Here is a 238,063-nt window from a genome sequence, read left to right on the forward strand (position 1 = left end):
GTTTATTTAAAGACTGGAAATTTTTATTTACACATAAACGCAAAATTTTTCTCTCAAAAACAGAAAATTCGAGCATTACAGACGGAGATATGCTAAACCAAATCGGAAATGCGTATAAAAGGAGAGGGCGAATGCTGACCTTGTAAATTAATAGTTTTGTTTCTTTTGGAAGGTACTTATTGTTGAATAAGGGAGAAAATGCAGCCTTCATTCCATTTGCCTTGCTAAGAGCAAGACGGGCGTGCTTATTAAATTTCAGTAGTTTTGTAAAATGTACTCCTAAATACTTAAAATTTTCAACAAAGTCCCAATTTACATTGGGCGAGTTTACTTGCGGCAATTGTCATTTTGTAGGAGAGAGAGGTGAGGCATATGGTAACCCTTTGCCTCTCAGCACCCTCTCTCACCTACAAACTGACAATTGCCGCAAGTAAACTCGCCTAATGTAAATTGGGACAAAGGGAATTTCTTCGTTGTTTAAATTAAAAATACAATGTAAATTGATATAAAACAAAAGAAAAATATATTTTGTGTTTGGAAACTTGTTTCGTTTTGTGGATATTAAAAAGAAGTATGAAAAAGACCCGGTCTATAAACCACGAGCTCCACTAGTTTACCAACACCGATATAGTAAAACATATCGAGCTGCAGTTATCGGATTGGTTGGGCCATATCAACAGGATGGATAAAGATGCCACCGGTATATGAATACGAGCCATTTGACGTTACGCCACCCGAGGGAAGAGCAAAACTCCAATGGAAAGATCAAGTTCAATATGATATCACAAAACATGGCATCCAAAGTTAGAGAAGCAAAGTAGAAGATCGGTAAAATAAGTATAAAAGAGACCATAATATGGTAACTATTACAGGATAAGTTTTTCTTTTGAAATAAAATAACAGAATTCAAATTTATACTAGATTTCCAAAATGATGAGCTTGGTTCAGAGATTGGCACATAATTTATCGAATATTGAAAAAACGGTCCCCCCAAGTTGAAAGAAATATCTTGCAGCCATCGGAAGAGATAAATATGATATTGCAGATTAATATAATATATAATTTTGAAAATGACATACAAAAGAAAGAAAAATAAAATCTGGCGATACAAATCATCTGTGCATTGTATTCTTATTAATTCAACAAATGACATAATTGTATTGCAAATTTTATTTCTGATTGGCGAAAATCTGGATCCAAAGCATTGGTGCAAGAAGCCATGACAATGAACTTGTGCAATAAGTCATGACAATGAACTGGTGCAAGAAGCCATGACAATGGATTGATGCAAGAAGCCATGACAATGAACTGGTGCAAGAAGCCATGACAATGAACTGGTGCAAGATGCTATGACAATGAACTGGTGCAAGAAGCCATGACAATAAACTGGTGCAAGATGCTATGATGATGAACTGGTGCAAGATGCTATGACAATGAACTGGTGCAAAATGCTATGACAATGAATTGGTGAAAGTGTGTGTCACTCCCTTGTAAATGTCATTGGTGATTCACCTAAATTTTCACCTATGACATGTCACTTGCACCCATGATTCAACTCATGATTTGTCATCGAACATTTTGCTGGGTTCGCTGCACCCGTATACAGTTCCTTCATTAGTGACAGCCAATGAAGATCGTTGCAGACAACTCAGAATTATGACCTGCGTACCGCAACCGGATGTGTCCAGATGATGGGTGTAGATCATCTTTATCAGGAGGCAAAGATACTCTCAGTGCAGCACTAGGTGTTTCCCAGTCAACAGTTCCTGCTGGCAAGTCATCTGTCCATGCATCCTAACCACCATATGTAGTTCAGAATCCATCCCCTAGATACATCCGGAAGGACATCAGGTGGTACAGTCCCGACATCCAGGATTTCATACCATCGGGCATCGACCGACTTTCACTGCCTGCATTACTTAAGCTTATATCAAGCTGCAAACGAGTATATACCAAATGGTGTCTTATGTCCTTAATGTTATTTATCTTCAACCAACAGCGGTCGCAGAAGTTGAATAATCCTAGAAGAACCTGAACCATCCTAGCACAACTTTTATTAGGCAGGTCAACGATCCTCAATACCTACCCGCCAAAAATAATTTCAGGCGTTAAAGATCTTTACCGTCAATGCAAGGTCCGCATGACACTAATCATTAGACAGCGGAATTTTATGCAACCCCTATTTTGGTCCGATTCATGTCAACTTTTGGGACTAGGCATATTTTTGGCTTCTGATTCAATTGCAATCGAAACATATGACATATGCAAAATTATGCAAAATGCAAAAATTGCATATGCAAAATTTATGCATTTTACATATTTTCTTATGCAACAAACATTTCAATAACAGGTATAAAAATGTTTGTATGTACAATTTTTCAGTTTAAAATTCTTTTCAGACAAGTCAATAAAATAGAGAAATGTATAACCACAGCCTCAACCTTCAAAATACCGAAAATCGGGAGGTATCGTTCTATGGGGGCTATATGAAGGTCTGAACATAAACCGACAAATTTTAGGTGGAAAGTTGTTTACCCCCAAGAAAGACTTAATACCGCCATTTTGGCGGGATATTGAGGCCACAACCTTCAAAAAACCAGAAATCCGGAGGTACCGTTCAATGGGGCCATATGAAGACGTGAAACTATACAGAGAAATTTCAGGTGGAAATTTTTAAACCCCAACGAAGACTAAATACCAAATTTCAGTCATTTTGGAGGGATATTGAGGCCACAACCTTCAAAATACCAGAAATCCGGAGCTACCGTTCTATGGGGGCTATACGAAGACGTGGACCCATATCGAGAAATTTCAGGTGAAATGTTTTATACCTCCAAGCAAGACTTAATACCAAATTTCAGCCATTTCGGAGAGATATTGAAGCCACAACCTTCAAAATACCAGAAATCCGGAGGTACCGTTTTATGGGGGCTATATGAACACGTGAACCTATACCTAGAAATTTCAGGTGGAAATTTGTATACCCCCACGAAGGCTAAATACCAAATTTCAGTCATTTCGGTGGGATATTGAGGTTACCACTTTCAAAATACCGAAAATCAGGAGGTACCGTTCTGTGGGGGCTATATGAAGACGTGGACCCATGCGGACAAATTTCAGGTGTTAAGTTTCATACCACTAGCGAAGACTTAATGCCACATTTCAGCCATTTCGTTGGGATTTTTAGACCACAAATCCTTGTATATATTTTTGCATATGGTTTTGCATATCGTCACCATAAATTCCCGAAGACGTAACCGACATGAAAATCGAAATCGTTTTTTGACGTAATCTGATACATGAAGCTAAAATACATGTTCTGCAAAATTTCAAGCTTCTACATTCAAAAACAATGATGCTATTTAAGAAATGGCAGGGGGTAATATTGCAGATTTTCTTGTAATGGAGGTTTCCAAAACTAAGCACTTCAGTGGTTTTGGTTTCACTACTAATTCCCCTTCGTATATGATCGATAATATCCCATATACTCGCCTTCATAAGATTAATATTCCATAAAACAGTTTTTAATTTTATAACGTTTTTTGCTTCTTCTGTAAAGTTTTGGTTTTGTGGGTTACGTCTTCGGGTCTTTATAGTGACGATACGCTCATTTTATGCAAATATGTAGTAATATGTCAAAATATGCACGATATGCAAAAATTTCTGGGCCTAATTAATTTTATTTTGTGATAAAACGAGTTTCTGTCTAATCAGATTTTCTCCACGAGCATAGGATTCCGCTGTCTAGTTATTACCTAGTAAAAGTCGGTAATACGGACAATTCGATAATCCGGACACCGCCGAAACATGTGTCCGGATTATCGAGATTATACTGTAATTTTATATTATATGTAACTTTATTTGATATATCATAAAAATTAAAAGTGGTCTGTGCGGGACCTTTTTTATACCCTCAGCATTTATGCTAACGAGGGTATATGGTAAATAACAAAAATGTTTTGCAATCGATGAATCCGAGTTTCACCTTATCAGAATTCGCAAACTGTTAACATATTCTATAAAGTATGACTACAATTCTTTAAAATAAAGTGTTTTAGGAGGGATCCCATAATGTCGACCATTAAAATTAATTTTCGTGGAAGCTGTGTTGGCATCAATGTAGAAAAATGAGTAAAAATGGGTTGAAGCCAACAATTTTTTTTATGTTCTCATACGATTTCTGGCTTAACCTTATATTTTATAGACCTATTCCTAAAGAAAGAATCACAGAATACTCCATGGGCAACAAGATTGTAGTGTATGATTTTTCGATATATCCACTGCATCCACCTAAAATTGATGCTGACATTTTGAAGCCGGAATTTCGGGGTTTTTTGAATTTTTTTAATAATCCGGACGCGCAATAAGGTAATGTTCCAAACTCTTAATACGATTATAGAACTCGTGATTTTACGTCGTTTGATGCATATCTCATGAGTGTGCTCCTTACGTGCGTGAATTTTCTTACAAAACCTATTTTTTGCGTGTAAAATTTACAACTGTCATTCCATTTCCTTTGAAACCCGCGTGAATTTAGTTTTTTTACGCGACGGTTCTAATGAAGCCTTCCGCGATCGAATCCATCTACTAAAATCGCGGATATAGACACCTTGAAAATCGGAAAATCAGCAAAAATATATTTTGACAAATCCGCGTACTAAACCGCGATTTTCTTTAAAATTTTTTACATAAATGCAATCCTTTACTGGCGATTATAATATTTGCGAAAACGCGTGTCATAAAAGAAAAGAGATACGCGAGTAATATGGGTCTTTCACAAAAAATTGAATGTGGAGGCACATCCGCGGTTCTTGAAGAATCTAATTAAAATTGGTATATTTTGACGTATTTCTGATAGGCGCTGATGAAACCGGATGCGCATCAAAATCGTATGCACATTGCGCGACTTTTACCAACTTTAAGGTTTTTTGCAGTGTATGATGCAACTGGCGGCACACAATGGCCCCTGAGTCAAACATCGAAATATGCATAAATTTTGAAAGAGATTGATTCGCTGTATCCAAAAACGGATGCGCATCAACCGACTTTAACTAATTCGCGAATAACGGGCTTTTTAATTTTAATATTAATTGAATAATTGTAATTTCAATATTACTCTTAATTTCCTACCCTTATAAGTTATCACAGTAATAAGTTAAACTCTCGCGATGGTAAACCATATTTTTTGATGAAGTTTTAACAGTATACATTCATTATTCTATGGGATTTTAGCAAAATAGTTGGAGAACTCCCAAATATTTTTTTCTAATTTTTAGAATCAAACCAAAAAATTATTTGCAACAATATTTTCCAACAAAAAGTTTTTCTCTTTTGTTGTTGCTATAATATGCAATTTATGTACCCAATCTCTATAAATTTGGTATCATATTTTTCTACGCATTGTCTAGATTCCGCATATATTCTCTAATTTATTTTTTGAGGGTTTGTACGGATTCTGGGACAGGATAATTTGGATGTACTTCAAAATTTTTTTGTTATTTGTTGATTTTCCGCGAAAATAATAATAAATTTAATAACTATTTAAACATCTACGAATAGATACGGAATGCTGTTAACGATTTGTGCATACATTTTCTCATAACTACAAAAAATATATTTTTAAATATTTTTTCTTTATATGAGAATAAAAACCGCTATAACTTTGCGCGCATTGGCCATTTTCGTGAACGCGAGCAGATTTGAAACCGGGTTTTTTTCCTTTACCTCTATACCAAAAATCGTAGATGTGCTCGCAAAAAATTTTTTTAATTTTTTTCAAATGGAATTGTAAAGGAATTTTGTTATTTGCCATATACACTTTCATACGGGCAAAATGTGTCTCATCGAAATAGTGGTTTTAGACATCAAGTAGTTTGGACGAAATGTTTTTCAGACAATTTGGAGTTGATTTAGCCATGTCCGTCCGTCTGTATGTATGTCTGGCTGGTGCGCACTAGGGTTATGACTTTTTTTACAACCTCATATCCCTGTATCATAGCGTGATGAGTTCTGCCATAAGATTACATAAAATCATAATTATAAGGTGATGATTTTAAAATTTGAATTTATCAAAATTATGGACAATTTTTTGAAGTCACTGTAAGCAGATATACAATTGAAAATAAACTTTAGAGTCACATGAGATAATTAAACTGACATAACATTTATTTCTCACTAATTTTCTTCAATTCTGAGAATCGTAAAAATGTCGTAAACGCTTTTATTTAAAGATATAGTTTTTTTAACAAAAAACAAAAAAATTTAGAAATTTTTCAAAGTGGTTTGTGCATGACCTTTTTCAATATTTGAATGAAATAAATATTATTATAGTTATTAGTAGGCTTATATTTATAGCTCGTTTCCACGGTACGTCGTTCGTTCTCTATTCGTTGTTCGATCCATAACTACGAATAAATTACTTATTTCCCCACACAAAATTCTATGAACGAACGACGATTTTTCTACGTTGTTCGATTAGAAATACTCTCTCAACGACGAATAAGTATGTCCCATCCCTAACAAATGAGAGAATTTATCGAAAAAATTAATTATGACATGTCTAAATTCAAAATTCAAAATTTGTTGAAAACACAAAATTTTTTAGAAAAAAGGAAAAAGATGAATGAAAATTAATGAACTAAACATTTTATACAGATGCAGAAGGAAGATGGTTGTGTTTCCTTCTTAATTCCACACTCATTTCTTGTCCATTAGTTCAAAATCGCGTAAAAAATCAGAAACAAAAAGGAAACAAATAACTGAAAGTCTGCATACACAAACATTGTTTTGACATGTCTCTCTCTCTCTTTAATTTTGAAAATAGAAACATATAAAAATATATTGAAAATTCAAAATTATTCAGAATTTATGGAAAAAATGAATGAAATGTGTGTAGTTAAATATAGAAGATACATTTGAAGGAAAGTCTATTGCTTTTCCTATTCATTTAATGTATATTTAATGTGTTTTCGGTTAAAATTTTCGTAAAAACAAGGAAACAAAAATGAAGGCAATTTTGTTTATGTTTCTGTTAATTACGAATGGTGTCGTGGAAACGGGTTAATTCGTGTACGTCGTTCGACAGGCGAACAACGTAATTGAAACGCTCGTGTGAACATGACATTATTCATTCGTGCAACAAAAAATAATTTTTGAAAAAAAAAATTTTCCATTTCATACATTTTTTCAAAAAATTATATTTTTAAAATCGATTTGTGCGTGAAATTTTTTTATATTTTAATGGAATAAATGATAGCGTAGTGATTATTAGGCAAAAGTTCATTCATCTCTGCTACAAGAAATCATTTTTGAGAAAAAATGTCAAAAAGTCATAACCCTTTTGCGCACGATAACTCTCGAACGGATCATCCGATTCGGGCCAAAATTTGGCTTTCGTAATATTTTGTCCAAACTTATTTTAAGTTCGAAGATGGGTTATATCGGTCCACTCCTTCCGGTAACTCCCCCACAAAAGTTCGGAAATGTTCGGAAAATTTGTGCGCACGATAACTCTTGAAGGAAGTAACCGAGTTGGTCCATACTTTGCACATCGTGAAATTTCTACCAGACTTAGATGAGGTTTCAATATGGACTCAATCGGTCCACTCCTTCGGGTACCTCCTACACAAAATTTCGGAAAAGTTCAGTTTAGGACCTTTTTGCGAATCTCTTTGATTTTTCTTGTAGCAACTTGTATTCACTGCCCCGCTTACGACGGTACATGTCTGATTAGGGGCAAGTCCATACTTCCAGAGAAAATAGCCTGAAAGGTGCAAACAAACCCCTATGACACCGTGTGTAGTGATTGGAGCGCAAGTCAACTCTCGAACGGATCAACTGATATTTTATCAAAATAAGCCATATCGGTCCACTCCTGCAGGTAGCTCCCCCACTCTTGAAGGGAGTGACCGATTTGGTCCATACTTTACACTTCCTAATATATCTACCAGATATAGATCAAGTTGGAATATGGGCTATGTTTGTCCACTCCTTCGGGTACATATCACTTTAACACCTTAGGGTACCTCCTCCACAAAAGTTCAACATTTGTGTCTAAGTGAAGTTTTAGGTCTGTTCGAATATCCTTTGGAAATGTATGCCGATTCTGTTCGTTTTTGTCCTGCTTCCAACGGTATTATTTTTTCCGTGGACAAGTCCATGCTTCCTGGCATACTGGTCCATAAGTTATACGATGACCCACTGAAATGACTAGTGGGCACGATATCTATCGAAAAGATATGACTCCCAAAATAAGATCCACTTCCATAATGGACTATATCGGTCCATTACTTTAAGTACCTCCTCTGCAACACATTTGAACTTTAATCCTAATCCATATTTTCGTCGGCAAGTTCAAATGTCCAACAAAGGCCACAAAATAATGAAAAGAACATAAATACATTCGATCTGACCGAAGAAGAAAGTTTCTATTCACATAGGCTGAGGGTATATCTCTGTCGGCAAAGCCGACTGATACTTTTTTTACTTGTGAAGTTAGAGATCTCACTCTGCAGTGACCTGTTATAAGTCCCACCGCGATTTTCATCCCTAACTTATCAAGTGAGAGGAGGGAAGGCGTTCTTCGACGAGAAACCACCTACCAGATTGCATTGGATACCCTACAACCAGGTTCCAATAGTCATCTTTTATGTGCACTCTCATTGAAGATCTCCCGAAGTTTGCCGAAGTAGTGGCACATAGGTGGCCGAACGGTTCATCAACTGTTAAGTCGATAGACCTAGAGCCAGTTAATCTGCTACCTCGTTTCCCATAATGTTGCTGTGACCCGGAACCCAACATAGCTTTACGATATACGATATATATCCTTCAGAGCTCTCCTACGATCAAGAATAGCTCTTCAATTTATGGTCCATGACTTGAGAGCCTTGAGGGCCGCTTGACTATCGACATATATAGTCACCGGTCCTGTAAGACTGCCTTCAAGCCCTTTCGCCAATTGAGCTGCTTTTCTGATAGCAAGAACCTCCGCCTGAAAAACACTACAGTTATAGTCGAGCTTGTATGAGTTTTTAATTAGTGGATTTTCGCAGTAGACGCCAGCGCCAGTACGTTCTTCCATCTTGGACCCGTCTGTGTAAATTGCACAACCCGTTCAGAGAAAATGCACTCAGCCCATGCGTCTCTGCTTGGGAAGATAACGGTTAAGGTGTCAAACTTGAATAAGGTAGACATATAATCGCTTACGCAACCATTGCCACCTAACTCAAGTCGGCTATCAATTAGTTTTAGGACATTCGAGTGTCCAAAGTGTTAACCACGCCAACACCCTGACTCCCGGAGTCTAACCGCCGCCTGAAACTGGATTAGGATATCCAAAGGTTGGAGATCCAGGATGACGTTTAAAGCAGCTTGAGGAGTGCTTTTAATCGATCCGTAATCAGCAGTGACTCGGTTCTTTGTAAACTTGATAATTTGGAGAGTAACGCTTTGTTCCCAAGAGCTTGCCACCAGACCAGTCCACCATAGGTAAGTATAGGCAGGACCACGGTTACATACAGTTAGTGTGTGATCTGTGGTCTCAATCCCCAGCTTTTCCCAATGAAGTTCTTACAGGAGTAGAGTGCCATGAGTCCCTTCTTCGTTCGCTCCTCTACATTTCTTTTCAATGACAAGCGATGATCCAAAATAGTGCCGAGGTATTTAGCTTCCGAAGAAAGTTCCAGGGCCACCCGTCCAGGACTGAAGGCTCGAAATTGGGAATTTTGCGTTTCTTAGTGAATACTACAAGCTCTGTTTTTTCCGGGTTACTCCCAGACCGTTGTACTGGGCCCAGTTTGCAAGTTATACTAAGGCTCTTTGCATGAGCTCAGACAGGGATGGCAAGAATTTGTCACTTATCAGCACAACCACATCATCAGCATAGACAACCACCATGATCTTCAGCCGTTCGAAGCATACAAGTATTTCATTTATTACCAGAAGCCATCGCAGGGGTGAGAGAACTCCTCCCTGCGTTTTGCCTCTGTTAACAGATTTCCTCACGGAACTCTCTCCTATGCATGAGTTGATGATTCTACTTTCTCATCCATTCCACAAGGATGGAGAGAGCATTGTGGATTGATTCAAGCTTCACGTTATTGAAAGCCCCATCTATATCGAGAAAGGCCGCCAGCGTGAAGCCTGAATTTTCCATATGCTTCTCAACATGCCCTACCACCTCATGCAGGACAGTCTCCACTGATTTGCCTTTAGTGTAGGCATGTTGTGATTTGCTGTTGTTATTGAGGTTTAATTTGACCACTAGGAACCTCAACTGTCAAATTACAGGTCGTTTGGTTAAAAATTTACAGCTAAAATGTTCAAGATACCGAGAATCGGTAGGTATCGTTATATGGGGGCTATACCAAAACAATGATCTTTGTTGACAGTTTTTGGTGGAGATGTTTTGTGATCACTGGGAACCTCAAACGTCAAATTACAGGTAGTTCGGTCAAAAACTTTAATTAAAATCTTCAAAATACCGAAAATTGGGACGTACGGTTATATGGGGGCTGTACCAAAACGTGGACCTACATATGTTCACAGTGTTTAGAGGAGACGTTTTGTGGTCACTAGGAACCTCAACTGTCAAACTACAGGTAGTTCGTTTAAAAATTGTAGATAAAATCTTTAAAATAAAGAAAATCGGCAGGTACCGCTATATGGGGGCTACATCAAAACGTGGACCTATGTTGATGGTTTTTTGTAGAGATGTATTGTGACTCCAGGGAACCTCAAATATGAAATTACAAGTAGCTAAAATACTCAAAATACCGAAAATCGGGAGGACATATGTTGACAATTTTTGGTGGAGAAGTTTCGTCACTGCTGGAAACCTGAAATATCAAATAACAGCTGGTTTGGATAAAAATTATAGCTAAAATTCCCAAAATATCAGGAGAGACAAATCCTCAAAATGGGAACAGGAGAGAACATGGCCGATATTCGTACTTGACCTGCCTATGGAAAAAGACTCTCGGGAACAAAAATATACCGTTCCTGCTCAACTATATATGTGGACGCTACAGTGGTTACAACAGACGGACATGGCTAGATTGACTCAGAATTTTATCTTCCACACTACGGTGGAAGGTAAAAAAATTTGCACATCTTCAAGCGATTTCTAGTTTTAGACGAAAGGGGCGATTGTTTGATGTATTTAATCCCTTTCATGAATTACTAATTAATTGTTCAAAATAAAACAATTGAAAAATTAATATTTAATATTTTTATTCGAAATAGAACGGTTGAAGCTACATACATAAATATATTATTATTATAATTATTATTATTCTCTGTTATAATTATCATAATTTTTACATTTTCCCTTAAAACAAAAAATATATTAATCTACGTATTAGAGAAATGAGCATTTTTTAAAGGTCGAATAAATGTTTTTAACATTAATTTGAAATAAACAAAACAAAAGTAAACGGTTCCATGAACGCCTTAACCTCGTAACTAAATTTAGATGATTAATTATAAATTACTAATCGTTGTGCTTGTGGTAGTATTATATACAAATGTGCTGTGCTGACCCGATGACCTCCCTTCAACGTATACTCTTCAAGGTCTTTTCAATATTACGATATGTTCTGGGTGGTATTATCTCGAGTAACATTCTCTGGTAATTTCCATGTTCGGAGAGCATTCGAAATAATGTTTTGGCATAGCTACGTGTTTCTAGACTTCCCTCGAGTAGCAAATTTGCCCCCGTAACAAAGAATTTCTCCCGGTGGTCGCGAGGCATGGTATAGATTTTGTCACATCCCAAGCGTTCTACCAGGCGATTCAATAGTTTTGCTGTTGTGGTTCGCACCAAAGCATTCTGGTGTTGGGCACCTTTGGATGTTAGAATATTGAGAATTTTTCCCGGTGATAAATTGTCACACATTGTCTCAAGGGCCCGTGTGGCATCGGCTCGAATAAAACGATTTGTGTCGGCAGTGCGATGCAGCAAAGCACACACCAAATCATCACACTCTTGTTCGAGGTATCTTGATTTTATTGTAAACAATTCTGTGGCAGCTTGACAGGCAGCCCTTGCCACTTGTGAACGAAGATTCCTTACAGACCTGGATAGCTGTATGCACACCATGTGCATGTGATTGTCAATATTTTTCGGATGATAACGCATGAGGCGTACCATATTCTTCAAACCCACCATAATTACTTCCCAATTGCTGGAATCCAATTGGTCGAATGTTTTCATTATGGCTTCTCGGGGTTTCTCAAACCTTTGCAGGGTGGGGGGATACAATTCGGCCTGAACCACTTTGATGGATTGCTTAACTGGCGACACACGACGATGACTCTTAAGGAAATGTGTTGTCTTGGACTTTTGTTTCAATGGGGTATGTTGTGGCTTCAGCATTGCTGCTCCTGTAACTGGTATAATTGTGGAACCCAAACTGCTGTTTAGTTGGCCACTTGTTTCGGAACTAGTTTCGGTGGTATTATCATTGAAATCCTGCTTGGAGGCAGGTCTTTCATACAGCGATTCCATAGACTTGATCATAGAGTTACGTCGTGACAATGCTTTAATTTCTTCTATGGTGGGTGATCTAGAGCGACTGGTTTGTGGCCGTGATGTTATGCCACCGGCACTATTGGGTTTAGACGTGGAAATGATGGCGGTATTATTACTCATAACATCCGAATCATCTGTGTTATCTTCAATCACCACGCCTTTATCCACATCATCTTCATCGGCTGTATCTTCAACCACCACAAAACTGGTATTATCTTCAATTTGTTCTTCAATTACCAAGGATTTGGCTGATTGGGCCCTAGACAACACGGTTGGTGTGTCACCAATCAAGGTCTTAATGCTCTCCGTTTTACTGTGTAAACTTGCCAAACTTCCGTTACGTTGTAGGGAATTTTTATCATTTTTATCTTCAATTTCTTCATCTTCAACTAGAGCTTCTGCAGCAGGAGTGTCTACCACATCCTCTAGCTGTAAAATGTCTTCACCAGTTCGCCATTTACTTGGTGATTCACTATTGACATCTTTATCGTCTGCTATTTCACTTACAGTTGCCTCAACAGTTGTTAGGGGTGTGGTTAAAATGGGCGTCGAGACATTTTCCTCTTCTTTTAGGCTTTTAGCATCCTCAGCAGTGGTTGCATTTCTTTCGGGGCTGCCTTCATTCTTTATACTTCGAATACCCGCACTTGATTGTGCCGAAGCTGTGGATTTCAATGAATAGGAGCCGGATTTTATTGAACCACTGGGAGTTTTTTGAGACTGACCTTCGTTTTCGTGTTCATTTTCATTGTTTGCTGGTTCCTTTTCTTCTTCTTGCTGCGCTTGCTGAGAGGCATTGGTGTTACTTTCGTTGTCTTCATGGGGGGTCTGGGAAGATTTGGTACTGAAAATAAATAGAAATAAAATAATTTTAGAGACTATTAAAGATTTAATATTATTGTATTGAAATACAAAGGCATGGATCAAGCCCATAAGGACGGTGTTGGTCCTTCGATTCGGCTATTTGGCCGAATACGGCATATTCTGTCAACGTTAGCAAGCATGTGGCCGAGTCATATAAGTAGGCCTCTCGATCTTCTGTAAAAAGAATTTAAAAGACCTCCTCACCTATAAGTAGACCTTCTGCTCATCTATAGAAAGACTTTCTGAAGCAGACCTCCTGTACTTCTATACGATGACCTCTGCTTTTCTATAAGAAGAACTTTTGCCCTTATAAAAGAAGTCTACTACAAAGTCAAGAAGTTGTTCTTTGGGAGAGTTATTGTTCTTTGGGAGAGTTAGCGTCAAAAAAGAGGGCAGCACAATGATACAGGATAAGAAATATAGTTTATGTTTATTTGCTTCAAATATGCAATACCACGTCTGACAGCCGTAAAATAAAGACGTAAGCAATAAACTGTCGAAAAATAAAAACAAAAAAAAAATATTGTTAAGTTAGGCCGGGTCGAACTTTTTATAACCTCCTTTCCTGTCCACAATTTGGTGGAGAAGTTATTCTATGTTGACAATTTGACAATTTTTGGTGAAAACGTTTTCTGACTGCAGGAAACCACAAATGTCAAATTAGCGGCAGTTCGATCAAAAATGTAGCTAAAATACCGAAAGCGGGAGGGAGGTACTACTACAGATACAGATACCAAATCATGGAACTATGTGGAAAATTTTTGGTGGAGAAGTTTTGTGCCATCTGGAAACCTCGAATGTATAATTACAGATAGTTCGGTAGCTAAAATAGAGCTGACAAACTATCGATTGCCCGACTATCGTTTTGATCGCTTTATTTTATATCGGATTCTAAGGCAATTATTTTTTAGATAATTTGCGACAGATAACCCAAAAACATGTTTTGGTGGGTGAAGTAATATTTCTCTTAAAAATACAATCAAAACGATAGTTTGACTATCGATAGTTTGCCAACTCTAAGCTAAAATCCTCCAAATACCGAAAATCGGCAGTACCGTTATGTTGAACATTTTTTGGTGACTGCAGGGAACCTCAAATGTCAAATTACATAGAGTTCAGTCAAAAAAATTAGCTAAAACCTTCCAAACACCGAAAATCGGGAGGTACCGATATATAGGGGATGTACAATAACATGGACCTACGTATGTTGAACATTTTTGGTGGATAAGTTTAGTGACTGCAGGGAACCTCAAATTTCAAATTACGGGTAGGTAGTTCAGTAAAAAAATGTAGCTAAAACCCTTAATATACCGAAAAATCCGGAGGTATCGTTATATGACAGCTATAACAAAACATGTACCAAAGTTGAGAAGTTTTGGTGGAGAAGTTTAGTGACTACAGGCAACCTCAAGTATCAAAGAAATATAACTGAAACTACCAAAATGCCGAAAATCGGCAGTGCCGTTATATGGGTATACCAAAGCAGGGACCAAGTTGACAATTTTTGGCGGAGAAGTTTTGTGACTTCAAAGAACTTCAAATGTTAAATTAAGGGTAATTAATTAAAAAAATGTATCTAAAACCCTCAAAATACCGAAAATCGCGAGGTATTTTTATATGTGGGCTACACCAAAACGTGGACATGTTGCACAAATACATGTGAACATGTGAATACTTAGGAAATCCAAGGTCTACTCCAAAGGTCTTCTGTTGGCTTTAGAAGACCTCCAAAGGTCTTCTTCTTCTTTGAAACTTCGACTTCTCAGTGAACCAGAAAAACACCTCCAAAGGCCTTCTGTTGGCCATATAATACATCTAGAGGGTTTTCTGTTGGCTTTAGAAGACTTCAAGAGTTTTTCTGATGTCTTTGGAAGACATACAAAGGTTTTCTGTTGTTTTTAGAAAACCTCCAAAGGTCTTATGTTGTCTATAGTAGACCCACAAAAGGCTTCTGCTTTAGAACATCGCTAAATGTGTTCTGTTGTCTTAAGTAGACCTCCAAAGGGCTTCTGTTGGCTTTAGAAGACCTCCAAATGTCTTCAGTTGCTTTTAGAAGACATCTAAATGTTTTCTGTTGTCTTAAGAAGATCGCCAAAAGTCTTCCTTTGGATTTAGAAGACATCCAAAGGTCTTCCGTTGGCTTTAGAAGACCTTCAAAGGTCTTCCTTTGGCTTTAGAAGACCTCCAAAGGTCTTCTGTTGGTTTTAGAAGACCTTCAAAGGTCTTCTGTTGTTTTTGGAAGACCTCCACAGGTCATCTTTTGTTTCTGGAAGACCTCCACAGGTCATCTGTTGTTTGAAGAAGACCTCCGAAGGTCTACTGTTGGCACCTCCAAAGGTCTTCTGATGTCTTAAGAAGACCTCCAAAGGTCTTCTTCTTAGAAACTTCGACTTCTCTGTGAAGCAGAAGAAGACCTCCAAAGGTCTTCTGTTGTCCATATAAGACCTATAGAGGGTTTTCTGTTGGCTTTAGAAGACTTCAAGAGTTTTTCTTATGTCTTTGGAAGACCTCCAAAAGTTTTATGTTGTTTTAAGAAGACCTCCAAAGGTCTTATGTTGTCTATAGAAGACCCACAAAAGGCTTCTGTTGGCTTTAGAAGACCTCTAAATGTCTTCTGTTGTCTTTAGAAGACCTCCAATGATCTTCTGTTGTCTTTAGAAGACCTCCAAATGTCTTCAGTTGCTTTTAGAAGACATCTAAATGTTTTCTGTTGTCTTAAGAAGATCGCCAAAAGTCTTCCTTTGGATTTAGAAGACATCCAAAGGTCTTCCGTTGGCTTTAGAAGACCTTCAAAGGTCTTCCTTTGGCTTTAGAAGACCTCCAAAGGTCTTCTGTTGGTTTTAGAAGACCTTCAAAGGTCTTCTGTTGTTTTTGGAAGACCTCCACAGGTCATCTGTTGTTTGAAGAAGACCTCCGAAGGTCTACTGTTGGCACCTCCAAAGGTCTTCTGATGTCTTAAGAAGACCTCCAAAGGTCTTCTTCTTAGAAACTTCGACTTCTCTGTGAAGCAGAAGAAGACCTCCAAAGGTCTTCTGTTGTCCATATAAGACCTATAGAGGGTTTTCTGTTGGCTTTAGAAGACTTCAAGAGTTTTTCTTATGTCTTTGGAAGACCTCCAAAAGTTTTATGTTGTTTTAAGAAGACCTCCAAAGGTCTTATGTTGTCTATAGAAGACCCACAAAAGGCTTCTGTTGGCTTTAGAAGACCTCTAAATGTCTTCTGTTGTCTTTAGAAGACCTCCAATGATCTTCTGTTGTCTTTTGAAGACATCCAAAGGCCTTCGGTTGTCTTAAGAAGACCTTTAAAGGTCTTCTGTTGGCTTTAGAAGACCTTCAAAGATTTTCTGTTGTCTTTAGAAGACCTCCAAAGGTGTACTTTTTGCTTTAGAAGACCTCCAAAAGTCTTCTGGTGTCTTAAGAAGACCTCCAAAGGCCTACTGTTGGCTTTCGAATAACTCCAAAGGTATTCTGTTGTCTTAAGAAGACTTCCAAAGGTCTTCTGTTGGCTTTAGAAGACCTTCAAAGACTATCTGTTGTTTTTAGAAGACCTCCAAAGGTCTTGCCTTTACAAAGGTCTTCTGTTGTCCACATAAGACTTCTAGAGGGTTTTCTGTTGTCTTTACAATACTTCAAGAGTGTTTCTGATGTCTTTACAAGACCTACAGAGGTTTTCTGTTGTCTTTGGAATATTTCCAAAGGTCTTATGTTGTCTATAGAAGACCCACAAAAGGCTTCTGTTCGCTGTAGAAGACCTCTAAAGGTATTATGTTGTCTTTAGAAGTCCTCCAAAGATCTCATGTTGTCTTAAGACCTCTTGGCTTTAGAAAACCCCCAAATCTGTTCAATTGCCTTTGCAAGACCTACAAAGGTCTTCTGTTGTCTTTAGAAGTCCTCAAAAGATCTTCTTTTGTCTATAAAAGGTCCAAAGGTCTTATGCTGTCTATAGATAATTCTAAAAGTCTTCGTTTGTCTTTAGAAGACCTCCAGGGGTTTCCAGTTGTCTTTAGAAGACCTCGAAAGGTCTTCAATTGCCTTTAGAAGTCCTCCAAAGGTTTTCTGTCCTTTTTTGCCTGTAACTTTTTACATATTTATATGTGTACTCCATTTTCGTTCAAAAATATTGGTCACCTTATATATATAGCCCATATTCGAACTTGATCTGCTTAGGGGAAAAATACACCCGTGTGCAAAAATATAGCGTTATAGCTCAATTATTACGTTAAATTGGTGTATATTGTACCATTTCTTTTGACTTTTGCATCTCGTATAACCTTTTGCAGCAGAATGTTGTACAGGTCACACGAAAGGCTGTCTCCTTGTCGGAAACCATTTTTGGTATTGAAATGTTCGGAGATTTTCTTTCCTATTTTAACTGAGGACAGGATATTAGTTTATGTCGTTTTACAAAGCCGTATCAGTTTTGCGGAGTTACCAAATTCAGATATTGCTTGGAATATCTTTGAACTTAAGGGACTGTTGAAAGCTGCTCTTTAATCGACAAAAAAATCGTATGTGTTGATCTGCATCTCCTAGGCCTATATCACAGGGTAAATATCTGGTTAATTGTGGATTTGCCAGGTCTAAGGCCGCATTGGTATGGTCTAATTATTTCGTTGACCATATGCTTTAGTCGTTCGCACAATATTCGAACTTGATCTGCCCAAGGGAAAAATAAACTCGGGTGCAAAAATATAGCGCTCTACCTCAATTATTACGTTAAATTGGTGTATATTGTGTTATTTCATTTCACTTTTGTATTTCGTATAACTTTTTCCAGCAGAATGTTGTACAGGTCATACGAAAGGCTGTCTCCTTGTCGGAAACCATTTTTGATACTGAACTGTTCGGAGATGTTCTTTCATATTTTAACTGAAGACAGGGTATTACTTAACGTCGTCGTAAAAAAGCCGTATCAGCTTTGCGGGGTTACCAAATTCAGATATAGCTTGGAATAACTTTGAACATAAGGGACTGTCGAAGCTGCTCTATAATTGACCAAAAATGGTATGTGCCGATCTGCACTCTTGGTCCTATTTCACAGGGTAAATATCTGGTCAATTGTAGATTTGTCAGGTCTAAGGCCGAATTGGTATGGTCTAATTATTTCGTTTACCATAGGCTTTAGTCGTTCGCATAATATCCCTGACACTATCTTATAGGCATATGGAGCAGACTTATGGTTCTGCAGTGCTCTAACTGCAGTGCTCTACTTTCTTGTGGACGGGTCATAGGATGCTCATGTTCCAATTATCGGGTACGCGTTTTTCCTGCCAGGTGGTGCTAACAAGTTGATGCATACATCTTATCAGCGAGTCGCCTCTGGTTTTGAACAGATCGCCTGGTAAGCCATCAGCTCCTGCTGCCTTCTTGTTTTATGCTGGTTTATTGCTGTTTGTGGTATACTCTTACACTCAATTCCATTCTGGGACTGCATCTGTGCTATCATCGCCGTATTCGTTATTATTGAATATCAACAGTTTAGACTAATGCTTTTTAAATATCCTGGGCACACTATCTCTAACCAGATTACCTTGTTCGTCTCCACCGAAGTAGGTACCTGTTCAAAAGCCATCAGTTTGATGTTTCACTATTTGGTAGAATTTTCGGTCTTCATTATGGCTCCTGTACATGTCGATTTTTTCAATCCTTATTTTCCATTTCTCTCACTTTCTCCCGATACCTCTGGTGATCTATGCTACTGATTGTAAATTAGCAATATATGCCGCATTTTTCTATTCGGTAGCCATGCCACGGTTTTCTTGGTAAAGGTCTCCGATATCCAAGTATGGATTTTGCGGCTGTTTGCATGGAGAGGTCAATATTTTACCACTGTGCTGATGGGGCGAGGAGTGCTTTAATTGATCAATTGGACCAGTTGAGTGGAATGTGCTGTGGCTATCTGCTGTGATTACAGTTTACCAACGCCCAACTTCCGTGTTGTGTCTGTTCGTACTTTAGCTGTTACTTTAATTCTGGTACGTATTTACCTTGCTGCAAAAAGGTGGTGAACCGAGTCGATATTTGGTACTCGGAAAGGTGGTACATCCAACACGCTCGATAAATATCTTCCAGCTATCACAACGTGATCAATATGATTTGATGTTTTTTGTCTGGTGATAGCCAGGTGCCCTTATGAATCAAGATACTTAATTTGCTGCTGCTAAAGACCATGTTTTTAGCCGCTGCGAAGTCTATCAGCCTCATTTCATTGTCAGATCTTTCGTTGTAGAGACTGAATTTCCCGACTGTTGTCTTTAGAAGACCTCCGAAGGTCTACTGTTGGCTTTACAAGACAGGTAAAGGTCTTCTGTTGGCTTAAGAAGACCTCCTGGGGTTCCCAGTTGGCTTTAGAAGACCTCTAAATGTCTTAGAAGACAACTAAAGGTCTTCTGTTGCCTTTAGAAGACCTCTAAATGTCTTCTGTTGTCTTTAGAAGACCTCCAAAGCTCTTCTGTTGTCTTTAGAAGACATCCAAAGGTTTTCAGTTGCCTTAAGAAGACCTCCAAAGGTCTTATGTTGGCTTTAGAAGACTTTCCATGGTCTTATGTTGCCTTTAGAAGACATCCAAAAGTCTTCTGTTGCCCTTATGAATGCCGAATGCGCAATCTGTAGCTGCTAAAGATCATGTTTTTGTTTGACGCTGCAAAGCCTATCAGCCTCTTTTCATTGCCAGATGTTTCGCTGTGGAGACTGAATTTCCCGACTGTTGGGCCAAATATATTCTCCTTTCCAATTTTGGCATTAAAATCGCCTAGAATAAATTTGACATGTCATGGGCAGGACAACGGTCATATGTTTCTTCTAAGCGCTTGTAAAAATATCATTGGTCTGCTCACTCTTGTCTTCAGTAGAAGCATGACCGTAAATAAAACTCATATTGAACATTTTGTTTTTATTCGAATTGTAGGAAGTCTCTTATTCACCGCGCGTGGAAACTGGAGACCAAATGTTTTAACTTCCGACCAACTAGAAACCGGCAACCAAACCCTTGATTTTTGTATGTCATCACAGCTATAATAGAGTGCGTCACCTTTAGGTGTTGCTGTGATGCCTTTCCAAACTGGTCATATTTCCTGTATGACAGTAATATCGGCCTTGTACTTCTGCCAGTGCGTAAACTGCATCTTCTCTATAAGAGAGCGAACATTCGATTCGCAGATCATGGTCCTCATAACGTTTGCGGATGTCGTCAGCTTTAGAGGGGTTTATTATACTCTCCACCACTATAAGGAGGGTATAATTAAATTTGTCATTCTGTTTGTCGGAGATCCTGTTGAAATTAAGAAACAACTCGTAATATGCCGCCTAAAAAATCCGACATCGATTTTTTAAAACCACTCTAGGGTATAAACAAATCCAACAGAGAACCAGTAAGGAAAGGATCAAAGTCGGGCGGGGCCGACTATTGATACCCTATACCACTGTGAATAAGTAAAATATATATGGGAGCTATATCCAAATCTTAACCGATTTCGATATAATTTGGCACATTTATTTCTAGACCGAATTCAGTCATACATTACAAAATTCATCGAAATCGGACATACATATATAGCGTGTTTGGTACAGAAAATACGTGAAATCGGCCGAAAATATATATAGGAGCTATATCCAAATCTGAACCGATTTCGATATAATTTGGCACATTTATTTCTAATCCGAATTTAGTCAAACATTCCAAATTTCATCAAAATCGGACGTATATAGCGTGTTTGGTGCAGCAAATACGTCAAATCGGGCGAAAATATATATGGGAGCTATATCCAAATCTGAACCGATTTCGATATAATTTGGCATATTTATTTTTAGACCGAATTCAGTCACACATTCCCAATTTCATCGTAATCGGACATATATAGCGTGTTTGGTACTGAAAATACGTCAAATCGGCCGAAAATATATATGGGAGCTTTATCCAAATCTTAACCGATTTCGATATAATTTGGCACACTTATTTCTAGACCGAATCCAGTCACACATTCAAAATTTCATCAAAATCGTATGTATATAGCGTGTTTGGTGCAGCAAATACGTCAAATCGGCAGAAAATATATATGGGAGCTTTATCCAAATCTGAACCGATTTTCACCAAAAGTAATAGCGTTCTTCCTATGGCTAAAAAAATTGTAGTCCCTAATTTTCAGCTGAATCGGACAAAAAATGCGACCTGTACGTTGCGAACAAAAATACATGGACAGACGGACGGACATGCATAAATCGACTCAGAAAGTGATTACAGTATAGTCTCGATAATCGGGACACTCGTTAATCCGGACAACGCGGTAATCCGGACACTAAAATTGTTTACATTGTAGACTCGGTAATCCGGACATCTCATATTTTTTTACCTCGATAATCCGGACATCAATATTTTTTCCTATCTTAAGCAATTGATTCTTATTTATTTCATTGAAGTTTTCATTCTTAGCAATAGCAATTTGTGTCGCAATAAGAAATATTAAGTTTTTCAACGTTTTCGGTCCAAATCTCGTCTTTCTGGCTAGCCACTGTTGATTCAGCTATACAGTCAATATGGAATTAACTATTTGAATTTGTCGAATGATTTTTCTGCCCTTCAACAATTGATGGCTGACTATGATAAGCAACAGTATTTTAAACCTAGTGTTGGATAGCCTTGTTCCCCTAAAAATCGATGTTGGGATTTCCTTTCCTCTAAGGGAACTGGTTCCATTGGAACTGTGTAAGGTATTCCAATGATATTTTATCTACAGATGTTTAAAACATTTAAAGCTAACTCATTTTTTGAGCTACCGATACAAGTCGGTAAAATTAAAACGCTAATGAACAGTTTAAATAGAAGTTGACAGCACTCTTGCTATAGGCAGAGCTTAACGACCACTTTGTTGATCGCTAACTTACTGAAAAATATATGAAATCACCGAAATTAGAAGCAATTTAATTTTACCGATTTTTCAGTAACGCAAACAAATGAGTTGGAGAAACGTACTTCTTGTATAGAAATTGCAATAAATTATTTAAAAAACGCATGACTCCTTTTATGTTCATTTTTTGATATAAAAAATCACCCGTATCTACGGATTGTTATATTGTATTCTCGTATTTATAAAACCAATAGATTTAAATTCCATTGTCTTATTCGAAAGCTATAACATTTATATGTATAAAACAATCTTTTTTTTTGGTTTCGACTACAAGCTAAAGTTAGTTGCTAAAGTTCATAATAATGGCTAAAAAATATATTCACCATAATGATATGAGTGCATTTGAATTCTGATGTTATATCTCAAGTCGTAAAAGGCTCATGTCCCATGGACACTGATAACTAGACATCGGATTTTGCATATTTGCATATTTTTTATTAAAAAAGATACGAAAATTCTGATTGGACCAAAATTCGTTTTGAAGAAAACTGAATGCAATGACAGGCTCATATTTTTTATTTTTTTGCATATGCACAAAATATGCAAAAAATATGCAAAAAATATGCAAAATATGCAACTAATTTTTTTGACGAAAATCGTCAAATTAAATTTGGAAAGTCATCAAAAAGTGTTCTAAATTAAGTTTATTGCCGTTAAACGTCGATTTCTTAGCAGATTATTATTATTTTATTAATTATTATTCCGCCACAGCAATAAATCTGGACTAAAAGACTTAGAAAATTTCCTATAATCCAGCCTTCTTATTACAACATAAGTTGCTTTCTAATACAAATTTGTTCAAAAACTTAATCAGAAATGTCAAAATGAACGTATCCAAATATGTTAATAATTTCTGCTCGGCCAAATTGTCTGACAGAATATCAAATGAGCTAGAAATTAAGACTAAGACAATATTGAATATTACATAAAATCTTTCATATTTTACTAAAAACATATAACATATAAAAACATATACAGGGCAATCATAAATATTTCCCTCCGAATTTTCCGCACGGAAAATAATTTTAGAAAGTGAAACTCTTTTAAAATCAATATTTGTTAAAAGTTGAAAGCTACTAGTTTCGCTTCATGATGGCATATTCTAGTCGAATCGACAAAAATATTCCCTTTTTGGGCATAAATATGGAAAAAAATTGTGACATTTGGGAAAGGATACAAATTATGCACGTAATTTTTATTCATGATTGCACTGATAACTATATTTTAATACCCTAAGGGTATTATGTCGTAGTGAATGAGCTTGCAACATGCAAAAGGAAACAAAATAGACCCACAGTTCCTTTTGATTATCTGCATAGATTCGCACTTATCCATCTGGCCAGGTCATTTTGAAAACAAAGTACAGGTCACATTTATAGACCAATTCGCATACAAATTGGAGATTTTTTGGCCCTAGGGCGATCCCTGTTTATTTTGGTAAGAATCGATTCAGATTTGGATATTGCACCCATATATACAGTATAATCTCGATAATCCCTACACCACAGGTTTCGGCGGTGTCCGAATTATCAAATTGTCCGGATTAACGAATAGTAAAGAAAATAAATTATTTTCTATGATTAAATAACTCGTGGTAGTTATATAATACTCTAAGTGCTCTAAGTGTTAAAAATAGTGAGATTTTTCTATACGTCAATCCGGACATTTTTATTGGCATTGCCCGTATTTGTTCCTTTCCTTACTTTTTACCAATTTACCATGCAACAAGACTCAATTTTCCCAAATTACAGAAAACGCCAATCAGATTGTGAAAGTAGAGCTAGAAATATGACGTTTTTAAAGTATACATCAGGATGTAAGCAAAACTCGGGACAGGTTTGAAATTTAAATTTTTCTGAAAATTAAGATTCCTTGAAATCTTTGCCTTTTAGGTGTATAGTGCCTTTGGCAACTTTAATGACAATATTGCGGCGAATATTTTTCTTAATATTTTATTTATATCCTAGACAACAAGACTAATATGTTATAAAATGTGTTATATCCTTGTACTCGACAATTTTTTCTAAATGTTGCTGAAAAAATGTATAGCATTTCCAAATTAAATGAAACCTTTTCCAAATTGAATGAAACTTTTTCCAAATTGAATGAAACCTTTTCCAAATTAAACGAAACCTTTTCCAAATTAAATGAAACCTTTTCCAAATCAAATGAAACCTTTTCCAAATCAAATGAAACCTTTTCCAAATTGAATGAAACCTTTATTTTTATTAAAGGAAAAAAGCCAGAATATTTTGAAAAGAGAAAGAAATAAAAATATATGGGGTTTCAAGAATTTTTTACTTAAATTCTAATCATAAGTAATGACATAAAAGTGCAACTCGCTGCATGTTTTGCTTCCTTGAACTTAAACATTTTATAATTTTTGGGCCTCAATTAAGGTTATAGCGAAATAATGCTAAGGAGAGAATTAAGGTCTAAAAAATTGCTAATAACAACAGGGCTAATTGTATTACCTAATGAAGTGGTTCACGATTTGCTGCTTGTGGAATTTTCATGCTATGCTCAATCACGTCAACGATATTACGATCTATTGTCTGATCGCGTAGTACCACTCTGGTACACAATTTTATTTTTGAAAATGCCTTTACTACTGTGTTCAGCATTGCTGTATATAGCATTAAAAATTTAAAATTACACCGGTTTAATTCAATCATTATTTGTATTCGTTTACTTATTAAGTTATTGCATAAAAATAATCCTGAAAAAAACTTTCAAAAATAAAATTGTGTGCCATAGTCGTACTACGAGATCGGACAATAGATCGTAATACCGTTGACGTGATTGAGTATTGTATCGAACAGCTCAAACAACAGATCGTGAAAACGCAACAAAATCGATTAGTTGTCAATCAGGGTCGTACCTAACATTTTCTGAGCGACATTTTTGAAGAACATTTCGAAGCTGAAAAACGTCATCATGTGGTACTTTTATAGCGGTTCTTAAAATAAGGGACCAAAAGGACATTGAAGGAAGCGAGTTAGAAAGCCGAAATGCTCTACGAAAACAATACTCATTCAATTTGACTGAAGACAAGTCATTTCATAAATAAGCTAAAACAACTGTTAACAAAGATATAACGTTAATTTCAGATGCCTTATATGGTCTTCAGCAGAAACTCAATCACGCCATAACTCGGAACTTCGACTCACGGCGGATCTGGCCTTCGGGATTCATAATATACTCACCAAGGGCTTTCATCCCCAAAAGGAATTATCTCTGCCCCAGATTTTCCTCTCCATTTTGTGTCACAGTGTTATTAGGAATTTTTTAAACCTAAATTCTCTCTTTAGGATTATTTCGCTACAGCCTTAATTGATGCCCAAAAATTATGAAATGTTTATGTTCAAGGAAGCAAAACATGCAGCGAGTTACACTTTTATGTCATTACTTAAGATTAGAATTTAATTTAGAATTGCGTTGAAAATCCATATAATTTTTTATTTCTTTCTCTTTTCAAAATATTCTGGCTTTTTTCTTTCAATAAAAATAAAGGTTTCATTTAGAGTTTATGGTCGGGAATTCCCGACCCGGGATTTCCCGGGAATTCCCGACATTTTTTGAACGGGATTTCCCGGGAAATTTTTTTGAAATTCCCGGGAATACGGGTATTTGTATTTTCATGTTCAAGTCATGAATATTTTTATACCCTCCACCAAAATATGGAGGGTATAATTAAATTCGTCATTCCGTTTGTAACACATCGCAATATATTGAAGGTTGGGTATCTGGTATTTGTTATTTAGTCTTCTATGGGGTTATAAAATATTCCAGAAAAGAATTATTAGTATAGGTCCACGTCTTCCTATATCCGCCAAGGAAGCATACCTCTTGATTTTTTGTATTTTTTAGGCTTTTTATTTATGGCGTTCTTGAAGGATATTAATTTGCTAAGATATAAAAGCTGTGATATATTCGAATTGTTTTATTCTCAAAATTATTGTATACAATATTCAAAATTGTATAATGTATAAGTGGCAAATGGAGTATATTAGGATTGGAAGCCTGTAATAACTATGGTATGAATGTTCATATAAGTACGCCTCTAATCATTGGTGTCACCGTGTTTCAATTGTGAAGTCATGTACTCAAAATGTCAGTCGTATAAAAATTCGCTATAAACGGATTTATTCTATGATTAACACGCTCGTCGAACCATAAGAACAATATACCATATCGTTGAATTTAAAAATATAATCGGGCAGCACTCTTTGAAATCAAAGAAGCTTTGCTAGGATGGTAGTCCGAAACATGTATTTTATATAACCTCCGCAAATTAGTCAGGAATAATTGGATGTTGATCGCATACATATAGAACAGCTGTCATATGCCGTATATGATTTATTGGTTCTTTCAAGACTTTGGCTATTGCTTTTTGACCCTTTTGTATTTTACCCTTAATATTGTTCCAAAGATATAGCATTTCCAGATTAAATGAAACCTTTTCCAAATTAAATGAAACCTTTTCCAAATTAAACGAAACCTTTTCCAAATGAAATGAAACCTTTTCCAAATTAAACGAAACCTTTTCCAAATGAAATGAAACTTTTTCCAATTGAAATGAAACCTTTTCCAATTGAAATGAAACTTTTTCCAAATTAAATGAAACCTTTATTTTGTCATAAAATATACATGAAAAGAATATTGATTTTTGTTGTTTTAATTTAAAATTTCAACACAATGGTATGTAATTGTAACAAATATAGTTATGTAGATTGGTTTTTCTGAATAAAAGTAGTTGTCTTACAACAAAATATTTTACTTCATTGAGGTCTTATTACATAACAACGGGGGAGTTCTGCATTATACTTTTTTCTAGTGTAAATGCAGATAAATTTAAACAATTTATTGAACGTCTATTGGAGAAGATTACTCCAGACTTGGAGAACTCATTCCTGATAATGGATAATGCGCAAATTCATAAGGGGCATGACATAAAATCTTTGATAGAATCAAAGAGGTGCCATCTTAAATTTCTACCGCCATACTCTCCAATGCTCAACCCTATCGAACATGCATTTTCAAAAATAAAATGCTGCGCTAGAGCTGAACTTCGGGATCTTTCCACGGACCATAACATAAGTGATGTGATAGAGAGAAGCGTCGGACAAATTAATCAGCAAGATTGTTCTAACTACGTGATGGACATGGTGTTGGAAATCCCTCTAGCAGCAAACAGAGGGCCCCTTCATTAGGTAAGAAAAGTGACATGTCAATATAATCAAAATTTTCTTAAGTGATATATTTTGTATTTCCAGAGCATTGTTCCAGTTCGATGTTAAAACAAAACCCACCAATTGCTCCATTTTTGTTTTTCTTTTATTGTTAACTAGTTTAAATGTTATGTAATAAGACCTCAATGAAGTAAAATATTTTGTTGTAAGACAACTACTTTTATTCAGAAAAACCAATCTACATAACTATATTTGTTACAATTACATACCATTGTGTTGAAATTTTAAATTGAATCAACAAAAATCAATATTCTTTTCATGTATATTTTATGACAAAATAAAGGTTTCATTAAATTTGGAAAAAGTTTCATTTCAATTGGAAAAGGTTTCATTTCAATCGGAAAAGGTTTCATTTCATTTGGAAAAGGTTTCGTTTAATTTGGAAAAGGTTTCATTTCATTTGGAAAAGGTTTCGTTTAATTTGGAAAATGTTTCATTTAATTTTGAAAAGGTTTCATTTAATCTGGAAATGCTATATAAACAACTATAGAATATAAGAAAAAAAATGGAACACTTGATGTGTTTTTTAAACACCGAACTGGAACAATGCTCTGAAATACAAAATATATCACTTAAAAAATTATTGATTATAGTGACATGTCACTTTTCTTACCTAATGAAGGGCAATAGGCAAAAATCAAAAATAGTAATACAAACCACATAAACATAGATATGCAAAAATATTCACATACAGATTTTATGAACTATCATTATGAACTATACACTCGGGATTTTACAAGATGGGGACCCCAACAACGAGAAAAATTAATATTTATAGACGAGTGTGGATTTAATCTTCACTTACGAAGAACTCAAGCTCGTTCTAGGCAAGGTACAAGAGCCCAAATTGTGTTGCCTTCAGTAAAAGGTCGAAAATTTACACTCGTAGCCGCAATAAACAACGGGGGAGTTGTGCATTATACTATAATTTAAAATTCAAGTGTAAATGCAGATAAATTTAAACAATTTATTGAAGGTCTATTGGAGAAGATTACTCCAGACTTGGAGAACTCATTCCTGATAATGGACAATGCTCAAATTGTTCCAGTTCGGTGTTTAAAAAACCGACCAAGTGTTCCATTCTTGTTTTTCGTTTATTGTTAAGTTGTTTAAATGTTATATAATAAGACCTCAATGAAGTAAAATATTTTGTAATAAGACAACTACTTTTATTCACAAAAACAAATCTACACGAGTAAAAAAGCGTTAAGTTCGGCCGGGCCGAACTTTTCATACCCTCCACCATAAAATATTCATTCCTGTCCCCAACTTTAAGTGAGTACGTTAAAATGTCAGAAAATGTACATAAAATGCTTCATTCGGGAGGCCCTTTTTTATGGTGCCTTTATCTAACTGTTGACAATTTATGGTGGGCTAGAAATTGGGAGGTACTGTTATATAGGGGTTATAATAAAACATGGGCCTATGTTGACAGTTTTTGATGGGAGCCTTTAATGTCAAATAACTCCTAATTCGGTTAAAAAATTTAGCTAGAATCCTCAAAATATCAAAAATCGGTACATAACGTGGAAACTTCAAATGTTATTAACAGCTAGTTCGGAGGTATCTGGGCTATACGAAAATATGAACTTAAATGAACAATTTTTGTTGACTTTTAAATTTCAAATTACAGAAAGTTCGTCCAAAAAATAAAGCTAAGGTACGGAAAATCGGGCGGTTTATTTTGGGGCTATACAAAAACATGGACCTACGTTCGGTTAACATTTTAAGTAAACTCCACAAAGTATCTAAAATCGGGAAGTATCGTTATATTGGGGCTATGTTGAAAATTGTTGATGCAGATGTGTGGTGACCACTACAACCTTCAAATGTCAAATTACAGTTAGTTCTGTTAAAAATTTTAGCTAAAATTGCCAAATTACTGACAATTGGGAGGTACCGTTACATGGGAGCTATATCCGAACATGGACCTATGTTGACAATTTTTGATGGAGAGGTTTTGTGACCACTAAGAACTTCAAATGTCAAATGTTCAAATTACAGATAATTCGGTTAAAACTTGTTGGTAAAATTCTCAAAATACCTGAAATCGGGCGGTAACGTTATATGGGGGCTATTCCAAAACATGGACCTATGTCCACTAGTTATATAAGTTTATTGACATTTAAGAACCCTAAATGTCAATTGATAGCTAAATCGGTCTGAAAATGTAGATAAAAACGTCGAAATGGGGTAAATCGGGTGTACCGTTATATGGGGGCTATACCAAAACGTGGACCTAGGTCCACAACTTTTTTTATATAAGTTTACTTGCACTTAAGAACCCTAAATGTCAAATTATAGCTACATCGGTTTGAAAATGTAGCTAAAAACGTCAAAATACCGTAAATCGGGGGGTGCCGTTATATGGGGGCTATACCAAAACGTGGACCTATGTCCACAACTTGTGTTATATAAGTTTATTGACATATAAGAACCCTAAGTGTCAAATTATAGCCAAATCGGTCTGAAAATGTAGCTAAAACCGACAAACTACCGTAAATCGGGGGGTACCGTTATATGGGGGCTATACCAAAACGTGGACCTATGTCCACAAGTTTTGTTTTATAAGTTTATTGACACTTAAGAACTCTAACTGTCAAATTATAGCTACATCGGTCTGCAAATGTAGCTAAAAACGTCAAAATGCCGCAAATCGGGGGGTACCGTTATATGGGGGCTATACCAAAACGTGGACCTATGTCCACAACTTTTGTTATATAAGTTTATTGATACTTAAGAACCCTAAATGTCAAATTATAGCTATATCGGTCTGCAAATGTAGCTAAAAACATCAAAACACCGTAAATCGGGGGGCACCGTTATATGGTGGCTATACCAAAACGGGGACCTATGTCCACAACTTTTGTTATATAAGTTTATTGACACTTAAGAACCCTAAATGTTAAATTATAGCTACATCGGTCTGAAAATGTAGCTAAAAACGTCAAAATACCGTAAATTGGGGGGTACCGTTATATGGGGGCTATACCAAAACGTGGACCTATGTCCACAACTTTTGTTATATAAGTTTATTGATACTTAAGAACCCTAAATGTCAAGTTATAGCTAAATCGGTCTGAAAATGTAGCTAAAAACGTCAAAATACCGCAAATCGGGGGGTACCGTTATATGGGGGCTATGCCAAAACGTGGACCTATGTCCACGAGTTTTGTTATATATGTTTATTGACACTTAAGAACCCTAAATGTCAAATTATAGCCAAATCGGTCTGACAATGTAGCTGAAAACGTCAAAATACCGTAAATCGGGGGGTACCGTTATATGGGGGCTATACCAAAACGTGGACCGATATATCCCATCTTCGAACTTGATCTTCCGACGGCTAAAAAAATGGTATTCCCCAATTTTCAGCGAAATCGGTCAACAAATGCGACCTGTATGTTGCGAACGGACGGACGGACGGACGGACGGACGGACGGACGGACGGACATGCATAAATCGACTCAGAAAGTGATTCTATGTATATCCCTAGAAGGAACTATGGGTCTATCTCGCTTCCTTTTGTATGTTACATACAAATGCACTAACACATAATACCCCTTACCACATAGTGGTGTAGGGTATAATAACTATATTTGTTACAATTACATCACATTTTGTTAAGATTTTGAATTAAACCAACAAAAATCAATATTCTTTTCATGTATATTTTATGACAAAATAAAGGTTTCATTTAATTTGGAAAAAGTTTCATTTCAATTGGAAAAGGTTTCATTTCAATTGGAAAAGGTTTCATTTCAATTGGAAAAGGTTTCGTTTAATTTGGAAAAGGTTTCATTTAATTTGGAAAAGGTTTCGTTTAATTTGGAAAAGGTTTCATTTAATTTGGAAAAGGTTTCATTTAATCTGGAAATGCTATATAAAATGTTTAAGTTCAAGGAAGCAAAACATGCAGCGAGTTGCACTTGTATGTCATTACTTAAGATTAGAATTTAAGTAAACCCCATATATTTTTTTATTTCTTTCTCCTTTCAAAATATTCTGGCTTTTTTCTTTCGCTAAAAATATAGGTTTCATTCAATTTGGAAAAGGTTTCATTTGATTTGGAAAAGGTTTCATTTGATTTGGAAAAAGTTTCATTTGGTTTGGAAAAGGTTTCATTTAATTTGGAAAAGGTTTCATTTAATTTGGAAAAGGTTTCATTCAATTTGGAAAAGGTTTCGTTCAATTTGGAAAAAGTTTCATTCAATTTGGAAAAGGTTTCATTTAATTTGGAAATGCTATATAACTAACGACACAACTACACATAAAGGGAGTAAGTACTTCATGTTCGCTTACTCTTTGTCACGTCTATGCCCCACGGATTCGATTTCCCATAGTCCCGGGAATTCCCGGGAACCCGGGAATGAAAAAAGTCGGGAATTCCCAAACTCTAGTTTCATTCAATTTGGAAAAGGTTTCATTTGATTTGGAAAAGGTTTCATTTGATTTGGAAAAGGTTTCATTTAATTTGGAAAAGGTTTCATTTAATTTGGAAAAGGTTTCATTCAATTTGGAAAAAGTTTCATTCAATTTGGAAAAGGTTTCATTTAATTTGGAAATGCTATATACAGCAACTCCTCCATTAAACAACTGTCCAAATTCGAAACATTTGTAATAATTAGTTCAAATTATCGAGTACACGGTCAGGTATAAGTTAATTAATTGTATAATTTCTTTTCGACTGTGTTATCAAAATTGTTTTCCTGTAGCAGGAATGAAAGAACTATATTTTTTTAGCATTCCAAATGCTTTTCTAGCAGAAATATGTGAGTGGTTTTGCCATGTTAAAGATAATTCCAAGGGTTTGACTTATTTTACCACTACCACGCTATTGTGTGGTTTTTCAGAATGATATTATTTTGCACTAATCATTTGGTGTTCTTCACATCAATTTTAACTACATCCCAACTTAAATAAAACTTGTTGTTTTTAAAATTTTGAAAATAACAAAACCCGAGATTGAGCTGAAATTATTTTACAAGAATAAAATAATGCAGATCTCAACAAAACTGCCAAAAGTGAATCTAAAAATAATGCATTACTTTTCGCCGAGGAACATTTCCCAATTCTGCATTAAACGGTTGTATGCGTACAATATACATATAAAATTATGTATTTTTAGTGCATTAAACTAAAACCATGTCATCAAATTAAAGCGGCAGTTAGAGCATTTTGACCACAAATATAGGACTAAACACTATAAAATATATTCAAATCTAATATGTGGATATTCAAAACGTATACTTCTAATTATAGTTATATTCCAGAACCTGGAATCGTAAATGGTACTTTAGTACTTTTTCCCATTTTGCACTAAAAAACGAACCCTATTTCCAAAAACTAGAAAAAATTGCGCTTTTATCTAAACAAAAATAGCGATGACTAACTGTAGCTCCTTCGTTTTTCTGCTAGACAATTTTGGCCGATTAGAAACTATCACCATATTTGGATACGTTGATTTTGACATTTCTGATTGAGTTTTTGAAATTTGTCCATTATCTATCTACATTTGTATAGGAATGCTGGGTTATATGACATTTTCTCACCTTGTGAAAACTGATTTAAGTCTTGTTAGTCTAGATTTATTGCTGTGGCGGAATATCTGGAGAGTCTCAATAACATAATAATCTGCAAAAAACTATGTTAAACGTCAAAAAACTTAATTTTGAATGCTTTTTTGATGATTTTCCAAATTTAATTGACGATTTTTGTCAAAAAAACACTTGCATATTTAGCATATTTTTAGCATATTTTGCATATTTTTTGCATATATTTTGCATATTTTTGGATATATTTTGCAAATTTTTTGCATATTTTTGATATGACCCCAAATATCGAAAAATTGACCCTCAAAACGCCTAGATCCAAAATTTGAGTCCAATCGGATAAGAAATAAAAAACATGCTAAAATCCGATGTCTACTGATAACACTATGCGACAACAAAAAAAATGGCAAGCAAAATCGAGTAGATTACGAAAGTAGAGCTAAAAATATGAGACACGTGTATCGGCGTTTTTAAAGTTTACGTCGGAAAGTAACCAAAATAGGCGGGGCAAGTTCCGCCCATTTTTAATTTCTTCGAAATATTCGAATTAAGATATATTGGAATCCTTGCATTTCAGGTATATAGTGTCTTCGGCAACTTTACTCAGGAGGGTGTGGGAATATTTTTGATAAAGATATTAATCCTCATGCGGTTCATCAAAGGGGTCTTTTTTGTCCTTTTTTTGTAGCAATTGACATAAATGAATATATCTTAACTGGGTTCATTATGGTCATTCATGATACAGCTATTTACGTCAATTGGGAAATATTTTCATGTTTTTTCAGCAAAATTGATACTGATATTCTCATGCTATAAAATGTAAATAGACATTTCATTTCTTTGGTGACCCATAGTGAAATTTGATGAAGAATATTTTTGTCTCTGACATCATCTCTCTAAAATTATGTTTTGTGGGACAATTTTGAATAAACTCAGATGAAGTCCGACTTTAACCCTAAAACGTGTTTTTAATTTTTTGAGATTCCTGACGATTGGACAAGAGTTACAGATTTGGTGTATTCTGAGACCTATAGTAAAATTTTATGGCGAACAATTTTGTAGAATATTTGAATTTAATACGATCACATTTTTAAGAAGTTTTTGAAAGATTTTCAAAAAAAGGACAAAAAAGACCCCTTTGATGAACCGCATAAGGATTAATATCTTTATCAAAAATATTCCCACACCCTCCTGAGTAAAGTTGCCAAAGACACTATATACCTGAAATGCAAGGATTCCAAGATATCTTAATTGGAATATTTCGATGAAATTAAAAATGGGCGGAACTTGCCCCGCCTATTTTGGTTACTTTCCGACGTAAACTTTAAAAACGCCGATACACGTGTCTCATATTTTTAGCTCTACTTTCATAATGTACTCGATTTTTCCCATCATTTTGAAAAAAGTTGAATTTTGTTGCACAGTGTAATCAATATGTGTACATGGACTAAGAAGTTTATATCCTTGAAAGGAAAACTTTGAATAAATATACACAGATTGTAGAGCAGTTTTAGACTTCAAAAATAGAAAGGAAATATCCCCTAATTTACGCTGATAAGTAAAATTAAGAATTAAATTTGGTTCTCAGGAAAGCTGTTTAAAATGGTCGAAACCCGGGATATTTGCTTAATATGAATTTGTTTACCTTAGGTGTCAGGTTACAACCTAGTAAACGTCCGATATTAATGATTTTAACTTAAAAAATGATGTGTTTTCTGACTACTCGGTAATCCGGACAATTCGATAATCCGGACATCGCCGAAACATGTGGTGTCCGGATTATCGAGACTATACTGTATATGTATATCCCCAAAAGGAACTATGGGTCTATTTCGTTTCCTTTTGTATGTTACATACAAATGCACAACGACATAATACCCCTTACCACAGTGTGGTGTAGGGTATAATTATAAGTAGAGGTCCACGCCCCGATTTTCGGTATTTTGAAGGTTTTACCGACATTATCAAACAGAAATAGCTGAAACTAGACATTGAGTTTTAGATGGGGGTACAAAAAATTCCAGATGAGAATTTTCATATAGACCCCAGTACCGCAGAATCTTCGGTATTTTGAGGGTTTTCGCCTAAATATCGCACTGAAATGATTGAAATTTGATATTTAGTCTTTGTTGGGGGTATACAGCTTCCCCAGAAATTTGTCGGTATAGGTCCACGTTTTCATATATCCTTCATCGAACGGAACACCCCGATTTTCTGTATTTTGAAAGTTTTAGGCACAGCGTTCAGCCGAAATAACTGTAATTTGGTTTTTAGTCTTAACTAGGGTTACAAAACTTTATGATAGGTAAGACCCTGTTCTTATGGGTGAACCCGTGGAACATGTTAGCTCACTACCTTTAACGGGTGTTAAAGGCAGCTCCCCAGGTGATACCAAGGTGAAGTCAGTGCCCTCTTGAGATAAAATCCATTAAATTTTATTTGACTTTTAAGCAATGGAATTGGCAGGTGATATCGAGTGGATTTTGTAAATGTAAACGTACTATTAATGTGGGTAATTTTGTTATGTCCTTTTAAAGTCCATGACAAAACAAGAATAAACATAGTTGTAAATCTAACAATATACTATTTTGCTATTGCTTTGTTTTATAAAAACAATTTAAGTTAAAACCAAAATCATTGACCCGTTTAACTAGATTATTAAACACGCTAACAAATAATTAAAAGTAAATAAGAACTCGTGGATATGGCCTTACGTTACATGGTCCGAATTTGCTACCTCCCCTCACTACAAGAATATTTACACATTATAAGAGTAGGCCAACAAGTGGTGTATCGCTAAAATGACAATCGTGTAATGGAATTTTGATGGCCCCCACAACAATTTTAAGGACAATGATATGCGAACCTGTAACTATAGACGAGAGGGCTGCGCAAAATACCTAGAGTTTGTGTAACAATTGTTTTAATTTTTATACCCTATACCACAATGTGGAAAAGGGTATTATAAGTTTGTTTTGGTAAAAATTCATGTAACACCGCGAAATATTCGTCGGAGACCCCCAATGTGGTATACCAATCTTCATATCTCGACGAGATAAAGCGATTTTGAGATGTGTGTCCGTCCGTCCCTCCGTCCGTCTGTCCATTATAAATTGTAAACACGCTCCAGGCCGCAATTATGGACCGATCGTCACGAAATTTTGTATGGAGGTCGGGTTCAGATCAGAATAGATCCCTATTCTTATTGGTGATGATCGTGAAATATTTAGCGGGTGAAATGGACCAAAAACATAATATTTATCCAATTTTCTAGCTGCTCTGTAGGTCTTAATAATAGTCCGATCAACGCGTAATTTTAAATAAGGTAAGAGTATATCACAAAGGAGAAGCTTGCAATTTGAGATGGCGATCGGATAATATTTAGAGGGTTAAATGGACCAAAACTTTTGTGTGAAAATTGTGAAAATTTTTAATATACAGCTTATACCTTAATTCCTAAAGGGGACATTCCGAACAAGTGAGATATACTTGAAAGTGGAACGGTTGACCTTTCAATTGATGCCAATTATGTTGGTGTACATGCTATGATAACAGAGTTACAGCCTAATATATTCCATTATTTGTTTGTAGTGTAATAATAAACTCGCTGGAAGTCGCAATTATACATCAATAGTCACGAAATTTTGCACCGGGTAAGAGTATAGGTCGAAAAAGATGCCTACAATTTTGAATGATGATCTGATATTCTTTAGCGGGTGAAATGGACCATTATTTTTGTATGAAAAACATACAAATTTTATTTTAGGTCGATATTTTAATTCCTTGAGGACATATATATTTCGCAAAGTAGCCCACATATGGAAAAAATTACTGACCTTTCCTCTGATGTAAATTGCAATAAAGTGTTTGCTAGATAGCGGGCCTACTGCCTAATATATAATGGGTTCTGTGTAGAGAACCACATTTTTATCCCATGCTACATATTGTCTATCCAAAAGTTTATGTAACACCACGAAATATTCGTCCTTGACCCCTTATTTGGTATGCCAAAATTCATATCTCGTCGAAATAAAGCGATTTAGCGATGTGTGTCCGTCCATTAAAAATTGTAAACAAGCTTAAGGCCGCAATTATGGACCGATTGTAACGAATTTTTTAAGGAGGTTGGGTTCGGGGTAGAATTGAAATGATCAGTTTTTGGTGATGATCGTGAAATGTTCAGGGGATGAAATGGACCAAAAACAAAATTTTAACCAATTTTGTAGCGGCTCTGTAGGTCAAAATAATAACCCGCAAAATTTTAAACAAAGTTTGAGTTTATGATGAAGAAGAAGCGTACAAACCAATGTGAAGATAATACTTAGCGGGTTAAATAGACTGAAACTTTTGTGTGAAATTGTTAAAAATTTCAATAACGTAGCGGTTAAACAACGGAAGTAGTAGTACTACATAAGTGGGTTTCATTACATTTTAGTTTGTGTGAACTAAATTTTCCTTTCTTGCTACAAAAATGTTTTTGTCATGCTAGATAACTTTTTGGTTTTGGTCATAAGTATTATACATTACATGTCTGATATTTGATAATTAAATTTTCACAATCATTGAAAAGAAGTTCCGTGGAGAGCGATTGTCCAGGGATAGTGGTATAGGGTATCCCATGGTCGGCTCCGTCCGACTATAGACTTTTCTTACTTGTTTTATTTTGTGAATGTCTAATGAATGTTGCAGTCAAATTAAAACTTGATCAAATATTCATCATTTCTCCAAGATGCGATGATGGAATGAGTAGATCAGAACTAATACCACAATTGGCTTTGAACGTACCTCTAGACAACTGCTGGAAAAACTAGACAAAGACCTCCTCATGGGCTAACTGGGTTCGCCCTTGTTACATTTAATTTCAAACATTTCTAAATATTCACATAACTTGTGTTCTCTATAATAATTCTGTTCCGACGAATATTAGCTTTCTTTTTGTGTTTTCATGACATGCTTAAATATTGAGATTATTCGTGTGATTTCGTGCTGAATTAATAGAAGTCGTTAAAATGCAACTGTTGTAATATTTTAAAACATGATAGTGTAGTTAAATTTATTTGGCATGGCCATAAATCATACTGTCTCTATTGTACAACTCGCAAAGAAAAAATTTCATTATGAACATGAAAACATGTTGCATATTTTGTGGGTCATTCACATTGGAATTTTCAAATATGGAATGTGCTTTGTCAATTAATAATATTCATAATTCCATAGTCAATAATTGTGAAAAAAATCGAGTTTATTTCTGTGTGTTCTAATATCTTAACCATTTTTCTCTAATCATCATAGATATTTACATAAACTGTAATATACTTGTAAATATGTTTATAAGCATCCTTATAACAGCTCTTATTACAATACTTCCTTCCATGATGTATCGATTGTTTATAGTGTGTGTGAGAATATGTATGTTTTTTTATGTACTTGTCAACTTGTCATTCTGTCTGCAGAAAGGACATATAACTATTCATACAGGTGTTGTCAGGAATTTGTATATACATTAGGGTTTTGACTTTCTTACAACCTCATATCTCTGTATGATAGCGTGATGAGTTTCTTCATAAGATTACATAAAATCTTAAGTATAAGGTGATTCGGTGAAAAAACCTCTCGCACAAAATGATTTTAAAATTTGAATTCATCAGAATTATGGGAAACTTTTTGAAGCCACCGTAAGCAGATATATAATTGAAAATAAACTTTAGAACCATATGAGATAACCAAACTGACATAACATAATACCACGCCAGTACCATGTGCGGAATATTGTTATGATAACAAAAACGCGCGTTTTAGTTCGATTCGGTGAAAAAAGTTTCGGCAGCGACTGCGATTACTAAAACTCTTTTGATATTTTTTCCATAGACTATTCATGGCGTGTTTGAGACACAAATTCTTCGAAAGATCTACGGACCAATCTGCGTTGACGGTGAATATCGATCGGTGAATAAATAAATTCTCTAGTTTATAAAGAAAAACAAAAAATTGCAAAATTGTCAAAGGTGCATTAAATGCTATGAAATATCGCGATTTGATAGCAAATTGGTCCAGAATGCTTTGATATTGATTTTAAATTAGATTTAAACAATTAATAAGCTATTACGAAAAGAATAATAATAAATTTAATAATAAATTTCAATGCATTTGAAGCGGAAATGTTTTACGCGATAGAGAACAAATGACACCGTATTTCATAGTAGTTTTTCATGCTCTACACGGCTATGCGGTGGTATTTTTGCAAAATTGCAAAAAAGTTATAACCCTAATTTCCCACAGACAATATTTTGGTCTGTTCCAGTACTGTAAAAATCTACCAATTTTTACTATTTTTTTCGATAACATAAAGGAAACAAGTAAGAACGGCGTTAAGTTCGGCCGGGCCGAACTTGTTATACCCTCCACCTCAAGTTGTATTGAAGTAAAATGGAATAATTAGATTCCTTTCGTGTATGAAGAAGACTTAATACTAAATTTCAGCAATTTCGGTAAAACAATGTGAGGCACCATTCTATGGGGGCTATTTCAAAACGTCGATCTATACCGACAAATTTCTGACGAAAAGTTTTTAGGCTCAAAGAAGACTAAATACCAAATTTCCTATATTTCGGTAAAAGAATGTGGCTAAAACTAAAAAAATACCGAAAATCAAGAAGTAAGCTTCTATGGGGATATAGAAGACGTGGACATATACTGATAATACTCTTCTGGAATATTTTATAACTCTTGGAAGACGAAATAACGAATTTCAGCCATTTCGGTTGGGTATTGACGTCACAATCTTCAGTATTACGAAAATCCGGAGGTACCGTTCTATGGGGGCTATATCGAAACGTGGACCGATTCCGACGAATTTAAGTCAGAAATGGGGCAATATAAAGCGTGGACCTGTACAGACATATTTCTGGCGAATAGTTTTATATCACATTGAAGACTAAATACCAAATTATGCCATTTTGGTGGAATATTGAAGACACAACCTTCAAAATACGAAAAATCAGGAGGTACATTTCCATGGGGGCTATATGAAGGCGTGGACCTATACCGACAAATTTAAAGGGGAAGTTTGAGTACCCCCAACGAAGTCTAAATACCGCCATTTCGGTGGAATATTGAGGCCACAACGTTCAAAATACCGAAAATTGGGAGGTACCGTTCTATGGGGGCTATATCAAGGCATGGACCGATACCGACAAAGTTCTGGGGGAAAGTTTTATACCACCAACGTAGACTAAGTACCAAATTTCAGCCATTTCGTTGTGATAATGAAGCTAAAACCTTCAAAATACCGAAAATCGGGAGGTACCGTTCTATGGGGGCTATATGAAGGTGTGGACCGATACCGACAAAAGTTTTATACCCCTAAAGAAGACTACGTACCAAATTTCAGCCATTTTGGTAGGATAATGAAGCTAAAACCTTCAAAATACCGAAAATCGGGAGGTACCGTTATATGGGGGCTATATGAAGGTGTGGACTGATACCGACAAAATTCTGGGGGAAAGTTTTGTACCCCTAAAGAAGACTACGTACCATGGGGGCTATATGAAGGTGTGGACCGATACCGACAAAAGTTTTATACCCCTAAAGAAGACTACGTACCAAATTTCAGCCATTTTGGTAGGATAATGAAGCTAAAACCTTCAAAATACCGAAAATCGAGAGGTACCGTTATATGGGGGCTATATGAAGGTGTGGACCGATACCGACAAAAATATGGGGGAAAGTTTTGTACCCCTAAAGAAGACTACGTACCAAATTTCAGCCATTTTGGTAGGATAATGAAGCTAAAACCTTAAAAATACTGAAAATCGGGAGGTACCGTTCTTTGGGGGCTATATGAAGGTGTGGACCGATACCGACAAAATTCTGGGGGAAAGTTTTATACCCGTAAAGAAGCCATTTTGGTAGGATAATGAAGCTAAAACCTTAAAAATACCGAAAATCGGGAGGTACTTCTGTACCAAATTTTGACTCTCTATCTTTAAAATTGCCAGCTGTATCTTGATTTCAACAGAGAGACAGACGGACAGACGGACATGGTCAAATCGACATAGAATTTTATGCTGATCAATAATATATATATACTTTATAGGGTCTCCGACGAATATTTCGATGTGTTACAAACGGAATGACAAATTTAATTATACCCTCCATACGGTGGAGGGTATAATAAACCGTTTCTCATATATTTTGTGGGCTTATCAAGGACATACAAATCTAGTCCCATATAGAACCATTTTGTAACAAGATTTAGATTTTACTGAAATGGTGGACAGAAAAAGTCAAAATTTCATTTTTTGGTTTAAAAAACTGATGTTTTTGATCATAAAGTGTGCAAAAAAAAAATAAAAATAAACTCGATCGACGAGTTTCTAGATTTTGATGTCTTGCTAGATTTTTATCATCCTATAATAAAGATTTTAACTAATCTTATGTAAAAACTCTTCAAAATATGGCACAGGAATATCAGGTTGTAAAAAATCATAATCATAATAACCATCCGTATTTCATACATTGGTAATAACTTATACGAAATGTACCGAAATACATAAACATACGATTTTTGTTTGAGAAAGAAACGGGTAAAACTTATAAAGGACAATGAAAACGTGCCAATATCGATTTTTTGGAACCTACATAAAATTTTCCGAGGAACATTTTTGTAGAATTTTTTCATGTAGATAATACCGTCTTGTTTTTCATTTTCAGTTCAAGAAGAAAACGGACATGGTCAAAATTTTCTAGAAAAAGATTCCTCATGATATTTAACTGAAAACATGTCATTTCATAATTATGAAACAATATCGTCAAACAAAGCTATAATGCATTTTTTTCAAAAAAATCGTTACGCCATGACTTAGAAATATCAGCTATGGCATCCTTTGGGTTACTTAATATACTCAATATTGGCTTTCATTCCCAAAGGGAATTTTTCACCCCCGAATGATCCGCAATTTGAGTTTTCGAGTTCTCTATGGATGGGGAATTGTTTCTTTCTTTGGGCTATGTTTTTTACGTTTTACTTCTTTGCTCTAACAATAATAAAATAATCCAACTTATGATACATAGTTTTCATAGAATTTATAATAAGGTACATTAACACATGAACAACATTGTTTCACATACTAACTTCCTTAATGAAACTTGAATTATTCACAACTTACACTTCATCAATGATATCCAATGACAAAACGGGCGTCTTAACTAACCCCTCCTCCTTCTCACCGGCAGCATATCCAATTAGTGTTGGGCTATTAACAATCGCAATTGATTTCTCCGCATTAATTATACGTTCAATATTCTCTATTGATTTTTTACGTTTACTATGCTTTCGACCACAACAACAACAGCAAGAAGAAGAACAGAACGATGACATATAACAATTATTCCGAAAGAATCCTTTGATATTCGTCACAAAAGCCGGTGGTGCGTTGATAACATTTTCCCAGAGATAATTTTTCATTGTGGTAAATGACTGGCGTATAGTTCGTAATAGGCTATCGACGATGGTATGCATTGACATTTCCACTTATGGAATTTGTAATTTATTAACAAAGAAAATCTCACTTTCGTAATAATTTTTGTGGTATAATTTCTATATACCACGAATAGTTATTAAGGTGCATTTTTTATTAACACTTTAAGGATTCCATTGTTTAGTTTATGTCGCATTTTTGTAAAACTTTTGAAGTTGTTTTCCAAACTTTTTGTTTTGTTATGCTGTGCTGTTATTTCTGACGGCCAGTGTCCTCAATAGAGGACAAAGACATTGGCTTTGTGTACATTTTAAAATATTTATGCTAGAACTTCTGTGAGTTAGTTCGAGAAATTTTAAGCGGTTTCTTGTTTTACTCGTCGATAAAAACGAACAAAATGTAATAGAATTGAACTCCGCGTGGTATTCATTGTTTTCTTTTATATCCTCGGTGGGACTTCATTCAACCACGTTGGTTAACTTTCGTTTAACAACTAAACTTTGAGTGGCTTTTGCCTGGACATTCATGGCTTTGTTACAATTCGATTTAATGGACATCACTCATACTTAGTTGAGGAGGGCTTTGACCACTATGCTACACTATGGATATGTGTGTTGGTATATGAGTCATTCCACTTTAAGGTAAGATAAGGGTAAAAAGTTGTCGTATAGGATATAAGAATTGAAGTAAATTAAGTGAGAAGAATAAAATACTATCAATATTTTAAGGGATACTGATTAAATAAATGTTAACAAGAGAAAGAGCGTTGGAGAGGTATAAATAGTTTTCAGTCTGTTACGAAATTACTAATGCCCATAATTTCAAGGGGGGACGTTTTTGACCATTGGAGATAACAACTCCTAATTTTAGCTAATTTGGTAATATAATAACTTGAAAATACCACCTGACCAAAATTTTGAAAGTTCATGTTAGAGAAAATGACACATTATTGAGCAAAGACGAAAACCTTATTTTAGACTTATTCTACTGATGAAATAATTTTCATTACTATTTTTTAATTCAAATGGCGTAAGACTTCTTGACCAATATTATCTTATTTTTAGAACTTTTTTGACAATAGCTCTGTTCCAGAACTAAAAAGTTTTTACAATTTTTACCACTTTTACACATTTTGCGTTCCCGTACACAAAATTTATATGAAAATCGTTTACGACTTTTTACAACTTTTACCACTTTATAAAGTACGGGAACAGGCCAAATATGTTACAGTTAATATATGGTCAAAACAATGAATATATTTATAATCACATATATTTTTGGGCGTATCATTTATCAAATAATTCACAACTACAGTGAATGTTATGAAATTCAGTGATATCACTTCGGTAAGACCAAATGAAAGCGAATACAATGGAAAACCTTAGAAATATCATAACATTTAATTTTCAAATATCTTAACATTATAAATTTCAAAAATATGCACAAATCCGATGTCTACTTATCACAAAGAATTTCTGAAGGCCGAGAACTAATGCTGAGCAACAGTTAGTTTGTCCATCAAGAAATTCTAGCACCTAATAAGTAAAAATATGAAATAAATAAATCAATAAATAAAAAAACTCTCTGGAAACGCTTTGCTTTTTTGCAACAAGTGTTTTCGGGGCTCCTATTACTACCGTACTTAGTTTTTGCTCGAAAATGGGCCATGCTGGGGTACCTCCCTAACAAACCTTCAAAATAGTTGTTTAAGTGCAGTTTAAGGTCTATTTGAGGATCTTTAGAAATTTTTACTGAAGGTATTTCTTGTGTTTAGAGCGGTATTATGTTTTTCGTGACAAGTCCGTATTTCCTGACAGGTGAAAATTATACTGTGGCGAACTGAAATGACTGGTGGGCGCAATATCTTTTGAAAGGAATGACTCCGAAAATCAGATCTACTTCCAAAATGAACTATCTCGGTCCGATCCATTTCTCCATACCTCCTCCGCAACACTTGTGATCAATGATACAAATCCATATTTTGTTTGCAAGTTCATACGTCCGAAAATGGCTACAAATTTCTGAAAATCTCCTAATGCATAGTTTTTGGGTTTAAGGATTTTGGCTGTGTAGCCACTATGCGATCTGTATATAGATGAAAGTTTCAATTCACACAGGCCTGTCCGCAAAGTCGAATGGTACTTGTTGAGGTTTTGACGAAGAAGAACCTGTTTCCGATCATTTTTTATACCCTCAGCCTTTAGGCTAAAGAGGGTATTTACACTTTGATACGACCAAAAATGTGCCTCATAGAAATAATGGTTTTAGACCCCAAGTATGTTTGTACGATATCCGTTTCAGACAATTTTGAGTAGATCTAGCAATGTCCGTCCGTCTGTCGGTCTGTCTGTCTGGCTGGCTGGTCCGCACGATAACTCTCGAACGGATCAATCGATTCGGTTAAAATTTTGGGTATCGAAATATTTTGTCCAGATTCGATTTAAGTTCGAAGATGGGCCATATAGGTCCCCTCCTTCAGGTACCTCTCCCACAAATGTTCAAAAATTGTTGCAAAACTTGTGCCCATACTTTGCACATCGTGTAATTTCTACCAAACTTACATGAGGTTCCAATATGGACTCAATCGGTCCACTCCTTCGGGTACCTCCCACACAAAATTTCGGAAAAGTTCAGTTTAGGACCTGGTCTCGAATCGCTTTGACTTTTGTTTACGCAAGTTGTATTCGCTGTCCTCTATATGACGCTGTAAGTTTCATTAGGGGCAAGTCCATACTTCCTGAGAAAATAGCCTGAAAGTTACAAAAAATCCTCTGACACCATGTGTAATGGTTGGAGCGCAATATAACTCTCGAACGGATCTGCCGATTCGGTCCAAAATTTGGCTTTCGTAATATTTTGTCCAAACTTAGTTCAATTATAAAGATGGATTATATCGGTCCACTCCTTCCGGTACCTCCCCCACAAAAGTTCAAAAATGTTCGGAAAATTTGTGCGTACGATAACTCTTGAAGAAAGTAACCGATTTGGTCCATACTTTGCACATTATGAAATTTCTACCAGACTTAGATGAGGTTCCAATATGGACTCAATCGTTAAGCTCCTTCGAGTGCCTCCTACAAAAAATTTGGGAAAAGTTCAGTTTAGGACCTGCTCTCGAATCGCCTTGGTTTTTGTTGTAACATCTTGTATTCACTGTCCCCTATACGAAGGTACAAGTTTCCTCAGGGGCAAGTCCATACTTCCTGAAAAAATAGCCTGAAAGTTGAAAAACAAACCCATGAGCGCAAGATAATTCTCGAACGGAAATGCCGATTCCGGCCAAAATTTGGCCTTCGTAATATTGTTTCCAAACTTAGTTTATGTTCGCAGATAAGCCATATCGGTCCACTCCTTCAGGTACCTACCCCACAAAAGTTCAAAAATATTCGGAAAAATTGTGCGCACGATTACTCTTGATGGGAGTGACCGATTTGGTCCATACATTACACATTCTCATAATATCTACCAGATATAGATCAGGTTCGAATATGGACTATATTTGTCCACTCCATCCCGTACATCCCACACAAAATTTTGGATAAGTTCACTTTAAGACCTGCTATTGAATCACTTTGATTTTTGTTGAAGCAACTTACACTTGCTGCCTCAATTACGATGGTAAAAGTTGTTTCAGGGGCAAGTCCATACTTCTTGAGAAAACAGCTCGAAGGGTGTAAAAACCGCCTATGGCACACCCATGGTCGGTCCATTCCTTTAAGTACCTTTTCCGCAACATTTTTGAACTTTAATCCTAATCAACATTTTTGTCGGTTCATACGACCAAAACTTTGAAACCCCCTAAATACATAAGTTTTTTGTGAAAAAAAGTGTTTCAATTTGCACAGGCTGAGGGTATATCTCTGTCGGCAAAGCCGACTGATACTTTTTTACTTGTTAGATTTCGTTTGTCGTCACAAGGCCCTTTACCGAAGGAGGAAAAATTAACATTTCTAGAAATGTGCATCCATTGAAAGTACTTCCCAAAATAAAATTGCTGTGGGTTTCTATGGCGTTTTCTTCTTGTTTTATTCAAAGAGTAATCGACAGAAAAATCTCTGAAGATGAAATTCATTGTAATTTTGAAATATTGGAAATAATACGTAATAAATAATGAATATATATATAGTAGAAAAATGTTTGTACGTTTGTTTGTTTGAAATTTATGGACTCAAAAATTGCTAAACCTATCTTCATGAAATTTTCAGAGTATATCACTACATGGCCTGAAGGTAACATAGGCTATAAAAATTTCTGAAATTCCGCGTTGATATGGAGATATAGCATCAGAATCGGAGGTACCTCCAAAAATTTAGCTTTTTTATGCAAATATCTATAGAATGGTAACAGATAATGCCTCCAAATTTTAAATGTGTGCAGGAATTTGGTCTAGAAATAAATTTGCCAAATCATATTGAAATCGGTTCAGATTTGGATATAGCACCTATATACATATATTTTCGGCCGATTTCATGTATTTTATGCATTAAACACGCTATGTACATATGTCATATTTCAATGAAATTTGGAATGTGTGACGGAATTGGGTCTAGAAATAAATTTTTCAAATTATATTGAAATCGGTTCAGATTTGGATATACCTCCCATATATATTTTCGTCCGATTTAATGTATTTTATGCACCAAACACACTTTATATACCCGATTTTAATGAAAGTTGCAATGAGTGACGAACATCGGCCTACAAATAAATTTGTCAAAATATATTTTACCTTATTCGGGATAGCGAAGTGCACCGGGTTCAGCTAGTAAAATATAAACATTGACCTCAAGCTCAATAGAAAGGTCGAACAAAACATAAAAATTCGACAGAAAAATTATAAGCCAAAGTATCGTACCTAATATGTTACAAACGTTCAATAAATACAAATAAACGTATTGTTCTGAACTCAGTAACACTTACAGTCAGCCTAAAATTCCGATTAAACGCTTAAACAACACCTTAAAAATTAACAAGAACAATGCATAAAATTGCTCAAAAACCTTAACTTGTTCATTATTTTGGTATTTTCAAATATGTTGGACAATAAGTATACCAATGTAGTTAAATAATTCTCTGTAATGCTTCCAACTACTTTACATATTTCTTGAACAATTTAAAACAGTTTAAAATTTTACTCAAAAATTAAAAAAAAATTGTAACATAAGCTAATAGCATATGGGAACTAAAATCATTTCGGGCCCGGCCCCCCCCCCTGGCTACGTCGGTGGTTGAGACTAGTATGAGGCCGTCCGAGGAGCAGCCCTCTGCCGCGAAAAAGTTGACACTGTCAATGTCGGTTCATTCGCCTGTATGGTATGCTTCGGTGACGAGGAGGGTTAGTGACCGAAATCTTTCTTCTTCAAAATCTTGTACGTCTTCGAAAGCGAACTAGGATAACGCGAAGTTCAGCTCTTTGCAGAACTCATGATCGTCTAACCCGAAGCATGTTGACAATACTGCTCGACGAATTGTCCGGGATGACCACCGTCTAGCATCAAAAAGGCTGATCCTAATGAGCACATCAGTGATTGTCATTGGTTTCTGATGGAAGGTTATTAAAGAACCTTCTCATCTCTCGGACGCGGTGGATCAGAGAAATGTACAGCTTCGCCAGGCTGATCTTTACAAGGAAGTCAAGGTGATTAGCTGAGAGAATAAGGAAACAGCAGATTTTCTTATTCAGGCAGTTAAGAACATTGGCCCGCTTTGGGTTGGCAACAAACTGGCAGCTGCACCTGTCAATGAGATACCATGTGGGATGGTGACTTCAGTATGGAGCTGAGACAAATATGGAAGTTGGTCGAGAAATAGAACATATGTATGTCCTCAGATATGAAAGTGGAGGATTCATAACGAATTCCAGAAGAACGACGAACTTGTCATCAAGTTTGCCACCAGTCTGGAGAGGAGTGCTAAGAAGTGGGAGGGGGTTTGCATCAAAAGCTTAGCTTTGTGCAGATAAATCGGCATCATTTCAAAGCTGTTGCTGAACTTCTCAAAACCCTCTTGACCTTAGACTTGACATCGCTCTAGTCCTGGAACCCTATTTGTATAAAAATAATGTGAGCGGACTAAGCGGCAAAATCTATAACATATTTTACGCCACGAATGAGAACAAGGTGAGAGCATGTATAGTTGCTAAAAAAACTTTAATTTATCACTAATTTGATACTGTTTTTGATCTACATGCCTTATGAGGACCCCGACCCACCAGGAAATGTCACACAGGACCTGCTGGACAAACTGGGGAACATAGGTTGTCTTTGGATGTGATGTAATTGCTCACGACTTCCACTGGAGAAGTAGTGATACCAATGCAAGAGTTGGGAAGTGATCGATATAACCCTCAGCAACATTTACGAATCTGATATAGAGAATTGATATAGAGTGTTTGAAAAGCTACCGTCTCAAATCACAGAATCATACTTTTCCAAATCTATATAATTGGAGTAATACAGAGACACCTGACGACTTCAATGTTGTGCGAAATCAAAAGCTCTGTATTCCCTAACCAATACTTTCCTCGGGAATTAATAAAGCGGCTAGGTTTCGCAAGATACTATATAAGGACACCAAATCCATAGGTAGTATCAAGCGTGGCGATGGTTCCTGGACTAAATACTCTCGACCTGTTATCAGGGATTCGCTTTCCCGGTTGTGCGGATGTTGATAGTGTCTTGCCTACAAGAAGTCACAATCAAACTCCAACTGTGGGGGATGAACAACTGATAAACAGATTGACTAGCCCCTCAAAATTTCAATGGGCGATTAACAGCTTTCAAATTCACCGGGTCCGGATGGTTTAATACCGACAATGCATCAGAGTGCGGCAGAATCAGTACTTAATATTTAACGGGGATATTTAAGGCATGTCTGCGTTTCTTGCACATACCTGGTCTATGGAAGGATTTAAAGGTGTTCTGTATTTTAAAAGCGAAGAAGTCGAATCACACATTACCCAAAGACTATTAGACAATTACATCCCAAGCAGATCAATAGATCTCGGCACGCCTACATCAAAGACAAATCAGTAGAAACCGCCCTACATGAGGTGGTTGGACACGTTGAGAAGTATATGGAGACTTCAAGCTTCACTGTGGCGACTTTATCCATATAGAGGGGACCTTCAATAGTTTGAAGCTTGAATCCATCCATACTGTTCTCAGCAACACAGCAATTCCCTCTATCCTAGTGGAATTCCCTCTATGATGTGCCAGTTCCACATTTTTGCTAACCCTATCTGACCTTTTATAAAGTGCAACTGTTAAGTGTACCCATGGCAATGATCTTGGAGTTAACATAGAGAATACGGAGATTGTACTATTCACAATGAAAGGCAAAATTCCCGATTTCCAGCCTCCAGTTTTGGGCGGAGTTGCATTGGTACTTTCTTCGAGTGTAAAATGCCTCGGTACAATCCTGGAACACATTTGCATAGAAAAATAATAAGGAGGAGCGGACAAAGAAGAGACGTATTGCACCCTACTCCTGCAAGAACGCTGTTGGGAAAAGTTGGGGACTAACACTACAAGTCATACATTGGATGTATGTAACCGTTGCGCTGTCCCTCTTTATCTACCGTAGACATGGTTGATGGCAAGCACTTGGGAACAAAGCGATACTGTCCAAACTAACAAGTGTGAGAAACACTGCTTCAATACTGATTACCGACTTAATTAAAAGCACTTCTTAGATCGCCTTAAACGTAATCCTGGATCTCCAACCTCTGGATATCTTAATCCAGTTTAATTCAACGAGGACGGCTATAGTTAGCTTGAATGGCGACAGGCGTTGCCCACCTCCTTCAGGTTTGCCTTTTAATCCGTAATATTTTCTAGTAGGGCCCCAAGGCTTGAAGGCAATTCCCCTATGGAATATCTGGCAAGATGGAGGAAGGAACTGACGCCGGCCTTTACTGCGAGAATCCATGAATTAAGCGTGGATACAGCCGCTTCCATTGTCCTCTTTTGCTTGGTTGGGTAAACGGTATTGACACCAGCAGGTTTGCCGACGGAGAAACCAATAACCCACAATAAGCCCGTACCGTTTACTCCAGCTATCATTACGATGTGAGTCGATTTAGCAATGTCCGTCCTTCCTTCTGTCTGTCTGACTGGCTGGAGCTCATGATAACTCTCAAACCTGATTAACCGATTTGGTCAAAAATTTGGCTTTCCTATGTCAACTCCGTCGGGTACCTCCAACACAAAATTTCGGAAAAGTGCAGTTAACGACCTCTTCTCGCATCGTTTTGATTTTTCTTACAAGAGTTTGCGCTCAAGACCCCTATTACGATGGTACAAGTTTTTTGAGTGGCAAGTCCATACTTCTTGAGAAATTGATCCGAATACCGTAAAAAACCCTACGTCCGGCATGTGTAGTGGCTGGTGCGCACGACGACTAATCCCGAACCGAATTCTGCGTTGGTCCACACTTTGTATATCCTAATATTTCTTATTGGTCCACTCCTTCCGGTACCTCCCCCACAAAAGTTCGAAAATATTCGCTAAAATGGTATGCGCGATATCTCATAAACAGAGCAACTGATTTGGTCTAATCTTTTAAATATTTTGTCCAAACTTAGTTTATGTTCAAAAGTGGGCCTTATCGGTCCATGGGGTTCCACCCAGACAAATGTTTGGTCCAAAATTTGGTTTTAATATGTTAACTCCGTCGGGTACCTCCAACACAAAATTTCGGAAAAGTGCAGCTAATGACCTCCTCTCGCATCGTTTTGATTTTTCTTACAACAGGTTGCGCTCAAGACCCCTTTTTTCAATGGCAAGTCCATACTTCTTGAGAAATTGATCCGAAAGCTGTAAAAAACCCTACGTGCTCACGACTAATCCCGAACCGAATTCTGCGTTGGTCCACACTTTTCATATCCTAATATTTCTTATAGGTCCACTCCTTCCGGTACCTCCCCCACAAAAGTTCGAAAATATTCGCTAAAATGGTATGCGCGATATCTCATAAACAGAGCAACTGATTTGGTCTAATATTTTGAATATTTTGTTTAAACTTAGTTTATGTTCAAAAGTGGGCCTTATCGGTCCATGGGGTTCCACCCAGACAAATGTTCAATATTTTTGTTTTTCAGAAAATCTACACATTTTTCGGATTTTTCTAGAATTTCTTTCAGAATTCGGACAGATTTTCTTCATAAAATCTAAATTTTCCACCGAATTTTTTAGAACTTTTTTTCCGAATTCGGTCCGATTTCTGTCAGAAAATCTAAGAAATTACTTCCTAATTCAGACCGAATTCGTCGCGAAACTTTTTAGAATTTCCTTAGGAAATTCTTTGTGAATTCGGTGACCATGTCCACACAACTTTCGTACCGAATTCGGCATCAGAGCCGGAAATTTCTTCAGAGATTTTCTCCGAATTCGGAAAAAATTGTAGCTGGGATATTCACATTTAAAATAAAATATTCTGGAAGACCTCGAACTGTTTTGGTAAACGCAATTAATCAAAAAATGTTTTTTTTTTAATATTCATAATACATATGTAAAAATCAATTACATTCTGAAATGGCTCATATACCTATCGCCATGGTACTGCGGCCTCCCAAACCCAACTCCTCCACTAACACTTCATTTGCATACTATGAGTCCTTTTCCGATTAAACAGACCGGTATAGAAAACACACACAAAAACAGGACACACATTTAGGGGTGGTCACTGGCTTTTTCAACCACTTGTGTATGGTTTGGCATGTGATTGGCGGCGGGCGCGATTGGTAAGTAAGTGACTAAAAGGAAAATGTGTATGAGAATGTATGTTCCACTTTTATAATGTCTTGAGAATGGGAAGGCAGCGTTGTCGGAACAAAGAAAAACACAATGACTTTGTTTTTGTTTTCAGAGAAATACCATTTCAGATTTACTTTCTGTTTTGTATAACAGTTGATGGACATATAGACTGTATAACAGTATAGAGGATCAGTGTAGTGATTTGGGCGAATTTAAGAGGAAATATATACAAAAAAAATTATTTTTTAAGAATGATTCAGATAGAGGTTTTGATACTAAAATATTAAATATTTCTAAGAATTTTTGTCAAAAAAGCCAAATCTATAACACGGTTGGTCCTCTCTGCTAAAGTATTAGGGGGTTTCTCCTCCGTAGGGGAAATACATTTTTCTAGATAATGAAAGCTTTGCATTGGAAAAAAAATTGTAATTTCAGTTCAAGGACTTCGATCATATGCGATATTCATTTCCAGCTACAGTTAAAATACGCATTATAAGGGGTAAGTGGTTCTGTAATGAGTATTATTGTAGGTATATACATATTTATCTACGTATGAATACATTTGTACATATATTTTCTTTAGCTTGTAAGAAATTATTTTTCTTCTGTCTGTGACTGTGTGATTTTCGTCTATAAACTGTGGATATCATATGGTAAGTTCGCGGGGTTATATTGTTGTTTCTACTTGTTTTTCTTTACACTTTTTCATTTCCGTCCACTTCATTCCCTTCACTGTTGTATTGTTTATCTTTAACAAATATTTTAACAACATACTCAGATTTAACGAATAGTCAAATATTTTCTTTTGATACGATTTTACGCAGTTGCTGTCAACTCTAAATGGAAATTAAGTTGACAGGAGGCAAGAAGGAAAAGAAAAGTTTTAGTTGAAAGGATTTCCTATGTATGTAGATATTTTGTGTGCCTCATATGCAAAATATGAGTTAATTCTTGAAAGTAATTTAAGGTAAACACATTTATTAACTTATTAGAGCAAGCCAATTAAATAGCGTTTTTCTCAGTTGAAGTAAATTGTCTCAATATGGAGAATTGAGTTTTAGCAGAGAAAATTATTGTTATTTCCGATTGAAGCCAAGTTAATTAAGGACACGATGTAGAAATGGAAGGTTTATAAAGATATCAGTTAATGTTACATTTAGGCATAAGAGTATGATACATATTAAAGTTCAAATGAACAGAGCCATCATCTCATTCTTTGTCAAAATTTTTTTAGACCAACATTCGGTCATCAAAATGTTTTTCCAATTTTGTGGTTGGTGCGTCAAATACATGAAATCGGGCGAAAATATTTATGGGATCTATATCTAATTCGAACCGTTTTCAAAATAATTTTGCGAAGTTATTTCTAGTCTAAATTCGCTCTTTTTTCAAATTTGACGACCCAAATACCTCAAATTGGACGAGAATATTGTTACGGAATTAAGATTGTACATAGCTCCGTGTAAACGTTGTTTTATTCACCGATAGGATTTGTACCAAAAAACAAAAAAAAAAAAAACGTAAGGGTACAATGCTTTTTCACTTGACTTCAGTTATTCACACAAGACTTCCCTTCACACTTTAATTAATTCATGATTTACTTCTTTACTGCTCACGATTTTAGCTCGCGGTATAATTTTCTATTCACTCGTCCACCTGCTACAGTATTTATACTCGCTCGCTTATGTAATTTCAGTCATTTCGTTAATATCCCACATTAACGTCACATCCTTCACAATTATGAAAATCGGGGGGTACCGTTCTATCGGGCTATATCGAAACGTGGACCTATACCGACGAAATTCAGTCGGAAAAGATTTTACTTCCAACGTGCAGTAAATACCAAATCTCAGCCATTTCTGTTTGTTGTTGTGGGGCTATATGAAGGCGTGTACCCATACCGAAAAATTTCATATGGAATGTTTTATAACTCAAATGAGGACTAAATACCAAATTTCAGCAATATCGGAGAAATATTGAGGCCACAACCTTCAAAATACCGGAAATCGGGAGGTACCGTTCTTTGGGGCTAGGCGTAGGCGTGGACCCATACAAACAAAATTCTGGGGGAAAATTGTATATTCCCAACGAAGGCTAAGTACCAAATCTCAGCCATATCGGTGTGATAATCAAGTTAAAACCTTCAAAATATCGAAAATCGGGTGGTACCGTTCTATAGGGCTGTATTAAGGCGTGGGCCTGTACCAACAAATTTCAGTGGGAAAGTTTTATTACCCGAACGAAGACTTACTTACTTACTTACTTAGTTGGCCCATTACAGAACATTTGTTCCATGGACCGAACTAAGAAAAGATCTCTATTCATCTCTGTTTTTCGCTTGAATTTCGCTTTTTGGAATACCGCGCCTTTTCATTTCTTCATGCACTTGTATGCTCCATCGAAGCTTAGGCCTGCCGATTCTGCGTGCACCGCCATGTGTTCATACGCCTTTTTAGCGGGTTCATCATCGCACATTCTTATGATATGGCCTAGCCAACGCAATCGTTGCATCTCGATACGTTTAACTATATTCATGTCTTTGTATAGCTTATATAGCTCGTGGTTCATACGACGTCGATATTCACCGTCAACGCAAATCGGCCCGTAGATCTTTCGAAGAATTTTCCTCTCAAACACACCAAGCACTGCCTTATCTGCTTGCGCAAGTACCCATGCTTCGGGGCCACACATTAGCACGGGTAGTATCAGCGTTTTGTATAGTGTTATTTTTGTTTGGCGAGATGTGGCTTTGATTTTAAAGTCCTTACTTAAGCCAAAGTAGCATCTGTTGGCCAATACAATTCTTCTTTTTATTTCACAACTGATGTCGTTTGTTGTGTTTATGGCGGTGCCGAGCTATACGAAGTCTTTTACTACCTCAAAATTATAGGAACCAACTTCAACAGTTGGTCCGATCTCAATGGACGCATTGCGCGTCGACACCATCAGCTTGGTCTTCTCGCCGTTTACCGCCAGACACACGTTAGCAGATTCTCCTTCGACTTTCATAAAGGTATCGGTTACTTCTTTTAATGATCTGACCTTTAAAATGTGATCATATCAAATCCAAATATTCTACAAAACTGTTCGCCATAAAATTTTAAGTTAGGTTTCAATATATACCGAATCTGTATATCTAATCGCCAGGAATCTCTAAAAGTGAAAAACACGTTTTAGGGTTAAAGTCGGACTTCATCTGAGTTTATTCAAAATTGTCCCACAAAACATAATTTTAGAGAGATGACGTCAAAGGCAAAAATATTCTTCATCAAATTTCACTATAGGTCACCAAAGAAATAAAATGTCTATTTGTATTATATATCATGAAAATATCTGTATCAATTTTGCTGAAAAAACAAATTAAAATATTCCCCAATTTTTTATATGACATTTTTTCCTTCTTTTTTTTCGAGTTAATACGTGAAAGTAATATGAAACTTGGTTCTAGGTGAAAAGAAGAAAAATTCTACACAAAATTTACATTATGAGCTTCAGAATAAACCATATATCTAGGTATACTACTTTCTTAAGAAAACTGGATTACAAATTCATATATTTTAGAATGAAATTATTTGTTTTAATTTTGGACTGTTAATTTTACATAATTCAATACTTGATCAAAATCAAACAAAATCCTTCACTTTTTAGGGATATGGTAAAAAGAAGAAATGTTCCATTTCAAATTTCACTATGAGGCTCTAAATAAAAGAAATCTGTAACCATAACATATAAAATTCTTAGCAGCCCTTGCGTTTGATGTAGGGTTTATCGCCATATTTTACAAATTTTATCCTGATTGTCGTTTTGATTGGACACTATAAATATTTTATTGATGGCTTTTCGTTATGAATTCATACGGAAGATGCTGTGCGCTCCAGCTTTTAAAATATTTGTGATAATATATATTTGAAAAATATAGAAAACCCAGATCGGAAATTGCAAAATTGCGTATTCATGATACAGCTATTTATGTAAATTTCTAGGGTTAATTCCGTAAATGTCAGCAAAGCGGGAGGTTCTCCCATCATTGTATTATTTTGGACCACGCCAAATCGTGTATGTTAGAGACCTATATTTTCACTGGACCATAGCCGTAGACCTCCCATGTATTTTCCCATACAATATAACACCTAATGGCTTATCCTATCTACGTAATTTAATTTAAATTACTAAAAATACGCAATTTTGCAACTTCCGATCTTGAAACGAAAAACCATCAATAAAATATTTATAGTGTCCAATCAAAACGACAATTTTGATAAAATTTGTAAAATGTGGCCCTAAGCCCTATATCAAAAACAAGGGCTGCTAAGAATGTTATATGTTATGGTAACAGATTTCTTTTATTCAGAGACTCATAGTAAAATTTGATTTGGAACATATCTTCTTTTTACCATATCCCCAAAAAGTGAAGGATTTTGTTAGATTTTGATCCAGTATGGAAATAATTTCATTCTAAAATATATAAATTTGTAATCTAATTTTCTTAAGAAAGTAGTATATCTAGATATATGGTTTATTCTGAAATTCATAATGAAATAATGAAAACCAAGTTTCTTATTACTTTCATGTATCAACTCGAAAAAAGAATGAAAAAAATGACATAAAAAAATGGGAAATATTTTCACGTTTTTTTCAGCAAAATTGATACTGATATTTTCATGATGTATAATATAAATAGACATTTTATTTCTTTGGTGACCCATTGTGTCTTTGACGCCATCTCTCTAAAATTATGTGTTGTGGGACAATTTTGAATAAACTCAGATGAAGTCCGACTTTAACCCTAAAAAGTGTTTTTCATTTTTAGAGATTCCGGGCGATTAGATAAGATTTACAGTTTTTGGTGTATTCTGAGACCTATAGTAACATTTTATGGCGAACAATTTTGTGGAATATTTGGATTTGATATGATCACATTTTAAAGGAGTTTTTGAAAGATTTTCGAAAAAAGGACTAAAATAACCCTTTCGATGAACCGGAAAGACAGTTATGCCGTAGGTCAAACTTCTGAGTTATAGCGAAATGAATTCTTTCTTGACAAACTATATATACCTACATGACAAAAAACCTAACGAAATTGGATCGCGCCATAACTCAGAAGTTGGCATACGGCATAACTGTCCTTCCGGGTTCGTAATACTATCTTCATCGACTTTCATCGCCAAAAATAATTGTTCGCCCCCAGCCTTTGATCTCCATATTTGCGCGTACTGATATTTTTCCTCAAAAACGGTTTAAGAAAACGGTTTTTTTGTTCTAGAACTGCAACTAACAAAGTTTTCAGAAGCGAATTAATTTAATTTGATTGAAAACTCTATAAGCTTTTTAACGGTATACATATAAGTTTAATCGGTTACTTAAAACCGGTTCAAAAATTGGTTTTAATGTCGGAATATCCGGATCAAAAATTGAGATAACCGGATCTATCCTCCAAGAAAATTTGTTATTAACGTGCTCATCATTACAAGAGCTATTTGTGGTAAATATTTTAGAAGCACCCCAGATGTCTACATAAGCAATAACCAATTGTTATGTCTACATACCAATAAATAACCAAAGACGAATATACAGAAAACCAAAACATAGTTTATTTCTGAACCAAAGCCGATTAAATGTCAAAAAGGACAATGAAAACGGGACAAAATCGGTTAGTTGTCAAAGAGAACCGTACCTAAAATCTTCTGAGCAACATTTTTGTAGAATATTTGGATGCTGAAAAATCTCATCTTGTGGTACTTTCACTACGGTTCAAGAAATAAAAGACGAAAAGGACATGAAAGGCATTGAGTTAGAAGAATGAAATGTTCTACGAAAAGATTCGCCAATCGATTTGACTGAAGACATGGCACCTCAAAATGAAGCTACAACAACACCAAACAGAGATATGGAGCTATTTTACCAAGTATTATAGGGAAAAAATCAAAAACTTCATCGCGCGATATCTCAGAAACTTGACCTATGGCGAAAATTTCCTTTTGGGTTCTTAGTATACCCATCAAGGGCTTTCATCTCCAAAAGAAATTTTCCACCCCCCAAAAATGCTGCTGCACAGTGTAATATGTCTATAACCTTCACAGCTTCCAAAATCGGGGGGTACCGTGTGGACTATATGAAAACGTAAACATGTACGGACAATTGTTTACAGAGATGTTTTGTACCCCCAGTGTGGATTAAATACAAAATGTTTGTTGATATGGTTGGGTAATGTTGCTGAAATCTCTAAAATACCGACAGTACCGAAAATCGGAGAAGGAACTGTTGTATGGGGGCTATATCAAAACGTGGGCCTGTACAGATCATTCTCTGCAGCAATGTTTTATACCACCAACGAAAACTTTATACCAAATGTAAGCCATTTTGATAGATTAATGCGGCTAAAATCATGAAAATACCTTCACAAAAAATTCCGCGGGAAAGTGTTTAAGTCCCAAAGAAGACTAAATACCAAATTTTACCCATTTCGGTGAGAAAATGTGGCTAAAGCGTTCAAGGAAACCGAAAATCGGGGGATTAAAACTTGGACAGATATTACACATTTTCAATACCAAACAACCTAGGGGTAATAGAAACTTCTGTAATAAATTATAAAGCCCTATTTTAAATATTGAGAGGTATATATTGATTTCAGCAGATATACGGACACCTTTATAACGACTTCGAATTTGTTAAAAAAGTGAATGACAAAGTTAATTATACCCTAAATCTTATGGTAGAGAGATAAAACATATGATTTGTGTCCGGTCCGGTTCGGTGGCCCAACAGTCGGGAAATTCAGTATCCACAGTACAACATTTGACAATGGTATGAGCTCAACGGTATGGCCGATTAAACGCAGCTAATAAACTACGAACATGTACGACACAGAAGTTGAACATCGGTAAGCTGCAAACACAGCAGATAGCCGTAATATATTCCACTCAACTGGCCAAACTGCTTAACCAACCACCACTCAGCACAGTGGCAAAGTATTTCCCACTCCATGTAAACAGCAGCAAAATCCACACTTGAACACTAGAGGATCCTAAGAGTGCTGTGATTTTACCGAAGTGAAGATTGCGGCATATAAGGCTACTCAACAATCAGTAGCAACGGGTAGCGCGAGAAAGATATATAGATATATAGAAAGATATCAAGAGAGTGAAAAAGTCCATTCTGCAGCTTATAGATAGCATACTATCGATAGACGGACTATCGTTTTGATCACTGTCGCAAAGCTTTTTTATATCGGACTTAGAAGCAATTATGTTTTAAATAATTCGCGAGAGATAACCCAAAAAAATATTTTGGTGACCGACGTAAGATTTGTTTTCGGACAGCAATAAAAACGATAGTCAGACTATCTATAGTTTGCCAGCTCTACCACGCGATACAGTCAGTGCATTGTCCCTATTTGAACTTCTATATCTCAATAATGGTAAAACCTACGCAAATATCAGGAGGTCAATCCTGTAGAGAATTTTTACTGCTACAACATTTTCTTTTATCCCATTACGATAAGACTGGCGGTTTCCAAGCAAAATCGTGAAAACCTAAACAAACCCAAAAATGTGAACTTTGACCGCGATTTTTTTAAAAAATCCTTCTGGCGATTTTTTGTTTGTTTTTTGATTATTCCCATCTATGAACATTGTAGTTTTAGAATCCGCAAAAACTTCCCAGGTGTAAGCACCTTCCATTTAAATTTGATTTAAGAGCACCGTGATTAGTTAAGGCGCGCTGTGCAACATGTCTTGAGTTTAAAAGTGTAAACTTCTCCAATGAAATAGTGTAGGATATCCCATACTTCTATTCCCAGTACCACCAATCCCATTTTTCCATTTTTTTTTTTAATTTGACTCTCTCTCTCTATTAAACAACAATTAGTTCTCAATTAGTAGAACTTGTTAAAATATCAATCAAATGCGTGCCCTAATTTGCTCTATTTTTCATCAAATTAAATATTTAAGTTTTTTTTTCTATGGGATTGTCTTCCTGATTGAAAGGAATAACCATTTATGTTCAATTTGTTGTAAAGTTGAAAACAAAACGATTTGAACTTAAATGACCATTCCATTTATCAAAATGGCAAACATAGCAATTACTTTGCGACCATACTCCTTCTCTCTCTCTCGCTCTTTGACAGCAATACATCAACGTGTGAGGGCATTGACAGTTAGGTAATGACTCAAGGCATTTTCACTCAATTGAAGAAAATATCTGACCTATATTTTGTTTTTTTTTTGGTTTTTTTTATTTCTTCTAAATTTTATTGTAATTGGTTAATTTTTCCGTGGAAAAGGGTAGATGCTTTGAAGTGATTGAAGTAGATATAAAAGGTTTTCTATAAATAAACAAGTAAGAAAAGCGTATAGTTCAGCCGGATCGAATTTTTCATACCCTCTACCATAATTTGTATTGAAGTAAAATGGAAAATTACATTCCTATCGTTTATGAAAGCATTAATCGCTTCCGCGAGCCAAGTCTTATTTCAAGGAGAAATAGAATCTGCTAACTGCAGAATATTAATTTCTTTTAAACAAGGTTTAATACCAATAAGGCATCGATGTTTTCACCTATTAGAATCCGAAATACCAAATTACAGCCACTTCAGAAGGAAAAACCCTTTAAAAGACTTCACATCGGGCGGTATCATATACCGTTAAATCTGAGAACTCGCTATTAAAAACCGAACACAACATTTCAGCCATTTCGGTGTGGAAATGAAGCTAAAACTTTCGACATACCGAAAATCGGGAGGCGGGTTCTATGGGAGTTATCAAAATGGTGACCTATACCCACAGTTCCCTGAAAATACTAAAAATCAGGCGGTATCGTTCTATGGGGGCTATATCAAAACGTGGACCCGTACAGACGGGGGGAACGTTTTGTAGCCCCAAAGTCTTCTTTCGGTGGGATAATAAGGAGTTACCGTTCTATGGGGGCCATATGAAAACGTAGACATGTGCTGATGAATTTCTGGGAGGGAAAATTTTGGAGCCTCCAAGAAGACAAAGTACAAAGTTCCAACTATTTCGGTGTGAAAATAAAGGTAAAACCTTCAAAATGCCGAAAATCGAGAGGTGCCATTCTATGGGGGCTACATCAGAACGAGAACCTGTAGTGACAAATTTCTGAGAGAAAGTTTTGTAGTACCAAAGAAAACTAAATTCCAAATTTTAGCCATTTAGGTGTGGGAGTGAGGCTAAAACCTTCAACGTACCGAAAATCGGGAGGTATAGTTCTATGGAGGTTATACCCAAAAGTGTACTGACAAATACCAATTTTCTGCTATTTCGGCGTGGTAGTGAGGCTAAAACCTTAAAAATGCCGAAAATCAGAAGATACCGTTCTATGGAGGCTATATCCAATAGTGGGCTTGTACTGACAAATTTCTGAGAAAAAGTTTTGTGGTCCCAAAGAAGACTGAATACCAAATTACAGCCCTTTTAGTTTGATAATGAGGCTAAAACCTTCAGAATACCGAAAATCGGGAGGTAAAGTGCTATAGGGGCTATATAAAAATATATAAAAATGTGGACCGATATAGCCCATCTTCAATACCAAACATCCTAGAAGTAATATAAGCTTCTGCACCAAATTATAAAGGACTATCTTAAATATTGCGAGCTTAACAGACGGACATGCCTATATCGAGTTAGACGTTTATGCTAATCTACTGCGGCGAATATTTCGTTGTGTTACAAACGGAATGACAAAGTTAATTATGGAGGTTTTCTACAGAAGACCTATAGAGGTCTTATATCAACAAAAGATCTACTGATGGGTTTCTACCTGTAGGAGGCCTATGGAAAGTTTTCTAGTAACAGAAGTCCTATAGAAGATCTTCTATCAACAGAAGATCTACTGAAGGAATTCTTTATACAGAAAGCCTATGTAAGGTCTTCTATCTACTGAGGACCTATTAACAGAAGATCTACTGACGGTGTTTTATCTGTAGAAGACCTATGAAAAGTATTCTATCAAGAAAAGATTTACTGAAGGCCATTTTACAGAAGACCTATGGAAGGTCTTTTATCAAGAGAAGATCATCTGCAAAAGGTCTTCGATTGTTAGAAGATCTTCTGAAGGTCTTCTATCAAAGACCTATATAAGGGGTTCTATCTTGTAGGGTTGACCAGCAACCTGTTGTTCTAGTTGTTGGGGAGGCATGCAAATGCTGGTGTGCAATATTTAAAAGACCTGCCTATGTGGGTTGCCGGCGCTTACAAACGCCACTTGGCACTAAGGTTTTTCTTGTTCTGCAGGCACAACTAGTTGTCAGTGCAATTTCCTTTAAGCTCAAATGAAAGAGCTAATTTTACTTTTTACTAGAATTGTTAAAGGCGGGTTAGGCTCTGTAAAACTTCTAACTTTATTTTCAAAATCATCGTCCTTATATACTAAACATAACGGTACTTAATCCTAGCTTTTTTTACTTAATCTATCCTTAATCATAACAAAAACTAACATTAAAACTACAGATGTTAATCAGCTGATCTACTTAAAATACTACAGGTGATCGGTATAAGGGTAGTTCACATTGAACCATATATCGTTTAATAATATCTATCACTACAATCTATCTAATACCAATGGATGGTAGGCTACAGACGGCATGGGAGATCTTCTATCAACTGAAGACCCATAGAAGGGGTTCTATCTATCTAAGACCAATGGAAGGTATTTTGTCTACAGAGGACCTATTAAAAGAAGATCTACTGAGAGTCGTCTATCTATAGACAGCCTTTGGAAGGTCTTCTATCGACAGAAGATCTACTGATATTCTATCTATTGATATCTACCTATAGAAGACGTATCGGAGGTTTTCTAGTAACAGAAGATATAAAGAAGGTCGTCTACAAACAGTATCTACGATACTAAAGAACTTCTATTTAGAGCAGAAGATATTTTATACCCTCCAATATATGTAGTATGGAGAGCATATCCGTTTGTATCGCAAATAAGTATATATATTCTTGACCTGTGCAAAATTCTGTGTCGATTCATGCGTGTCCGTTCATCCGTCTGTCCATCTGTCTATTGTAATTACTCTAGCATACACAACCAGTAAGGAAAGGATCAAAGTCGGGCGGGGCCGACTATATAATAACCTACACCACTGTGAATATGTAAAATATATATGGGAGCTTAGTCCAAATCAGAACAGATTTCGATATACTTTTTCATTTTTATTTGTAGACCAAATTCCGTCACATAGTCCAAATTTGACATATATGTACAGCGTGTTTCGTGCATCAAATACCTCAAATCGGTCGAAAATATATATTGGAGCTGTATCCAAATCTGAACCAATTTCGATATGATGTGGCACAGTTATTTCTAGACTAACCACCGTCGCACATTCCAAATTTCATTGAAATTAGACAAATATAGCGTGTTTCATGCGTTTAATACCTGAAATCTGCCTAAAATATATATGAGAGCTATATCCAAAATTGAACCGATTTCTATATAATTTGACACACTTATTTCTAGACTAAATACCGTCGCACATTCCAAATGTAATTGAAATCGGACATATATAGCGCGTTTCGCGCATCAATTATCTAAAATCGGCCGAGAATATATATGGGAGCTATATCCAAATCTGAACCGATTTCTATATAATTTAGCACACTTATTTCTAGGCCAAATCCGTTTCGCGCATCAAATACCTAAAATCGGCCGAGAATATATATGGGAGCTATATCCAAAATTGAACCGATTTCTATATAATTTGGCACACTTATTTCTAGACTAAATACCGTCGCACATTCCAAATCTAATTGAAATCGGACATATATAGCGTGTTTCGTGCACCAAATGCCTTAAATCGGGCGAAAATATATATGGGGGCTATACCCAAATCTAGGCGATTTTAATGCCAAAAGTGGAAAGGAGAATATCTTTGAACAAACAGTGGGGAAATTCAGTCTACATAGTGAAACATCAGACAATGAAATGAGGCTGATAGACTTCGCAGCGGCAAAAAAACATGGTAGTTAGCAGTACCAGATTTAAGCATCTCGATATTCATAAGGGCACTTGGCTGTCTCCAGACCAAAGAACAATAAATCAAATTGATCACGTTGTGATAGATGGAAGACATTCATCGAGCGTGTTGGATGTACAATCGTTCCGAGGAGCAAATATAGATTCGGACCATTACCTCGTTGCAGCAAAGGTACGTACCCGTCTTAACGTTGCAAATAAAGTACGGACAGACACAACACGAAAGTTGGACATTAGGGTTATGACTTTTTTACAACCTCCTATCCCTGTATCATAGCGTGATGAGTTTTGCCATAAGATTACATAAAATCATAATTATAAGGTGATTCGGTGAAAAAACCTCACGCACAAAATGATTTTAAAATTTGAATTTATCAAAATTATCGACAATTTTTTGAAGTCACTGTAAGCAGATATACAATTGAAAATAAACTTTAGAGTCACATGAGATAATTAAACTGACATAACATTTATTTCTCACTAATTTTCTTCAATTCTGAGAATAGTAAAAATGTCGTAAACGCTTTTATTTAAAGATGTAATTTTTTAACAAAAAACAAAAAAATTAAAAATTTTTCAAAGTGGTTTGTGCATGACCTTTTTCAATATTTGAATGAAATAAACATTATTATAGTTATTAGTAGGCTTATTTGTATTTATTCATTCGAGCAACAAAAAATAATTTTTGAAAAAAAAAATTTCCATTTCATACATTTTTCAAAAAATTATATTTTTAAAATCGATTTGTGCGCGAATTTTTTTAAATTTCAATGGAATAAACGATAGCGTAGTGATTATTAGGCAAAAGTTCATTCATCTCTGCTACAGGAAATCATTTTTGAGAAAAAATGTCAAAAAGTCATAACCCTATTGGACATCGCTAAGCTGCAAACACAACAGATAACCACAGCATATTCCATTCAACTGACCCAATTGCTTAATGAGAGCGCTTCTCGTCCCGATAACATATCAGCACAATGGCAAAATATTGCCCACTCCATGCAAACAGCCGCAAAATCCATACTTGGATACCAGAGACCTCCACCAAAGAATCCATGATATGATACGAGAGAGGTATCGGGTGAAAAGGAGAGAGGAGAAACGTCTTTTCCACAGGAAAAAGAGAGAGATGGAAAGGAGGGAGTGTGAACAAATTGAGATGTACAGGAGACAGAACGAAGTCCGAAAATTCTACCAAAGAGTGAAGCATCAAACTGATGGCTTTGGTACAGGCACCTCCTCCTGTAGAGACCAGCAAGGTAATCTGGTAACAGATATAGATAGCGTGCTCAGGATATGGAAAGAGCATTTTTCAAACCTGTTGGTAATTAGCGAAGACGACGAAGATACCACAGATCCAATCCCAGAAGATGGTATTGAATGTATACCGCCCAGCCAAGATGAGGTAAAGGCAGCAATAAACCGGCTGAATAATAATAAGGCGGCAGGAGCAGATGGCCTACCAGCCGAGCTGTTCAAAACCGGAGGTGACACGCTGATAAGGTGTATGCATCAGCTAGTTAGCACCATCTGGCAGGAAGAACGTGTACCCGACGATTGGAACGTGAGCATCCTATGTCCAGTCCACAAGAAGGGTGATAAGACTGTGTGCTCCAATTACAGAGGCATAAGTCTGCTCCCTATTGCATATAAGATAGTATCTGGCATATTGTGTGAGAGACTAAAGCCTATGGTCCATGAAATTATTGGACCCATGAAATATTTAGACCTGGCAAATCCACCATTGACCAGATATTTACCTTGAGACAAATCCTGGAAAAGACCCAAGAAATGCAGATCGACACCTTCCATCTTTTCGTCGATTATAAAGCAGCATTCGACAGCCCTATACGTTCAAATGTGTTCCAAGCCATGTCCAATTTTGGTATTCCTGCAAAGCTCATTCGGCTTTGTAGAATGACATTAACTGAGACGAGATCCTCAGTTAAAATAGTTAGGAATAAAGCCACCTCTCGTCAAACAAAAGTAACACTTTACAAAACACTGATACTACTCGTGCTAATGTGTGGTTCCGAAGCATGGGTACTTGCTCAAGCAGATAAGGCAGTGCTTGGTGTGTTCGAGAGAAAAATTCTTCGAAAGATCTACGGGCCAATCTGTGTTGACGGAGAATATCGGCGTCGTATGAACACCGAGCTGTATCAACTATACAATGACATCAATGTAGTTGAACGAATCGAGATACAACGATTGCGATGGCTAGGTCATGTTATAAGAATGAGTGATTATGAACCCGCTAAAAAGGCGTATAAATATGAGCCGCTTGGCGGTACACGCAGATTTGGAAGGACAAAGCTTCGTTGGAGCGAACAAGTGAAACGAGATATCAGAAAGCTACATATCCCACATTGGGAAAATACAGCAGCAAACAGAGAGGATTGGGGATTTTTTAGTTCGGCTTATGGAACAAATGTTCTGTAAAAGGCCAGCTAAGTAAGTAAGTATATCCAAATCTGAACCGATTTCTCTATAATTTGGCACACTTATTTCTAGACTTAATTCCATCGCGCATTCTAAATTTCATTGAAATCGGACATATATAGCGTGTTTCGTGCACCAAATGCCTTAAAACGGGCGAAGATATATATGGGGGCTATATCCTATTCTGAACCCATTTTTTACCAAAATAGCGATCGTTCTTTTGTAAAACAAACTATCTTCGCCAATTTTCATGCGAATCGGACAATAAATGCGACTGGTACTTTGTTTACAAAAATACATGGACAGACGGACAGACAAACGGACTTGCGTAAATCGACTCAGAAAGTGATTCTATGTATATCTCTAAAGGGAACTATTGGTCTATCTCGTTTCCTTTTGCATGTTACAAACTACAAAAGACATAATACCCCTTACCACAAGGTGGTGTAGGGTATAAAATGGAGATAGAACACTGAAATTATGGAAAGATGCGTCTTTTGTGTGCAGGCAGGTCAAGTTCGATGAAGGGCTTTATCTGTCCACGTTTTGGTATAGTTGCCATATAACGGTACCTTCCGATTTTCGATTTTTAACCGAACAAGCTGTAATTTGACAATTCGTCAACATAAGTCCATGTTTTGGTATAGCCCCAGTGTTGCAGAATTTGACGATTTATCGTCATTTTGACGATTTTTTGGCCCAAAATTGAAAATTACGATTTGACGATTTTATAGTCCAAAATGAATGAATGAATGATTTTTCACTTAAGCCAGAAAAGCATGAAATAAAAGACGATAACTACATTTTGACCAAAATGTCACGAAAGATTTTAAGGAAAACAATGTTCCAAACTCGATTTTTGAGCTTTTTTAATGCAATTTCCAGACGGAGTGGCTATATTTAGGCACATATCTGGAATACAGGTATTTTCATAGTTTTTGCCCCACATTCAAATTACATTAGTTGAAAATTTTCGTTTAGTTTTGTTAATGGATGAAAATCTTCCTTGAAAACTTTTCGAGATAAAATATTAATTGTATCTATTTTGTTGTAAAAAATATGAGTCCAGCTTTATTAACTTCCTACTTATTAATGCCGCCGTTAAACTGTCAGACAGTTTTGAATGACAATTTTTATCGATTTCCGACTGCCCAACAACCAAAATGTACGTGTACCGACAATCATGGGCGGAAGGAAAGTATCTGTGTGCTGTTTTTATAGCGTTATTTAAGTGATAGTGGGTTAGATTTATTGCTCTGGGTTGTATGTCTTATGTTGCCAGCCTCATTCACAAAAATATCAGCGAAAAATCGCAATAAACGGTAACCAAACCGAGTTTTGGACTATGTTGACGATTTTTTGACGATTTTCCAAATTTTGATGACGATTTCCGATCAAAAACCGTCAGCAACGCTGTATAGCCCCCATATAACGGTTACTCCCGATTTTCGCTATTTTGAGTATTTTTGCTACAATTTGTAACTGAACTACCTGTAATTCGACATTTGAGGTTCTCAGTGTTCACGAAACTTCTCCACCAAAAATCGCCAACATAGGTCCATGTTTTGATATTACCCCCATATAACAGTACCTCCCGATTTTCGCTATTATAAGAATTTTAGCTACAATTTTGTAACCGAACTAGCTGTAATTTGACATTTGAGGTTCTCAATGGTCGCGAAACTTCTCGACCAAAAATCGTCAGCATAAGTCCATGGTTTGGTATAGCTCCCACATAACTGTACCTCCCGATTTTCGCTGTTTTGAGGATTTTAGCTACAATTTGTAACCGAACTAGAAATTCTTGTAGAACTTGAAATTCCTAGTAGTTACAAATAATAACAAAGTTACCAAAATTGCAGTAATTTGACAATTGAAGCTCCTATTTGTCACAACACTTCTCCATCAAAAGTTGTCAATATAGGTCTATGTTTTGGTATAGGCTCCATATAATAGTACACCACGGTTTTCGGTATTTTGATAGTTTTCTCAACATTTTTTTACGGAACTACCCGAAATTTGGCATTTGAGGTTATCTGCAGTCATGAAAGTTCACAACTAAAAAATTTCCAATTTCGAAACCATAGTGGTTTGGCCAGATGCTGCCAACCCAGCATCAAACCTACGCTTCTACGTCAACATAGGCCCACACTTTCATATAGCTTCCATATAAAGGTACCACCTGATTGAACGCATTTTTTAGATTAGATAATTTAGGTATCTCGGGTATCAGTGGTCGAAAATTTTTTTGCACCTAAAATTGTTACATGTCCTTGTTAAAATAATGAGACAGTAGGGGTTTTTTAATGAGTATTTTTGCTGGAAATTAATTAGTTTCCTTTATTACTTAAGAATTTTTTTCGGTGGAGGGTATAGAGAGTCCGGCACAGCCTAACTTAGCGACTTTTTACTTGTTCCTATAACTACAGACCTAATGAGGGTTTTCTCTATACAGAAGTCCTGTTGTAGTTCTTTTGTGTACCGAAGATCTATGGAGGACACAATTGCCATAAAATGTTTCATTCCGTTTTTATACCCTCAGCATTTATGCTAACGAGGGTATATACACTTTCATACGGGCAAAATGTGCCACATCGAAATAATGGTTTTAGACCCCAAGTATGTTTGGACAAAATGTGTTTTAGACAATTTGGAGTCGATTGAGCAATGTCCGTCCGCCTGTCTGTCTGTCTGTCCGTCTGTCTGTCTGTCTGGCTGGCTGGTGCGCACGATAACTATCGAACGGATGAACCGATTCGGTTCAAATTTTGGCTTTCGTAATATTTTGCCCAAACTTAGTTTAAGTTCGAAGATGGGCTATATCGGTCCACTCCTTCCGGTACCTCTCCCACAAAAGTTCGATAACAAAAGCACGATAACTCTTGAAGGGAGTAACCGATTTGGTTCATACTTTGCCCATCGTAAAATGTAAACCAGACTTAGATAATGTTTCAATATAGACTCAATCGGTTCACTCCTTCAAGTACCTCCCACACAAAAATTTGGAAAAGTACAGTTTAGAGCCATCACTCGAATCGTTCTGATTTTTATTTTAGCAACTTGTATTGATTGCCCTTCATACGACGGTACAAGTTTCATTAGGGGCAAGTCCATACTTCCTTAGAAAATAGCAAAAAACCCCTATACACCGTGTGAGGTGGTTGTAGCGCAAGATAACTCTCGATCGGATCTGCCGATACGGCCCAAAATTTGGCCTTAGTAATATTTTGTCCAAACATGGTTTAAGTTTGAAGATAAGCGATATCGGTCCACTCCTTCAGGTATCTCCTCCACAAAATTTCAAAAATGTTCGGAAAATTTGTTCATACGGTAACTCTTGAAGGGAGCGGCCGAATTGGTCCATACTGTACACATCCTAATATATCTGCTAGATATAGATCAGGTTCAAATATGGACTATATTTGTCCACTCCATCCGGTAAAAAATTTCGGATAAGATCACTTTAAGACCTGATATCGAATCACTTTGATTTTTGTTGAAGCAACTTGCATTCTCTGCCTCAATTACGATGGTAAACGTTTTTTCAGGGGCAAGTTCATACTTCTTGAGCAAACATCCCGAAGGGTGTAAAAACCCCCTATGGCACCATATGTAGTGGCTGGAGATCCACTTCCATAATGGTCAATGTAGATCCATTCCTTTTAGTATCTCCTCCGCAAAACTTTTGATCTCTAATCCTAATGAACATTTTTGTCGGCTCAAATGCCCAAATTTTTTAAAAACCCCTAAATACATATGTTTTTTGGGAAAACATTGTTTCAATATATACAGGCTGAGGGTATATCTCTGTCGGCAAAGCCGACTGATACTTTTTTACTTGTTAAAATTGATCACACCAACGAAGCACACATAAAAATATTCCTAATATGTTCCCTTAACTTTCGATTCGATTCTTGACAACATGAATTTCTTGAATACCAATGAATAATTAAATTTCATTACTAATGCAAAAATTAACCTCAATTTCTTTATAAGAACAACAAATTCACAAACAAGCTATTGCTTTGAAAAAAATAGAAAAGAAAAACGACAAAATTAAGACGCATGTCATAAAGAAGAAATATTGTGACTTAGCACCGGTGGTTTCCTATGATGGTAGTGAAACAACTGGCTACTGTAATTTAAGATACACAACCTATTTTTTATTGTTTCAGAGGTTATTTGAAGTTGAAGTTTATTGAGGTGGGTTCAAGTTGCCCATTGTGGTTTTCTTTGCCGTTCTTCTTAAGGTATTTCCACAATTCTTGTTTTGGGGTATTTTTACTGAGTATTGCGTGCTAGTTTGTCGGAGAGGTGTGGTGGTAGTTTTTCTTTATCACCCTTGTGGGTGTTATGAACTATTTATGACTTAAGTGGACTTTTGACCACATAAAGTCTGGTCTGTGTGTGTGTGATTTTTATGTCTTGGCATGTCATTTAATTTATGACTGTGTAAATATTTTAACTTTCTTACAAAAGTTCGTATAGAGTCAGTCTGGTTGATTGCCCGAAATACCCGTTTGTGTGACTTTAATCCGATTTTTCGTTTTTTTAGTGACTAAGAAATGGTTTTATGCAAATTTTCACTTTTTCTTCTTCGATTTGCTGTTGGGAAAGGTTAGGTAGAAATTAGCTTTAAGTGTGTTGTTGAAGAAAGAGTTAATACTTTTTTGTTGAAATAGGATTCGAAGTAAACAAGTGTTTCAAGGTGACATCGTAAATAACCAAATCACTTTGGGAATTAATGGCTTGAACATAAGATGTACGAGGAAGTACATAAATTGGAGGAAGTCAAATAAAATATAGTCATCTTTTTGAGGCAGTAAATAAAGGAGAATGACTATTAAAATCGTAATGACTTGCAATAATGGATAGTCATACATATTTTAAGATTTGGGGCAGCCCTTAAAATAAATAATTATTTATTTTATTTTATTTTATTTTATTTTATTTTATTTTATTTTATTTTATTTTATTTTATTTTATTTTATTTTATTTTATTTTATTTTATTTTATTTTATTTTATTTTATTTTATTTTATTTTATTTTATTTTATTTTATTTTATTTTATTTTATTTTATTTTATTTTATTTTATTTTATTTTATTTTATTTTATTTTATTTTATTTTATTTTATTTTATTTTATTTTATTTTATTTTAGAGTACTAAAAATATGCAATTTTACAAATATATATTTACCACAAATGTAGCAAATATAGTTTAAATCGAGTGCACAACATTTTCTGAGCGATTTCATAACGATAAACCATCAATAACATTTTTCTAATGTCCAAGGATACGGAAAATCTGGACAAAACTGGACATGGCCTTAAACTATATATCAAAAACAAGGACTGCTAAAGATAGTATAAATTATGGCTACAGATTGCGTTTGTTCAGAGACTCATGGTCAAATTTGATTTAGAATATTTCTTTTATTGACACTATACCCAAGAAGTGAAGTATTTTGGGATTTTGACTGGATTTTGACTCTGTATGAAAACATTCAAAATTAACAATAAAAAATTTTAACAAATAATTTCTACCTTAAATATATAAATTTCTGGTTTTATTTTCATAAAAAGTATTATACCTAGATAGGTAGTTTATTCTGAGATTTGTAGTGAAATTTTATGTAGAATTTTTCTTCTTTTGGTACTATTTGTCTACAACTAAGTTTCATGGTAGTTTCATGCATTCTTTCGACAAATAAACGAAACTAATTTCATTAAAAAACATGTTTGTGTTTTATTGGCAAAATTGATATAGATATTTCGTTGTTAAATAATGTAAATAAATATAGTAGAATTTACCGGAGAATATTTTTGTCTTTGACGTCATTCATCTAGAATGATGTTTTGTGGGCCAACTTGGCATACACATAGATAATGTGTTTTTGATTTTTACAGATTCTGTGCTTTCAGGTAAGATATAGGATTGTGATGTATTCTAGGGCCTATAGTGAAATTTTATGGCGAACATTTTTTGTAGAATATTTCGATCCGATTCGATCACATTTTATAGGGGATTTAAAGCGTTTTTGGAAAAAGGGACCAAAAAGACCCATTTAATGACTCACTTGAGGGAATTTGTTTTTGAAATTTTGTAACTAAGAGATTCCTCACATTGCTGGCAGTAATATTGCCAAAGACACTATATGCCTAAAAGGCAAGGATTTCAAGGAATCCTAACTCGAATATTTCCAAAAATATTTAATTTAATTTTTGTTGACCTTTGGACTGCCTATCTTTGTTGGTTTTGCTCGGCTTTTAGGTCAGAAATAAAAAACAAAGTTTTCGTTTTTTATTTTATTTTTATTTCTCCAATATTTCGAACGTAAAGGACGATCATCATCATGGATTTTCTTTTAAGGATAAACAAATTTTATTATAAAAATATATAAACAAAAATATTTGTCTAATACACTAGACAGACGGCAGAGTTAATTTGCATTAAAAATGTCCTAATTTGAATTAATTTTTCACCCTGATAGACGATGGTATCTGTATTTATGAAACAGCTGTTTGTGTTGTGTGTTTGTACCCAACAGACCATTCCATAAAGCTTTGCAAAAGTTCGCCAAAATATGCGAAACAAATACACTTTCTACCTTTGATCTTTTCACCACGATGAAGCAAAAATAAATTTAATTTATTCGCGACATTTTTGAGTCTTTTTAATATTATAAAAATATTGCAAAAATATTAAAAAACATTTGAGGAAGATATAATTTTCGATAGAATTGGTATGGTGGGTAATGAATTTTTTTTGTGAAAATAAAAATTTGAAAAAGAGATTTGTTAGAAGGCGTGAAAAACGATTAGCTGCAATTCTACTCGCGAAAGACCACTACTTATTTTGAGGATATGCGAAAATTGCTGATTTGCTTTCCCTTTTTATTTTCTTAAACATGGAAATTTGACAAAAGACAATTGATTTTCAACAGCATTGCCATATTGAAATTGCTAAATTCAGTTTAAATTTCCTTTGATTTTGTGCATTAAGAATGTGGATAATGCACGAATTAATTTGAATTAAGGCAGTTAATGCAAATTAACGCTGCCGTCTGTCTAGGGTATAATAATTAATTTTTCTTTTTCTCTTTACCGACTATCAATACACATCTCCACTTGCTCACAACAAATTTCCAACTGATTAAAGCTTTTTGTGTGTTTTCAATAATATTTTTATATATCTGCGCACAGTATTCTGTGCCCTTCTTATAGTTCATGCGCTTTTCTACTGGCACATTGATTATATGCAGCATTTCTGGCATGTATCTGCGTCTACCATTGCTTTTTTGAGTTAGAACATCCACATCCTTGAAGTTTGGTGTGTGCCCAGTCTGTGCACAATGGGCCGCAAGAGCTGTTTTTTGCTCCAAGGGCTTGTTTTTTATTTTATGATCAGATTTATGACCACTCAATCTCGTCTTGAACTTGTTTTTCGTTGTGCCAATATATAATTTTTGGCAAGCGTTCTTCGAGTCACCATTACACTTTATTCTATAGACGACATTCTGACCTAAAAGCCGAGCAAAACCAACAAAGATATTTCCAAAAATTTTAAAATAGAGTGGGGAAGTTCCCCCTGCGCATTAAGAGTACTTCCCGACGTAAACTTTCAAAACGCCGATATACGTTTCTTCTTTTTTCGGTCCTCTTTCATAATCTGCCCGATTTCACCTGTAATTATTTTTTGTGTTATACTGTGTAATTTTAATACGAAAAAACGCCTGACGTAGAACTTTGGAATAAGTCAATTAGAAAAACAGTAAGGAAAGGATCACGTCGGCGGGGCTGAATACAGCTGAAATCTGAACCGTTTTCTAATTAATAATCAAAATTTGTTAGAAAAAAGGCTTCCAAAAATACTTCCCACCTGCAAATATGCAATAATTATATCATTTTTATACCCTCAGCCTATAGGCTAAAGAGGGTATTTACACTTTGATACGACCAAAAATGTGCCTCATCGAAAAAATGGTTTTAGACCCCAAGTATGTTTGTACGATATCCGTTTCAGCACGATAACTCTCGAACGGATCAATCGATTCGGTTCAAATTTTGGGTATCGAAATATTTTGTCCAGATTTGAAGTTCGAAGATGGGCCATATCGGTCCACTCCTTCAGGTACCTCCCCAACAAAAGTTCAAAAATGTTCGGAAAAATTGTCCACACGATAACTCTTGAAGGGAGTGACCGAATTAGTCCATACTTTGCACATCGTGACATTTCTACCAGACATAGATGAGGTTCCAATATGGATCCTATTGGTCCACTCTTTCGGGTACCTCCCACAAAAAATGTTGCTTAAGTGCAGTTTAAGGCCTGCTCTCGAATCGCTTTGATTTTTGTTGCAGCCACTTGTATTCCCTACCCCCATTACGACGATATAATTTTTATCAGGAGCAAGTCCATACTTTCTCAGAAATCAGCACGAAAACTGCAAACAACCCATATAATACCATGTGTCGTAGTTGGATAACGATAACTCTCGAACGGATCAAAATATTTGGTTCAAATTTTGGGTCGTTCAATATTTTGTCCAAACTTAGTTTATGTTCGAAGATAGACCATATCGGTCCACACCGTCCGGTACATCCCCCACGAAGGTTCAAAATTTTTCGCCAAGTTTGTGGGCATGATAACTCTAGGAGGGAGTAACCGAATTGAGCCACACTTTGCTATTGGTAATATTACGTTCAGTCATAGATCGGGTTCTAATATGGACTATATCGGTCCACACATTTGGGCACCTCCCACACAAAATTTGGAAAAAGTATAGTTTAACAACTCCTCTCTGATCTTATTAATTTGTGATGCAGCAGGTTGCACTTGCGGCCCCTGTTACGACGTTGTAATTTTTTTTCGTGGGCAAGTCCATACTTGCTGAGATAATGCCCCAAAAAGGTCCAGAAAATCCTACCGGCCCCACCTAAACTGGCTAATGTGTAAAATAACCCTTTAAGAGAGAAATCGATTCAGCTCAAACTTTGTAAATTGAAAAGTAAAATTGTAATATATTTTAATTCAGAAAATTAAGTACAACATTTTTAATTATATAGTCTGTAAGGAAAATATATATAGACTAATAAAGAAAACAAAATTATTTCCTACAGATTTGTATTAGGTCCGAATATGTACTACATCGGATCACTCCTACGGTTACACCCTACCCAAAGTTTGGATGATTCTGAATTTTGTTGCAATATGTATTTTTTTGTGGCCCTTTCCTTCCTGGAAAATTTTAACAACAGCTAAAAAACCTACAGAAATATTGTGTTAACTTCTTAGGGTACGTGGCTGAGGGTATATCTCTGTCGGCTCAGCTGACTGATACTTTCTTACTTGTTTCATTACAACTCCCCATGGTCATGATAGCTGAAATAATTAAAAAAAGTAACAAGTAAAAAAGATTTAAGTTCTGCCTGACTGAACTTTCCATACCCTCTACCATTAATTAATCTAAACTACAACGCAGTAATTAGTTTTCTTTCATGCCCACAATTTTAGGTGGAGATATTTTGTGACCAAGGATATCCCAAATGCTTAAATAAGATCAGAAAATGTATCTAAAAATATCTTTAACCGGGCGGCATCTTTATGTATATGGTGGCTATATTAGAGGGTGAACCTATGTTGACAGTTTTTGGTGGATAAGTTTTGTAACCACTGGGAACTTCAAATGTCAAATTACAGACAGTTCGGTCAACAAATGTAGCTAAACTCCTCAAAACACCTAAAATCGGTAGGTATTGTTATATGGGGGCAAAACGTGGACATACCTTGAAAATTGTTTGTGGCTAGAAACCCCAAATGTTAAATTACAGGTGTTTCGATCAAAGAATATAGGTAAAAATCTTCAATATACCGAAAATCGGGCAGTACCGTTATATGGGGCAGTACCAAAACATGGATCTGTGTTGACAATTTTTGGTGAAGATATTTTTTTGACCACTGGAAACCTCAAATGTTAAATTAAAGCTAGTTTGGTCAGAAAAGGTAGCTAAAGTCCTCAAAATACTGAAAATCTGGAGGTACCGTTATATAGGGTCTACACCAAAACATGGACTTATGTTGATGATTTTTGGTGGAGAACTTTCGTGACCACTAACAACCTTAAATGTCAAATTACAGGTAGTTCGGTTGAAAATTGTAGAAAAAATTGTCAAAATTCCGAAAATTGGCAGGTACCGTTATATGGGGGCTGTACCAAAACATGGACCTAAGTTTATAATTTTTGGCTTAATTATTGCTGACGCTAGATTGATTACAACAGACGGTCATGGCTATATCGCGCATTCGCCACGTTTTTGATCAAAGTGTTCTCATATCGACACCATTAACGTTTTTATACCTTCCACCATAATATGGAGAGAAAATTGTCATTTCGTTTGTGACACATCGAAATATTCGTCAAAGACCCCATAAAGTATATATTTTCTAAAAATTCTAAGTCGATATAACCATGTCAGTCTGTCCGTTTGTCCATTAGTTGAAATCAAGATACAGCTCGCAATTTTAAGATAGAGCTTTGTAATTTGATACAGAAGTTGCTATTACTCCTAGGATGTTTGGGCCATATCGGTCCACGTTTTGATATAGCCCCCATAGAACGGTACCTCCCGATTTTCGGTATTTTGAAGGTTTTAGCCTCACTTTAACACCGAAGCTGCTAAAATTTGGTATGAAGTTTTCGTTGGGGGTACGAAACTTTCCACATGAAAATTTTCGATATAGGTCAACGTCTTCACATAGCCCCCATTGAACGGTATCTTCCGATTTTCGGTATTTTTAAGGCTTTACTCCCATTAACACACCGAAATAGCTGAAATATTTAGTCTTCTTTCTACCTGCACTTCGTCGGTAAAAGTTTAAGAATTTTATTGGTAAAGTTTCACGTTTTAATACAGCCCCCATAGAACGGTACCACCCGATTTTTGGGTTTTGTAGTCTTCGTTGGGTGTATAAAACTTTCCACCTGAATTTTTCGGTCATCTAGCCCCATAGAACCATACTTACCGATTTACGGTATGTATTTTGAAAATGTTGGCCTCAATATCCCACCGAAACGGCTGAAATGTGGAATCCACTCTTCGTTGGTCGTATACAAGTTTCCATATGAAATTTTTCGGTCTTGCTCCACGTCTTCATATAGCCCCCGTAGAACTGCCCCTCCAAATTCTCGGTATTTTGAAGATTTTGGCCCCAATATACCAATATTATCAGTTGGGATATACTACTAACTAATGGATCTTATTTGAAGTGAATATGAACAATTAGATTCCTTACAGTTCGTGGTGGAGGGTATAAAATGTTCGGCCAGGCCGAACTAAACGCCGTTCTCACTTGTTTCAAATATTATTTTTGGTAAAAATATTAGCATGTTTTGATTATAAGAGTCGACAGATAAATAGTTATAATTTTGTTTTTAAAATATTATTTTAAGAAATTTACAAAATGTATATAAAGTGTCGAAGCCTTCCCACCCATGGGGTAGCTTCGCCATCGATATGGGACATTCACCAACGGACTCTGAAACTGTAATTTACCATACTCCTTCCTTAAATATCAACATTATACAAAAAAGGAACATGTTTTCTATTGAATAAACTAATTCACAAAAAGAAATAGATTCTAGCAGTTGATTGAAGAACGTACCTTGAATATTGGTACAAAAATCAGATTACTAAAATAAGATACGTTCAGCATAACCCAGCAAAAAAGTCGTTACCAAGTATTGACTTAACTCAGTAAATTTTGGCAGTAGTAACTACTTACAAATTGACCATAAAAGTCATTACTTTTACATGGGGATGTCATAAGAAGGAAGTACTTCCTTTAATATGTTTTTTAAGTACATATGTAACCACATATCGATAGTCGAAAAAAGCTAAAAAACATACGTTCTATTTTTAGAAAATGTTTATGAATTTATGTTAAAATTTAACAATCCATATTTTTATACCCTACAACATAGTATGGAGGATATATTAAGTTTGTTTTTCTCTTTGTAACACATCGACCTAATCATTTGCAACCATATAAAGAATATATATTCGTGATCAGGACAAAATTCTAAAACGATCTAGCCTTGTCCGTCCGTATGTCCGTCTGTTGTAATCACTCTAGCGTCCACAATAATCGAGTTAGAGCGCTAAATTTTTGAACCCTTTTGTCTATTTTCCATAGGCAGGTCAAGTTCGAAGATGGGCTATATCGGCCCACGTTTTGGTGTAGCCCCCATATAACGGTACCTCCCGATTTTCGGTATTTTCAACATTAATACAAACAAGTAAGCAAAGGCTATAGTCTGACGGGGCCGACCATGTAATACCCTACACCTTTACCCCTGGGAATTAGCTTTCCACATATAAAAATTACTTTATGGAACAAATAAACTTAGGGCCATTATTACATGTGTTCTTTTACTATCTGATGGATTTGAAAACGCAAAATAAACCATTTTGGAGGCATTAAAAATATAATTTTTGCATTGAAAGTTAATTCCAAGAAGCTCTTCCTTGAAATTCAATCATCACTTTTAACTTTAAGTTAACCGGAACGCTATAAATCTGTTCGGTAAATCCAAACTATAACAAAAGAATACTTATAATAATGGGGGTTATTGTAAGAAGTAAATTTGTGGATTCTGGTGCCGTATCGCATTAAACTTAAATAATAAAATAACAAGAAAAAAAGTATCAGTCGGCTTTGCCGACAGAGATATACCGTCAGCATGTGTATATTGAAACAATTTTTTCCCAAAATACGTATGTATTTAGGGGGTTTTAAAAATTTTGGGCGTTTGAACAGACAAAAATGTTGATTAGGATTAAAAATCAAAAGTTTTGCGGAGGAGATACTAAAAGGAATGGATCGACATTGACCGTTATGGAAATGGATCTCCAGCCACAACATATGGTGCCACAGGGGGTTTTTACACTCTTCGGGCTGTTTGCTCAAGAAGTATGGACTTGGCCCTAAAAAAACTTTTAACATCGTTAATGAGGCAGCGAATGCAAGTTGCTTCAACAAAAATCAAAGTGATTCGATATCAGGTCTTAAAGTGAACTTATCCGAAATTTTGTGTGGGAGGTACCGGATAGAGTGGACAAATATAGTCCATATTTGAACCTGATCTATATCTGGTAGATATATTAGGATGTGTAAAGTATAGACCAAATCGGCCACTCCCTTCAAGACTTATTTTTTTCCGAACATTTTTGAACTTTTGTGGAGGAGGTACCTGAAGGAGTGGACCGATATGGCTTATCTTCAAACTTAAACTATGTTTGGACAAAATATTACTAAGACAATATTTTGGACCGAATCGGCAGATCCGTTCGAGAGTTATCGTGCGCTCCAACCACCTTACACGGTGTCATAGGGGTTTTTTGCAACTTTCATGCTATTTTCTCAGGAAGTATGGACTTGCCCTTGGAACTTGTTCCGTCGTATGGAGGGCAGTGAATACAAGTTGCTAAAAGAAAAATCAGCGATTTGAGAGATGGTCCTAAACTGAATTTTTCCGAAATTTTGTGTGGGAGGTACCCGAAGGAGTGGACTTATTGAGACCATATTGGAACCTCATATTACTCTGGTACAAAGTTTGCACTGTACAAAGTATGGACCAAATCGGTCACTCCGTTCAATAGTTATCGTGCACGCAATCTTTCCGAACATTTTCGAACTTTTGTGGGGGAGGTACCGGAAGGGGTTGACCGATGTAGCTCATCTTCGAACTTAAACTAAGTTTGGGCAAAATATTACGAAAGCCAAAATTTGAACCGAATCGGTTCATCCGTTCGAGAGTTATCGTGCGCTCCAGCCAGCAGGACAGACAGACAGACAGACGGACGGACATGGCTAGATCGACCCCAAATTGTCTGAAACACATTTCGTCCAAACATACTTGGCGTCTAAAACCATTATTTCGATGAGGCACATTTTCATCGTATCAAAGTGTATATGGCGAAAAACAAAAATTTTTTACAATCGATGAATCCGAGTTTCACCCCTTTCAGAATTCGCGAACTGTTAACATATTCTACATAGTATGATATACATTCTTTAAACTGAAGTGTTTTAGGAGGAATCCCATAAGGTCGACCATTAAAATTAATTTACGTGGAAGCTGTGTTGGCATCAATGTAGAAAAATAGGTAAAAATGGGTTGAAGCCAACAAGTTTTTTATGCTCCCTTCCGATTTTAGGCTTAACCTTACATTTTATAGACATATGCCCAAAGAAAGACTCAAAGAATACTTCATGGGCAATATGATACTAGTGTATCATTTTTCGATATATCCACTGCATCCACCTAAAATTGATGCTGACATTTTGAAGCCGGAATTTCGGGGTGTTTTGAATTGTTTTAATAATTCGGACGCGCAACAAGATAATATTCAAAACTCACATTAGGATTATAAAACTCGTGATTCTACGTCGTTTAATGCATATCTCATGAGTGTGCTCCTTACAGCATCCTAGTAATTGGAGTCTAAAAGCCAATATTTGATGCGTGATTTTTTTCAAAAAACATATTTTTTGCGTTTAAAATTTACAAGTGCCATTCAATTTCCTTTGTACCCCGCGTGAATTTAGTTTTTTTACGCGACGGATCTAATGATACCTTCCGCGATCGAATCCATCCACTAAAACCGCGGATATAGATACCCTGAAAATAGGAAAAGCAGCAAAAAATTATTTCGCCAAATCCGCGTACTAAACCGCGATTTTCTTGAAATTTTTTTACGTAAATGGAATCCTTTATACGCGATTATAATATTTGCGAAAACGCGTGTCATAAATTACAGAGATTCGCGTGTAATATGGGTTTTTCACCAAAAATAGAATGTGGAGGCACATCCGCGGTTCTTGAAGAATCTAATTAAAATTGGTATATTTGGACGTATTTTTGATAGGCGCTGACGAAACCGGATGCGCATCAAAATCGTATGCACATTGCGCGACTTTTACCAACTTTAAGGTTTTTTGCAGTGTATGATGCAACTGGTGGCACACAATGGCCCCTGAGTGAAACATCGAAATATGCATAAATTTTGACAGAGATTGATTCGCTGTATCCAAAAACGGATGCGCATCAACCGACTTTACCTAATTCGCGAATAACAGGCTTTTTAATTTTCATATTAATTGAATGACTGTAATTTCAATATTACTCTTAATTTCCTACCCTTATAAGTTATCACAGTAATCTGTTAAACTCTCGCGATGGTAAACCATATTTTTTGATGAAGTTTTAACAGTATGCATTCATTATTCTATGGGATTTTAGCAAAATAGTTGGAGAACTCCCAAATATTTTTTTCTAATTTTTAGAATCAAACCAAAAAAATATTTGCAACAATCTTTTCCAACAATAAGTTTTTCTCTTTTGTTGTTGCTATAATATGCAATTTATGTACCCAATCTCTATAAATTTGGTATCATATTTTTCTACGCATTGTCTAGATTCCGCATATATTCTTTAATTTATTTTTTGAGGGTTTGTACGGATTCTGGGACAGGATAATTTGGATTTACTTCAAATTTTTTTTATTATTTGTTGACTTTCCGCGAAAATAATAGTAAATTTAATAACTATTTAAACATCTACGAATAGATATGGACTGCTGTTAACGATTTATGCATACATTTTCTCATAACAACAAAAAAGATATTTTTAAATATTTTTTCTTTATATGAGAATAAAAACCGCTATAACTTTTGCGCGCATTGGCCAATTTCGTGAACGCGAGCAGATTTGAAACCGGATTTTTTTCCTTTACCTCTGTACCAAAAATCGGAGATGTGCTCGTAAAAAAAATTTTTAATTTTTTTCAAATGGAATTGTAAAGGAATTTTGTTATTCGCCTAAAGGCTGAGGGTATAATAATTGTTTCACAAACATCCCAAAAGGGACAACGCTCAATGATATGGAACCCACAGCTTATCTCCGAGTCCGGACGGCGTGTCTTAGACACCACTTGTAGAGTAGTTTTACATGACTGAAATACTCAGAAAATGTCGCAAACTTTACTGAAGGATATTTTGCAACCGTTGAAAATTTGATTTTGCCTGGCTGGGGAAGCGTTTTGACAAAAAGGTGGCAAAGCGACCCATGCTGCAATGTATGTATAAAAATCCAATTGGACAATTAAAACGTTAGGGCACCATGTAATTTGCAATAATGCAACAACTGGGAATGGTAAAAGTTGGTTTTCTACACAAAACCCATTATATATTAATCAGTAGGCCCATTATCTTGCAGACACTTTATTGCAATTTTCATCAGGGGGAAGGTCAGTAGTTCTATTTTCATACATATGTAGTCTACTTTGCCGGCAGGAAATAAAATATAGACCAAACATATTTTTTCACCCGCTAAATAATATCAGATCATCATCCAGAATTGTAAGCATCTTCCTCTACATAAACTCTTACCTCGTGCAAAATTTCGTGATTATTGAGCTATAATTGCGACCTCTAGCTTGTTTATGATTACACTACAAACAAAAAACTGCACGCAGAAAAAATTATGTTAGAAATTTGTTAGAAATATGTTTGAATCCAAACAAGTATATGTATGGGACCGGTTGCAAACAAATATATGTTTGCAACATTTTGTAACATATCTCAATTTGATATGTTTGGGTAAAACCTATTTTTATGTTAGAACATCGTTTTCATGGGTGGAGAGAGGATGTTTGTCAAGGAAGGTAATAACAGTGCTCTCGCGGCTGCGGAATGCTGTTTTATAATAAAGAGTTGTGTGTATTGTATAATAGAAGACGTAGAAGCGAAGAAGGGGGCTTTGGTGCTTTGATGGAGTGTATGCGTCAAACTCGTGTTTTTCTTGTTTTGTTGTTGTTAACCAATCTACCAGGCGAAGAGGATAAGAAGAAATGGTATGAATTATTTTGTTTTTTCATTCTTCAGTGTTTTAGTTGCCAGCGTAGCGTCAAGACGTTAAAGTGAGTGAATAAATCAGTGTTTTGTGTTTTCTTAAAGAAATTGTGTTTTTAGTAAATTAAATGCCCAATACATTTTATAATTGAATCGAAAAGTTGAATGGAATTATTTTATTGGACAAGGAAGAAATCGCATTTAATATTGGTAATTACATACATATGTATATTTGAAATATGGTATATCCATATTTATTTATTTTATTGATTCCAGATGCCGATTCCCCACTGATGATGTCAACTTTGAGTAAAATTTGTTTTATTTCACAACTAAGGAGAAGCGTTCAACTACGTTTCTATATATTTTTCTTTTTAAAAGTGTGACTAATTACAAATTATTTCAATCAGTTTTTCTTTTATTAAAGTGTGCTATGTATTTCTTTGGAATTTTGTATGTACCTATGTGTCTGTTGTTGTTGTGTCTTTCAATAAACAAAAACATCAACATTTGTGTGTATATTATAGAGATATCAAGTGAGCTCTTACTGAGAGCAAGAGAGCATACATTTCAAAGTGTTTTACATTGAAATTTACGCTCCCTTGCTCTCATGAATCGCCCACTGGTCCATGTATTTGTTTTTTTTTTTTTTGTAGCTTTGTATTTGTATTTGTTCGCACCCGAACATTTAAATTGTTTGCACCCAAACATTTAAATTATTTGCACCGAAACATATAAATTGTTTGCACACAAACATAAATTTGTTTGCACCCAAACATATGTATATTTGTTTGGACCCAAGCATAAAATTGTTTCCATCCAAACATATTTTTGTTGCACCCAAATATATATCTGTGCACCCAAACAATATATGTTTGCACCCAAACATATATTTGTTTCCACCCAAACATCTATTTGTTTGCAGACCCAAACATATATTATGTTTGGGACTGTTGCAAACATATATATGTTTGCTGCAAAATATGTTTGGGACATATGTTAGAGAGACCTTTTTTTGCGTCTGGGTATATTAAGCTGTAACTCTGTTATCTTATCATGTACACCAACACAATTGACATCAATGGAAAGGTCAAGCGTTCCTCTTCCAAGTATACCTTACTTGACCGGAATGTCTCTTCCAGGAATAAATATATAAGCTCTATGTTAAAATTTTTCACAATTTTCACACAAAAGTTTTAGTCCATTTAACCCTCTAAATATTATCTGATTGTCATCTCAAATTGCAAGCTTCTTCTATGTCATATACTCTTTCGTTATTTAAAATTTCGAGGCGATCTGCCTATTATTGCGACCTGTTTTTGGTCCATTTCACCAGCTAAATATTTCACGATCTTCACCAATTAAAATAGCGATCTATTCTGATGTGAAGCCGACCTCCATACCAAATTTCGTGACGATCGGTCCATAATTGTGGACTAGAGTTTGATTACAATTTATAATGGACAGACGGACACACGGACGGACGGACACAAATGACCGAATCATGGGCGCTATGAACTTTATAGTATATATTTGAATACTGGAGTATATAGTAGACACCCTAAGCATATCCGCATTGCCATATGAAGATTCTATGACTTCCCCCGATGACGTAATTACAACTTAAAGTACTCAAAATATAAAATTTTTTATATTTTCTATATTTTTTGATATATACTCACCATAACTATTTCAAAAACGATTTGTATCGAGCGTACAACAACAACATAATATATTAATGTCGAAAAACCCACAAAAAATATTTGTTTGTATCCGAAAATAACGAAAGTCTGGGTTAAACTCGTAAAAACCGATTTCGAGCTATATCTCAAAAACAAGAGCTGATGGAGAAAAACCGGGACCGGATTTGAAAATAATTCGCCGATTTCATCTAGAAATAACCGCAACTTCGGTTGAAACAAAAGTCGTGTTGACCAGTGTAATAGGTCATATCCTTACTGCACCATTTGTTAAAAGTCATGACTTCTTTCATGTGGCTATAAACATTTTGGTAAGAAGAAACGTAATCTCAATAACTTATTCGACCCTATCTATCGTGCGTATAAATAATCCACGTTTGTGCAAATATTGAACATACGCCACACAGTGTCAAAATCAAGTACATCGGAGTACAAATACATATATTGATAGGAGTCAATAGAAACATTCCAATTAGAAGGATTTTGAATATTGGCATTGATACGTCAAGTAGTTTTCTCTATATGAGGGTTCAAAACCGATAATTGTTGGCAATGTATATTTCACGATAATAAATGTTGTTTATTTTGGGAAAATATAAAGAAAAATATATTTTCCCAAAATAAACAACATTTATTATCGTGAAATATTTGAATATTTAAAGTAACGGTCGTTATAAAACCGATTTTTTAGGTTCCGTTAGATGTAGTAAACTTGGCTTTACATTTGTTTGAAAGAAAATAGTGATCATATGGTGTTTACAGTTACCCAGGCCTGTGGTTCATAGATCATCAATTTTGTGAAGCAAATTTTAAAATTAGTGAGTGGGAAACAGTTTGTATAAAAGTGTATGTCGATATTATTTGCTGATTGAGTTGTGAAAAGTGTGTACTTCTAATGTATAAATGTGCCAGCTGCAGAGGATTGCAGACGAACATGTTATTTATCTTTTTCAGTGACCAACTCATTAAGGGGTTACCCCCTTTTTTTAACAAAGCGTTTTGCGGTGTCGACTAAAGCCAATGGACTGATCATTATGTATTTTTGTGGGCTTATTGAGTACCTAATAATTTTGTCTTTTAACAAAGGAATTGTAAAAATATAATTTTTTTAAAAAATGGTAAAAAGTCAAAATCGATGTTTAACAAAAAATGGAACGTGTTTGACCATTAATCGGTCAAAAAACTTTTTTAAGAAAATTCTCTTATTTAAAGGCAACATTTTGATCTACTCAATAAGTCCACAAAAATATATGAAGACTGAATACCAAGTTTCAGTCATTTCGAATGGATAATCTGGCACAATCCTTCCAAATACCGAAAATCGGGCGGTACCGTTCTATGGGGCTATATCAAAACGTAGACCTATGCCCATAATTGTTGTCAGAACGGTTTTTAGTCTATTGGGAACCTTAAATGCCAAAATTCAGCCAATTTGGTCGAGAAACTTAAGTAAACTTTTGGAGTAGTAAATATACACGGTGCTCTTCAAGCAACTTTAAATGGAAGGTGCTTACACCTGGGAAGTTTTGGCGGATTCTGAAACTACAATGTTCATAGATGAGAATCAAAAAACAAAAAAAAAAAAAAAAAAAAACAAAAATCGACGGATCGCTTTTTAAATAATTCAAGATTCAAGTTGACATAGAAGTTAAAATTAAGACAAAGCATTGACTGTATGTCTACCATACAAAACAAGTTCATACATGGTGCGCCTCAACTAACTTTAAGTGAAAACCGCTTACATTTTGATTTTTCTCATCTACGAACATTGTAGTTTCAGAATCCGCAAAAACTTCCCAGGTGTAAGCACCTTCCATTTAAAGTTGCTTCAAGAGCACCGTGTGTATTGTGGTTTCTGGAACCGTTCTCATTTATGGGAATTAATAAAATTAAATTAAATTAAATTAAATTAAATTCAAATTAAAATCTTCAAAAAAACTGGGAGGAACCGCTATATGGGGACTATATCAAACCGTGGACTTATGACCACAATTTTTTTGGGAAATGTTTTTATCAACTGGAAAACCTGCACCTCAATATTCAGCCAGTTTGGTCGATAAATTTACGTAAAATATTCAAAGTATCGAAAATTGGGAAGCACCATTTTATGAGGGCTATACCGAAACGTGGACCAACCTTCCCAATTTTTTGCCTCGACATTTTCAGGTGACAATAAGTATTTGTACCAAAATGCATCCACCTAAACCAACTCCTTCTTTTTTTGGCCACTCTTTATATGAACTCGCGACATAGTGCGCTACAGAGTGCATTTTGTGTTAATTTTCCAATCTGATAGGCTGTTAATTGGGTTATGACTTTTTGCCATTTTTTCTCAAAAATAATTTCCTGTAGAGAGAATGAATGAACTTTTGCCTACTAATGCCTAAAATAAAATTCATTCCGTTCTATTATAAAAAAGGTTCCGCACAAACCACTTAAAAAAATTCTATGAAATTAAAAAAAATGTTCTCAAAAAATTGTTTCCTGTTGCGCAAATGACTGTCCTTTTGTCTATTAATGACTAAAATTACTTTTATTTCATATAAATATTGAAAAAGGTCCCGCACAAAACACTTTAAATTTTTATGATATATGAAATAATGGTATATATAATATAAAAGTATACATATGTAATAATACGACGATAAAATAGTGAGAAATCATCGGTTATGTCATTTCGGTTATGTCATGTGCCCCTATACCTTGTTTTTAGTTAAATATCTGCTTATAGTGACTTCAAAAAATTGCCAAAAGTTCTGAAAAAATAAACAAGTAAAAAAGCATTAAGTTCGGCCGGACCGAACTTTTCATACCCTCCACCATAAAATATTCTGAACTAAAATGGAATAATTACTTTTCATTCCTGTCCCCAATTTTAAGTGGGTACGTTAAAATGTCAGATAATGTTTATGTACATTTATGCTTCATTCGGGAGGCCCTTTTTTATGGCGCCTATATCTAACTATGTACGTTGACAATTTTTGGTGGGCTAGAAATTGGGAGGTACTGTTATATAGAAGTTATAATAAAACATGGACCTATGTTGACAGTTTTTGATGGGAGCCTTTAATGTCAAATAACTCCTAATTCGGTTAAAAAATTTAGCTAGAATCTTCAAAATATCGAAAATCGGTACATAACGTGGGAACTTCAAATGTCATTAACAGCTAGTTCGGAGGTATCTGGGCTATACGAAAATATGAACTTAAATGAACCGTTATATGGGGGCTATACCAAAACGTGGACCTATGTCCACAAGTTTTGTCATATAAGTTTATTGACATTTAAGAACTTTAAATGTCAAATTATAGCTACATCGGTCTGAAAATGTAGCTACAAACGTCAAAACACCGCAAATCGGGGGTACCGTTATATGGGGGCTATACCAAAACGTGGACCTATGTCCACAAGTTTGGTTATATAAGTTTATTGACACTTAAAAACCCTAAGTGTCAAAATATAGCTAAATCGGTCTGAAAATGTAGCTAAAACTGTCAAAATACCGTAAATCGTTGGGTACCGTTATATGGGGGCTATAGCGAAACGTGGACCTATGTCCGAAACTTTTGTTATATAAGTTTATTGACATTTAAGAACCCTAAATGTCAAATTACAGCTACATCGGTCTGAAAATGTAGCTAAAAACGTCAAAATACCGCAAATCGGAGGGTACCGTTATATGGGGGCTATACCAAAAAGTGGACCTATGTCCACAACTTTTGTTATATAAGTTTATTGACACTTAAGAGCCCTAAATGTCAAATTATAGCTATATCGGTCTGAAAATGTAGCTAAAAACATCAAAACACCGTAAATCGGGGGGCACCGTTATATGGGGGCTATACAAAAACGGGGACCTATGTCCACAACTTTTGTTATATAAGTTTATTGACACTTAAGAACCCTAAATGTTAAATTATAGCTACATCGGTCTGAAAATGTAGCTAAAAACGTCAAAATACCGTAAATTGGGGGGTACCGTTATATGGGGGCTATACCAAAACGTGGACCTATGTCCACAACTTTTGTTATATAAGTTTATTGATACTTAAGAACCCTAAATGTCATGTTATAGCTAAATCGGTCTGAAAATGTAGCTAAAAACGTCAAAATACCGCAAATCGGGGGGTACCGTTATATAGGGGCTATACCAAAACGTGAACCTATGTCCACAAGTTTTGTTATATATATTTATTGACACTTAAGAAACCTAAATGTCAAATTATAGCCAAATCGGTCTGAAAATGTAGCTGAAAACGTCAAAATACCGTAAATCGGGGGGTACCGTTATATGGGGGCTATACCAAAACGTGGACCGATATATCCCATCTTCGAACTTGATCTTGCGACGGCTAAAAAAATGGTATTCCCTAATTTTCAGCGAAATCGGTCAACAAATGCGACCTGTATGTTGCGAACGGACGGACGGACGGACGGACATGCATAAATCGACTCAGAAAGTGATTCTATGTATATCCCTAGAAGGAACTATGGGTCTATCTCGCTTCCTTTTGTATGTTACATACAAATGCACTAACACATAATACCCCTTACCACATAGTGGTGTAGGGTATAAAAAGGCCGGGTCGCATTTCTGATTCCTGGGATTGTACTGAGCAAAAAAGTCTACTAGAGCATATGGCTACGCTAAAAATCAAGCCACCTGATTTTCACTTGAAGTTTTTTATCCACGTTTTTTGGATATTTTGGCATATAACAGCCACACCATTGAGATTTTCGATCCAACACTAAGACAAAAATTTTAGCCAAGACAATCATTAAGAACTCTCTGCTGCATTGCTTATTCAGGCAGTTTTGGCCTTGAGGCAGCGCACATTTTTCGGAAAATGTCGATACATGACCAGACAAATATTCAGGCGTTCTGATGCAAAAATTCTATGATGTTGGTATTCATGTACAACGAAAATACCGTTGGTTCTCTTGGGTCACTTCGTTTTTATATCCTCAGCATTTATGCTAACGAGGGTATATACACTTTTATACGGGCAAAATGTGCCTCATCGAAATAATGGTTTTAGACCCCAAGGTATGTTTGGACGAAATGTGTTTCAGACAATTTGGAGTCGATTGAGCAATGTCCGTCCGTCTGTCTGGCTGGCAGGAGCGCACGATAACTCTCGAACGGATCATTCGATTCGATCCAAATTTTGGCTTTCGTAATATTTTGTCCAAACTTAGTTTAAGTTCGAAGATGGGTTATATCGGTCCACTCCTTCCGGTACCTCCTCCACAAAAGTTCGAAAATGTATGGAAAATTTGTACGTACGACAACTCTTGAAGGGAGTAACCGATTTGGTACATACTTTGAATATCGTGAAATGTCTACCAAACATAGATGAGTTTCCAATATGGACTCAATCGGTCCACTCCTTCGGGTACCTCACACACAAAATTTGGGATAAGTTCAGTTGAGGACCTGCTCTCGAATCGCTTTGATTTTTGTTTAAGCAACTTGTATTCACTGCCCCCTATACGACGGTACAAGTTTCATCAGGGGCAAGCCCGCACTTCCTGAGAAAATAGCCCCAAAGTTGCAAAAAACCCTATGACTCCGTGTGTAGTGGTTGGAGCGCAAGATAACTCTCGAATGGATCTGTCGATTCGGTCCAAAATTTGGCCTTAGTAATATTTTGTCCAAACATAGTTTAAGTTCGAAGATAAACTATAGCGGTCCACTCCTTCAGGTACCTCCCCCACAAAAGTTCAAAAATGTTCGGAAAAACTTTTCGTACGGTAACTCTTGAAGGGAGTGGCCGAATTGGTCCATACTTTACACATCCTAATATATCTACCAGATATAGATCAGGTTCAAATATGGACTATATTTGTCCACTCCATCCGGTACCTCCCACACAAAATTTCGGATAAGTTCACTTTACGACCTGCAATCGAAGCACATTGATTTTTGTTGAAGCAACTTGCATTCGCTGCCTCAATGACGATGGTAAAATTTTTTTCAGGAGCAACTCCATACTTCTTGAGCAAACAGCCCGAAGGGTGTAAAAACCCCCTATGGCACCATATGTAGTGGCTGGAGATCCACTTCCATAATGGTCAATGTCGATCCATTCCTTTAAGTATCTCCGCAGCAAAACTTTTGATCTTTAATCCTAATCAACATTTTTGTCGATTCATACATCTAAAATGTTTAAACCCCCTAAATAAATAAGTTTTTTTGGGAAAAATTTGTTTCAATATATCACAGGCTGAGGGTATATCTCTGTCAGCAAAGCTGACTGATACTTTTTTACTTGTTTTGTTTTATAAAGATAAATGTAGTGAAAAAGGGGGTTTCTAAGATTTCCAAGTTTAAACGGGTATAACTTCTATTTTTCTCAACGCATTTCTATTGATCCTTTTTCCTTTTAAAGGGGTGAATTATATCTTTAAAACAAGCTATTATTTTTTAAATCGGTTAACAAATGGCTAAGTTATAGTGGTTGAAGTGTGAAAAAAACACACAAGAAAAAACGGGAAAATGCTTTGCTTCGTGCTCTAGGCTGCTTAGAAGATACCAAACAGTATAATTATTTATTGAGACTTATATGTTTTAGTTTTTCATGACTGATGGACCGTTAAACCTCACCATTTAGGGAAATTTGTAAATATATCGTTTTTATTCATCGGGGGCGCAACCACTGTTGTCTGGAAAATTAATTTGCGAGCCGATGCACTCATAAGTTTAGCAAATAGAGCGATAATGAAACAATAAGCTGTTTGAACCACGGGATATTTCTGAACATTTTCTAAAAACTGCATGAAATAAGGTTCAGCAGTTTTCAAAAAAATAATGTATTGAAAAGAATGGGCGTGGTCATTAGTTTTCAATTTCTTTAAAACGTGGGCGTAGTTACCGGCTCCAAATATGTACCTAAGGTACACACAACCCCATTGCCTCCCAAAATTTATACTGAAACCGATATAATCAGAAGTTTGGCTTATGCATATAGCGTTTAAAAGATAGGCGTGGAAGCTGCCCCACCTCCTCTGAAATTCATAAAATAAACATAACAACGGCAAACCTTGAGCTTTTGCCGCAAGTTTCATGGAAATCGGTTCAGTAGTATTGGAGGTATAACATATTTAAAAAAGCAGCCATGGTCGGGTCTTTAGGTCACAAAGAAGTACGTAGATTGTAGATTAATTGGTACATTTTTAAACCGATACATTCGTAATTTTTGCAAATATAGCGTTTTTTTAATATCGCATCTCATCCATGTACTTTCCCTAACAATTTCAGGAAAATCGGTTCAGTAGAAAAGATTAAAATTGAAAATTTAAGAAAGTGGGCGTAACAGTGGGCGTGGTGAAATTTTTTTTTGCATAAAAACCTAAGTCGGATTATGGCGAATATTTCACAAAAAAATTATCCAAATAGGTCCAGCCGTTCTCAACTGATGCCATTACTAACGAACGATATTTGATTTTTATTGATAAAGATTTTCATCATATTTTTGTGCAAAAATTAATTGGACCAAAAATAATTATAATAAAGCCTTTGCTTAAGCGTTTTCTCATAGTTTTCTTATAAAATTAGTAAATATAACAATAAAATAAAAAATCTTTTGATATATTTAGAAAAAAAAAAATAATTTTGCCCGGAGTCGCAGTCGAGCTGTTTTTCAAGACTCCGACTCCAGCAAAATTTATCAGACTCCGACTCCGAAACCCTGATGTCAACGATTTTTGGTGAAGAAGTTTTGGGACCACTGGGAACCTCAAATGTCAAATTACAGCTAGTTCCGCCATAAAATGTAGCAAAAATCCCCACAATAACTTAAATCAGGAGGTACCGTTATATGGGGGCTATACCAAAACGTGGATGTATCTTGGTAATTTTTAGTGGAGAAGTTTTTTTGGTTATTGGGAAAAACAAATGTCAAATTTTAGCTAATTCCGTCAGAAAATGTAGATAAAGCCTCAAAATACCTTAAATCGGGAGGTACCGTCATATGGGGGCTATACCAGAACGTGAACCTATCTCCACCATTTGTCTTGCAGAAGTTTTTTGACTTTTTGAAACTCGTAAGTGCCAAATTGCAGCCAATTTGGGCTTAAAGTGTAGCTAAACTCCTCAAAATACCTTAAAGCGGGAAGTACCGTTATATGGGGGCTATGCCAAAACGTGGATCTATCTGGACAATTTTACTGGAGGAATATCACTGTCATTTGAAACCTCAAATTTTAAATTTCAGCTAGTTCGGTCAACAAATGTAGCTAAAATCCTCAAAAGTACCAAAGTGCCTTTTAATGGGGGCTATACCAAAACTTGTACCTATTTTATTTTATCCTGATCAAGAAAAAACAAAGTTAATATACCCTCTATGGTGAAGAATTTTTAATTTTAATTTTTAATTTATTGAGACTAAAGGATAACAATAAGGTGATTTTTTTTTACATAATAATGAACACTTACGACTATAATGTATTATCGCAATGATTAAATGGTGTTTACAGCATCAGGCTTATACATAGATTGTCGCTTATATACATAGATAGTGTTTATAAAGGTATATACGCCCTTGCTCCCGGGGCTGATTAAAAGGTTTCTTAATTTTAGGGGTTGTGTACTTAAAACTAAAAAAACAAACAACAAAAAAAAAAAAACAAAAAACAGACAAAAGAAGGTAAACATGTAACTACCCTCGGTGGGTTCCGGCAAGGGCCTTTTCGTAAAACCCAGAAATACCATCGTTGTGTTCCAATGAAAGTCCCAAAGGGGATAAATAATAAACATTTGACCAGCTAATGTTTATTTGACTATTCACAACTTCAGACATGTGTTGATTTTCATGAAGTGCCAATCTCTGGTTGAACTTTTCCAACATATCACAGACGTACCTAGAAAGCCGCTTAATCTTACAATTTGTATAAATGTAGTTATTAGAATATCTTTTATTGACGCACTTACAATTTTTACCGATACAGAGTCTCAAAATTTTCCTCTCTAAGATTTCAAGTTCTTTCATAACCGACGGAGATATATTGAACCAAATAGGAACCCCGTACAAAATAACAGGCCGAATACAAGTCTTATATAGCATCAATTTTGTGCGGACAGGTAGATTTTTATTATAGAGAATTTTTAAAAATGATACAAAAACGCCTTGAGCTTTATTTCGTGCTTTTCTGGCATGCCCATTAAATTTAAAAAGTTTATTAAATTCGATACCAAGATATGTGACCTTATCTTTAAATGGTATTTCAACCCCATTTAAAAACATCTGTAAAGATTTGCTTTCCGGAACAACAAATCTTTTACATTTACCCGAAGCATTTCTGATGCAAATGGCTTCGCACTTTGCAGCATTAATCTTTATGCCCCATGTGTCATAAAATTGTTTCACATTGTCAAGGTATTGAGAAATATTTAATAATGCTCTAGCGGGAGATTCGCTGTGGGAATACAATAAAGAATCATCCGCATATAAAATGCCTGATGAATTTTCATAATTGTGAGGGAAATCGTACATAAAAATTTTGTATAAATGGGGTGCCAAGACTGAACATGGTGAAGAAAAACGTACTTATTTCTGTCATTCATTTTTCATTTCTTCAGTTTTTGGGGGGAGGTACCAGAAGTTATGGACCGAACTTAAACTAAGTTTGGACGATATAATACGAAGGCCAAATATTTGAACAAATCGGTGGATCAGCCACTACACATGGTACCGTAGGGGTTTTTTACAACTTTCGGGTTACTTTCTCAGGAAGTATGTACTTTTCCCTGAAAAACTTGTACCGCCGTAACGGGGGCACTGAATACAAGTTATTACAAATCAAATCAAAGCGATTCGAGAGTAGGTATTCAACTGAACTAATACGAAATTTTGTGTGGGAGGTATGGTCTCCTTTGGAATCTCTTCTATGCCTGCACGATGTGCAAAGTATGAACCAAGTGGGTTACTCTCTTCAAGAGTTATCGTGCGCACAATTCTTCCGAAGATGTTTGTGGAGGAGGTACCTGAAGGAGTGGGCCGATATGGCTCATCTTCGAGCTTAAACTAAGTTTGGTTTATCCGTTCGAGAGTTATCGTGCGCTACAGCCAGCGACACAGACGGACATTACTAAGACGACTCCAAATTGTCTGAAACGGATATCCTCCAATCATACTTGGGGTCTAAAACTATAATTGTGATGAGGCGCATTTTGCCCGTATGACGGTATAAAAATATGCAGTCAAAATAATAATAAAACAAGTAAGCCAAGGATATAGTCGGACGGGGCCGACCATGTGATACCCTACACCTTTACACCTGGGAATTAGCTTTCCACATATCAAAATTTCTTTATGGAACAAATAAACTTATTGTAAGAAGTAACTATGTGGATTCTGGTACCGTATCACATCAAGCTTAAATAATAATATAATAATTGTTTCACAAACTTCCCAGAAGGGAAAAGGGAGACTTCTCTCATATCATTGAGTGAGTGTACCCCGATTCATATTCGCTCACTGATATGGGACCCACAACTTATCTCCGAGTCCGAACGGCGTGTCCTAAGACACCACTTGTAGAGAAGTTTTACATGGCTGAAATACTCAGAAAATGTCGCCAACATTACAGAAGGATATTTTTGTACCGTTGAAAATTTGATGTGTTGTCTGGTTGGGGAAACATTTTGAAAAAAGGTGGTAAAGCGACCCATGCCTCAATGTATGCATAAAAATCCATGTGGACAATTAATACTCTAGGGCACCATGTCATTTGCAATAATGCAAAAACTGGGAATGGGAAAATGTAGTTCTCTACACAAAACGCATAATATATTAGGCAGTAGGCCCATTATCTAGCAGACACGTTATTGCAATTTGAACCAGGGGGAAGGTCAGTTGTTCTTTTTCTATATGTAGGCTACTTTGCCGGTATATGCCCTCAAAGAAATAAAATATACAACAAAAATATATGTTTTTATTTTTCATACAAAGGTAATGGTCAATTTCAACCGCTAAAAATTGTAGGCATCTTCTTCGACTTAAACTCTTACCTCGTGCAAAATTTCGTGATTATTGAGCTATAATTGCGACCTCTATCGTGTTTATGATTACACTACAAACAAATAACTGGGTATGTTTGTCTGTAACTCTGTTATCCTATCATGTGCACCAACACAATTGACATCAATAGAAAAGTCAAGAGTTCCTCTTCCAGGTATAGCTTACATACCCGGAATATGTCTCCCAGAAATAAAGATTTAACCTTTATACCGAAAATGTTCACAATTTTCACACAAAAGTTGTGGTCCATTTAACCTTCTAAATATTATCTGGTAATCATCTTAAAATGCAAGCTTTTTCTTTGTCATATACTCTTACCTTTATTAAAATTTCGAGGCGATCGGACTATTATTGCGACCTACAGAGCAGCTACAAAATCGGATATTTCACGATCATCACTTATAAAAATAGGGATCTATTCTGGTCCGAACCCGACCTCCATACAAAATTTCGTGACGGTCTGTCCATAATTGCGGCCTGGAGTTTGATTACAATTTATAATGGACAGACGGACGGACAGAGGGACGGACGGACGGACACACATCTCAAAATCGCTTTATCTCGTCGAGATATGAAGATTGGTATACCACATTGGGGTCTCCGACGAATATTTCGCGGTGTTACATGAATTTTTTACCTAAACAAACTTATATTACCCTTTCCACCTAGTGGTGTAGGGTATCTATATATATAAAAAAGGATGATGTTAGTTACTACGCTTATAACTCAAGAACGGCTGAACAGATTTTGACAATTCGCACAAATTCGGAATGGTCTCATGGCAGAAAAGGATAAAACCTAAAAAAATCGCGAAGATTTGCGAAAAATTTGCAAAAATATTTTTTCAATAAAGTCAATTTTTCCACAAATTTCTATCGAGCTTCGCGTTTGGAGTAAATCTTGGCACTTATTTGGACAGTTTTTGGCGAAAATTGTATTTGCACCTACTGTGAGGGTCCATTGTACTCCTCTGTTTTGTCAATTTTTGAAAGTTGTAAAGAATTTTTTATTCACAATCAAATCGATTTTCATTTATTTTCAAGCGTCTTTTTAGGAAATTAACAGCGAAAAATGGTTAAAAGGTCTTAGTTTAGAGTTTGTAAAGATTAGTGGTGGTTTCGGTCAGATACCGATTGAAAAGACTAAGATGATAATGCCAAAAGTGGTTTCCACAGTTTTGAGGAAAAAGGTACAAATCCACAAAATTGGTGGGTTAATTGAAACATCAAGAGCTCCGAGGTAATTTCATTTAAACCGTAGGTAAAAACATCTTCGAAAGATAAACTTCCGATGTATGCGGTATACAAAAAAAATGATGCTCCCACTGTAAATCAATTTAGTTCCCGCAGAGCTGGAAGGCAATTACAAACGGCCAAATACATACATACAAACATACATATCGTCACCATAAATGCCCGAAGACGTAACCGACATGAAGATCGAAATTCGTTTTTTGACGTAATCTGATACATAAAGCTAAAATACATGCTCTGTCAAAATTTCAAGCTTCTATGTTCGAAAAATGGGATAATATTGCAGATTTTGTTGTAATGGAGGATCTCAAAACTAAGTGGGTGTACACACGATCAGTTTTGACGGTCAGGTTAGCTCAAATAATCAGTTGCTTGCCAGTGTGGCCGTTCACTTTTGTCAGTCATCAGGCAACCACAAAATATTTTGTGGTTTCTGGACGGTTGGACAGTTATCGATAATTCCGAGAAATCGTCAGTGAAATAGAATAGCTCTGTCCATGTTACCAGAGCCATTGAATCTAATACCGAATTTGCAGTGCAAGTATAATTCGGGAGATCACATTAAATAGAGAAGTCAGAAAAAATAAGTAAAAAAGCGTTAAGTTCGGCCGGGTCGAACTTTTTATACCCTCCACCATAAAATATTCTGAACTAAAACGGAATAATTATATTCTTTCCTGTCCACAATTTTAGACGAAGATATTTTGTGACCTCTGATACCTACATAAAGTAAAAAACATAAAAAATGTATTCAATCGGTAAGGAACCTTATATGGGGCTATATCAAAGTGAAAATCGGGAGGTACAGTTATATAGGGGGCTATACCTAAACATGGACCTATGTTGACAGTTTTTGGTGGAGATATTTTGTGATTACTAGAAACCTCAACGGTCAAATTACAGGTAGTTCGATCAAAAATTGTATCTAAAATACTCAAAATACCAAAAATCAGGAGGTACCGCTATATGGTGGCTATACCAAAACATGGACCTTTACTGCTTTTAGTGGATATACTTTGGGAACCACTGTTGGAGATGTTTTGTGATTACTAGGAACCTCAACTGTCAAATTATAGGTAGTTCGGTTAAAAATTTTAGCTAATATCCTCAAAATACCGATAATCGGGAGGTACCGTTATATGGAGGCTATACCAAAACATGGACTTATGTTGACGGTTTTTGGTGGAGATGTTTTGTGATTACTATGAACCTCAACTGTCAAATTACAGGTAGTTCGGTCAAAAAATGTAGTTAAAATACCCAAAATATCGAAAATCGGGAGGTACCGTTATATGTAGGCTATACCAAAACATGGACCTATGTTGACGGTTTTTGGTGGAGATGTTTTGTGACCACTGGGAACCGCAAACGTGAAGTTACAGGTAGTTCGGTCAAATAATGTAGTTAAAATCCCCAAAATACCGAAAATCGGGAGGTAGCGTTGTATGGGGGCTATACCAAAAAGTGTTCCGATATTACCCATCTTGAAACTTGACCTGCCTATGGAAAAAAAGACGCTCGGGTGCAAAAATACAGCGCTCTAGCTCAATTATTGCGAACGCTAGAGTGATTACAACAGACGGACAGACAGACGGTCATGGCTAGATCGACTTAGAATTTTATCCTGATCAAGAATATATGTGCAAATGATTAGTTCCATGTGTTACAAACAGAAAAACAAACTAAATATACCCTCCATACTATGGTGGAGGGTATAAAAACAGACGAAGGTGGTTACCTGATAACGATCGGATCAAAATGGGTAAATAGGTTAAAATGGGTTAATTGATTAAAACGCAAATTTAAATAAGCGCTATATTCAGCATTAAATTCAAATTCATATTCAATTGCTTGAGTGAAATATCGTGTTCAGTGGTGGAAACAAGAATTTCAGAAAACCATCGATTATGAAACGAGTAGGGCGTTATGATATTATTTTGCTTCAACTGCGCTTCCAAATATTTTTATTTACATCGCAAAACGTGTTATTTGCTTAAAAATATATCTTAGTCCCAATTTAGAGTTACCTATTTTTTTTCGCGGCTATTGTCATTTTATAGAAGAGAGAGTCGAGGAAAATAGAAACACTCTGCCTATCAGTACCTTCTCTCTTCGTCAAACTGACAATTGTCTAATGTGCATCTGCTTCAAAGATCGTCCTAAACAGTTCAAAACAAAGAAATATTTGAAATTGAACAAGGTGATAGCAATAATAGTATTATAGGTTTGAACCAAAGCCATAAAGTTCTGTACCTAACAAACTGCGAGACGAAGTTCGCCGGGTCCCCTAGTAATAAATAAAATTAAACATAAATTCAACGATTTCTTCAGGTTTTTTGTAGGTTTTTAGTATCCATAGAATAACGGCTAATAACATGTACTATATAAACCCGTTATTTGGTGATGTAGCTTATTTGCTTATTCTGAAGCTTTTATTTCAGATGAGCTCAATGATTTTTTTACTGTACTTCTTGCCGTAACAATTCTTATTTTGAGCTTTGTTGCGAAATCTTTCTCAAAATGTCTTAACATTATTTCTAGAAAAGAAGTCTGCCCCTTCGTTACTGCCACTCAGTAGTTGTACTTCATGTTTACATTCTATTGTTATCTCCTCCCCAAATTCAACAAGTTTAAGTTCAACAAACCACGCCCATCTCTTAACGTGGCGGTGAGGAGGAACAAATTATAAACAATGCAATAGTTTGCCAATTTCTTGTTACTAACGTTGAGCAGCATTTGGTTTTCCCTGAACTTCATCCTTGTAACCAACGATCCTTGGAGCATTAAACTTTTAATTATCCAACAATGCAACCCAAACACAATGACAGACAATGCATTTTGTTTCAAAACTTTGCCCATTAAATACAAAACTTCAACAAAGTGGGAACATACCTTTGTGTTAGAATTTTATCGACATTGACGAAACGACGACCATTAGCCGCAGCTGCTTGTGCTGCTGCCGCTGTCATTTGTTGATGTTGCTGGTGTAGGGTGGCACTGAGTTTGGAACCCATGCATATGGTATAGGTACCATCCAGATTGTCATTACAATTGTTGGAATCTTTGGGTTGAAGATTTTCAAGCTTTTTGAAAGTCTCTGCAAAAGGGTGGAAAAGAAAACCAAAAGTTAATTTGTTGTTGAAAAGGAAAAAAAGTTTTAAGGGTTTTGAATAAAAACCTTGATTGCCAAAATTGTTGTTGTTGTGGTTGTTACTGTTGCTCTTTTGTTGGTTGCTGTTGTTGTTATTGTGATGATTAAAATGTTGTGCACGATTTGTATTGTTGTTAATATAATAATATGGCGGAGATTGTTGTTGTTGCTGCTGCTGTTGATGAGGATGCATTGGAAAACTGTTATGTTGAGATTTTCTTCTCGTTGTCGTCTGATAATGGTGACCATTTAAATTGTAATTAACCTTGGGATAAGTGGCATTCATATTAAATTGTTGTTGCTGCAGATGTGCATATGCACCCATGCCGGGATAATATGTGGGTGGTTTATGCACCCGGTAGGTACCATTCAAATCCATTGCAGGGAATCTATAAAGAAAGAATTTTTTGTTGGGTGTTTTCGTGAAAGTAAACTCCCCTTTAGTTTTGCCTCTCTGTCGTTTCAACTTGAAGGAGTGAGTGAGAAAACTCACAGGGAATTTACGTTCAGAATAAGGCTGGTTATTATTTTAGGGGGAAATACAAATATTTTAAATGACTGATAATGACTCTCACGTACATATTAATAAATTCAATTTTATTGTCCACTTTCGAATTTCTATTTCTGTCTTTTTTCATTTTAAGCGAACTTATCATACGCGATTTTCTTATCATTCATCTAACTTTTATTCAGTATGTAAGTATGACCAAGTCTTACCTTGAATTTATTGCTTGTCTAGTAAAACGTCCACTAATGCCATCACCAGCAACATTATTATTATTACAGCTATGTCCTGTTCCGCCGCCACCACCGCCACCACCTTTACCTGGAACATCATTACTCACAATACTACCACCACTACTCGTATAATTGCTATCAGAACTTCTTCCATCGACTGAAGAATCTGAGCATGAGTTGGGTATAATGCGTCGTGTAGTGTAGACAGGATAATCAACTGAAATGACAAGTAAATCGAATTACTGAAAATGTCAATTTTTAGGATATATGTATTTTTAAAAAAAATTATAGAAAGAAAGAAATGAAATAAATCAAAAGCAAGTAAGAACGGGGGTGACGTAGGGGATGGAAGATACCAAGCAACGGTCCTGACCGGTTTTAACATGGCAAAGCCCAGGATTTATCTTGGTCCCTCTTTCATCCCAAGCGGACACTGACCTCCCCGTGGTGTCACCTGGGGAACTGCCTTTAACACCCGTTAAAGGTAGTGAACTAACATGTGCCGCGCGTTCACCCATAAGAACGTTAAAAACTTGGGTTTGGGCGTCGGGTTAGTAACCCTCCCCTAGAAAAAACAGCCTACTATGAAAAAACGAATAAAAAGAAAAACAAACCCCTCTAAAGTTGACGAACCCCGCAAACGTTTTAAGGACCATGATCTGCGAATCTGCACCTGGAATGTTCGCACTCTTTATAGAGAAGGTGCAGTCTTCGCATTGGCAGACGTACTTGAAAAGTACAAGGCCGATATTACTGCCATACAGGAAATACGATGGATTGGGAAAGGCGTCACAACAACACCTAAAGGTGGCGCACTGTATTATAGCTGCCATGACGTAAAGCATGAGTTTGGTTGCGGATTCGTAGTTAGTCGGAGACTAAAACACCTTGTATCCAGCTTCACCCCAGTGAATGAAAGACTTGCTGCAATTCGAATAAAAGCTAAATTCTTCAACATCAGCTTTATTTGAGCTCATGCTCCCACTGAAGAAAAGGACGAACAGATCAAAGATATATTTTACGAGCGCTTAGAAGAAACATATGACCGTTGCCCTGCCCATGACATTAAAATCATTCTAGGCGATTTTAGTGCCAAAATTGGAAAGGAGAATATCTTTGGCCCAACAGTCGGAAATTCAGTCTCCACAGTGAAACATCTGACAATGGTATGAGGCTGATAGACTTTGCAGCTGCAAAAAACATGGTAGTTAGTAGTACCAGATTTAATCATCTCGATATTCATAAGGGCACCTGGCTGTCTCCAGATCAGAAAACGAGAAATCAAATTGAACATGTTGTGATAGATGGAAGACATTCATCGAACGTGTTGGATTTACGATCGTTCCGAGGCGCAAACATTGATTCGGACCACTACCTTGTTGCACCAAAGGTACACACCCGCTTAAACGTAGCAAACAAAGTACGAACAGACACAACACGAAATTTAGACATCGGTAAGCTGCAATCACAACAGATAGCCACAGCATATTCCACTCAACTAGCCCAATAGCAAAGCACTCCTCGTTTCGATAACATATCAGCGCAATGGCAAAGTATTGCCCACTCCATGCAAACAGCCGCAAAAACCATACTTGGATACCAGAGACCTTTACCAAAGAATCCATGGTATGATCAGTAGTGTCGTGCTGATACCGAAGAGAAAAATGCGGCATGTAGGGCTACATTACAATCCGTAGCAACACGTAGCGCACGAGAGAGATATCGGGAAAAAGGAGAGAGGAGAAACGTCTTTTCCGCAGGAAAAAGAGAGATATGGAAAAGCGGGAGTGTGGAAAAGTCGAGATGTACAGGAGCCAGAATGAAGTCCGAAATTCTACCAAAGAGTGAAGCATCAAACTGATGGCTTTGGTACAGGCACATCCTCCTGTAGAGACCAGCAAGGTAATTTGGTAACTGATACAGATAGTGTGCTCAGGATATGAAAAAGAGCATTTTTCAAACCTGTTGGTATCCAGCGAAGACGACGAAGATACCACAAATCCAATCCCAGAAGATGGTATTGAATGTATACCGCCCATCCAAGATGAGGTAAAGACTGCAATAAACCGGCTGAAGTATAATAAGGCAGCAGGAGCAGATGGCTTACCAGCCGAGCTGTTCAAAACGGGGGCGACACGCTGATAAGGTGTATTCATCAGCTATTTAGCACCATCTGGCAGGAAGAACAAGTACCCAACGATTGGAACCTGAGTATCCTGTGCCCCGTCCATAAGAAAGGAGATAAGATTGTATGCACTAACTATAGGGGCATAAGTCTACTCCCGATTGTCTACAAGATCGTGTCAGGGATATTGTGCGAACGACTAAAGCCTATGGTCAACGAGATAATTGGGCCATACCAATGCGGCTTTAGACCTGGCAAGTCCAACATTGACCAGATATTTACCCTGCGGCAAATCCTGGAGAAGACCCAAGAGATGCAGATCGACACCTACCACCTTTTTGTCGATTATAAAGCAGCCTTCGACAGTAACAGAAACCTTTATGAAGGTCGAGGGAGAATCTGCTAAAGTGGTTCTGGCGGTAAACGGCGGGAAGACTAAGTTGATGGCATCGACGCGCAATGCGTCCATAGAGATCGGGCCAACTGTTGACGTTGGTTCCTATAATTTTGAGGTAGTAAAAGACTTCGTCTACCTCGGCCCCGCTTAAACACAACAAACGACATCAGTTGTGAAATAAAAAGACGAATTGTATTGGCCAACAGATGCTACTTTGGCTTAAGTAAGAAGTTTAAAAACAAAGCCACATCTCGTCAAACAAAAATAACGCTTTACAAAACACTGATACTACCCGTGCTGATGTATGGTTCCGAAGCCTGGGTACTTGCGCAAATAGATAAGGCAGTGCTTGGTGTGTTTGAGAGAAAAATTCTTCGAAAGATCTACGGACGAATCTGCGTTAACGGTGAATATCGACGAAGCATGAACCACGAGCTGTATCTGCTATACAACGACATTAATATAGTTAAACGTATTTAGATGCAACGATTGCGTTGGCTAGGCCATATCATAAGAATGAGCGATGATGAACCCGCTAAAAAGCGTATAAATATGAGCCGTTTGGCGGTGCACGCACAATTGGCAGGCCAAAGAATAGATGGCGCAAACAAGTGGATGAAGAGATGACAAGGCGCGGTATTCCAGAAAGAGAAGCAATAGACAGAGAGAAATGGAGATCTATTCTTAGTTCGGCCTATAGAACAAATGTTCTGTAATGGGCCAGCTAAGTAAGTAAGTGTGATGATCGAGTTCTACGACAATGGCACAGAGAGCCGAAGTCTATATGTGGAATAGTAAACAAAAAACAAGTAAGCAAAGGGTATAGTCGGACGGGCCGACCATGTGATACTCTACACCACTGCCCCTGGGAATTAGCTTTCAGCAAATCAAAATTTCTTTTATGGAACAAATAAGCTTATTGTAAGAAATAACTTTGTCGATTCTGCCACCTTATCAGATTAAGCTTGGAACCAAATATTTTTATACCCTCAGCCATTAGGCTAAAGAGGGTATTTACACTTTGATACGACCAAAAATGTGTCTCATCGAAATAATGGTTTTAGACCCCAAGTATGTTTGTACGATATCCGTTTCAGACAATTTTGAGTAGATCTAGTAATGTCCCTCCGTCTGTCTGTCTGTCTGTCTGTCCGTCTGTCTGGCTGGTGCGCACGATAACTCTCGAACGGATCAATCGATTCGGTTCAAATTTTGAGTATCGAAATATTTTGTCCAGATTCGATTTAAGTTCGAAGATGGGCCATATAGGTCCACTCCTTCAGGTACCTCCCCCACAAATGTTCAAAAATTGTCGCAAAACTTGTGCGCACGATAACTCTTGTAGGGAATAACCGATTTGGTGCATACTGTGCACATCGTGTAATTTCTACCAAACTTAGATGAGGTTCCAATATGGACTCAATCGGTCCACTCCTTCGGGTACCTCCCACACAAAATTTCGGAAAAGTTCAGTTTAGGACCTGGTATCGAATCGCTTTGATTTTTATTTACGCAAGTTGTATTCGCTGTCCTCTATACGACGCTGTAAGTTTCATTAGGGGCAAGTCCATACTTCCTGAGAAAATAGCCTGAAAGTTACAAAAAAACCCTATGATATCGTGTGTAGTGGTTGGAGCGCAAGATAACTCTCGAACGGATCTGCCGATTCGGTCCAAAATTTGGCTTTCGTAATATTTTGTCCAAACTTAGTTCAAGTTCAAAGATGGATTATATCGGTCCACTCCTTCCGGTACCTCCCCCACAATAGTTCGAAAATGTTCGGAAATTTTGTGTGCACGGTAACTCTTGAAGGGAGTGACCGATTTGGCCCATACTTTGCACATTATGAAATTTCTACCAGACTTAGATGAGGTTCCAATATGGACTCAATCGGTAAACTCCTTCGAGTACCTCCCACACAAAATTTCGGAAAAGTTCAGTTTAGGACCTGCTCCCGAATCGCCTTGGTTTTTGTTGTAACATCTTGTATTCAGTGTCCCCTATACGAACGTACAAGTTTCCTCAGGGGCAAGTCCATGCTTCCTGAAAAAATAGCCTGAAAGTTGAAAAACAAACCCTATGACACCATGTTTATGGGTGGAAGCGCAAGATAGTTCTCGAACGGATATGCCGATTCCGGCCAAAATTTGGCCTTCGTAATATTGTTTCCAAACTTAGTTTATGTTCGTAGATAAGCCATATCGGTCCCCTCCTTCAGGTACCTACCCCACAAAAGTTCAAAAATATTCGGAAAAATTGTGTGCACGATAACTCTTGATGGGAGTGACCGATTTGGACCATACTTTACACATTCGCATAATATCTACCAGATATAGATCAGGTTCGAATATGGACTATATTTGTCCACTCCATCCCGTACCTCCCACACAAAATATCGGATAAGTTCACTTTAAGACCTGCTATCGAATCACTTTGATTTTTGTTGAAGCAACTTACATTCGCTGCCTCAACTACGATGGTAAAAGTTGTTTCAGCGGCAAGTCCATACTTCTTGAGGAGACAGCCCGAAGGGTGTAAAACACACTATGGCACCCCCATGGTCTATGTCGGCCCATTCTTTTAAGTAAATTTTCCGCAAAATTTTTGAACTTTACTCCTAATCAACATTTTTGTCGGTTCGACCAACATTTTGAAACCCCCTAAATACATAAGTTTTTTGTGAAAAAAAGTGTTTCAATTTGCACAGGCTGAGGGTATATCTCTGTCGGCAAAGCCGACTGATACTTTTTTACTTGTTAGTAACCAAAATTCTTCGTAAATGATTCGAAATAGTAAATTACGTTAAACTAAGTTTGGAATACATTTTTGTAAAAGTTTTAGAGTTATCTTGCACAATAGCCGGCATCGTTTTGGAGCTTTTGCACCATTATATCAGGAAGTATTGACTTACTCCGGAAAAAATTTTACCGTTGTAAATGAGGCCGCTAAAACAACATACTGAAAAAAAATCAAAACGATGCGAGAGGAGCTCTTAAACTTCACTTTTTCCGAATTTTGTGTGGGATTTACCCGAAGGTGTGGACCGTTATAGTCTATATTCCAACCAGATACATGACTAGATGAAATAATACGATGTGCAAAGTCTGTTCCTATAAGAATCTCCCTGCGAGAATTATCTTGCGGATTTGCCATTTTGTTTGGTGCCGTCAGAGTTTCATGAAGCTTTTAGGCCAATATCTCAGGAAGTATGTACTTGCGCAAGGAACAAAATTGCACCATCATAAGGGGAGCCGCAAGGACAACCTACTGAGAGAAATTTCAAAACGATCCGAGATGAGCCCCAAAACTTTACTTTATCCGAATTTTGTGTGGAAGGTACCCGAAGGAATGGACCGATATACTCCATAGTCGAATCCGATGTATATCTAGAAAGAATAATACGATGTGCAAAGTTTGGACCAAATCGATTGATCCCTTCGAGAGATATCGTTCATAGCATGTTACAGAAAATTGTTGAACTTTTGAGGGGGAGGTATCAGAAGGAGTGGACCAATATGGTCTATCTTCTAACTTAAACTAAGTTTGGCCAAAATAGTACGATATCCAAAATTTGGTTTGAAGAGGTTGTTCCGTTCTTGCGCACCAGCCAGCCAGACGGACCCCAAACATACTTGGGGTCTAAAACCATTATTTCGATGAGGCACATTTTGCCCGTATGAAACTGTATATATCATAAATGCTGAAGGTATAAAAAGTCGTATAGTTATTAAAGAATATTCTCTAAGATATTCCCATAGACCTTTAATAGATTCCACGTTTATTATCCTCTAAGAGGCTTTTGTATTTCCGTAAGAAAATTTAACGTGCATTTTTCACAAGGGGCTATAATAGTTCATTGAGTAACTCTAAGTTTATTGTCCACCAAGTTCTATGACAACGTCCCAAGGTAGTTGTTCTTTAACAGATTGTATTGTCCCAATTTGAACTTCTATATCGCAAAAATGGTAAAACCTACGAAAATATTATAAAGGTCAATCGTCTAGAGAATTTTCACAGCTACAATATTTTCTCTTATCACAATTCGATAGGACTTGCGATTTCCTAGCAAAATCGTGAAAACCTAAAAAAACCCTAAAAATGACAACTGGAATCGCGATTTATTTAAAAAGATCTCCAGCGATTTTTTTGGTTTATTGATTTTTCTCATCTATGAACAGTGTATTTCCAGAATCCGCAAATACTTCCCAGGTGTAAGAACATCCCATTTAAAGTTGGCTCAAGAGCACCGTGTCAAGCTTTTTGCCCTCTAAGGTCTATTAACAGCTCCTCAAGAAAGTAAAGTGTATTCTTCTCTAAGAGTTCCTCGTAGTTCTTTACGAAAGTCTCCACTAAGAGGCTCTTGTACTTCCGTAAGAAAATTTAACGCGCAAGGGGCTATAATAGTTCATTAAGAAACTCTAAGTTTTGTCCATTTAGTTCTATCACAAAGTCCCAAGGTAGTTGTTCTTTAAGAGATTGCAATGATTCTTTAAAAAGTACGGACTTAAAGTCCTCTTTTAAGCTCAATATTTTATTATTGGTCTCAATCTATTGAAAGTCCATTATTATTGTATCTTTATATATAAAAATGGTGTAAAAAATGTATAGTAATTCATAAAATGAGAACGGCTAGGCCGATTTCTGTAAAATTTTTTGTCAGTTATTCGTATTTTCGAGGAGAAGGTCTTTACGGAAGAAAATTTTGGAAAATCTCTCTGGAAAAGTCGGAAAATTGGAAAAATCGAAAATTGAGTTTTTGTATGAAATTTTATACCTTAATAGCGAGACGAAGGTCGCCGGGTCCGCTAGTTGTATATATTTTGTTTAAGAAAGTATGCGGTAAATGCCTTCTTGGCTCTAATATTTCTCCAAGCGACTCCTATAGTTCTTTAAGAAATGCCACTATCTTCCAAATGAAAAAGGATAACCATAGAGAGTGATAGCACCACTGACAAACATTTCAATTTCGCATTTAAAAAAATCCATTGATTTCGATAAGTGTCGTTCTCCTTTGTATTATCGATTTAAAACTCTACACCTTTATCCATTATTCATATTTCTTTCACCTGTCTTTTTTGAAGAATTTAAATTAACTGTCACTCAGTTTTTGTGGCTTTAAATTGATAATCAATAATTGACATGGAATCAAGATTGAGAATACTTTAAATTCACCAACCTACCCCATATCAAAAAAGGACAAAAACACTACGTCACAACTGTGGAAAAGTTAAGGAATGTTACGGGTTTGTTTAAAAGTTCATGGCATTGGTTGTTAGGTCAACAGCACTGGCACTGACATAGACAACAGCAATAAATAAATAAACAAACCGAACAACCAATAAACATAAATATTGACATATATACATTAACATAAAACATAAATATTACTTACCATTCGTTTTCTTTGAGGATAAACCATAATTGTAAGGATTTGAGGCAAAAACATGATGAAAATTGTAACCGCTATTGTCGTCCTGTAAAATGGAAGAATTTCAAACAATTTATACCTTCAAATTTCAAAATTTCACATAATTCAAATATCACAATAATGCTTTCTTTACCCATTTAAAATAATTCGCTGGCACTAAATTGTACAGAGGATAATTATTGTAGATTTCTAACATTTTACGTTTATTGGTAAAATATTGATCGGTTAGAAATGGTAAAACCATTAGTGGTTATTTGAATGTTTTAATACCGGCCGGGCTAGATTTTTAAATGAATCAGCCTATACAGAAATAAATTAAAAATCACTTTACTTCACTCTCTTAGGAATTTCTCTTCATATGTATAAAAATTCGTTTGATTTTTCCGTTGTCCTTTATCCAGACACTACTGAAATCAAACTATCGACTGCACTTGCATGTCGACGGCTTTTACCTCCACAGAACGGGAAATAATGATAGTTTAGAATACACTCAATCAACCCCTTTTTGTTTTGTACGTGTTAGCTCCTTGTTGTTCCTTTTTTACTATCCATAGTGCATATTGGTGATTTCCCACAACAACAAAAATCAATTATGGTATGGTAGAGAAGGACAATAGGCTGTATGGTTAGAGATTGATTTGGAAAATTGAATGACAAAACGAAACAAAATTTAGAAAAATTTTTCGTAGTCTCATGAGCGTGTTTTGAGTAAATTCGGGTTTGTAGTCTTAAGGAGACGTATAAATTCCGTTACGAATATTCGTGGCCCCTAAAAACCTTCTATGACACTTTAATAAACACGCTTATTAAGTTTAACAGCTACCTCTTTCTAAGAGATACCAATAGTAGTTGATATAAGTCTGGGCATATTCTGCCTCGAAAAGCCCCCAGAGTTCTTTAAAAAAGTTTAGGCTTTTTGTACCCTAAGAGGTCCCAATAGTTATTGAAAAGCTCTCCGAGCTCTTCAAAAAGGTCAGGCAGTTCTTCAAATAAGTTTAAGCTTATTGTTCCATTAGTTTAACACGGTGCTCTTGAACCAACTTTAAACGGAAGGTGCTTACACCTGGGAAGTTTTTGCGGATTCTCAAACTACAATGTTCACAGATGAGAAAAATCAAAAAACAACAAAAAATCGCCGGTTTAAGTTGCCATTTTCCGGGTTTTTTTAGGTTTTTACGATTTTGCTTGGAAACCGCAAATCCTATCGAAATGGGACTTAAGAAAATGTTATAGCAGTGAAAATTCTCAGTAAGATTGTCCTTTATGATGTTTTCTTAGGTTTTACTATTTTTGAGATATGGAAGTTCAAATTTTGACAATTTACTGACTGTGTCTCCTTATAAAATAACGCCATGACTACAATTTCCCAGCTTAAACTTAGTGGTACAACCTAGTAAAAAGATATGGAAACCAATCATATAGAGAATTTTCACAGCTATAAGATTTTCTCTAGTCCCATTTCGATGAGACTTACCGTTTTCAAGCCAATCGTGAAAACCTAACAAAAAAGCCTAAAAATGTGACCTGAACTTCTATATTTCAAAAATGGTAAGACCTAGGAACAAATCATAACGGTCAATTTTCACAACTACAAAATTTTCTTAAGCCCCATTTCGATAGGCCTTGCGGTTTCCAAGCAAAATCGCGAAAACCTAAAAAAACCCTGAAAATGACAACTGGAATCGCGATTTATCTAAGAAGCGCTCCGGCGATTTGTTGGTTTATTGATTTTTCTCATTTGTGAACAGTGTATTTCCAGAATCCGCAAATACTTCCCAGGTGTAATCACCTTCCATTTAAAGTTGGCTCAAGAGCACCGTGTCAAGCTTTTTGCCCTCTAAGGTCTATTAACAGGTCCTCAAGAAAGTAAACGCGTATTCTCTTCTAAGAGTTCCTCATGGTTCTTTACGAAAGTCTCCACTTATTGATCACGTAGTTCCTTAAGAAGCTCCTATAGTTCCTTCAAAAAGTCTACGTTTATTGATCACATAGTTCCTAAAAAAATTACGCTTATTATTCATATAGTACCTTAGGAAGTTCTAATTGTTGCATAAAAAAATCAAGGCTATTGACACACATTTCCTTAGGAAATTCCTTAGGAAACACCACGGTTATTCCTTAAGAAGTCCCCATAATTTCTTCAAAATTAAGAAATATTCTTAAGAAAGTCGGCGCCAATAAATCACATAGCTCTTAAAGAAAGTCCACGTTTATTGATCACATAGGTCCTTAAGGATGTGCCCGTTTATCCATTACTTAGTTCCTTAGGAATTTTCACGCCTAGCGGACAAAATTTGAATTTTTGCAACGCTTATTGTTCACGTAGTTCATTAAGGCTCATATAGTTTCATAAGAAAGTCCACGCTTAATATCCTTTTAGAGGCTCTGAAAGCGTATATTGTTCACATAGTTCCTTTAGAAAGTCCACTCTTATTGTTCACATTGTTCTCTAAAGCTCACATAGTTCCTTAAGAAAATTCGCGCTTATTGTTCGCATAAGGTTCAAATAGTTCATTAAGGCTCACATACATAGTTCATTGAAAAAGTCCACGCTTATTACCAAATATGTAGTTCATTAAGGCTAACGTAATTCTTTAAGAAAGTTCACGCTTATTGTTAACGTAGTTCATTAAGGCTCACATACATAGTTATTTAAGAAATTCCACGCTTATTGTTCACGTAGTTCATTAAGGGTCACATAGTTCATTAAGGATCACATAGTTCCTTAAGAAAGTCCACGCTTGTTGTTCACGTAGTTCATTAAGGGTCACTTAGTTCATTAATGTTCATATATTTCTTTAAGAAAGTCCACGCTTATTGCCCTCTAAGCGACTGCTTCATTTTCTTCATCAAATCCACGGATATTTTCCTCTTACAGACGTTTATTGATTCCTGAAAGTTTTCACAGAAAGTCCAGTCGTATTGCTTCTTTAATTTCTTTAAGATAGCTAATGCTTATTCCTCTATGAGTCTCCAATTGTACTTTAAGAAGTCCCCATAATTTCTTCAAAATTAAGAAATATCCTTAAGAAAGTCGGCGCCAATAAATCACATAGCTCTTAAAGAAAGTCCACGTTTATTGATCACATAGGTCCTTAAGGATGTGCCCGTTTATCCATTACTTAGTTCCTTAGGAATTTTCACGCCTAGCGGACAAAATTTGAATTTTTGCAACGCTTATTGTTCACGTAGTTCATTAAGGCTCATATAGTTTCATAAGAAAGTCCACGCTTAATATCCTTTTAGAGGCTCTGAAAGCGTATATTGTTCACATAGTTCCTTTAGAAAGTCCACTCTTATTGTTCACATTGTTCTCTAAAGCTCACATAGTTCCTTAAGAAAATTCGCGCTTATTGTTCGCATAAGGTTCAAATAGTTCATTAAGGCTCACTTACATAGTTCATTGAAAAAGTCCACGCTTATTACCAAATATGTAGTTCATTAAGGCTAACGTAATTCTTTAAGAAAGTTCACGCTTATTGTTAACGTAGTTCATTAAGGCTCACATACATAGTTATTTAAGAAATTCCACGCTTATTGTTCACGTAGTTCATTAAGGGTCACATAGTTCATTAAGGATCACATAGTTCCTTAAGAAAGTCCACGCTTGTTGTTCACGTAGTTCATTAAGGGTCACTTAGTTCATTAATGTTCATATATTTCTTTAAGAAAGTCCACGCTTATTGCCCTCTAAGCGACTGCTTCATTTTCTTCATCAAATCCACGGATATTTTCCTCTTACAGACGTTTATTGATTCCTGAAAGTTTTCACAGAAAGTCCAGTCGTATTGCTTCTTTAATTTCTTTAAGATAGCTAATGCTTATTCCTCTATGAGTCTCCAATTGTACTTTAAGAAGGTTGACATTTTGCGTGTTCCGCATAGTTCTTTAAGAACGCCATTTTAAGATCATCTTTTAACATTTTCTCTAAACATCTTCCTTAGGCCGGGGCAATTTGAAAACCTTAATGGGCCTTTCACGTTTCTGATTCCTGGGATTAATTGTATTGGTATGAATCAACCACTATAACTTAGCCATTTAATAACCGATTGGAACAAGTAATAGCTTATTCGAAATATATTATTCACCCCTTTAAAAGGAAGAAGTATCAATAGAAATCCGTTGTGGAAAAAAAGAAGATATGTCCCTTTAAATTTGAAAATGTAAGAAACCCAGAGTGAACCAAACGAACCGAAGGTATTTTCGTTGTCCATGGACCCTAACACGATAAAATTCTGTCACAGAAGGCTTGAATAGTCCAAAACTGCCTGAAAGAGCATTCCAATACTTTTGCGATGTACTGGAGAATTCTTAATTATTGTGTTGGCTACAATTTTGGTCATCGCGTTGGATCGCAAAGCTCAATAGTTTGGCTGTCGTATGCCAAAATATCCAAAAAACTTCAATAAAAAACTTTACGTCAAAATCGGGAGAATCGATTTTCATCGTAGACATATGGTCCAGTGGATTTTTTGTTCACTTCAATCCCAGCAATCATAAACGCGAAGGGCCCATTAAGGTTTTTTTTTCCTTCCACACAAATCGCCCTGGCCTAATCTTTCTATCACGGTGTGCCTGAACTAACTTTAAATGAAAGGTGCTTACACCTGGGCAGCTTTTGCGGATTCTGAAATTACAATATTCATAGATGAGAAAAATCAAAAAACAAAAAAATCGACGGAGGGATTTGTAAATAAATAGAGGTCAAATTGCACATTTGTATACATTCCGCTTTCACTCATGCTGTTCTTGTGCATCCTGTTATTCACTTCGCCTAGTGCTTTGAAAATTGTTGATGGCTTATTGAATTGGTAATCTATACGACCTATTGTAAATAAATTGTTTTCTTACTGAAATCTAAACATCAGTAGGTGTGACAATTGTACGCCTAAACACATTCGTTTGAAGAGAACTTAAAATAATTGGTCATTACCCTCAGTCCTTGCTTTTAATTCAACAATTTCCAGGTGCTCTTGTACCCTACCAAATAGTTATTATAACACTTCACTTTCGGATAACCAGCAGTAACAAGTGAGTAAAGGCTATAGTCGGGACAGGACCGACTATGTGATACCCTACACCACAACCCATGTGCATAAGATTTTCACTGGTAAACATTTCTTTTAGGGAATATTACCCGACTACCACCAAACACAGTATGTTCATTCCTCTCTGGGAGCCCCATTAGCCCCGATCAAAATTGCGACCTATTTTTTTTTCATTTTTTTCTAATCACACTACAGATTAAAGAAATGGAAAAATTGGATATATTACCGACTATTGTCATATCCCCCTCGTTATCTTCAAATTCCGTGACGATCCGATCAAAATTGTGACCTGTAGCGTGATTACCAAAATATGGGAAAGTGAGATGCATTATCGACTATTGCGATATATCCATTGTTTGACCCCCTACTCGAACCTTGCTTCGTTGTAAAGTTTTGCATTTAGAAGGTCCCCAAACAAAGCTGAGATATTCGACATTAAAATTGAAATCGCAAAAATGGAAACAGGTGTTGGATTGCGTGGTTTTCAGACGTAAACCACTATAACTTAGCCATTTGTTATCCGATTTAAAAAAAATAATAGCTAGTTCTAAAGATATTATTCGCCCCCATTAAAAGGAAGAATGATCAACAGAAATCCGTTGAGAAAAAATAAAATATGTCCGTTTAAATTTGAAAATGTACGAAACCCAGATGTTCACTACTTTTACCGTTATAAAAAATAAAACGAAGTGACCCAAACGAACTAAAGGCATTGTCGTTGTCCATGGATCTCAACACGATATTATTTTGCATCAGAACGCTTGAATATTTTTCTGGTCAACTTTTGTAGCACAGTGCCATTTATCGACATTTTTCGAAAAGTTTGCATCTTCTCAAGGCCAAAACTGTCTGAAGGAGCGTACCAATGCTTGGCTACAATTTTTGTCATTGTGTTGGATCGAAAATCTCAATGGTTTGGCTGTGATATGTCAAAATGTCTAAAAAACGTGGATAAAAAACTTGAAGTCAAAATCGGGAGGCTCGATTTTCACCGTAGACCTATGCTCTAGTGGACTTTTTTGCTCAGTTCAATCCGAGTAATCAGAAACGCGAAGGGCCCATTAAGCTTTTTTTCCTTCTATACAAATGATTTTTAGGAAAATGTCTGCACAAAATTTCCTCTGAGACCCTATAAAGTATATATATTCTTGATCAGGGTAACATTGTAAGTCGATATAACCATGTCCGTCCGTCCGTCTGTTGAAATCAAGATACAGCTCGTAATTTTTAAGATAGAGCTTTGTAATTTGGTGTAGAAGTTTCTATGACTCCTAGGATGTTTTAGATTGCAAATGGGCTATATCGGTACACGTTCTGGTATAGCCCCCATGTAACGGTACCACCTGATTTTCGGTATTTTTAAGGTTTTAGCTTAATTATCATACCGAAATGACTGAAATTTGGTACTTAGTCTTCGCTGGGGGTATACAACTTTCACCCAGAGTTTTGGCGGTATAGGTCAACGCCTTCATATAGCCTTCATAGAACGATACCTCCCGATTTTCGGTATTTTGAAGGTTGTGACCTCAATATTACACCGAAACGCTGAAATTTAGTATTTTATCTTCATTTGGAGTATAAAACTTTCCCCCAGAGTTTTGTTGGTATAGGTCCACGCCTTCATATAGCCCCCATAGGACGGTACCTCCCGATTTTCGATATTTTGAAGGTTGTGGCCTCAATATTCCTCCGAATTGGCTGAAATTTGATGTTTAGTCATCGTTTGACATATTAAACTTCCCATATGAAATTTTTGGGTATAGGTCCACGCCTTTATATAGCCCCCATAGAACGGTACATCCCGAATTTTGGTATTTTGAATGTTATGGTCACAATAATCCATCGAAATGACTGAAATTTGGTATTTATTGTTCGGTGGGGGTAATCAACTTTCGCCTCTAATTTTGTCGGTATGGGTCCAAGCCTTCATATATCCCCGATTGAACGGTACCTCCCACAATATTTCACAGAATTGACTGAAATTTAGTGTTTAGTCTTCATTTGGGATATAAAATTTTCCATATAAAATTTGTCGGTATAGGTCCACGCCTTTATATAGTCCCAATAGAACGGACCCTCCCGATTTTCGTAATTCTGAAGTTGTTACATCAATATCCCACCGAAATGACTGAATTTTGTTATTTATCCCATGTTTATGTTTGTCGACCGAAAGGTTTCTTGCGCTTCCGAAGTGGAAAAAAATCATTTTCTGTTCATGTAAACACCTTCGAAACAAAAATCTATGCGACCGACAAGCCATACGAAATAACACGTAAACGTACACTTTTCCATGGAAATTTGGGTTTATGTATTTCGAAAGGACTGCATTTTATAGAAAGAGAATGTCAAAATCACTCACTTGTTTTGTAGCTGTCGAGTAGAATGTAAACTCGCGAATAACACCGAAAATCTTAAAACAAATTTATGCAACAAATTCTTGAAACAAAATTAAAATTTTAGATACACGGTTTACGGACGGTTCCATTCATTATTTTCAAGAAATTAATTAAATAAAATAATTCAAAATATTGTATATGTGGATTTTGTTTTGATACCCTAAACCACTATGTGGTTTTGGCCAAAAAGTTTCTAACGCATCGAAATAATGGTCGTATATACCAAAATGAATGTCTCGACGAGCTGAGTCGATCTGGCTATGCGTTTAATCACGCTACAGGTGGCAATTTTGATCGGATTGTCACCAAATTTTGGGAATTGATGAGGGTCCCGGAGGGGAAGAAGCCTATTGATTTTGGTGATGGTCGGATAATATGCAGGGCTCGGAATGGGCAAAAAGCTTATTTGGAGAAAAAGTCAACGTTTTATTTCAAAGCCAATATCTCTGTTTCTTTAAGAGGTATATCAAAAGCAAAACCTGACAAGGGAAGCTGAAAATGTCACCTTTACAAGGATGTAAAGTAGGTTGTCATAGGTGGTCAAATAACAGAGATATCGCAATAGTCGGTAATGCACCCCATTTTCCGATTTTTTTGTAATCACGCTTCAGGTCGCAATTTTGATCGGATCGTCACGAATGTTTTGGGAGTTGATGCGGGTCCCTCAGAGGAAGAAGCCTATTAAGTTTGGTGATAGTATAGCAAAAAGCTTATGTGGAAAAAGTCAACGTTTTTATACCCTATACCACTATGTGGAAATGGTATTATAAGATTGTTTTGGTAAAAATTCATGTAACGCCGCGAAATATTCGTCGGAGACCCCCAATGTGGTATATCAATCTTCATATCTCGGCGTGATAAAGCGATTTTGAGATGTGTGTCCGTCCGTCCGTCCGTGTGTCCGTCTGTCCATTATAAATTGTAATCAAACTTCAGGCCGCAATTATATGGAGTTCGGTTTCACATCAGAATAGATCGCTATTTTAATTGGTGATGATCGTGAAATATTTAGCGGGTGAAATGGACCAAAAACATAATTTTTATCCTATTTTGTAGCTGCTCTGTAGGTCGCAATAATAGTCCGATCGCCTCGAAATTTTATATAAGGTAAGACATATGACAAAGAAGAAGCTTGCAATTTGAGATGGCGATCATATAATATATAGATCATACTTTTGTGTGGAAATTGTGAACATTTTTAATATACAGCTTATATCTTTATTCGTGGAAGAGATATTCCGGGCAAGTAAACTTTACTTGGAAGAGGAACGCTTGACCTTTCTATCGATGTCAATTGCGTTGGTGTACATGATAAGATAACAGAGTTACATCCTGATATACCCTGTTATTTGTTTGTAGTGTAATTATAAACACGCTAGAGGCTGCAACTATAGATCAATAATCAAGACATTTTGAACGAGGTAAGAGTTTAGGTAGAAGAAGATGCTTACAATTTTGGATGATGATCTGATATCATTGAGCGGGTGAAATGGACCATTACTTTTGTATGAAAAATACAAAAAAAAAATTTGGTCTATATTTTATTTCCTGCAGAGCATATGCCGGCAAAGTAGCCTACATATGGAAAAGGAACTACTGACCTTTCCCCCTGATGCAAATTGCAAAAAGGTGTCTGCTAGATAAAGGGCCTACTGCCTAATACATGATGGGTTTTGTGTTGAAAACCACATTTTCCCATTCCCAGTTGTTGCATTACACGGTACTTTTGAAATAATTTTAAATGGAAGGTGCTTACACCTGGGAAGTTTTTGCGCATTCTGAAACTACAATGTTCGTAGATGATAAAAATCAAAAAACAAAAAAAATCGCCGTAGCTCTTTTTAAATAAATTGCGATTAAAGTTGACATTTCTAAGGGTTTTCAGGATTTCACTATTTTGCTTGGAAACAGCAAGTTCTATTGAAATGGATCTATAGAAAATATTGTAGGTATGAAAATTCTCTACAAGATTGAAATTTATGATATTTTCGTAGGTTTTACACTTATTGAGAAATAGAAGTTCAAATTGGGACAATGCATTGGCTGTATCGTCTCCTTATAAAACAATGTCATGACTGCAATTTCCAACAACAACATATATATATATCTTAACAATTTTACAACCTAGGAAAAAACAAGTAAAAAAGTATCAGTCGGCTTTGCCGACAGAGATATACCCTCAGCTTGTATATACTGATTTTTTTTCCCAAAAACGCATGTATTTAGGGGTTTTTAAAAATTTTGGGAATTTGAACCGACAAAAATGTTCATTAGGATTAGAGATCAAAAGTTTTCCGGAGGAGATACTAAAAGGACTGGATACCAAATTTATAGAGATTGGGTACATAAACTGCATAGCAACAACAAAAGAGAAAAACTTATTGTTGGAAAATATTGTTGCAAATATATTTTTCGGTTTGATTCCAAAAATTAGAAAAAAATATTTGGGACTTCTTCAACTATTTCGCTAAAATCCCATAGAATAATGAATGTATACTGCTAAAACTTCATCAAGAAATATGGTTTACCATCGTGGAAGCTTATTTGCTTACTGTGATAACTTATAAGGATAGGAAATTAAGAGTAATATTGAAATTACAATCATTCAAAAAATTTGGAAATTAACAAGTAAAAAAGTATCAGTCAGCTTTGCTGACAGAGATATACCCTCAGCATGTGTATATTGAAACAATTTTCTCCAAAAAAAAAACGTATGTAATCAAGGGGCTTTAAAAATTTTGGATGTATGAACCGACAAAAATATTGATTAGGATTAAAGATCAAAAGCTTTGCGGAGGAGATACTAAAAGGAATGGATCTACATTCACCATTATGAAAGTGGATCTCCAGCCACTACATATGATGCCGTAGGGGGTTTTTACACCCTTCGGGATGTTTGGTCAAGAAGTATGGACTTGCCCCTGAAAAAAAGTTTACCATCGTAATTGAGGCAGCGAATGCAAGTTGCTTCAACAAAAAGCAAAGTAATTCGATAGCAGGTCTTAAAGTGAACTTATCCGACATTTTGTGTGGGAGGTACCGGATGGAGTGGACTAATATAGTCCATATTTGAACCTGATCTATATCTAGTAGATATATCAGGATGTGTAAAGTATGGACCAATTCGGTCACTCCCTTCAAGATTTACCGTATGAACAAATTTTCCGAACATTTTTCAGCTTTTGTGGGGGAGGTACCTGAAGGAGTGGACCGATATGGCTTATCTTCAAACTTAAACTATGTTTGGACAAAATATGACTAAGGCCAAAGTTTGGGCCGAATCGGCAGATCCGTTCTAGAGTTATCTTGCGCTCCAACCACTACACACGGTGTCATAGGGGTTTTTTGCAACTTTTATGCTATTTTCTCAGGAAGTATGGACTTGCCCCTAATGAAACTTGTACCGTCGTATGGAGGGCAGTAAATGCAAGTTGCTAAAACAAAAATCAGAGCGATTCGAGAGATGACCCTAAACTGAACTTTTCCGAAATTTTGTGTGGGAGGTACCCGAAGGAGTGGGCCGATTGAGTCCATATTGGAACCTCATCTAAGTCTGGTAGAAATTTCACGATGTGCAAAGTATGGACCAGGTCGGTTACATCCTTCAATAGTTATCGTGCGCACAAAATTTTCGAACATTTTCGAACTTTGGGGGGGGGAGGGGGGGGTTACCGGAAGGAGTGGACCGATATAGCCCTTCTTCGAACTTAAACTAAGTTTGGACAAAACATTACGAAAGCCAAAATTTCAACCGAATCGGTTCATTCGTTCGAGAGTTATCGTGCGCTCCAGCCAGCCAGACAGACAGACGGACGGACATTGCTCAATCGACTCCAAATTGTCTGAAACACATTTCGTCCAAACATACTTGGGGTCTAAAACCATTATTTCGATGAGGCACATTTTGCCCGTATGAAAGTGTATATACCCTCGTTACCATAAATGCTGAGGGTATAATTACGAAAGCCAATCTTGTAGAGAATTTTCACAGCTATAAGATTTTTTCTAGTCACATTTCGATAAGACTTACCGTTTTCAACCAAATCGTGAAAACCTAACAAAAAACCTACAAATGTGACATGTACTTCTATATCTCAAAAATAAAATAAACCCTAGGAACAAATCATAACGGTCAGTCCTATATAGAATTTTCACAGCTACAACTTTTTCTTAAGCCCATTTCGATAGGTCTTAAGCTGAGTACACATTGTCAGTTTTGAATGTCGATATTTCGCAATTATCGATAACTGTCAAACCATCCAGCAGCCACAAAACATTTTGCAGTTGCATGATGAATGACAATAATGAACGGCTACACTAGCAAGCAACAACAAAGCTGTCATTCAAAACTGACAATGTGTACCCAGCTTAACGGTTTCCAAGCAAAATCGCGAAAACCCAAAATAAACCTAAAAATGTGAATTTTGACCGCGATTTATTTAAAAATCCCTTAAGCGATTTTTTCTTGTTTTTGAATTTTTTTCATCTATGAACATTGCTGTTTCAAAATCCGCAAAAACCTCCCAGGTGTAAACGGTATCAGGAGTTTTTAATGCATAGTAAACCTCCCTGCGAAAAATTGTTGCTATTGGTCCATTATTTGGTATACTCCCTATATGATTTTTATATCGATTTATTTAAGCAGATGTCACCCAAATATTCTAAGCCAATATGTTCCTATAATGAACTCAGACTGCACAAAAAACATTATATTGAAACTAAATGTAAGAAAGGATAATATAATTACTTAAAAATATTCCAAAAAATTTAAATTCAGCAACTATAAAGGGGAATTAAACTTTTGGTCATAACTGCCAAAACCGCAAATTTCCGCAAAAAGTCTATACCGTTTTGAAATCTACAGGCCCTAGGCTTCAATTTGGTACTAGTGCCCATTCTTGCGAATTTTTAGAAAGTAACTAAAACTTTAAGGAAATCCATACATCTATATTAAATATTTTCATTTTGACCCATATTATAACCAAAATATATGTCAACCCTTGCAATTTAGAGGAATTTTCATAACTAGAAAAATGAAGCTATGGCAATTTACTAAATGATTCAACTTCATAAATTCCCTTAGGATATAATTTTTTCTTCAAAATTAGTACTGTTTGTGAGGCTTTTGCTCCTTAAGAACCGCGAAATATGGAAAAAAATAAGTTGAGTTTCGAAAAATTTGGAATGTGTTGAAGCGATTTGCATTTTTAAATTTTGCATTGTCGCAATTTGAACTTCTATATCTCAATAACGGTAAAACTGACGAAAATATCGTGAAGGTCAATCTTGTAGAGAATTCTTATAGCTACAACAGTTCCATTTCGATAGCACTAGTGGTTTCCAAGCAAAATCGTGAATACCTAAAAAACTTCTAAAAATGCCAACTTGAATCGCGATGTATTAAATTTTTTTTGTTTTTTTGATTTTTCTCATCTATGAACATTGTAGTTTCAGAATCCACAAAAACTTCCTAGGTGTAAGCACCTTCCATTTAAAATTGATTATTGATTATTGCAATTTACATGGTGCCCTTACGTTTCAATTGTACAATTGAATTTTTATACATACATTGCAGCATGAGTCTCTTTGCCACCTTTATTCTAAACGATTTCCCAGCCAGGCAAAATCAAATTTTCAACGGTGGCAAAATATCCTTCAGTAAGGTTTGCGACATTTTCTGAGTATTTCAGCCAAGTAAAACTTCCCTACAAGTGGTGTCTTAGGCTGTGGGTCCAATATGATTGAGCGAATATGAATCGGGGTACACTCATTCATTGATATGAGAGAAGTCCCCTTGTCCTTTCTGGGATGTTTGTGAAACAATGTACCAGAATCAACAATGTTATGTGAAAGCTAATTCCCAGGGGTAAAGGTGTAGGGTATCACATGGTCGGCCCTTGGCTTACTTGTTTTTAAACTGACACTGTTGTACAGTGTTATTAGATGTTTGTGGGGTAAATATCATAAGCAGTTGGCCTCATTTTTAAACTGACATACCTAATTGCTACAGTCTACACAGAATAAAATTACATATAGTATTATAGCTAATGTATGAAGGAGTGACCCTAGATAAAGGCTCATTTTGGGAAATATTTCACAGGAAGTATTGTCGTCTTCCTTCACGATTATAATGATTACACGCTATTAGAATTTCAGCTGAAAATGGATGAAATTTTTACAGTTAATCCTTTCGATAGTACCAAACATCCATTATATCGTTTAATCAGGATTACGTGGACTACCTACTAAACAATCCTCGAACTGTCCTTAAACTACACTTAGGGAATGTTTTGAAGGTACCCGAAAGTACAAACTTGAGACTTATGTTAATCACTACTTTCGATTGTCGAGAAAACCAGCCATTTAGGTTGGTAATCAAAGTGTTCAATGGGAAGTGATCTCTTAGAGCTTTTGGACCATGATTTCAAAAATTTCAAAATTATCCACGAACAGCGCTTAAGAGAAAATTTTTTACTTTTGTGAGTATGTACCTTCTGACACCTCGGGAATATTCATGCAAAAATATGAATATTTCGGCGAAATCGGCTACTCAATTCGTAAGATATAGTGTTCACGTAATTTTAGTTGGTTCCTGTGGAGTTTTAAGAGCTTTTGAGCCAGGAAGTATGGACTAGCTCATTTACGGATCATTTAACGGTTCCGCCTAATTTTAAGCGCATAAAGTTTTATGTCACATTATCTAATCCAGGTGGCTGGAGTCTGATATTTCAAGATGAGGTTTTTGATTTCCTTTATTTTTTGCTGTGGTGATGCTGCTCATCAGCATTTTTTTGACTAACGGTTCCAGAGATATTGCGCCTTGAAAATGTCAAATTCAGTAAACACTATATGGAAAGAAATACTCATAACTTCTGTAATATTAGTCCAAATGAAAAAAATATTTTTTTTGCTGTTTTTTCAGCTATCTAATAAAAAATTGAAAAAAAAATATTTTTTTGTTGTTTTTTCAGCTATCTAATAAAAAATTGAAAAAAAATTGCGCAGCGGTCTTGGATGCAATTTTTGGCGATTTAAAATTTAAAATCAATTTTTATCAATGATTGTACTCTCTGATTTTCTTGAATTGTTTTTATTAAACTACAAATTTTAAGTCCTATATGGTAGTGCGATTCGAATGAGTACTATTTTTTCTTAATTTTTTAAAATCTGTCTATAAATAGGGGGCCACCGTGGTGCAATGGTTAGCACGTCCGCCTTGCACTCAGAAGGTCTGCGGTTCGAATCCCAGGCCAAGCAACATCAAATTTTCAACGGTGGCAAAATTCCCCCTCAATAATGCCGGCGACATTTCCTGAGTATTTAAGCCATGAAAAACTTCTCTACAAGTGGTGTCGCAAGACATGCCGATCGGACTCGGCAATAAAAAGTAGGTCCCATATCATTGAGCCAATATGAATCGGCGTGCACTCATTGATATGAGGGAAGTCTCCCTTGTCCTTTCAGGGATGTTGTGGGAACATATGTATGTATGTCTATAAAATTTGTCCTTTATATCAGTGTGAAATATTTGTTATTTTTCCAAAAAGTAAAAAATACATTTTCCAACATTTGTTTTGTACTTTTATTTGGGAATTTATTATAAATGTTTTAAAAACTTCGTAATTTTTTGATTTTGAAAATGGACAATAAACCAACTAAATTGTCGATCAAGAAACTACAGCTTGGGAATCATATGAATGGGCATCCGAGACGAATAATATACCAAATATTAAAGTGATATTTTCAGCAGAAGATGACTCTGTAAATTCGAAAGAGGATTTGAATTTGAGATATTAAATGACCAAAGTTATCACGAGTACAAAAAACTTAGTTCAGTAATACGCACTAATGCTGGTACAACATTCGCTAAACCATTTTTTAAATCGCAAAATGAAGAAGTTTTTAAGATGTTTAAGATAAATTCCTAAATAAAAGATCAAAACAAATGTTTATAAATGAAACTGTTTAATTTTTGATAAAACAACAAATATTTCACACAGTTATAAAGCAAAAAAAAAAAAAAAAAATAAAAAAAATAAGAAAAAAAAACAGTCAGGAAAGGATCAAAGTCGGGCGGGGCCGACTATATGATACCCTACACCACTGTGAATAGGTAAAATATATATGGGAGCTAAATCCAAATGTGAACAGACTACGATTTAATTTGGCACATATATTTCTAGACCAAACACCGTCAAATATTCCAACTCCATACATCCATCAAATACCTTAAATCGGGCGAAAATATATATGGGAGCTATATCCAAATCCGAACCGATTTCGTTAAAATTTGACACTTTTATTTCTAGACAAAATTCCGTCACACATTCCATATTTCTTTGAGATCGGACATATATAACGTGTTTTGTGCACCAAATACCAAAAATCGGCCAAAAATTCATATGGGAGCTATATCCAAATCTGAACCGATTTTGATATAATTTGAAACATTTATCTATAGACCTAATTCCGTAACACATTCCAAATTTCATCAAAATTGGACAGATACAGCGTGCTTGGTGCATCAAATACTTCAAATCGGCCGAAAATATATATGGGAGCTATATCCAAACCGATTTTCACCAAAAGCAATAGCGTTCTTCATTAGGCTAAAAAAAATGATCTTCCCCAATTTTCAGCAAAATCGAACAATAAATCCGACCTGTACGTTGCGAACGGAAGGACGGACATGCATAAATCGACTCAGAAAGTGATTCTATGCATATCTCTAGAAGGAACTATGGGTCTATCTCTTTTCCTTAGGCATGTTACATACAAATGCACTAACACATAATACCCTTACCACAGGGTGGTGTAGGGTATAAATAGTAATCATTCGAATCCCACCATAAAAATTTGTAACTAAACGGAGTTTAATACAAAAAAATTCAAGACAATCAAAGAGTTCAATCATTCAGAAAAATTGATTTTAAATTTTAAATCGCGAAAATTGAATCCAAGACCACTGTGCATTTTTTTTTATTTTTTATTAGATGAAATAAAAAATGAAAAATGAAAAACAAAAAAAAAAAAAAACACAATAAAATATTTTTTCTATTTGTACCAATATTTAAGAAGTTATGATTATTTCTTTGCACATAGTTTTTACAGAATTTGGTGTTTTTCAAGGTCCGACATCTCTGGAACCACATTTTAAAAAGGTGTCCGATTTCACTCAGAAATCCCCATATATCTCTCAAATTTTTTGTTATTGTCCATAATGTATTCGGTTTTCTAAGAATGTAACTACCCGTTAACTTCACATTCCCTAATCAAGTATGAAGTATTAGAAACCGTTTAGTGCTAGCATACACCTAAACACATAAATTATAGTAATTTCCAATACATTTCAACAACACTTAGACGTATATTGATATTCAAGGTTGAGGTAAATGAAGTGATTGCTTTCCGTGGCGGAAAAGTTACCCAAACGCACCCACGCCCACACACACATTCGTTTTACGTACATTTTCAAATATCTTCGAGTGGATGGAGACTTCTGTTGGTTTGCGAAATGATTGACGATGGAGGGGATCATCACTATTGGAACTGCAATGAAATGCAAAATATTAAAGTGATAAAGTCAATATTTAACAATTCCATTTCAACACGTACCCGGTTTTGAGACAACGAAAACTTTGCTGAGCACAGACACGAGTACGCTGGGCTCTGCGCTTTAACGATGATGGTGACACCGAACCAATACCCGCTGTTATCCAGTCTATATCTGGACCCTGTTGGCCATTGCCCTCCGTGACGTTACCATTGTCGTTGACTTTTGCTGTTTTAAACGTTTCCTCCAAGGCAGAACTGCTCTCATTTGCCAGACAATCGCTGATATTAGCCGCAGCGGCTAATTGTGTGGGTGGCACATGCAATGAATATTGTACCGCACCATCGTTGCTTACCAAAGGCAATTGTTTGCGTGACAAACGTGCTTTAACGGCTGCCACCAATGCTGCACCATCATCACGTGAATTGGCAATTTGTTGCACCACATCAAGCACTTCTCGGGTGGAGGAAATCTGACCCAACACTGCCAGGACATCGAGTGCTGCTTGACGAACACGACGTTTGCGGTTTAAAGCTGCATATGTGGCATTAGTGACACATGTTGCCGTATCAAAACAGGTACTGGGAAAGGTCATCAGTGCGTATATAACCATTTGTAAGGCATGCTCACGAAACTATGGACAAAGAGAGAGTAAAAGAGTGTTGTAAAAATGACAAAAATATTACAAAATTAACATAAAGTCATAAATTGCCAAGAGAACAGGTTAACTGATTGTTTGTTTCAATTTTGTTCCAACATAGTCGGCAGTATTTACAGATTGTATGAAAAATAATTGTAATTAATTGCCATAGGTCAAAGTGGTGAATGGGAAGGATAGCTAAGTAATGGATTTACAAAGAATCCAAGGAATTGTCCTGTAAGAAGCCAAGGAATTGTGCTGCAAGGAGCCAAGTGTCTGGACAGGGCTCTCAGTCCATTAACCTCTAAGCAGACTAGTGATTCAAAGTCGACTGTAACCAATTCACAATAGGGAAGTTCGAAGAGGGTGCGATATTCTGAGGATCCAAAGCTAGTTATAAAAAGATTGGTGGCTCGTCAGTCGGGCAATGATTCAACTTCGCGAAGTTGACTCCTTCCAAGACGACATGTAGTCAAGAAAAAAACTCGCTCACCCTTGTGTTGAGAAGTTCTGAAAACCATCAAAGCATGTGAGAATGATTGCCTCAGATTACCTCCTAGTAGCAGTCATTGACAAATCGGATCCCGAATCAATGAGGATAATTGAATGCTGATGGAGGGTAGATAGAGAAACGTCCGACGCTATGGGCGGCAGCAAAATCGTCTTTGGAAATGCAGCGGTCTTAAAAGGGGTTAAAGTTAACAAAATCGGACGGACCGAATTTTTTATACCCTCCACCATAACTTATATTGGAACCAAATTTCAGACATTTTGTTGGAATATGTGGCTAAAACTTGAAAAATACCGAAAATCGGGCCGAACCGTTTTACTGGGGCTATTTTAAATCACAAACCTATCCAAAAATAAGTTGTAGCTCCAACGGAGACTAAATAATTTGTGTGTAATACCGTAAATCCCGAAAAATGTGGCAGAATTTTTCAAAACATGTAAAATCAGAGGTTCCTTAATGTAGGGGTAAACTTGGACCTATGATCGCAAGTTTTGGTGGTGGAGTTTTGTGACCACTGCGAACCTCAAATGTTAAATTGCAGATAGTTCTGTTAAAGAAAACACGTGTTTCTGTTGATAATTTTTTGTGGAGAAATTTTGTGACCACTGGGAACGTCCAATGTGATATTAAAGGTAGTTCCATCAAAAAATGTAGCAAAAATGATCAAAATACGTTAAATCCGGAGGCTATACCTAAACATGGACCTATGATCAAAATTGTTGGTGGTGATGTTTTGTGACCACTGCGAACCTCAAATGTTAAATTTCAGGTAGTCAAAAAATATAGCTTATATCTTAAAAATATCTAAAATCCGTAGTTAGCATTATATGGGGGCTATACCACAATATGGACCTATATTGACAATTTTTTTTTTGGAGAAGTTTTGTCATCGCTGAGAACCTCAAATGTGAACTTAAAGGTAATATAGCAAAAATCCTCAAAATGCGTATAGGGGCTATACTTAAAGATGGACCTATGTTGACAATTTTGTGTGAAGAAGTTTTGGAAATACTAGGAACCCAAAATGGAAAATTGCAGGTAGTTCGGTCAAAAAAATGTAGCTAAAGCCTTCAAAATACCTAAAATCCAAGGTACCGTTATATGGGGGCCACACCAAAACATGGACCTGTGCTGACAATTTTTGGTGGAGAAGTTTTGTAACCACTGGGAACCTCAAATCTCAAATACCTTCGAAATATCTAAAATCCGAAGGTACCGTTATATGGGGGCTATACCAAAACATGTACCTATGTTTACAATTTTTGGTTGAGAAGTTTTGTGACCAATGCAAACCTGAATTGTATATTTACAGGTAGTTTGGTTAAAAATTGTAGCTAAAATCCTAAAATTACCGAAAATCGGGAGGTTCCGTAATAGGGGGTTATACCAAAACGAGGACAATATAGCTCATATTCGAACCTGACTAGCTCAATTATATCGGACGCTAGAATGATCGCAGAAGTCGGACAAACTGACATGTCTAGATTGACTCAGAATTTATCCTGATCAATACATTATAGGTTCGCAAATGATTATTTCGATGAGTTACAAAAAAAAAACCCTTAACATTACCTTACATATTATGGTGGAGGGTATAAAAATGGTCAGAAGGGGATAGCTGCCATCCAGATATGGATTGCTAGAGAGAAAACTTCGTGAATGATTGTTAGACAGAGTATATTTTGGTTTGGGGTGGGGTCAGATCCGCATCCCAGAGTCATAGTAAGGTACAGGGGCAGCATAGTCTCTATGTTGTGGAGATAAACCTGCACCCCTGCAATGCTACTGCTCTCGAACTTTTAAAAATCTGCGAGTATGCAGTTAGGGAACCACGACCCCTTTTTGGAATAGGATAATCCTACCTCCTGTATATACGGAAAAGTATTTCTAAAAAATTGGAGGTTATAGGAAGAGTTTTCCTTGTCGTACCAAAAAGCGATACATTTTTAAGTTCCGTATAGATATAATGCAATATTGGTACAGGATTGAGATTAATTGTGGACAAGGGTTAAATCACTCTCGAATCCAGTAAAGAAAGACGATAGAACGGCTGTTTCTTTTAACGGCAAGACAGTGACAGATCACAAGCGGCGTTCGTGTTATTTTAGCTGGCTATTTATAGAGTACCCCGAGAGTGATAGGGTGAAAAGGAGTGAGCTACGGCATAGCGTTGGCCCACACAGAATCTCAATAGTAATGCTTAAGTAACTGGATGAACACGGAGTTTTTTTATTTCACAAGTGCCCTAGGACGCCAGCAAAGATGAATCCTACGGGCCGATTTCCCTCCTTTTGTCAATGTCAAAGATTCCCTTACAAAGCAATAGGTCGGTCCGCGGTAACCTTTGCGATTCCAGTTGGCATGCAAACGTGCCAGAATAGGCTTCCCCCACCGAGGCACGTCAGGAGACATCTTCATGATATGTAAAGTCCATAAGGGTTTTTTTATGGAATATTTTTCCCATAGACTTTCAGTCCCATAAGCGTGGATTTTTAGCAATATTTTTTCATGGAATTTGATTCTCTAAGCTTGGATTTTTATGGAATATTTTTGCACGGACTTTCAGTCCCTTAAGCGTGGATTTTTATGGAATATGTTTTCATGGACTTTTAGTCCCTTAAGCTTGGATTTTTATGGAATAATTTTTTATGGGCTTTCAGTTCCCTAAGCTTGGATTTTTAAGGAATATTTTTTCATGGGCTTTCAGTCCCCTAAGCGTGGATTGTTAAAGAATGTTTTTCCATTGACATTCAGTCCCTAAAATTGGATTATTAAGGAATATTTTTCCATTGCCTTTCAGTTCCCTAAGTGTGGATTTGTATGTAATATTTTTTCTTGGACTTTCGGTTCCCTAAGCGTGGATTTTTATACAATATTTTCCATGAATTTTCAGTTTCCTAAGCGTGGATTTTTATGGAATATTTTTTCATGGACTTTTAGTCTCCTAAGCGTGGATTTTTAGGGATAATTTTTTCATGGAATTTTCCCTAAGCGTGGAATTTTATGGAATATTTTCCATGGACATTTAGTTCCCTAAGCGCGAATTTTTATGGAATATTTTTCCATGGACATTCAGTTCCCTAAGCGTGGATTTTTATGGAATATTTTTTCATGGCTTTCAGTCTCCTAAGCGTGGATTTTTAGGGAATATTTTTTCATGGCTTTCAGTCTCCTAAGCGTGGATTTTTAGGGAATATTTTTTAGTCCCCTAAGCGTGGATTTTTAGGGAATATTTTTTAGTCCCCTAAGCGTGGATTTTTAGGGAATATTTTTAGTCCCCTAAGCGTGGATTTATAGGGAATATTTTTCATGGAATTTTCGCTAAGCGTGCAGTTTTATGGAATATTTTTTCATGGACATTCAGTTCCCTAAGCGCGGATTTTTATGTAATATTTTTTCATGGACTCAGTCCTCTAAGCGTGGATTTTTATGGAACATTTTTCGTGGACTTTCAGTCCTCTAAGCGTGGATTTTTATGGGATATATTTTTATCGACTTTCAGTCCCCTAAGCGTGGATTTTTATGGAATATATTTTTATCGACTTTCAGTTCCCTAAGCGTGGATTTTTATGGAATATATTTTTATCGACTTTCAGTCCCCTAAGCGTGGATTTTAATGGAATATTTTCGTAGATTTTTATGGAATATTTTTCATGGATTTTTAGGGAATATGCATATTGTTACGGAATTAAGTTTAACTAATATCCGTGTAGACGTTGTTTTATTCCCCAGTACGATTTGTACCAAATAAAACAGGGTTCGTTTTAGATTACGTTTCTACAATGCTTTATTTACTTTATTACACTTATTCGGAACCGACTTTAATTACTAAGCACACAGCAAGTCTCTAGTTAGCACGCAGCTATTCTTTAACCGATCTGTTCAGTTCAACGCTTAAAACACAACTAACTCAATGTTGCCGCTCCTTCCGCTATTTATAACCAAAATCTCCTTGGTCTAGAATTATCCAGTAATCTGGCAACATCTCGAATCTGTGCAGCGAACTCACAGACGCACATTCGCACTAAGCGAACAACCATACTCACATACATACAAGTAGACCAGCAAAGTAATGACGTAATTACAACAACAAACAAATACACGAAATACAAGAAGTAGAGACTAAACGATAATTACATGATTATGGCAAGACAAATAAAAGCACATTAATAAAAGGTAAAGTAACATCTAGAATAATGAAGAGAGTTCTACATGGTAGTTGTTGTTGCTTAAATAAAGTAACTGCGTAATAAAGACTTTACGTTACAATTCAAATTTTTAAATTAACGGAAATTAAACTAAACTAACTTATATTTTCATGGACTGTCAGTCCCCTAAGCGTGGATTTTTATGGAATATTTGTTCAAGGAATTTCAGTCCCCAAATCGGATTTTTATGGAATCTGTTTGCATTTATCAAGGACTCTCTGTCCCCAAAGCGTGGAATTTTATATAATATTTTTCGTGGACTTTCAGTCCCCAATGCGTGGATTTTAAGGAATATTTTTGATGGACTTTTCCTCCCCAAAGCGTAGATTTTTATGAAATATTTTTCATGGATTTTTCGGGAATATATTTTCATGGACTGTCAGTCCCCTAACCGCGAATATTTTGGAATATTTTCTACGGACTTGTAGTCCCCTGTATTATTACGAAATATTTTTCATGGATTTTTATACCCTCCACCATAGTATGGAGGGTATATTAAGTTTGTCATTCCGTTTGTAACACATCGAACTAATCATTTGCGACCCTATAAAGTATATATATTCTTGATCAGGATAAAATTCTAAGACGATCTGGCCATGTCCGTCTGTCCGTCTGTTGTAATCACTCTAACGTCCGCAAAAATTGAGATAGAGCGCTGAAATTTAGCACCCGAGGGTATTTTTACCATAGGCAGGTCAAGTTCGAAGATGGGCTATATCGGTCCACTCTTTGGTATAGCCCCCATATAACGGTACCTCCGGATTTGAGGTATTTTGACGTTCTTCGCCACATTTGCAGACCGAATTAGCTATAATTTGGCACTTGGGGTTCCTAGTGATCAGCATACTTATATCCCAAAGGATATGGGCATAGGTCCATGTTTTGGTATAGTCCCCATATAACGGTACCTCCCGATTTTCGGTATTTTGAGAATTTTAGCCACAATTTTTAACCGAACTATCTGCAATTTGACATTTGAGGTTCTCAGTGGTCATGAAATAAATATCTCTGTAATTTGCCATTTGAGGTTCTCAGTGGTCATGAAATATCTCCACCAAACATCGTCAACATAGGTCCATGTTTTGGAATAGCTCCCATATAACGGTACCTCCCGATTTTCGGTATTTTGAGAATTTTAGCCACAATTTGTAACCGAACTCTCTGCAATTTGACATTTGAGGTTCACAGTGGTCATGAAACATCTCCACCAAACATCGTCAACATAGGTCCATGTTTTGGTATGGCCCCCTTATAACCGTACCTCACGATTTTTGGTATTTTGAGCATTTTATTTACAATTTTTAACGGAACTAGCTGCAATTTGACATTTGAGGTTCTCAGTGGTCATGAAACATCTCCACAAAACATCGTCAACATAGGTCCATGTTTTGGTATAGCCCCTATATCGGTACCTCCCGATTTTCGGTATTTTGAGAATTTTAGCTACAATTTTTAACCGAAGTAGCTGTAATTTGCCATTTGAGGTTCTCAGTGGTCATGAAACATCTCCACTAAACATCGTCAACATAGGTCCATGTTTTGGAATAGCCCCCATATAACGGTACCTCCCGATTTTCGGTATTTTGAGAATTTTAGTTACAGTTTTTAACCAAAATAGCTGTAATTGGACATTTGAAGTTCTCAGCGGTCATAAAACATCTCCAATGAAACATCGTCAACATAGGTCCATGTTTTGGTATAGCCCCCATATAACGGTATCTCCCGATTTTCGGTATTTTGAGAATTTTTGCTGCAATTTTTAACCGAACTAGATGTAATGATCGGTATTTTGAGAAATTTAGCTACAATTTTGTCTATTCAAAAATAATTGTCAATATATGTACATATCAGGAAAAATGTCTAAAATTGTCTTTTCCATTTCAAAAAAATCAAAAAAAAAAATTTTTTTGATACTACATCAATGATTTTTGGTACATAGATTAAGAAAAATATCAGCATTCCAAATCTGTTTTCGTTACTAATTTTGATCGTTGCGCGCAAAAGATATGACCATTTTAATTATGATAATTAGAAAAAATTCTAAAAAAAATCGCGGCTTAATATAGTTAGCTGTTATATCCTATTATTGTTAACTGAATTCGTACCCTTTGCGATGATGCAAAAAATAATCGCAAAGTCTCAATGGATTCGCGAAAAATCAAATTTGTTAAATAGTTCCACGTATTTACAAATATATTGTTGAAACAATAGCGCTCGTACTTACGAAAAATATATAAAAAAATTATAACAGCATCCAGACATTTTGAGGAATAAAATGAAACCTAAGTTGTGAAGGTTGGAGTTATAGTATTCATGTTATTTGCAAAAATACGAAGAAAATATTACGAAAAAATTAAAACCATATTATTCTATTTTTATTTTTTTATGGTTTTATAGGAAAAGTTGGAGAAAAAAATGTTTGTGTTCTTCGGCATTTTCGTCAAAATTTCACGCAATAATGATGATATTCCGTTGTAACAAATTTTTCGCTTATAGTTTTCCTATTGGATAATATTATTAGAACCTTACATTAAATCACAAGGAATTCCAATTGTGGCATAACGTTAAAATAATGTTATATTTAATATTACAACATTTGAGACGCATATAAACCGCGTAATTACGAAAATGACATGATGCGTATCCGATTTTCCAACACAGCGAATCAATCCCTCTTATTTGATGTACAGTTTGTCAAATTCTAGCATCCGCTGCATATTAGGGTGCAAAATACAGTAAAATTGTCATAATTTCCGCGAAGTTCATTTACATTTTATGCCCATCCGATTTCATTAATGACCATTAAAAAATACATCATTCTAGGCCGTTTCAATGCGATCCATCAAGAACCGTGGATGTAGCATCGCACTCAATTTTTAGAAAAAATCTAGTATATCTCTGGATTTACGAGAGTTTTTAAATATCTGTTTTCGCGCAGTTTAAACACGCGTATCGATCTATTTATTTAAGTAGAACTGACACATCCAAAATGCGTTTTAATATTTTCAAAATAATTTTTTGCAAATTTTCGAAATTTGAGGGGTATCATACCCGCCGATCTAGTGGGTGGATTTTTACGCGTCGTGGCTTGTTAGATTCAGAACGTAAAAAAACTAAATTTACGCGGGTTTCCACGGAAATCGAATGACGTTTGTAAATTTTAAACCAAAAAAATAGGTTTTTGAGAAAAATTTACGCACAAAAATTTCGTGTTTGGGCGCAGATTACTGTGATCCTGTGAGGGCTACATCCTCATGTTATACATTAAAAAATGCGAAATCGCGAGTACTACAATCAAATAATAAGCTTTTATGGAAATCCAGCTGCGCGTCCCGATTAAAGCAAAAATTAAAAAAACCCCATTTTTCAGGTTTCATAATGTCAGCATCCGTTTGAGGCAGATAGAGTGGATATATTAAAAAATCATACATTAGAAACTTCAACTCTAAGGTGTGCTCTTTAACTTCTCCTTTGAGCATTAAGCTCTGCATTGAGTTGTAAAACCACTAATTGGAAAATAACATAATGAAACTCGTTTATTTCAACGATTTTTTCCGATTTTTTTACCTTAGTACGACCACAGCTTCCGCTCAAATTATTATTTTAAGAAACCCCTCGGTGAATCGGTCTAAAACAGTTTATTTTACCGAAATGCGGTCAAAAGTTATGGTATAGTAAAACTGATCGCGAGTTACAATACCCCATACCTCAGTTTCAACATAAGTTAATTTTCTACAAAAAGCTTGATATGTCCATGTTTTGGTACATCCACCCATATGACAGATCCACCGTGAGTTGAACTTCCGCATTATGGCGTGATGAAATTTTTGTTAGAGACCCTGTGGGCCATCAGAATTAGCGTTATATCTTTGTTCACGGTTGCTTAAGTGATCTACAAAAACAACAAACAAAGACATAATGCTAATTCATGATGGCTTACAGGTTCTCTTGCAAAAACTTCATCACGCCATAACGCGGAAGTTCGACTCACGGCGCATCTGTCCTTCGGGGTTTTTATCTCTGCCCCAACATTTGTGTTCACAGTGTAATTTAAGCAATATTGGGAGGCAGTAGGAGTCTATCCATTGTCGAAAAGCTGTTTCACCTAAAATTGTGAAAGAACCCTAATTATTCCATTTTAATTAAGACTATTTTATGGTGGAGGGTATAAAAAGTTCGGCCCGGCCGAACTTAACGACTTTTTACTTGTTGGTCCTCTAAGCGTGAGTTATTATTAAATATTCTTTCATGGAAGTGCAATTACCTAAGCGAAATATTGTTTCAAGGAATTTCAATCCCCTAAGAGTGAATTTTTAATATGTTTTACAAATCGTCTTGGGATTCCTTCCCCATCTCTTTCCACCCATCGACCACTTTTGTTCCTATAGATATATCACAAAATTATGAATATTCACTTGGTCTGTGCAGTGACGACGACGGAAGTTTTACCGACATGCAAATGAAATGCATTGAGCACAAGGTGCCTAGTTCATTTGGAACCATCAAACATCATGCAAATCGAAATGTGACGAATACTGCTGTTGAAAACAATCACAATCACATTCAGTAATGGTTGACCACTACTGATTGGCAAGTCGGTCGAAGTCTCTACAAAAGAAAACTTCAAAAAAATTAGCATGAAATTAATGTTCAAATCAAGCAGTGGTCACAGTCCGCTGCACCCAGCACTTACTAAATTCAGTCTTATGGTGCCAACATTATGAAATTTGTAAAAGAAAGATAAAAAGGGTTGCCATTTGGTATAATTTTCTATCTAATGATTTTCTAAGAGAAAACAAAATTGGTCGTAATTATTCGGGAGTCAAACATGTTTGTATATTGAATCGTGGTGGTGGTTACATCTGAAATCATCCTATTCACCAAGTAGGTGATACTGGACAATGGTAGGCTTAACGCGGCCACTAATTTCCCCAAAGTTTGCAGTATCATGTTTGATAGACTTCGTAAGGGTTTTGCATGTGTTGTAAACATCTGGGGAAAACTCTAAAGAGGGAACAAGATTCTACAGTCAACACATGAATAATCAGGATCCAAACTGAATCCGAAGTATACTTATATCTACCCTCGATTATTCGTAGTTTTTTAGTTTTAGCACCTAGAGAGGGTGTTCAAAGGTAAAAGGTTCACATTTCCCTCACCTCTCTTTAGAACAAAGAGACATGTACCGGAAGGAAAATTGTCAGGACTTCCTAAAAACAAAAGTTTTTTCCTGGTCTAACGGCAACCCTTTTTACAAAATTTGTTTTTCTTGTGTCTCATTTTTTTAAAGAGACAATCGTACAATCGTACAAAAACACAAACACTCAACCTAATCGCAAAAGAAAAGAACGACAAAAGAGAACAAATTGAGAACTTACCCTTGAGCTTTTGGCATGCAGAAAGTCCTGTGATATCAATTTCAAAATAATGGCTGATGGTGGTAAGCGTTGCATTAGCGCTTTACACACCCGATTGGCACCAGCACCACCTTGCCGGCACAGGCCACTCATAATTTGCATGGTACGGTCTTCCAAATTGTCCAGTGGCAGGCGTGTTATCAAATTAATTAATAGTTTTCGTTTTTCTTCGGCCACATCGATTTTACATTCCGACGAGAGTAGAGTACGTAGCAGAGAATCCAAACAGGGTTGAACACGTGCTAAATTGTCAGAGGATCTAAGTGATTGTTCCAATTGTATGACACCTTGTAGGCGATGGCGCCAATTCTGTGAAGAGAAAAGGAAGAATGGAAATTGTTTAAAATTTAGTGGCTAAGGTAAGTTTGTAAATGTATAATTAAATTATGATTACGAATCATATAAAAATTGATTATCATGTAATTTGTTTTCCCTTAAAAAGGGTTAGGCCATACAAATAAATGCTATCTCTTTGGTTTGGTTAGTGGTAGAGTCAGCCTAAACATGCAAATTTCTCATCATCATTATCATCGCCATTAGCGCGCACTTCTTGAAAACCTTGAGCTGCCCAATGTTTGCCAATAAATTTTAAGACTATCACCCACACCAACTAATTTGTTGGGCATTTCATTGGAATTTGCATGACCTTTGAAGCTGGTTGGTGTTCCTTGCAGACAAATTTAAAGAATTGTCTTTTTACATTTTGTTTGTTAACATTTTAGAAGTTAGTCGTTAGTCGTATCTATGTGTGCGTGTTCTAATGTCGTTTGTCCATTTAGGCAGGATGTGCAGGAATGAAATAGGGCCTCATTATTAACAAGACTTTTATGGTGATTTTTTAACAATTTTGTTTTAAAGGATAGCAGGGTCACTTTGTGGATTAAAAAAAAAAAATATTGGAAGGCATAGCACACACCTGGGCCTAGAAATGTTTAGTATATTTTTTAAAGGATATCAGAACAGTAAGCCTATATTTTGTCAGAAGGACTGCTTTTAAAGATAGAGAGTAAATATTTGGTACACAAGTTTTTATTACTTGCAGGATGGTTGGTGTGGAAAATGGGATATATCGGTCCACGTTTTGATATAGCCCCCATAGAACGATACCTCCCGATTTTCGGTATTTTTAAGGTTTTAGCTTCATTAGCCTACCAAAATGGCTGAAATTTGGTACATAGTCTTCTTTATGGGTATAAAACTTTCCCCCAGAATTTTGTCGGTATCGCTCCACACCTTCATATAGCCCCCATAGAACGGTACCTCCCGATATTCGGTATTTTGAAGGTTTTAGCTTCATTATCCCACCAAACTGGTTGAAATTTGTTAATTAGTCTTCGTTGAGGATATAAAACGTTCCACCTGATATTTGTTGGTATAGATCCTCGCCTTTATATAGCCCCATTTCCTGCTGAAATTCGTTGGTATAGGTGCACGTTTCGATTTAGCCTCCTAGAACAATACCTCCTGATTTTCGTAATTCTGAAGGTTGTGACGTCAGTATCCCACAGAAATTACTGAAATTGGTATTTTGTCTTCTTCATAAACGAAAGGGAAACTAATTGTTCCATTTTACTTCAATACAACTCGTGGTGGAGGGTATAACAAGTTCGGCCAGGCCGAACTTAACGCCCTTCTTACTTGTCACTACTTAAGGTGGTCCCATAGTTATTTAAGAATAACCAGTTGTCCTCTAAGTAGCCCAGTCAAAAAAGACATTGAAATAGCCAAAATTCGCACAAAGACGAATTTTTGTGGAGAGCTAGGGTTTTTCCATTAGATGCAACCGTCCTAAAAGTCCCCATCACTATTGTGCCAAAAAAGTTATTCGCGGTCAAAGGCCAAATTTAAAGGATTTTTAGGTTTTCGGGAAATAAGCACATATTCAGGTGAAACGACTAAAATAACCGGAGTATCCGGGTCTGTTCCCCCAAAATATATATGCTTCCTTGAAGAGCGAAATTATACGAATCATTAAAAAAAAACAAGTAAAAAAGTATCAGTCGGCTTGGCGTACAGAGATATACCCTCAGCCCAGGGACGTAGCCAGGATATCATTTCGGGGGGGCCAATTTTCCTTGTTTTCAGAACTTTTTGGCAACATATCAGAGTTAATATATGTTCAAACAATACTTTTGAATACCTTTAAAATGAAATTCTGGCGCCCAGAATTTTAGCAAAAATCTATGAACACAATTTTACCCAATCTAAATTTTTTATACTCTCAGCCTTTAGTCAAAATGTGCTTCATCGAAATAATGATTTTAGTGCCAAAGTGTGTTTGGAAGAAATCTGTTTTAGAAAATTTGGAGTCGACTTAGCTATGTTCGTCCGCCTGGGTGGCTGCCTGGAGAACACGATAATTCTCGAACAGATCAACCGATTCGATCCACTCTTTCGATAACCTTCCACAGTTTAAGACCTCTCTGGATAATTAGTAAATATACCTGTGTAAGCTTAAGACCTCAGTAGTCATGGCTTAACTTCATTTATGCTAATAATTTAGTTATAAGTAAAAATATGAAATAAATAAATTAATAAATAAAAAGACCCCTTTGGAAACGGTTTGCTTTTTGCAACAATTGTTCTCGGGCCCCTATTACTACAATACAAGTTTTTTCAGGAACATGCCCATACTTCCAGAGAAAATGGCCCGAAAGCTGTAAGGAACACCTACGGTCATCATGTGTAGTGGCGGATACTGCGTTGGTCCAAACATTCTTTATAGCAATATTTCTGCGAGTCTTATATAAAGTTCGTAGATGGTGATTTTCGGTCTACTCTTTCCGGTATTCCCCCCAAAATTCAAAAACTAGCTACAGTGGTATGTGCGGTTTTTCTTGAACGAAGCAACAGTTTTGTTCCAAACCTTGATTTTAGTAATATTTTGTCCAAACTTAGTTTTAGGTACATCCCAACAAACCTTCAAAATAGTTGTTTAATGCAGTTTAGTGTCGGTATTCTTTGTGTTTAGAGCGGTATTATGTTTTTCGTGAGCAAGTCTATATTTTATCTTGAAAAACCTGAAAATTATACTGTGACGCACTGAAATGACTGGTGGGCGAAATATCTTTTAAAAGGAATGACTCCTAAAATAAGATATACTTCCAAAATGAACTATGTCGGTCCGGTCCATTTCTTCAGTTACCTCCTCCGTAATATTTGTGATCAATGATAACATCCATATTTTGTTGGTGAGTTCATACGGCGAAAATGGATACAAAATTCTGAAAATCTCCAAATACATAGCTTTGGGTTAAAGGATTTTGGTTGTGTAGCCGCTATTCGATCTGTCCATAGATTAAAGTTTCAGTTCACACAGGCTCAGGGTATATTCCTATCCGCAAAGCCGAATGATACTTGATGAGATTTTGACGAATCTGAATCTGTTTCCGATCTGTTTTTTATTTCGTTTGTCGTTATAAAGTCCTTTGCCGAAGAAGGAAAGAGGAACAATTCTAGAAATGTGTATCCATTGAAAGTACTTCCCAAAATACAATTCAAAGAGTAATCGACAAAAAAATTAACCTCAATCTTAATAATCTTGATTTTATTAGCATTCGAAAGATCGAACAAAACATACAAATACGAGAGAAAAATTCTTTTTTGTACAATAGACATTTACTAATTTGTAGGAAGAGGTTTTCAAAATATTCTTAACGGACGACACTGCGGTGGAATAGAAATTATATCATAAAAAATGGTTGATATAGTTTTTTTTGTTGCAAATTTCAAACATAATGAAGAATGTGTAATTGTTATGATGTTCCAAATAGTTCATTACAAAAACGTGTTAGGGACTATATACTTATTGCTGTTATCAAAAGTTGCAAAAACAAAAGATCGCAAGAATGTTTTTTGTTAGATGTTGGTTATAAAACAAGGTATTGGACGTATATGCTACAAACATTCAAATAAATACAAAAAAGTATTATTCTGAACCCAGTAACACTTACTGTCAGCCTAAAATTACGATTAAACGCTTAAACAACACCTTAAAACTTAAAAACAACTATGCAGAAAATTGCTCAAAAAAGTCTAAAGTGTTCATTATTTGTATACTTTCAAATATGTTGGACAATAATGTATACCAATGTAGTTAAATAATTCTCTGTAGTACTTTCTCCAAATACTTTACATATTTCTTGAAAAATTTAAAACAGTTTAAAATTTTATTCAAAAATTAAAAAAATGTGTAACATAAGCTAATATCCTATGGGAACAAAAATCATTCGGGTGGGGGGCCCGGGCCCCCCCCCCCTGGCTACGTCGGTGCCTCAGTCTATGTATATTGAAACATTTTTTCACAAAAAACGTATGTATGTAGAGGGGCTTAAAAATGTTGGGCATATGAAACGACACATATGTTGATTAGGATTAAAGAGCAAAAGTTTTGCGGAGGAAATACTTAAAGGAATGGATCGACATTGACCATTATGGAAGTGGATCTCCAGCCACTACATATGGTGCCATAGGGGTTTTTACAACCTTCGGACTGTTTGCTCAAGAAGTTTGGATTTGCCCCTGAAAGAACGTTTACCTTCGTAATTGAGGCAGCGAATGCTAGTGATTCGATAGCAGGTCTTAAAGTGAACTTATCCGAAATTTTGTTTAGGAGGTACTGAATGAAGTGGACAAATATAGCCAATATTTGACCCTGATCTATATCTGGTAGATATATTAGGATGTGTAAAGTATGGACCAATTCGGCCACTCCCTTCAAGAGTTACCGTACGAACAATTTTTCCGAAAATTTTTGAACTTTTGTGGGGTAGGTACCTGAATGAGTGAACCGATATGGCTTATCTTCGAACTTAAACTATGTTTGGACAAAATATTACTAAGGCCAAATTTTGGAACTAATCGGCAGATCCGTTCGAGAGTTATCTTGCTCTGCAACCACCTCAGACGATGTCATGGTTTTTTTTTGCATTTTACAGGCTATTTACTCAGGAAGTGTGGGACTTGCCCCTGATGAAACTTGTACCGTCGTATGGGGGGCAGTGAATCCAAGTTGCTAAAATAAAAATCAAAGCGATTCGAGAGCATGTCCTAAACTGAACGTATCCCAAATTGTATGTAGGAGGTACCCGAAGGAGTGAACCGATTGAGTCCATATTGAACCTCATCTAAGTCCAGTAGACATTTCACGATTTGCAAAGTATGGACCAAATCGGTTACTACCTTCAAGAGTTATCGTACGTACAAATTTTCCGAACATTTCGAACTTTTGTGGGGGAGGAGCGGAATTTGTTAGCGAGAAAACTTAAATTTTTTTATGAAAATTATATTTTTGAGATTTTTTATGCATTTTTTATAAAAAAATTTTTCTCTAAAACGTATAGTTTTCCTACAATCCGGCCTTCTTTTAAAAGTTCCACAAACTTTGGAGGGTAGTATAGGTGTATCCCTTACATGCCAATCCCTTGGTTTTTTGATTGAGAAAATACTCTTAATATATTCCTAACAAATCCCTGACTTGATATGATTCTAACATTTTTGAATTAAATTTTTATCGCATATTTAAATTTTTCATCAAAAGTCGAAAATTACAAAAAAGTCGATTTTTTTGAATAGCTTGGGTTTTTGGCCAATTGCGTGGAAATGCGTATGTCAAATGAAGCGTTATCAGCGTGAATTTACAGATAACAGACAATACTATAACAAATGCAAAAAACTCCACAAAAATATTCGAAAAAACCGGAGTTTTACGTCAATTTTTGCAACCCATTATATATTAGGCCCGTTATCTAGCAAACACTTTATTGCAATTTACGTCAGAGGAAAGGTCAGTAGTTTATTTCCATATGTAGGCTACTTTGCGTAATATATATGTCCTCAAGAAATTAAAATATCGACCAAAAATAATTTTTTATATTTGTCATACAAAAGTAATGGTCCATTTCACCCGCTAAAGAATATCAGATCATCATTCAAAATTGTTTTAACCCTCTAAATATTATCCGATCGCCATCTCAAATTGCAAGCTTCTCCTTTGTGAGAATATACTCTTACCTTATTTAAAATTACGCGTTGATCGGACTATTATTGAGACCTACAGAGCCGCTAGAAAATTGGATAAATATTATGTTTTTGGTCCATTTCACACGCTAAATATTTCACGATCATCACCAATAAGAATAGGGATCTATTCTGATCTGAACCCGACCTATATACAAAATTTCGTGACGATCGGTCCATAATTGCGGCCTGGAGCGTGTTTACAATTTATAATGGTGAGACGGACGGACACATATCTCAAAATCGCTTTATCTCGTCGAGATATGAAGATTTGGTATACCACATTGTGGGTCTCCGACGAATATTTCGCGGTGTTACATGAATTTTTACCAAAACAAACTTATAATACCCTTTTCCACATTGTGGTTTAGGGTATAAAAAGTATTATTATACGACTACCACGAGTGATTTAATCAAAGAAAATAATTTATTTCCTTACTATTCGTCAATCCGACAATTTGATAATTCAGACACCGCAGAAACCTGTGGTGTCCGGATTATCGAGCTTATACTGTATATATGGAAGCAATATCCAAATCTTAATCGATTCTTAAAATAGGGATCACCCTAGGGCCAAAAAGTGATGTTGATCAATTGGTCAATAAATGTGACCTGAACTTTGTTTTCAAAAATACATGACCAGGCGACAAACCTAAAGCGTCTCTGAAAATGAATCCATGCATATCATCAAAAGGGACTATGGCTCTATTTCGTTTCCTTCTGTATGTTGAAAACGGATACACTAAGACATAATACCCTTATCACAGTGTGGTGTAGGATATTAAAATATGGCTATATATTTTTATATGTTATATGCTTTTGTAAAATATGAACGATTTTATGTAAAATTTAATATTTTCTTAGTCTTAATGTCTAGCTCATTTGTTTTTCTGCCAGACAATTTTTGCCGAGCAGAAACTATCAACATATTTGGATACGTTGATTGTGACATTTCTGATTGAGTTTTTGAACAAATTTGTATAGGAAAGCAACTTATGTTAAAATAAGAAGGCTGGGTTATAGGAAATTTTCTCACTTTGTGAAAAGAGTGGATAAAACAGACGAGGAAGGAAGAGTAAAAGGGTTAGTTGAACTTGATAAAATTTAGGATGACCCGCCCCATAGTCATGTATGGCTCCTGCAGTATTTCAACAAGACGGTAGGATATATGGAATAGAAGTAAGATCGAGATCTACTTTTATGAGCACCAAACAGCTTGTATTTTTTGTTTGTCACACTAGGACACCTGAGAAGGTTCTCAATTGTTTAGTCTCTTCAATATCTTCTCAGCAATCAAGGTTTTTTGTCTTCCCATAGTCATGTATGGATCTTGCAGTACTTTAACAAGGCCGTAGGATATATGGAAGATATGTAAGAGAGGGATGTAATTTTATGGGCACCAAACAACCTGTATCTTTTGTTTGTCACACTAGGACACCTGATAAGGTACGCAATTGTTTAGTCTCTTCAATATCTTCTCATAACCAGCAGCACTCAATATTATTGTCTTCCCACTTACTTGCCATTGATCGTGTGTAGCAATGACCAGTAATGACCTATACAGTCAATTCTGATGTCTTACTTGCGAAATCACAGAAGGGACACACTTCTACATACTGAGACTTCTGGCCAGATTGACTTCGATAGCCTGCACCCAGGTCTGTCCTGCCAGTTCTTAATGATTTTCTCAATGTAAAACTTATTGAGTTTGTCGAAGAAAAACGTAAATCGCTGTCTTGACACAGTCCTCCACTTGCAGGTCAAAAGACTGGGAACGCCGTCTTGCTAGTTCTTCAACTGTCGCGCGTTTGATATTCAGTTCTTCACAGTATACACCAGCTCCAGTTCCTTCTTGCATCCTTGACCCATCGGCGAAGATGGGTAGGCAATTAGGAAGTGACCTGTTCTGTGTCCAATCATTCAGAACAACATTCAGTGCTGTCTTGCTATAGTTCCACTAAGATAACTAATGCAGAACGTTGCACAATAGCTAACCTAGACAGATTCGAAGTATTACTTACGACAAACCTTCAAACGATACATCCATAGATAAATATAGGCCAGACCATGAAGAAGCCATAGGAAAGGGTGTAAAACTCATTCCCTCATGTCCCTAGTGACTGAATTCCTTTGCGAACTCTCTGCAATGTTTGAATTGATTAGTCTGTTTTCTAGATTTGCATCAATCCTGTTAGATAGAATACAGGGGACACTAAGTACTTCTAGAGCATGTTACGAATTGCTAAAGAGGTCACGAATTATGTAAAATTTTTTTTCTAAGTTAAGCTACCTTTTATGTGTTTTCAGTAAAAAAGTGGAAAGACTAATCGGTCTATAGCACTATGAAACACTGAAAATGCAAACAACTTCTAGTATGGATTTTTGAAAGTACATATTTAGACTACAAAAACCCTAGTTGGTTTTGTCCTGTCAGATCCAGTTCGGATTTTATGGCCTCATCTAAACCGGGCTAAATCTACACTTTTATGCATTTATCAGGCCTTTAGGAATTTGGCCGAATAGGAATTTGGCCTTGCTGTCATTAGCAATATTGTAGCCGTAAACTAGTAGAACTTATCTTTTGAAGAAACCACATAAGAAAAACTCCATCTAGGGCATCAAAATCTATAAAATATAGAAAATTTTACATAATTACTGAAATTCTGGTCAGTATCGGCTAAACTATTGGAAGTTGAACCAAGTAACCTTTTGCAAAAATCTTCCAAATAAAGTTCTCAACAATTCTTTAGAACATTCTGAAACTCTAAAATGCTTACTTCATGTTGTTTCAGCGGTATTTTGCATCATATCCTTTACAACACGTATTTCAAACACAGTTCACACCAACAGTTTATTCTCGCATTTCGGATTTCACTACATTATTGACATTTTTATTAAATCGTCGTAGAAAAATATACTGAAAACAAGGAATTTTACAACAATGACATGTTGTGTATTACATTCCAGGAAATATTTTTCCCAAAGAAAATATTCAGAAAAAATTAACGGTTTTGGAGATACGGTGCGAAATGTATAAAAATTGTGATATTTTTAAAAATATTTTGAAATTTGAATTTTCGAGTTTATTATTTCTCCAAATATTTTATTCTTGTCCTTATCTACAAATTTGCATCAAAAGTCAGAAGAAGATTCGCATTGGTTTCAGAGATATAGCTCCGAATCTCCTTAAAAACTCAATATTTAACCATGTTTAGATGGGGCCATAAAATCCGAGCTGGATCTGACGCAACAAAACCCAACTAGGGTTTCTTGTCTTTTGGGTCTGTACTTTCAAAAAATCCTCAGTTTGAATTGTTTTGCACAAGATCACCTTAAAAATGTTGCACAGTGTAGTCTTTTGTTAACGAGTGACTTGGCTTCCCAGCCTTACCTAATTCCATAGGGCTGGTATGTGCGACAATGGCGAACGTTTTAAAAATGTCCTTCAGTATGGTGTTTAAAACAGGCAGTGCGCGATGGCATCAGGTCCAGGCGATTTATATGGTTAAAAGGTGCTAATTCTGTGACCGACACTGTATATGCTTTAGTTTTTCATGACTGATAGACCGTTGAACCTCACTTTTTAATGAAATTTGTAAATATATCGGGCGCAATATATCAGGGGCGCAACCACCGTTAAACAAATATAGCGATTATAAAACAATAGGCACCCAAAATTCGTCTACAAATAGATAGCAGTTTGGACCACGGGACATTTCTGCCACATTTTCTGAAAACTGCATGAAATTGGTTCAGTAGTTTTAGAAAATAATGTATTGAAAAGAGTGGGCGTGATCATCAGTTTTCAAGATATGGGCGTGGTCCGTTATTTTGGCTGCAAATATGCACATAGGATAGACACAACCCCATTGCCTCCCAAAATATATGCTGAAACCGATTTAATCATAAGTTTGGCTTACACATAAAGCGTTTAAAAGAAAGGCGTGGGTAAGGTACCCCACCTCCTCCGAAATACATAAAATATAGATAGCAACGGCAAACCTTGAGCTTTTGATGTAAATTTCATGGAAAATTTTCAGGAAAATCGGTTCAGTACTTTTGTAGATATAACATATTTTAAAAAGTGGGTCTGGTCAAGTCTTTGGGTCCCAAAAAAGTAGGTAAGGTCGGAGACACAACCACAATTGTTTCGCAAATTAATTTCCAAACCGATACATGGTAATTATTGTAAATATAGAATTTTTAAAGAAAGAGGGTATGGGGGAAGTACCCCGCCCCTTCCGAAATTGATCAAAATATGGGGACCAACGCTGTACATTCCCTGACAATTTCATTAAAATTAGTTTAGTAGTTTTTGTAGAAAAAATTAAAATTGAAAATTGAAAAAAGTGGGCGTGGTCAAATCTTCTTTGCATAACAACATTTCAAAAAAGAATTATGCAAATCGGTCCAGCCATTCTCAACTGATGCCCTTACCAACGAACGACATTTGATTTTGATTTATATACATATATTGACACACCAACGAAATGACATCTTTCTGTCCGAAAAGTGGGGTTTCGCCAGTACACCTGGATTCTCTATAATGTAGTTGTTCCATATACCATCACTCCATTTAATGCTCCCAATAGGTTTTACATCCTTTGAGATCACCTTGCAAGATCATACCACTTGCTTTAAATCCATCTATTGCAGCACTGAAGCTTATCGAAGAATTCCTCTATGCTTTCCTGACCTCAAGCTTATACTTATTGAAACTATCGCTGATAAGTACCCGTACGTACATATTATGCTTAGTCCTACTAGCCTTCCTGCTAACCATCAGCTCGGTGTGCCCGTCGTATCGAATGGCTTCGACAAATCTTGTCCCACGGCTTGTTCAGGTTGAGTCCTGTGCTTACATGTGTGTTTAGGGACAATCGTTGTGATTGGCAATTTAGTAACTCATCTAAGTCTTGGTACGAGTAAGGCATCGAGTGTCTTTGCTACTAGCGAGAGAAAAAATATCGACCTGCAAGATTGACCCTGGCGGGACCACCTTGCCCTTCGGGTGCAATGTGGGAGGGTAACGATAAATGGTTAAATATTTTAATTAATTTCTCGTTGGAGTCGAGCATAATGACAGATGATTTTTTGTAAGTGAAAAAGGAAAGGCGAAGATTCAAACCCACATAACCACCATCATGTGACCGGTTTCGCCGTTGGTAGCGGTTCATCAGACATATCGGCTATGGAGTTGCTTCACTGTCATCGAACTTTTTCACTTTCAAATGCAATTAATTTTTACAGTGGTAGATATTTGTCCACTCAGTCTGACCATGACTTCTATTCCTTTGGAAGTTATGAGTTTTGTCCCTGAACTCTAAACACGTCGGTTTAACACTTTTTTCATATGTTTCTCAAGGACGTGGGTTCAAACCACAGCCTGGCTCAAGTTGATTTTTATTTATTTGACAATTGGTTTGGATGACTTTGATTTCCGAATGACTTCTGCAACTTCAACACTGGAAAACTCTGGCGGTTCATCTTCGGCTAAAAGAGTTCTAATGGGACGCGAAACTCCTCCCTTAGTTCTACAACTTTCCAGGTGTTCCGCAAACTGTCTATTGAATTGACGGGCGGGCCTCCGTGTTTCTGTCACAACGCCGTCAACAAATATGACAGTTGACCGATCGATCCTCTTACTATGATTGGACAACGATTTAATCGACAGTTCACCGACACCAGTGCTTCAGTCGCATCTTTTAAGGTGTTCTAGCCATTTGCTTTTCTTATCTCGAGCGTTAGTTAGTTGCCTGGCGCCTGGAGTACCTCGGGCTGTTCAGCGGAGATCGTCTCGTTCCACGGTGATTTAAGCTGCTTTTGTAGAAATGTTAGTTGCTTTTGTTAATGTCTTTGTTATCTCTCTCTTCAGGCCAGCAGAAATTGACCTGGTAGTTGCAGAATTGATAGTGTCTTTAAAACATTTCGCAGAGAATAAACAGTTCTCTGAAGCGATTGTCACTGAGGTCTCAGAATTCTTGACGAAAATTTCTATGAAGTTGCCGAGTTCAGAGACTATGATATCGGCTGGTCGTTCATTAGATATGATTATGTGAAGGTGGTCTAATTCAAGCGACATGACGCATTGCCATGGAACGTCGTTGATCAAACCCAGGGACACGATAGTGAGGTACGGCTAGCAGTCACCCGTAACACTTATGAGGGCGTCCTCGTTCACCGTGATAAATGTGGACTTATCAATCTGCTCAGCCAGCGTTACGTCTCTCTGGCAATTACCTAGGTTGCAGTGCCAAAGCTCGTGGAAAGCAGTGAAATCCCATAGTAATTGTTTCACAAACATTCCATACGGGATAAGGGAGACTTCTCTCATATCAATGATTGCACCCCGAATTAATATTATCTCCATGCTATGGGTCCTAGTGTTTATCGTCAAGTCCGAACGGCGTGTCCTAAAGACACTCAGGAAACATCACTGAGAGGTATTTTGCCCCTAGTACCACACGATTATTGCCAGCTATTCAACAGCGGTATGTACATATTTAACACCTCTGCTTCGTCAGTACCACACTTGACTGATAACCCCATATCTTTAATGTATTGGTCTCTAGCGTTAAGAGAGGCAGGTTTGTATTGTACAGATTGGGACAGCACCAACTCCAGTTTGCGAACCACGCTGTATCCGTCACAACTGTACAAGCTGCAAGTGTTGGCTAGATTGGTCTATTAGATCGCACCGACCAGTATGTTGTTTCGACTCATGAAATGAACAATCTCACTTACCTTGCCATGGAGGTCATTACAATTAAATTGCAGAAACGAGACATCTGATCACGAGTCAACATAGTATATTTTGTACTAGTCTTTGACCCGGACTAACTAGAAACATCCCCAGTTGTGACAGACAGAACAAACAGATATAGTCGAAACACCTCGTGAAACGAAAAATATGAACACTAACACTGATGCTGAAGTGCAGATAGTCTGCATGGGTTGACGACCATCAGGTTAAGTTGGAGAAGTTGTCTATACGATTTGCCCTTGCTCTCATTCTTTCCCCGTTGCGGAACCACACTGCTTAATTTTCGTATACAGTTCTAGATTCAATTTTCTGTACTGACCAATAACACTGACCATTTCCAAAGCAAATATATCGTGCCAACCGCATTACAAAGTGTAATCGTTCTCTAGGAACAATTCGGTATAAAATTTTTCTTTATATGTGCCTGCTTCTATTATATCTTTTAATCTTTAACACATAATCGCCATGGCAAAAATACACTTTTTATATTATTTCCTTATATTTGTAAGGCCCTCAATGTGTTGAGCCTTATAATCTATCACCATCTTCTACACCAACTTCATTTTAGTTACATTGATTGTACATTATTTTAATTATTATATCCTATTTAAATACTTAGAACTTAATTTCCTACTTCTCTCTTTCAGTGTATAATGGTCAAATTTAATTGACTTTTGGTGTTTGCTTTTCTCGCTTTTGTTTCACTTAAACACAATGTGTAATTTTATTAAAGCGACCTTCAAACTTTAATTTAAGTAATTATTTTTTGTATATTTTGAAAGGTGATAACCTGTTTGTAACCTTTAAGTAGTACGAGTATTTAGGTCACGAGGATATGTGATTCGTGGATAAGGGTTGTTAGAATGTATTTTTACTTAAAGTGAACTTTTTTTAAAAAGCTTTAATTTTCTTTATAAAGTATAGAATTAAATTGAGAGACCTCATAATCACTCTTGCGACTTTTACACTAAACGTTAATTATAACTTTCATTTGAATAAATCGAATATTTTAGGATTTCAGTATGGTCAACATTATTTTGGGGTGAAAAAATAATTTAATTTAAATAATACTGGCTTGTTAGAAGCACTTTCGCTGATACCCTAACTAACTTATCTAACTTAGTTCCAAAAACCAATTCGATAAAAAAGTTGTTAAAAATTACAATTTATTGTTATATTTTGATGTTTAAAGAATAGCTAAAGAGAATGGTGATAATAGAACACATACGTCAGCATGCAAGGAAGGTCATCCGCTACAGAAACGTCTCGATGCTTCATCTAGCATTATAAAACCTTGTCATCACTCAATGTGAACTCTTTGAACGTTGTTTCCGAGTGTGTTTAAAGACTAATACGTTGGCAACGACTGTGAATTGTCTTTCTGACTGTTTCTTGTAGGATAATTTCAAAAGCTCCTATAGACGATGCTTTAAAGGTATTCTTCCGATCAAAAAATTATCTTCCCACAGTAGGACATTGTGAAAGCCAAACGAATCGACACCTTTTAAAGGGGGTTTGTGACGTGTTGAATAAGATCATCTGATAGAGCTATATATAATTCAACATATCTCTTTATCTTTGGAATCTCATGGTATGCTGGGATTAGGAAAACAGGATCTAGCTGAAAGCAATTTCTAAGATATGCTTGCTTTACTGCCCCATATGTACTATGGATCCTTTATATCCCCCATGGAAGTAGTAGTTCCTTTAGAATACCTTCGACAAGAAATTATGGTGAAGGACGTAAATAACCCAGTAACGACGGCAAGCGTTGGCGGGACCACAAGAAATATGAAGGTAATGTGGTATTAGGAGTAATCTAGACTTAGTTGCACAATTGGCAACAACACTAGTAGCAGCTGGTATTATATTGATACATGTCAATAAAAAACTACCGAGATGGAGAATCTAAGTACACAACAATAACAGTCAGTACCCCCAAGGACAGAAATGTCAAAGAAATTAGAGATACAAAACATTATAAATGTGGGATGTGTTTTGAAATTGCGCTCTTCTTCAAAAGAATATTACTCTGCCCCAAGCAACGTGGTGGAGTCTGCTTCCGAAACAGAATCCAAATGCGAGGAAGGAGGAGATATAAAGAAGGCTAACGAACTTAATTGGCGAGTGGACAGGAATTTAAACCCAAAAGAAAAGTGTTAAGCAAAAGGAAAATATGTTGCGGACACGTCACATGCTGCAAGGATGCTAACGTGGCTGGGCTGACTGAGAAACAATCATCTTCTCTAAAATCCAAAAACTATTAAAAAAGCACGGCTTATTTGAAGGACTCCAAAAATTATTTAAAAAATCCACGGCTTATTTGAAGGACTCCAAAAATTATTTAAAAAATCCACGGCTTATTTGAAGGACTCCAAAAATTATTTAAAAAATCCACGGCTTATTTGAAGGACTCCAAAAATGATTTAAAAAATCCACGGCTTATTTGAAGGACTCCAAAAATGATTTAAAAAATCCACGGCTTATTTGAAGGACTCCAAAAATGATTTAAAAAATCCACGGCTTATTTGAAGGACTCCAAAAATGATTTAAAAAATCCACGGCTTATTTGAAGGACTCCAAAAATGATTTAAAAAATCCACGGCTTATTTGAAGGACTCCAAAAATGATTTAAAAAATCCACGGCTTATTTGAAGGACTCCAAAAATGATTTAAAAAATCCACGGCTTATTTGAAGGACTCCAAAAATTATTTAAAAAATCCACGGCTTATTTGAAGGACTCCAAAAATTATTTAAAAAATCCACGGCTTATTTGAAGGACTCCAAAAATTATTTAAAAAATCCACGGCTTATTTGAAGGACTCCAAAAATTATTTAAAAAATCCACGGCTTATTTGAAGGACTCCAAAAATTATTTAAAAAATCCACGGCTTATTTGAAGGACTCCAAAAATTATTTAAAAAATCCACGGCTTATTTGAAGGACTCCAAAAATTATTTAAAAAATCCACGGCTTATTTGAAGGACTCCAAAAATTATTTAAAAAATCCACGGCTTATTTGAAGGACTCCAAAAATTATTTAAAGAATCCACGGCTTATTTGAAGGACTCAAAAAATTATTTAAAAAATCCACGGCTTATTTGAAGGACTCCAAGAATTATTTAAAAAATCCACGGCTTATTTGAAGGACTCCAAAAATTATTTAAAAAATCCACGGCTTATTTGAAGGACTCCACAAATTATTTAAAAAATCCACGGCTTATTTGAAGGACTCCAAAAATTATTTAAAAAATCCACGGCTTATTGGAAGGACTCCAAACATTATTTAAAAAATCCACGGCTTATTTGAAGGACTCCAAAAATTATTTAAAAAATCTACGGCTTATTTGAAGGACCCCAAAAATTTTTTAAAAAATCCACGGCTTATTTGAAGGACTCCAAAAATTATTTAAAAAATCCACGGCTTATTTGAAGGACTCCAAAAATTATTTAAAAAATCCACGGCTTATTTGAAGGGTTTCAAAACTACATCTAGTACTTAATTTCTAAATAAATAAAAGATTTTTCACGCGATTTAATAAAATTCTAAGCACTGAACTCGTTGAACTCATTAACCTGCAGTTAAAACTACACAGCAAATAAAATCTAAGCTTCCCTAATGGGAATTATGGCCATTACCAAACATTACAGATTTAGGCAACCCACACACACAGGGGGGAAAGCGTATGAGTGATAATATTCCATTACAAAATAAGTCATACGTTATGAAATTTTGTATTTCCGTTCTACATTCAAAAACCACTACACAACAAAAACGGTTTGACAAACTTGATGATGGGAATGTCGTTAAATTTGTTGTATGCGTGAACGTGAACTATCCATATCCAGGCCATAGATTTATTTTTGCCTTTTTTTTTGTGTTTTTTCGCTCTTTTTGTTTCTCTGTTGATTCCCTTAATTTCCACAGACTCCTCATCACTCCAATTGTTTTTGATTTCTTCTTCTTCACCTCCTCAGGAACGTTTGAATTGTCCATTTGTAAGTTTCTTCAGCATTTGGTGCTTAAATTTTGATTTGTGACTATTATGTTTGTTGACTACCACCTCAAATCTCTACGTCTATGTGCCCGTTGAGATTTGTTGTTGTTTTTGCTTTAATTTACTGAAAATGACCCCCACATTACAAAGTCCTAGCTAAAAAATATGTTGTTTTTTCTTTAACTGACCACCAGAACTCAAATAATGCATGCGATATGTAGCCGGGCTTGAAAAGTTATTTTAAAAATCCACGGCTCCTTTACAGGGCTTAATAATATTTAAAAAATCCACGGCTCCTTTACAGGGCTTAATAATATTTAAAAAATCCACGGCTCCTTTAGAGGGCTTAATAATATTTAAAAAATCCACGACTTCTTTAAAGAGCTTGACAAATTATTTAAAAAGTTCACGACTTCTTTAAAGGTTTTGAAAAGTTATTTAAAAAACCCACAGTTTGAAAAATTATTTAAAAAATCCGCGACTTCTTCAAATGGCTTGACAAATTATTTAAAAATTCACAAATTCTTTAAAGGGTTTGAAAAATTATTTAAAAAATCCACGGCTTGAAAAATTATTTAAAAAATCCACGTCTTGAAAAATTATTTAAAAAATCCACGACTTCTTTAAAGGGCTTGAAAATTTATTTAAAAAATCCACGGCTTCTTAAAAGGGCTTGACAAATTATTTAAAAACTCCACGGCTTCTTTAAATGGTTTGAGAATTTTTTGAAAAATATACGGCTTCTTTAAATGGCTTGAAAAATTATTTGAAAAATATACGGCTTCTTTAAATGGCTTGAAAAATTATTTGAAAAATATACGGCTTCTTTAAATGGCTTGAAAAATTATTTGAAAAATATACGGCTTCTTTAAATGGCTTGAAAAATTATTTTAATAATCCAGGGCTTCTTTAAATGGCTTGAAAAATTATTTTAAAAATCCACGGCTTCTTTAAATGGCTTGAAAAATTATTTTAAAAATCCACGGCTTCTTTAAAGGGCTCCAAAAATTATTTAAAAAATCCACGGCTTCTTTAAAGGGCTCCAAAAATTATTTAAAAAACCCACGGCTTCTTTAAAGGGCTCCAAAAATTATTTAAAAAAATCCACGGCTTCTTTAAAGGGCTCCAAAAATTATTTAAAAAATGCACGGCTTCTTTAAAGGGCTCCAAAAATTATTTAAAAAATGCACGGCTTCTTTAAAGGGCTCCAAAAATTATTTAAAAAATTCACGGCTTCTTTAAAGGGCTCCAAAAATTATTTAAAAAATGCACGGCTTCTTTAAAGGGCTCCAAAAATTATTTAAAAAATGCACGGCTTCTTTAAAGGGCTCCAAAAATTATTTAAAAAATGCACGGCTTCTTTAAAGGGCTCCAAAAATTATTTAAAAAATGCACGGCTTCTTTAAAGGGCTCCAAAAATTATTTAAAAAATTCACGGCTTCTTTAAAGGGCTCCAAAAATTATTTAAAAAATTCACGGCTTCTTTAAAGAGCTCCAAAAATTATTTAAAAAATCCACGGCTTCTTTAAAGGGCTCCAAAAATTATTTAAAAAATCCACGGCTTCTTTAAAGGGCTCCAAAAATTATTTAAAAATCCACGGCTTCTTTAAAGGGCTCCAAAAATTATTTTAAAAATCCACGGCTTCTTTAAGGGCTCCAAAAATTATTTAAAAAATCCACGGCTTCTTTAAAGGGCTCCAAAAATTATTTTAAAAATCCACGGCTTCTTTAAAGGGCTCCAAAAATTATTTAAAAAATGCACGGCTTCTTTAAATGGCTCCAAAAATTATTAAAAAAATGCACGGCTTCTTTAAAGGGCTCCAAAAATTATTTAAAAAATCCACGGCTTCTTTAAAGGGCTCCAAAAATTATTTAAAAAATCCACGGCTTCTTTAAAAGGCTCCAAAAATTATTTAAAAAATCCACGGCTTCTTTAAAGGGCTCCAAAAATTATTTAAAAAATCCACGGCTTCTTTAAAGGGCTCCAAAAATTATTTAAAAAATCCACGGCTTCTTTAAAGGGCTCCAAAAATTATTTAAAAAATCCACGGCTTCTTTAAAGGGCTCCAAAAATTATTTAAAAAATCCACGGCTTCTTTAAAGGGCTCCAAAAATTATTTAAAAAATCCACGGCTTCTTTAAAGGGCTCCAAAAATTATTTTAAAAATCCACGGCTTCTTTAAAGGGCTCCAAAAATTATTTAAAAAATCCACGGCTTCTTTAAAGGTCTCCAAAAATTATTTAAAAAATCCACGGCTTCTTTAAAGGGCTCCAAAAATTATTTAAAAAACCCACGGCTTCTTTAAAGGGCTCCAAAAATTATTTAAAAAATCCACGGCTTCTTTAAAGGGCTCCAAAAATTATTTAAAAAATGCACGGCTTCTTTAAAGGGCTCCAAAAATTATTTAAAAAACCCACGGCTTCTTTAAAGGGCTCCAAAAATTATTTAAAAAATGCACGGCTTCTTTAAAGGGCTCCAAAAATTATTTAAAAAATGCACGGCTTCTTTAAAGGGCTCCAAAAATTATTTAAAAAATGCACGGCTTCTTTAAAGGGCTCCAAAAATTATTTAAAAAATGCACGGCTTCTTTAAAGGGCTCCAAAAATTATTTAAAAAATGCACGGCTTCTTTAAAGGGCTCCAAAAATTATTTAAAAAATCCACGGCTTCTTTAAAGGGCTCCAAAAATTATTTAAAAAATCCACGGCTTCTTTAAAGGGCTCCAAAAATTATTTAAAAAATCCACGGCTTCTTTAAAGGGCTCCAAAAATTATTTAAAAAATCCACGGCTTCTTTAAAGGGCTCCAAAAATTATTTAAAAAATGCACGGCTTCTTTAAAGGGCTCCAAAAATTATTTAAAAATCCACGGCTTCTTTAAAGGGCTCCAAAAATTATTTAAAAAATGCACGGCTTCTTTAAAGGGCTCCAAAAATTATTTAAAAAATCCACGGCTTCTTTAAAGGGCTCCAAAAATTATTTAAAAAATGCACGGCTTCTTTAAAGGGCTCCAAAAATTATTTAAAAAATCCACGGCTTCTTTAAAGGGCTCCAAAAATTATTTAAAAAATCCACGGCTTCTTTAAAGGGCTCCAAAAATTATTTAAAAAATCCACGGCTTCTTTAAAGGGCTCCAAAAATAATTTAAAAAATGCACGGCTTCTTTAAAGGGCTCCAAAAATTATTTAAAAAATCCACGGCTTCTTTAAAGGGCTCCAAAAATTATTTAAAAAATCCACGGCTTCTTTAAAGGGCTCCAAAAATTATTTAAAAAATCCACGGCTTCTTTAAAGGGCTCCAAAAATTATTTAAAAATCCACGGCTTCTTTAAAGGGCTCCAAAAATTATTTAAAAAATGCACGGCTTCTTTAAAGGGCTCCAAAAATTATTTAAAAAATGCACGGCTTCTTTAAAGGGCTCCAAAAATTATTTAAAAAATCCACGGCTTCTTTAAAGGGCTCCAAAAATTATTTAAAAATCCACGGCTTCTTTAAAGGGCTCCAAAAATTATTTAAAAAATGCACGGCTTCTTTAAAGGGCTCCAAAAATTATTTAAAAAATCCACGGCTTCTTTAAAGGGCTCCAAAAATTATTTAAAAATTAACTGTTTTGGAGATACGGTGCGAAATGTATAAATATTGTGGTATTTTTGCATATATTTTGAATATTTTTCCAAAAGAAAATATTCAGAAAAAATTAACTGTTTTGGAGCTACGGTGCGAAATGTATAAAAATTGTGGTATTTCTGCATATATTTTGAAATTTGAGGCAATAAATGTAGTTTTTCGTGTTCATTATTTCTCCAAATATTGTTTTCTTGTCCTTATCTACAAATTTGCTTCAGAGGTCAGAAGAAGATTCGCATTGGTTTCAGAGATATAGCCCCGAATTTCTTTAAAAACTCAATATTTAACCATGTTTAGATGGGGCCATAAAATCCGAGCTGGATCTGACACAACAAGACCCAACTAGGGTTTCTTGGCGTTTGGGTCTGTACTTTCAAAACATCTTCAGTTCGAATTGTTTGCGCAAGATCTCCTTAAAAATGTTGCACAGTGTTATTTAAAAAAATCCACGGCTTTTTTATAGGGCTCCAAAAATTATGTACAAAAATCCACGGCTTCTTTAAAGGGTTCTAAAAAATATTCATAAAATCCACGGCTTTTTAAACGGCTTCAAAAATTATTTAAAAAATCCACGTTTTTTTAAAGGTTCCAAAAATTATTTAAAAAATCCACGACTTCTTTAAATCGCTTAAAAATTATTTAAAAAATCCACGACTTCTTTAAATCGCTTGAAAATTTATTTAAAAAATCCACGACTTCTTTAAAGGACTTGAAAAATTATTTAAAAAATCTGCGGCTTCTTTAAAGGACTTGAAAAATTATTTAAAAAATTTGCGGCTTCTGTAAAGGGCTTTAAAAATACTTAAAACTCCACGGCTTCTTTAAAGAGCTTGAAAAATTATTTAAAAAATTCACGACTTCTTTAAAGGGGTTGAAATTTTATTTAAAAAATCCACGGATTCTTTAAAGGGCTTGAAAATTTATTTAAAAATTCCACGGTTTCTTTAAAGAGTTCAAAAATTATTTAAAAAATCCACGGCTTTTTTAAAGGGCTTAAAAAATTATTTAAAAATCCAGGGCTTCTTTAAAGGGCTCCAAAAATTATTTAAGAAATATACGGCTACTTTAAAGGGGTTCAAAAATTATTTAAAAAAATCCACGGCTTCTTTAAAGGGGTTCAATAATTATTTAAAAAATCAACGGCTTATTTAACAAATCCACGGCTTCTTTAAAGGGGTTCAAAAATTATTTAAAAAATCCACGCCTTCTTTAAAGGGGTTCAAAAATTATTTAAAAAATCCACGGCTTCTTTCAAGGGGACCAAAACTTATTTTAAATATCCATGGCTTTTTTTAAGGGCTCCAAAAATTATGTAAACAATTCCACGGCTTTTTTAAAAATCCAAAAATTATTTGAAAAAATATCCATGGCTTCTTTAATAATTTAAATTTTCCTCATGTTACTGCGATTTCTATTCATGTCTTCATTACTTGGGCGGTATAATTAATATGAAAATAAAACATTGGCAATCACGAAAGTTATAAAACTATACAGTTATATATCGGGAAATTATGTCCAGATGTTATCTACTACTATCTGGAAACTCTTGCGAACACAAAAATCTGTAATGCAGGTAAAACTTCCCTCAACCTTTCTCTCCCAAAACTACATGAAGTACTTAATTACTAAATTAATAAAAGATTTTTCATGCGACTAAATAAAATTCTAAGCACTGAAGACGTTGAACTCATTAAACTGCAGTTAAAAATACATAGCAAATAAAATCTAAGCTTCCTAATTGGGAATTATGGCCATTACCAAACATTTAAGATTTAAGCAACCCACACACACAGGGGGAGAGCGTATGAGTGATAATATTCCATTACAAAATTAATTATACGTTATGAAATTTTGTATTTCCGTTCTACATTCTAATCACAACAAAAACCCGTTTGACAAACTTGATGATGGGAATGTCGTTAAATTTATTGTATGCGTGAACGTAAACTATCCATATCCAGGTCATAGATTTATTTTTGCTTTTTTGTGTTTTTCTCTCATTTTGTCTCTCTGTTAATTCCTTTAATTATTCTTACACAGACTCATCATCACACGAATTGTTGTTGATGGCTTCTTCACCTTCTCAGGAACGTTGGAATTGTCCATTTGTAAGTGTCTTCAGCATTTGGTACTTAAATTTTGTTTTGTGACTATAATGTTTGTTGACTACCACCTCAAATCTCTACGTCTACGTGTCCGTTGAGATTTGTTGTTGTTCTTGCCTTAAATTACTGAAAATTACCACCACATTACAAAGTCCCAGCTAATAAAAATATATGTTGTGTTTTCTTTAACTGACCACCAGAACTCAAAAAATTAATTAAAAATTAAATTAAAAAATTATTTAAAAAATCCACGGCTTAGAAAATTATTTAAAAAAATCCACGGCTCCTTTAAAGGGCTCAAAAATTATTTAAAAAAATCCACGGATCCTTTAAAGGGCTCAAAAAATTATTTAAAAAATCCACGGCTCCTTTAAAGGGCTTACAAAATTATTTAAAAAATCCACGGCTTCTTTAAAGGGCTCCAAAAATTATTTAAAAAATGCACGGCTTCTTTAAAGGGCTCCAAAAATTATTTAAAAATCCACGGCTTCTTTAAAGGGCTCCAAAAATTATTTAAAAAATGCACGGCTTCTTTAAAGGGCTCCAAAAATTATTTAAAAAATCCACGGCTTCTTTAAAGGGCTCCAAAAATTATTTAAAAAATCCACGGCTTCTTTAAAGTGCTCCAAAAATTATTTAAAAAATGCACGGCTTCTTTAAAGGGCTCCAAAAATTATTTAAAAAATCCACGGCTTCTTTAAAGGGCTCCAAAAATTATTTAAAAAATCCACGGCTTCTTTAAAGGGCTCCAAAAATTATTTAAAAAATGCACGGCTTCTTTAAAGGGCTCCAAAAATTATTTAAAAAATCCACGGCTTCTTTAAAGGGCTCCAAAAATTATTTAAAAAATCCACGGCTTCTTTAAAGGGCTCCAAAAATTATTTAAAAAATCCACGGCTTCTTTAAAGGGCTCCAAAAATTATTTAAAAATCCACGGCTTCTTTAAAGGGCTCCAAAAATTATTTAAAAAATGCACGGCTTCTTTAAAGGGCTCCAAAAATTATTTAAAAAATGCACGGCTTCTTTAAAGGGCTCCAAAAATTATTTAAAAAATCCACGGCTTCTTTAAAGGGCTCCAAAAATTATTTAAAAATCCACGGCTTCTTTAAAGGGCTCCAAAAATTATTTAAAAAATGCACGGCTTCTTTAAAGGGCTCCAAAAATTATTTAAAAAATCCACGGCTTCTTTAAAGGGCTCCAAAAATTATTTAAAAATTAACTGTTTTGGAGATACGGTGCGAAATGTATAAATATTGTGGTATTTTTGCATATATTTTGAATATTTTTCCAAAAGAAAATATTCAGAAAAAATTAACTGTTTTGGAGCTACGGTGCGAAATGTATAAAAATTGTGGTATTTCTGCATATATTTTGAAATTTGAGGCAATAAATGTAGTTTTTCGTGTTCATTATTTCTCCAAATATTGTTTTCTTGTCCTTATCTACAAATTTGCTTCAGAGGTCAGAAGAAGATTCGCATTGGTTTCAGAGATATAGCCCCGAATTTCTTTAAAAACTCAATATTTAACCATGTTTAGATGGGGCCATAAAATCCGAGCTGGATCTGACACAACAAGACCCAACTAGGGTTTCTTGGCGTTTGGGTCTGTACTTTCAAAACATCTTCAGTTCGAATTGTTTGCGCAAGATCTCCTTAAAAATGTTGCACAGTGTTATTTAAAAAAATCCACGGCTTTTTTATAGGGCTCCAAAAATTATGTACAAAAATCCACGGCTTCTTTAAAGGGTTCTAAAAAATATTCATAAAATCCACGGCTTTTTAAACGGCTTCAAAAATTATTTAAAAAATCCACGTTTTTTTAAAGGTTCCAAAAATTATTTAAAAAATCCACGACTTCTTTAAATCGCTTAAAAATTATTTAAAAAATCCACGACTTCTTTAAATCGCTTGAAAATTTATTTAAAAAATCCACGACTTCTTTAAAGGACTTGAAAAATTATTTAAAAAATCTGCGGCTTCTTTAAAGGACTTGAAAAATTATTTAAAAAATTTGCGGCTTCTGTAAAGGGCTTTAAAAATACTTAAAACTCCACGGCTTCTTTAAAGAGCTTGAAAAATTATTTAAAAAATTCACGACTTCTTTAAAGGGGTTGAAATTTTATTTAAAAAATCCACGGATTCTTTAAAGGGCTTGAAAAATTATTTAAAAATTCCACGGTTTCTTTAAAGAGTTCAAAAATTATTTAAAAAATCCACGGCTTTTTTAAAGGGCTTAAAAAATTATTTAAAAATCCAGGGCTTCTTTAAAGGGCTCCAAAAATTATTTAAGAAATATACGGCTACTTTAAAGGGGTTCAAAAATTATTTAAAAAAATCCACGGCTTCTTTAAAGGGGTTCAATAATTATTTAAAAAATCAACGGCTTATTTAACAAATCCACGGCTTCTTTAAAGGGGTTCAAAAATTATTTAAAAAATCCACGCCTTCTTTAAAGGGGTTCAAAAATTATTTAAAAAATCCACGGCTTCTTTCAAGGGGACCAAAACTTATTTTAAATATCCATGGCTTTTTTTAAGGGCTCCAAAAATTATGTAAACAATTCCACGGCTTTTTTAAAAATCCAAAAATTATTTGAAAAAATATCCATGGCTTCTTTAATAATTTAAATTTTCCTCATGTTACTGCGATTTCTATTCATGTCTTCATTACTTGGGCGGTATAATTAATATGAAAATAAAACATTGGCAATCACGAAAGTTATAAAACTATACAGTTATATATCGGGAAATTATGTCCAGATGTTATCTACTACTATCTGGAAACTCTTGCGAACACAAAAATCTGTAATGCAGGTAAAACTTCCCTCAACCTTTCTCTCCCAAAACTACATGAAGTACTTAATTACTAAATTAATAAAAGATTTTTCATGCGACTAAATAAAATTCTAAGCACTGAAGACGTTGAACTCATTAAACTGCAGTTAAAAATACATAGCAAATAAAATCTAAGCTTCCTAATTGGGAATTATGGCCATTACCAAACATTTAAGATTTAAGCAACCCACACACACAGGGGGAGAGCGTATGAGTGATAATATTCCATTACAAAATTAATTATACGTTATGAAATTTTGTATTTCCGTTCTACATTCTAATCACAACAAAAACCCGTTTGACAAACTTGATGATGGGAATGTCGTTAAATTTATTGTATGCGTGAACGTAAACTATCCATATCCAGGTCATAGATTTATTTTTGCTTTTTTGTGTTTTTCTCTCATTTTGTCTCTCTGTTAATTCCTTTAATTATTCTTACACAGACTCATCATCACACGAATTGTTGTTGATGGCTTCTTCACCTTCTCAGGAACGTTGGAATTGTCCATTTGTAAGTGTCTTCAGCATTTGGTACTTAAATTTTGTTTTGTGACTATAATGTTTGTTGACTACCACCTCAAATCTCTACGTCTACGTGTCCGTTGAGATTTGTTGTTGTTCTTGCCTTAAATTACTGAAAATTACCACCACATTACAAAGTCCCAGCTAATAAAAATATATGTTGTGTTTTCTTTAACTGACCACCAGAACTCAAAAAATTAATTAAAAATTAAATTAAAAAATTATTTAAAAAATCCACGGCTTAGAAAATTATTTAAAAAAATCCACGGCTCCTTTAAAGGGCTCAAAAATTATTTAAAAAAATCCACGGATCCTTTAAAGGGCTCAAAAAATTATTTAAAAAATCCACGGCTCCTTTAAAGGGCTTACAAAATTATTTAAAAAATCCACGGCACCTATAAAGGGCTTAAAAAATTATTTAAAAAATTCACGGCACCTATAAAGGGCTTAAACAATGCACGGCTCCTTTAAAGGGCTTAAAAAAATATTTAAAAAATCCACGACTTCTTTAATGGACTTGAAAAATTATTTAAAAAATCCACAACTTCGTAATAGGGCTTGAAATGTTATTTAAAAAATCTACGGCTTCTTTAGAGGGCTTGACAATTTATTTAAAAAATCCACGGCTTCTTTAGAGGGCTTGACAAATTATTTAAAAAATCCACGGCTTCTTCAAAGAGCTTGAAAAATTATTTAAAAAGTCCACGGCTTTTTTAAAGGGCTTGAAGAAATATTTAAAAATTCCACGATTTCGTTAAAGGGTTCAAAAATTATTTAAATAATCCACGGCTTCTTTAAGTGCTCCAAAAATCCACTGTTTCTTTAAAGTGCTCCAAAAATCCACTGTTTCTTTTAGTGGTCAAACAATTATTTAAAAAATCCACGACTTCTTTAAGTGATTCAAAAGTTATTTTAAAAATCTACGGCTTCTTTAAGTGCTCCAAAAGTTATTTAAAAAATCCACGGCTTCTTTAAGTGCTTCAAAAGTTATTTTAAAAATCCACGGCTTCTTTAAAGGGCTCCAAAAATTATTTAAAAAATCCACGGCATCTTTAAAAGGCTCCAAAAATTATTTAAAAAATCCACAGCTTCTTTAAGGGCTCCAAAAACAATTTAAAAATCTACGGCTTCTTAAAATGACTTCAAAACTTATTTAAAAATCTACGGCTTCTTAAAATAACTTCAAAAATTATTTAAAAAATCCACGGCTTCTTTAACGGGCTCCAATAATCCACGGCTTCTTTTGAAGGGCTCCAAAAATGATTTAATAAAATCCACGGCTTCTTTAACGGGCTCCAATAATCCATGGCTTCTTTAAAGGGCTTCAAAAATTATTTAAAAAATCCAAGGCTTCTTTTAAGGACTCCAAAAATTATTTTAAAAAAATCCACGGCTTTTTTAAAGGGCTCTGAAAATTATTTACAAAATACACGGTTTTTTTAAGGGGTTCCAAAAATTATTTAAAAATCCACGTTTTTTTTTTAATTATTAAAAAAGATACACGGCTTCCTTAAATGCTCCAAAAATTATTAAAAAAATCCACGGCTCTTTTAAAGGGCTCCAAAAATTATTTAAAAAATCTACGGCTTTTCTAAGGGCTCGAAAAATTATTTAAAAGTGCTCCAAAAATCCACTGTTTCGTAAAAATGCTCCAAAAATCCAAAAATTATTTAAAAAAAAATCCAGGGCTTCTTTAAAGGGCTCCAAAAATTATTTAAAAAATCCACGGCTCCTTTAAAGGGCTCCAAAAATTATTTAAAAAAATTCACGGCTTCTTTAAAGGGCTCCAAAAATTATTTAAAAAAGCCACAGCTTCTTTAAGGGCTCCAAAAACTATTTAAAAATCTACGGCTTCTTAAAATAACTTCAAAAATTATTTAAAAAATCCACGGCTCCTTTAAAGGCCTTAACAAAATATTTAAAAAATCCACGGCTCCTTTAAAGGCCTTAACAAAATATTTAAAAAATCCACGACTTCTTTAATGGACTTGAAAAATTATTTAAAAAATCCACAACTTCTTTATAGGGCTTGAAAAGTTATTTAAAAAATCCACGGCTTCTTTAGAGGGCTTGACAAATTATTTAAAAAATCCACGGCTTCTTTAAGGTGCTTGACAAATTATTTAAAAAATTCACGACTTCTTTAAAGGGTTTGAAAAGTTATTTAAAAAATCCACGGCTTTTTTAAAGGGCTTGAAAAATTATTTAAAAATTCCACGGTTTCGTTAAAGGGTTCAACAATTATTTAAATAATCCACGGCTTCTTTAAAGTGCTCCAAATATCCACTGTTTCTTTAAGTGGTCAAACAATTATTTAAAAAATCCACGGCTTCTTTAAGTGCTCCAAAAGTTATTTAAAAAAATCTACGGCTGCTTTAAAGGACTCCAAAAATTATTTAAAAAAATCTACGGCTCCTTTAAAGGGCTCCAAAAATTATTAAAAAATCCATGGCTGTAAGGGCTCGAAAAATTATTTAAAAGTGCTCCAAAAATCCACTGTTTCTTTAAACTTCTCCAAAAATCCACTGTTTCTTAAAAATGCTCCAAAAATCCAAATATAATTAAAAAAAAATCCAGGGCTTCTTTAAAGGGCTCCAAAAATTATTTAAAAAATCCACGGCTCTTTTAAAGGGCTCTAGAAATTATTTAAAAAAATCCACGGCTCCTTTAAAGGGCTCCAAAAATTATTTAAAAATCTACGGCTTCTTAAAATGACTTCAAAAATTATTTAAAAAATCCACGGCTTCTTAAAGTGACTTCAAAAATTATATAAAAAATCCAAGGTTTCTTGAAAGAGCTCGAAAAATTATTTAAAAAATCCAAAGCTTCTTTAAAGGACACTAAAAATTATTTAAAAAATCCAAGGCTTCCCTAATAGGCTCGAAAAATTATTTAAAAAATCCACGTCTTCTTTAAAGGGCTCGAAAAATTATTTAAAAAATCCAAGTCTTCTTTAAAGGGCTCGAAAAATTATTTAAAAAATCCAAGTCTTCTTTAAAGGGCTCGAAAAATTATTAAAAAAATCTAAGTCTTCTTTAAAGGGCTCGAAAAACTATTTAAAAACCCCACGTCTTCTTTAAAGGGCTCGAAAAACAGTTAAAAAAACAACGTCTTCTTTAAAGGTCTCGAAAAATTATTTAAGAAATCCACGGCTTCTTTAAAGGGTTCCAAACTTAATTAAAAAATTTCAAGGCTTCTTTTAAGGGCTCCAAAAATTATTTAAAAAATCAACGGCATTTTTTAAGGGCTCCAAAAATGATTTAAAAAATCCTCGGCTTCTTTTAAGGGCTCCAAAAATGATTTAAAAAATCCACGGCTTCGTTAAAGGGCTCCAAAAATTATTTAAAAAATCCACGGCTTCGTTAAAGGGCTTCAACAGTTATTTAAAAAATCCACGGCTTCTTTAACGGGCTCCAATAATCCACGGCTTCTTTTGAAGGGCTCCAAAAATGATTTAAAAAATCCACGGCTTCTTTAACGGGCTCTAATAATCCACGGCTTCTTTTGAAGGGCTCCAAAAATGATTTAAAAAATCCACGGCTTCTTTAACGGGCTCCAATAATCCACGGCTTCTTTTGAAGGGCTCCAAAAATGATTTAAAAAATCCACGGCTTCTTTAAAGGGCTTCAAAAATTATTTAAAAAGTCCAAGGATTCTTTTAAGGACTCCAAAAATTATTTAAAAAAAATCCACGGCTTTTTTAAAGGGCTCTGAAAATTATTTACAAAATCCACGGTTTTTTTAAGGGGCTCCAAAAATTATTTAAAAATCCACGTTTTTTTTAAATTATTAAAAAATTATTCTTTAAAGGGCTCTGAAAATTATTTAAAAATCCACGGCTCTTTTAAAGGGCTCCAACAATTATTTAAAAAATCCACGGCTCTTTTAAAGGGCTCCAAAAGTGATTTCAAAAATCAACGGCATCTTTAAAAGGCTCCAAGAACTATTAAAAAAAATCCACGCCTTCTTTAAAAATTTAAATGTTCCTCATGTTACTGCGATTTCTGTTCTTTATATGGGCGGTATAATTAAGTTTAAATGAAAACCTTGGCAATTACGAATGCTATAAAACTATACAATTATATATCTGGAAATTATGGCCAGATGTTTATGTACCAGATCCTGGAAACTCTTGCGAACATAATAATCTGTAATGTATGTGGAACATTACAATAAAACTCCTCTCAACCTTTCTCTCCCAAAACTCTCTTCCTGGTACTTAATTACTAAAGAAATAAAACATTTTTCACGCGATTTAATAAAAACCTAAGCACTGGACTCATTGAACTCATTAACCTGCAGTTAAAAATACAAAGCTAATGGGAATTATTGCCATTACCAAACATTTAAGATTAAGGCCACCCACACACGGGGTGAGATGGAGCGTATGAGTGATAATATTCCATTACAAAATAAATCATACGTTATGAAATTTTGTATTTCCGTTCTACATTCAAATCACAAAAAACGGTTTGACAAACTTGATGATGGGAATGTCGTTAAATTTGTTGTATGCGTGAACGTAAACTATCCATATCCAGGTCATAGATTTATTTTTGCTTTTTGGTATTTTCCCTTTTTTCGTTTTCTGTTGATTCCCTTAATTACTCTTACCAAAGACTCATCACCAAACCAGTTGTTTGAATTTCTTCTTCTCCTCCATGAAATCGTATGAATTGTCCATTTCGTACTTAAATTTTGATTTGTGACTATTATATTTGTTGACTACTACCTCAAATCTCTGCGTCTCCGTAGAGATTTGTTGTTGTTGTTGTTTCCTTAATTTACTGAAAATGACCACCACATTACAAAGTCCCAACAAATAAAATAATATGTTTTTTCTTTCTTTAACTGACCACATCAGGACTCAAATAATGCACGCGATATGTAGCCAGTTTTCCTTTTGTATGTGTGATTGCTGTAACATGTATTGTTGTTGGCGGTGTGTTGTTTGGGCTATCAGCAACTATTGCGGTATTTATGAGAATAACCTGTCGGTTTATGGCATTAGAAATGTGGGTCATATACAAAATGTAATGAAGAGGAACTCAAACCGCAAAAATAAATGGAGCAAAAAAATCGGTGGAGAGGGAGAGAAACATTAACCAAATTATTGCACGTTGTGACGTTCATACAGCATTTCGGGATATTTATGGGAAGTTTTACTGTGGTTTTGGAGAGGAATGTTTAAAGCACTAATGCGCCATACGCATTTGGATTTTACTCATACAAGATATCTTCTGATCCAGAATCGGTAGTTAATTGACTTGAGTTTAGTTTTACAAAAAAATTAGTGAGCAAATTTACAGAGCTCTGTACCAATGCAAAAGTTAAAACACAAAACATCGACCGATACTGATAAAGTGGATACTGTAAATGTAGATACTCTAAATGTGACTCTACTGAACGATTCTTGATATTGCCGTACCTGCGATAAGACCTAAATTAGGCTATTTAAGATGCCAAATTTGAAAAGTTCATATGTCTATGTTAGGACCACGGCAAGTAAAAATCAGTCAACGTCCGACTGAACATAGCTAAAAGATTATGAATTGACGCAATACGAATACCGAATAGAAATCAGCCATAGAATCCGCCAATCAACCAAATTGCTTAATAGAAACACCCCTCAGAAAAAGAGAGACAAATAAAAAGGGGTGTAAAAAATCGAGGTACACATGATCCCGATTGCAGTAAGAAAATTCCACTAAATAGTGAAACATAAAACTGATGACTATGGAGCTGGTATAACCCTGTCAAATGAAGATATATGTTAGTCTTCTATGAGACGACTTCTTGTATTTCTATGAGAAGACCTGCTGGTCCCCGATGAGAAAACGTGTTGGTCACTTATGAAAAGACGTGTTGTTCCCCTATGAGAAGACCCTGGTCCTATATGAGAAGATCTAGTGATTTTCTAAGTGCTTCTTACATGAACAGATTTTGTTGGATTTGGTTCGCTTTAGAAAACGTAAACGGTCAATTCCTGTTTTGTTTCGGGCTCCTAAGGTAGATCTAATATTCGTCGTCTGTGACGATCTTATAAACGTCGTTTTAAGCATAACGATCCTTTTTATTCACGACCACAAGAGGCTCTTTTTGAGTGATTGTCCAATTTTGCTGGATTTAATGAGAAAAATCCATTTTTGCGGCTAGGTGTTTATGCAATATCAAATCTCACGGTATATAAAATGATGACATAAAATGATGATCTTACATTATCCGTTCATGCACGGCTTAATTTTATTCTGACACAACGGCCGATTTTGGTCGACCCTCACGACCTTCGTTTTTTGGCTAGTGTCGGCCGCGATTGAATTCATTATAGCAGTTTTTCATAGTGCTATATGATGGCCCTTTATCGACATACAAAGATTTAATTTCATCGATGCACTCTTGCCGTGGTTATGCACGTCAGAATTTTTTAAAAATTATCAGACAAAAATGTTCACAAGTAAATTCCATTTTTTTGCAAAGTGATTTTTTCAAGTCACTGCAAACAACACAGCGCATGGTCGTATGAAAAACTGCCCTGAGTACGTAAGGGCTAAAAACTGTCCAACTGTCCAACAAATTTCAAATGGCGCCTGGCAACACGCGGTGTTGCCTAGTCCAAATAGTTTCCGTGCAGCCCTCGTATGAGGAGACCCATTGCTCCCCTATTAGAAAAACTCTTGGGTTTCTATGAGAAGGCTTGTTGATTTTTTATGAGAAAACCTGCTGGTCCCTAGGAGAAAAAGTGTTGATCCTCCGTGAGAAGACCTGTTGGTCTTCTATGTGGAGACGCCTTGTCTGTCATGAGAAGGTCTTGGTGACCTTTTATGATAAGACTTATTGCTCCTCTATGAGAAAAATTCTTGATCTTCTTTGAGAATTCCTGCTGATTTTCCACTTCTAATCCACTTGGTTTTCTAAGAGAAGAGCTGTTGATCTTCTTTGAGAATACCTGTGGATCGTTTAAGACAAGAACGGTTGGTCTTGTATGGAAAAAAAACCTGTTAATCTTCTATGATAGACTTACTCTTATTAATTAGCATGTTGATCATCTATGAGAAGACCTGTTGACCTTCTAAGGGAAGACATGTTGGTCTTCTATGGGAATATTTGTTAATCTTCTCGTTGAAGATCTTTTGCTCTTCTTTGAAAAGACCCGTTCGTCTTCTATGAGAAGAGCTGTTGACATTCTACTGTTCTAGGAGGAGACATGTTGATTTTCTGTATGAAGAACGGTTGGTCTTCATTAAGAAAACCAATTTATCTACTATGAGAAGACCTATTGGGTTTCTATGAGAACACCCGTTGGTCTCCTATGAAAAGACCTGCTGATCTTCTAAGAGAAGAGACATGACATGTTAATCTTCTATGAGAAGGTCTGTTGATTTTGTTTGAGGATACCTATTGATCTTTTATAAGAAGAGAAGTTGATATTCGATGGTAAGAACTTTTGATCTTCTTTGAGAAGTCCCCTTGGTCTTCTATGAGAAGACTTGTTGGTCTTCTGTTGAACTTATATGAACATACCTGTTGGTCCCTTATGAGAAGACCTATTGACCTTCAATGAGAAGACGTGGTGGTATTTTATGAGAAGACCAGTTGATCTTCTATCAGAACCTCTAAGATTTTTATGTGAAAACCTCATGGCCCCCTATGAGAAGACCAGTTGAAACCAATAAAGAAACCTGTAGGTCTTCTTTGAAAAAATCTGTGGATCTTCTATGGGCATACCAGTTGATATTCTATAAGAAGACCAGTTGGTATTTTAAGAGAGGACCTACTTAAGAGTCCTTTCAAGAGAGAAGGTAACACCAGAATTTACTATGAGCGATGTAGCAGATGTCATCCGAAACACGAAATCGTCCAACGTGTTGAGCCCACTGTGACGACGTGTTTTCACTTTGAAGCTGGGGTAGTTCAGTGGGGCCAGGGTCGTCACAAGAATTTTTTTGTTGGGAACTTTAGAGAGAGAGAAAACACCAGTTTAAGTTCTTTTCATAAACGTTATAATATTTAATTCTAAAAACACTTAACACTACATTTCATAAAACACTTTATCGAAATCAAGATATTCAGTTTTGTTTAGGCACAGTTCCCGAGGCTTCGGCAGCGTAGTTGATCAATCGTAATTCATAATAACACGAGAGGTGACATCCCACTATACCTTAATTGTTCACAGGTGCGGGAGTGATCCTTGTTGTCCGAGGGCTGTCTGTTAACTGTCATATGCTGGTGTCTTAGTAATCATTCGTTAGGGCGATGACGTCAATATCACAATTTGGCGAAATATGTTAAGAGATCGGTACGTCGATTGCTCTCAGTACCCCAATTAACTCACACACAACACCAAAGAGTTAAGAGATCGGTACGTTGATTGCTCTCAGTACCCCAATTAACTCACTACAATAACTACACCAGGTGTCGGCACTAATACAAACACATGGTTTGCGGTCTCACGCATACGTCTCTCTCTCTCTCTCCACAAACAGCGTATGCGTTAACGCATTGCCAAAACTAAAAATCAGTGAAACAAGCGGCAGCAGAACCTTCTTCATTGACTTCTGAACGAAGACTGAGTGGTGGTTGCTCTGTTGTTATTCTCATCAAGGGCACGTGTGCCCCTTTTTGCCGTATGCTGAACTACACTACAGAGTTAAAAAATTGGTACTTATCATACCCCAGTTAAAGCTGGGTACACATTGTCAGTTTTGAATGACAGCTTTGTTGTTGCTTTCTAGTGTGGCCGTTCATTTTTGTCATTCATCATGCAACCACAAAATGTTTTGTGGTTGCTGGGCGGTTTGACAGTTATCGATAATTGCGAAATATCGACATTCAAAACTGACAATGTGTACCCAGCTTAACTCACCAACGGTCAACAGACAACTGTACCGAGTGACGGCAACCAACTTCAGGTTAAAGCACTGTTCCCACTAGGGGGGTTCATTGCTGTGGTAGTCATATCAGTTGTATGGCGTTTAATTCAAAAGTTCTTTGAATTTAGTTTATTTCTTAAAACATAATCAATTTCCTGTAACCAAAAACGAGTGATCCGAGAGCACGACTTTTGGAGCGTTACACCACACAGAATCTCAATAATAATGCTTAAGCAACTAGGTTAGCCCGAAGTTAAGTACTTGACAAGTGTCCTCAATTTATCATTGGCAACTCATATTGTACGAGAAGACTGGAAAGTTGTCTCTACTGATGCCAGGCAAGGATGCCAGCAGAGGGAAATCGTACCGACCGATTTCCCTCCTGTTGCCAGTAGCCAGGATTCTAGTGGAAACTCTCCCCCCAATGCAAGCTGCAAGACTTTCCTCCAGTCGAGTTTGAAACGTTTTATACATGGAGTTCCCCAAGGCGGGATGATATCTCAGGAACTATTTAACATCTTCCTTTCTGAAATTACACACCCTCCAGATGGCATAGAGATCATAATGTATGCGTATGACTGGCGTCGGTCCACATCGTCGATGATATATGTGATAGGTTAAATAAGAGTATACACACAACTGGCTTAGTGCAGCTCTTCTGTCTGAGGAATATGAAAATATCCGCCCCTAAGTCTACTGCTACGCTGTTGGTCATGAAATGAGGCTTCCCCTGAACATATTGGTCGATGATATCCTGATTCCGACCCCTAACTACCTCAAGATATTGGGTGTAACGTTCGATAGAATGTTTAAATCGGTCCCGAAATATATAATCTTTATAAATAAAATTCAAATGACATCAGTTGAAAAAGGCTGGACCTATTTGGATAATTCTTTTTGTAAAATGTTCGCCATAACCCGACTTAAGTTTTATGCAAAGAAAATTTGACCACGCCCACATTTGCTCTCACTTTTTTCAATTTTAATCTTTTCTACAAAAAATACTGAAATGATTTTCCTGAAATTGCCAGGAAATGTACAGGGATGACCTCCGGTTAAAATAGGCTACATATTTTGTTGAATTTCTTTTTAAAATGCTATATTTACAATAATTGCGAATTTATCGGTTTGGAAATTACCTACCTTTTAGGACCATAACGCCATATCTTTATGAGTAAAAATCAAATGCCGTCATAAGCCAACTTAGTTTTTATGGGAAGAAAATTTTACTTTTTTCAATTTTCATTTTAAATTTTTCTGCATAATTACTGAACCGATTTTTCTGAAATTGTCAGGGAATATACAGTGATGTCCCCTGAAAACAGGCTATATATTTTATTGAATTCCAGAAGGGAGGGTGGGGGTGTACCTCCCCTATACGATATTTAAAAAACGCTATATTTGCAAAAAATTACGCATGTATCGGTTTGAAAATATACGGATTAATCTACAATTTAGGTACTTCTTTGGGCCTAAAGACCCGACCAAATCTGTTATATCTCCAATATTTCTGAACCGATTTTGCAGCAAAAGCTTAATGTTTGCCGTTTTTATGTATATTTTACGAATTTTGGAGGAGGTGGGTTACCTTCCCTACGCATTTCTTTTTAACGCTATATGTATAAGCCAAACTTATGATTACATCAGTTTCAGCGTACAGTTTTTAGGCAAATGGTCTTGAAACTGTTTTCAATACATTATTTTTCCAAAACTGTCCCGTGGTCCAGAATGCCCTTTATTTATAGATGAGTTTCCGAGGCTTATTGTTTTATAATAGCTATATTTGCTAAACTTATGAGTGGATCGGTTTGCAAATTAATTTTCGAGAAAACGGTGGTTGCGCCCCCGATCAAGAAAAACTATATATTTACAAATGTCCTTAAATGTGATGTTCAACGGTCCATCAGCCATGAAACAAAAAAAAACATATAAGTTGCAATAAGCGGGAGAAATCGACTTAACCATTTTTTTAACTTTTATAATTAGATCGCTTTAGGATAAAGACAGGCAACATGGACGATAATAAATTCTAAACAGCATCACTGGGCGAAAAAATTCGACAAATTCCGTAAGAAAAAAGAAAGGTTACAGACAAAATCTGTTGGAAAATTTAAAATCCTCCTCCGTTTGACAATTGACAGAAGAAATAAGGTAGAAAATACCTGTTTTTGAATTGTCAAACATAAAGACCATAAAAAGTTGTTATTAAAACTCATTAAGACGGGCCAGCAACTTGAACCAGGGTCTGCTAGTAGTATAATAAGATATAATATATAATAATATCAGAAGTAGAAACAAGATCCTCAATAGCTGCCGACAGCATTTGGGGTGCTGTCAAAAAAACCTTGTTGACCTCTTACAAGGTAATATGACGATCTGTAGTAAGCTGTAGTAAGCTATGGGTGCCAACGTGGTGCAATGGTATGCACGCCCGCCTTGCACGCAGAAGGTCGGTGGTTCGATTCCCCGGCCAGGCAACAGCAAACATTTTTCGACGGTGGCAAAATACCCCTCAGTAATGTTGGCGACATTTCCTGTGTATTTCAGTCTTGAAAAACTTCTCTACAAGTGGTGTCTTAGGACACGCCGTTCGGACTCGGCAATAAACAGTAGGTCCCATACCATTGAGCTAAATATGAATCGGGGTGCACTCATTGATATGAGAGAAGTCTCCCTTGTCCCGTATGGGATGTTGTGGAACAATGTTTGTTTGTTTGTAGTAAGCTATGCTACTTATTATTTGCCATCAATAGGGTAAGATCCCCAAACATGGCAATTAATTCAATATAACGGAACACATTACATATTAAGGGGCAGAAGGGATTTTATTCGAAGCCCTCATAATTGGGTACGATAAAAATGAGGTATGAGGTGAAAATTGTGAAAGCTAACACACTACACTGAAATACAAAATTTAAATTTTGAAAATTATCAAGGATGCCTCCGCAAAATGGGAATACAAGTTCGAGACACTAATTCGTACACGCCGAGGAGATGAACCAAGTTTCGATGGAATGAGTATAATATTAGATTTGTTCTAAACCGCCAAAAATTTTAAATTTTATGCTAATTGATTAGATCAGTCTCCAAATTTTAAATTCTCGTAATCCAGCTTGTTTTGCTGTATGTACCGTTTTTACATGCCTATTCTTTATAATTCCCTGTCATTAACCACTGTCTCCCCTCAGCAGCGTAATTCAATCTTTCAGATATTTCTTTTGTACTTAATACATTTTCATTTTGGGGAATATCAACACACATCTATGGCATTAGCATGTGTTGTATATGACGTGCGGTCATTGTAACTGCCGGAAATTACGTTGAAAAGGGAACAACAGCTCCCCAAAGGAAAGAAAACAACAACACAAATAGAAAAAGAAAAACATTGCTACAGGGACATATCGGTATGTGCTAGGAGACGCTATTTTTGAAAGTAAATTTTTAGTTTATTCTTAAGACATGTTCTCGTCCACAACAATTGATGTGGTTGTTGTTATTTTTGGTAGTATTTCTTTTTATATTTGAATTATGGTTTATTTGACATGTTCTCCAGAAAATTTTCTCATGGGAAGTTTTATTATGTCCACAAGAAAAGTAGGTCAAATGAAAGTTACAAAGCAATTAGGGACTTTATAGAAGTGAAGTTTTTATACATATTTTACATTCGTCTTTCATTCTTGAATATGTATGTATTTGATAAGGCAATTATAATTAATTTTGCAACAATTTGTCTGTTTTTTGTTTTATTCTACCACTATAAAAATCTTGTTTTATGCAAATACAGTTTTTGTTGACATCAAATTTTATTCAATATGTTTTGGGAACGATTTTCTCCTCTGATTAAAGAGGTTTATGTACATACATATGTATGTACAAATTTTTTCCCTCTAACAAGTGTATTGATCAAGTATCCTAGTTCTTATGTTAAAAATGTGCACATTGTATAGAATGGATGATGGAATGTTCTGCCTCTTTATGTGCAGTGCAGTTTACGCACTGACAGGATTACTTGCAACGTATAAGGGTCACAACAACACTTAAAGGTGACGCACTGTATTATAGCTACCGCTAAATAGAGCATGGGTTTGGTTGCGGATGCTAGAAGCCTCCACCAAGGAACGCATGGTATGAGGAGTGTCGTTCTGATACCGAAGAAAAGAATTCAGTATTAAGGGCTTCTCAATAATCAGTAGTAGTAGGCGTAGCATACGAAAGAGATATCGGGAGAAAAGTAGATGGGAGAAACATGAATGTGGAAAAATCGAGAAGTACTCAGGTTATGGAAAAAACATTGTTCCGTACTGTTGGTGTCCAGTACTAACAAGTCCGACGAATATACCACAGATCCAATATCAGAAGATGGTACTGAGTGTAACACAAATATTTTCAATTTCTTCATATTCCATTTCAAAAAAAAAGATACATTTTTTCACGCTACATCAAATATTTTTGGTATATAGGTTAAGAAAAAAATCGCCAGTACGAATCTGCTCGCGAGCCAATTTTTGTTTGTTGCGGACAAAAGTTATGGTGGTTTTATTTCGGCTTTTAAGAAAAAAATATTATAAAAATGCAAATTATTTTAATGAACTTGTGTTGTTACTGAAAAGTTCTCTCGAAGTGACTTCAGCAAGTAGATTTCATAATACATGTAAAATGTTACTCATAATTCGGGGAATGTACATAAAATCGATAAGTTACTGAATATAAGTCATCTTTTTCCAAAATAAAGGTCCATTTACCGGTCATAAAATCACATAAAAATTTGTTGTGGATCAAAATTTCGAGGCGAATCAAATGAGGAGAAAATCATACAGATATTTGTGTATTATAGTTTTGATTATACATCCATAGGGGTTTTGTGCAACTTTAAGGCTATTTTCTCAGGAAGTATGGACTTGCCCCTGATGAAACTTGTACCGTCGTAAGGGGGGCAGTGAATACAAGTTGTTGCAACAAAAATCAAGGCGATTCGAGAACAGGTCCTAAACTGAACTTCTCCGAAATTTTATGTGGGAGATATCCGAAGGAGTGATCCGATTGAGTCCATTTTGGAACCTCATTTAAGTTTAGTAGAAATTTCACTAAGTGCAAAGTATGGACCAAATCGGTTGCTCCCTTCAAGAGTAATCGTGTGCACAAATTTTCCGAACATTTCCGAACTTTTGTGGTGGAGTTACCGGAAGGAGTGGACCGATATAACCCATCTTCGAACTTAAACTAGGTTTGGCCGAAATATTGCGAAAGCCAAATTTTGGACCAAATCGGTTTATCCGTTCGAGAGTTATCGTGCGCTTCAGCCAACCAGACAGACAGACGGACGGACATTGTTCAATCGATTCCAAATTGTCTGAAACACATTTCGTCCAAACATACTTGGGGTCTAAAACCATTATTTCGATTAGGCACATTTTGCCCGTATGAAATTGTATATACCCCCGTTAGCATAAATGCTGATGGTATAAAAAGATAATTTTTTTCACGCTACATCAAGGATTTTTGGTATATAGATTAAGAAAAAATTCCCCTGTACGAATCTGCTTTTGGTTGTTGCGGACAAAAGTTATGGCGGTTTTATTCCGGCTTTGGAGAAAAAAATATTATAAAAACGCTAATTATTTTAATGAACACAATGGTTACTTAAAAGTTCTCTCGAAGTGGATAAAAAACTTCAAGTCAAAATCGGGAGGCTCGATTTTCACCGTAGACATATGGTCTAGTGGGCTTTTTTGCTCAGTAGAATCCAAGGAATCAGAAACGTGAAGGGCGGTAAAAAATGTAGCTAAAATTCTCAAAATACCGAAAATAAGGAAGTGCCTTTATGTGGGTACTATACCGAAACATGATCCTATTTTTTTAATTTTTATTGGAGTAGTTTCGTGACTGATGGGATCCTTAAAATTTAAATTACAGGTTGTTGGTTCAAAACATTTAGTTAAATTCCCAACATACCGAAAATCGGGAGGTTCCGTTATATTGGTGGCTATACTGAAACAAGGACCTATGTTGACAACAAGTGAGCCAAGGCTATAGTCGGTTCGGGGCCGACTATGTGATACCCTACACCACTACCCCTGTGCATAATCTTTTGACTGGTAAAATTCAAAATATGTATTAAAATTAGGATAGCTTAACGCTTTTGCTCTGAATGTCTTCATAAATACAGGTCAGTTTTGTTGAAACGCATTTAAGTGCATCGTCAGTACAACTCAAATAAAACAAGTAAAAAAGTATCAGTCGGCCGACAGAGATATACCCTCAGCCTGTGTATATTGAAACAATTTTTCCCAAAAATTTAGAGGGTTTTAAAAATGTTGTGCGTATGAAACGACAAAAATGTTGATTAGGATTAAAGAGCAAAAGTTTTGAGGAGGAAATACCTAAAGGAATGGATCGACATTAACCATTATGGAAGTGGATCTCCAGCCAGTACATATGGTGCCATAGGGGGTTTTTACACCCTTCGGGCTGTTTGCTCAAGAAGTGTGGATTTTCCCCTGAAAAAAACTTTTACCTTCGTAATTGAGGCAGCGAATGCAAGTTGCTTCAACAATAATCAAAGTGATTCGATAGCAGGTCTTAAAGTGAACTTATCCGAAATTTTGTTTGGGAGGTACTGGATGAAGTGGACAAATATAGTCCATATATGAACCTGATCTATATCTGGTGGATATATTAGTATGTGTAAAATATGGACCAATTCGGCCACTCCCTTCAAAAGTTACCGTACGAACAATTTTTCCGAACATTTTTGAAATTTTGTGGGGGAGGTACCTGAAGGAGTGGACCGATATGGCTTATCTTCGAACTTAAACTATGTTTGGACAAAATATTACTAAGGCCAAATTTTGGACCGAATCGGCAGATTTGTTCGAGAGTTATCTTGCGCTCCAACCACCTCACACGATGCCATAGGGTTGTTTTTGCAACTTTGGGGCTATTTTCTCAGGAAGTGTGGACTTGCCCCTAATAAAACTTTTACCGTCGTATGGGGGGCAGTAAACACAAGTTGCTAAAACAAAAATCAAAGCGATTCGAGAGCAGGTCCTAAACTGAACTTATCCCAATTTTGTGTGGGAGGTACCCGAAGGAGTGGACCGATTGAGTCCATATTGGAAACTCATCTAAGTCTGTTAGACATTTCACGATGTGCAAAGTATGGACCAAATCGGTTACTCCCTTCAAAAGTTATCATGTCCACAAATTTTCCGAACATTTTGGAACTTTTGTGGGGGAGGTATCGGAAGGAGTGGACCGATATAGCTCATCTTCGAACTTAAACTAAGTTTGGACAAAATATTACGAAAGCCAAAATTTGAACCGAATCGGTTCATCCGTTTGAGAGTTATCGTGCGCACCAGCCAGCCATACAGACAGACGGACAGACGGACGGACATTGCTAAATCAACTCCAAATTGTCTGAAACACATTTCGTCCAAACATACTTGGGGTCTAAAACCATTATTTCGATGAGACACATTTTGCCCGTATGAAAGTGTATATACCCTCGTTAGCATAAATGCTGAGGATATAAAAATGGAAAAGTGGGAAGTACGCCAACCATCAATAGGCTTCTTTCTCTGTGAGACCGTCATCAATCCCCAAAATTTCGTGAAGATCCGATCAAATTTCCGCCCTGTAGTGTGATTGCACAAAAAATGGAAAAAGGGATGCATTACCGACTATTGCAATATCTCTGTTGTTTGACCACCTATGACAACCTACATCGTTGTAAAGGTGATATTTTCTACTTTCCTTGCCAGGTTTTGCTTTCGATATACCTCTCACAGAAGAGAGATATTCGCTTTGAAATAAAACGTTGGCCTTTTCTCCAAATACGTTTTTTCAAATTCCGACCCCTGAATAATATCCGACCATTACCAAAATCAATAGGTTTTTTTCTCTGTGGAACCCCCATTAACACCCAAAATTTCGTAACGATCCAATCAAAATTGCGACATGTAGCGTGATTACAAAAAAAAAAAAAAAATAAAAAATGGGATGTATTACCGACTATTGAGATGTCTCCGTTATTTGGCCACCTACGCCAACCTGCTTTATATCGTTGTAAAGATAGGACTTTCTACTTTCATTGTCAGACTTTGTTTTTGGAAGGTCCGCAACCAAAGCTGTGATATTCGTCATTATTATTAAAATTGCAAAAATGAAAAGTTGTGTTCTATTAGCGGTTATTGCGATATCTTCTTTGTTTGACCACCTACGACAACCTATGTTACATTGTTGCAAATGCGATATTTTCTACCTTCATTAACAGGTTTTGATATACCCGGTTCAAAAGCGGAGATATTCGCTTTGAAATAAAATGTTGACTTTTCCTCCAAATAAGTTTTTTTGCCCATTCCGACCCCTGAATATTATCCGACCATCACCAAAATCAATAGGCTTTCTTCCTCTGTAGGACCCCCAATAACTCCCAAAATTTCGTGCCGATCCGATCAAAATTGCAACCTGCACCGTGATTACAAAAAAATGGAAAAATGGGATGTATTACCGACAATTGCGATATCTCCTTTATTTGCCCACCTACGCCAACCTAAAGATGGGTTTTTTTACTTTCATAAACAGACTTTGCTTTTGGAAACTCGCCAACCAGAGCTGTGATATTCGTCATTATAACTAAAATCGCAAAAATGAAAAGTTGGGTTCGAGTTATTTTTTCGACTCACACTCCGACTCCAGCAAAATTGCTCGACTCCGACTCCGAAACCCTGGTATATACCCTCTTTAGCCTAAAGGCTGAGGGTATAAAAATGTCGAATAAAAATCTGTTAAAGTGGGCGATAACACCAGCTTAATGGTATCGATGCGCAATGCATCCATAGGACCCGGACCAACTCACAGTGGATCCACCCATTGGCCAAAAATAAAAAACAAGTAAAAAAGTATCAGTCGGCTTTGCCGACAGAGATATACCCTCAGCCTGTGCAAATTGAAACACTTTTTTCACAATAAACTTATGTATTTAGGGGGTTTCAAAATTTTGGTCTCGTATGAACCGACAAAAATATTGATTAGGATTAAAGTTCAAAAATTTTGCTGAAAAAGTACTTAAAGGAATGGACCGACATAGACCATGGGGGTGCCATAGGGGGTTTTTACACCCTTCGGGCTGTTTTCTCAAGAAGTATGGACTTGCCCCTGAAACAACTTTTACCATCGTAATTGAGGCAGCGAATGTAAGTTGCTTCAACAGAAATCAATGTGATTCAATAGCAGGTATTAAAGTGAACTTATCCAAAATTTTGTGTGGGAGGTACGGGATGGAGTGGACAAATATAGTCCATATTCGAACCTGATCTATATCTGGTAGATATTATGAGAATGTGTAAAGTATGGACCAAATCGAACTTCTGTGGGGGAGGTACCGGAAGGAGTGGACCGATATAATCCATCTTTGAACTTGAACTAAGTTTGGACAAAATATTACGAACCGACAAAATATTTTGGACCGAATCGGCAGATCCGTTCGAGAGTTATCTTGCGCTCCAACCACTACACACGGTGTCATAGGGTTTTTTGCAACTTTCAGGCTATTTTCTCAGGAAGTATGGACTTGCCCCTAATGAAACTTACAGCATCGTATAGAGGACAGCGAATACAACTTGCGTAAACAAAAATCAAAGCGATTCGAGACCAGGTCCTAAACTGAACTTTTCCGAAATTTTGTGTGGGAGGTACCTGAAGGAGTGGACCGATTGAGTCCATATTGGAACCAAATCTAAGTTTGGTAGAAATTACACGATGTGCAAAGTATGAACCAAATCGGTTATTCCCTACAAGAGTTATCGTGCGCACAAGTTTTGCGACAATTTTTGAACATTTGTGGGGGAGGTACCTGAAGAAGTGGACCTATATGGCCCATCTTCGAACTTAAATCGAATCTTGACAAAATATTTCGATACCCAAAATTTGAACCGAATCGATTGATCCGTTCGAGAGTTATCGTGCGCACCAGCCAGACAGACCGACAGACTGACAGACGGACGGACATTGCTAGATCTACTCAAAATTGTCTGAAACGGATATCGTACAAACATACTTGGGGTTTAAAATCATTATTTCGATAAGGCAAATTTTTGGTCGTATAGGCTATTTACCTCTTTAGCCTAAAGGCTGAGGGTATAATGAATGTCATAATTTTGGTACTGCATCTGGCAACTCTGACAGCTATGACATGGCCCTTGTTAAAAATATATTAGTTTTTGTTTCATTCGAACGCGATCTTCTTAAGAATAGCTTCAAAAGTCGGAATATTGACTAATATTTTTTGTTGTGAGTACAATCTATATTTTAAGTGAATTTATGTGAAATTTTCCAAAGTAGGTCATGGGTTTAAAATTATTCAGTATTAAAATCAGCGGCCATCTAGTGCCAGACTATAAATGGTGGGTCGCTGACTGAAGCTGCCCTAGAATAGGGTTTCTATGGATATATTAGGGTATAACTCTGTTATCTGGCCACTTACATTAACATAATTGGCATCAGTGGCATGATGAAGAAATCTTCTTTCAAATTTGTCTTACGCTGGCTTACTTGTCTTCCAGGAGGAACGCTATAAAACCTATATTAAAAATTTTACCAATTTTCAGACAAAAATGTTGTTTTTTTTTTATCCGCTAAATTGGTTGGATTTTATGTTGTTTTGGAGATTGTTTTGTTTCCATAAGCCTATTTTTGCGTCATAAGATAATCGAGACCTTTGTTCATGTCATTTTGTATTAACAGCATAAAAAAATTCTCACCCAGCAAAATTTGAAGGAAGGGGTTCCATGCGATGACGTGATTTCATGGCATTTTTTGCGTTGCACTATAGGTAATTTGCCCAGTTTTTGAGGCAAAAAGTCGATTTTGCAACTTTTAATAATAATAATTTTTTAGTTGGCATTAAAAAAAGAACTTGTCAAAATTTATTAATATGAATGATATATTTCAAAATAGCGTCATTATCGCGGTTTAAATTGCAGTCAAAGTGAGAATTTCGAAGAAGAACTAAAAAATATATATATTGTAAGACATATTTCAATGTATTTAAAACCGCGGAAAAATAAACCAAATCTAAATATATGTAAAATGGAATAGATTGGTAATTGCGAGAGGAATTTATTTAATATATAATATAGCTTAAACATTATGGGTAGCGACCAAAAAACACAAAAAGTCAAAAATAAATATTTTATTTTTCTTAAACTCACTTCATGTAGACTTATACTAAATTGGCCGTGTTTGGCCGTGATTCTGCTATTGGGAATATCTTCAGCAAAGGGTTCTGAATCAACTACATAATTACCAAGGTGCGATTTTTTGCGTTTTTTGAGTTATATCACTTTTTTGAAGGTGCCCTCCTTGCAGAAAAATATATATTAAATACGAAAAAGCATCCGATTTGACCTAAAAAGACATTTTCTTTAAAGAAATATTCACCATGTGTTCTAAAAATTTACATACGTGTTGTGGTCAACATTTTTGTTAATTATAGCTGTAATAAGTTCTAACTAGGGATCATGATTGCGTGATTTATTTGGTCCTTTAAAAATATAATATTTATACAGATCTTTCGCGAATAAATATATTTAACATATCAATGTTTATAAAAATCTTTTGGCGGATCAGTACTTTAGTTCATTGTAACCGTTTTTCTTTTATTGTAACCGCTTTTATTGGGTTGGAACGGATAAAATAGGTAAAATGAGAATAGGGGGTAGGAAAAAGAAAAGTTGTTCGTTATATCCTGCGTTCGTTATAGACGTATTCGTCTGTAAAATTTTTATTAAAGCCTACTTTTAAATATCATACATTTAAATATTTGAAACAGTGCTTAAATTCGTCGCTATCCGCTTCTGCGTTAAAGCGGGCCTGAAAATCGTAACAAATTGTAAAAAATTCTATTCGCGGGGCAACAGCTTTTGTTTGTTATAGTCGTGGTCGTTTTAAGAAGTTGAATGTGTGTACAAATATTAAGAAAAATTCTTTGGAAACATAAAACTTTGTTCGCTATAAACGCAGTTTCTTATAACCGATGTTCGCTATATCCGAATTTTACGTTGTAATTCTTTGTTTTATCTTACTTTTGCATATAAAGCAATAAAAATGTATAAAAAGCCCACATATCCACCGCTATTAATTTTTGCCTCAAAAACAGGCCAAATTACCTATAGTGCGTTGGTTCGAACGAAGTCGTGAAAGATTCGATTTTTTCATTAGCATTTGAAGCAATACAAAGGAAGTCGTGAAAGATTCGTTCTTTTCATCAGAATTTGAACCCATGCTAAGGAAGTCGTGAAAGATCCGATCTTATCATCAGCATTTCAACCCATTCCATGAATCCAATAGAGATGAATTTGGTGTTCTTATTTATACACATTTTTCTAAATATATAAGATTAATTATTTACAATAAGCTTGATGTTGTCGGAGACTCGAAATCACAACCAACGTTGTTAAAACTCTCGTCGAAATGATAATGTCATTGCAAATTGTTGGTGAAAATGGCATGCCAAAGCATTGGTGGAAATGACATGCCAAAACATTGGTGAAAATGACATGTCAAAGCATTGGTGTAAATGACATGCTTTGGATCCACAAACGAATAGCATCTTTTTGGGGTCCACGCTCATATAAAATTCATCGATGAAGATGCTAAAAAGATGACATGCCAGATCACTTTCACTCATGATTGAATGTCATCTTTGGAATCGAACTTTTTGCTGGGACCGTATACCTCCTCCAGAGGAGAAAGGGGGAGAATGTTACACTCGCAGTTCCTTAAAACACTCTTCGTAACCGGCGCATTGGCTTGATTTTTACACTCTAAATATTTTTGGCCACTTTCTCCTTACAAGTGGATCCACTGTGCAACTGTGGAAATTGTATCTATAATTTTGAGGTAGTTAACGACTTCATTTACCTCGGCACTAACATAAACGAAGTAAACAGCATCAGTTGAGAAATAAGCAGAAAACCATGTAGTATTGTTCCAATATATGCTACTTTGGACTAAGCCAGTTTAAAAACAAGTAAGCAAAGGCTATAGTCGGACAGGGCCGACCATACGATACCCTACACCACTACCCTGCGAGTTAGCTTTCAGCAAATCAAAGTTTCTTTTGGACAAATAAGCTCATTGTAAGAAATAAATTTTTGGAGTCTGCCACCTTATCACATTAAGTTTAAATAACAATATAATAATTGTTCCACAAACATCACAGAAGGGACAGGGCGTGCACCACTATTCATGTTACAGCAATAGTATGGGGTCTACTGTTTATCGCCGAGTCCGAAAGGCATGTCTTAAAACACCACCTGTAGAGAAGTTGTACATGGTTGAAATACTCAGAGAATGTCGCCAACTTTACTGAGGGGTATTTTGCCATCGTTGGAAATTTGATGTTTGCTGGCCGGGAATCGAACGCCCGACCTTCAGCGTGCAAGGCGGGTGTGCACACAATTGTACTATGGTGGCACCAATAAGTAATTTTAGAACGGACATTTAGTCTGGGCCTAATTTTTTGCATATTGTGACATATTTGCTAAACCATATGCAAGACTTTGTGCCCTAAATATCTCATCGAATTGGCTGAAAGTTTGTATTAAGTATTCGTTCATCACAATTTTCGACCTGAAATTTATCGGTATAGGTACCTCCCGATACCCGGTATTTTGAAGGTTGTGGCCTCAATATCAAACTGAAGTGGCTGACATTTTGTATTCAGTCTTCGTTGGAGGTAAAAAACTTTCCACCTGAAATTTGTCGTTATATGTATGTCCACGTCTTCATATAGCTCCCATAACCAGAACCTACCGATTTTCTGTACTTTGAAGGTTATGGTCTCAATATCCCTCCGAATTGACTAAAATTTGGTATTAAGTCTTCATTGGGGGTATTAAACTTTCCATCTGAAATTTGTCGGTATAGGTCTAGGCGTTCATATAGCTCCCATACAACGAAAGCTCCCTATTTTCGACATTCTGAAGATTGTGGCTCTGGTTACAGATTTCTCTATTTTATTGACTTGTCTGAAGTGAATTTCAAACAGAAAAATGTACACATAAACATTTTAGAAGATATTATTGAAATATATGTAGCATACGAAAATATGTGAAATACAGACATTTTCCATATGCAAAAATAATATTTGCATATGCATAATTTATACATTTCGCATATTTTTGCATATGTGATATATTTCGATTGGAATTTAATTAGAAGCCAAAAGTATGCAAATTTTACAAAAATAGGTGTTGCATAAAATTCCGCTGTCTACATATCATTGAGCTGATATTAATCGGGGTGCTCTCATTTATATAAGAGAAGGCTCCCTTGTCCCTACTGGGATGTTTGTGGAACAATTATATACAGTACATTTTAAGAAACATTCTTAAATTTGAAAATTGGCGTTGTTTAGCAATTTCTGCTACATCTTTAAATTTTGAACAATTGGACAGGTAATATGATAGGTTTCCACGCAATTTGGAAGAACTGGGAATTTTTCTGTCATGATAGAGAAAATTTGTAGCATGGGAGGAAGATGTGGTTCTCTTCACAAAACTCATTATATCTTAGGTAGTAGGTCCGTTACATATTATTGCAATTTTCATCAGAGGAAAGATCGGTAGTTAATTTTTCATATATAGGCGACTTTGCCGGTATATGGCCTCCAGGGATTCAAATATGGACAAAAAATAAAATGTTTTATTTAGCATACAAAAGTAATGGTCCATTGCACCCGCTAAATAATATCAGATCATCATCAAAAATTGTAGGCATCTTCTTCGACCTAAACCCCTACCTCGTGCAAAATTTCGTGACTATTGATCTATAATTGCGACCTCTAATGTTTTTGATTACATTACAAGCAAAACACTGGATATATTAGGCTGTAACTCTGTTATCTGACCACATAAATAAACATAATTGGCATTAATTGAAAGGGCAAGAGTTGTTCTTCCAAATGTTATTTATGTGGGCGGAATGTGTGGTCCAGGAATAAAGATATTACCGGTATATTAAACATTTTCACAATTTTCACACAAAAGTTGTGGTCCATTTAACCCTCTAAACATCATCCGATCACCATCTCAAATTGCAAGCTTCTTCTTTGTCATATAATCTTACATTATTTAAAATTTCGAGGCGATCGGGCTATAATTGCGACATACAGAGCCGCTACAAAATCGGATAAAAATTTTGTTTTTGGTCCATTTCACCCGCTAAATATTTCTCGATTATCACCAATAAGAATAGGGATCTATTCTGGCCTGAACCCGACCTCCATACAAAATTTCGTGACGATCGGTCCATAATTGCGGCCTAGAGCGTGTTTACAATTTATAATGGACAGACGGACGGACGGACGGACAGACACACATCTCAAAATCGCTTTATCTCGTCGAGATATGAAGATTGGTATACCACATTGGGGGTCTCCGACGAATATTTCGCGGTGTTACATGAATTTTTACCAAAACAAACTTATAATACCCTTTTCCACATTGTGGAAATTAATTAATTAGGGTATAATTAAGCCACATCTCGTAAAACACACAAAACACTGATACTACACACGGTGTGCCTTAACCAAATTTAAATGGAAGGTGCTTACGCCTGGGAAGTTTTTGCAGATTCTGAAACTACAATGCTCATAGATGATAAATATCAAGAAACAAAAAAATCGCCGGAGGGATTTTCAAATAAATCGCGATTTAAGTTCACATTTTTAGGGGTTTTTTGGGTTTTCACGATTTTGCTTGGAAACCGCGAGTCTTATGTAAATGGACCCAAAAAAAAAAATTCTCCACAATATTGACCTTTATGATATTTTCGTAGGTTTTACCGTTTTTGTTCAAATTGAGACAATGCACTGACTGTATTGCCTCCTTATAAAACAATATCATGTTCAGTGCACCTTAACTAACTTTTGATGAAAACCGCTTACACATGGGAAGATTTCGAGGATTCTGAAACAGCAATGTCCATATATAAGAAAAATAAAAAAAAAACAGAAAAAATCGCCGGAGGGATTTTTAAATAAATCGCGATCAAAATTCACAATTTTAGGGTTTTTTTAAGGTTTTCACGATTTTGCTTAGAAACCGCAAGTCGTATCGAAATGAGTCAAAAGAAAATGTTGTAGCTGTGAAAATTTTCTACAAGGCTGACCCTTTTTTATCCAGTTACTGGTTTGAAATTCCTAGATTTTTTGTCCTTTTTTAAATTGTTCTTGCTTTCTGTTTTATATTTCAATTGTTATAGCTTGTGATGATAGTTATTATTACAATAAAAAAAAAACTTTACATTATATTTTACTCAAATTGTAAATATATTACACTATAATGACTAGTTTATTGCTCATTTGTCGAATTATCTCCTAAACAGTTGTTGTTTTTATTGTCTGTGTATGCAATTTGGATTTGCGTGTTTGCAAATTCCATTTATTGCTTTGACGGAATTACCTAAAAGTTTCAATATGAACAATCAAATAAAGTTAAATGCCAATAAAATAATGGAGTAATCGGGCTAAGTATGAAACAGCTGCCAACTATTACTGCCTCTGTTGCTGACATTCGATATTACCTTGTTAAGATTTTAAGCTCAAAGTTTGAAAAATACATCAAAAAAATGAAAATTTGGGTCATATTTCTCATAAAGCTGACCAGAACATAAAACGAAATTGGAACAACTCGAAAAGGAGATTAAGATTTGTAACAACGTTTATACTTTATGCCAAACAAATATTATTTATGCTTGAATAATTTTCATGTTGTAATGGAATTAACCCAATTCGCCATTTGTCCCGCAACAAATTTGCCGGTAATTCAACCGCAAAAATGCAATGAAACATTTAAATAAATTGTGCGTAATTAAATGTTTATTTTGGGTGTATGTATGCTATGTTCCAGTCGATTTTTGTCGTTGGCTACTCAACGGTGTTGTTGCAGATGAGCAGTTGGGGATATTTGTTGACCTGTTTTCCACAAATTGCCAAATTTCTCTAAAAGAAAATTCATGAAAAAATCAAGTGCGTGTTTCTTGGCGTAATGACAGCGACAATGACGTGTAAAACAATTGGGGTCATTTAAGGCGAACTATACATACATATGTACATACACATATACGTAATTGCAACAATATTATTAAAAAGGATACAACAGCAATAGATCTGAGAGTTCTCCAAAAATATTATATACACATAATATTCCTGACATAGTCAATATTAGCCCCAAAAGTGCAGTAACAAATTACACTGTGGCACAAAATGGAGGTTAATATCTGGGGCAGAGATAATTTATTTTGGGGAAAAAAGCCTTTGGTGAGTATATTAAGAATACGGAAGGACAGATCCGACTTGAGTCGAACTTCCAAGTTATGCCCTGTAAGGCATCTGAAATTAGCGTTATATCTTGTTAACGGTTGTTTAAGCATATTTATGAGATGACATGTCTTCAGCCAAATAGAATGAGGATTATTTTCGTAAAGTATTTCGACCTTCCAACTCGCTTCCTCCAGTGTCCTTTTCGTCCTTTATCTTAAGAACCGCTATAAAAGTACCACAAGATAACGTTTTTATACCCTCCACCATAGTATGGAGGGTATATTAAGTTTGTTTTTCCGTTTGTAACGCATTGAAATAATCATTTGTGACCCTATAAAGTATATATATTCTTGATCAGCGTAAAATTCTGAGTCCGGCGTTCCGTCCGTCCGTCCGTCTGTGTTAATCACTCTAGCATCCACAAAAATGGAGATAGGATAGGCTGAAATTTTGGGAAGATGCGTCTTTTGTTTGCAGGCAGGTCAAGTTAGATGATGGGCTATATCGGTCCACGTTTTGGTATAGCCCCCATATAACGGTACCTCCCGATATGAGGTATTTTGAAGTTTTTAGTCACATTTTCAAACCGAATTAGTTATAATTTGACATTTAGGGTTCCTAGTAATCAACAAACTTATATCCCAAAGGATATAGGCATAGGTCCATGTTTTGGTATAGCCCCCATATAACGGTACCTCCCGATTTTCGGTATTTTGAGAATTTTAGCTACAATTTTCACCCGAACTAGCTGTAAATTGACATTTGAGGTTCTCAGTGGTCATCAAACTTCTTCAGTGAACATCGCCAACATAGATCCATGGTTTGGTATAGCCCCCATATAACGGTACCTTCCGATTTTCGGTATTTTGAGAATTTTAGCTACAATTTTCATCCGAACTAGCTGTAAATTGACATTTGAGGTTCTCAGTGGTCATCAAACATCTCCACCGAACATCGCCAACATAGATCCATGGTTTGGTATAGTCTCCATATAACGGTACCCCCGATTTTCGGTATTTTGAGAATTTTAGCTACAATTTTCACCCGAACTAGCTGTAAATTGACATTTGAGGTTCTCAGTGGTCATCAAACTTCTCCACCGAACATCGCCAACATAGGTACATGGTTTGGTATAGCCCCCATAGAACGGTACCTCCCGATTTTCGGTATTTTGAGAATTTTAGCTACAATTTTCACCCGAACTAGCTGTAAATTGACATTTGAGGTTCTCAGTGGTCATCATACTTCTCCACCAAACATCGTCAACATAGGTCCATGTTTTGGTATAGCCCCCATATAACGGTACCTCCCGATTTTCGATATTTTGAGATTTTTAGCAACAATTTTTAATCGAACTAACTATAATTTGACATTTTCACATTTTCAGTGATCACGAAACTTCTTCACTAAAATTCGTCAACATAGGTCCATCTTTTCGTATAGCTCCAATATAACGGTACCTCCCGATTTTCGGCATCTACATTGTTTGATGGAACTACCCTCAATTTAATTTGACTTTTGAGGTTCTCTGCAGTTACAAAACTTTTTCACCAAAAATTATAAAGATAGGTTGACACTTTGATATAATCCCGTAGGTGGTACCTTTCACCTGGCTGAACACATTTTTTTAGATTTTTTTAGACCTTTCCGACTGAAATTCGTCGGTATAGGTCCACGTTTCGATATAGCCCCCATAGAAAGGTACCTTCAGATTTTCGTAGTTCTGAGAGTAGAGACCTTAATATCCCACCGAAATTACTGAAATTTTTATTTAGTCTTCCATGGGGTTATAAATAATTCCGGAAGAGAATTATCAATATAGGTCCACGTCTACTATATCCTCCATAAGAGCGTACCTCTTGATTTTCCGTATTTTAAAGGTTTTAGCCAAATTATCTTACCGAAATATCGGAAAGTCTATTTTGAGTCTAAAAACTTTCCACCATGGAACGGCACCTCCGAATTTTGGCATTTGAAAGTTTACTTAAATTGTTTTACCGAAATTGATGAAATTTGGTATTTAGTCTTCTTCATAAATTAAAGGAAACTAATTGTTCCATTTTACTTCAATATAACTTAACGACGGTCTTACTTGCTCCATATCCTAATTATCCACCTTTAAAGAATTCACACTTATTATAACATATACCTCTTAAATACTTACAATACTTTTCAATATCCTTGACCTACTTTAATATATTTAAATAAAAGATTTATTCGTTGATTTCCCTTTCTAAGGATTATTGAAATACCTGATTGAAAGTATGTCAATAAGTGACGCCATTAATTGAATATTCCAGGAAAAACTAACAACTAATGTATGACCTCTTTCTTTAGTGGTAAGAAAGCCAATTGACCAATAACAACCCTCCCCATAATCAAATATTTACATACACGCACATTCATGTTTTAGAATTCTTAGGAAATATTACATTTCATGTACTGTGAGCTACATATATTTATGATGCCTGATTTTCCTTTGGGATAGTCTTGTGGAACCAGACTAATGATACTATTTAAAACAATGTTTTAGAAAAGTCAAAGTAGTAAGTGTTTGTAACGCTTTTAAGTTAATATTTCCTACAAGTATGCATCTGTAAAAAAACGTGTTATGTGCTATGAAATAAATCACTCCTAAAGTATCGCTTACTCTATTGTTTAAAAACAGAATATAGTTTACTGTGTGTAAATGGTAATATTACTTGCTTTACACTATAATTTTCTTTAACAGTCTGATGTCCTATTAGTATTACAGCCCAGCAAAAAAATCAAAATCAAACAAGTAAGCAAAGGCTATAGTCGGACAGGGCCGACCATGCAATACCCTACACCACTACCCTGCGAATTAGCTTTCAGAAAATCAAAATTCCTTTTGGACAAATAAAGTTATTGTAAGAAATAACTTTCTGGAGTCTGCCATCTTATCGCATCAAGTTTAAATAACAATATAATAATTGTTTCACAAACATCCCAGAAGAGACAGGGAGTGCCCCATGATTCATATTACATCAATGATATGGGGCCTACAGTTTATCGCCTAGTACGAAAAGCGTGTCTTAAGGCACCACCTGTAGAGAAGTTTTACATTTCTGAAATACTCAGAAAATGTCACCAACATTACTGAGAGGTATGTTGCCATCGTTGGAAATTGATTTTGGCTGGCCGGGAATCGAACCCGCGACCTTCAGCTTGCATGGCGGGTGTGCATACAATTGTACCACTGTGGCACCAATAAATAATTTTACCATGGAAATTTGAGGAAGTTGAAGTATAGCTCCACTCTATGGCATAATATTAGAAACGAAGATACTTTATGATTTTTTTTGGTATTGATCATATTAAATGTATAGGACATCTATTCTTTAAACATCAGAATATTTAAAATTTCCATGTTATGAAATTTCTAATAGGGTGCCAGCGTGGTGCAATGGTATCAAATTTTCAACGGTGGCAAAATACCTTTCAGTAATGTTGGCGACATTTCCTGAGTAGCTCAGTCATGAAAAACTTCTCTACAAGTGGTGTCTTAGGACACGCCGTTCGAACTCGGCGATAAACAGTAGGTCCTAAATATCCCACCGAATTGACTGAAACTTTGTATTAAGTCTTCGTTTGGGGGTATAAAACTTTCGACCTGAAATTTATCTTCATATAGCTCCCATACAACAGTACCTCTAGATATCCGGCATGTTGAAGGTTGTGGCCTTAATATCCCACTGAAATAGCTGACATTTTGTATTAAGTTGTTGCTGAAATTGGAAAATTGGCGTTATTTAGCCCCTTCTGCTACTTCTTCAAATTTTGGACAAGTGCAAAAACTGGGAATTTCTCTGTCATGATAGGGACAATTTGTAGCATGCGAGGAAGATGTGGTTCTCTTCACAAAACTCATTATATATTAGGCAATAGGCCCGTTATCAAGCACGCATATTATTGCAATTTTCATCAGAGGAAACGTCAGTAGTTATTTTTCCACATATAAGCGACTTTGCCGGTTTATGCCCTTCAGAAATTCATATATGGACTAAAAATAAAATGTTTTTATTTTTCATACAAAAGTAATGGTCCTTTTCACCCGCTAAATAATATCAGAACATCATCCAAAATTTTAGGCATCTTCGTCGACTTAAACCCTTAACTCGTGCAAAATTTCGTGACTATTGAGCTATAATTGCGACCTCTAGTGTGCTTATGATTACACTACAAGCAAAAAACTGGATATATTAAGCTGTAAAGGAAAGGGCAAGAGTTGGCCTGCCAACTATTTCAGGAATAAAGATATAACCGGTATTTTAAAAATTTTCACACGAAAGTTGTGGTCCATTTAACCCTCTATACATCTTCCGATCACCATCTCAAACTGCAAGCATCTTCTTTGTCATATACTGTTACCTTTTTCGAATTTTCGAGGCGATCGGGCTATTATTGCGATCAACAGAGCGAGCAGCTACAAAATCTGATAAAAAGTATGTTTTTGGTTAATTTCACCCGCTAAATATTTCACGATCATCATAAATAAGAATAGGTGTATATTCTGGTCTGAACCCGACCTCCATGCAAAATTTCATGACGCTCGGTCCATATTTGACAAAAAGCTTTCCAAGATAGAGGGTAACGTTGATGGCAAATTGCACTATATGGAAATAAAGATTAAAAATCTTCAATGCCAAGATGGACCGGTGCGAATTAATCCAGAAACCTCTAGCATAATAAATGCCCCCTGTTTGATGGCACCATTCTTTCAATGTGTTTAAATTCCAGTTTGATACAGTTGCTGGTAGGAACAAGTGGAGCACGGAGGACAAAGCTTTGAAGAAACCGTTTCATTCCTCTAGCAAAGCGACGCGAAGTGAAGAAGCTGATAAATAAAATGGAGAGAAACGGAGTAATCGAACCATGCTCGAGTCCTTAGAGTACGCCTGTGGTTTTGGTTAAAAAGAAAGGCGGCAGCACTAGATTCTGCGTCGATTATAGAAAGCTGAATGAGGTCACAAAGAAGGACAGCTACCCGTTACCTAGAATTGATGATACTCTGGATACGCTGGCAAGAACAAAATGGTTCTCTACATTGGATTTGCAAAGTGGATATTGGCAAGTCGAAATTTCGGACAAGGACAAAGAGAAAACTGCATTTTGTGCTGGTGATGGATTATGGCAGTTTAATGGTATGCCATTTGGTCTTTCTAATGCTCCAGCCAAGTTTGAACGTTTGATGGAACATGTGCTAAAAGGCCTTCACCGGAAGACGTGCTTGGTGTACCTCGATGACATAATTGTTATGGGAAGGACTTTTGATGAACACCTGAAAAATCTGGAAGAAGTCTTTAAACCTATATCAGCAGCTGGCCTCAAACTTCATGTAAAGAAGTGTGCATTGTTCCAGAAAGAAGTTAAGTACTTGGGGCATCGCGTATCATCGGATGGCATATCAACAGATGAAGATAAAATAATTGCTGCAAAGAACTGGCCATGACCGAAAAATCTTCACGAATTGTGCAGTTTTCTTGGCCTTTGCACTTATTACAGACGTTTTGTTCCGAATTTTGCCAGTGTGGCAGCCAGCCTACACGAGTTGACCAAGAAGTCACGACAGTTCCAGTGGACTGCAGCTCAAGAACTAGCATTCCAGAAGCTTAAAGAACTTCTTTGTACGGCATCAATATTCGCCTACCCCATACCTGGAGAGAAGTTTGTGGTAGACAGTGACGCGAGCGGATACGGAATAGGCGGCGTGCTTTCCCAAGTGGTTGATGGTACAGAAAAAGTTATTGGTTACTTCAGCCGAGTGCTTTCAAGGGCTGAAAGAAACTACTGTCTAACGCGTCGTGAACTCATAGCAGTAGTCGAGAGTGTGAAGCATTTCCACAAGTACCTTTATGGACAGCGCTTCCAACTGAGAACCGATCATTCTGCCCTGAGGTGGTTGCTGCAGTTCAAGGAACCTGAAGGGCAATTAGCTCGCTGGATTTGACGGCTCCAGGCTTATGATTTTAGTATAGATCACAGGAAAGGCGGTAAACATGGCAATGCAGATGCGCTCTCAAGACGCCCATGCAACACAGAATGGAAGCATTGCACAAAAGCCGAGGTAAGGGAAAGCGTCATCGATGTTCGCCTAACCCATATAGATTCCAGTGAAGGTTGGTCTGCGGCGCAAAGAAGCGAATCAACGTTGGCAAAAATAATATCGACTAAAGAAGAAGGCAGAAAACCTACCCGAAATTGATGTCATATTGGGCTCTATGGACTAGCCTACAGTTGTTGAATGGCTGTTTATACTGTATGTGGGAGAGTGCAGACCGTATACCGTATATGTGGTGCCGACCTCTAAAGTAAATGAAATACTGAAAGAATTCCATGACGGTCCTAGTGGGGGTCATCTGGGTTTGACAAAAACCCTAGAAAAGTTAAAACAACGGTTTTATTGGGTTGGTTGTCAACAAGCAGTAGCCGATTGGATAGCAAATTGCCCGCAATGCATAGCAGCCAAGGGGCCTGTAAGAAAAAGTCGAGGACAACTTCAGCAGTACAACTCAGGTGCACCATTTGAGCGAATTGCAATGGATATGGCAGGTCCTTTCCCTGTAAGTGATGCCGGAAACCGTTACGTTCTCGTGGTTATAGATTATTTCAGCAAGCTATTCCTAACCAAGAAGCTAAAACAGTTGTATATGCATTTGTGAACAACTGGGTGTGCCGTTATGGTGTTCCATTGGATTTACCATCTGACCAGGAAAGAAATTTTGAATCTGCAGTATTCAAGGAAATGTGTGAGATATATGGCATAAGAAAAACCAGAACAACTGCATTACATCCACAATCCGATGGAATGGTCGAGAGATTTAATCGAACTCTGGAGGGATATTTGAGAAAAGTGGTCAGTGCACATCAGAAGGACTGGGATAAACACATACAAAAATTTCTGCTAGCATACAGAACAGCTGCTCACGACTCCACCTCTAGAACACCAGCAAAAATCTTTTTTGGAACCGAGCTCAAATTGCCTGGTGATTTGGAATATGGTGTTAAGCCTTCAGCAACTAATGAAGAGAAGCAGAACCTTTGCAAAGAGCAAGATGACCTTAACGAACTACATGAATTCGTGCGGATACGAATTAAAATGACAAGCAACAAAATGAGAGCCAGATATGATCGTGCAGCGAATTCTGAAGTGTTCAAAGAGGGTCAATTAGTACTGCTGTATAACCCGCAACGAAGAAAGGGGTTGTCTCCCAAGCTTCAAACTCACTGGGAAGGACCATACCTGATAATCAAGAAATTAAATGACGTGGTCTACAGAATACAGAAATATAAGAACCCGAGATCTAAAATGAAAGTTGTACATCTAGAAAGATTAGCTGCCTATGGAAAAGGTGAAAATGTGCCTATTCGGGACGAACAGGCGTAAGCGGGGGACTTTGTTACGAAATTGTGTTTCAATTCCTTGTTCGGTACATCAAAGGGTGCCTATTTTTATTGTTTTGTCTACAATGAAAATAAATACTGAGGATTATTATAATTTTCTTCAAACTATTTGGACGCTTTTTATTTTTGCAATCAATAAGAACCCGGTTTATTTAAAAGGAATTAAACCAACGTTTTTAAAAGGTATAGAGGAACCAATGTTGTCTATATTAATAAAAGAGTAAATTGATTGACTCACTGAAGCTTGAAATGTTGGGTGAGGGTCAGTCTTGGTCCGAAGATGGCAGACAAGGCTGGATTTTTGGAAATTTGTATGGGAGCGGTAGGAAAAGTACTACGAGGTTTTAAATATGGTACCGTTTGTATTTGGCGAATCGGTACAGCTAGAACTTTGACATTTGGAATGAGGGTCACTGAGGGAGTGTATGATAGATGTACCTACGGGGTTTTAAAAATTCGAACTAAAAGTGTACGAAATTTGGAATTGAGATTAAAGTGCCGGATTGAGGTAGTTTTGGAAATTCGTACTTATGGGTACGTAAAGTAAAAAATGGTACTAAATTTGGAACAATTTGGATTTGGGTTAACGGATAGAGCTGGAATCCTGAGATTAGCAATTAAGATTACTGTTGGAATTTAGGATTAATGTAGCTTTGGAAAATCGTGCTTATGGGCACAAAAAGTACTAGATTTGATACAATTGGGATTTGGGGAAGAGCTGGAATTAAGATTACTGTTGGAGTGTATGTTGAGATATGGAGGTAGTTTTGGAAATTCGTACATATGGGTACGAAATTGAAACCTTTATATCATCAAGTAAACGACTATTTACTCTTAAATTAAATCCACATTTTTTAAACAACAGAAGGGGGGGGGGGGGGTGGGGGGGGTGTTGGTATAAATTGGTATATGACTGAATGATTAATGATGCGAATTAAATTCCTCGAAGTCATAAAGTCATTTTGCAGTATACTGCCACAAATAGCCAAACCCTAACGCTAAAAGTACTATAAAGTTCGTGCTTTGCGTGAAACCATCTTCAGTCAAAATGCGGCCAACTCGATGAACTTGTTGGTCACCGTTGCCGTTGTCATCTACTTCCTATGTTTCCGAGTTTGATCTGCCCGTTATCAAGTTGGCCTACACTTCGAACATTCCTATCATGCTGCAGAAATGATAGCCGTTAAATTCCAAGGTAACTTCTTCATCAACCTCCTTGGTGTTTGGGCTGATGTTGGTGGTGGTGGTCAAGCTCGTTCCTATCCCACCATTCCATCAGCGCCATTCTCCTTAAACTTCTAAAAATCTTCATGAAATCATTTTATTCGTTTACCCAAAAAGCTTGTAGAATCAATCGCATCTGTTAGTCCCGGTCCACGGTCCAACAATTTTATGAAATTAGGCGTTCTTAGACCGAATTCCTCACCGCAGCAATTTCATGATTTTACTCCACTATGGAACTCGACCTAGAAATGCATAATTTCATGAGTTTTTTCAATGAAATCACTCTAGTGTGGACCGGGAGTATGGAACTTAATCTAGGGACGCATAATTTGATGAATTATTTTCTATGAAATCACTCTAGTGTGGACGGGGACCTAACAATTTGCTTAAAAAAATTGTGGCTATTGCTTCAATGGTTCCTATTTATGGTCTGTTCCTTTACTACTGAAAATGGTAAAACCGGCAAAAGTAGTAAAATTTGTAAAACGCTCCTATATGAATTTTATTGTGTCTGAAGTAAAGGAACGCTTTTGGAGTAAAAAATCGTAAAACTTGGAGATTGTTGAAGGTAAAGGAACAGAGCTATAGTGATGACAAAATTTTCGATAGTATCGATATATAAAACTATTCATCGATATTGGCTTAAAAAATTAAGTATCTATAATATCGATATTCCCATCGATGGTTTGCCAGCTCTATCCTGAGGTTTGGAATTGAGATTACTGCTGGATTGTAGGTTTTAGGTAGTTCTGGAAATTTGGGTTAAGGAATGGAGCTGGAATTTTGAAAATAAAATAACAGTTAGAATTTAGGACTAAAATAGTTTTGGAAATTCGTACTTATGGGCATGAAAAGTACTAAATGGTACCAAATTTAGTACAATTTGGATGAATGGATGGAGCTAAAATCCTGAAATTAGGAATTTAAATTACTGTTGGAATAAAGGATTTAGATATGGAGGAAGTTTTGGAAGTTCTTACTTATATGTACTAAATGGTGTTAAATTTTGTACAATTTAAATAGAACTAGAATCCTGAAATTTGGAATTAAGATTAATGTTGAATTTTGGAGTTTTGGGGAGTATGAAAAGTTCTAAAGGGTACTAAATTTGGTATTGGCTGTAAGGAACTACAACTACAAATGGTTTTTCTTCTGTTCTCCAAAAGATCCAAAACCATATAATTTTCGAACATTTGGTGAATGTTTTTTTCTTCACAAGAAAAATTTCTTTTATAAAATTCCCATTTGCATTTTTCAAATAATTTCGATATAAATGCTAATTAATCAAAGACATAAATACAACAAGATAAGACATTGTTTGCTATCATTTTTCAGTGAATGGATTTTGAATTTAACATAATGTAATTTTACGATGTGGTTAAATAACATTATTTCTATTTATATGTTTTGTACGTAATGAACCGAATTAAACGATCCAATTGACATGGAATTCTTCTGGAATATATTCTTGAATTAATGAATTTCGTTTCGAATACTATCACATGAAATGTTCCTCCTATATTGCGATTTTAAATTACCTGCAACCTGCATTGTTTCTGTTAAGGGTAATGCCAGTCTGTCTGTCTGGCTGGCACGATAACTCTCAAACGGATGAACCGATTTGGTCCGAAAATTTCCTTTCGTAATATTTTGTCCAAACTAAGTTTATATCTGAAGATGGACCATTTTGGTCCATCTTCAGGTACCTCCCCCACAAAAGTTCGAACATTTTCGGAGAAAGTGTGCGAACGATAACTCTTAAAGGTAGTAACCGATTTGGTCCATACTTTACACAACGTGAAAAAATATGGACTCTTTCGGTCTACTCCTTCGGGTACCTCCCACAACAAAATTTCGGAAAAGTTCAGTTTAGGACCAGCTTTCGAATTGCTTTGATAGATGAAAGTTTCAATTCACACAGGCTGAGGGTATACCTCTCTCGGCAAAGCCGACTGATACTTTTTTATTTGTTTAAATGAAAATTGGTACATCAAGGGGAATCTCGGACCAATACTTAGGGGTGTTACAAACATGTTACGCAAAACTAATAATACCCTATCCACGTTGTGTGTTAAGTATAGCTAATTCCTCATTGTTGTAGTTTATTTTAACATCTTATTTACGGTCATTATTTATTGAACTACACTGTTATATAAAGTGGTGTATTTTACGTCACGTGGCGGTAGTTAGAATGGCTTCCTAACTCAATAACATTAGACTGTATTCGGTAACGCACAATATTAACAATGTTGTAAGTAGGTCATAGCGATGTTCATGAATAACATTAAAAATGTCGGTACAATTTAATAATATCGACACGATATTGTTGTTTTAATTACTATATACCGGTGTACTTTCAATTCTTGTAAACGGGATATTTGAGATCAGATAAAGAACTAAATGCTGTAATGTGTGTGTAGAACACACATACATAATACACAGTTATTGTAATTCACCCCGGTATATAATCAAAAATAAACGTAAAATATAGTCAAAAGCAAACAAACAGAATACCAAAAGCAAAACGTTAAAATTAAATGAAGCTATGGGGTTGGGACAACACACCGTTGAAGCGGAGAACGCTTTTGCCTACTGCCACCACAGACACTGGCGCGTTATGAATAATTATTTAAATATAGACAAAGTTTTGATTTCATTGAGGCTGTTGTAGCCGTTTTTAATAGTTATTGTTATTGTTGCGCTTATCGTTTGATGAGATAAAAAAACACTAACGTGTTGAACTTTAGTGTTAAAGCAAAACAAAATAAACACATGCTGTTGTTGTTACATCAACTTTCGGAATTGGCGTTTTAGTTCTTTTGTTTGTTTTTCTTCAGCATAACATAAGGTAGAGTAAAAGTATGTTCAAATTATGTTATTCAGCAGGAGCTAAAAAGGAAATTAAAGGGTTGAGTTTCAAGCAAATGTCCAGGTTGAAAATTTTATATCCGTGTTTCATGTATTGACAATCCATTTTATGTGTATCTTCGGAGATATATTGAAGAATAAACTATAAGAGAAAATTTATAACAAATCTTTTATAATTGATTGTTAAGAAAGTTTCAACCGATTATTTTAAAATATCCTTATTTATATTAATTTTGTGACGTAGGGGATGGAAAATACCAAGCAACGGTCCTGACCGGTTTTAACATGGCAAAGCCCAGGATTTATCTTGGTCCCTCTTTCATCTCAAGTGGACACTGACCTCCCCGTGGTGACACCTGGGGAACTGCCTTTAACACCCGTTAAAGGTAGTGAGCTAGCATGTGCCGCGCGTTCTCCCATAAGAACGTTGAAAACTTGGCTTTGGGCGTCGGGTTAGTAACCCTCCCCTAGAAAAAAACAGCCTACTATGAAAAAACGAAAGAAAAGAAAAACAAACCCCTCTAAAGTTCACGAACCCGGTAAACGTTTTAAGGACCATGATCTGCGAAACTGCACCTGGAATGTTCACACTCTTTATAGAGAAGGTGCAGTCTTCGCATTAGTACAAGTACAAGGCCGATATTACTGCCATACAAGAAATACGATAGATTGGGAAAGGCGTCAGTCACAACAATACCTAAAGGTGACGCACTGTATTATAGCTGCCATGACGTAAAGCATGAGTTTGGTTGCAGATTCGTAGTTAGTCGGAGGCTAAAACATCTGGTATTAAGCTTCACCCCAGTGAATGAAAGACTTGCTGCAATTCGAATAAAAGCTAAATTCTTCAACATCAGCTTTATTTGCGCTCATGCTCCCACTGAAGAAAAGGACGAACAGACCAAAGATATATTTTATGAGCGCTTAGAAGAAACATATGACCGTGGCCCTGCCCAAGACATTAAAATCATTCTAGGCGATTTTAATGCCAAAATTGGAAAGGAGAATATCTTTGCACCCACAGTCGGGAAATTCAGCCTCCACAGTGAAACATCTGACAATGGTATGAGGCTGATAGACTTTGCGGCTGCAAAAAACATGGTAGTTAGCAGTACCAGATTTAATTATATCGATATTCATAAAGACACCTGGCTGTCTCCAGATCAGAAAACAAGAAATCAAATTGATCATGTTGTGATAGATGGAAGACATTCATCGAGCGTGTTGGATGTACGATCGTTCCGAGGACCACTACCTTGTTGCAGCAAAGGTACGCACCCGCTTAAACGTAGCAAACAAAGTACGAACAGACACAACACGAAAGTTAGACATCGGTAAGCTGCAATCACAACAGATAGCCACAGCATATTCCACTCAACTAGCCCAATTGCTTAATCAAAGCACTCCTCATCCCGATAACATATCAGCGCAATGGCAATGCATTGCCCACTCCATGCAAACAGCCGCAAAATCCATACTTGGATACCTACACCAAGGAATCCATGGTATGATCAGGAGTTTCGTGGTGCCACCGAAAAGAAAAATGCGACATATAGGGCTACTTTACAATCCGTAGCAACGCGTAGCGCACGAGAGAGATACAGGGAGAAAAGGAGAGAGGAGAAACGTCTTTTCCGCAGGAAAAAGAGAGAGATGGAAAAGCGGGAGTGTGAAAAAATCGAGATGTACAGGAGCCAGAATGAAGTCCGAAAATTCTACCAAAGAGTCAAGCATCAAACTGATGGCTTTGGTATAGACACATCCTCCTGTAGAGACCAGCAAGTTAATTTGGTAACTGATACAGATGGTGTACTCAGGATATGGAAAGAACATTTTTCAAAACTGTTGGTATCCAATAGTAGCGAAAAAGACGAAGATACCACAGTCCCAATCCCAGAAGATGGTATTGAATGTATACCGCCCAGCCAAGATGAGGTAAAGACAGCAATAAATCGGCTGAAGAATAATAAGGCAGCAGGAGCCGATGGCTTACCAGCCGAGCTGTTCAAAACCTGAGGCAACACGCCGATAAGGTGCATTCATCAGCTAGTTAGCACCATCTGGCAGGATGAACGAGTACCCGACGATTGGAACCTGAGTATCCTGTGCCCCGTCCACAAGAAGGGAGATAAGACTGTATGCTCTAACTATAGGGGCATAAGTCTACTCCCTATTGCCTACAAGATCGTGTCAGGGATATTGTGCAAACAACTAAAGCCTATGGTCCACGAGATAATTAGACCATACCAATGCGGCTTTAGACCTGGCAAGTCCACCATTGACCAGATATTTACCCTGCGGCAAATCTTGGAGCAGACCCAAGAGATGCAGATCGACACCTACCACCTTTTTGTCGATTATAAAGCAGCCTTCGACAGCCCGCTGCGTTGAAAGGTATTCCAAGCCATGTCTGAATTTGGTATCCCCGCAAAGCTCATCCGGCTTTGTAAAATGACTTTAACTGACACGAAGAGTTTGGTACCAAAAGAGGTTTCAGACAAAGAGACAGCCTTTCGTGTGATCTCTTAAACATCCTGCTGGAAAAGGTTATACGAGAGGCAAACCTCAAAAGAAGTGGCACAATCTACACCAATAGTCACTTGTTACTTGCTTATGCTGATGATATAGACATCATGGGACGATCAGTAAAAGAAGTAACTGATACCTTTATAAAGGACGAAGGAGAATCTGCTAAAGTGGGTCTGGCGGTAAACGGTGAGAAGACCAAGTTGATGGTGTCGACGCGCAATGCGTCCATTGAGATCGGACCGACTGTGGAAGTTGGTTTCTATAAAAATGAAGTAGTAAAAGACTTCATCTACCTCGGCACCTCCGTAAACACAACAAACGACATCAGTTGTTAAATAAAAAGAAGAATTGTATTGGCCAACAGATACTTGCGCAAGCAGACATGGCAGTGCTTGGTGTGTTTGAGAGAAAAATTCTTCGAAAGATCTACGAACCAATCTGCGTTGACGGTGAATATCGACGTCGCATGAACAACGAGCTGTATCTGCTATACGACGACATCAATATTGTTAAACGTATCGAGATGCAGCGATTGCGTAGGCTAGGCCATATCATAAGAATGAGCGATGATGAACCCGCTAAAAAGGCGTATAAATACGGACCGTTGGCGGAACACGCAGAATTGGCAGGCCAAGGAATAAATGGCGCAAACAAGTGGACGATGAGATGAAAAGGCGTGGTATTCCAGAGTGCGAAACAACAAATAGAGAGAAATGGAGATCTTTTCTTAGTTCGGCCTATGGAACAAATTTTCTGTAATGAGCCAGCTAAGTAAGTAAGTAATATTAATTTTGTAACTATAAGGACATATTTTAGGTCCTTGTTCTAACGCATAATACTGTGCACAATTTTTTTAAGTTTCTACACTAATATGAACTTTAAAATTTTATGCCCTCATTCGGACGTGGAAAAATTTTGAACAAATTTGAGCTATATCTCCGCACCACATCGAAGACGGTTAAGCACTTTTCAGCAAAGTTTTATCTAAAATCCTGGAGAAAATAAGTGTAGAATAAGTAGAAAACATACCTCAAACATTTTATCATATCATAAAATTACTAAGGATTTTATATATTTTTTCATAACTGCCATATCGGAGTTATCGGAAGGTAATTAAATGTATTAACAATAGGGATTTTTTCTTGTTTTTGGATTTTTCTCATCTATTAACATTGCTGTCTCAGAATCCGCAAAACTTCCCAGATGTAAGCGGTTTTCATTTAAAGTTAGTTAAGGTGCACCCTTCATGACATTGTTTTATAAGGAGACGATACAGTCAGATGGGACAATGCCCAATTTGAACTTATATATCTCAAAAATGGTAAAACCTACGAAAATAACATTAAGGTCAATCTTGTAGAGAATTTTCAGTGCTATAAGATTTGCTCTAATCCCATTTCGATAGGGCTTGCGGTTTCCGAGTAAAATTGTGAAAACCAAATAAAGCCCCAAAAATGTGAACTTTGACCGCGATTTATTTGAAAATCCCTTCGGCGATTTTTTCCGTTTTTTTAATTTTTCTTATCTATGAACATTGAAGTTTCAGAATCCGCAAAAACTTCCAGGTGTAAGCACCTGTAATTTAAAATTAGTTAAGGCGCACCGTGGTTATTTATAAACATACCTTTACTTAACACACAACCATTGAAACATTTGTTAATAACTATTCAAGCATTGTAAATGATGTCCTGGACATTTCAGAAAAATTCTCTCAACATTGTTGTGTCCACATATTTGTGCTGTAACTCTGGTATTACAAAAATATCCCTTTGGGAATGTTCTGGTTGTTGTTATGTATTTCTGTTTGTTTTGTTCCTGAAAATTTATTACATGATAATTGTTGCTTTCGATGTCTGATTTTGTTTGAAGTACTTTGCTTATGGATGTATGTACGTATGTATTTTTAGCATTTAAATTATGTTCCCACAGGAATTTCTTTCTTTTGTTAAATAAAAGTTTATTTTAGGTTTTCACATACATATGAGTTGGGTTAGTATAAGCCAAATACACTTATAAGTTACCTACATACATATGAGTTGGATTAGGTAGGTAACTTATAAGTGTATTTGGCCTCATGTACATACAGTAGAATCGCGATAAATCGTACTTCGATAATTCGTAATCTTCGATAATTCGTAACAAACTACCGGTCCCTTGAGGCAATTTCCTTCGCATTTGAACCCCGCTAATTCGAAATCCTCGATAAATCATAGAAAAAGGCCCGACGCTTGGATTACGAATTATCGAAGTTCTACTGTATACACTAATTTTTATATACTTCACTATATTATGGAGGGTATATTAAGTTTGTTGTTCCGTTTGTAACGCATTGAAATAATCATTTGCGACCCTTTAAAGTATATATTCTTGATCAGGGTAAAATCCTGCGTTGATCTATGCATGTCCGTCCGTCCATCCGTCACTCTAGCATCCACAAAAATGGAGATAGGACGCTGAAATTTTGCAGGCAGATCAAGTTCGATGATGGGTTATATCGGTCCACGTTTTGGTATAGCCCCCCATATAACGGTACCGCCCGATTTCATGTATTTTGACGTTTTTAGCTACATTTTGGTGTAGCCTCCATATAACGGTACCTCCCGATTTTCGGTATTTTGAAGATTTTAGCTAAAATTTTTAACCGAACTCAGTGGCCACAAAATTTCTTCACCAAAATTTGTCAACACAGGTCCACGTTTTGGTATAACCCTCATATAACGATACCTCCCGATTTTCGCAATTTTGAAGATTTTAGCTCAAATTTTTAACCGAACTAGCTGTAATTTGGCATTTGTGGTTCTCAGTGGCCACGAAACTTATGCACGCAAAATCGTCAACATAGCTCCATGTTTTGGTGTAGCCCCCATATAACGCTACCTTCCGATTTTCGGTATTTTGACGATTTTGGCTACAATTTTAACCAGCATTTGAGGTTTTCTGTGGTCACGAAACTTCTCAACCAAAAGTTCGTCCTGGCCGAACTTTGTAATTGTAATTGTTCCACAAACATCCCATGCGGGACAATGGAGACTTCTCTCATGTCAATGAGTGCACTCCGATTCATATTACCTCAATGATAAGGGACCAACTGTTTATTGCCGTACCGGACGGCGCGTCCTAAGACACCACTTGCAGAGAAGTTTTACATGGCTGAAATACTCAGAAAATGTCGCCAACATTGCTGAGGGATATTTTGCCACCGTTGAAAATTTTTTATGTTGCCGGGGAATCGATCCCACGACCTTTGGCGTGCAAGGCGGGAGTGCATACCATTGCACCACGGTGGCACCCGGCTGAACTTTACGACTTTTTACTTGTTTCTTTTTTTAAATTATATACATAGATCCAAAATGGAAAAAGACCACCAAAAAACACCACCTATGAAGAGAATGAGACATTGATCATAGAAATCGAAAAACATCTTCCATTTTTGCTTATTGTTGATTTGGTCAGGTTCGGTGTTTTGTTGTTAGTTTTGCTTAAGCTTTCAGACCTTTGATAATTTGAACAAATAAAATAAGGATTTTATTGCTTTCTATTCCCGACGTTTCGTCGCTTTCCTCTGGGGAATCCGTATTATTATTTTAAAGGTGTTTTACATTTAAATTAATCCCTTATAAAAACGCCTTGAATTCGTCTTCTTCTTTTACTGTTTATTTATGGCAGCCCCATAGCACGAACTTGCATTTTTATTACAATTGTGTCATGGTATCTCGTTTTTAATCGCTATGGAAATACGTTGACGGTTTTGAACATTGAAGAAACCTAGTGAGAAACAAGACAGTATGTTATTGTCTAAGATTTGCTTTTCCGGTTTGTATACCATACACTTCTATTCAGAGAGGGTATTATAAACAAACAGGTTATAACATATCGAAATGATGGCCGTATACCTACATTTATATACCAAATCAAGAACACACTGCTCTAACCTTTACCTGTATTGATATAATTTGCATCATAGGAGAGGGCGAAAGTTGGTTTAGAAGTTTCGTGTTCGTAATTTGTCGAAATATATCCCAAGAAATGTTGACCAAAAATTAAATTTGGATATTTTTCCCACAATGGTCAATGGTGAATTTCATCCACTAAATACTATCCGACCAATTTTCAAAATTATTGGCGTTTTCCTTGAATAAACCTCATACTTGGTGCAAAATTTTGTCAGTATTAAAATATAATTGCGATCTTTTTTTTTTTTTTTTTTTTTTTATTTTGTTATTATAGTTGACCTTTGGAATTTATCTTCTTTGAGTTATTAGTTTGGCTTGAGGTCATCGGAAAATCTCTAGAGTGATTACAGTTATACTACACACAATTACAACAGTGGGTTCCCTGTGTATTCTACACTGTAAATATGTTATCAAACCACATACATCAGCATAATTGCATCAATAAAAGGGTGAAGAGTTCCTCTTCCTTCCAGAAATAAAGATATAGTCATTATACTAAAAATTTTACCTATTTTTACACAAAAGATTTGGTCCATTTCATCCGCTAAATATTATCTGTTCATCATGTAAAATCGTAAGCTTCTTCTTTGCCTTAACCCAAACCTTACATAAAATATGTCTTTCGGGAAGTTATACCCTCTACCATAGTATGTAGGGTATAATTAAATTTATCATATATCACATCGATATATGCCTCGGTCCAAGTGTTGATATAACGTTTCTAGACCGGTACCTCCCGATTTTCGGTATTTGAAGGTTTTACTTACATTATTGTTGCACACATTATTTAAGCTGTGTTGCACAGTGGTCGAAATCACTGATCTTGCGGCACGAAATTAACAACTTGCAAACCAATAAAGATATGTTTCTGAAATTTTGCACAAACTCAGTAGGTGTCCGCGCGTAATAATGGACTAAATATGAACAACAACGGCTAATATTTTGGTATAGCCCCCATATAACGGTACCTCCGCATATTCCCTATTTTTAGGATTTAAGCTACCGTTTCTTTCCAAATTAGTTGCAATTTGGACATAGGTCCATGTTTGGGTATAGGTCCCTCAACTTTTATGCTAACGAGAGTATATACACTTTCATACGGGCAAAATGTGCCTCATCGACATAATGATTTTAGACCCCAAGTATGTTTGGATGAAATGTATTGCAGACTGTTTGAAGTCGATTTACCCATGTCCGTCCGTCTGTCTGGCTGGTGCGCACGATAACTCTCGAACGAAGATGGGCCATATCGGTCCATTCCTTCAAAATTTGTGGCTAAAATTGTGCCCACAATAACTCTCGAAGGGAGTAACCGAATTCGTCATAACTTTGGGCATACAATGGCGGCCAGCTAACTAGGGACAATAAATTCAGTTTAATAGATTACTCGATATCATTTAAAAGTGTGAAGATTTTGATGAAATAAGGTTTCTATATAAAGTATTGCTAGAGATTCCCCATATGTGGGCAAAGGATATACCGCTTTTCTAAAAATGGTCCATTTAGCCTGGCCAGCTAATTAGGGACATAATTAGTAAAATCAATCAAAAAATAAACTGATGTACAGTTTTGTACAAGAATTGCTTGCATTAGATAGTTTATAGTGTATTCAGCTGATTTCATGCTTTACACCCACCGCACGTCCTTTAAGGGACCGAAGTATTCCTATAATCCCTTATAATGTGTTTTAGGCCTTATTTTCCGTTAATGCAGCAAAAAAATTATATTTATTTGGCTCTTAATAACAAAAATTATATTTTTAGTAACCCCAGACATCATTCCGAGCCATACACTGGAATTACCGCTCCATACTGGGTATCCTATTTGAAGGATTAGTTATGAGGCATTTTTAAGCCAACAAAATATGGTAATCTGGACATTAGCATGCCGACATAATGTACAAAAAAAAATATTTTGAGGATATTTTGCCTCTACCTATAAAATTGAGCAAAATTTAGATGAGGGATAATTTACATACAACATTTTGACAAAGGCTGAAAAACACCCAATATTGATGGAAGCCCCAGGGATCCTTATATTAGCTTTTTTTCACATCGAGACCAATCGATATTACTCGTTTTTGAGGAAAAAGAAGTTTATATTGCTGGAAAAATTATTCGGTGCATATAAGCAAAAAATTGGTTTAATTGTATACTTTTAAAATGGCACACACAAATTGTCCTCCATGCCGAAAAACTCCTGTTGTTGAAATAAGTACAAAATATTTTTAACGCATTATGTCAGCATGGTATAGATCAGATTTCTATATTTTTTTTGATTTAAAAAAGTATCGTATCTCATCATAAACATAGAATTTTCACCCTAGTAACTCATCCAAACTGGTTAAAAAGTAATTTAAGGATAAATGTAAACCCAGTATGGAGCGGTAATTGCAGTTTATGACTATATCGTTCCACTCCTTCGGGTACCTCCCACACAAAATTTCGGAAAAGTGCAATTTAAGACATCCTTTCGAATCCGCTTTATTTGCTGTAACAACTTATATTCCCTGTACTCATTACGACGGTGCAAGTTTTTTCCGGGACAAGTTCATACTTCCTGAGAAAATGGCCTGAAAGCTGTAAAAACTCGCTATGGCACCATGTGTGCGCGGTAACTTTGGAACGGATAAACCGATTCGATCCAAAATTTGGCAATTGTAATATGTTGCCCAATGTTAAATCAAGTTCTAAGATGGGCTTTGTTGGTCCATGACTTTGGGTACCTCCGCACAATAGTTCAAAACTTTTCGCTAAAATTGTGCGCACGATAACTCTCGAAGGCAGTAACCGATTTGGTCCATACTTTGCACATCGTAATATTTCTACGAGGCAATCAGGTATGTGATGAATTTCGAATCGATTTGGTGTGAAAACGATTTGTCCAAAACTAGTGAATTGTATTTAGATGTGATGGGAACCTCATCGAATTTCAATTCCATGTTGTTTCAATCTTCAACTGAAAGCAACATAAAAGACTTTTTGTTGTGGCGAAGGCAAAAGCCGAAGTAAAATTTAATGGAAAATAAAATAAATGTTTGTTCTTATTTAAATTGGCCTATATGAGAGCTTAGTGAGGAAATTCTTGTGACTTCAAAACAAGACACACTTCCAAAATGGGCTATGTAGGTCCATTCCTTTAGGAACCTCCCCCGCAAATCTTTTGAGATTTTATCCTAATCCATATCTTTGTCGGTAAGTTCATATGCCCAATCTGAAGACCCCCTACATACATAGGTTTTTTTGGAAAAAGTTGAAAAAAATACAGGCTAAGAGTATACCTCTGTCGACAAAGCCGACTGATACTTTTATACTTGTGGGGGATTTAAATTACATTTTCCACCCAAATTATGTGTAAATTGGTATTTGGAGTTCCCAGCGGATACAAACATTCTCCACCAAAATTTGTGAACATACATAAGTCTACGTTTTGATATTGCCTCCATATACATACATAACTGTACCTACCAATATTTGGATTTGAGGATTTGTCCACATTTTCTGACCAAATAAGCTGAATTTTGGCATTGGAGGTTCTCGTTGGTTATACATCTTGGTATTTTGAGGATTTAAGCTACATTTCCCGTGCATTTATCGGCAAGTTGCTGCTAGTTGCAGCCAAAATTTGATTATTCGGAATCTAGGAAGCCCAATTTAATTTGTCGAAAAAGAATTGGACTGGACTAATGGACATTTACGCTCCATTTTAAAGTATATTACACTAAGAAACACAAGAAAAATAATATTTTTTAAAAAAAAATTGTTGCTATATAACTATGTAACTCCAGGCCACAAAATATTTTTTTATTTAATTTACACCCTACCCTAATAATTAAAAATAAACGTTGTTTAGTTTTATTAAGAATTTGTTTAACAATTAAACAAATATGACGTCAGATATTTTGCAACAATTTTCTTAAAATCTGATGCAAATGAGCAAATGTTGTAGCTGTGAAAATTCTATACAAGTTGAACCTGTATGGTATTTTCGTTATTGAGATATAGAAGTTCATATTAGGACAATGGATTGACCTTCTTATATTACAAGGTTATGCACAGTGCATCTTAACTAACTTTAAATGACAACCGCTTACACCAGCGAAGTTTTTGTGGATTCTGAAACAGCAATGTTTATAGATGAGAAAAATCCAAGAAAAAAATCGCTGGATGGATTTTTTAATAAATCAATGTTCACATTTTTAGGTTTTCACTATTTTGTTTGGAAACCGCAGGCCCTGTTGATATGGGACTAAAGGAAATGTTGTAGCAGTGTACCTTCTGTATTCTGTACAATTTTGCCTGATTGATATTTTCCTAGGTTTTACCATTTTTGAGATATAGGGGTTCAGATCAAACTTTCAGGTTTTTGTTCTTAGGTCTTCAGGATTTAGCTTGAAAACTGCAAATTCTTTCGAAATGTGACTAAGGAGTATGTTGCAGCTGTGAAAATTCTTTACCAGATTGGCTTTCGTAATTTTTTCATAGGTTGTACCGTTTTTGTGATATATAAGTTAAAGTTGGGAAATTGCGGCCATGACATTGTTTTATTAGGAGGCGATTCAGTCAATCCATTGTCCTTATTTAAACTTCTATATCTCAATAACGGTAAAATTTACGAAAATATCAAACAGGTCAATATTTGCTCTAATCCCATTTCAGTAGGACTTGCGGTTTCCAAGCAAAATCGTAAAAACCTAAAAACCCTTAAAAATGTCAACTTGATTTGATTGATTTTTGATATTTTTTAATTTGTTGATTTTTTTATTTGTTTTTTGATTTTTCTCATCTATGAACATTGTAGTTTCAGAATCCACAAAAACTTCCCAGGTGTAAGCACCTTTCATTTAAATTTGGTTCAATAGCACTGTGCATTTCGTACAGACATGTTTCGGGTCCAAAACCATTTTTTCGATGAGTTAAAAAGTTGCGTGAAAGTGAATTTCGTTGTGGTATGAAACACCAGCTGTACCACCATCTATATATAACTGCATTGTCATACATAGGGGGCATTAAAAAAGTTCATCACGTCATAATTCAGTAACTTTATCCAGGGTGAAAATGTCCTTTGGGATTCATAATATACCCACCAAGGGCTTTCATCCGCGAAGGACATTTTACACCCCCCCCCCCCCCAGACCTTGACTTCAAGTTTGTGTCACAATGACATTCTCTATTTTAAATAGCTTTTAAAGTACTCCTCAATCTGGTCGTAGGGTTAATTGAGTACCATATATAAATTCCAAATATTATAGTGTTTACTTATTTAGCTTGTAGCAAGCATAAAAATTCCTTACTTACCCCCGATCTCAGTTGCAGTATCGTTGTTTCATCAACAATTCCCAGTTCCTCCCATGAACGTGGTGGAGGTGGTTGTTGCGCCGCATTAGGTGTTTGATGTTGTGACGAAATCTTATGACTTGTTATCCATTCATTCCTCTCCTCATCTAATCCCACATCCGGTGATGGTGTATTTGCATCCTCACTGGCTTTTAAACTAGCACGTCTGGCAGTTAGGGCACGATTTGGTGAGGGATCTCGCTGTAGATTATGCATTACCTCAATGGCTTTATGGGCAGTTCGAGGACTTATTATACTATCCACTGGACTTATACTCAAACGTTTAAATGAAGATTTGGGAGAGGTAGGTGATTTGCCGGGAGATTTTTGTGGCGACTTGGGTGATTGAGGACTATAGGAGGATGAGGCTGGTGAGGGGGTCTTGGATGTGGGTTTTTTCTTCTCTGGGCTGGAGGCATTTGCTTTGGAATGTTGTTGATGTAGAGGTTTGGTATTATCATTGGGTATGTCCAATGTCAATATGGTGGTTTTACTTGAGTCAATATCGGAGGGTGGTGAGTGTAGGATAAATGGTGGTTGTAGATGATTGTCAGAAGCTACCCCAGTTGCCATTTTCATTGCTTGTGGATGCTGATGATTGGTTGATGAGTTTGCATCACTATCAGGCGTGCGCATTTTCACCACTTCACCACCAAATGTTACCCTTTTGGGAGTACGTGAGGGTGTGGATGGTGTAGCAAGAGTGTAGTACGGATCTCTTCCCCCGCCATCTTCGGTATCATCTGAGTCACTCAGCAATTTAACCAATGACGAGGAGGAGGCATCATGTAAACTTTTTGCACTTGCCAAACGGCCACACACCACTTCATCTTCCAGGCTGGTGGCAAACGTTTCACTGCGAGATTTATTACAAACTTCCGTTGGTTCAACCAAACAGACGTCATCATCTTTGGCTTCTAAAATCCGCATTGTCAAGGTGTCGTCATTTATTTTTATTTCAGTTTCCATTATGACCTTGGCTGGACAGGCGAGCAGAGGTTCATCGCTACCCACTGTTTGTTCCACGACAACTTGTACCTCCTCACTTTCTTCACGGGGATGCCAACAATTGGCTAATTTGGAGGGTTTGGAATTTGCCATAAGACGCCAAGTGTTGATGTTACCCTCTGCTGAGGCTAGGAATTTCGATTGTGAACCAGCTGAGGACAGCGACTCTTCTTGCTCATTGAGGCCATACACATTGCACAGCAAATCAAACTCCCGAAAGGCACCATGTGACATGTAGCTCACAAATTCCGCCTCACCCAATAGTTCACGCATTTTCCTTAACACCTTCAAAGTTATTTCTTGGTGGGTAACCTGGCCCATTTTTTGTATTAACATGTCAATGGTGGTCCTGATAATAAAATGCCTTTTGGGGGTGTGCAATGTCGATTGAACCAAGGCTGGTAGGGATAGCATAACACCACATGTTAGGCGTCCACCAAATGGTTCATTGGTTATCTTTTGATTGAGTCCTATGTCGAGGATTTGCAGTATAACCACCTCTGGTATGGCTGTTTCGGAGAGATACACCCGCAGACAATCTAGTGCACCCTTCCTTACAGTAGGGGCCTGATGTCCTAAATTCTCCACCAATTGTCCTATCAATGATTGCATAAAGGGATCCGCTTTAGCCTTCATTACTACCAAAACATCAACAAAGACCCGCAGGGCATGTTGTCGCACTTGCCATTCTGGATCTTTTAGGCGTTCCAAAAATTCGGCAAACATTAAGCGGGGACATGTTGAATCCGGCAATTTCCTTGTCCTTAAAATATGTTCCCACAAGGGAGTTAGTTGTATGGTGGATGGAGTCGAAGAACATGAGGTTGCTGCCCGATTTTGATGAACAGCTGACGAGGTACGCATTGTTGTTATTGTTGTGTGTTTAAGTGACCGGAATATCCTTACAAGAAAATAACAATGAGTGGCCTTCTAAATCCAACCAACCACCTTAGTCACGTAAAATTCCACGTTTTAACCAGCTATGCTTCGAATATATATTAATTTCTATTGTTGATGTTGTTATTGTTTTCCGTAGACTGGACTCAATGTTGTTGTCGTTATTATTATGTTTGTTTTTGCTACTGCTGCTGCTGCTAAAACACTATTTTTAATTGTTTCCTTAAACTTCAACCTTATTTTTCGAACGAGAGAATGGCCTTTAACCCGGCTTTGCTGTCATGCCACAACAAAATTGTATAAATTCTCTTATAGACATTGATTATTTTTAAACCGAACCGTATGGAACTTGGATGACTTACATTATAAACTCATTTTCAACTCGATTTCTTAAATGGCATCTATTTGAATTAACATTCTTATTTCAATTTCTATTTTAATTCCACTTTTATTTCTTGTTTCCATGAAATATATTTTTTATTTCATTTGTTTTTGTTGTTTTCTCTTTGGCCAAGCACTGTTTTTTGATTTGTTCCGTATCCTTTCGCGTACCGTTCACTTCAACACTCACCATATGACTGTTAGTTTTACCGTTATCCACTTGGCTATTTGTATAAACTATAAAACAAGAAGTGTGAGTAATTTGAGAGCACAAAACTGACCCATACAATGAGAGAGTGTTGTGAAGTTGCGCGTTGCCAACCCATTTTAGTTATGCGACATGTTGCTTCCATATGACACAAGTCATGTCCAAAAAAGGAGATTAGGGATATCGATATTTTGAAATTATTTCAACACCATCAAAAAAATCTAGCAAAGTCCAGGACTGGTCTTGGTTCCTCTTCCATGTCAAGTGTGAACTGACCTACCCGTGGTGTAACCTGGGGGGCTGCCTTTAACACCCTTCAAAAGCAAGGTACTATGAAAAACAAGGACACATATGACCGTTCTGTTAAAAATTGTAGCTAAAATTATCGAAATACCGAAAATCGGGAGGTACCGTTATATGGGGGCTACATTAAAACTTGGACCTATGTTGACCAATTTTGGTGAAGAAGTTTCGTGACCACAGAGAAACTCAAATATTAAATAGTAGATAGTTCGGTTAAAAACCCTTAAAAGCCGAAAATCGAAAGGTACCGTCCACGTTCTGATATAGCCCCTATATAACAGTACCTCCCGCTTTCGGTACTTTGTCTTAAGCTAGGGTCACATTAGGCTAATATTTGCTCCAGCAACAGGGAGAGTGGGTTTACTGAGTGCAAGTGAGCATAAATGTCAATGCATTATTTACGCTCATTTGCTCTCAGTAAGCGCACACTGCCGGTCGCTAGAGCAAATATTTGCCTAATGTGACCCTAGCTTAAAACAAAGTACCGAAAGCGGGAGGTGCTGTTATATAGGTGCTATACCGGAACGTGGACCTACGTTGCCAATTTTTGGGGAGAAATGTTATGAGCACTAAGTATCTCAAATGTCAAATTACAGCTAGTTCGCTTAACAATTTAGCTAAAATCCTCCAAATACCGCAAATCGGGGGATACAGTTATATGGAGTCCATATTAAAGTGTGGACCTATCTTGACAATTTTTGGTGGAAAAGTTTTGTAACTGCAGGAAACCTCAAATATCAAATTAGGGGAAGTTCTGTGAAACAATGTAGCTGAGACCCTCGATATACCGAAAATGGTTATATGGGAGCAATACCAAAACATGGACCTAAGTTGTCGATTTTTATTGAAGAATTTTCGTCACCACTGAGAACCTCAACAAACATATTACGGCCAGCTAGGTTAAAAATTTTAGCTAAAATCCTCAAAATACCGAAAATCAGGAAATACCGTTATATGGGACATATACCTATGTTGCAAATTTTTGATGGAGAAGTTTCGTGATCACAGAGAACCTCAAATGTCAAATTACAGCTAATTCGGTTAAAAATTGTAGCTAAACCCCTCAAAATACCGAAAATCGGGAGGTACCGTTATATGGGGGGCTATATCAAAACATGGACCTATGTTGACTATTTTTGGTGAAGAAGAACCTTACAGGTCAAACTTCAGCTAGTTTGATTAAAAATTGTAGATCAAATGCTAAAAATACCGAAAATGGGGAGCTACTGTTATATGCGTGGTATACCGAAACGTGGACCAATATAGCCCATCTTCGAACTTGACCTGTCTATGGCTAAAATACACTCTGGTGCAAAAATATAGCATTCAAGCTCAATTATTGTGGACGCTAGAGTAATTACAACAGACGGACATAGCTATATCGACACAGAATTTTATCCTGATCAAGAACGTACATACTTTATAGGGTGGCAAGTTATTACTTCAATGCGTTACAAACGGAAAACAAACTTACTATACCCTCCATACTATGGTGGAGGGTAGAAAAATTTATTATGGGGTCTATGTCAAAGTGTGGACCTATCTTGAAAATTTTTAGAGGAAAATTTGTGTAAATGCAAGGAGCCTCAAATGTCAAATTACGGATAGTTCCGTCAAAAACAAATACACTCTAAACTTTTTGCAACAAGATTATGTCGCATCTTGTTGCAAAAATGTGTGCAATTTTAAACATTTTTGTTGAAATACGACTTTTACGCATGAAATGTTTCAAATTTAGGCATTTATCCTTGCATATTAATTCACTTTAGGCACATAGGTTCACAATTTCAGCACAATTCATGCGTAATAATCGTATTAAACAAAAATGTTTAAAATTGCGCACATTTGTGTCGCATCTTGTTGCAAAAAGTTTAGAGTGTGGATGGTATAATGAAATTTGTCATTCCGTTTGTCACACATCGAAATAATCGTCGTAGGCTCTATAGATTAAATGGTGATCCCATTAGAGGAAAGAAAAAACACAGAAAAATCAAATTGAATGGGGAATGTTTATTATCATTTTAAAGAACATTCGATGACATTTATTTTTTGCAGATTATGTCTAACAAATATTGGCTTAGGCTACGTCTCAGACGGTCCATACGTAATATTCAATGGTTCGTTCAAACTTTTCGACTGGTAACTGGCGAATGCACAGAGGTTGCACTTACATGGGAAGGTGTGACAAATATACCTCTAGATAATATATCGAACTGAAATTTTTATCAATGGATCCTGGTGGCCTAAAAAATATACTAACAAAAATATTGTCCAAGTTTTCGCGTGGTCCCCATGTAACGAATCATCCTGAATTTAAGTATTTTATAATTACCAACACATTGTTCAATCGAATTTGCTGTAATCCGGTGCCAGGAGTTCTTATTGAATATTAAACCTCCCCGCGAAAAAGATTTAGTATTTGGTCCATGATTTGGTATACTCCTTTATGATTTATATCTCAATTTATTTCGGCAGATGCTAAGAAAATATCTAAACCCAATGTGTTTTAATAATAAACTCAGAGTTCAGAAAACCAACTTAAAAAGAAATGTGATATCGGTCCACTCTTACCATCCATTTTTCGGTACTTTAAAATATTTAATCACCCTTTTGCTGCAAAGTTACCTGTAATAACGTAGTTTTGGTTCTCAATGCGGGAAAAATTTCCACGGTTTGGCGTGTTGCAACATTAGGTTGTCCCAGACAAGAAAAAATATTTATTAAAGTGTATACTACAAAACTTTTTCTTTTTCTTTCACGAGTTTTCAGTGCGGTTCCATGTTATCATTATAAAAGAAATCACTAATAGTACAAAAAATATTCTATTGAACACAAATGTAAGAAAGGTAATCAAATAACTTAAAAACTATTCCAAAAAATATAAATTCAGCAACTAAAAACAGAGTTAAATATTTGGTCATAACTGCTAAAGCCGCAAGTGTCCGAATAAAGTCTAAACAGCTTTGAAATCTACAGACCCTTGGCTTTAATTTGGTACTAGTGGCGATTCTTGCATATGCTTGGAAAGTAACTAAAACTTTAAGGAAATCCATACATCTGTACGAGTATTAAATATTTCTATTTTGCCCAATATTATAACCAAAATATGTGGCAACCCTTGAAATGTAGAGGAATTGTTATAAGTAGAAAAACGAAGCTTAGACAAACTACTAAAATATTAAATTTAAGTTAAGGTGTAAATAGTAATTTTTTGTTTCAGAAACTCGCGTTTAATATAATTTTTTTTATTTTTTAATACATATTTTTCTCCAAAATTAGTCATGTTTGTAAGGCTTCGTCTCCTTAAGAACCGCGAATAATGGAAAAACAAAGCTAAGTTTCGAAAAATTTGGAATATTTAGAAACGATTTGCGTCTTTAAAATCTTAAAATGGTGGAATGGCGCGTCTGATGGTTTCAACTTCTTCATATAGTTTAAAGGTTGTGGCATCAATATCACACCGAAATTACTGAAATTTGGTATTCAGTCTTCGTTGGGGGTAAAAAAATGTTTACCTAAAATTTGTCGGTATAGGTTCACGTGTTCATAATGCCCCTATAGAAGGGTTCGTCAGGACTATCGGTATTTTGAAGGTTGTGGCCTCAATATCCCACCGAAATGGCTGAAATTTGGTATTTTGTTTTCGTTGGGGTATCTAAAAGGTATCGATATACGTTCACGTCTTCATATAGCCCGAATAGAATGGTACCTCCCAATTTTAGGTATTTTGGCTCCAATATCCCACCGAAATCATTTAACTTTAATATTTAGTCTTCGACCAGAATATTTAGTCTTTCCACCAGAAATTTGTCAGCATAGTCCCACGCCTTCATATAATCCCCATAGAGCTGTGGTTAACCAAAACAGCTCCCAAAGAAAACAACTTTATTGGCAAGGTTTCTTTAAGGGTCATGTGACGGACGTGCTTACCACCACGTGGCACCCTGAAATGAAATACCTGAGCCACAAATTACCCATGCACCTAGCTACCAAAGTGACAAATGATACCACATCTTTGCAGTCAATTTTGAAATATATCGTAAGTTGAAAAGCCGCTATTTGAAAAGTCAGCACGCAACAGTATTTCGTCGGTGTCATACGCCATTTGCCTGATTCGAGAAAAACTCAAATTAATGTTTGAGTCTTTACAGTCTAAAAGTGATGCAAAAATTCAATACTTTAAAAGCACAATTCTAATTAACTAAACTCAAAGAATATATCAGAAATTGATTTTAGTCAAATATCTATTATAGTCTAGAAGTTATGGCCAATTTTTACAATTGCAAGAAGTTGCTGATTTGTTCCATGTGTTTTTTCGTGTTTTTGGCAGTTTGCTTCACATGGAACACGTTATGTCACATTTCACCAAACCAACTTGTTGTCAATTGTGTTCCACCTCCCTTACGTTAAGTGCTACTGAGTACCGGTATGAGAAAGATATACATTAAATACAATTTTTAAATGTTTCCTATACATTTATTTATGGGATTATCACTTGTCACTTTTAAGAATCGCGATTTTTGGTTTACTTTATCTTATATGTTTTGTGTTAGGAGGAGGCGTTAACATTAAGCGAAAATAAATTTATTTTGTTTTTCAAAATAGTCAGGCTTAATCCCATAGTCGTTGTTTTAATATTTTATTAATTTTTAGTGGGAAAAAATTGGCGATTTTTACCAAGGGATACATTAAAGTTCTTTTAATAATATATTAAAACAACGACTATGGGATTAAGCCTGACTATTTTGAAAAACAAAATAGAAGTCGTCATCCCAAATAAAAAAAAAAACGCCAACCCTCCTAATTGTGAGACCGAACACCGTTGAAATGTTGTTTATTGTTGTAGTATGCAATACCAACAAATTAGTTATGTGTTTTTCGCTGAGAATCAACGAACGCATAGCAGTGGAAAGATTTGGTTTTGTTTGCAAGTGAAGTTGTTCGAGTTTAGGTAGTGCCAAAGAAATTCTCGATCAGGGTGTTTCTTTGCATACGTATGTATCTATTTGAGCGGGTAATTGACACTTGGGTATAAAAAGTTTCTTGTTGAAAAAACAAGAAACAAGGGAACTGATGAAGATCTCTGGCGAGATCTGAAACTATAGCCTTCCCTGCCTTACCCCTTGGTAAACGTCGCCAATTTTTTCCCACTAATAAATTAAAGTTGTTTTAATAAAATATTAAAACAACGACTATGGGATTAAACCTGACTATTTTGAAAAACAAATTAAAAAAAAACGCCAACCCTCTTGAAAATAAATTTAGTTTTAGTAATATTTAGATTTAAAAACTATTATTCTTCAGTTTTTAAACTTAAAACAATTTGTTCCATACGCCACATTATTCCCAACTTGAATAAATTGGGCAATTTTTTGTTCCAAACTCCATCAGTTTTGGTGCGGAACAATTCGTTTTATCTCTTTTTGTTCCATACGCCAAACGACATGGATATGGTAATAAAAAGTTCAAAGTTGTTTTGTTCCATACGCCACGCTTTATGGATAAATGATAATTTCTTCGGTGTCGCTAGGCGGATATGGAACATATTGGCATCTGAATATCTCAGAATCTATAAGAGAAAAACCGACTAAAAAATCTGAAAGAGCATGTTTCAAAACCTTGTAAGGTACCTTTATCTCAAAATGTCAAAAATGGCGTATCGAAAACTTATACATGACACCGACGATTTGTTACGCATTGTATTTGAGTTATGGTGCGTATCTGACAGAAATGGTGCCTGCCAGGAACACAAGCCTTAAATTTAATTTGAGGATGGAATGGGAATTTTGGCATAACCGTTCTATAATTTTTAGCGGAAACGCCAAAAAAAAAATCATTGCAATGTAATGACATTATTCAGTAAATGTTGGCAGTCGAACTCATTATTTTTAAATGGTGATGTCATAAGAAGGAAGTTAAGGATGTACAACGTACCTCATTCAAATAACGATTTTAGACCCCAAGTATGTTTGGACAATTGGAGTCGATTTAGCCATGTCCGTCCGTCTGTCTGGCTGGTGCGCACGATAACTCTCGAACGGATCAACCGATTCGAACCAAATTGTGGGTATGGTAATATTTTCGGGAGCAAGTCCATACTTTCTGTGATATTGGCGTAAATGCTCCAAGAAATCCTGAAGGGACGAACCAAAATGGTAAATCCGCAAGATAATTCTTGCAGAGAGTTTCTGATTGGTGCAGACTTTGCACATCGTATTATTTCATCCAGTCATGTATCGGTTCACTCCTTCGGGTACCTTCTGCACAAAATTCGGGAAAATTGAAGTTAAAACACCTCTTGGGTCGTTTTGAATCTTTTTTCAGTAGGTTGTCCTATTGACCCCATTCACAACGGTACAATATATTCCGGAGTAAATCCATGCTTCCTGAGATAATGGCCAAAAGCTCCAAAACCCTGCCAGCACACACTAAAATGGTTATTGTGCAAGATAACTCTAAAACATTTTCAAAAATTTCTTCCAAACTTAGTTTAACATAATTTAATGTGTACTTCGAGTTACATAACTCGAATCAGAAGTTTGCTTGTTTGCGTCGATGATTTGGTATTGCCCCACATTACAGTACCTACAGATTCCACGTATTTTAAAGCAAATTCGTGATTGTTGTGATTTTTTTTCAGTGGCTGAGGGTATATCTCCGTCAGCAGAGCTGACTGATACTTTCTTACTTGTTGTTTTTATACCCTCAGCATTTATGCTAACGAGGGTATATACACTTTCATACGGGCAAAATGTGCCTCATCGAAATAATGGTTTTAGACCCCAAGTATGTTTGGACGAAATGTGTTTCAGAGAATTTGGAGTAGATTTAGCCATGTCCGTCCGTCTGTCTGTCTGTCCGTCTGTCTGGCTGGTGCTCACGATAACTCTCGAACGGAGCAACCGATTCGGTTCAAAATTTGGCTTTCGTAATATTTTGCCCAAACTTAGTTTAAGTTCGTAGATGGGTTATATCGGTCCACTCCTTCCGGTACCTCCCCCACAAAAGTTCGAAAATATTCGGAAAATTTGTGCGCACGATAACTCCCCAGCAAAAAGTTTGCCTCCAAAGAGGCAGTTAAATGATATGTACAAGTGATGTGGAAGTGCATCAAATTATGCATTTTCACTCATGATTTTTACAAGAGCGTGACTACGGAAAGAGGCACTCCATTGCACTGCATTTTAACTGACCCTTTGGCACTGCATTTTAACTGACCCTCTGGCACTGCATTTTAACTGACCCTTTGGCATTGCATTTTAACTGACCCTTTGGCATTGCATTTTAACTAACCCTTTGGGGTAGAATAGGAGGCAGTCCAAAGCACGTGTTTTGATACAGGCATTCTGCGGAAATTGTGCAAGCCATTACAAAATATGCCAGAACAAATAAAATGTATTATTTGTGTAAAACAAAAATATTAAGAACTTTATTACATTAACACAAATTATGAAAATTCTCCATTGAAATTCAATCGCAAACATGCGTGTTTCTTCCGCTCTCCATTTGTTCCAAGCTGGACTGTTTTTGCTTCATTTGCTAAATGGTCTTGTCTTCCCAGTTAAGATTTCGACATGTACTCCAACAGCACTCCATTCGGATATTTTCTTCTCTTGAGTTACCGGAAAAATGTTCACAAATTAAATATTATTTAGTTTGTATTAACAAATGTTTGTAAATGTTAACACACTTATCTCTTTTTGTAAAATATATGTATACCGCTGCCTGTAGAGATGTACAAACTGATTTATGTACATGTAGGGATCTCTAACAACTGCTAATAAAATGTAGTGAACGGAGTGCCTTTTTCACGACTCCGTTTGGACTGCATCCGCATGCTGTTAAATTGTGAGGAATTGGAGTGCCTTTTTCACTACTCCGCTGAACTGCATCCGGATGTTGTTAAAATGTGACAAGTGGATGTGATTCTTTGGATTGCATCCAAATGCAGTTAAAATGTGAGGACTGGAGTGCCTTTTTCACGACTCCGTTTGAACTGCATCAAAACATGCCGTGACAGAACTAGTCCACATTGCACTACTTCCAATTTATTTTGCTGGGTCTTGAAGGGAGTAACCGATTTGGCCCACACTTTGTACATCGTGAAAGTTCTACCAGACTTAGATGAAGTTTAAATATGGACTCAATCGGTCCACTCCTTCGGGTACCTCCCACACAAAATTTCGGAAAAGTTCAGTTTAGGACCTGCTCTCGAATCGCTTTGATTTTTGTTGTAGCAACTTGTATTCCCTGTCCCCCATACGACGGTACATAAGACGACGGTTTCATAAGGGGCAAGTCCATACTTCCTGCGAAAATAGCCTAAAAGGTGCAAAAAACCCCTATGACACCGTGTGTAGTGGTTGGAGCGCAAGATAAATCTCGAACGGATCTGCCAATTCGGTCCAACATTTGGCCTTCGTAATATTTTGTCCAAACGTAGTTTAAGTTCGAAGATAAACCATGTCGGTCCACTCCTTCAGGTACCTCCTATCATTGAAATCGGACTTATATATCGTGTTTGGAGCAGAAAATACACGAAATCGGCCGAAAATATATATGGGTGCTATATCCAAATCTGAACCGATTTCGATATAATTTGGCACATTTATTTCTAGACTGAATTCAGTCACACATTCAAAGTTTCATCAAAATTGGACGTATATAGCGTGTTTGGTGCAGCTAATACGTGAAATCGGGCGAAAATATATATGGGAGCTATATCCAAATCTGAACCGATTTTCACCAAAAGCAATAGCGTTCTTCCTATGGCTAAAAAAGTTGTAGTCCCCAATTTTCAGCTGAATCGGACAAAAAATGCGACCTGTATGTTGCGAACAAAAATACATGGACAGACGGACAGACAGACAGACGGACGGACACGCATAAATCGACTCAGAAAGTGATTATATGTATATCCCCAAAAGGAACTGTGGGTCTATTTCGTTTCCTTTTGTATGTTACATACAAATGCACAAAGACATAATACCCCTTACCACTGTGTGGTGTAGGGTATAAAAACAAATAAAATAAGTACGTCTTTTGAACAACCACTAGGGTTATGACTTTTCAACAACCTCGTAACCATGTATGATATTTTGATGAGTTTTTACCTACCCCAACCCCAACCTACTTTGCATAATTGTAAAGATGAGTTTTTTACTTCCATAGCCAGGCTTTGCTTTTAGAAGGTCCCCAACCAAAGCTGTGATATTCGTCATTATAATTAAAATCGCAAACATGAAAAGTTGGGTTTCATGAACACTTCCGACAACCTATTTTACTTCCGTCAACCTATAGACGCTGAGATATTTGACTTTTCCTCCAAATAAGTTTTTTGTCTATTCCGACCCCTGAATATTCTCCGTGACACCTATTAACTGCCAAAATTTAGTGACGACCCGCTCAAAATTGCGACCTGTAGCGTGATATCAAAAAAAAAAAAAAAAAAATGGAAAAATGGGATGTATTACCAACAATTGCGATATCTCCGTTGTTTGGTCACCTACCCCAACCACTGTAAAGATGGGATTTTCTACTTGCATAGTCAGGCATTGCTTTTGGAAAGTCCCCAACCAAAGCTGTGATATTTGTCATTATAATTAAAATCGCAAAAATCAAATGTTGGGTTTTAACTTGCGACTATTGTGATATCTACGCTGTTTGGCCACCTAAGAAAATCTTATTTACATCGGTAGAAAGGTAATATTTTCTACTTTCATTGTCAGGTTTTGCTTTTGGTATACCTCTTATAGAATCTGAGATGTTCGCTTTGGAAAAAAGCTTGACTTTTTCTCAATATAACGGGTTTGCCCATTCCGACCCCTAAATATTATCCGTCCATCACCAATAGGCTTCTTCCCCTCCGAGATCCCCTCAACACCCAAAAATTGGTGACGATCCGATCAAAATTTCGAACTATAGCGTGAAAATCGGCTCAGCTCGTCGAGACATTCATTTTGGTATGTATAAGTATGGGTCTACTACCATTATTGCACTGCGTTACAAACTTTTTGGCCAAAATCAACTTATAATTCTACACCAACACCCCCCCCCCCCCCCCCACAAAAGGGGCGTAGGGTATAAAAACAACGATTTCAAATATATCGAGGGGTTTGTTAACGGCTGTTAGAGAATATACCACTTCAATAAACTAACATTACACACTGTAAACTTTCAGTTTGCTGCCATACTGAACTTTTAAACAATTTTCTGTCAAGCGCCTCATTACAATGGTAACGAATCGAATAAAAATATTTCTATAGTCATAAATTAGAGTATTATAAAATCTAACTTTACATTTATGGCAGTTGAAATGTGAGAAAAACTCTTAACAAAAATCTTTGCGTGTTTAAAAGTAAGTCAATTGTTTTTCGGCCTTTTTGTTGTTAACCTAAAAGTTAACTCACCTACAAACAAGTTGTTATAGTATCAGGTATGAATGATAGATCATTTTGATTGATTGAAGTTAACTATTGTTGTAAAAGGGTGAATTAATATTTAGTGATTCTTTAAGAGTTGAAAATATTTCTTAAAGCACGAATAACATACTTGATACTAAGCTTCACTACAAGTTTACTTTTGAGGATATTACAAAACACGTACTCTCGTACCCTAGCATTGAAAGGATTTATTTGCACCACTAATTTTCAAAATATCCACCTCCACTCGATTCATGGTTGAAATAGCGATATTTATATGATAAACAACATACATACATTAACTTCTTTTGCAGTGAAAGATATTTTTGTGCTAACTACCGGAATTTGTCTTACATTCAACTCAAGGCAAGAGGGTTAAAATTATGTTATTATTAAAATACAATAATTTTCCTATTTCGTTCAACGACATTTTTACAACAAAATCTCTTTATTTTTCACAAACCACCACTACTAACTGTTTATACCATAGTATGGAGGGTATATTAAGTTTGTAACGCATTAAAGTAATAACTTGCGACCCTATGAAGTATATACAGTATCGGCCAAAACTAAAGCACCCCCTCAGTAAATTTTTTTGAAATGATAATTTTTTTATGAAAACTAAATTATAAATTTATTTTTTATTTTTCTTTTTATTTATTTATATCTTTATAATTGAAAAATACAAAAATAAGGAGATCAGAATTTAATAAACAAAAGTTAAAATTCAAAAAACATTTTAGGTCGCAAATATAAGCGGACAAAACTAAAGCACCCCCCCATTTGAGGTACAGCAAAAACTATTGAAATCAATATTTCGTTGCTTATCCTCTATTCTGGATGCATAATCACATCTTTTAGGCATAAAGGATACTAAATTATTAATTATTACAGGCGAAATAATTGATTTTCGGAAAATTTAGCTTAAATCCTCAAAATACTGAAAATCGGAAGGTACCGTTATATGGAGGCTATACCCAAACGTGGACCCAGGTCCACGAATTTTTGTGGATATGTTTTGTGACCACTAAGAACCCTAAGTACCAAATTACAGCTAATTTAGTAGGAAAATGTGGCTTAAATATCCGAAATACCGAAGATCGGAAGGTACCGCTATAAGGGGGCTATACCAAAACATTAGCCGATATTGTTCATATTAATCCAAAAATGATGCTACAGCATTCTCTGGTCAAATACTAAATCCCTTAGGTTTAAAAATTAGCAAAAGAACGAATTGCAAAAGAACGGTAGACGCCGGCTTATTCAGTCGACGACCAGCAAAAAACCTTCCGCCTCCATGTTTTACAGCGTCTTTGCAATATTTAGGATTTAACGGTTGCTCATTTAGTCCAAGCCTTTTCCCATCTGAATACTTTAAATTAAACATTGATTCATCGGAAAACAGTTCAAATGGGTCTTGGCGAATGCCAGTCTGCCTCCTTCATTTTTAGTCGATATGAAAGTTTTTTTTGCTGGTCGTCGACTGAATAAGCCGGCGTCTATCGTTCTTCTGCAATTCGTTCTTTTGCTAATTTTTAAACGTTAGCGTATTGTATTTGACTAGTGGATGCTGTAGCATCATTTTTGGATGAATATGAACAATATCGGCTAATGTTTTGGTATAGCCCCCTTATAGCGGTACCTTCCGATCTTCAGTATTTCGGATATTTAAGCCACATTTTCCTACTAAATTAGCTGTAATTTGGTAATTAGGGTTCTTAGTGGTCACAAAACATATCCACCAAAAATCGTGGACCTGGGTCCACGTTTGGGTATAGCCTCCATATAACGGTACCTTCCGATTTTCAGTATTTTGAGGATTTAAGCTAAATTTTCCGAAAATCAATTATTTCGCCTGCAGTAATTAATAATTTAGTATCTTCTATACCAAAAAGATGTGATTGTGTCATTCAGAATAGAGGATACGCAACGAAATATTGATTTCAATAGTTTTTGCTGTACCTCAAATGGGGGGTGCTTTAGTTTTGTCCGCTTATATTTGCGACCTAAAATGTTTTTTTGAATTTTAACTTTTGTTTATTATATTCTGATCTCCTTATTTTTGTATTTTTCAATTATAAAGATATAAATAAATAAAAAGAAAAATAAAAAATAAATTTATAATTTAGTTTTCATAAAAAAATTATCATTTCAAAAAAATTTACTGAGGGGGTGCTTTAGTTTTGGCCGATACTGTATATTCTTCATCAGGATAAAATTCTGAGTCGATATAGCCATGTCCGTCTGTTGTAATCTCTCTAGCGTCCACAATAATTGACCTAGAACGCTATATTTTTGCACCAGAGTGTTTCTTTGCCACGTCATGTAAGAAGATGGGCTATACCGGCCCGCGTTTTGGTAACGGCACCTCCCGATTTACGGTAATTTGAAAGTTTTAGCAAAATTTTTAACCGAACTAGCTGTAATTTGAATTTGAGGTTATCTGTGGTCACGAAACTTTTCCACCAAAAATTGTCAAAATTTTTTGATATAGTCCCCATATAACGGTACCTCCCGATTTTTGGTATTTTGAGGATTTTATCAAAAATTATTAACCAAACTAGCTATAATTTGACATTTGACGTTCAAAATAGTAACGAAACTTCTTCAGTAAAAATTGCCAATATAGGTATATGTTTTGGTATAGCCCCCATATAACTGTACCTCCCGATTTTTGGTATTTTTTAGTATTTTAGCTACAATTGTTAACAAAACTAGGAACATAGGTACATGTTTATACCCTCAGCATTTATGCTAACGAGGGTATATGGCGAAAAACAAAAATTTTTTACAATCGATGAATCCGAGTTTCACCCTTTCAGAATTCGCGAACTGTTAACATATTCTATATAGTATGATATACATTCTTTAAACTGAAGTGTTTTAGGAGGAATCCCATAATGTCGACCATTAAAATTAATTTACGTGGAAGCTGTGTTGGCATCAATGTAGAAAAATAGGTAAAAATGGGTTGAAGCCAACAAGTTTTTTTATGCTCCCTTCCGATTTTAGGCTTAACCTTACATTTTATAGACATATGCCCAAAGAAAGACTCAAAGAATGCTTCATGGGCAATATGATACTAGTGTATCATTTTTCGATATATCCACTGCATCCACCTAAAATTGATGCTGACATTTTGAAGCCGGAATTTTGGGGTTTTTTGAATTGTTTTAATAATTCGGATGCGCAACAAGATAATATTCAAAACTCACATTAGGATTATAAAACTCTTGATTCTACGTCGTTTAATGCATATCTCATGAGTGTGCTCCTTACAGCATCCTAGTAATTGGAGTCTAAAGGCCAATATTTGATGCGTGATTTTTTTTAAAAAACCTATTTTTTGCGTTTAAAATTTACAAGTGCCATTCAATTTCCTTTGTACCCCGCGTGAATTTAGTTTTTTTACGCGACGGATCTAATGAGACCTTCCGCGATCGAATTCATCCACTAAAACCGCGGATATAGATACCCTGAAAATAGGAAAAGCAGCAAAAAACTATTTCGACAAATCCGCGTACTAAACCGCGATTTTCTTGAAATTTTTTTACTTAAATGGAATCCTTTATACGCGATTATAATATTTGCGAAAACGCGTGTCATAAATTACAGAGATTCGCGTGTAATATGGGGTTTTCACCAAAAATAGAATGTGGAGGCACATCCGCGGTTCTTGAAGAATCTAATTAAAATTTGTATATTTGGACGTATTTTTGATAGGCGCTGACGAAACCGGATGCGCATCAAAATCGTATGCACATTGCGCGACTTTTACCAACTTTAAGGTTTTTTGCAGTGTATGATGCAACTGGTGGCACACAATGGCACCTGAGTGAAACATCGAAATATGCATAAATTTTGACAAAGATTGATTCGCTGTATCCAAAAACGGATGCGCATCAACCGACTTTAACTAATTCGCGAATAACAGGCTTTTTAATTATAATATTAATTGAATGATTGTAATTTCAATATTACTCTTAATTTCCTACCCTTATAAGTTATCACAGTAATCAGTTAAACTCTCGCGATGGTAAACCATATGTTTTGATGAAGTTTTAACTGTATACATTCATTAATCTATGGGATTTTAGCAAAATAGTTGGAGAACCTCCAAATATTTTTTTCTAATTTTTAGAATCAAACCAAAAAAATATTTGCAACAATATTTTCCAACAATAAGTTTTTCTCTTTTGTTGTTGCTATAATATGCAATTTATGTACCCAATCTCTATAAATTTGGTATCATATTTTTCTACGCATTGTCTAGATTCCGCATATATTCTTTAATTTATTTTTTGAGGGTTTGTACGGATCCTGGGACAGGATAATTTGGATTTACTTCAAAATTTTTTTATTATTTGTTGACTTTCCGCGAAAATAATAATAAATTTAATAACTATTTAAACATCTACGAATAGATATTGACTGCTGTTAACGATTTATGCATACATTTTCTCATAACAACAAAAAAGATATTTTTAAATATTTTTTCTTTATATGAGAATAAAAACCGCTATAACTTTTGCGCTCATTGGCCAATTTCGTGAACGCGAGCAGATTTGAAACCGGATTTTTTTCCTTTACCTCTGTACCAAAAATCGTAGATGTGCTCTTAAAAAAAATTTTTAATTTTTTTCAAATGGAATTGTAAAGGAATTTTGTTATTCGCCATATACACATTCATACGAGCAAAATGTGCCTCATCGAAATAATGGTTTTAGACCCCAAGTATGTTTGGACGAAATGTGTTTCAGACAATTTGGAGTCGATTGTGCAATGTCCGTCCGTCTGTCTGGCTGGCTGGAGGGCACGATAACTCTTAAACGGATTAACCGATTCGGTTCAAATTTTGGCTTTCGTAATATTTTGTCAATCTTAGTTTAAGTTCGAAGATGGGTTATATCGGTCCACTCCTTCCGGTACCTCCCCACAAAAGTTCGAAAATGTTCGGAAAATTTGTGCGCCCGATAACTTTTGAAGGGAGTAAACGATTTGGTCCATACTTTGCACATCCTGCTATTCCTACCCGACTTAGATGAGGTTTTAATATGGACTAAATCGGTACACTCCTTCGGGTACCTGCCACACAAAATTTCGGAAAAGTTCGGTTTAGGGCCACCTCCCGAATCGCTTTATGTTTTGTTGTAGTAAATTTTACATGGTACAAGTTTCATCAGGGGCAAGTCCATAGTTCCTGAGAAAATAGCCTGAAAGGTGCAAAAAACCCCTATGACACCGTGTGTAGTGGTTGGAGCGCAAGATAACTCTCGAACGGATCTGCCGATTCGGACCAAATGTTGGCCTTCGTAATATTTTATCGAAACTTAGTTTAAGTTCGAAGATAAGCCACATTGGTCCACTGCTGCAGGTACCTCCCCACATAGGTTCGAAAATGTTCGGAAAAATTGTGCTCACGATTACTCTTGAAAGGAGTGGCCGATTTGGTCCATAATTTACACATTCTAATATATCTACCAGATATAGATCAAGATAGAATATGGACTATATTTGTCCACTCCTTCGGGTACCTCCCACACAAATTTTCGGATAAGTTCACTTTAAGACCTGCTCCCGAATCGCTTTGATTTTTGTTGAAGCAACTTGTATTCGCTGCCTCAATTACGATGGTAAGAATTTTGTCAGGAGCAAGTCCATACTTCTTGAGAAATCAGTCCGAAAGTCGTAAAAAACCCCTATGGCACCCTAGCAAAATGTTCGATGCCAAAGATGCCATTCAATCATGGGTGCAAGTGATCTGGCAGGTCATCTTTTTAGCATCTTTATCGATGAATTTTATATGAGCGTGGACCACAAAAGATGCTATTCATTTTTGGATCCAAAGCATGTCATTTTCACCAATGCTTTGGCATGTCATTTCCACCAATGCTTTGGCATGTCATTTTCGCCAACCCTCTGCAATGACATTATAATTACGGCGAGAGTTTTAACAACGTTGGTTGTGATTTCTGGTCTCCGAGAACATCAAGCCTATTGTAAATAATTTATCTTATCTATTTAAAAAAAAATTGTATAAATAAAAACACAAAATTCATCTATATTGGATCGATGGAATGGGTTCAAATGCTAATGAAAAGATCGGATCTTTCACGACTTCCTTCGCATGGGTTCAAATGCTGATGAAAAGAACGAATCATTTACGACTTCCTTTGCATCGCATCCTTCACGACATCGTATGAACCAATGCAAAAGATGCCATGAAATCACGTCATCGCATGGAACCCCTTCCTTCTGATATTGCTGGGACCATATGTAGTGGCTGTAGAACACGATAACTCTCGAACTAAACAACCGATTTGGTCAAAAGAAAATAAGGTGCATTACGATAACTTTTAAATTTAAGTCCCAAGACACAAACCACGCAGTTGGCAGAGCGTTAGCAGCGCATAACATTAAAGCTATTGCAAAATTGATTTTGCTACAAAATCGAATTTATTTACTCAATTCAACCTAAAAATGATCAAAAAGGACCCTTTTTACTAATTTCTATTGTTTACCAAGTAATCCCGGCTCTATGGTTATTTACAACCTGTATGTAATAACAGAAGTATAGCGATAGGTCCTTTGCGTACTACGTCCACAAGGACAATTCTGCAAAGACAAAATAGATACCAATGGAAAGCTCTTGAAGAGTAGCATCTACTGAAATAATAAAACAGTCGAAAAGTTCAGCTAGTTTTCAAGATATTTGACCATTTTGGGAGGTTACCCTTAGTCAGGACGATTATTCTAACTCCTGCGTCCGAAAGGACAATTCTGCATGGTCAAAAAGGGTACCAGTGGAATGCTCTTGAAGAGTAGCATCTACTGAAATAATAAAAGAGTCGAAAAGTTCAGCTCGTTTTCAATATATTTGACCATTTTGGGAGGTTACCCTTAGTCAGGACGATTATTCTAACTCCTGCGTCCGCAAGGACAATTCTGCATGGTCAAAATGGGTACCAGTGGAAAGCTCTTGAAGAGTAGCATCTACTGAAATAATAAAACAGTCGAAAAGTTCAGCTAGTTTTCAATATATTTGACCATTTTGGGAGGTTACCCTTAGTCAGGACGATTATTCTAACTCCTGCGCCCGCAAGGACAATTCTGCATGGTCAAAAAGGGTACCAATGGAAAGCTCTTGAAGAGTAGCATCTACTGAAATAATAAAAGAGTCGAAAAGTTCAACTCGTTTTCAATATATCTGACCATTTTGGGAGGTTACCCTTAGTCAGGACGATTATTCTAACTCCTGCTGAACTTTTCGACTGTTTTATTATTTCAGTAGATGCTACTCATCAATAGCTTTCCATAAGTACCCTTTTTGACCATGCAGAATTGTCCTTGCGGACGCAGGAGTTAGAGTAATCGTCATTACTAAGGGTTATCGCCAAAATGGTCAAATAACTCGGAAACTAGCTGAACTTTTCTGTTTTATTATTTTAGTAGATGCTACTCTTCAAGAGCTTTCCATTGGTATCTATTTTGTCTTTGCAGAATTGTCCTTGTGGACGTAGTACGCAAAGGACCTATCGCTATACTTCTGTTATTACATACAGGTTGTAAATAACCATAGAGCCGGGATTACTTGGTAAACAATAGAAATTAGTAAAAAGTGTCCTTTTTGATCCTTTTTAGGCTGAATTGAGTAAATAAATTCGATTTTGTAGCAAAATCAATTTTGCAATTTTGCTCTGCCAACTGCGTGGTTTGTGTCTTGGGACTTAAATTTAAAAGTTATCGTAATGCACCTAAGAAAATATCTACTTCCAAAATGGAGTATGTCGATCCATTCCTTCAAGTACTTCCTCTGCATTATTAGTTCATACGCCCAATAGGGCCACAATATCTGAAACCTCCTTAATACATAATTATTGGGGAAAAGGATTTTGGTTGATGAAGGTTTGAACTCGCACAGGCTGGGGGTATATCTCTGTCGGCAAAGCCGACTGGTACTTTTTCTCTTGTTTGGTATAATTCCTATATAACGGTGCCTCTAGATGTTCGGTGTTTTTGAAGATTTTAGCTAACATTTTTCCGAACTAGCTGTAATTTGGCATTTGAAGTGCACACTAAAAATCATCAACATCGGTCCATGTTTTGGTATAGTACCCACATACCAGTACCTCCCGATTTCCGGTATATTGAGGGTCTTACCTACGCTCTAAATGTTTGCAACAAGATGCGACACAAATGTGCGCAATTTTAAACATTTTTGTTTATTACGCAAGAATTGTGCTGAAATTATGAACCTATGTGTCTAAAGTGTATGAATATGCAAGAATAAATTCCAATATTTGAAATATTTTATGCGTAAAAGTCATATTTCAACAAAAATGTCTAAAATTGCACACATTTGTGTCGCATCTTGTTGCAAAAAGTTTAGAGTGCATATTACAGTTTAGGGTATAAAATGGGCCTAATAACGATGTTTGTAAATAATTGTCCCTTTTAAATAAAAACACGATTTGATTTTTTTTATATTCTTTACAAAATTATTTATTTATTCTACTATATATAAAAATATAAATTTTCACAATAAAGAATTTTTTAAAAAATGTGTATATAAAATCTATTACAAAACTAAAAACAAATTGTTTGCTAAAGATGGTCTTTATTTTTTTTTAAGTTTTTCTTTATGTTCGTTTACTAGCTTATAAAATAATTTTAAGAATATTACACAGAAAACTATATAGAGAACAGAAATAATACAACAATAATGCTGAACAAAATAGAGTATAAACGAAAATAGAAAATGTACACAATTTTATGGTATTGGAATAAGTGTTCTTCTTATATAGAAAATAATATAAATTTTAAAGCTTTATAAATTATACATAGTAAATTATAATTTAAATAATTTGTTTTTAATTATGTTATTAATTTTATTTGTAAATGCTAACTTAAAAATATATATTTAAAATGAATATGTGTATATAAATCTTATGGCAAGATTTTTTAAATTACTATTTATTAATGTTAAACATCTAACTAGGCAATAGAAGTGGAAATTAGAAAGTTGTTAATTATAAAAAATACATTTATTTTATTTTTTTAATTTTTTACATATATGATATTAAAAATTTGTTTGTTTATATATAGCACACAATTTATTCAATTATTTTAGCATAAACTTATAAAATAATAAATAATTTGTTGTGTTTTGTTTTATCCATATATATAAAATTATTATTAAATTATTTATAACACATGTACTGAAGTCCTGAATCCTGAATATAAAACGCTTCAAATTGAGTTTATACTAAGCCATGTATAAATGAAAATTTTTATATATTGATGAATGAATTATGAAATATAAAAGCAATGAAATCTTTGTGAGGCCCAGGACTTTTAAGCTCATGATTCTATTTATAAGCTTTTTATTTTAGTTTTTTTTTTGTATTTTGTTAGAAATGCTTTTAAGCACAAACCTTAAAATGAAATGTATGTCAATTATGTTTGGCTTGTTGCTATGGTAATTACTTACAAGTCTGTTACATACATATTCATGTTATTAAAAATTAGTTAGATGTTAGTTATTGCTATACGACGTATGATTGTATATAAGTTAGGACACAAACCTTGATACAAGGTGATTCACTTATATGCAATTGTTTTTACCTTAAATAATTATACAAAAAATTACATTGAGTTTCTCTAAAACTAAATGACTTAAATTGTATTAAAAAATAAGTTTATTAGTTACTAAAAAATATGTGTATACTTTGTTTTGCTATACAATCAGTTCATGTTTCATGAGTGGGTTTTGTGTTTTTTGCTTTTTCGTTGATATTTTTTGATGAAAGGCACGGTTTTCATGTGGAAGACTTAAACATGTTATCGAAACAATATATAAAAATGCATTTATGTGAGTATTGGTTGTTCATGAAATGATAATGGCATTTGTTGTTCATTCAGACCCTAAATGTTATGTTTTCTTATTTCTTTTGTATATATTAATTAGCATGGCAATGAAAATGAAAATAATAATAAAAACAATTTAGAAAAATAAAAAATACAAATTTCAAAATGAAACTATTGTAACAAAATTCTAAACTTAATCTAATTATAATAAATTTTATATATAAAAAAAACAATTAACACAGCATTTTTCGTTTTGCTATTCTATGTTTTCTTAAAATTATTTTTATATATGTATATTTTTCTTGTTACGTTTTTGACATTTACATTTAAGTATGTGGAGAGTTAATTGTGTTGCATGAGGCTTCATGGGAGAGAGTGTAACTAGAGCTCTGATAATTTTGGATACATTACCCCTAATTAATTCGCACAAGTTAGATACATTATCTATTATTTAGATACAATATCTAAAATACAGATAAATTATCATTATCAATATTTGAAATACATTATCAGGCATTCAGATTCGTTATCTTTTTTATGCTGATAATTTAAATTCGTCATGTATTATCAAGAAGCATATTCTACATAAATCGGATAAATAAGTTGTTCGGGAAATTTATATATGTTATGAACGTTATGTGATCAAAAGAAATTCAGTATTCATATTACCCAGAGGAGTGGTCATATTCCTATAATTCAGGTGACAGATTGGGACACATTATATATAATTATGATACAATACTAACATCTAGATGTGTATTCTATTTTAATTGGATACATAATATACTTTATCCACGTTACAAATTGTACAAATTATCTGATAATCCAGATATGTTATCCACATTATCCGATTAGTTTGTAAAAATTATCTGATCCACCTTATCGGATCAAACTAAATGCATTATCCACGTTTACCAGCTTATATAACGGTTACATAGCCAAATTATCCGTAAAATCTGGATACATTATTTAGATTATACCGCTTATTCAATTATCTGGACAAATTATCCGAGTATTTTTATGTTATTTTCGTAATTAAGATTATTTATCCAAATTATCCGACCTATATAATTACATTATACAATTAATGCGGTAATTTAAATTCGTTGTTACAATTTTTCGGATAATTATCTAAGATAACACAGTAATTTATGGACGTTGTCCAATTTATCCGCGTAATTTAAATATATCATTCAAGGCGTCCAGATGACCAGGATAAATTAACTACAGTATACGGATGATATTGACACATTATCCATGTTAGCCATACAATTATAATAAATTTTCAAAGTCATACGGATAACTTACATACATTTAATTTATGTGGATAAGATATTTAGATATATTATTCAAATCATAAAAATATTCTGAATAGATTATCTACGTTATCCGGATAATTGTGATATATTATCCAAGTTATTCAAATAATCTGAATACTTAATTTACGTTATTTGGACAATTTGTATCCATTATTGAAACTATTGGAGTACTTAAGATGCATTCGATATATGTAAAAAGTCATAAGGATAATTTAGATCATTTTAATTTATCCGGATATTAAATATCCAAGTCATTCAGATAATCTGCATACATTATCTACGTTATTCGGGAAAATAAGATACATTATCCCTCCTCCAACCAATTAAGTTGGATATTTTATCTACGTTATCCGGATAATAAAGATATAGTATACATGTCCTTCTAATAATCTAGATATCTTATCTACGTTATCCGGATAAATTGTACGCATGATTGCATTTTTTCGGATACTTTAAATACATTAGATGCGTTTAAAAAAGGCATACGGATAATTTAGATGTTCTTAATTTATACGGATAATTTAGATGTATTATCCAAGATATTTAGATTATCCGCATATATTATTATTACTTTGTTCGGATAAATTAGATATATTATCCAAGTCATCCAATTAAGTTGGATATTTTATCTACGTTATCCGGATAATAAAGATATATTATACAGGTCATCCTAATAATCTAGAGATTTGAGCTACGTTATCCGGATAAATTGTATGCATGATTGAATTTATTCGGGTACTTTTAATGCATTAGATAGGTTTAAAACAGGCATACGGATAATTTAGATACTCTTAAGTTATCCGTATAATTTAGATTTATTATCCAATATATTCAAATAATCTACATATATTTTAATTACGTTATTCGGATAAATTCAATATATTATACAAGTAATTCAGATAGTCTACATATACTATCTACGTTATCCGGATACTTTAGATAAATTGTCCAAGTCATCCAATTAATGTGGGCACTTCATTTACGTTA

The 238,063-nt window shown here is 35.8% G+C and overlaps 1 protein-coding gene across 1 annotated transcript; it reads right to left on the reverse strand.

The window, feature by feature from the left end:
• Positions 1–11,212: 11,212 nt before the first annotated feature.
• Positions 11,213–215,160, reverse strand: LOC141394850 (uncharacterized). The gene is made up of 9 exons (XM_073969867.1): positions 212,634–215,160; positions 137,231–137,578; positions 126,556–127,127; positions 126,408–126,489; positions 109,461–109,542; positions 101,526–101,763; positions 100,836–101,197; positions 100,550–100,754; positions 11,213–13,373 (listed from the first exon to the last, which is right to left on the reverse strand). The coding sequence occupies exons 1-9, from the start codon at positions 214,542–214,544 to the stop codon at positions 11,552–11,554; spliced, it is 5,622 nt and encodes a 1,873-aa protein (XP_073825968.1). The 5' UTR covers positions 214,545–215,160; the 3' UTR covers positions 11,213–11,551.
• Between the last annotated feature and the right edge of the window lie 22,903 nt (positions 215,161–238,063).

The sequence above is a fragment of the Musca autumnalis genome, unplaced genomic scaffold (assembly GCF_047663935.1).
Source record: "Musca autumnalis isolate F117 unplaced genomic scaffold, ASM4766393v1 scaffold_2, whole genome shotgun sequence".
In the NCBI taxonomy this organism is placed as follows: Eukaryota; Metazoa; Arthropoda; class Insecta; order Diptera; family Muscidae; genus Musca; species Musca autumnalis.

What these genes read in the sequence shown, in the direction of transcription:
- LOC141394850 (XM_073969867.1), bottom strand. Translation starts at nt 214,544, where the DNA reads ATGCGTACCTCGTCAGCTGTTCATCAAAATCGGGCAGCAACCTCATGT. An exon ending in TGCATGCCAAAAGCTCAAGG is followed by an intron (nt 127,128 to 137,230) that starts GTAAGTTCTCAA and finishes CTTTGTCCATAG; the next exon opens with TTTCGTGAGCATGCCTTACA. An exon ending in GATAAAATTCTAACACAAAG is followed by an intron (nt 13,374 to 100,549) that starts GTATGTTCCCAC and finishes ATTTATTTTCAG; the next exon opens with TACCAAATCTTCCCAGACCC.